The sequence below is a fragment of the Dermacentor albipictus genome, chromosome 1 (assembly GCF_038994185.2).
Source record: "Dermacentor albipictus isolate Rhodes 1998 colony chromosome 1, USDA_Dalb.pri_finalv2, whole genome shotgun sequence".
NCBI lineage: Eukaryota > Metazoa > Arthropoda > Arachnida > Ixodida > Ixodidae > Dermacentor > Dermacentor albipictus.
Window position 1 is genome coordinate 452,698,346 of NC_091821.1, and position 288,358 is coordinate 452,986,703.

The 288,358-nt window shown below is 44.6% G+C and overlaps 1 protein-coding gene and 1 non-coding gene across 2 annotated transcripts; both read left to right on the forward strand.

The window, feature by feature from the left end:
* Nucleotides 1-85,948: 85,948 nt before the first annotated feature.
* Nucleotides 85,949-86,021, forward strand: TRNAT-CGU (transfer RNA threonine (anticodon CGU)). Its single transcript has one exon. It is a non-coding gene; the product is annotated as a tRNA-Thr (tRNA).
* Nucleotides 86,022-87,576: 1,555 nt separating this feature from the next.
* Nucleotides 87,577-218,917, forward strand: LOC139054374 (diuretic hormone receptor-like). Its single transcript, XM_070531287.1, has 16 exons — nucleotides 87,577-87,671; nucleotides 151,917-152,195; nucleotides 156,251-156,382; nucleotides 162,015-162,106; nucleotides 166,142-166,227; nucleotides 166,532-166,652; nucleotides 167,447-167,597; nucleotides 170,616-170,703; nucleotides 175,367-175,433; nucleotides 178,515-178,600; nucleotides 179,472-179,604; nucleotides 180,436-180,477; nucleotides 180,994-181,069; nucleotides 186,194-186,293; nucleotides 217,185-217,306; nucleotides 218,889-218,917. The coding sequence occupies exons 2-16, from the start codon at nucleotides 151,973-151,975 to the stop codon at nucleotides 218,915-218,917; spliced, it is 1,548 nt and encodes a 515-aa protein (XP_070387388.1). The 5' UTR covers nucleotides 87,577-87,671; nucleotides 151,917-151,972.
* Nucleotides 218,918-288,358: the final 69,441 nt, after the last annotated feature.

Below are 288,358 nucleotides of genomic sequence, written 5' to 3' on the forward strand. Positions count from 1 at the left end.
AGCCAAGAACTACTCAGTCTGTCTCATGTGTTGCCACATTTCAGGTGGATACCTGTCATCCAGCGAGGAATCTACCGCGTCCAATACCTGGTATCACCGCTGTCGGTACATTTCCTCGGCCGAAGAAAATACAAGAGCTACAAATCCGTCGTCATACCGTTCTGCAGTCTTCCTCTGTGTTGGCGCAGGAGCTTCCTTCTCTTTCAGTGCCAATTCACGCGCCTCTGCGTGTGTCCCGTTCCAAAATCGATGAAATCCTTCTTTCCTAAGTCCGCTAAGACATTCTCTGGCTGCCTTGGCCATTTGTCTTGCTTGATAAAATATGAGTTGTGCTTTCTGCAAGGCAGGACTTACTGCTTCGAATCGCGAAAACATGATTGCCAGGAGATTGAGGATGAAGTATGAGTCGAATTCTGATAGCGCTTTCAAAAATCCTCTTGCTTGGGCTCCAGCATCATTCCGTTCTTGTGATGATAGGCCGTAAAGAAACGAGATCAGGTGGCTATAGTTCTGAACGATCGGCTTCAGAGAAGTGGCCCTTAGCGTCCACCTCGTGCGACAGCGCTTCCGCAAGTTTACGCTCTCATCTTCTTTCTGAATTGCCTGGAACGTATCTAGGCGCTTTGAGGAGCACCTAGCAAAGTTTATGATTTCTGATATCATGCGGAAGCAATCGCGACATATTTCCCCTTTCTGACTCATGTTCTGCCTCACCAGGTCAAGCATGCGCGCAAGACAGTTACGCACAGTGCTCGCAGCTCCTCCTGTTGTATGAGGGCTTGCAGCCTGCCGTGCTGTCTTCTCGCATTTTCAGCGCCATTATAACATTGACCACATCAATTGCCAGTGCTAAGGCAAATATGGCAGAGGACATCCTTTAGAAGGACAATGAGACTGCCCGCTCCTGTATCCGCAACGTTATGAAATCCACAGAACAGCTCATATCATAAGAAGCCAAAGAACACTGACACCAAGGACAACATAGGGGAAATTACTTGTGCCTAATAAATGAAATAAAGAAACGATAACCTAATGTAAATGAGAGTGGATGAAAAAATAACTTGCCGCGAGTGGGCAACGATCCCACAACCTTCGCATGTCGCCTGCGATGCTTTACCAATTGAGATACCGCGGCGCTGTTTCCCCATCAACTTCCTTGGGTATGCATGTTTCCTAGTAGTAGAATGGGAGTGTTAGCCAGCGCCACCGCCCACTCAACTTGGCAGCAAATGTGGAACATCCTTTCTGCCACAGGCGTCACGAGAACGTGATCGAACGTGGTCGCACGTGATGCGAAGGTCGTGGGATCATTGTCCACCTGCGGCAAGTTGTTTTGTCATCCACTTTAATTTCCAATAATTTATCGTTTCTTTATTTCATTTATTCAGCGCAAGTAATTTCCCCTATGATGCCCTTGGTGTCAGAGTTTGTTGGTTTTCATTGAATCACAATAGCGACACAACGTATTGCTACCATAGAAATGACTTCTATAGGATGCATGTACTGCTGCATTAGGACTCCTCTTTCGCTCTTCGATGATTATGATAATGATTTATTGCTTGCCCTTTGAAACGGGGCGATGGTCAGCAGTCACCTAGCTTCGTTGATTTTATCGGGTATACTATACGTGTTTTCCATTCTAGCATTTTTGCATCTATCACCACAATATTTCTTTTTTTTCAAGACTTCTCTATCTACGTTGTATAGCTACCTATCTATGTAACATATCCGGTCGTATCAACTTTTTTTCGTGCTTTTTTGAAACTACTGCCCTAAATGTCGCTTGCCTATCTTTGCTAGTGACCGGTTGATGCTTCCATCCTTTTTAATTCCAAGCGCTTCTGAATGCTGTGAATCGCCTCCAGGTCTCCCTGGGTCACTCGCTTCGCGTTCCATTAGGTTGTGCTGAGTGGGCTCCCGATTTTCGCTAGAGCATACAGATGACTCATATTGCGAATATTGGCTGTGTTACATCTTTGTCCTAAGGCAACCAGCGCGAGCCTCAAATACCCAGGCACTTTTTGTGTTATCGTACAAATTTTACTTTCTAATTTCTTTGTTCCCTTTCTTGTGAGTCCATGGCGTTTCTTGCTTCAATACGATGATGATCATTATGGTTTATTGCCATCCCCTTTCAAACCGGGCGGTGACAGTCACCTAACCTGCTTTAATTAATCGGGTATGCTAGACATGTTTTGTTTCAGCATTGTCATTTGTTGGGCGTGTTGATAAACTGACTTCGAAAGCATATTTCCAAGCCAGCTAACTAGGACAAAAGGTAGGCGACACATATGTTTTCTTTCCAGCATTTTTGTATATGTCTTCTTAATCATTTTTTGTCCTTCGAAATCTACCTTGTACAGCTATCTATGGCTGTAGGAGATCCCTTCGTATCACTGTATTACTTGCTTTTTTTACCCCCAATACTCTAAACCTGTGTGGCTTATCTCGATTGCTGACTGGTTGACACTTCCATCTACATTACACCCAAGCGTTTCTGGAAGGTGTACGTTACCTGCCGTTCTCCCTGGGTTAATCCCTTCACATTCAAGCAAGATGCGCTGAGTGGTCGCGAGATATTTACTGCAGCGTACAGATGCGTCATCTAGTCCCGAATATTTGCTGTTTTACGTTTTTTAGTGTTAATCAACCGGCTCGAGCCTCACATAGAAAGGGGGGGGGGAGGGGAGGCTAGGGACTAGCTAGATTTCCCAACCCTATACATATATATTGCTTTTTTCTGTGAGTCCGAGTATAAGCGATGCTGCGCAGGATTCGTGTTGATTCTTATTTCGAGTGAATGCGGCTTGGCCTCATTTCGGTTACTCACAAGAATTTTCATTGCGTCCCTACTATGACGCACCAATACTTGAAAGAGGAATTGCGTTTACCGAGGAAAACCTAGTGCGTATTGCTTGCAGTACAGTGTAGCAGCCGCCAGTAATGGTTTTGTTACTGAAATTTAATTAGGTCTTTATAATTATTTATCTAATTTGAGAAGCACTGTCTTAATTAACAAATTGTCAGAAAGGCATTTGTAGGCACCCCGAAATCGCATCTAACTGCAGACGTTGAGCGATGTACTAATTGCGTACAATTTCTTTTCGACTGGTAAAGAAACCAGGCGAAAAATTATAAATCCACATGACGGCGCGTTCACCCGCATCATAACGCAGCGTCCTGAAATAAGCTGATTGAAAGCAACTGCACTGCCTGTCGCAAACTCGAAGAGAGAGCACATCACCTCGATAGTGGCGCAGAAGGAGTACCAACAGCAGGTTTCGCTGCTTCACAGCTGTTCTTTGCTCTCATTTCGACGTCACACTTGTTATCCGTGTCTCAAGGCCGACTGATCACATTGATAACAAAAGCCCCTTGATAACGCGGCCGGAGTGCCACTCTGACCACGCACGAAACGCGTAAAGGCCAGAATACATGGAGCGAATATACGACGAATAGTCGGCGTTCGACGCCAGGCGGCGTACGCGCGACGCGCGGCGGCGGAGAAAACGTCGTTCGCCGCCGATCCAGCTGGCACAGAAAAGTTCGTCGGGCGGCAACGATACCGGAAGCGGCAAACGAGCGGCGCCCCAAAGCGAGCCAATCAGGTCTCACTATCCGCCCCGACTTCCGGCTAGGCTTCCCCGCTTGTCCGTGTATCCCGATCCCGCTCTATCGTTCACGCCGGTCTCCTGTTTTTCGTACTCAAGGCATCCAAAGCGGTTAATAAGTTAATAACAGCCATGGTTAGACAAGCTCACGTGCACTACTTTCGGGTCTGCTTGCTTCGGCTGCGCGCGCGTTGAGCCACAGAACAGAGCCGCGGAGTTGGAGGTGCCGAAAGTTGTTCACCCGCCAAGTGTTGCCACAACGCATAGCATCGCCGCTTTCTTTAAACTACATCGGCACATGAATCTCTCAAACACATAAAAAACACTAGAAATCATTTCTAAACAAAAATTTACGCGTTTTTAGAGTGTTCCGCAATTCGAAAGCGATAATAGTTGTCGTTAAAGTTCTTTTTTTTTTGTGTCATGTGTTTCACTACAGCGCATTTGTCTCGTCTATATTTGAAGTAGTGGCTTAGCGTGAATCAAACTGCCTAGCCACACCGATAACAACACAGCGACTCACAGGCGGCGGCCGCCGTGTCTTCGCTCCATGTAGCGCAGCCTGACGAACATACGGCGTCGCGGAGCGGCAGATTTTCTGCCGCCCGAACTTCGTCGTGAAAGTTCGCTCCATGTATTCTGGCCTTAAAGCAATGGAATAGGCATAGAATGTTTCAAAATCCCGGCTCTGCTGACACTGCATCGAAGAAGTGCGCGCGCAGCTATATTTGGTGCCAGAAACTTGCTTCGGACCAAAGGTATAGTGACGGTTTTATTTTTCATGAGGGCGTATACTTGACGCAGAAACAGGTTCGTGGCAAAAAATGAAAGCGAAATCAACAAACTGGGAAGCCACCCACCTGTAGAGAAAAGGTGAAACCGATGTGTTCAAAAAAGTAAATGTACCATTTCTAAATGGGCCGAATTGGCAATCATGACTTTGTGCAGACGTCCCGTCTGCACAAAGAAAAGAATAAAAAAGTACACGCAGGATCTCCTCTTGGATTTATCTCAATATTGTGTAGGCATTTCGTAGCACTGACGTGGTGTATCGTGGTAATATGCTGGTGTGTTTCCTTTTATCGGGAGAACAACCGCGAAAGAACCGCGAAACGAAGTGCGGTTGCAACACCGAACTGTTAAGTGATACCTGCATGAGACGACGTAGAAGAGGCCAGTAGAAGCAGTGTTCACTGGTGTTATAGATAACCCGCAGCGGATGTGCACATGGGATGAAACGACCTGGGAGATGCAGCAGATGAAGGAAATATTAGCAACATATATTAGGTGCACTGAACCGTTATGAATCGTCAGCAACCGTACACCTGTGGTGGCTACGTTTGGCACGGCGAAGTGGCCCGCACCTTGAAAGCGAAGTGGCCCGCATCTCAACGCTCACGGAGCTCTGAGCACGCATTGAAGCTAGAGGAAGCACGCAGGTGAATTCGCTCGCTGCTGCGGGTGCTATGATGGAAGCGATCGTCTTGCGGTACGAACGGTGGGAATGCTTCCCTTTGGTTAAGGATAAAAATGCTTGCGCATTTAATACCATCAAGTTTCACTGTGCCATTATTATCTGTGAATTCATAAGCACCACTGAACACAGCGGCTGCTTAGAGACGACGTGTTCAAATGGGCCTCCTTCTGCAGCGTCGTAGTATCGTAGTGAGTTCAATTTCTGACATCTTTTATTTATTTATTTATTTATTTATTTATTTATTTATTTATTCAATACTGTCAATCCCGTCAGGGATCGTAACAGAAAGGGCATTCAAAAAAGTACACTGACATACAAACATGACAATAATAACGGTTTGGAAATACACATTAATATACAGAATAAACTTATACATCAGTAGCAGTAAAAAAATATATTTCTTTATGACCGACGCTGTAATTCTACGGCAGAGATCCGTTATCCTTGCCTTGAGCTCATCTGACGTCCGTCTCAATCACGTAAACATAATTTTTCACATAGCCCATGGAAAGAAATCGGATGGAGAGAGGTCAGGTGACCTGGTCGGCCAACTTACAGGCCCATACATTCTAATCTATCGCGCATAAAAAGTCGCATCCAGCCACTTTCGCACTCGGCTGCTGTTGTTTGCGGGTGTCCCACCTTGCCAGTCTGTCTGTCACCTTGCCAGCCTCTCTGTCACGTCTTCCACGGAAGTGGAAGGCGTAACAGGGTGACTTCGCTGAGTAACTCATCCGCCCTTCCATGAATGATTTCGTCTACGTAACACTGTTGAGTCAGTGCGCGATTGAAAACAATGGGATTGAGTATAGCGCCGTCATAAATTTTCAACAGCGCATTGAACTACCACATGTACAGGTGCCGAGTGCGCATTACCCTGTGTGGATTGGAGTCACTCCCATAGTGTGCATTATGCAAATGTACCTGGACGTTTCTGCAACAGTTGGCTTCATCTGTCCCCATGATGTTGCTCAAAAAGTCCCGTGACTCATTGGCTTTTGTGAGGACCGAATTCGAGAAACCTAGAAGATTCTGCAGGTCCCTGCCTCCCAAGCAATGGTGCAGGTTAAGGTGGTACGGGTTAAAGAGCGAGTCATTTAGAATCATCCAGCCCGATGAATTGTAAATTGGTACCAGGGTGGCCACGTCCCCTCACGCTAGCATGATGATTTGAGGCCATAAATGCTGGAGTCCTCCACCGCTGCTTCTTGAAGCTGCCCGTTTGTCTCGGACTTTCATAATTTCGGATGATATTCGATGCGTTTGGTCTACCACCATACTTCCATGACTGATATATATTTGCGGCCTTCATCTTCTTGCGATTTGCAGCTACAAAAGCAAGGATCATGTTTTCCTTTTGCTCACTGGAGAAATACATGGTGACTGGGATGAAACAAAACGCGCCTTTAAACCTTTGCATTGACGTTGTCAATCCGCTTTCTTGCTCGTAGCTTGTGTGGCCCAAAAACAACCATATCCGTGCGCTTAATCTACACTAAGACGACAGCTATCACAGCTTGTTTCCAGCTAACACCAAACGCGACGTGTTACTACAGCCGGGGCGCGGCAGATGAGGAACTTGCTCGAACACGATGTTTTTCTTTATTGTCTTAATTTTGTTCTGGCTAATCCGGAGTGAGCTTATTCGAGTGCGCTGCTTTATGATACGGGTGGGAGAACCGATAATGTTGTATTTTTCATATTTCACTGGTTTATTTATCATACGCAAAAAGTCGTACGCAATTAGTACGTCACTGCAAATACCGCAATTAGATGTTTCTTGGCTGTGCCTACAGATGCCTCATAGATACTTAGGTGATTAGGATAGTACGTCTCGAGTTAGTCTATTGAACAGAATTGCCTAATTAAATCTGAGTGATGAAAAAATTATTGGCAGCTACTCCTTTGTACTGGTAACAATATGCACTAGGTTTTCTTCAAGTAACACTATTGCTTTTTTTTTAAATCTGGGTCTATGATTGGGACACCCTGTATATATTTATGACCTCGGCCTGCAAATGACGATGTTTCCATTTTAGCAAATGTATATTAGTGGAAGAGCTTCTTTTTCGAGTCGTTAGCTTTGCTTAGTAGACAAAGAAGCGATACTGAGACACACAACATTCACGTGCATTTCACACGCCATAAAGGACTCTGCTGAAGGGGTCTCTGAAGTGTGCAGGTTTCTTCCAGAGTCAGAAAAGAACGCAAAGCAATTCGTAGCAAGGTGAACATATAGCGACATATTGATTCTCAAGGCATAGGCTACCCATGCCTTTAGGAATAATTTTTCATTGGCTGCCTCTTGTCTCAAAAATACAATAAGCTTTGTCTTGAGTGCATATTTAAATATATTGTCTGTGTGCGTGCCGTTTGAAATGGAAATGTAAAGTAATGATGAAACGAGATAATACGGATGAGGCGACAATCGCTGGTGCTACTAATGCGCTTGGTGTCCGATCGCAAAGATTTGTTGGAATAAAGCGAAAATATCAATTAAAAGCCGTGCACATGCGCAATGAAATGACGCAATGAGTTATTAGCCACAATAAAATTTTAAGTGAGAAAGTCGAAGCAAGGCTTGAGAAACCTCAGGTGACGTTGCCGACAAAACTCTGGTAATGACATTTTAGGTGTACGTGAGGGAGGAAGGGGAGGCCTCCCCCTCGCAGGAGGCAGGAGGGGGGGTGCTCGGCCCCTTCCGTGTAACTCTGAGTGGGGCTCGGGCTCGGAGCCGCTTCCGTAGTCGGCATCTATGTGTTATCGTACATATAATCTCTTCCAATTTCTTTCTGCTCATTCTTGTAAATATCCATGGTCCTTTTTTGTTGCCATTCTTTGCATTCAGTTAACTGTCTCTGTTTCTCTCACTTTTCTTCTTATATGTTTCCTGGTTGTCTATTTATACTTTAGATTACCCTGTAATTATTCGCCAACAATCTTGACCTCTACCTTCATTTTTTGTCCACGCTTTTGAAGTACATATACTAGTGAACCTTAGCCCCCCATTTATTTTCATCCATGTTCCATAGTGTTTCTTCAAAACTAATTTTGCTACGTGTTTTCACTGACTTGAAAAGAGTCCCAATGCAACTCACCCTTCCGTGCCTCATTTGTGGTTTTTTCCTGTGCTCCTAAAGCCAACCTGCCTACCAATCTTTGGTTAACTTTCAACCCCGACATGATATATGATTTTAAGCATAAAATGGCAGTTGTGAAGGTTAGCACTGTCATCATTACTCCTTTTCACATTCCTCGAACCACCTCATACTTATTGTGGCCCCACAGTGCTCTGTGTTTCGTTATTGAAGCATTCTGCTTCTCTTTTATTTTCAGTTTCTCTTGGTGGGCACTTGAGTAAGTCTTTCTATAGTTTATGTATACGCCGAGGTATCCATATTGCTTGACTATGGTATGGCTTCCTCTTGAATTGACCCCGCGTAATTGCTCGTCTTTTGATTAAAGATCATAATTCCCGATTTCTCTGTGCTAACCTTAAGGTCTAGATTTGTCTCTGCTGTGGCACAGATACTTGCAAGTGTCTATAAATATATTTCATTGTCCGCTAGTAGCAATATGCCTTTCACATACTTCAGTCCGGGGAGCTTTTGTTGCAGCATTTGTCCATTAGATATGCAGGATAAATGAAACCGTAATTTGCTCTTTTACAGTTTTCTTTCTATGCCCTCAACATAAAGCGTGGACGACAAGGGAGACAAAGGACATCTTTGCTTCAGTCACTGAGGAATCCCCACCACTTCAGTACATTTTCGACCTTCCCACATATATTGTACTCGGTTCTATCTATATATCTATCTCATCAGCTCCATGAAATTGTCCTCTATGCCTTCGTGCTTAAGAATATCCCCAAACGATTTCCCGCCTACGTTGTAATAGGCTCCTTTAATATCTAGAAGTCCTATTCATAAAGGCCTATTCTTGGCTACTGAAATCTCGATGCACTGAGTTAGTAAAAACATATTATCCTCTAAGCATGTACCTGGCCTAAACCCATTCTGCAGTTCCCCCAGTACAAAGTTTTTCTCCACCCTCTTCGACAGTTGAAATTGTACGGATTGCATTGCCATTCTTGATATCACATTCGTTACTGTAGCTGACCAGTACAAGCTCATCTTATGCTTTTACATTCGCCTTTAGAGATGAGGTTCAACTTTCTTTCACCCGATCCAACAGGAATTTTCTTCGTGCTATTCACTTGCTCTCTGGCATTAGACAGCAGTGCCTTGCTCTTCGGATTGAGGTTTTGATGAGCTATATTGCGATTTCATAGGGTACTGCTGTCGTGTTATTAGGTATATTTTTTCTGCTTCTCTCGAATAAAAACTTTCTATGCAAAATTTTGGTCTCTGGGGCTTCTCTGTTGTTGCTGGGCCTGCTTGAGTCTTAACTACGCTTTCTTTCGTGCCGAAGCTATTCGTAATGTCGTGCATGATGTACCGCATTGCATCGTCGCCTTATTAGATATTACCGTCTTAATTCCTTATAGCCGTTTGCGAATTTTTAATTGGGGTTATAAGTGCCCTTATATGACTCCAAATTGATTTTAGGGCACCTTTATCGCTTTTGCGAATGTTACCTCCCCAAAGTTCACCTGCGCATTTAATTTTCTCTTTCACGACCTCGCTCGCAACCCATTTCATTTCCCGGTATTTTTTCCATCTAAGGAGCACCTGTTCTTGGTGCAATTCCTACTTACTTGCTTCTCTATTATCTCCAGTAGCCTGCTTACGCTCGTCTGTTACTTGCTTTATTTCCTTGTCATACCTCCCACATGCTTTCCTATTTCAAATCCAATTAGATTTTTTTCCTTGTCTGTCTCATTTCCGGCCGCCTAACGTCTGCCTTTTGCATGTATTCCCAGAATGCTGTAGGAAAAGCCTCCATTTTCTTTTCCATGTGTTTTGCGATTTATGTTGTTTGCTCTTCGTTATCGTTTCGAAATTCTGATGCTATTTGTTCGTGTTTTCAGTTAGCATCTCTCAAATTTCGATGTTAAACATCTATGATCGCTATCCAGGCTATTTTTCCATGTTCTTCTATTACCATCGGGTGTAGTTGTTCCTGGACCATCACTGGACACGAAGGCGTAATTTAAACGAGACTGCTTGTTACGGCATTGCCACGTTAGCTGTTCATGACTTGTATTCTCCTTTTCAACTGTATAGGGTTCTGTTCATCACGCAGACCCTACACTAGAGAACCGTTGTAATCAGTATACCCATCTAAATCTCCTATGTGGGCGTTCATATACAAATATCGCCTGGCCCGATCTCGTCAGCTCAATAATATCGCTTTTAATGCAGTCAATCAATTCCTTATTTTTATCTCTGCTATTACTACCGGTCTATAAGTAAGCTACTCCCAGTCACGCATTTATGCCTTGACATGTGCCGCTAATTCATAAATGCTCCTCACATGCCTCTTTTACCGTTTGCTACTTGAGACCTCGCCTAATTAGTATGGCTGCGCCTCCGCCTTTCCTTGACAAAGTCATGCTACTGCATACTTCCCATACAAACAAGGCGGGTTCTGCAAATCTCGTAGATGAGTTTCGGTAGAGGCGTATACGCTAATCGCTGCATCATTTAGCTGAGTTTTAATTTACAGCCATTGTTCCTGCTATCAAGCACCCTGCATGATTATGTAACAAAGTTTACCTTCTCTATACTTATCCTTCATGCGTCTTTTGCTAACTCGATGTGGTCTAATCTGTCCTTTTACTGGTCTATCGCTACAGTCAATACTTCATCTTCCTAGAGTTACAGCCGGCGCCGCGGATCAGCGTCCAACCAGTGTTGCTGCACTTTCGCTAAAATGTACCCCGTCATGCACAAAATCGTGTTCTCAGCCTGCTTGGTGCACTTCTCATTGGATGTCAGTGACCGTAAATTTCATTGCCATAGCTAGCGTTCAAATATCTCTGTTTACTGCATTCTCTAAGAATACTCGGCGCCATCTAGCGGCACCGCCACGAAGCAGCGCGTGGCCTCCGAAATGCACGGCACGCCGGCGAACGCTGAGAAGCGCGCAATGCGGCAATGGCACTGCTATCTCGCGGTTCTTACTTGACACGCTGCGTGGTCTCGTGTCACCATTCAGAACTCCAAGCATGACTTCCATCATGTCAAGAGTGGCACGCCGGTGCCAGGGTCCGCTGAAAATTGTTCCCTCGCTTGCTGCACATCCAGCGGAACATACTTAGTAACAAGCTCGGGAGGGGTTCATTGAAGAGCACCCCATGCTCAAAGCGTTCATGACGGAGCTCGCGAAGACGTTGGCGTGAAAGATGTTCGTGGAAAAGCGGCACATGCTCAGCGTATTTTTGGCGAAGCCTGTTAATGCGACACCGGCGCCACGATATGTTACTGAGTGTTCTTAAAGAAGCGCGAAAAAAGAATCTCGCTGCAGTACACGCCACATACAGAGGAGGAGGAACTTTATTATTGCAGAAAACGTTGCACGGTTTATTTCTGGGTGGTTCCCTCTGACAGGGCTCCACTGGCGATCGCTGCTCGCCGGGCCTGGTCGAGGGTCGCCAGTTGGCTTCCCAGGTCCAGTTCGGAGAGTCTCGCCTCCCAAGACCACGTAGTGAGTGTGTGTGTGTTGTGACTCGTGGCGAAATTGCGTCGCCCGGACGGTCGGTGCATTCGTGTGTTATGTGCGCGAGTGTCGCTGTGTGGTTGCTACACCAGGGACATGTTCGGGACGTATAACTGTCTGGGTAGATTGCGTGTAGACGAGACAAGTGTGGGTATGTGTTAGTTTGCAGGCGGAGCCAGTCCCTTGCCTGGCGTTTATTCAGAGCTTTGTGTGGGGTAGCGTATTGTGTTCTTCCGAGACGTTGGTCCTGTAGTATTTGTTGACTTGTCGTTAATAACTCGTGGGTCGCTCGTCGGTATGTCGGGCGCTGAAGAACGGTGTGGTCTGCCGCTCGGCTAGTGAGACCTCGAGCTGCGCATTCTGCTTCTTCGTTGCCCCGCATGCCGTCGTGCCCAGGGCACCGAACAATACTGTGGGTCCATTCTAGTGAGTCACCGACGATTCGAATGGCTTGTATAGGGAGTGTTCCATTCGTGTATAAACGATACGCTGCTTGTAAGTCCGTAAAGTTGCGGGCGGACCTTCCCTTGCTCTCGGCGTCGCGAAATGCGGGAGCGATCGCTGCTGCTTCTGCTGCTGCGCTGCATGTGGCGCGGATGGAGGCAGAGGATACCAGGTTCCCCTGATTGACAACAGCGAGTGTGTATTTGGGCCCGCAACGTGGCGACGAGGGATACGAGCTAGCGTCCGTGTAGTATACCACATACAGAACTACTTTCGACGGTGACAATAGCTTTTGTCTCTATAATAATTCAATGATAAACTCATCATGGTTGACAGTCATCATGAGGTGAATTGTGCCGAATTCTTTTGTAGTTGTAGAGCGGCACAATCCCAATGGAACATACCAAGTGACCCATTTTGGCATCAAAGAGGTTCATTGCAGACCAGCACACACCGAGGGACAGATACTCATTGCTCCCAGTCGGCCCCAAATTGCTTCCTACAAAACAGCGGTACCTATCCAGTATGGCATCTACATTGGCCCATACCGGCGTGAAATAGGTTCGTTGAAGAGTGGCCCACACGCATCAACTCCCACATAGTTGAAAGCATATTTAGCGCCAGCAAACAAGGACGTAAGGGAGACGACAACACAATGCGCTACAACACAACACAGCACAGCGCATTGTGTTGTCGTCCCCCTTACGTCCTTGTTTGCTGGCGCTAAATATGCTTTCAATTTACCAACACGCCCAACAAATGGCAATACCACATAGTTATTTACCCATGTTGGTCTGACGGTAAATTTTGATCCCTGTTTCCTCAGCACAGTAGCCTCATTCGCTACCCATTCGACCATCGACTACCCAGTGGCGTAGATGGCGGGGATATGGCTAGGTAGATATAAACCACGCGGCTGGAAAGTGTGTGAACTAGCCTAAGAATGCTAATGCCTTAAAACTGTCCCATCTTGTTCCAATTAGTTGGTAATACCCCAATATCGGTTAGCCCTCATCTATCGATAAACATGAAGCGGTATGAGCCTTCGAATAGAAGATGAAGAAGCGCGGGAACCGGGGGGACAGAAGAAGAGAAGAGAGAAGTGAGAAATAAATGTAGACGAGATGGACGCCAGTTCCGCAGCAATGCTTTAAGTCTACTGTGTCCTTTAACTAGGAACGCTACAATATTTTGGCGCAGCCGACAACTGACTCCAACATGTGGGTGACATTTTTCCTCGAGGAGACCTCCGCAGAGAAGATCATCTTTTCGAGATACCAAGCTCAAGACGAACCAGCGGTGGAACTACCTCGCGAACTCAACTCGGCAGACCTCGTGAACCTGGTTTTAGAGAAGGCTTCCATAGACATTGCTGAACTACGTCGGAAGGGTGCGGTGAAAGTGAACTTGCGTCTGGCGATCTTCGACGAATTAGTTCTTGAACCCATGCGTCGAAAGGACACTGCATCACGGTCTTCGACAGAAGAGGTGAGCCTCGTTTTGAAAGCTCTTCAGCTACAACAAGAACAGATGGCGCAACAAAACCAACTGGTGACGTCACTTATAAGCTCTCTAAACGCTGAGAAGCCGGTGACTAAATTTGTCGAACCCGATACTTTCGACGGCAAGTCTTCAAGCCCAGAAAGTTGGCTTGAATTCTATAAATATGCCGCTGAGAAGAACAAATGGCACTCTAATGAGGACAAAATTACCAACATGCGTATTTATTTAGGAGGTGTTGCACGTAAGTGGTACGATCTGCACATTATTGAAGATGTTGGCAACTCTTGGCACCAGTGGAAGGAAAAATTCTTGAAGACATTCCGAAGCAACCCAGTGCAAAGATGGGACGCCGCGCTCAATTTCAAATTCACGCAGGGCTCCCCCGTCGAGTATTTCTTTGAAAAACGCCGCCTTTTAAAGCTGGCCGAGCCTATGCTTCCTCCTTCTGCCATAGTAGCTCTAATAATGCACGGATTGCCCGCGGAAGTCCTGAAGATAGCGCAAGCACGATCACCTAAAACTATAGACGGGCTCTTGGAGTGCCTTCACGACATACCATCTACTTCAGACGAAAATATAACCGCTGGCTCAAGCAGTCGCTTCGGACGGACCGGCGCGGATTGGTCAAACCCGTAATCCGCGAGAACCGAGCCGCCTTGCAGGCAGTACAGAGAGCTTGGGTTGGCGTGCTCCCAGAGGTCGAGTGAATAACGTCGACAACGACCCTGTCCCCATACTTTCAGACGCTCAAGAGTCTCCGACAACAAAAAACTAATAAACAAGGGTGATCAGTCCGACCCGATGACCACAACTGAGACTGTTTATTTAACTTGCTCTAGCTTACTTCACATTCCTGTCAAAGTGGGAAATAGACATATGATGGCTTTGGTTGACAGCGGTGCTTCTGTGTCTATAATAAATGCCAAGCTGGTAGATTCAAGTCACCTGCATAGTGGAAGAGTACTACGGGTGCAAGGGTACGATGGAAAAGTGACAATGCATAATCAGTGGGCCTCAGTAAACATCGAGTTCCAAGGTCATGAAATAGAGAGTGACGTACTGGTGATAACGGGGGTGACGTACGACTTTCTGCTATCCAGACCAGACATAAAGAAACTAAAAATCAACGTATATTGGGACGATGCAGTTTTAGTGGAAGGACTATCAAGGGAAGAGACACAGCAAGATAGAAAAGATAACCTACAAATTGTCAAGTGCGCGGAAGATATTGCAACGACCTACCCTGAACTGGTATGCGTAGGAAGCTATCCACAAGAGATGAAGTCGCACAAGGTGCCTTTCGAACTAACTGACAAGACCGTCATCCGAAAATCACCTTATAACATGTCACGAGAACGTAAGATATGGTTGAAGAAAGAATTGCAGGAGATGCTAGACGCCGATATAATCCGGCCTTCGGTGTCACCCTTCGCTTCTCCCATAACTATTGCGCCGAAGGAAGATGGAACTTTCCGACTGTGCACAGATTACAGGGTTTTCAATCGCCAGACAGACCTTATACCATTTCCCATGCCGAAGATAGACAAGATTATAGACGAGACAGGTGGTTGCCGGATTTTTTCACGCATTGACTTGTGCAAAGGTTTCTGGCAGATCCCGCTAACCGAAGAAACAAAAATGTACACTGCTTTTATCACGCCCTTTGATCTGTACGAGTATAACCGGCTTCCTTTCGGCTGGAAAAACTCGCCAGCATGGTTCCAGAAGATTATGAACGAAGTCCTGAAGCCTTTTCTGGGTGTCTTTTGTAACGTGTACATAGACGATATTATAGTCTTCTCCAAAACAGAGGCTGAACATCAGGAACACCTTTCTCAGGTATTAAATGCCTTGAGCTTGGCACAACTCAAGGTTAATTTTAAGAAAAGTGCATTCTTTCAAAGAAAAGTTGTGTTTCTTGGAAGAGTATTTGATGGGACTACCAAAAGCACGAAACAAGAGTCCGTCGAGAGAATATCCCAACTGGTTAAACCGTATGACGTCCACTCATTGCGTGTATTTTTGGGATTAGCAGAACATTTCAGACCTTTCATAAAAGACTTTGCTATAAAAACAAGATGCCTCACGCGCCTAACGCAGAAAGAAGTTCCATTTGAGTGGGATGAGGAATGTGAGAGAGTCTACCGTGATCTGGTGCACAGAATCTCTGCTGACCCTATTCTACGCATACCAGATTTCACTTTACCCTTTGAACTGAATACCGACGCCTCACATTATGGAACAGGTGCAGTCTTGTACCAGAAATGTCCAGAAGCATCCGGCCGAGAAAAGCGACATGTAGTAGGTTACTACAGCTACACCCTCAAGCCACCTGAAGTCAACTACACCACTACTGAAAAGGAAGCTCTTGCTGTCCTTAAATCAATTCAGTACTTCCGTACGTACCTAGAAGGTGCGAAGTTTACTTTGTTCACGGATCACCAGGCACTCACTCATCTCTTGAATATGACCCAACCTAAGGGACGTATCGCCAGATGGGTGAACTACTTGCAGCAGTTTGATTTCACCATCGCCCACAGACCTGGACCCCTTTTGACTGATGCAGATGCATTGTCTCGACTGATGATACAGGCCAATAAAGAACAATCGGAAGAAATCAATGAAGTAAAATTGTGGGAAGGCACTGAACAATTAATTTTTATGGCAGGTCGCTATCAAGTCCCGCCAACGCTAGTTCCCAAGGTGCTTTATTTGTACCACGATAGCCCAGAATCTGGAGGACACGACGGATTTTGGCGCACCTACAACAAGCTAGTCAAGAGATTTACGTGGCCTCACATGAAAGAAGACGTCAATCAATACGTTCGTTCATGCCACATTTGTCAAGTCAACAAAGTGAAATACAAGCAGCCTACAGACGCCATGATAATACCTTGCCACTCGAACGTGCCTTTTGAAGTTATACACCTGGATTTTGCCGAGCTAAATAAGAAACGAGAAGGAGTCCGAAAAACGCAAGCTTTTCTTCTGGCCATAGATGAGTGCACCAGGATGGTCGCGGCACGGGCAGGACAAGAAGATGCGAATAGTGTCATCGCCCTCCTCAAACGGGATATGTTTAGGACAACCAGAAAGATCGTATGTGACAACGGACCAGCGTTCAAGAGTGAAAAATTAGCAAGATGGGCTCGAGACCACAATATATCAATCAAATTCTGTGCACCATACCATCCCGCGGCGAATGGGCTTGCAGAGCGTGCTATACGAGATGTGAAGCAATACATCAGGATGTACGATAGTTTCCCTGGTGGATGGAAATGCTCTTTAGAAGCAGCTGTAAGACATCACAATCGCTCCTACACCAGTGGCTTGGGATGCAGCCCGCAGTTCGCTTCTTCAGGAGAGACCCCTATTCTTCAAGCGGACCTTGAACTAGGGCTGTTAGACAATCTCAAGATCGTCGAGGAAAGGAAACAAAAATCACAGGAGGAGAGGTACCGTAAACGAATGAAAAAAAATTTTGACAAGAGACATTGCTCAGCCATCCCAGACATTCAAGTCACCGACCTCATCCTAGTTAGGAAAGGAGTAAGAGAATCCAGGGCCAAATTTTATGGTCCTTACTCTGTGACAAAGAGAGCCACTCAGAAAGGAATATTGAAGACTGTGTGGTACATTGGTGAACGGGGCTCAGTTGAATGTGCTTCGATTGAAAACGTTTTCAAGTATTACCCCAGGAGGGGTTAGCAAAAGAAACTTGGAAGGGTGAAGCGGTATGAGCCTTCGAATAGAAGATGAAGAAGCGCGGGAACCGGGGGGACAGAAGAAGAGAAGAGAGAAGTGAGAAATAAATGTAGACGAGATGGACGCCAGTTCCACAGCAATGCTTTAAGTCTACTGTGTCCTTTAACTAGGAACGCTACAAAACATGTCACGAAATGCAATTGCAGATGTGCGCATGCTAGATTTAAGTGAAATTGGGCTCTTTGAATGCTAGAAAGCACAACATATGAAAAAGGTACAGTGAATTGAACATAGAGGAGATGATAGAAAAATTTCATTGAAACATTAGCCCTGACATTCAGTACGAGCACACTACCAGAGAACGTTTAAACCGGCTATGTCAAAATAAATGTCCGTCTGTACATTCCAAACAGACAGCCCTGCTTACACTGTCGAAAATTTCGTAACGTCTCTGAGAGCTGCCAGGATCGTCTCAACCGCGGTAAAAGCAACTCACACAATCCCCCTGTAGGCAACTATGATGGAATACCTCACAGTGCAAACTCTGGCAGGTGGGCACCCAAACGATAGTCGGTCATCCACTCCGCGCGGATGAAGGAAAGGGACATCATCTCACTCAAAGTCAAAGCAAACATCTCAGCTTTAAAAGCACGAAATCGTCTTTAATACCGCAGCGTATGCTAATGCGGTGCCTAACGCGTAGACTGTGGCATCGACCTGGCCAACAATGAGCGCGGATTTGCCGGCAGCTCCCGCCGTCATCAGCCAGCGCTGCTTCGCTGTCTTTGAAGAAGGGTCCGTCGACCTCCGGGTTGGTTGGGTCGGGATTCTCATCTCTAGAGGCAGTGCTTTGGACGTCAACAAATCGCTCACAATAGCCCCGCAAGAGGCGATGGACAGAACTCCCATACACACGATATAGGTAGCGCCAAAGAAGCGGCGGGATTTTCTAGACCACTCCAATAACAAAGCGCGCACCACGGCGCCCGGCGAAGGCTCCGTGAGAATTTTTTATGCCCTCAGCAGGACGAGGGCCTCTCTCAGTGCTGCCCAATGACCCTGTCATGAGGCAGTAACGCCGGCCTTAGTCACGTTCCTTTTACCTGCTCCTCTGACCTGCTATTCGATGCTGGGGAAAGAGTTTCGCCGATCGACAAAGGCGTGGTATGAAGGGATAAGACTAGAAGCTTACGGTGAGAGCTGCATAGTCCGTCAGCAACGCGTACACGCAAGCTTCACGCGTTTAACTTCCAAGGATAGCATGGAGGCTGCTGGAGCGTAGACAAGATATGGTCAGTGGTATTTGTAATTAGCCGGAATGCAACAAATAATCTGAGCGTCTCCAAGCGACGGCAAACAACATTGCCTCGGTTTTGTCCAGCTACGTAGAATTTGCATATTTTGAAAATTTGGTTCATGCTACGTTCGACACCCGATGTAGTCGACATGCGGCTTTTTCGCCTTACAGTGTTGGATGAAAACTAATGGTGCCGGTTATGGTATACCTGTAACAGCCGCACCACTTTTGTGTAATACCAACGTTATCCAATTACACAGCTCTGTAGAAAATGCGCCCTTAAATCATAAAACGACAAATCGTGACAAATGTCCAGAGAAATTCGATGCGCCCGTCCACCAGCTCATAACGGTCGTCCGTAGTAAAAAGTCAAATATACCTCTTCATTTGCTACAAGAGATGCTACTACGCTATTCTTAGCATTGTCTTTTTATGTGTTGATAGGCATGAGAGTTTCCTTTTATTTCGACACAAAAGAAAATCATGTCAGCCGGTGTAGGACCAGCGCCTGCAAGACCCGCACCATCCAACAAAGACGACCGCACTCTTTAGAAAAACACTGAAGCATGCAAACATTTTGTATCCCTTGATCATCTTCTGCATCAATGAAGCCTTCATTGAAGTTTAATGGACAGGTAATGTGGGAAAAAGCATTTCGCTTTGAAAGTCGAAAACATTTGGACTAATGATCTAGGGCCAATGTCTCAGCAACCTACAGTTTACAGATTTATTTATTTGTGAATAACCTATTTATTTATTTATTCATTTATTTATTCATTTATGTATTTATTTATGTATTTATTTTATACCCCTTGGAACCGAGGGTATTACAGAAAGGGATGTTCCAACAATAACTTGTTAATCGTTACTTTAAAGGCGGTAGGGTCTTCGATTGCAGCGACGGACAAGCGAAGTTGCTTACACTCACTGCCTGTTTGCGCCAAAAAAAAGGCATGGCCAGTGTTATTGCGGCTTAATGGAATTTTAATCTTGAGTCCATTTCCGATCCGTGAGGACGCGTAATCTGGAAGGAGGAAAAGGTCGTTTTTAAGCGTTGGGTTAGTGTAAAAATATTGTGATAGAGGTTTAATCGGAAGCACTTGCGGCATGACCGAAGCGTCGGTAGACATAAATTAGCTTTCATTGAAGAAACGCGGTCGTAGCGAGAGTAATAACAGATCACATATAGGGAAGCGCGGTTCTGAATGGATTTACAGGCGGTGATTAATGCGGAAATAGATGGGCCTCAAATGGAGAAGCATATTGTAATTTTGATTTAACTAGAGTTGCCTGCATTTTAATCTTTAAATCGGATGGACCGGATGAAAAACTTCGCAGTGAAAATCCATGCATGCGATTAGCGTTATTAATTAGATGCTCAACAAGTATATTCTATAAGAGGTTGTGAGTCATGAGCTCACCAAGATAGCGATAACCAGTAAGATGAGTTAAAGCGAAGTTATTAAGCGTATAAGCAAAGTTACTAGTAGCTTTATTGTAATACTCTTACCACTTTGCATTTTAAAGTATTGAGCTTCATAAGCCACTTATCGCGCCAGTTATAAATAGCGTCAGTGTCGGATTGCACAATAGAAAGGTCGTACATATGGTTTTACAGGATCTTAATTACACGACAAAGGATGCCGTCATCTGCAAAGAGTTTAATGCTAGAGTAATTGGCCCGAAACCAATACTTGTGGCACATCTGAAGTAACAAGTATACAGTAGGGGAGCCATAATCATTAGCTTCAACGTACTGCAAGCGCATAGTCAGAAAGCACTGAATCCAATCAACGATAGTAGGATCTATATTTAGCTTGCTCATTTTAATAGGAGGAGTTTGTGTGATACAGTGTTGAAGGCTTTAGCGTAATCTAAAAAGATGCAATCGGTTATGAAATTTTTGTTGAAAACTCCAGAAAGCTTGTTAGTAAAAGAGAGTGACTGTGTTTCACAAGACAAGTACGTCCTGAAACCATGTTGACAAGGAGAAATAAACATGCCTAATTCAAGGAAAGATACCAAGTTTGAATAAACGATGCGTTTGAGAAGTTTACATGGTACACTGGTTAAAGATATTGGCCTGTAGTTTAGAGGAGAATTGGTGTTAACTGATTTTGTGAAGTGGAACCACCTTACCCACCTTCCAATCATCTGGCAAAGTCGAAATCTGCAAAGACTGCGGATAGAGTTCGGTAGCTATAATGAAACAACAAACCTTTGTATCTTTGAAGGACTTTCAGTTTATGTTGTCATTACCTGCAGAGCTAGGCAACTTCAAATTTTCTATCATGCGGCTCACCCCAGCTGAACCTACAGAGATGAAATCTATTGGTAAAAAAAAGGGTCCGAGATTGTTTCAATAGAAAAGGCTGTTACGCCAGAAAAGCAAGAAACAAGAACATCATTTAGCGCATTGCACCAGTCACAATTACAAACAGCATGTTACGTCTCAACACGGCCAAAGGCGTGAATGAGTCATTTGCCATGAGGCAACCACCGCCCATCCATCAGCGCCTACCAAGTAGTCAACGCAGCGTTAAAACTGACTGCCGACGGTTTCACAAAAATCAACCCCCTCCACTAACTAAACTAATGATTCGCAGGTTGCTATCCTGCCACATATTCCATGCTTTGGAGGTGCGGGTGGTGGGGAGCATTCGAGTAGCATTGGTGTGGTATCGTAACCAATTTGAGGATTGCGGCTGGCTGCGATACAGTCATCAGATTCCCTAGTTGAGTTGCCTAGGGAAGACGGTGGTATTAAAAGAGGAGACTTTTCGTGCATGTGGCCGACGTCTTCTGATGTGAACTGGGACGTTTGACACGCTCCTACGTGGAGTGGGCTTCTGTAACTGAAGTCGTGAAACTAATGTCAAAAATACCCTTTTTCCTTCATTCCTACGACTGGACGTATTCCTCGGGTGGCTTGGTGGGTTCCTTGCGCTAACGCCACCCTGAGTCGCAACAACCATCACCGTTCCTATTGAGCAGGTTAATCGTGTTAGATTTGCTATCACCAACTACATTCGGAAACTGCCGAGGGTTATCTTTAAAGGGACCCTGAAACGCTTTTGACGATTTTCTACAAACGTACTGAGTCGTTAGAGTAGGTTCTTCTGATCATTAATTGATGCATCTAAGTGCTTTGCGTAAAGCGTGTAATTTATTATAAGGTTTTAAAAATACACATCGCTGCCGATCGCAGCGCACTGCTCGGCGGAATTTTAAGCCGCTCCCAACCCATATGATGCAAATAACCCATATTACGTCACATGGGCGAGCTATCTGATTGGCTGACCAGAGCGCGTGGTCGATAATTTTTCCAACTTTATGGTGAACAAATGATGCTCGTAATAGTTGGAATGTTAGTTACTTTGTTTTTGTAAAAAGAAAATAACTTAAAGAGAATACACAAGAATAGTTTTTTAGTACACTTCAGCACTTCCGGCACACACCAAGTGTCGTCTGCTTGTGTTACAACGTACTCCATTTTGACGAGAGCTCCGCGGTCAGAGTCGGTCTCAGTCTTTTAGCGAGCACTATGATTCGACTTTGTTGCCTTGTGGACTGCAAACCTAGCGACCTGCAAACCGCGAGTCCAGTATTAGGGCAAACGCAAGCGCAAGGGGACAGGGTCTGGCCGCTTGACTGTGCCGGGATGAGCCACGAGATGAGCAGAAGGGCAAATGTGAACGGTCTGCACGGTGCAGCCACCTGGTGGCACAGAGCTCAACCATACACAGTAGCAACAACGAAGTGTATTCTTTGCTGCTGGTGTGTATTTTTCGCAGGAGTGTAATCATCAACACGTTGATTTATAAATGTTTAAAATGCTTTACACTTGGTTAGAGCAATATTAGCGCTTTGTTTGACTGGTTAAGCGCTGCGCCAGCAAGTGTCTGGACCGTGCAGACCGATCAGGCTGCTCACGTACGTCTACGCTAAAGTTCCTTCATCAGCTTGAGTTTATGCCTCCAGTCATTTGCCGAAATGACCAGCTTGCCTGTTTTTAGCGGACTACCGGACACGTTCGGCGCTACGACAGAATGCTCGCAACGCACGCTGCTTCGATAGCTCTCGGTCGACGGCCACCCGGCTACCGGAGAGGTCTCGCGCGGGAGGGGGCGTGCTCCTAAACAACCGGAAGTGAGCGATGTGACGTCGCATCGTGACGCTGAACCAGTGAAGGCGGAGCTTAGCGCCGCTCGCTCGGCGAGCGAGTTGAGGAGGAAAAGCATAGCTAGGGAGGAGGGTAACTTCTAATCGCTTGCAGCTCCATTAATACGTAACGCTTCACTTAAAATGTGGTGCGAATGTTCTATTTAAGCTGTACCCTACGCGCCTACAAAATTTGTCCGAACCGTTTCAGGGGCCCTTTAAGCAGAGTAGGCAAGGTTCAATTGTGGAACAGGCGTTTTGCCAAGGCAATGGCGCTTTTATACTCGTGATGAGCGCAATTGTACCTGTGCCATCATTCGGGCGCCATCACCCCTTTCATTTGGCGGAAAATTCTTCTCTTTTTGATTGAGAAGTACTTTAGATGGGCGTTAAACCACGAAGCTTTGGAAGAAGAAACAATGCATTTTATCTACGTAGTGATCGATCAAGTAAGCAAGTTTTTCTTTAAGGAAAGACTAATTTCCTTTAACGGTGCAACTGTAAAATCTAGGCATAAAGTCATTGATAAATTCTGTGGGTACGTTATTTACAGCACAGAAGTTTGCGTTTTAAAATCTTTAACAAATTTGGCCTGCTTCTTGTCAGGCGTACATGCCTGAATACTGTAGCCAGTATTTCTGGCTACAGTATTTGCCTGGCTGAGGCTAGGCAAAAAAGCTAAAGGTGCAACGAGTTGTGGAGTTATAGTAAGCATAAATTATAGTACATTAGCCGAACGAGGTGAGAAATGGGTAGAATGAAGGACAGGTTGCCTAAGGTTGTAAAGATGACGTTGACCTGATAAGTAACATTGGACATGAGTTACATGGAATTGGTTGAGGACTATCGGACAATGTGTATATTATAGTTGAAGATCAAATGCACAGGCTACACGATATTCAGTAACCTGGCTAGTGAACGACACTCTCTGAATAGCAGGCAGGCTCGAGTATCTCCGCAAGAGTATGTTTACCTGGACCAATTACTCACGAGGGACCTGCATTGCGAGAAGAAAATGTATTCAATAAAACTGGATAAGTGCACGTACAACAGGCATTGCCAAGTAATGGCCGGGGGCTTGCAGCTCTGCTTGAAAAGAAAACTGCACAGTCATTGCTTTCTACACGTACTTACGCATGGGGCAGAAATTTCAAGGTTAACACAAGCTTGCGAAGAAAACAAGAACTGCTCGAGGAGCCACGGAAAGAAAAATATTACGCGTACCACTAAGATACACTAAGCAAGCGGTGTGGATTACACAGCAAACTGGCGTAGCTGTGATTCTGGTTGACACTAGAAGGAACAAATGGAGTTGTGCAGCACATGTGATGCACACGATTCTCAACCAGTGGCCTACTAGGGTTACAGAATGCGCGCCAAGAAATAGGAAGGGTAGTCGAGGCCGGCGGAGTACGAAGTGATGTGCTGAAATTAGATAACTTATTGATGTAGGATTGAGTCCGCTGGCGCAAGACAGGGCTACTTGGAGATCGCTGGAGGGCCCTGTGCCCTGCGGTGAATATAAAGAGGAAGAAGATCAGGTTGCGATTGCATAGGTGAGAATTGCGCAGTTAAACACGGGATAAGTGAAAGCAATTTGGCCAGCCAACCGTCCTTATCAGAAACAGATAAAAAATGTGCACCTGTGAAGCATAACACATACGAATATTTAAAAATCCTGGAGTTCGTTGCCTTTTCCCCTGTTCACCATCGACCTAGTGGCGCTCGTAGGAGGCGCTGGCAGTTTACATAGTTTGTGGGTACGGTTGAATAAATAGATCTGCGAGTCAGAACCCACCCTTGTAAAATTTCTTACGCCTGTCCTGTATTTATCTGTACAGTTTTAATGAATGCGAGTGTAAGAACATCCCCAGCTGTCCGTACTTTGGCATCACTTCGACGAAAATAATAAAAGCCGCTCTATGAGTGAAAAAGAAAGATTGTTCAGGATAAGGAAAGAATGAAAGAAAAGCTGGAGAAGGAAAGGCAGGGAGGTTACCCAGTTTAGCTTAACCGGTTTTCTACCCTACGCATGGCAGCGGGATGGCGGGGATGAAAGATGGGGAGGTGAGAGAGAGACAGCACATACATCGTCAGTTGGTCTATCACTCTTGCGTGGTACGTGACATCACTGTCACAGCCGCTTGTCAAAGCCCGTCTCTTTCAAAAACCGAAGTAGTCCTTTCGTCACCTTCAGCTGCGATATCTGCTGTCGGCGATATGTGAAAATACTTGCAACTCACAATGGTCTATTGTCAAGGTGCACTAAAACGGACGCCAGGGACTGTCTCTGAACATTATATTCAGGACAGTCGCCAAGAATGTGTTCTAGCATCTCCTCGCAAAGACAGGCGTTGCAGAGAGCGTGTAGAGTGCTACAGGGCCCTAATGCCATAAATTAAGTTATTCTCGCGGTCCTTGCTGTAAAAATGCCGAAATATCAACTGATGCTTTGAAACAAAAGCAAGAACAAATAAAACAAAAGAAAAAATGAACGCATCGCAAATATTGGGTGCGCTGCATTCAGAGAACAACGATGAAGGCAAATTAAATTTGAGCTTGGTCTCTTTGCACTGGCCTTTGCACGCAGCCGCCTCCTAATACAAGGACGGGAGGAGATTTACGCATGAGCGCGTTTGCCAGCCGTCCTTTATACTGTTTCCTTTTTTTTTGGCCACGCAAGGAAGAAAAAAAAATGTCACCGAAAAAACTTACACAGCGGCAACTCCGGTTTTTGTCAGCACAAATTCGCCCTGAAACTGCAAAATGACCTGCACTAAACAGGCTTTACCCGCTCTTTGTGACAACCGTGGAGTGTAGTTGCCGCAACATTTCTCGCACCTCAAGTGCCAATTTTGCATCTAGACGAACGTGTGTGCAAATTGCATTGAAATTCAGAAACGTATGAAAAGGACAAAGTTTGTAGTGTAAATGAAAGCAATTTTGCTCGGCGGCTTTCGGAAAGTGCTTTCATCGCCACCGCATTACGCCGTAGCTTTTGAAGATGTTGTCTATGCCGGCATTATTACGCAAGAACGAGAAGTTCACATAGTTGTTTCCGCTCAGCATTCTGGAAATTGAAGCAAGCTGACATATTTTTCAACGCACTAAAAAGAAACGCTAACTCAATTTACACTTATAAGGTGTACTTTAAGAACTCCACATGCGTTTATTTCGTGCCGATAGGTTGATTCATATACACGAGGGAATGGGCGGCAAAGTTCTGTTGTCTCTCTTTCAAGCTGAAACTACAGTACTGGTACGTCATTGAGCCCTATAACGTAAATCTATTCCAATATGTTTTTATTCCAATCTCCTGACGTCAAATTTGCGTAACCACCGACTCAAGCACCGAGCGCTCACCCGCAGGGTTGTCTGAAGAGACCAATCAAACGCTCTCCTCGTTCATAGGAGGTCACTTTTGTTTGCTTTAAAAACGAATAACATTGCCTACACTGAGCGGCTTGTCTTATCTAATTGGCTGACAAGAGGTGAGGAGTACGCTCAAGTAGAGAGGAATTCGATGGGGCAGAGCCAGTGCATAGAATATGGATAACCGGATGAAGAGGTGGTGCCGGCGTCTGCAATTGGTCCGCTTTCACTTACTTCGCTTGTCGTGGCTGGTCGAAAATCACGGCGGCATGCAACGGAAGCTTAAGAATGACGTTAAAACGGATCCTCAGGAAAGAAGAGTTGGCCGAATGCGGTCGTAAACCTGCCCAAACTGCTCGAGAACGTTACACGGCCAAGCAAGACGTGTTATTATACGGAAATAAACCCATGCTCTGCGGCAGGTGCGAGTATCCAGCGCCTGAGCAATCGACGGCAGCTATCTTTTATTCCTTTTGTAACGGGGCTATTCAGAAGAAAATTCAGTTTTCTTCGGCATATTAATGCATCTTTAATACGTACACGTCACTTTCACGCGGTGAGATTTCCCGGTTTTGAGGCACCGTGTGACAGGCAGGTGAAGTGAGTGCAGCACGAAAACGTTTGACCAGTAGCCGGGGGCTAATGGCGAAAAAGGGGTTGAATCAGAAATAACTCTTTTTCTGTTTTCGGTCAAGTCATGCATAATAAGTGCGTACATATCATATGAGATGGGGAGGAATCGCGGTTTTCGTGACGTCGCGTGACAGACAGATAGAGTGGGGGTGGTCCAAAAAAGCTTTTGACCAATCGCGGAGGGGTGATAGCAAGAATGGAATAGAAAAATTTGGAATAGTTTTACGTTACAGCGCCCATTGTGAGGTCACGCATTTGAAACTATTTTCTCGTATATGGATCTCTCCATAACGCAGTAAGTGTTCTTGAAACACGCGAAGTTCGCAATTTCATTGTTTTAGAATATAATGCAGTACATAATCTGAGATAAAAAAATTATCCAGATCTAACGAACATGTTGGGATTTATGCGAAAATGAGCTCTTGTGAAGTGGCAAATGAAATGCTCTAAATACGGTCGTTTAATTCCTGCTTCTCCGCCAACGCTCCGTTGTGAGTGTCTAATCGCATGAAAATGATCGTCACAAATGAGACGTGGCGCCCATTTGAAAGTGATAGTTCGTGTTGTCATTCGAAAAGTGCGCGGGCAGTTGTGGGCGCGTTTGATACCGTAGGGCGCGTTTGATATTTTGTTTCAAGTGAATGCGATTGGGCCCATTGTGAGAGCCCCACCAGCTACTGAACAACCAACCGACTGTAGCGAAACGAAGGCATAATAGGCAAAAAAAACTTTGGAAATGTCAACTGCACCGGGCTGATGGCGTTAAAATTGGTGACGTTGTGGCAATTGGGTGCGAGAACTTCAAGGTGGTGGCGTCACCCGTCTTTCGTCCTTGTGTCTTTCCTGGCCTACCAAACCTCCTCTAGCGGTAAAAGTGGCGTTTTTGCTGTTGTAGAGCAGTCAAACGCCTTTATAACAAAGTGACTGGGGCGTCGAAAAGTTATCGTTTGCAGGTGACTTCTTCGTAAAGGTTGTGCGCCGCACCGCTTACAAAGGAGCCGGGACACAATACTTCTGTATGACGTGTACAAGAAATTATACACGTCATATACTGGTAGAGGCGTCTGTTGCAGTGTCGCTCTCCCGTATAAGGTATTTACTAACACAGTCGCGGGATTGAATCCCGGCCACGGCGGCCGCATTTTGATGGGGGCGGAATTCGAAAACACCCGCGCACTTAGATTCAGGTGCACACTAAAGAACCCCAGTTGGTCCAAATTTCCGCAGTACCCCACTACGGCATGCTTTATAATCAGAAAGTGGTTTTGGCACACAAAAGGGAATAATTTAATTTACTAACACAGCTCAAAATCTTTCTGCGCTTTAATGTCCCTCGAAGCCCCTGGATCTTGGGATAGCTCGCGTGTGTGTGTGGTGGTTGATACTATGTTATCTATTTTGGTTAACAAACCTGGTAGTGTTCGCTGAATATTGTTTGTTCTCGCGTGCTCTCTTCCATTCGATTCAAGTCATGTGCCTCCAGGTCAATTTGAGCACCACTACGCCACGTGGCGAACATCGCTTTTTCTCTACCCCAAGAACACTAAATATTGTATCGCTGTGCTGTCCAAGTGATGGACATCAGGGGGTGCGCCCACCAATTGAATTACGCTGGCCGCAGAGAGGGTGAGGCGAAAATGTAGTCTGCTGGTGGCCGAGACCGAAGCAGCGAACTTATGTTGGCCTAGTCACCACGAAACTAGATCTGTTGTAGTTGAACCAACTGCTCCGCGCATCAGTAAAGGTCTCTTCATTTGGAGATGTGTCATTATACTAAGCTAGCAATGTTTCTTTCGCTAGTACAAATTTTACATCGTGTACATTGTACAGAAGTTACAAAAAATGAACGTGTATATCTGTCTTATCCCAAGATTTACCCTAATTTCGCTGCTTTGCTGCCGCGCTTAACCATTCTTAGACAATATTGCTTCCAGAATGTAAAAATACATTTTCGTATAAACTTATATCAAACAAAGACAGAGATTCACAATTTGTGCAGCGCATCAAAATATTATTCTCTCTAAATTAGTGTGAAACTACGCTCGTAACATAATATTTTGGAATAAAATTTTAGGCCGTTATCCCCCTGTTCTTACTGTGCGGGAGTTCTGTCAACTAATTTCACGGCACTCCATAATTACCTTTCGATTGAAATAGTTATTTTTGAACTTGTCGAAATAAATACTTCTAAGGAACTAAACGGAGAACGCGTACTATTCAGCTAAGAAAGAAACACATGTGTGCATGACTCGAATTGTTTGGGCAAGTACAATATTGTTTCTTGATAGTCGAGACAGTGCCACGTTGCAAAGCAGCCGGTTTAAACATTGAAATTTTAGTTACTGACCATAATGGTGTCCTTGCACGTGGCACCCTGTAATGGTAAACACAGCGCATCACCCACATCAATACCCTCATGACGTAAATTGTCTGTGAGGATATTAAAAAGAAACGAGATCTACAGTATGCTTCTAGAATTCAAGAAACAAATATAAAATGCGCAGAAATTCAAATTCGGTTGTCAGAATCCGTTTCATGATGAATGCCGGCGTTAATGCGATTCACATTGAAGCAATGCAATATCACACCATATTGTCAAAGTCCTCACTTCTGCGCAGCCGAGTTCTTAAATATTCTGTTACCGACATTTTAACCTATCTGTAACTCAACATTCCTCGTTCAGTGCATTCCTTGTTGCCGTTTTTTTCACGCCACTACTTTATTAAAATTAAATTCTGGTGTTTCACGTGCCGAAACCAGAATGTGATTGTAAGACTCACCGCAGTCGGGGATCTGGCCACCTGGGGTTTTTAACGCGCAACCAATGCACAGTACACGGACGTTTTTGCATTTCTCCCCCTTCGAAATGTGGCCAGCGCGGCCAGGATTCGATCCCGGGACCTCGTGCTCAGCAGCGTAACGCCAAATCCACTAAGCAACCACAGCGGCTTTGCTGCTTTATTCCTACTCAGCTGCTATTGATGCCGACTTTTTCACATTGCTGAAGCTGATTTTTTGGACTTTTTGTTGGCGGCTTCTTTACTTCTTATTTTGCTTGTCTATCCGACACGTACGTAACCAATCTGGAATACAGGCCAACAATGTCCATGCACCTAGTGTCACTAGGTGCATGAACATTAAAGCAAGTGGCCACCCATAAACACACCCAGTGGCCTAACACGATGCACCTAGTGTCCTACGCAGCGGCCTAAGTTCTCTATTCAGATATATACCCTGTGGAACATGCGCGGTTGCGCACACTCAACGGTCCGAGTTGCCTGTTCCCGAATTGCCTATTGGCATACACCCAGTACCACTCACCCATGGCCGAAGTTGCTGTGGAGGAGGTTAGATACGGAAGGACATGCCAAAACTTTGGTGAAATTCTCAAAGTGTTATACCATGAAAGGAATAGTTGGCACAGGCTTATTTCCTCAAATCATACGTTCAATATACTACGTTGAAGAGAAAGATGAACACATTCTTTTAAAAGCCACAGCTTTATTTTGATACTTTCGTCACTTTGCATGGTTGGACTATCTCGCACAATAAACAGTGCCACATAAACGGGGACACGAGTTCCCTAGTAGCTTGGGCCTCTAGGTATCTGCTTTCTTCCCTAGCAGACAACATGGGGCACTGGGCATGTTCCCAAGCAGACACCTTGCTGCTCGCTACTGACTGGCCTAGTACACAACTTGGGCGACTGCGTACGTGCCAATTGGTATGCGCCCGACCATCCGACTTTGGCACTTGATGTGTGATATTGGTATGTGCCCATTCTCACCCAATCCCCCAGAACGAATGTGCCAAGTTGACGGAACAGACATGTAGCCATATACATTTTAAAGCGGTAGCGCCTCATCCGCAGGAGACAAACGCCAGCAGTGTCAACACCAGGTGTGTTTTGCAACATTTAATTACGTAATTTAAAGAACAATATGTCGCTTTGCTTTCATTTGGTATGAGTCTTTATGTCTATACTTATCTACAAGGCACGAAATATACAAAACACAGCAATGAGTGTTGTCTTGTTTCATGCAACATTCGGAGCACATATTACTCCACCAAAGGTAGACATTATCTCACGTGTCTTCAATGACAGGCAGCAAGCGCCAGAAATACAATTAGCAAGTAGCAGCTGCCACAAATGAATTACTGTACTAAGATATATCGCTACCCAAACATGCTTCATATATCACGACCGAACAGGGCGTTTTGGATGTCGATCACTGTGTTGCTGTGCGATAAAAAATGCGATCTTGACTGACGATGGCTCTATATTAGGAAAAGTTTTTACGCTTCCTTAGACAACAACAAATTGATATAATTTCTGATAAATAACAATTTCAGGATTAGCGTAAAAAATGTTTGTTAGATCTTCGTACAAATTATTCTAATTGTTTCCGCGCTGCCACTACTGAAGGTATAGACATGGCACACTCTAGCGTGCAGGATGTGAAACCGAAACTGCAAAAGATCAACATCTTATCTTACCTCAAGATGTTCTCGGTATTGAGTAGCTTGCGCCGCGCGGCCACTAGTTTGTTTCGCATGCCTTCTCCGGAATCCCGAAATCCTGCACTAAATGACGGCTGCTATACTTCTGGTCCAAACGACGGTGAAAAAATTCATCAGCCCTAGCGCTCTCTGAAGCGGGACGAGCAACGAAGCTCTGGTGTAGTTTATCTCAATCGACGCATCTATGTACACATAGGTATTATTATTGTTATTATTATTATTATTATCATTATTATTATTATTATTATTATTATTATTATTATTATTAATATTATTATTGAAGGCAATACAATGAATATATCTTTTGACTGTGGAGGGATTTACTCTCATTCTTTTATGAAGTAGTGACGTTTACAAGTACCGCCGTGTGGTACACGGGAATTGCACAATATTTATAACTTCACTGTCAACTACGTAATTAACAAAAGCCAATTAAACTCGGCCTAATGTTATAGAGATCCTGGTGGTTAATTGCGATATAGTTTGTTTGGAATAGTTGTGAAAAAGCAAAAGTGATAGGCGTTTTCTGTCTCTATACTCTCTCCGTGGATACCAATGTATTGTATTGTATTAACTAATTACGACAAGTGAATAAAACTCTGCCTAATGATAGAGTCCTGTTAGCGGCCTCCGTTAGTATAATTTTCCAGAATATGCCTACATTATATTGAGAGCTACAGAGCATTCACCAGAAACTGGAGACGAAAATTTTTTTTTGAGTGTGTGTGTCGCGGCGACGCGTACGCGCATGAAAATCGACCACCACCGGAGGGTAGCGACAAACGGTTTCGCTGTAAAAAGGGGCCCTGAAGCCGCGCACGGCGAGGACAAAGCCAAAACTGTATCGAGTATCGGCTCGACTTCTTTCTTCGCGCATTTGCCACTTTGTAAACATTCATATTTGCCAAGTTTTCAGGCGGTATGTCTTGGCTCTGTTTGTTCCACATTCGATTCAATTTTGGGCAACGAGAGACTACGAGGCTCGGAATTGGAAGCAGCGTACATATTTTTGAACGAAAGTGGCGCTCGTGGTGGTCGGAGTGGAGTGCAGTTTTCGACAGCAGCACCTTCACTGGCAGTGACACGAAACTACGCCCAGCATCCGTGGCCTTGACCAACTTTTTTCATTCTTCTTACCTATTCTAGGCTCGAATTTGTGTTTTTTCAACAATATATGGATGCCCGGGGCATTTTCATATCGCGTGAGTTGCAATTCTGGGCGTTTTATTCGACCCACTCTGCTGCACTGAAACTAAGGGATGACATGTGGGCACCGTGTAATTTAACACGGTGCCCACATTGAAAAAAACAAAGAACACAGTTATCGAGTATGTTTTGCACTTCCATTACGACAGCACGACTCTTCACGTGCCATATCGACAACTTACAGCACAAGTCTAACAAGGTTTATGGAACGTTTGTGCACTCACAACAGAAGCGTTTTACAGCTCGCTCCAATATAGGTAACTGGAAAGGTACCTTGTCCTAAAAACAAAGATGTGTATTTTTCACGCTGGCGGGATCAGATAAAGGGAACAAACACCTGCGGCAAAACTGCATTGTATTGTATGGAATGTTTTCCTGATGATGTTCAGCTCACTCAGCGACGGCAGAACTTCGGATCTTGTGCGGTCAGGCCCACTTTCACGTTAGCTGAAGTTCGTTAACAGGCATTTTAATCCGTTAACCACTGTATGATGATCGTTGCTACCAAGGTATATAAATTTCATGCGGTAACCCCACAGTCTCGGTGCTTTAAAATACTCGCGGAATCACCCAATGGAATTCGATAAGATAACAGAAAACGTGGTGCTGGATATCCAACTCAACTGAATGCTGAAGCCGATGAACTTGTATTTTTTGCATGACATAATTTCTGTATGGCACTCGTGCCACTTTTTTACCTGCGTGCTTAGCAGTCATGAAATTTAATTAGATCAAAGTTTGCATTTTGCACAAAAGGAATCTTTTTCACCTAATGCCCACAGAGATATATGATCCAAGAATGCATATCGCATTGAGTTTATGGCTCATTATTTCCTAGTGTATATAGTGTAACATGAAGTCATCTAGAGCACTCAGGAGAGTTTACCTAATTCATGGTTGGTTGATTATGAGCCAAACCACGAAGAAGGAAGGAGGCACAAGACACAGCGATCGCAGACTGGAATTAAATTTTATTCACAAAGGAAATATTGAAATACGGGAGAAAAAGAAGAAGAGAGGAAGGAACAAAAGGCACGGGGAAGAAAATACACTAAATACACATGCCGTGCGGAAATGAAATCCCGCATGCTAATAGTGATATCAAAGGCTAACTCCGACAAGTTTGTTCTTATAATGATAGCTTCAGCTATCTCCCTACTTTGGGAGTCCTGATTGCGATACACTACTGAAGTGGGGGAGAAATTCCGGAACGCGTCCACATTTGGCGTAATAATCAGTCAAGTGCAAACGAACTGCTGCTTGCAGTGTGGCTCGTGCCAGCGCTCATTCAAGCAGCGCCCAGTCTGTCCAACGTGTACTTTGCTGTAGGACAAAGGAATAAGAGACCACTTTGCTTCGACAATTGGCTTAGCAATTAGCACCATTAACACCAGAACATTCTTTTTTTTCAAAAGGCCTGCATTTTTTTGTTGTTATCTTATGAATTGCAGAGCACAACTCCTGCAATTCATTGCTCGAGGATGCACCACATCAACATTGAATTTTTTCGCACAATTTTTCTATCTCATGTGAGGAAATTAATGCGCAAGTATGAAGTCTTGTCCTCTTTTGTGAAATTATGAGTATAGCATCTTACGTTCATTCTTTTTAGAACATTATAGGCAGCAAAGACTAGAACCATAGTATAGGATAGCCATTGTATGGAGATCTAGCCACCTGTCTTTAAAAATGCAACATCGTTTGGCGAGACGGCCTCGTGACTGAAGACTGCAGAAGGTTAACAGCGATACCACATTTTACCATCTTATAGTCGGAGGAAGAAAAACCTAATAATATATTTTTTTTTTGTTCTCGGAGAAAGAGACCAGCATAAGTTACTTACATGAAAAGACACTGCAATATCTAGAAACTGTAAAACACTATCTTGCGGAACTTCATCCGGGAAACGCAGCCACCGCACTTTTTGCTCGCACAGAGTGATTATCTTAGTTCTTTTCTACTCGCATAATTTGCAGTCAACAAGCAAAAGACAATCATTTACGTATATGAACACTTTTGCTGCAAGTCCTTGCAATTCCTACTTGTGTCGAATATTTTTTTTGTGCGTGAAAAAAATTTAGTTCCCGCCAGCGCTCGTTGTACCTCAATCTGTCTCCGCTCTAGTATAGCGAAGCTATATAGCGAAGCTACCATCCGGTGGTGGTCGATGTCCATCCGTCTACGCGTGGTGTCAACACGAAAAAAAAAATTATTCTCCAGTTTATCCCGATTGCTATGTAGCTCTCAATCTAATGTTCGTCTCTCGAAAAAAAAAATCTTTGTGAAATTGGCCGCTAAGACAACTCTATCACTACACCGTGTTTCATTTACTTGTCTTAATTAGCTCACAGTGCAGTTGTAAACGTTACAGAATTCCGGCCTGCTGTCAATAAATGGTCGTATACGTAGAGAGTATCGTTGCGCAAAACGGCTATCACTCTTGCTTTATCAAAACAGTCTCAAAACCAATTATGTGGCAATTAGCCACTAAGACGACTCTAGCATTATGCGGAGTTGCATCTACTTTTCTTTAGTTAACAGTGAAGTTGCAAACATTGTGGAATTCCCATCTGCCATACGGCGGTACTTGCACGCGTCACTACTTCATAAAATAATAATAATAAATCACTCATCAGCGAAAAGATGTATTCGTTGTCTGTGTCTTTCAACAACAACAACGACAACAACAACAACAACAATCAAAGGTGTTTATTAAATTGCCCAAGAACAACTTCGAAGGTCTTGGTGCTGGCCCACTCGGTAAAACAATGCGCAGGAAGGACAATGCGAACTCACACACACCCATACATATGCGCGCACAGATAAAGAAAAAGAATAATAATTTCGCGAATCCAGATTATAACAGAGCAGGAAATGTGCACACGAAGAGAAAACAAAGTAGAAGTGGAGAAATAGCAAAAAATGATCACAGAATGACGGAACAGACAATTGATATGACAGTTTTTGTTCAGTTATTGAAATTCCTCTGCTACTCCTTTCGGGAACATATTAAAATTAGGCATGCAGATATGCAGGCACTCTGAGTGGGCGTCATATGTCACTTGCACTATAGAGAGAGGATCACAAAAATCTGAAGGCTTGGAAGGCGCGCTGTTTCCTTGTGCCTTTCTGCGGAATGTAAAAGCGCGCATTAGAAAGCAAGTGCAAGCAGCAGATTTTTCCATTTATTAATTTCTGAAGAAAAAGAACATCCGATTTTTGCGTCTGCGAAGAGGGTAGGTAACGTGAGTGTCTGTGTTAGCTCTATGGGGATGGAAGGCTTTTGACTGAATCGATATTTAAATACAGATGTGAACTATTTGGACATTTTCGAGAAGTTCGCAATTTCACCTACAAGTGCCGCCCCTAACCATGGAGGTGTACTGAAGAACTGCAATGCATACACACTCTTTGTGTCTTAATTCACCAGTCATGTACGCATTGCATTTGTACGCGTTTGTTTGTCTTTTGTACGCACACGGTTGTCTTTTTCCCGAATTATGTTTCACTGTGCGCGTTGTAGCGTCGTTTTGACATATTTGTCGCGCCTTCTATATAGAGTTTTTTGCCTTTATATTAATACTGCCAACTGTATGAGTAGCGGGGCCTCGTCAGGCCTTACCGCCTTTTGTCCCGGTCCCCTCTTTTCCTTAAAAAGAAGAACAAACTTCTCTTCACTTCACTTTACTTATCTAAAGTTACAAATGGCCCAGGTTATTTGAAGTCTCTCGTCACCCGACATACTGTGCCGAGCATTCGAAGTGCACGCTGCCTCGTCTGGTGAGCGTGGGACGAGAAACTCAGAGAGGTATCTAAGTACACGGCAAGGTCCTTCGTTCCCTGAGCACTTTGCAGGAGAATGTCTTTGTCACGCGTAAGTTAACGCCTGGTACGCTTGCTTGAGCGAGCGGAAGGAACACACGAACGCAAGGTGCAGCACACACAACATTCATTCAATATGGACTCTTATGAACAGGAAAACACGGTAACATTCGACTTATCGCACACGGCATGCGTCCTCCCTTACTAAGCTTTCCGCTGACACTACCGCGTTTACAAACGTCTGTGCGGCGATTGTCTATTCGCTGTAGTTGGAGCGCTTACAGTACCGGTACTGTTCGACGCGAGTATCGGCGTCCCCCGGTCTGTGGTCTGTCGATGCGATCTGGTCGTCGTCGGTCGTTGTTAGTGTCCGGCGTCACCGATGCCCCAGCCGACGTGACGACGGCACGGTCGCTGAGGGGCTGTCGCGCTCCGGCAGAGCGGGGCTCGTGCCGGCTGGCGCTCCCGGTGCGCGCCGGCCCAGCTTGGTCCTCCGGACGGGATGGTGACTGGCTGTAGCCAGCCTCCGCGCGTCTACGTTCAGCGGCAGCAACGCTGACGTGTCTTAGCAGGTAGGTCCGGGCCAGCGGTGGTTCCAGGGACGTCGGACATCTGCTCGCCGAGCCTGGTACTCGGGCGGGACGTCGATGTGTCGCCTAAGATCTGGGCCAGGACACAGGCAGGCGATCTCCGACCGTCTTCTCTTGGAACGCTGCGCCCGGTCACCACGTCCTTCTCTGCGCGTGCCCCTTCTCCAAGATGGCGGCTCCACGCGCTCGCTCCACTCCTTCTTCCTCGTCCTCTTTCTTCGTTTACGCTTGTCACTCCTGACAGTCTTTAACGCTATAGGGAAATAAGGTTCTGATATTCATCCGCATGAAGCTTACAACTTTCGTTTTTGATGCATTTATGACGAGCTTGTTTTCAGCGCACCATGACGAACAATTTACAACGTCCTTCTGGAGGACGGCGCAATCACTAACACCTTTTGCCATTTTGAACAATTTTGCATCATCAGCATATAATAAAATTCAAGAGTTTTTAATTACACACAAAACGTCGTTAATAAACAGCGAGAAAAAATGAGAGCCCAGAACAGACCCTTGAGGAACACTACTTGTAAACGCATGAATTTCTGACGACTGACCGTATACGTTAACGTGGCAGTACCGGTCGTAGGGAGCTTTTTATCAGCGCTGTGACAGAGTGGTGCATATGAAGTCGTGTCAACTTTTGAAAGTGTATTTTGTGGCATATGACATCAATCACCTTACTGGGGTCAAAATAAATTACATCTAGCTGTCCTTCTTATACACTGCCTGAGAAGCATGCATCATGAAGCTAACAAGGTTGCTAGTTGTGGAGCGTACTAGTATGAATCCATGCTGCTGAGGAATGATAGCATTTTCAATAGAGAATGAAATTATTTAATACAGAGTTGACTCGAATAATTTAAATGGTGCGCATTTGAGAGAAATATGTCTGTAGTTACTCGCAGCAGTTTCTACCCCTAAGTTAAAGATGGGAACAGCCCAAGCTGCTTTTCAAGCTTTTGGAAGTGCGTTCATATTTAAAGCAGAATTAAATATACAAGCAAGAACCCATACGTCTTAATCAAAGCAAGTGAAATGTAATCAGGACCGCACGAAAAAAGACGATCTTAAGCGTTTGGTACTCTTAAAGACAGGTTCCTCTGAGAATAATAGACTTCAATCCAGGGATGGGTGATTGGAAAGCTCCCTAAATCCGTCACTATACACTTCACCTTACACAGACTCAAAGCGTAGACGAAGGCGCCCATGACATCTGGGATAGGTTGGCTGTCGACACTAAGCAGAGAGATATTTTGTTTCGCATTGCTGGATAACTGTTCACGAACGCGTCTCCAAAAAGACTTTGAATATTTAGAAGTACTAGCTTCCACATGTGCTACATAGATAGAACTATAACGCTTGTAAAGACGTTTAGAGAGTGTCCTGTACATTTTAATATCTATGTGCCAGTGTTCCCAATTTGTACGCTGCGCCTTCCGGTGAGCATGGTCTCTTAGCTTCAAAGATGTTCAACAGTTCAACAAAAAACGAGTGAGGAAATTTCTAGCGTTTAGCTCCTTTTAGTGGCGTAAAGTTCTTTATTCCTACGTAAACAATATTCGTGAATGCTGTGACTTGGTCATTACCATCTCTTAGTTCTACTACTGAATACCAGTCCGCATTATTGAGGTAGTAGTAAAGACAAGTGTAATCTCCGCTTGAGAAATTAAAAGACCGAGGTGTTGCTGTGTCCTTCAATCTACAGTTACTAGGTATCGTGAATTGTAATGAAATATGCAGTGGGGATGATAATTATGTGGCTTAACAAGGGGAAAGTCGCCACAGGACACATATACAGCTTCTGTGCTGCTAAGGCATAGTTCTAGTAGATTGCCACAAACGTTCAGTTAAATTGGCATAGAGATATAAAAAATATAAGATCAAGTAACGAATTGCACTTTCACTCGACTTCAGCAGCTCGAGGCCATATTGCGGCCACGCAATACACTTCGCGTGGGCACGTTTTCCGCAAGAAACGCAGCGAAAGAATTGCTGTTTGCTGGAAAAAGGCCGCGGGAACAAAACAGAGGTGTGCTTACTCAGCACCATTTAAATATTATTAATAATAATATAAGAATAATACTGATATATCTAAATATATATAGTTGTGGCTGGATGAAATCATGCTGGTCCCGGTAGTAAAATGAAGAAAAAAAGAGTACGATGTGCGTTGAATAAGGACAGTATATTGCATTGACGGTGCACAGCCTTGGTCACTTGCACAAAGGCTGGGCTTCATTCTATATATATATGTATGAAGATTCACCCGCCTGAGGTAAAATACTCGACTGAATGATTGATTGAATGCAATGAGGGCACCACCGCCCTTTTATTTCGGCGCAGAATTTTATAAGTGGGCGGTACGTCTTTAACTAGATGGGCACAAACGAACTATTTATGGCCGATTTCTTTTGGAGGAACCTATTAGATTTATCAGCCCTTTATCAACCAATCAACCCATCAATTCATCAACCCTTCACAGAGTGGAAGGGTTGATGAATATTTTTTAACCCCGAACACTTAAACAAAAGAAACTTCAAAATTTACGCTATTCCTGTCACTACATATGAATTACATGACCAGGCGGACATCATTTACAAGAAGAACCAAAGAAAATTGAGTCATGTAATTAAAGTAAATAAAATATTTAACTTCTTGGTTATGAATCTCAGGCTATGTTTAGATTGGGAAGCTAAGAACTTCAACATGAACGTCTAGTTACCTGCTTCTACGTTTTAAAATAGTCATCCATATGGAAACATCTGGCATCAAATTATTTATTCATTCACCCGCCGTGGTTTCTCAGTGTCTATAGTGTTCGGCTGCTAAGCACGAAGTCGCGGGATCGAATTCCGGCCACGGCGGCCGCATTTCGATGGGGGCGAAAAGCGAAAACACCAGTGTACTTAGATTTAGGTGCACGTTAAAGATACCCAGGTGGTCCAAGTTTCCGGAGTCCCCCACTATGGCGTGCCTGATAATCAGAAAGTGGTTTTTGCACGTAAAACCCCATAATATTTAAATTATTCATTCAATTAACCGGACCACGAACGCACCACCGTGACGCGCGATGCAACCCACCCGTGACGCCATAGGGTTGCGTACAGTGAGGCTTCCCCACACCACGGGATAAATGGCATGTACACGCTTTGGTGGCGCAGTGGCTTTGGGGGTGTGCTCATGTCCGAGGGCGCGGTGCCAAATCCCAGCCACGCCGGTCACGTTTCGATGGGGGGGAAATTGTGGAAATGCCCACGTACCGTTCGTGCATCGTGTGCGTGTTAAAAAAAACAGTTGGTCAAGTTTACTCTGTAGTCTGCTGTCGCGGCGTGCTTCTTAATCGTATCGTAGTTTTGGCAAGTAAACTTCCAGAATATCTTTTAGCTTTTTTCCTAGTTTTGCCACAAGCGCGTGTAATGTTTGACCATCATTGCTGCGTCGTTTACGGCGAGGTGGAGCCAATCAAACTAACGTTATGCAGCGTTTAACGTGCAATCCCTACCACTTACGTACATCATGTAGCGTAATTATGTGGTAAAAATCATTAGCCATTCCCCCCTTATGAAGGTGGATGACCAGCGAAGCTATGCAGCATGCGACAAAGAGGTGACACAAAATATTGAGCAAACATACGAACACGTTTGTTGTCTTGATCAGTGGTCATCACAACGAATGGTACGCACACAAATTTATTTTTTATAAATTCACGTTTATTTGTGGCACGGAGTGGTTATACACATTCGTTATATACATTAGCGTCTTCATTTCGCGATATGCTGAGGCAAAGAATTTCACTTGCACATCATCGCAGTGACAGACAGTGGGTCAGTGCCGTCAGCGTCTTCGTAGAGGGGGTGGGGGGGGGGAGAGGGCAGTATGGCCACATTGGCATAAGCGGTAAAGGAGCCAGCTGCGGAGGAAGACTACGATGAACGCGGGAGCAGTGACACAAGCGCATTCGTGAGATTACGCCGAGGGGCGCCAATGAGCCGGCTGCTGAAGAACACAACTAACGCGCGAGCAGCGGCACGATCCATTTGTGATGACGGCCGTGTTTGCTAGCACACATGGAAATTTCACAGAACCCTAGCCACAAACAGCTCCACTGTAATGATACTTCTTAGCTTATAGACGATGAGCAAAGCGTGAACGAGGTGACTGCAGGAGCCAACGTTTCGACAAGTGGACTTGTCTTCTTCAAGGCTGCTGCTTCAAGGCGACAAGTCCACTTGTCGAAACGTTGGCTCCTGCATTCACCTTGTGCCCGTTTTGCTCATCGTCTTGAATTTCCATCTCCCGCATTCCCCGTGCTTTCCCTGGATTTCTTACCTTATAGTATCTCGTCATAAGGAAATGGCTACTTTAGTCAACACAAAGTCTAGCCTATCCGCTACGGCTTCGGGAACTTTAGTACGTAGAAGAAAACAAATCAACTGTTCCAATAACAATAGCAGACAGCCGCGCTACCATCTACTCTAAAGAACCGAAAAACATAAGCGGAGGCTCGGAACTTAGTCACGCTATAGCTGACAGGAAAAAGAATGGAGAGACAGCAGTCTAAAGTATTCCGGTTTCCAGAAATTTATTAGCTATGTAATATTGTAAAGTGAGTCAAAGAGAAATGTTAAGTTTTGCCACCGGTGTTATATTTGCTCTACACAGATTTGCTCTGCACAACATCGCTCTTCTGTGCTTATTCCACAAATATATTCGTACTAATATAGGAACCAGTTTACAGCTACAAATACCCCACTCTTTCTCACGCAGATTACATGATCAGTTCATTTTCATGCTCATATATGGTAAAATAAATGCATTCAATTAATCTTCACTACCTCGTGCCTTCGTCTCAGGAATGGCCTCCCTGATAACACAGCCTCCATATCTACCCGCGATACGTTCCGCTGTCAGTTAATCACGCTTTACCCATTTAGTACCGTGCACGAATGCTCAGTCTAGTGTATTTTATCGCGCACTTTTGCAATGTTGGATATTATCTTCATAAACAGTATTCCTCTTGCTCTGTTATTGGTAACAAGTATTCCTGTGCCTTTACATATTGCTTCGTATTCCCTGTGCCTTCAATATTGTATATATACCGCAACCTTTTTCTAGCGCTGTCCCCATTGAAAATTTGTACTTTTTATGTCAGTACCGTTTGAAATGGCCTCCTTGCTTTACGCCCTGCCATAGAGTCTGTAAGATTCTTTTGAATAAAAATAAAAAATAAAAATCATACTCTAGTAAGCATTTTGCGAATGTGGACCCTCCTTTTGCAGATTGAGTTATTCAAGAATAGCGGAATTGATAAATTTGACAGAGGAGTGCATGAAAAATTGCAAAAAACGCAGTGGTATTTGATTACACACACAGAAGACGCCCCGTTTGCAACCCTTTACCCTTTTAAGCATGAACAATATTTCTGTTGCCAGTATGCGAACATAGCAACAAAGTAATTTTGTTTTATATTTTCGCTAGCTCCGCTGACACAGCTCTGCGGTATCCGTCGTATTCAAACTATGAGAAAACTATTTGTGTACAAATATAACAAAGTATCAGAACACGCCAAGCTGCAGCAGTGGCCTCTGTTCTAACTTAGTAAAAGCAAATTTTTGAGAAAATGTATTTTCTTGCTTCTTTTCTTATAAGACATCCTGAATACGCAAAAAAAAGAAGCAATGATGGCAGCATCACTCGAAAATCTCATGAACGTCATAAAATATACGTAAACAAAGCCACATAATTCGCTCTTCCATAAACATGTTTCGCAGAAACTGAATGTTCCCGGGAAGGATTTGTAAGCATTTCGCAAAAAAGCAGCAATTCGCCGTTGAACGGTGAGCTACGCACATACCCATACAATTGCTGTCGCTTATCTTGAAAGGGTTGTCTTTAGCAAGTGGCGGGCATAGTTTGTTTGCATAGTATTGCTTACAGACAAACGTGCACTGCTTTCAGATAGAAAAAAGCCGTGCTGGTCTCTATACCTATTGTTACTCCTTTGGTACATCCGTGGGCCACGTTTGGCACTCGCCCTCATGTAAGAAGAATGCTTCATAGTGGAGACACCGGAAAAATAATTTTTCTTCCACCATGCCGCACTGTGAATGCGTCTGCGCTGCTCTTGAACTGCTGAATGTGTTGATGAAATTGTCATATCAGTGCAGTGGGCGTTCAGACGTGACGACTGCAAATGCAAGCTGTTAGATTAGTCATCTAATGCTGACGCCGCGTATTCTGACACCTAAACGGCTCAATGTAGCTGTAACAATGTGTCATGAAAAAAGACTCTACACTGTTATACTCGAATTAAGGTAATACTGCCGTTTCTGGAAAGAGACACGTAATTTTTTGGTCAAACATTTATTTGCCTTCCTCGGAAACGGCTTGCCACATTTTTTGTGATTAAGCTTCGGTCTCTTAAATTTTTGCGTCGCCATGAGCATGTTATCGACACACGAGACCTTCATCACTGATAAAGAGGAGATTAGAACAACGTGACACAGGGCACACATGGAAGCACAAGGATAGAGCGCTGCTAATATAGCGAATGGATCATTTTTTCCAAGAGAAGCATATAAATTACTCGGTAAGCACGCACATACTTATGAGAAAATGTGTGGCCATTGCATTATTTTTTTTGCTTTGCAATGATACAAATTGCGAAGAGCTGATGGTGAGTGAGCGTGACGCACCCGACATCAAAATGTGGCCCAGCAAGCCGCTCTTCTGCTTCCTGCGGTATTTATTGAGGCAGCTAGCGCAAACAGCCCTTCAGCCTGTGGAAACCTGGCAAACACACAACCAATGCACACGCACGCCGTATCAAGAGTGCAGTTGGCTTCATTATCTCAACACGTGAGCTACGCCTACCTTCTACGTGACGTTTTCAGACACCCTTATAAAGCAGATGCTACAACGCTTCCGCTTTAGGCGCAGTAGATCCGGAATTTAAATGCGGCCCAAAAAGCCGCTCTTCTACTTCGTTAGTAGTTGCTATAGCACAATGAACAGCGACTATTGTGTGATTTTGGTCCTCCCGTGCCCCGGCCAGTGCCTTCAGAGCGCATGTAATGTTTTTTATACATGTGAATTTTAATTTGTGGGGATGATGAGCTGGAGTCCAGTCCTGACACGAAAGCTTTGTTCAACCACCTATTAGAAGGGTTTACAAGTAAGGAGGAATTGAAGGAATTGCAAATTAGTAGGGAAGGTAGGCACCCTTAAGAATAAGATGGAAAGACTGGTCTCTGACTTTCATGAGTGTTTTCTCTGATATTTAAGGGCGACTTTTGCGAGTAGGCTTCTAGAACCGACAGTGAAGTAGCTTCAGGCTAAGGTAGCAGAGGTTGAAGACTGAAGGAGACGCTCGAACTTGGTTGTTTGACATACAGGAAGCCAGCTATGAGACCGAGAAAGTTTTACAGAAACACTAATAGAACATTTTTTCATGATAAACTTTACGTAATATGCAGCTCTGTCCCAAAAATTCATCGTATTTAGGGAACCGAATAGAAAATGACCAGTGATTTTCTTTCTTTTTTTAAGCTTGCGAGGAAAATCAGGAGCTGTACTAAAACAACCGCTAGTTAAAGAGAAAAAGTTCCATTCAGACTAATCACTCTGCGGTTACACAGAAAAAAGTTAAGTGCTATGGGAAAGAAAGTAGAAGCGCAGCTGGCAGGAAATGGACTATTGTGCATGATAAGCTAGGTATAGATGATGAGCTGTACAAATGGAACAATGACACAAATTAAAGATTGCAAATGCCCAGCGGTCGAAAAGATTCCTGCAAGGACTGACGGGAAATTTCATGCGCTCTAGAAGCGTGTCTGTTAAATATAAACAAACCCACCATTGTAAATAAAATTGAGCAAGTGTAATACAAGTAATACAGGAGAGGCAGTGGGATCCTGGGATAGAATTCGCACTCGAAACTCAGCTGCGTAATGATATTAATAAAAACGCCATTTATGCCCCTTCACATGAAGTATTTAGGCGCGGCAGGAGTTCAAGAGGTGGTGGCGTCTCCATCTTGATTAAGCATAACATTCCTGTAGTTCATCTACGCCAAATCAATAACCATAAATGTTTTCCCCTAAAGTTCTCATACTGGGGCTGTTCTTTGTTATTGTTCACTGTGTACTGTTCTCCTGACGCACCACCACAGTTTTGGCATAATATATGTCAACATACGTCAAACTTAGCCCAGGAAAAGTAATTACTTGCGAGTCATTTTATTTTACGAGGTGTGGATTCGGCAAACCCTTTCGTTTATCATAATCATAATGCACGTGCTCAGCGTGTATTTGATATAATTTTGTGGGAAAACCCGCAACAGGTGGTTAAGCAAGCTGTGCATATTCACTGTAGTCCGTCCTCAATACTCGATCTTATGTTTGTAAGCTGCTGTTTGGACAGTTTTTCTGTATCGATCGAACCTGGTCTGTCGGATCACTACATGGTGCAGTTTTCATGCCATCTAGAAGCACGTTTTACTGTTCCTGTAAAAACGGATTTGGATAAGAATTTTTTTAACAAGACTGATGGAAATGTGAACATGGCAGAATTTCCAGGACGGACGTTTCAGAACTATGGACCAAATTTAGACAAAATACGTGTACTGAATGGACAATCTTGTTCCAAATAAAAGAATAAGGCCAGCAAACAAAAGTCCCTTGGCCAACAACTGATATCCTGAATATGCAAAAGAAACTGAAGCGATTAAGACGGCGGAGTGAATAAAATTACTGGGCTTTACATGCCAAAACCCCGATTTGATTGTAGGGCATTCCGTAGTGGCGAGACTTTTTACTTATTTTGACCACCAGGGGATCCTTACCATGCTCCCAATCCACGGGATATGGGCATTTTTCCGTTTCGCCTGTATCGAAATGCGGCCGACGCGGCCAGGATTTGATCCCCCGACTTCGTCCTTAGGAGCACGACGCTATGGAGGCTAAGCAACCACGGCGGGTAGGTGCGGTGCTCTCGCAGCATTATCTGCTTAATTCAGACACTCATGAACCAGTCTGTTAGCTTTGCGATGCGGAACTACTTTTCGCAAGTGCTCCCAAACTTTATTCGGACAGATCCTGAACAGTTCTGGCCACACCTGTGCAAAAAAAAAACACTAAAGAAAGCATTGGTCGGAAAATTCAAGATGGCGCCGTCCTGACCGATAACAAATGTATTGCTTGGGATATCGATGTGTGCTTTCAGAGCATTTTAGTGCCCAGCTCTTAGTTGAGCGTCGCCGTCTCTTGGCGCAGCCGCGCGAACGCACTCGTTCCAGTGATTGCGCCTTCGTAGTCGTCTTCTTCCACAGCTGGCGCCGATGTCAGTCATCGTGCCAGCGTTTCCTTACTACCCCGCCCTCTTCGAAGGCGCTGATGGCATTCGCCCATTCCCAGTCGGTGCGGCGATTTGGGCCTCAAATTTTTGCCATGATGTATTGTGAAATCAGGACACCTATACAGCTGCACTCAAATTTCGCATTATGAAGTATCGTAGCTGTCGGATATTTTTCTTTTAATCTTAGGCATACGATGGCACATGCCTCGATCATATGCCATGTCACCTGGACCCTGACATTGTATAAATATCTGGCGCATTTTCTATGCTTCTAGAATGAAATACGGACTTTCCCAGGTTTTGATAACATTTTCAATGTGCTTATAACTCGATACCTAGAGATACTAGCTCATTTCATTTTCATTATCTTGCATCCCTCCCTTTTTTCATCTAGCGCTCCCAGGGATTCGGAAATAGGTCGAATTGTTTCAGTATTGAAAGCAGGTGATAAGCCTGCGGTCTCAAGTTATCGCCCCATATATCTCACTTCCTCTTGCAAGCTACTGGAGCACGTCATATCCTGAAGTTTTAAATAATATCAATATATTAGACTCTCTACAGCATGGCTTCAGGAAAGCTCATTCCATCGTAGCCCAGTAATCTTCGGTTATGCAAAACTTTGCATGCATTCTTAGTTACTCGGGCCATAGCAATGTACTACTTTTTTGGGCTTTGGGAAAGCATTTGACCTGATTTTTCCCAATAAACCCATCCTCAAGCTTAAAGTGATGATCTTCAAAATTGTAGTGCAAATTGGGTTTCAGCTTATTTATCAATCACACACAGCTTTTTCAAAACTAAGCTGTGACAGCTCGCCAGATGATCTGATAATTTCAAGTGTTCCACAGACAAGTGCTTTGGGACCCTTAGGTTTCTTAGCATATAATTATATTGGTAACGTTGGCCCTGAACCGGTCCAAATAAAATTTTTGCTGGTGATTGTTGTACCATGTTTTACGGAATTACTAGAGTGAAAGACCAGTTGCTTTCGAATAGATGCTTTAGTAATATCAATCAATGGTGCAACCGATAGGATATGCACCTAAATACCGGCAAAACAATATGCATGAATATATTGAAACGACATACATATTTCGCGATTTCATATGCGCTATCATTTACACAACTCACATCATTTAGCCAATATGAATGCCTTGGTGGGATGATAACAAACTCGTATGGAATAAACGTGTCCTCAAGATATATGCACCATCATTCCAAGGTATAGACTTAGGCAAGACCCTGAACTCGTTAGGCTCCTGGCCTATCCGTTAACCTAATCCTGTATAGGCAGCTGTCATTAGGAACCCGCACACTAAGGATTAGATTGGCGCTTTGGGACTAGATGAAAGAAAATCTATCTCCTTACTTTTTTTCTAAATATCCTACGACCCACTTTTCAACTGCCCTTATAAAGGCACATAAAATCCCGGAACTTGAAATGCGCTGTAAAATAGTGCGGTTAAAGTTCTTATTTTTTCCAACGGAACATGAAACATTTCGCCTTCGACTCTGACACCTACATTAAATATCCGGCCTCATGACTAAACTGAAATCGCAATACTGATTTGATAACGCAATTCAGAGCACTGCCTGACACATTCAGTTATCTTTCTTCTCTCGCACAATTACAGGCAGGAACTCATTGATAGTATGTGTGCTTCATATCAGCGATTTATTTCAGATTCAGATTCAGATTCAGATTTATTGGTTCCAAAAACAGAAGTAATTACATGACCAATATACAGACGAGGGTCCCAAAGTGAAAGAACTGTAGTGGGACCCTTAGGACGCAACAACGGCGTAATGTGTCACGTTGTTTTTTCGCTTTCTTTCTTATTGTTTTATTTCTTTTTTATTGTATATTTTAGGAGCATTTCACGTCCCAATTTGCCAGGCACTAATTGCTCTACCCCACTGCTTTCTTGTACCAGTGCTTTGTTATACTACACCCTTTTTGTAAGGGTCCTACTAATTTGAAGCATCGGTTGTCGCGATTAATCAGTGTGACACCTCTGTATTTTTTTAACATTATTAATGGTTTCTAAAGCATTAAGTTACACCAGTTTTATTTGTACGACCATCTGATGCCGCTCCTGCAGGAGCCCATATCTTGCGGCTGCAGTATTAGAACAATAAATTGCGCCCCACATTTAAAGTTATTGAATAAATGAAATACGTCGTCTGCGTGCTATCGTAGATATTATTACGATATTATCGAGCGATGCCCATGAGACGGGCTGCCGCGAGAACGACGATGAAGTTGGTAGCTGCTCTTAGCGTTAGCGAGGGTGGGCCTGGCTGTCTGGCTAAAGTGTAAATAGCCTGTAAATAGCCTCTTTCGTCTGTGTCTTTTCACAGGTAACATTATGGTGGAGGTTAGCGATCCTCGTCCTCGCCACGGAACTGCGAAGTGGTCGGCACATCGAGCTTGTCACCATGCCTCCCGGTGACGAGCTCGCCTTTGCAACGGCTTCGGCTTGTCGGACTGCTCCAATCATCACGTATTATTGCTTTTCAGATGCGAGTATGGAGGATGGCATGGGAATTATTTTAGGTAAGCGTGATGTTTACATAGACGGTCACTGATACACATTCCTCTTTGTTCGGTGCAAAAATTACACGTGAGCAGAATCTCGTGCACCCGATGTTTGAGGCGTACATTATGTCACGGTATGCGCGATGTACAAAAAGGATAACATCACTCCTTAATCTACAAATCTGTAAAAATTGCTCGTATTTTTGTACCGTGTTTTTCTTTTATTTCAGTAGCATTAAAGCTACTGCAATGCAATAAGTCTGTGAAACGTTAGTCGAATATCAGCAAGCTTTTCTACGTTTCTAATCAAATAAATTAGGCTTTCCAAAGCCCCACATATCTGCACGATATTCTAATGATATAATGTTCTCCATCATAACGAGTCGAGGATTTTGTTGTTCGCTTCCTATTGCTGCTGAGAAAGCAAGCACCGGATAGATGAAGTCAGTCTCGGCAGGGATTGAGCAATTACCTAGTGTCATGACAACAGAGATGGCTCTTCTGGGCGGCCTGGCGAATTCTCTCGGCCCATCGTCACCCGAATATCTTCGCCGCAGGGGCCGAAATGAAGTCCTGGCTCCACCATGGAAGTGCACAATAAAACAAGACACCACGATCGATTGTTTCTCGGTCTCCCCAAGTCCCGATTGCCGTCTTTCATTCACAAGTCCATGACGACGTCAATGCTAGCGCATGTTCTCGCGACTTTCGCACTTGTAAGATAGCAGCAACATTCGTCACTGTTTGGTTTTTGTTGAGCATCAGTTAGATCGACAGCACAATGTATGCGAATTAGCGCGCAGTAAGAGAGGGGTAAAAGAGGGGATTACTTTTTCTACAATTTCACGTTACAGATTGTCTAAACACTTTTCGACAACTCTAAAACAATTCAAGGTGTCTAATAATAGAATTTCAGTTCGCATGCACACACAAATTATTGGGTTTTACGTGTCAAAACACCCTGTGTGATTATGAGGCACGCCGTAGTGGGGAAACAGGGATAAATTTTGGCCACCTGTGGTTCGTTAGATGCATTTAATGCGCAGTAGATGAGCGCTCTTGCGTTTTGGCGTCATGAAAATGTGGTCTCCAGTGCCCCGTTCTGATCTCGCGGCCTCCTGCTTAGCAGTGTAACACCATAGCTACCAGGCCACCACGCAGAGTCAGGTGCACAACTCTACCGATATTTTCTGAGGTGGCGTTTATTTCTTCACGTAAATACCTGTCGATAACTTTTCATTAGCAACAATTCGGGCGTAAAAACCTAGCTGAACACTATAACCTATAAATGTACTTGAGGAAATCTTTCATACAAGCTTTTTTTTTCTTTTCAGAACACTCTAACCTGTCAGACGTGAAAGATCACTTGTCACAGGAAGAAATGGCGATTTGATGATTAGGACTATACGGTAAAAAGTATAGCTAGCCCTAGGCAATTTGTTAAAAAGATAGTACAATATACAATTATGATATTTGCAGTGGTTTGGTCGTCAAAGCGCGCCGCGACCAGAATAATTGTCGTGCAATATTTACTTTGGAAATTTGCCATAAATGAGTGTTAAATGTTATTAAGGCATGAGACTTTCGATGGTAGGCTGTTATCGCTTCCTGAAAATTCCATTCAGTCCTCTCCAGCATGCTATGTCCTAAGTAGTTAATTTTTCTGCCCTTTACTCGTAGCTCTCGAAACACACACACAAAAAATGTACTTGCGCGCCTACGTGCGGCTGCACGAGCGGTCACACAAGGTATATCATTTAGGCAGGTCCGCTCACTGTGCGACTCTGCAACCACTTAATCAGTGCGTAGACTGTAATCACCAAGAGGAACAAGCAGTTCGTGATCATCGGAAATCAGCATTCCCGAAGGTTGCGGCTGAACGAAAGAAACTATCTGTTTTGGTGTATATTGTAACGATGTTAATAAAACAACGATATTTATTAAGGGTGAACTTGTGCCCACAACTAAATGTCACTGCGGTCATGAGTGAGTGAGTGAGTGACACAACTTTATTTGGTCCACTATAGACGTAAGCAAACTCCACGTCACCTGGCTAGGCGCACTCGGGGACCATCAGGTGAAACCTGACGGCACTCTCGCGAGTCCTCTGGACTGCCAGGATTGGAGAGGTCTGATCCTGGGCCCTAATTAGCTTCATCATTTCGTCTTGAGTGAAAGGGGGACCGCCAGAGGCGCAGCCCCACAGGACATGTTCGAAGTCCGCATAATCACCACAAAGAGGGCAGTCCGGCTTGGGAACCGTTTGGGGTACATTGTGTGCAGCGCCGGGGGGCTCGGTTTGCAGAAGTCTGAGAGTGACTGTCTGGGCCCTGCACAGCGAGAGGTGCGGCAAAGGTAGGAGTCTTCTTGATAGATGATTATATTTGCAGATTTCGTTGTACGAGCAGAGAGAGAAAGAGCAGCGATGCTCGGGTCGCCCAGAAGAGGACGCGTTGCCCAGAACGACGTTTGATTGCGGTCGTGAAGAAATCATCGGCGGTCGCGTTCTCAACTGGCCTCGAACCGTCTTCCTCTTTCTTCTCGCGTGACACCTCATGCGCGTAGCGCATGCGAGCCCGGTCCAACCCACTACCCGTGCCGCGAAGATCGCTGCCTGTTGTTGCTGAACAACACCACAATACGGCGTGCACAGTGTCCAATACTAAGGGCACGCAACTTGAACGTGACCAAGTTGTCACGGCAATATGTATGCATACCGCTTGTAGACACATATGCACTTTGCATACGGGATGATCACATTTAGGTTTTACGCAACTTTTGAAGAATTGATTGTTACAAAAAACGCAATTGCAGTCTTTAAGCTCGATTTTTCATAGAGGCGAACATGAGCCGGACGAGAAGTGAAAGCACATATTCTAATTATTTGAGGAAATAATAATTGACTTCTTCATTCATTACTTTACCACACATATCATAATTTGCGAATGTAGCCTGTGAGTTTGCGAGAGGCGTCCACTTGAATTGAATTTCGAGGATGGCACTGGTTTCGAAACATAATTTCCCAAATGCTTGAACGAAAGACATGGGCGTTCCAGTTACTTTTGTGCCTCGACGCATAAGTGAGCACCTTGTTAAAAAAAAATTAAGCGGAACAACAGTGCATTTTACGAAGAGTTTCATGACGGATATCTCCGAAGTTTTGTCATATATTCTCGGGATTTATTCCAAGTGGATACGCCTCGCAAACTCACCGGCTCCAATTCTTAAATTGCAATAGGTGTTAAGAGGTAATTAATTAGGAGGTGAATGAGGGAACCATCGTTAATTACTTTAGTATGCGTCTCGATTGGCGGTGCAAGTAATGTCCGCCTCTCCGAATAATCGAGCTCCAGGACAAGAACCACGTTATCTCCAACAGACAATTTTTAAAACTTCCGTAAGACTTATAAATGAACACCCCTATATTGCAGGAAAGGTGAAATACATGCGCATACCCGGAAAGTGAGGGTTCTCGCTGTCTTTCAGTTGAGTTATATGAAACTTTCATTGTTTTAATAAAAACAGTTTCAGTTGCACTAGGTGAGGGCAGTCGGCACTGCCTCGGTTGGAGCCGCTGTATTCTACTAGTTACCATCAGCCGGCATTGCCCAAAGTAAGTGTACACGACGGCAGCTCTTCCGTGGATGGGCTAACCCTGGAGCCATTGCTGGTCTTGATTATCTCAAGGAGAGAAAAAACATTAGGATATAAGTAATGTAGTACCAATTCTGAAAGAAGATGGCTCCTTTTTAGTACAGTAGTTATTGCTGCTTATCTTGGCGTAGCGCGGGAAACGGTCTCTACAAACGGCGCAGTAGCAGAGTATCCGGACGAAACTTTTACGTATATTTTTCTTCTCTATTCAACGTTGCACGGATAGCTCTGTTCTACTGAACGATCAATGAGGCAATAAGCAGAAACCACCTCCTGCTTACCAAGGCTCATTAGCGGTACAAGCTGAGATAAATTCCTAGCAATCTTGTACACAGGATATCCATTAATGTCACTTAACTTGGAAAGTCAGCGATAGTAACGGCTAAAATGGTGTTTGGTGGGTGCGAATATCTAGCTTGTTTCTTCATTCCGCTTCAGAGAAAACAACTGAGACTTTGCCGCATCTGTAGCACGCAGGCGGACCGGACATTACAACATAATGTATTTGGTGCACTAAGGTTGCCAGACACGAAAATATTGTCGCCGTAAGCTAAGGTATATTGCGTAACAGCCAGCCCATCCGCACCAATAGAGGAGGCCATCGAACCTTTAGATCCCGACAGCGACTGAATGCACGTTTCATACATGAAATGCGCTTTAACACTCTAGTCCTAACGCTGTTGCTTTGCTTAGAGTTGGCCACGGCGATCCCTTTCTTATGGAGCGCCGTTAAGATCAGCAGCTCCAATTTGGAATTCAGCTATATATATATATATATATATATATATATATATATATATATATATAGCAATGGTAGAACCTTGCAAAAACCCTTTGCTTGTAACATCGTTTCCCAATGAGATTGGGGAGCTCGATATGTCCCAAATGACGTTGTGTAACTATACAACGTACGATCAACTACACCAGACATCAATGGTGTTCGTAACTTGAGAAGTGCAAGAACAAGTCGTTGCTCACAGGCTTCTCTAATGGGGGTATCTAGCCAATTTAATATTACGTACAAAGTAGTGTAGACCATGCTCACCTTTGTTCAATGACACCTTAGATGACGCATCTGCCATTTTATATATACATTCAACGGCTACTGTATATTACGAGAATATGTGCTGAAGTGCCAATTGCCATAGCGTTCTGCTCTGAAATATTATTTGAACAGGGAATTTCTTGCCTATTGCGGCTTTCTCGTGAATCATATTAACGTGCCAATTGCCATAGCGTTCTGCTCTGAAATATTATCTAAACAGGGAATTTCTTGCGTATTGCGGCTTCTTCGTGAATCATATTAACGTCAGCAGCTTGGTTACATGCAGCATGTAGACAGTTCGTGCGATTGTACTAATTCGGCAGTATGTGATAACTATTTTATCGGTTAATTTCTGTTATCATTATGTTTTCTTTACGCTTATTCGTGTTCCATTAATTTGTTTCAGTCGCCTCCATCTAAAGCGGCATGCCGTGCATTTAAGATGGCTGACGTTGTTAGCTATTACTGGACCCCGTCTCTCTCTCTCATAGCCATGCACTGCGTCTCTCTGTCAATACGCATGACTGCTTTGCGTAGTCTGCACTTAAAGCAAGTTGGAAAATGCTTTTTTTAGATACGTGCTACCGGAATTGATTTTCGGGCACAACCAACACGGAAAGCAGGGCTACTGCAGATTCAAGTGTTTCCTTCGCGGAAGTCTGGAAGAGGTATACGCATACGTCCGATGTCGTGTGCTTATCACACACCGATGAAACCTGCAAAACATATTGGCACCAACTTTATGCACACCGTTCTTTATTAAATCACCGCATTCTTAACCGATTGCTGCGGCTCGGGGGCTCCGGCATCGTGCTGATAAGCACGAGGTCGCGATTGCCAGCCTTCTGGCAATCATTGGCAATCTGGCTGCATTCTTAAGGTGGCGGAAAACAATAGGGCTCGTGACCTGTGCTTTCGGTGCACGTTGAAGAGCCCCAGGGGGTCAAATTTACTCCGGACCCCTTGACTGCCAGAAGCTTTGCCTGGGCCAGCCTGAAGTTTTGGGGCACTAGGCACCATAATTAAAGATCTTTTTTTTTAATAAGAAAGGCTTTGAGGTAATTTTTTATGGTGTTAATTGTGCCAGGATATGCAGGAGCATTGAGGGATGCGTTGCTAAATGACTACGTAATAACGTTCGGCACGTGGAGTTGTCTGACACATATGCAAAAGGCACAACGTGATGTAGCGTAACTTTTTTAGGTATTCCGGCCACGTTGGAATGCCACCGCTGCGGCCGAGGGTTGAACTTGGGCACTTGCGCTCAGCAGAACGACGTCGCCACTTAGCGCTACTGCGGCTGGAAAGCAATGGATAATTCATTTGGTAGCAAGTCTCTTTTTTGCGGCTAAAGTTAGGTTCACAATGAGAAAACTTGAGCACAGCGTCATATCCTGTTAAAAAAACGTCCTAGTCAGTAATCAACTTGATGTAACTGGAACGTTTACTTGCCCTTTTCATTAAAAAAGAACGTGAGCGATAGGGAATTCAGCGCACACCTATAGGTAAAATATCATACAGGATGCATCCCTGATGTCTGTCCATCTAGGCAAACCTGCCTTTGTTGTCAAGAACACATTATTGAAGCATAGACCATGGTATGTACACTATTTTAGATATTGCAGTACTAGGGTGCCACGACGTTACGGTACGATGGGAGGCGTGCAGCGGATTTGCTCAGCTGACATGGGAGACCTTTCAGGGCATGTGACAGTTTCACTCAAACACAAAACGTGTTGATTCGCAGGACACGACGTTCTGGATCTTGTAGAAACGTGCAGCAGTGCCACACTAAGACGAGAGTAGTGTAACGACTTTCGTCAACGTAAAGCATTCCGGAACTTAGATCTTCATGGTGAGCTAGAAGGCACGCGCCCTCACTTTTCATAAGAAAATTGTTGCGGTGGGAGGGCCACTAACGCATCTGCAAGCGCTTCCTTGCCCGACGGCAATTCGCGAAGGTGTTTCATTCCGCGTTCTTAGGCATCTGTCCATGGCGCAATAAAATTGACTACTGAGACGCTGTCCACTTCTGTGGGTGTGTTTTTTTTTTCGCGTGTAATACCAACTTGCTTGAGGGACTGCCCCTTACTGTCGACATAGGATTGTTGAGACGCACCTGAATAACTTCTTCGGGTTATAACAAAACTCGCATTTGCGAAAGTTGTAGGGGTGGTAGGCCACTTTCCATGCCAGAAACCTGGGTACTTTCCCCGGTTTATAGCACTTCCCTTGGCTACACATTTTTTTTGCCCAGAACACTCTCATAATCAACGCAAAATCTAGCGATATCTTCAGCGTCAGATAAAAGCTCACCTTGAGCTTGACGTAGCTCTAAACCTCACAGGTGTTTATTTTTGATATTGCCTAAATAGAAAGGTTCCAAGTATAAAGAAAACCGAACAGGTGACAGTAAGACCACTGGCGCACCAGGCGTTGTACATTGATCGGAGTGCGCAATCTGTTTTCATTGGCAAGCCTGCGGTGAATACTTCCAGTACTATGCTGCTCCAGAGCCAATGTTCAAAAGATATACAGAGTATTCGGGATATTTCAATTGTGATCCATCTGCGAAATGACTAGTAACAGAAATGTCTTCCTGCGCGTAAGCGATAGCGCACTCGGATCGGCACACACATTTTTACGTGAAGAGGTAAATAGATATATTCTTACTAGACATGCGAAAGACCCATTTTTGAGCACTGTTTGCCAGCAGTGCTAAGGAACTATTGCTACAATTTGTTATCCCGACAAACCGAATGTCGGGAAGAATACAAGGCGTTTAAAAGAAGTTTGTTTTTTCCTATAAAATTTCTGACGATACAGTTCTCGCTTGATTATATAGTAAGTCACAATAATTGCAATGAAGGCGTTCTATAGGAAGATCTGTGACTCAGTCCTGCCGCAACCACGCTACCCATTAATGCATTGTCAAGGCCCAAAAAAAGGTGTCCTTAAAACAGTGAGGAAGGTGGTTGTTTTAGCAAGAATTTATACTTTCTTTATTTCGATTGCGCATTAGGACGTTAACCGCCAAGCTTTTTTTGGCAGAGAAAAGATATTTCGTACCGTGGGGAGTACAAGATTGATTAAACGATGGAGTCCATCTTTCGTGAATGCTGGGATGTGTTCTCCTTGGGGATATGCTCCCGCGCACGATTAACAAATTACTCTCCCCTTCGTCCTCAGGGAGTCCGCTTTTTGTATGTCGAAACCAACTGTGGCCCGCCTTTCGCACTCATTATATCACTTGCCTTGCATGGCATAATGGAATGCAGAATGGGAGTTAGACTTGCTGGCATGGATGTTCGCCCAGCGCGGGAACACTTGAACGCAAGCATCAAGAACAGTCCAAGAACAAAAGACACAGGAGCAGATACATAAGATATGCTGAAGCACTGTAGCATAGTGCGAACAAGAAGTTGTTAATTGTTGTATATGAAGCAAGCCACAGCATATTTTTGTACTCTGCTGTATTGCATGGTTATAAGAGAATAATGAAACTGCATTGGCGAGTATTAAAGTTAAGCCAAACTTCTTTCATAGACAGTCGTAGAGCATTCTAGAAAACCTCAAAATACGTCGATTCTAACTTGCTACTCTCTACTAGTTACTTTCCTGCAGCCGTGAGAGAGCCCGAGAAATGTGAAAATAAATCAGTCCTGTGAAATGCCCGCTTGGGGTCGGTAATCGCGGTGCTCTCGCATGTGCACTGCATGAACAAACAGCGCATCTAAACTGGTGTGCTTACCTGTAAAGGATGACAGGGCAGCGATGAAGGCATTGCCTGTGCACTTTACGCCAGTGATGAACTTGCCTGACAGCTGTTCATGAAAGTGATACGCAGACCAGGCAGCAGACGAGGCCAACTGTACTCTTCGTTCATTCCTTGGCAGAGATGAAAGCACTGCAATCGATTTGCGTGATTGGGCATGCCACGTGCTTTTTTCGTGTCTCGCGGGCGTTCTTTAGACTCCTGTCTTAGCTTGTCGCTCCGCTCTTCAACAAATACATTCTGCCGACTGCTAAAATATCCAAATCCAACCAACAGACGCTTTGAACCAAGACAACCAGCAAATGCGCTCTCCCAAGCAACGAAGGACCTAATAAGGAAACGACAAAGAATTAAACATTCCCACTTGAGAAATCAGCTAGAATTTGCGCAATTGTCGAAACTGATCAACAAGCCGTAAATAAATGATATTCAAAACTAGAGCCCAACACAGACTGAGTAAGCAGTAATAAATGAACATAGCAATAAATGAGTGAGAAAAAACTTGGCGTAGGACAAGCAGGATGTATGCACTGAAAGATATGCAGGGCAATATCATCAGTAATTTCGAAGATATAGTAAAGCAGCGGAACAATTCTATACTGACCTGTACAATACCCAGAGCAGCCAGGACACCCACTTTGAAAGTAGTAATGGAAAGGTTACCGGGTCCTCATCTATAATTTGCGATAAGGTTAGAAGGACCTTAGCAGACATGAAACGAAGTAAAGTGGCAGGTGAAGATGGCCTAACAGTCGATTTAATAAAAAGTCGAGGAGACATAAAGTTTGAAAAGCTAGCGGCTGTTTATACGAACAGTCTGCATATTTCAAGGGTGCCAGAGGACTGGAAGTATGCCAAATACTAATCCACAAAAAGGGAGGCATTAAAGAATTGAAAAACTATAGGCCCATTAGCTTGCTTCCAGTAATATATATAAAATATTCGCCAAGATAATCTCCAATAAAATAAGGGTAACAGTTGACTTCAGTGAAGCAAGGAAAAAGCTGGCTTCAGGAAGGGGTACTGTACGATGGATCCCATCCGTGTTATCAATCAGGTAATCGAGAAATCTGCAGGGTACAAAAACCTCTCTACATAGATTTCATAGATGGCGAAAAGGCATTTGATTAACTAGAGATACCAATAATAACAGTGGCACTACGTAATCAAGGAGTAGAGGATGCTTACCGAATTATCTTGGAAAATATCTACAAAGATTCCGCAGCTCCCCTAATTCTCCACAAGAAACGTAGAAAGATACCTATAAAGAAAGGGTCAGACAAGGAGACACAATCTCTCCAATGTTGTTCACAGCGTGCTTGGAAGAAGTATTCAAGCTATCCAATTGGGACCGCTTAGGGGTGAGGATGAACGGTGAATTTCTCAGCAACCTTGGACTTGCAGATGACATTGTTCTATTCAGCAACACTGGGGACAAGTTACAACAAATGATTGAGGACCTTAACAGAGAAAGTGTAAGAATGGGGTTGAAGGTTAATATTGTCACGTGGTAGTTACACATAAAGAACACAGTCGCAATACTGTGAAAGACGAAATTATCTTTTACGGGGCCATTGGGCCAACCTGTGCCCACAAAACAGGCTACACTTACAGAATGGTGACAGCAGCAAACACAGTCTGCGATCGTCAGTCTGATCAGCGGGTCAAGCGCGTCGGCTTTCATACATGAGTCGTGGAATGTTCCAGACTAATCGCTGGCATCGGCGTGTCTTCCAGAAAGTTCTACATCATACGCGTTGCGCACACAGGTAATGACATTACACAAGGTTCGATCACAGAGAGCCGATGGAATCATCGATAACATTCCAGAAACTTCCGATATATGCAGGCGCATCCTGCGCTGTGCGATAACTTTTGTTAGGTGGTGAAACATAGTCGCCACTAAAGATGAACGCGTGTCAATATTGAGTAAACAAGGATAATGGTCAATAGCCTGCAAGGGAACAAGAGTTCGAGATTGCCAGTCAGCCTTTAGAGTATGCGAAGGAACATGTGTACCTAGGAAAATTACTCACAGGAGACCCTGATCATGAGAAAAACATTTACAAAATAACAAAGTTGGGTTGGAGTGCATATGGCAGGCATACTCAGGTCTTTACTGGAAGCTTACGATTATCACTAAAAGAAAGGTGTACAACCTATGCATTCTACCGGTGCTAACATATGGAGCAGAAACTTGGAGACTGACAAAGAAACTTGAAAACAAGTTAACGACCACGGAAAGAGCGATGGAACTTAGAATGATAGGCTTAACATTAAGAGAGAGGAAGAGAGCGGTGCGGATAAGAGAGCAAACGGACAGGGCCGATATTCTAATCGACATTAAGAGAATGAAATTGAGCAGGGCAAGTCATGTAATGCGCAGGTTATATAGCTGTTGGACCGTTAGAGTTACAGAGTGGGTGCCAAGAGAAGAGAAATGCAGTCGAGGACGGCAAAAGAATAGGTGGAGGTGATGAAATTAAGGAATTCACAGGCGCGACCCTGGCGCAGCGCAGGGTGTTAAGAATGGCCAGCTGCCATGCAGGATTGCCAGCCACTTACGACAATGACGGCAACCTCCCGGCGCTGTTAAGAATCTCCGGCTGCAGTGCAAGATTGCCACAAGCTTACGACTATGACGGCTAACATACCGGGAGCTTCGCCGCCAACTTCTAGCCACAGCGTGACTAAATCGACTTTGTGACGGAGTGAGTTCGGCGGGCCAACTTTTGTTCCCAAACTCCCCAACGCACTACCCGGAACGGCTCCGAGTTCTACGGGGCCCCTCTGACGTCGACTCCGGACATTGGAACGTGTGTGCCTTTGTGTGCGTAGGCCATCCTGCGGGAGGCGGCTAGGTTTGCGATGACGAAACGAACATTCGCTGCCTTGTATCACTGGCGGACCGAGTGTTTAAAAACTGCTGTTGTGCGGATGCTCGACACACTTCTCTTGAGCAGTCACGTTGGACTGACACTCTTTCTCAAACAGTCATGTTAGACTGATTTAAATATTGCAAATAAACCCATATTCCTCGTTCTCGATGAGAAGCAGTCCTTCCCTTCATCAACGTCCTCAGCGTGGATAAGTTTGACGACGGCATGGGACAGCTACCTTCTAATTCATGCCGGACTCCAATCTTGACAACGGATCCCGAGCGACGGGATTGAGCCCCCAATCCTGACAAGGGGTAATAGGAGATCGGAGGCAGAGGCCTTCGTCCTGCCATCATCATCATCAGCCTGATCACGCCCACTGCAGGGCAAAGGCCTCTCCGATGCTTATCCAACTAGCCCGGTCATGTATTAATTGTGGCCATGTTGCCCCTGCAAACATCTTAATCTCATACGCCCACCTAACTTTCTGACGCCCCCTGCTACGCTTCCCTTTCCTTGGAGTCCAGTCCGTAACCTTTAATTACCATCGGTTGTCTTGCCTCCTCATTACATGCCCAGCCCATGACCATTTCTTTTTCTTCATTTCAACTAAGATGTCATTAACTCGCGTTTGTTCCCTCACCCAATCTGCTCTTTCCTTATCCCTTAACGTTACACCCATCATTCTTCTTTCCATAGCTCATTGCGTCGTCCTCAATTTAAGTAGAGCCCTTTTCGTAAGCCTCCAGGTTTCTGCACCGTACGTGAGGACTTGAAATAGGTTGGTGATCATGATACAGAGTACATATTTTAGAAAGGTGGAAGCCAAGCTATATGGGGTGTTCGTAAACGTGATAGAAATGCTCTAGTTAAGAGCAAAGAACGAAGTTTTTCAGCTTATACAATTCACATTTCATGAAATTTTATTGTTACTGTTGTTATGCAAGCTTTCAGCTTTCTTAATTTTTTAAGCCTTCTTGCTAATGTAGTTTTTGCTTTTTCTTTGCGTACACATTTGTTTGAAAGAATAAGAATATAGTCAGCTGGCAACGTCAGCTGGCAACGATGGCATCTCGCTGTGGGCATAGTTGCGAGGCGGCTGTTTGTTGCGAGGCGCCACCATCGTTGCCCTGCGCCTATTCAGAACTCTGGAATGCAACAATGCTCTTCATTTTTTATTGAACAAGTAAATTCACCACACTGCCAATAATAAACGAAGCCCGCGCCACAGGGTTTCACACCTTTCTACACCTATCCGGATGACATCCATAACAGGCGCACTGCTTTGAAACTGGAACATACGCCTAACTTCTTGCAGCGACTCGCGCTCAGAACCTGATCTAAGCACCCTGAAAAATTAATATTCGCGCCTAAATATTAGACGAAGTCTTCTGAAACAGCCTTTCTTTGAAATACAATGCCCCAGACTTGTTGCGTCCGGAATAAAATAGGTCGCATGTGAAAATTTGAGGATCCGGCAATAATGGCTGTTCATCAAAGCTGACAATAAAGTTCAACGCACGCAACTAATGAGAACTGTGGTTGCTCTGTGGGTGATGGATTCACGCTTCGAGTGTGCGAACTTATAATGGGCGGGTGAGATTGCCCATGTATGTATGTGCTGGGAAAACGGATGGCTGACGTGATGACTATGTTGAATGTCACGGATTTGGTTCCATGGGCTGCTTTCTTCAGTGCACCGCAGCATGTGTTCAGCGTTCGCACACTCTATAGGCGCAGACAGTGTGCAATAACAGGAGCAACCCTGCCAGCATGTGGCTAAGGTCGCTAGCGTGGCGTCTCGAGACACAGCCGAAATCAAATAAGCACAAGCTGAATAAATGCCAATACATGGAATGGCAGAGAAAAACAGCCATGTCAGTCTGCAGCCAGCTGCGTTACGAAGCAACAACAGCTACACGATATAGTGTGCGGATCTTCCTCGCCTGTGATTGGCGTGCTGCTGTGGATTACTGCAGTCGCCTATCATTTGTTTTTCCCGGTTGGCATAACTTTCGTCTATGAAATTTACTGAGCTGTCCTGTCTTTCGAATGAATGAAGGGAAATAGTAAGTGCTCCCTCTGCATGCTTACACTAACCTGTCAAAACGCCTTTGTTTTCTTGCAGCACAAATTAAAATAAATTTTTCATGATGTTCACGCTGTCTTCTAAGACGTTTTTCATTTATACATGGTCTCAAACGAATTTAAAGCTGAAAATGAGGCTGCAACAATATACTACAGTTTGTATTTCTATTCCTCAAGACATTTTCACTCCTAAAACTCTCGAAAATTTAAGTGCGCTGTTATATCAGAGCAACCCTTTGACATAAATAATTATTCACGGTAGTCAGCTAAACAGCAATATTCATAAAAAAAACATTGTATGGACGATAGAGCTGTCTATACGCAAAAATATAAACGAAGATAACCCGGTGAAAAATAACAGAATTATTTTTCTCCTTTCTGGAAGGGCACGTGACACTTTTGTACTAGTTACAGTAAGCACACGAGAAACCGAGATGTTAATTATATGCCATCTACGGGTTAGATGCAGCAGCACCCGCTCCGCAACGTCAATGAGCATCTGCCACTGTTTATCACGCAGATTTGATTTCATTTGGTCATTTTGTTGTGCCCAAAAGAGGTCAGCACAATTTTCATATAAGAGCCTCCACGATAAAAATACGCACTCCAGCTCAAACTTCGTGCGAACTGACAGTGACTGGGCTTCAGTTCTGCTATCATTTCACTTCTCTTTTGAAGCGAACGCTCTCACGCGAATCTCCCGAAACTTTCCAGGCCGTGGGTGCTGCCTTGCCGAAAAAAAAAAAAAAACGCGCGTGCTTGACGTCACTAAGCTCGTTCTCGTGGGACCACTTTCGCACGAGACTATCTTCGCGCGCCCCTGTTTCCATTTGGCCATGGGCGCATGATTGAAATGCCACAATAAAAAGTCAACGTTACCGCCTTCTATGACGTCGTACTCCGAGCTTACTATACATCTCTCCTGGGCCGTCTTCCCTCGACAAACGTCGTCTCCGGTCCCATGGCATCACTGCGTCGACGTCTCGCGGTTGTTCAATAGCACAAACTCCCCTTGGCGTTTCGATTTACATTGCGAAAGGCGTGGCGCATAAACATAACCGCTGCATCAAATCATTTTGTGACCGGCATGGCGCATCAGTGTAAAAAAAAAGTGCATAAGGTTACGCGTTTCACGGGTGACAATAAAGAGAAATGTGTCGCACGGTTTTCGCCTTAAAGCAGTAAAGGAACCGCTTCAGGAAAGCTTCGCTTCACAGAGCTTCCAACTTTTGCGTTCGACCTGCGCAGTTTGTCTTAACACTTGACTACTTGCTGTGCTAAATGAGTTTCTGGTGACCTACACGCACCTACTTCCATTCGCTGTGATGGCTTGCTATGCTATGTGTGTGTGTGAGTGTGTTTTCTGACACATTGTGGACCCACCTAAGAATTAGTAGTTTATTGATTGGGAAATGTAGAGTTCGGCCGGAAAATGGAGCATTTGGCCTGCTACTCTACGTAAGGGAAGGGGAAGCGGGGAAGAAAAAGTGTGACAATGCTGAGGGGATAATGGGTGGAATGAAGTGAAGTACACATTGCATAAATAATATCACAAGCGTGAGTCCAGGCCTGTGTCACCTCAAAAACGTGAAAGAGCACGCATTGTCTCCATCGCCTGCCAACTATGTGGTCATGCGCCTAGCAAAAAGTCCTTCGACAGTGGTCTATTCTATAAATGTCACAAGGTAGCTGCCAATGTCTGCATTTCGCCCGCATACTCAGCGCACCCCCGGGAGCACACTGTCTATAGTCTCTACAACGCCACACGCTGAACAGTCCGGGGAGCCTGTCCATCCAATAAAGTGCAAGTATTTGCGCGTGAAGGCGATGCCTAATCGAAGTCTGTGTATCAGGCATGTATGAGGGCGTGGAATTCCACGCAGAACAGGAAATTGCGTATCGGGATCCAGCAGTTTAAGGCGGACGTGACGAGCGTCTGGCTTGGCCCACTATGTTCTCGTTGCACTCCTCAATAATTCCGACAGGAGGCATGTGATGTCCGATTTGGAGAATGGCACTACAGTTCGCAGGTCATTGCTGAGGGCGCGCTTTGCTGCAGCATCGGCCATCTCATTACCATTGAGCGCACAGTGTCCCGAGGTCCATTTGAACACTATGCGGTGGTGTTTTATTTGAGCGCACGAAAGTAGCTCGGTGGTCTGCAGTGCCAGTACCTCCAAAGGAAAGAAGGAAGGAAGCATCCCAAAATTTGTAGCGCGGGTTTTGATTCCATGTAAATGCACCATTATTGAGGTCTTTCCCCGCAGATGGGGCGAATCGCATCCTGCATAGCCACAAGCTCTGCGGCGGTTGATGTAGAATTATGATCGAGAATGAAACTTTGAGTCATCTGTTGGGCTGGTATCACCACGGCTGCTGTCGATGCCTTTGGTGACGCGGAGCTGTCTGTGTAAACATGAACATATGTTAGGTATTCCGACCAGATGTATGCCTGAGCAAGTTGTTGTAGTCCGCTAACGGGGACCAATGATTTCTTTAGTATGCCCGGACATGCACACATATTGAAGGTTGAACCATCAGCCATGGTTGTTGGGTGGGGTGATATGGAAGGGCATAGCCTGATGTTATGTGGGGTAAATGACAACGGAGTGCACTTGTGAAACTGCTGTCCAACCGCTCATGTAGAACCGACGTCAATGGATGGCAATGGTGTCGTGTCAGTAAGCGTAAATAAACACGAAGGGGTTCGTGGGACAGTTATACAGATAATGGGCATACGCGGGCTTCCTCAATTGTGCCTTTGTTAGAGGCACACCGTGGCAAGCCGAGGCATATTTTGAGTGCCTGCGCTTCAAAGCTCTCTAATGTCCGTAAGCCGGAAATGCTGAAGCTTGATAGTCTTGGGAGGCTGTATCGAATGTACCCTACGAATAGAGACTGACAAAGTCGTAGTAATGAGGCTTCCATGGGGCCCCATTTCATGCCTTCTACGAAGCGAAGAACATGGCAATGCAGATTAAGTTTTCGCTTCAACATATTAACATGCCTCAACCATGACAAACCGCGGTCAATGATAATTTCCAAGAATCTGTGGTGGGAGACAAGTTATTATAACACCATTAATGGAGATCGGGTAGCGGCAGATGTATTTGTGCGTGAATGCAACCACAGCACATTTTTCAGCAGCCAAGAGCAAACCCTGACGCCTTAAGTATCGTGAAGTAGATGACACAGCACGTTGTAATTTCGCACGTAGCTGTGAGCGTGTTGTACCAAAGCCCAGATGCAGATGCCATCTGCATATGCACTGATGTGGATGTGAGCTGGAAGTTCACTCACCAGGCCAATCAGTGCCACATTAAATAATGTTGGGCTGAGAACTTCTCCCTGAGGAACTCCACGGCATACCTGATGACCATTAGTCTCCGTCAGGCGTGGATATGTAAATGAAACGGCCGCTGAGGTACCCCACAATCCCCAGGTAGAGCCATCCGCCAATACCCAAGTCATCTAGGGCATCGACAATGGCTTCATGAAGGCTTTTGTCATAGGCCCCTTTGATGTCTCAGAAAACAGCAGCGATGAGTCGGCGCCGACGTTTTTTATGTTCCCCTGTCGTACCCAGATCAATGACGCTGTCAATCAAAGAACGACCTCGCCGAAAACCAGTCATCATGTTCGGATGAAGATCATTTCTCTCCAGAAACCAGTCTAGCCTCGCCAGGACCATTAGTTCCATAACTTTTCCAACACAGCTGGCTAATGCAACTAGGCGGTATGAGGTAAGCTCATAAGGAGTATTTCCAGGCTTCAAGAGAGCAATCAGGCGGCTGATCTTCCACTGCCTCCGAACAATACCGGAGACCCATGTGTCATTGTAATAATTGAGCAGCGCAGTGCGACAAGCCCTGCCAAGTTGAGAGAGAGACAAGCGCGAGATCCCGTCAGGGCCAGGGGCAGATGAATGCCGCCACGACGCAAGAGCAGCCTCTAATTCAGGCATCGTAAAGAGCAAGTCGTAGTGGTCACTTGGGGAAGGGGGCGCAAAAACTTCGAATTGGATTGAGGCTGGCTGAGTTGCGCCCACACTCATTTTGCAGAAATCGTCCGCTACCTCTGCATCAGTGCGGCGTTGATAAAGGGCTAGAGCACTGAAAGGGTAACTTTCTTTTCGGAGAAAACATAGGCGTCTGACTACATGCCAAATACGTGACAGCGGCTTGCGAGGATCCAGTGATGAGCAGAATTTTCTCCAGCGCTTCCTTCCTAATTTCTCGAGATTGTGCTTTATTTGTCGTTGAGCTCGGTGACAAAGGGCGAGATCGTACTTGGATTTCGTCCTTCTGTATTTCCTTTCAGCGCACCATCGGACTGCTCGTAACCTCTCAAATTCCATGTCGATGGGAAACCCCGGTGTAGGTGCTTATATGTTCCGCGTGGCCTCAGCGAGGGCGGACGGGATCTGTGTCTTAAAAGTGGGCCAGTCTGTGCACCGCACATGAGACGAAGTAGTCGGTGTGAACCACTTCACGCAGATATACATTGGTATGGTATCACTGCCATTTGTTTCTACATCACTGAACCAGCTAATAGAAGACTGTAGTCGTGAGGAAACAAACGTCAGGTCCAAGCAGCTACAATAGGACGAGCCACACAGAAACGTAGGAGAGTCATCGTCAATATTGACGAAATCCTGTGAGTGCGTAAAGTCGGACAGGGCTTTGCCTCGGTTATTCAATACTGCACTTTGCCATTGGGCGTGATGAGCATTGAAGTCGCCTACAGTGAGATGAGGAGCTGTACAACTCTGGACTGCTGAAGACAGGTGCGAAAAATCAATGTGACCTCTGGGTGGAATGTAGCCGCCGATTATCGAGAAGACCCGTCCTTTAAGCGTTTAAGGTTCGTGCTATGGGGCTGGAGGACATGGCGGTAGTGTGAAATACCTCGGCGTATGTACACTAATGCCTTGCTGCTTTCATCAGCTTCACGAGACCACAGCAATACATATCCAGAAAGGCGGAAAGCAGAAGGGATGTTGGGCGCACATATCAAAATCACAGGGCAGCGGTATTTCCGGGACACTGTCGGAAGTCGCTCAGGTGACCACGTAGGCATTGGGCATTCCACTTCATCACTACACTGCGACGTATGAGCACCGACACAGAGGAGGGGCTGTGTGGTAGCGCCATAACGAATTACTGCAGTGCCGCCAAGAGCGGCTCAATTGCGCTAAAAACTGAACAACGGTTTCTGTTGGCGTACTAAGGCCTGAAAGCAGCGTGCGCATGGAGCGTAGAGTTGTTTCAGAAGAATGTCCACGTGCTGGCCTACCGGCTTCTCCATATTGTCCGCTGGAACGGCATGGTATGTTGGACGCGTTGGTTCGGCGACCTTGGATGACAGAGTAGGCCACACCCAATCAGAGGAGGTGGGTAATATACCCTCATCTTTGAGTACCACCGTGGTAACATGTGGTGCTGCAGCAGGTGGCGTCTTATCATTCTGCGGTTCAAGACATTGAGGCAATGGAGCTGAGAGTTGCTGTGACGGTGGCTGTGCCAGTCTAGTGGCGTGTGACTCTGGGCATCGGCGTCAGGAACGACGTTTGCAGTGACGAATAGACGTGGCTGCTTTTTAGGGACTTGAATTCACTTTTACCATCTTCTTCAGGATGAGCCTTTCGTTCTTCATCATAGGACAGGCTTTAGCCGTCGCCTGATGAGCGCCGAAGCAGTAGGTACACTGGACAGTCTCCGTCTTGCAAGTATCATGCTGGTGTGAGCCGCCGCATCGACGGCAGGATATTTCATTTCTGCAAACAGCACTCACATGGCCAATTTTGTTACATTTGTGGCATTGAACAGGCCTGGGAGCGTACCGACGGACAGGATGCCGCACATAGCGCCCCTTGACGTGGAATGGAATAGAGTCGGCTTCAAAAACTACTTTAACACACCGTGATCGGCCGAAACGATGAATGTCGACTGCGTTGGCCGTAGAATTGATGAGTGCCCGCAGGTCGCTGTCAGTTATTTCGGGGTCTGCATCTGTAATAACTCCAGCGGAAGTCCGTTTTCCATGAGAGAGATAGGGGCGGACCGGCATACCGCCTAACACTCCGATTTCTTTCAGCTTGCTCACTGACGCCCGAGATTTCACATCTACCGTAAGGACATTCTTCCATGCGTTGATTCCGACCTCTTGGACTTGTCTCGGAATCACCTGGTCGAAAAATTGGGTCAGCCGCTGTCTGTTAGTGGTATTCAAATTAGCCGTCTCCGTTGTGGCTACGAAAGCCACAGAGAACCTGTCAGGTGTGTCAACATACTCTGTAGGCAACTCCCTCGCTGCTGATGTCCGGCGCAACACGCCAGGTTTGTCAACAGTCTTTGTAGTCGACTCACCAGCTGTTGATGTCCGGCGCAACTTCCTTTTCAGGCGGCGCAATTGAACATGCGTGAAGCTGCTACTGTTGGAATCCATCTCAGTCACTGTGGAGTCATCTGCCGAATCTGGAAGCTCCACGTCGGTGACGGCCGTAGCAAAGAAGGCATTAACCGGCCGAGGAGCAATTTGGTCGACTGCGTCGACGGGAAGCTGCTCGGGGCGTGTGCTCGCCATGTCGAACGATGATGTGATCACTGCGTACACGCAATATTTAAAAAAAAACTACAGAAAAGCGGAACAGCCCAAAACACAGGCGTTCTCTATCGCTACTTCTTCGTGGACCTACCTAAACTTGCGGCGTCAAGTGTGTGGGTGAGATTTGACATTTATTTACAGTTTATTTCATTTTGTTTTGTGTTTTATTGCTTTCAGCCGGTTTATTTAAAAGATGCACGCATCGACTAAGTGACAGGCAGTAACCGGCCTCAAACATGACACTGAATTATCCTAGGCACATATATTATAACGAACAATGACAATGAAGCAAAGGCTTGCTTTTTTTGTCTCGAAACATCGAAGGAAAATGACATTATCCTAGAATATTGGAAGCGACGAGGTCAATAAATATAGAGAAGAGGTAAAAAAACAAGGGCGATAGTCTGAGCTGTGAAAATAAAAAAAAAATGGTAGGCGACCCTAATTTTGTATTAGGTGTCTCATATTGGCACTCGCATTTCCGGGATTCCTCGAATTCCGCCCAAGTCGTGCGCACGTGGCGGGGCTCTAAAGTCTACGATGATGTGCAATGGTGGGCGGTATAAATGATTTCCAATTAAATCTATTTATTCCAGACACTTCAGCAACTTAACTTGTAATTAAACTTATGCTCTTCTAGCGTATCTATACGGCAACCTATGAACTTGGTAATGTATCATTTTTGCCTAATTTTTTCTGGTTTATTTTTAATTTCCTCCCGGGTCATCTCAGACGGTGAACCAGAATTGCTGCACAAGAAACAAGAGTTTCACTTGATGCTCGTGTCTTTTAAATAAAAGAGCCTTAAGAATATGGAAGCTTAAACTTATTCTTTATGAGAGTGTTTTTAATCTGCCTAGCAGAGCCCGAAGAAAGGAATCCCTTCTCTTGCCCACCTCACGCCATGCCCGTCACGTACTCGAGAAAATCTGGCACGTGGATCCACTTTCGCTGTGACCTGCCTGGACTTGAAGAACTTGCGTCAAGGAGGTAAATGAGCACTTTCATATAATTTTTTTTTTTCGTTCATGAGAACTCGAGTAGAGGGAGCCGTAACCCACTATATTTGCTGACACACTTTCCCGCAAATTGTTTAGTTTAAGAAAGACCTTCGTGTTGTGCCTGTATTTTGTGTTTTTTGTAGTGATGACCGAACTACAACTCTCCATTTTTGCTTTTATCTTGGCAAATGGCGAGCAGGATTTTAAGTGGTTTCCGGCTTGTCAAATGTAATTCTTCATCTTTACGACGTCGAGATGTCGTCCACGAGTCAGCACATTTGTTGCTTTTGCTTCAAACAAACACTGCAGCTCTTAGTACCAGGATATGTGGGAGGATCGTGTTTATGTATGATGAAAATGTATTACCTACAATTTCTCAAAAGTATAAAATTACATCTGTTAGTAGTTTTTATCGTTATTGTCGTATCTATACGCTCTATTTTTACGACACACTGGTCCACTGCCGCGCATTTTCTGTGTCTGACGCTTAGAGAGAATTTACATCGGACATCTGAGTGGCTTTTACCAACATAGTGTACTTAATACAGCTATAAGTATGCGTCTACTTCACGTCGCTTCCTACTTGCTACGGTGGCAAAGGCCGCAGGAATCGGGAATGCCCGCGGATATGAAACAATCCTGCTGCTTATATTAAAAAAAGTAATAATAATAATTTGTTGCCTTCTGTTGTTTCAATATTCTTGATCTTTTTCTTTGCTTCTGCCAGTTATTGCGGTAACTCCACATCCTAAGTCGCTCGCTATTGTCTAGAAGCCGCGTGGTCGTTTCTGCAAGCGTGACTCCCCTCCCCTCTGTGGAACGTCGGTCTCCCTGCGGACCCTGCACTCTTCGAGGAAGACCAAATTGATCTCGGTGGCGCAGCTCGCATATGCTGCAACGGAGCCTGGAGGGCAGCCTCATTAGGAAGAACCAGTAAATGTGCTTCGGTCCCTTCAAGCGCGACGCCTTGCACTCAGATAAGTGAAGCCATACGCCCAACTCCATTAGTGAACGTGAACTATACGCGTCACTTGTCGCTATGGCGTCATTAGATTTCTTTATATGTTTCAGTTATTTAGTAGGCTGCTGCTGGCAGTCACCAAGCTCTCCCTTGCGCTTGAATAAGAGTGTGTTCCCTTCTCTGTGACATTGTGACGCTGCTCTGTGACGCTGCTTATGTATCGGATGGTGTTCATGAGTATAAAGATGCATACCAGGGTTTGCGAAAAAGCAAAATTCCAATGCTTCATTTGGGATGTTACGAAACCTACTATACATGGCTTGTTTGAACCATAAACGCTGGAACTGAGTGCCCTAATCATTGTTTCGTACACTTTTCATCGCTTCGTGTACTTTTTCTAGGGTGCCTGAACGTACGCTAGAAGCACGCGAGTACTGCGCGTTGAAGCAATGTGGCACCGCAGGACTCTGTAGTGTGTCTAGGTGACGTAGTTTATTGTGCGCTGAAGTCGCAGAATAAGTTCTTCACTCGTCGCTTTGCATCCGGTGAATGTGGTGGATGGTGGAGAATTGTAGCAACAGGCGGGTTTAGCCTGGCGAACAAGGCCGGCAATTGCTCCGCCCGAGCGTCTCGCACAATACCGCTGAAGGGTATCACCATGTGTCCATCAAACCAGTCTCTCTTAAGAACTCGATGAGGAGACGTGAAGTTTCTTTTCGGGCTATAACTGATCCCTCGGGAAATATAAGGTCTTGCAGGCGCGCATGCGGAAGGTTCTTGCTTTGCAGATTCTTCAGGAGAGTGCCTCTTTCATCTTGGAATTGCTGGCAGGACCACAAAAAGTGCTCAATGTCTCCTGTCTCGTTGCATGCCGAACAGTTCGGAGAATTGATTCGCCCCGTTTTAAATAACCAGGCCGGTGTATTAGCAGATCCTGTCCTTATTCGATATAGAAGTGTGGCTTCCTCTCGGTGCAATCTCTTGGTTACGCAGGGCATATGCGGTGGAACCCAAAGCGACGCAAAGTGATTTCGAATGTCAGATTTTTGCACTTGATTACTCTTTGGGGCGTTGATTTTGTGAACTCTGTGTACAGCACACAAGTTTGTGCTTGTTCGTATCCACTTTCATTCCATTATGTTATAATTTCTTTATTTCTTTTATATGTTAGGCACAAGTAATTTCCCCTATGTTGTCCTTGTTGTCAGTGTTTGTTGGCTTCTTATGATATGCATAATAAAAATCCGGCCCCTCGGTTAACTCCCTTTCTCCTCGTTCGTGTCGGTTTAGACACACACAGATACCTATATGCCATGTGTCCCGCGAAACTTGTGCCAAAATTTAGAATTATGACTGTGCCACGTAGCTAGGCAGAGCCACGATAATCTTGTTCGCAGTCGCTTTGAGCAACTCAGATTATTCCTTTTTGTATTTCGCACAATTATGTATTACTTATTATTGATCATCTGGTGAACTACTATTTTCGGAGCAAGCGTGCCAATTAGAAAATCCCAATTTTTTAAAAGCCTGAAAGGAATTGGAAAGACTTCCGCACGACAAGGCAATTATGCACGCATGGTCTGCTCATATATGTATGTATGTATGTATGTATGTATGTATGTATGTATGTATGTATGTATGTATGTATGTATGTATGTATGTATGTATGTATGTATGTATGTATGTATGTATGTATGTATGTATGTATGTATGTATGTATGTATGTATGTATGTATGTATGTATGTATGTATGTATGTATGTACTAAAAAGGGTAAATAAGGTAAATCTGAAATTTCGTCAATTATATTGCAGAGCATGTCACCGTACTTGAAGAGAGCGATCGCTTTTTGCGCAGGTACATTTTACCCTCTACAAACGGCAAATATTTGCCAGTGAGAAAGACCCCTTCCTCCCCAAACACGCAAGCACGCTCACACACACATACACACGTAAACACGCACACCCTCAAATACATGCACGCATAAACACAAAGTTTCGCAAGGGGACCCAGCGACACATAGCGCTCTGGCTTCTATAGCTCTCTATACGCGTATATCCATCTCTTCTGTTGATTTTGGGTCTGTACGACTAGACCATGTAAAGACCTTATCTACTGTGGCCCTCCAGCTCTCTTCACGTTACTTACTTGTTGATCTTTTCGTACATTACTTCGCACAATAAAAGAGCCCTGAACTACAGCTCGGGCTTGGTGAAAAAGCACATTCCGGAGATGACACGTTGCTGGCAACATTTCCACCAAGTTTTTTACTCGTGCGTGGCTCACGGCGCTCACAAGCGGAGCGCGAAATATGTTTTTCTCGAATAGGATTTCTTTTCAACTGAGGCCTTCTCCTTATCCGACTCGGATTGCCGGCAGCTGACCCTTGACGTCAGCGAGCATATTCCCACAGAGAATTGCCATTCGCCGATGTGGACATGAATGCTTGTTGCATTTCCTTGTTGTTGTTGTTTCTCCCTGTACTTCTGCCGCTTCTGCAAGGACCACTAGAAGGCCCGCAGTATTTTCTAACTACAATAAAATAAATAAATGAAAAAGAACGTTTTGATTAGTGCCCTTCTTCCTGCTCAGTGCTGGGCAGTATCGAAAATATATGTATCTTAGATGCTCTTTGGGCATCTTGTATTTGTTTCTGTATTTACGATACATGAAATAATGTATCGTGTATCTTAAGATACAAGGTATTGCTATCGGAACATCACCATGCAAAACTATAAACTGCAGAATAACGCAGAATAGGAAAAAGGAAAACTATTAGCGTTTGCTGAACACCTCTTCTCAAACCGATACTGCTGCCACTAATCCGCATGAATAAAGCTAAAGGCCGCGACATTGTTTCATCTTTCCACTGGAACTGCAAAACCAAACTCACATCATCTGATGAATTTCACGAGAAGAAAATCATCTGGTTCCCATCCCATACAGCGTGCGAATCCACCACCACCCCGAACCTTAACGAGTCTGCCCATCGTGTTGCGTGAGGACTCATTAACCACGGCCGATTAGGGTATGATGCTCTGACGGAGGAGGAGATACCTTATAAAAATGAGTTTAGACAGTCTTAAGAAAGTCCATAAACTTCTTATATATGACCATGCCTTTCTAAGGACTTCGTCTTTTGTTGATACAAAGCCTATAGACTGTCTATAGACAAAAGTCGATAAGGTCTTTATTTTTTTGTCTACTCACATTCTATAGACGGTCTATAGAAAAAAGTCAATAAAACGTTTGTTTCTTTTTGTCTATGTCCCCTATATATGACTTTCGTCTATGTCCATAGAGAAAGTCAGTACAGTCTCTATTTACTTTTGTCAATTCTTTGTACACTATCTATAGACGACCGTCAATAGAGTTTCTATTTCTTTTGGCTACTCGAATTCTATAGGTGGTCTGTAAAAAAAAGTCGGTAAGGTGTTTGTTTCTTTTTGCATACTTTCCCTCTATAGACTACTCATAGACGAAAGTCGATACAGCCTCTATTTACTTTTGTCTCTTCTTTGTCAATAGACTGTCTATAGGCGACAGTCGATAAGGTTTCTATATTTTCTTGTCTACACGGATTCAATAGAATATTCGATAGAATATCATGAAAAAATCGTGGGTGAATTTGGTTAGCTGAGTGACACAGGAATGACCGAAACGACAAGCATGCTGAAAATTAACTAAAAACTTATTATCCTGAAGGTGAAGAAAAATATTATTTATACATGTTCGAGCGTCTTGCAACAAACACTAGCTAGGCATATAAGCCTGTAGTTAAAGACCTTTTCCCGTAGCCCTGATTTGTGAATGGGAACATGGTTACCAGTTTCCAGTCCCGCAATAGCTCAGAGTCATTCAAAGACTTCGTGAATATTTATGTTAGGTATTTAGAAAGGGTACCAAAGCAAGATTTGACGATATAGTTGGGGATACCGATAGGACCAGGCGCCGAGTTTTTAACTTTGTGAGCAGGTTCATATTCCCGTAGTCGTCGATAGTAACGCTTCGCGTGGGATTGAACTCGTTTAAACTAATCCGGCAGGCCGGGGCGGGATTGAGCATGTACCAAGAAAAAGAAACGGAAATGAAATAACGATTGAAGCAGTTTGTATTTCCACCATCATCGCTTGTAGTTACGTTCTCAAGCGTTAAGCGTGGTATTACAACTTCATCTCTGCTGTTTTCTTTTACCAGTTTCCATAAATATTTCGAGCTCTCTTGAAACGTCACTCATACGTATAAAAAAACTGTTCCTCGCCCCTGCACTTTTCGACCTGATTATACAACCCACCTGTTTTAGTTTGTCAAAAATCAGTGGTTGTGGACTGTGTTTGGGACTCTGGCATAAGTGTTTTCTTCTGTTTAAAAGTGTTTCAATTTGAGGGGTAAATCACGGTTTATTTCGCCTTCGTTTATGCAAAAGCACCTTGGATGGAACGTTAAGTCAGTAAGCGCTAAGATCCTCTGCTGCAATATCGCCCATAGCTCAGATACAGTCCCCGTAAGGCTAAGCGTTGAGAAACTCAAAATTCTGTTTGAGTGCATAACTTATTTCGAAGTAGTCCCCATATGTTTTGAAAATAAACCTTTCTAGGTCTTTGAACTGGTGCATATGGTCTAGGACTTGACAATTATGCGACGACGCATTATTGGTCGTTTATATTATAGGTATGGTATGGACGGAGTGAAGCAGACTAAGATAATTTGTGAACAAAAGATCAACTGTGGAATCAATGTTCCCGTGAAAACGAGTAGGTAAATCTGTGAACGGGAAAAGACCATGAGTGGCGATGAGAACACGAAATGCATTGCACAATGATGACCGCGTGGAAAACACAGGTAACGTATTTGACCAATGCACTGCAGGTAGATTGAAATCACCACCTATTATGAAATATACACTTGATATCCTAGGTAAAATGTCAGAAACACAAGAAAAGTCGAATAGGTATTATTGTTGAGAGGATGGTGAAATGACCCAATCTTGTAAGGCTCATTTTGAAGGGATATTTTACACCGGATGGATTCACATCCTGTGTAACCAAAATCAACCATAAAGATAGTAATCGTTTGTTTTACAAGAAAAGCATGCCTACTCCGTGCGTACTTTTGTCGTTTCGATGGGAATCGCACCCTACGGGGAACGCCTCAGAATTGAGGATAGCTGTGTCTAACCAAGATTCCATCACGATTAACATATCGGGATCTAGAAAGGACAAAACGAGTTCAAGTGCGTCGCTTTAATTTTTCGTACTACAGAAGTTAATAAGTGGTATTTTAAATTGATCAGAATATGTTGTATACCGGGGCAAAGGGCTACTGCGAGGCTGGGAAAGAAACCTGCCAGGTTTTACCCCTAGTTTTTTTTTCTTTTTTGTACCACGGTATAGACTGGTAACGTAAACGTACCAACTTCCATCAATGAAGAGCTTGTCAAATCTTAGTTTAAATTGTGAATGCTGTTTTTTTGGCTAACTCGATGAGCTTACGACGAGTTTGACGAACTCAACGATAAGTATCCTTTCAGAGAGAAAAATTGGTTTCCTTCAACTGGCAGCAAGATGAAAAAAATGCTTCTCTGGACAAGAGCTCAAGTTTACCCAGGAGCTTTGTACTTTTTACAAGCAGCAATTTTTAAACCTTCGTCTCAACCTTCACGAAAACACTGTTTGCTGGATGTACCGCCCTCATGCACTGAAATAATTCTTGCCGTTTCATTCCGCCCATTCGAAAACAGTAAAACGAGCTATTGCCAGTACCAGCTGACAGTTCGGTCTAACTAGGTGCTGGCACCACGTCATTCAGGAGAGCTTTAATTAGCAGGTGTCAAGGCTTTGCTGCTCGGCAGGCTGTCCTGCTTGTTTGTTATTTTCGGTGAGCGAAGATTTGTTGAAAAAATTTAGGCGTCAGCCTACCAATAGTTCAGAAGAATGTGAAAAGAAACGGAAAACGCGTCCTGTTGTCACTCAGTATATGCACAAAGTTGATCATTCATTAAAGAATGTTTCTTCTAGGGACGATGTACACGTAGTGTCTTCGGCTCTTCGGAAACTTTTTCGCATTTGTGCGCGCCACTCTTCCGCAGAAGGGGCCGAGTGTGTAAACAACCACGTGAAGTATTTCTTTAAAAAATGTTCCGCTGGCGTCGTGTATAGGATTGTAGCAAGGTATACATCGGCCAAACTGGACGCTGTATAAATGACCAACTGCAAGAGCATGCTCCATCAATCAAGAATGAGACTGGCTCACATTTCCTGTTTCACTGTAAAGTGTGCAGGTGTGAACCATTGCTGGAAAACACAAGAATATTACGAAAAACTAAGGCTATGGTGGCTCGGGAACTGGCAGAGGCGATGTATATCAGAAAGTTTAGTGGCTGGTGTACCCGCCGCGGTTGCTTAGTGGCTATGGTGTTTGGCTGCTAAGCAGGTGGTCGCGTGATCGAATCCCGGCCATGGCGGCCGCATTTCGATGGGGGCGAAAACACCGGTGTGTTTAGATTTAGGTGCACGTTAACCAACCCCAGGTAGTCCACATTTCCAGAGTCCCCCACTATGGCATGCCTCATAATCAGAAAGTGGTTTTGGCAAGTAAAACCCCATGATTTCTTTTACCGGTGTACCAGCGTTCCGTCATTGTCTCTTCACAATGAGTTTACTTTTCTGGCTGATAGGATATGATTAGCTTTGGTTCCTGCCTCTTGTGACCTGACTTGTGTATGTTATTGTTCGCATGCCTGAGGTTACAAGAGTGAAGCATCGGATAAAATAAATAATCACTTGCGAATACGAAATACGAATACGTCGATTGGGATCTTTTCCGCAAAATCCGAGCCGAAACCGCCCCCTCAAACGAATCCTTCAAAGAACTAATTACCAATCTTAAACAGGCCGTCAGAAACGCCACCAAAAAAATCAGCACAAAACTTGAAGTTCCCAAAATGGACTCTCGGTTAGCGCATCTCCTGGAGGCTGAACACGCTCTTGGAGAGAGGTGCAAAACGGAGAAATTAAATCGCCGACTACGAGCAAACTAACATCACTAAACAAGGAAATAGTGTACTATTCCAAGCAACTGGCCCTGCAACAGCAGGATGAAACTTGCAACGAAACGGACGGTCGCATGAGAAGAGGTAATTAGTGGAATCTGCTTAAAAGCCTCCTAAACGATAAACAGTACGTGAATGCGCTAAATCTCGCCGTCTATAGGCTCATATATAAACAGGTCACCTCGGGCCTCACAAACAATGTAATTGTTAACGACCTGGCGAGAACTTACCTACGCGTCAAGGAAAGAGATTCGCAAGGCATAAGCGCGAGAGCGGCTTACACGCGGCTAGACAGGCCAGAATTAGACGAACCTTTTACGATTTCAGAAATCAGAGACGTACTCTTCAACCTAAATGAAAGATCGGCCCCGGGGCCAGACGGGGTCACCAACAAGCTCCTCCGGAACCTGGACGACAAGGCCATCGAAATCCTAACGGCAGAGATAAATGAGGTGTGGAGCTCGGGGCAGGTCCCGTCGGAATGGCGCACTGCCAAGGTGGGGCCCATCCCCAAACCGGGGAGACCTCCGCACATAAATAACCTGCGTACCATCTCCCTAACATCGTGCATTTGCAAAGTGGCAGAACATGCAGTACACAGTCGAATCGTCGAACACGTAGAAAACTACGAACTATTTCGGCATAATCTAATAGGTTTTAGAAAGGGACTCTCCACACAGGACGCAATGCTCCTCCTGAAACCATCTATGTTCACAACGAGACGCGGGACGTGCGAGGTGTCATTGCACTCAACCTCGCTAAGGCCTTTGACAAGGTGGCTCACGAACACATATTGAACGAAATTTCCCATCTCAACCTAGGGCGGAAATTCTATAATTTCCCTCTCTCATTCCTATCAGAAAGATAAGCTTTCCGTCGAATGGGGACGATCTCGGGCGGTCCGTACGAACTGGGCAACTGCAGAACCCCTCAGGGCTTGGTCCTATCCCCGCTACTATTTGATATCGCCATTCATAAGGTCTCTGAAAGGCTGGCCGCACTCCCAAAAATAGGCCACGCAATCTATGCAGGCGATATCACAATCTGGTCCCTGAGGGGATCTTTGGCCGATCTAGAGCAATCTCTCCAGGCGGCCATAGATGTAACGGAAGAATTTCTTACATGCACGGGTCTCAAGCTGTCACCGACCAAATCCGAACTCCTCCTCTACAGACAGTCGAGGCAGGGCGTTAGAAACCTCGAGCCTCTAGAAACGCTGCCAGTCGAAATTACAACACGAGAAGGGCACCCCATTCCGAGGGTGAACTCTATCAAAATTTTAGGACTTTTAATCAACGCCAAAGGCTGTAATGCAGAAGCTCTAAACAAGCTGGGCGCGCAAGCGAAAAATATACTGAGACTCATAGCTAGAATCGCAAGCAAAAGGGGGGACTCAAGGAGGACAACCTACTCGGGTCTCCCAAGCTTTCCTCATCAGTCACATTACTTACACGGCACCGAACCTCAAATGGAGCAAAATTGAAATGAACAAACTCGACACGCTCATCAGGTCCGGCGTCAAAAGAATACTCGGTATTGCACAATCCGCTAGCACATTAAATCTACTTGAACTCGGAATTCACAATACCACAGACGAATTAATTGAAGCACAGTTTATTGCACAGATCTCCAGGCTTTCGTCAACTAAGCCGGGAATCAAGATTCTTGATGAAGCTGGTCAACTCCCTATACAGGCACCGCTCAACCGACACCCCCTGTCTAAATTAGCCCGTGATGGTATAAAGTTGAGCCCGTGCCGAGGAACATCCCTCCAATATATAACGAAGGTTGCAGAAGAGCGCGGGCTAGAGCCATCCTTCGACGAATCGATCCTTACGGGGCAGATGCATTCTTCGTTGACGCCGCCAAATATGGCAGCGGAGGCAGGTTTGCAATCACGGTCGTTCACGCGCGCGGAACACTTATCAGCACCGCATAAATCTACGCTAAACACACGAACGAGACGGAGGAAACCGCGATAGCCTCGGCTCTTCAAGCCGCAAAAGGCCCGGCGTCCATTTTCTCCGACTCGAGCATGGCGGTCAGGGCTTTCTCGTCCACTCTAGTTTGTAAACACGCAGCCGCCATTGTTAACAGATGCTTTCCTATTAACACGCGAGAAGAAACTGCAGGTCATACCATAGCATGGTTCCCGGCCCACATGGACGATGCAACTAACCCAGCGGGTTGCAACCCTAACGAGCGGGCCAACTGCCTGGCGCGTGAGTTCACGAACCCCGCCCGAGCTAGCGGTCCGGCTCTCCCACAGGATTGCCCCTTCAAAGATAAACTTACAACCTTTCGCGAAATTACGTCACATTACAGACACAGCAGGAGAAAATTCCCTCGCCCAGCCCGAAACTAAATAGGGCTCAGGCTGTTACTTTGAGGCTTTTACAGACGAGATCGTACCTCACCCCGAGAGCGCTTAGTTGGATAGACCCGAACTTTCCGCAGTCGTGCTCCAAATGCGGTCACGCGTGCTGCGCCTTCGACCACATGCTCTGGCTGTGCCCGTACAACGCGGGCTCCGACTTTCATAACAAGTCCAAGTGGGATGCCTTGCTGAAGAGCTCGGATTTCCCAAACCAAGTACAGGCTGTCCGGAGGGCCCGCGACGTCGCGGAGAGTCACCATCTCCCTGTCCCGTCGTGGGCGAGCCACCAACTTGATCGGGGAGCCTTCGGTTCACCCCAATCAAGTTCCCCGGGACACTCCAATAAAGTTATTGTCACTGTCACTGTCACTAGCGAGTGTGCGCCTGGCCGCGTACTTTATTTTGTTGTCCGTGTCTCATTTCTTGCGTCTAAAACCATTTCTAAAAGCGTCTCTGTCCTTAAACCGAGCGAAACGCGCTCTTATCGCGTGGTTGTTGTTCTACTGAAAGGAAGCGTGTGGATGAGCGCGGTCGACTTTTCCCGATTCAAGCGAAATACCAAGCTTTTCGGAACAGAATGTGATAACGGTTTGCTCTGCTTGCTTCCGTGTTTCTGAAGAACTGTATTGGAAACCGAAGAAAAGGAGATAAATCCTTCTAAGTCTATTTTCCGTGTCGTTGGCGCAAGTATTTAGTGCCGTTATTTCCACAGACTGGGAACAGGGGCGACATGGGGGTTGGTGCGTAAAAAAATGTGGAAGAAGAAAGATTCTAAAAGGGCAGAAAAAAAGGGAAAGAAAGACGGCGCTATACTTACAGTTTTTCGCGTGACAACATCACGTCGTTCAGCGAACACCAGCTCGCCCCAAAAAAGTTAGTGTGGTTACAGGGGGTGGACCAGTTACAAATCAGAATGGTTCGTTTTGTTCGAAGCAGCGCATTCTTTTCGAAAGGCTTTTTAATTTTTCGTTCCACAAGTTGATGCCGGCTGCGCCTGTCAGCTAGGTGAGACAAAATAGTTGACTGCCCTGACTTGAGCATCCGCAAGATAGCAGACAATTCGGCGGGTGAGCACTCTTGTATTTGGCAATGGCGCTAACTCGCACGGTCGCCTGAGTGCGCCCGAACGGTTAGTTTTGTTAGCCAGTGTGCTGCCGGCCGCCTGAGCTAGTGCACCATGCAATCTGCCGTGGCGGTTTCCCGGCGGGAGAGTGTGAATGTTTTATTCCCGTGCCAGTCATCCCGAAAGCACTGAAGCAGGCCGGTCAAACTGCCGGATGAGCTTAACTGCATCGCACCTGGCGCGCATTCGCTTTACGCCAGGCTACATGTGCGCCTTTAGACGATGTGCGCGCTGCCGACGTACACGCACAAGCTAAGTTAAAGACAATGTTTCGTTCGACCTTAGAAAATTATGGGATAGCCGTAGATATAAGCGCAAAAGAAAATGTGCTACTCACGCCATGCGGTTCGAAAAGCTCAGCCACGCGTAGATACGTAGTACACTGTAGCACAGCAAACTGATTACACACCTGTGGAGACACCGAGAACTAAACCGTAAGTTGAGGGCGAAGCTCAAAGTTTGGCGAGGGTTCCGCGATGTTCGCCTCGCCCACCGCTGCTTACAGGGTGTTGACAACCGCGACGTCTGCAACAGCAGGCCCCACGTTTAATCTCACTCTGCAGTTTTCTAGGCATAGCACGGTGACGCGAGACGGTCTTTCTGTAGGTAGAGACATTCGTGCAAAGGATAACCACGATGCACTGTTCTTAGAACGTACGCGTACGTTGCGTGATCTATTTCGATTCAAGTTGTTTGCTTCTCCTTTTTCTCTAACCAAGGGCGTCAGTCTATTCTTTTTATTTCCGTAGACTTTTCACCTCGAGTACGAGATTTAGGGAGAAAATTGTGGAACTCTGCCAAATGAAGAGAAGAATCTGAGGACTAAGTAAATCTAATTTACGAAAAACTTCGGATAAACGGCGATGTGTTCTACTGGGACAAAGAAAATAATTATAGACTCTCCGAAATATGGTTCCGTCAATCCTGCTCCAAAAATCTAGCAACGCGGCTCTAGAAGCCTGCGTTCCCGCCGAACTTCATATTGCGTCTTATGCTTTCTGAACATAAATGCCCGTATCATATTGAAAAAAAAAACATTGCCTTGAAGCCTCGCTTCTTACGTATGAACCAAACTTTCTTACAGTAACTGACACATGGCTAACAGCGGATATTAAAGATTTTGAGATAGCTCCTCCCAACTACGCTATCATCCGGAATAACCGGACGACGCGAGGTGGGCGCGCGGCCATTCTGGTTAAGAAGGAAATCCCGCTTTAAGTGTTACCCGATGTTGATGACTTTCAGGCTATCTTTTGTAGGATGTGTTCCGCGACTGTAGCCTTACGCTGCGTTTGTCGCAGTCCTTCCTCCGGCCTTGGCGCTATGCGCCGGTTGCTTGAATACACGGAGCAATATGCACCAGGGTCCTGATCAAGCATCGCAGCTGATTTTATTATTCCTGAAATGAGCTGGCAGACAATGCAGCGTCCTTCACTCTGTGTGGATGTGCTACTTTATTTTATGGTAACGTTCGATTTTATGCAAACTGCAACTGAACCTACACGTGTACACGGATGAAGCTCTTCCATACTAGATTTAATATTCCACAGCAATTACTTCATAAATGAAGATACTAAATTATTTTAATAGATAGAATTTGTGATCACAAGGGCACGTTTTGCATTATACCCCTCCATGACACCGTTACTTTTGAGCAAATCCTCGCTTACCCTTACTACAGAAAAGCTAACGACACGAGTGTGTTTGGTTACCTGATTAATGGATACGACTCGTTCTTGCAACTTACACATAACAGCAGTACGGACATCGATTCCTTGCGGTTCGCATTCAAAGTGATTATATCCCATTGCATAATCAATTACAGGTCATCTATAAGAAAGAAACTTGGCAAGCGTAACCCATGGATTATGCCTGACGTTATACATGCCAAACATAGAGTTAGCCGAATGAGAAAATTGCTGAAAACTAACCCATTAAAATATACGCATCACAATATTAGCTGAGCTACCCAATGTATGAAATCAAAAATTCAGACAGCAAAACATTTCTACTTCACTAATACAATGATCAACTTTTTGAAAACTGCTCCCCCAATGTTTTTGAACTACATTAACACAAGGAATCCTAACGACAACGGAGCCTGGAAAGAAGGTAATAGAAACTCTGCTAACTTGCTTAATGACTACTTTTGCTCCGTTTTCATAGACGATGACGGCACGCTGCCACAAGCAGGCTCCTCTCGACAGAAGACACTGGAGCCGCTTACACTAACCGAAACACGCATGCATAACCTGCTACGAAACTGAGACCCACAGAAATCACCAGGACCTGATAGCATACGAAATGCATGCCTTTATGCGCTGGGTGGATGTCCAAGTACATATTAATAACTTTCGTCATATCACTGTCCTCAGGCACTCTTCCTAAGAATTGGAAAATAGTCAAAGTAAAGCCCATTCATCAATCAGGAATTAAAACAGAGCCCTCTATAACTACACGCCAATCGCACTAACATGCTCAATCTGCAAGCTACTAGAACACACTACTTTAAAGCACTTAACCGAACTCATTGAATAGGAAGAAATACCAACAGATCGTCAGCATGGTTTTCGCAAAGGAGTTTCCACGCACACAGAAATAATGGAGCTTGTTCACGACGTATCATTAAGCACTGATATACAGAAGTGAATTGGCCTAATCTTTCTAGACTTTTCAAAAACTTTTTATCGCGTAACACATAAGAAATTAATTTGTAAACTCAGACTTACGTTGGGAAAAGGACCTACTCTCGACAGAATGAAAGACTATCTTACTAACAGTAATCAATTTGTGGAAGTTAACCAGCAATATTTCATTCAATCTAGCGCAAGATCCTGAGTGCCAATAACGAAGCGCTCTTGCTTTATTTTATTTCTCATATAAATTAATGATCTGCCTTCTAGTATTCCTGTCAATGTTAGATATTTGGTTGACGATTGTGTTCTATATCACGTAATCAATTCTTATAATTACCATCTAGCTTACAACAACACTTTATCATTAGTATGCAAATGGTAAAACGAATGGCAAATGACTTTGAACATTGGAAAATTGGCGACTGTACCAATTGCGAGAAAAAAGCGCAGCTCAAAATCTAACTAGATTATAAATAACGCTACATTTAACACAGTCAAGGAGTACAAGTACCTTGGCCTAACATTAACAAACGACTTTTGATGGGACCGCCATGTAATTGAGATTACCTATACCACAAAAAATTTTTGTAAACACACATCTCAGACCAGCACCCCCAAACACAAGAATACTTGCATATAACACATTTGTTAGATCAGTATTAGAATATGGTAACGTTGCTTGGTTTCCTTTCACACACACAAAAAAAACATATTACCAAATTAAAAACTGTTCCATGTAGGGCACTAATGTGTATTTACTATAAATATGATTTAACAGACTCACACACCGAATCGCTAACACAGGCCGGTATCCTCACCTTACAAAACCGAGCTAAGTTTCCACGAATAAAAGTAATGCACCAACTTATTCATAACGAATGAAAAATTGCAGAGTTTCAAATAGTTATCTATAGCAAACACGACCCAACTGACATAAACACTTACTATCATTAAGCGAACACGCGGTTCATACGGAAAATCATGAGCATTCATTGTTTTCTTTATTGACGCGGGTATGGAACAACCTGGATCCTACTATTACACACGGCACAACCTTACCTCCTTTTTTAACACAACTCGAATACGAATTATATGCTTCGCCATTATGACCTACCTGTGTCACCATATATTTCTGTGCCATTTATTTATCTCATTATATTGTGTGCATATTCTTATTTTGTTTACCGACATCTGAAACGTGTCTTAAAATTATTTCCTTCTTTGTTAAGCTAACTTTAATATCTTGTATTACACTTTTCATTACTGAGCACTATTCTTCATTTATTTTATATAATTACCTCATTTCCTCTTGTTTATTGTTAAGTCAATTTGCCTTGAATTATTTTATAATGATTCCCTACAATCATGGCTAATTCTCAGCCTGTTTCATTTCCTCTTTTTATCACAGCCATGTATTATCTTGCACTTAATGCCTGCCATTTTGCTCACCTTTGGCAATTGTCTACCTTTTTGATTACATGTGGTTTTTCGTAACGTTATTACAATGTACTACTTTAATATTTCTGCCTACGATATTGTTTGCCCTTGTTAATTGCCTATGTATTGTTGTGATCTAAATATTGCAGCAATTAATATTCTTATACTGAAATACCGTTATACTATGGTATAAATAAATAAATAAATAAATAAATAAATAAATAAATAAAAACTGCAGCATGGACTTGTGCAGATGTTAATGGCTACGTACTTTATTGGCCATTGATTGGGTTTATTGACCAGTCACCTTCACCAACAATGATCACGTACTCGTGACGCCTGAGGCAGAAAGGCTGTTCGACATCCGGCCCCAAATTATCTGAGCGGTGGCGCTCGCTAACACTCCTAGGCTTCTAGTGGTAAAACAAATGCCCGAGAAAGCGGATGGGAAAACGTCGCCGCGGTAGCTCGATCGGTGAGAGCATCGCACGCGTAATGCGAAGACGTGGGATCATTTCCCACCTGCGGCAGGTGTTTTCATCCACTGTCCTTTCCATTGATTTATCATCTGTTTATTTCAATTCGTAAATCAAAGTATTATCCCCTCTGTTTTCGTTGGTGTCGCTTTTTGCTGAATTGTTAGGATATATATATACATACATATATATATATATATATATATATATATATATATATATATATATATATATATATATATATATATATATATATATACTCACTCTACCGCACGCTGATGCGTAGAACTTTCCCTCGGGGTCGGGTAACGGGCACCTTCGGTTCGGCCACGAAGGCGATTGCTCGAGCATTTCATCGTGCTGAAATTCGTAGCGCCCCGCATGCATACAATATGCGTCTCCTATTCAGCCTACTCCTTCCTCAAAAACCGTGGTGTGCCTCCTGAGGCTCCCAACGCGTCGCCTAAGCGGTGTGGCACGACTCAAAACGAAACGGAAAACCGCGATCGCGCAACTGGTGCGCCGCTCGAGAAAAGTTGAATAATTGAGTTCCGACGCTGCCGGCGCCTCGGCACCTGCGCGGTGAAACGAAGCGCCTTCTCTTCGCCTACTGTTCCAGGCGCTTACCGCCGGACGGAGCAGCCGGCGCCGGCGGCCCTCGGTTTAAGGCTCGAGGAGGGACAGGCCTATCCGAATAGATCATCACGGAGATCGGGCATGAAAGTTTTGACTCGCTACTACGTTGTATAAACGAAAGAAAGAAAGGGCTTTCGAGGAAGTCATGTGGAGGTTGCACAGTAAATAGGAGGCTATCGTGCGTGAAAAGTGAAATCACAAAGACGTTTAACGGAGCAAAGCGGAGGGGCGGGACATGAAGATATTACAGAGGGGGGGGGGAAGAGGAGGATTCATGTCTGCAGTTTCCAGAGCTCCCTAGCGGCGGCGAAAGGGCGCCGACCGAGCGTAAGGGAGGATATGGTATCCTGTCTGGACCGTGGCGCCGTCTGTCGTTTGCGGCTGCAACCGCACCTTGGCGGGCGCTGCTGAGAGCGGAAAAAAAGGGAGGGAATATGGATAGCGTGAAGGAGAGATCGGTTAGGGAAGCGGGTTTTTGAAAGGAGCTAGGGGGGAAAATAAAGGAAGCTCGACAGAGGAGCAAAACGGGCAGTAGAGGGAAAGGCTCTCCCGCGGAGAGTCTCACCTCTCTCGCCTCCCTCCGCCTTCTTCACACGCACGCGGGCGTGCGCTGCGGGCCGCTCGTCGGCCAGACAGAGTCAGAACGCCCAGAATGGGAGCGTCCGGCACGCGGTGTCCGTTTGCGAGCTTTCCAAAGAGTAGGCGTGTCGCGCTCGTCCGCTTGGAACGCGTTGTTTGCGTGGCTTTCCGGGCGCTGAAAATGTGACTGTACATCATTTTTTTTCTCTTGGCATTGTATTCGATTTCCTCTGTCATTTCTGCTTTTATCAACTTTGTCTCAAAGGTAGCCCTGCGTGTACTTTTACGTGGAGCGCCTCAATACGAAATCGAGTCAAGTGCGAGTGAAAGTGCGCTGGATTTTTTGTGACGACATTGCCCGTGCAGTTAGTGAAGAGACTGGCCTTTAAGCGTCAGTTCGTTTGATAAAACAAGTGAACACCGTGGACGCTCTCGCATTGGTGCATTGAATCCGTGGTTTCTTCTGAGCAGTCGGGATGCGACCAACAGGTGAGACTTGTGGAGTGCCACTTTCACTGTTCGCCTACGGGTAGCAATGGGGTGAGGGATTGCACGCATTGATTTCGGTCTTAATGCAATCAGCCCGACATATGTAGGCAACTCTCTGTGTCATTTTTATTGGAAAAGTCGATTGTATGAATTGAAAATAATTCGCGAGTCATTTTGTTCTGGACAAATTCGACTCGTTCATTATTCACGTGCGCTGATTTGACTTCCTACTTTAGAGCGACGGAGAGACAGAGCGACAGTGAGACTCACAAAATTACAATACACTGGCAGTGGCTGCACAATACGCAGCAAATGTACGCAACTTCAGCTTGAGACATTCAATAGACTGTCGGTGCTTGTGAACCCTCCTATTACAGCATCTAGGGGGCCAAATGTGCTCGTTACTCTCACAGGTAACTCATAACTTTGCGTACACGTAGCATCTAATCTGAAGTTAGTTTTCAATAACAGTTACAAATTTTGCACCCTCTATGAATCGCTGAATCGTGAAACATCCTTGTACTCTTCCGTTGCCTGACTGTGCACCATCGAGGTACTAAGTGCAAGAGAGAAATAATGAAAATACCGGGTGTTTGATTTTCGCACTATACCAAACTTTAATTTAAATTTTAATTCGTATTGAACTGCATTGCTCTTAGAGGCGCATACTTGAACAAGAAACAAAACAGTGAATATCGTCAAAAACAATACCTGACTTATTAGGTTTCTAACTAATTACTATGAGGCGCACATTGCAGTTTACGAAGTCTAGCTCTTGAGTTGCGATGGCATATTCGCAACAAGTTCTCAGGATGACAACCGTTGTAAAACAATATTTTCAAAAGTGTGCAGCGAAACAAGTGGGCTTTCCAGTAAAGTGTGTGCTTCAATGCATAACACGACGTTCTCTTAAAAAAATAAGTCGGAGAACAGCGCATTCTTACCGCAAGTTTGACGGATCATATGTTGAAACCGGTACCATTCTCAGAACTCGTTTCAAGTCGATATGTCTTGCAACATGGTGAGCTCGATATAGTAAATTCCTTTATGTGCCATAGACTAAATTGTTGAAAACCAAAGTAGTGATATTTTCGTAATTAATCGATTATGCATTTTCATTTATCCTAGAACAAATGTCTGCCGAGTTGAGTAATCCAGTTCATCAGTTAAAATTGGACTCACTGGGAATTAAAAAAAAGATTCGTATAATGTAGAAAGAAAGGTGACAGTTTCGCCCGAAAGGCGAAGCAGCGATTGGGATAACAAATTAGCAGAGAGCCATACGAAGTAGGGATAGTACTTTTATTGGCCATACGAACTTGTAAGCATTCGCTTGCTAACTAAATTGCCAAGCATGGTGTCAGCGCGCTGGCATAAGGCTGGCTTGAGAAAACGCTGCAACAGCAGCGAAAGCAGTGTCCTTCGTGCGGTCTATCACTTCGACGCAAACTCAGCGCCGAGAACACACAGCATGCACAAAGCTACGAGCCCCCGACGCACCTGGACTCGAATCCCAAGGCAAATGGCTTTCAAGACACGGTCGCGCAAACGCGCGCAGCCTCCGCATACACAGTTGCAACCGGAGTAGAACGGCGGCCCTCCCTCCCCTCGCCCTGGTGCTTCGCAGCGTTGAGTGCCTCGCCCGCGACGGAAGACGGCACGCTTCCTCCCCGCTTCCCTTCCTCTCTCCACGGGCGAGATTGAGCCGCGATCATCGGCTCCCCTCGCACGCCTTCAGTCGCACATACAGCGTAGGGCGCGAGGTAATGGTGTTATCTCCCTTGCACTGCATACGGAACATCATGACAACGGGCACGACCGAAATGCGCCTGGAGTGTCCATGTAATTGTCATCACAATAAAAGAAAACCAAGTTCATATCTGCAATCTCTGAAATCTTCATAATCTTAAGCACATCTATTTGTAGGCTTTGTCTCCATACAGATTACACGTATTACGGGTAAAACGCAGAAAATATTTTTTTGCCAATCTAGAATATTCAGAATTAAAGCTAGAGGAAATATATGTTTAATGAAAAAATTGGCAGCATGTTACATTCCTTTTACACTTAAAGGCGAAGGCCTGCTGAAAACTTGGTAATGCGCCGCCTCGAATGGTCGCGTTGCTGATTTGGCAGTTTGGCTTCTTCAGCTCCTTTTCGAAGCTTAGATGCAGCTTCGCGCGCTCGAATAGCAAAGTCAGACTCGCACCCACAACGTTTCTCTTCGACTTTACGTAGCATCCTCTCAGCAGGGGATTCAAACGTGTGGTGTACTTTGGGTTGCATGGCTGATTTTAATGAATGTACGCGCTGTATGCTTCACTTTGCTGAGCGCGTGTAGCTTCGGCCTTACGCGGGCATAAGACATTGCACTTTTTGCTTGATTACGGGGTTATGAACTGTTACTTACATGGATGATGGCCACTGGGAAGGTCACGTGGTTCTTCTTTTTTTACCACTCCACTTGACGCCGCGTCTCTGTACTTTGGGTTTCATACCCCTATTCATTTTCTTTCCATTGGCTTAAACCTGCTATACCTTGGTGGTGCCGGTATCCCTCACTTTTATTTAGGTTATTTTTCAAATTCAGGGGCTCAAAGATATGCCGCGTTTCTGTAAGATGTATGTTTGATTGCAATGAGTGTACGCATTCTATGCTTGACTTTCACGAGTTCTCGTAGCCTCTGTGACGAAAGACATGAGCCATTCCCTTTTTTTCTTGCTTAAAAGGGTATGAATCATTGCTCACGATGATAGCTTTTGTACCATTGGGCCAGAAAATGCTTTTCTTTCAAGGCCGTGGGGGGTATGAGCCACTTAAGGCTTCAGCCTTAATAACATTTGTGGGACTTAGTACATCAAGAACCTTGGCCAGCGGCACTGTTCAGCTCCACTTATCCTGACCTTTTTTTTGTTACCAAAAGCCGTGTCAGCTTGTACACATCACCTCTCGCTCCCAGCTGCTATATTGAAAAGTACGAGATTCTCTCAACATTTGTTTCATTCTGTGATTAGTGTAAAAGTAACCAACAGGAAATATTGAGGGGTCATGGGCAAAATATTTATATAATTCGTGCACGTATTTAACGTTCCCATAGTGAGCCCTGCTACTAATTGCTGTCGACCACGGGGAAGAGGAGACTTGAAACGTATCCTTTGAGATCTATTCCTGATAACGAACGATAAGCTTCCTATTAGCCCAGGCAGTCACTTAGGCAGACTGCATACGTCTCGTTATTTTTCTTTTTGTCGCGCGATGGTCTTCTTTGCTGTGAATGAAAGCAGGAGTGAAGAAAACATTGTGAGCGTCTACACGACTTCTAATCACTAGTAGTGCTTCGATGTTGGTTAATAGGTTAAACATCGTGGCTAGACGCACTGCGTCAAGGCACGCAAAAGAACTAGTTAGGCAGGAGCTCCAAGAACAGACGCGGTGGAGCACGTATTCACTAATGTTTTAGTTCCTTAACGACATGTGCATTATGTGCAGAAATTAAAAGACAAGAAATTTGAGAGCAATAAACCGAGCACACACACACACGCAGACAAAATAGACAGACAGGTTCATACTACAATGCTTACTTCTTTCACCAATATGACGGCTTGAGCTGCTTATGTTATTCTTTGTGTTTCGTTTATTGCCTTCTTCGTTAAAAACTTCCTGTTCTCACGTTTTTTTTCCATGAAGAACTGTTGAGTGTGCGCTTACACAGAGCGGTGCATTTCAAACGTCTCTTTACTATATGTTGTCGTTCCGTCAAAAGTGAGCGGGACAACTTTCCTATCAGAAAACACGGCTCACGTGCGCCTACTGCCCAAAGCACAGGTACATTTCAGGGATTGTAAGGTTTGTCGGATGATCCCACCGCTGGCATACAGTTGTAGGAGTTGTCGGACGATCTCGCGGCTGCCACCATTTGTAAGGGTCGAAGGTCGTAGAGAGGAACTTGGGAGGAACTAGGTGAACAGGGTTTCTTTACAGTATTTACATTTTAAACAAGTGATACATTCAACAATATAACCTGGCTCCCAAATGGAGCACGCAAGACGAGCATACAGCACACAGCTTACGAGCACACATCTCACGAGTGCATTGAAGAGCACAGACGAGCACGAGCACGACGACGAGTACGCAGACGAGCACCCGGTAGCAGCGGCAAACAGCTGCTTATAAACACTCCGTTAGACGTCATCGTTCAACGTCATCCTAGACTACCCGCCTTTTTGGAGGAGGAGGGCTCACACACGCACGTACACACTTTCACTGCCCCCCACCGAGGGCATACGACCTTCGCAGCATTCGGAGCTGACCTTCGCAACTTGGCCGTCGTGGTGTCCATTGTCTTGCGTCCCCGTAGCCAGGTTGTCACGCCCGACCCCAGCCGGCGCCTCTAAATTCCAGAGCTGCCGTTGTCCGCAGTTCTCTGAAGTAAGTTCATGGTTGTTTAGCGCTGTCCTCGCTGGTTCTCTGTAGGACGCCCCCACCGCGGGTCGATCGAAACATGTGCAGTGGGCTGAAATAGCTTAGCAGAGCAGTACCCCTGAAGGCGGATCCTAACAGCTCCTCCATGGCCCGGAAAATCTCGCCTGGCGAGTGCTGGCAACCACTGGGCAGGAAGAGAATGGCTGGTGAGCAAGACGATGGCTTTGCTCTCTGCAACCCCTGCGCGCTTGGAGTGCCTTCAACCATCTCTCAACAACTGGCACAGAAGAGTCGGTCCCAGCAACACAATACCACTCAGCGTGCAAACGCCCCGAATCAGCTGCTATCCCACCAGGCTTCCTATCAAAATTCAATGCAAGCCACTCCACTGGGAACCCCAAATTATGCCCCCAAAATTTCGTGCCGCCAAAGCGAGCGTTCACGTTCCCCCTGAGTTCGACGAAACCTGACCGTCGCGCTGTATAGGAGTAAAGGTTTACGCAGAACTAAACCGAAGGCTCTCAACCACCAATACCCGAACATAAGCAGCCTAACTTCACGTACATCCTGTTCTTACCTTATCGCAGTAGCGTACTTACCACACGTACTGTTGCCACTGAACAGTCTGGTCAACTCTACAGGTACGTAATCACAATCGCGCTAGCTTTGTAGTTCCTAGTCTGAACGCGTACTTCCATCGTGCGTAAGCATTTCATCACGCTTACTCACATTTGTTCCTTCAGTCCATACAGAACACGTAACCTTAACGAACAACTAAACCTGCGTAACTTACGCACTCTGCAGAACCATTTAAAAAAAGAAACGTGTCTTCTCACAACCAGTTCCACACACGCTCGCTATAAAAGTCAGAATACGGCTGCCCTCAACACACACGAGCAGCCCAGTCAAACATTCTGCTTCCTTCCGTCCACACAGAACACGCGCTAAAGAATAAGAACGCTTCTACGTGCAAATCCTGCACTAACTGAAAATCTACGCGCTTAACCTTAGAAAATTAAAAAAAAACACTTATAAAAACATGAAGGTTAAATAATACACACGTGCGTTACCATAGGCCTTTCAACGATAACCTCGACCTTCAGGTCACTCACACACAAAAAAAGAAAGCCTATCTACTCATTAATTAACACATCGCGAGACTGCAGGTCTACCTAAAACACTTCTTTCAAACGTCGGAGCTTTTCAAACGAAAACATAAACAAAGCACCCACCTTACATAATGAAAGAGTCTCAAAACGCTCAAAAAAATAAAACAACACAACACGCTTTCCTTCTGCGGAAGCTCTCTTGGCCTCCCGTTTCAAACTTTTTCGACTGACTCATAAATTAGAGCCGTACACGAGGTGGTCATGGTTCGAAAGCTACTCTGGCTACCGAGGAACAACAAAAGGGCTGACATACTATCAGCTCTTCCAAGACGTTACAGTCTCCTGCCGATTTGCGTCCTAGCGCCACGCTTTCATCACTAACTTGACTGACCACGTCGCGACTCCCTACCACCTCGTCTTGTCTTGCCACCTTGCGCTCCTTCGCACTACATGCCACACTTCCAAAAGAACGACGGAACGACGAGGAACGCAATTGCCCCATGCCCTTTGTCCGCGTCCGTGCAGAACATGCTTTTCGGTCTATTTTTGACCGGTGGCTAGAATGTGCCTGAGGCGTGCACGTCGTCAACGACGACCGCATCTTCTTTTTCTTCGTGCCCTGCCATTTTTCCCTTCTCGCTGACTCTGGCTGCGCTACCTTATTCGCCGCATTCCGATCTTTACGGCGCGGGATTCTGCGGAGCTTTCTCTTGGAATTCCCTTTCATGCCATCCTCTGGCGCCTCGTGCGGGCCGGTACACATTTCGTCGGCCCGGATCGGTCTCCTACCCGCACAGTCTGATTGATTGTCATATAAATCAACACTCTCTCTGCCTCGGCTCGCGCACAGCTCAACCGACTCTTGAACAATGCAGCATTGAATAAAGGGAAAATCAGACATCCACCCGTTTGCAGTAATTGCTACAAAGGAAACCCAAACGGGTTCCTCGACAGAAAAGCCTCACAGTTGAAGAAAAATTCGTCCTGGTCCGGGACTCAAACCCGGGACCACCGCCTTTCCGGGGCAGCCGCTCTACCATCTGAGCTAATCAGGCGGCTAGCAGATGGCAGGGCGAAGTCAAATTTGTCGACAACACGAAGCAACGGCAAGTGTTTGACGTAGTAGTTCTGCGGAAACCCGCAAGTTGGAGAGAAGTAATGAATTAATTACTTATTCATTCATTATCATTCATAATTATTCATTATTATTCATTACCTACTTAGAGAATTCATTACTTCTCTCCACTTTGCGGGTTTCCGCAGAACTACTACGTCAAACACTTGCCGTTGCTTCGTGTTGTCGACAAATTCGACTTCGCCATGGCATCTGCTAACCGCCTGGTTAGCTCAGCTGGTAGAGTGGCTGCCCCGGAAAGGCGGTGGTGCCGGGTTCGAGTCCCCGACCAGGACGAATTTTTGTTCAACTATGAGGCTTTTCTTTCGAGGAACCCGTTTGGGTTTCCTTTGTAGCAATTGCTACAAACTGGTGGATGTCTGATTTTCCCTTTATTCATTACTTCTCTCCACCTTGCGGGTTTCCGCAGAACTACTACGTCAATGCAGCAGTCATTACTCGAGCTATGCAACTCGCACTCCTGCGAACTGCCCTCTACTGCATTGCCCAGCTCACGCTCTGCATCGGCATACAGCCCATCGGTCTCGATCGCTGTCTCACGCGCACAGTCCGAATGATTCCTAACTAAATCATCCCTCTCTTGGCAATCTAGACTGCCGGAAAGCTGCACCGTTCCTGAACAATGCGGTTGTCTTCCCTTGGGCTACGGAGCTCGCAATTCTGCGAACTGCCCTCAACTGCATCGTCAAGCTGGCACTTTACTTCGGCACGCAGATCTGACCTGACACGGGTGCTCAGGTCTGTCGGGTCAACAGTATTCCGTACCTCGCTAACGTTACAAGCGAAGCACACGCGCGGTGACTGTGCCAATTCATTCACAGCTGGCCTAGCTGTCTACAATTCATAAGTGAACTGTAGAGAGAGCTGAGCTGAGCAACGAGTTGCTGTTGGCACAGCATCTCGTCGCTCTCACTCTGGCCTTTAACGGCCTCTGCTGCCACTAAGGCATCGTCAACTGCTAGCACTTCTAGTTCACTTATGAACGTGCTACTAATCTCGCAAGTGCTACTCCTTCTCTCAGCTTTCAACTGAAATTTACTATCGATTTCCTCGCACTTTCGCTGCATCCACCCTACAGATTTCTCAAGCCGCTATTGACTTAGTTTGATTTCCTGCTCTAAACCTTGAACCTCTTCGTTCAATGCAGCAGCGTACTGCCTCGTTACTTCTGTTAGACCTGTCTCCTGCGAAATGCTTTTCATTTCCTGCCTAGCTTTTTCCTGTTCTTCCCTAAATTCTTCCTGTTCTTGCCCAATTGCTTCCTGTTCCCATATTTTGCTTAGAATTCTGCTACCTATTTGTTCTATGAATTTCAAATCATTGTTACTTGCGAGAATGGCGTTACAAATGTCTGCTTCCGTCAAGTCCTCCACTACGTTTACCTCGACCTCTTCACACAACCACAACAGGTCAGCTCTCGTCAAACACAATAGGACCATGGTCGCTAATTTAAGTTTTGGCTCTGCTGTCACACAATCCTTTAGTGATACCCACGCAAATCAGAATACAAGCAAAAAGATCCCCAGCAAATCAAATCTACAAACGCAGAGAAAATGAAGCCTGGTAAATCTTACAGCCAAAACCAAACGCTTACCTTCTGAAGCAGCACCAAATAACTAGTCTTTTCCGCCGTATCCAGTCAGTTGCCAGTTCCAAGAGGTGGTCAATCCCAAGTCGCCTCAAACTTGATCAGAATACCCGTCGGTCACCATGTGCCAAAGTCCCTGAGCTGCCGTTGCTGTCTCCGAGTCATAGGCCGATCTCTGAGCCGTAGGACGATCTAGGAGCCATAGGCCGATTCCACCGCTGTCAACCATTTGTAAGGTTTGTCGGACGATCCCACCGGTGGCATACAGTTGTAGGAGTTGTCGGACCACCTCGCCGCTGCCACCATTTGTAAGGGTTGAAGGTCGTAGAGAGTAACTTGGGAGTAAATAGGTGAACAGGGTTTATTTACAGTATTTACATTATAAAGAAGTGATACATTCAACAGTAAAGAATGGCTCCCAAATGGAGCACGCAAGACGAGCATACAGCACACAGCTTAGTAGCACACAGCTCACGGGTACATTGACGAGCACAGACGAGCACGAGCATGATGGCGAGCACGCAGACGAGCACCATGTAGCAGCGACAAACAGCTGCTTATAAACACTCCGTTCGGCGTCATCGTTCAACGTCATCGTAGACTGCCCGCCTTTTTGGAGGAGGAGGGCTCACACACCTACGTAAACACTTTCACTGCCCCCCTCCGAGGGCAGACGACCTGCGCAGCACTCGGAGCTGACCTTCGCAACGCGGCCGTCGTGGTGTCCGTTGTCTTGCGTCCCCGTAGCCAGGTGCTCACGCCCGACCCCAGCCGGCGCCTCTAAATTCCAGAGCTGCCGTAGTCCGCAGTTCTCTGAAGTTCATGGTTGCTTAGCGCTGTCCTCGCTGGTTCTCTGTAGGGCGCCCCACCGCGGGTCGATCGAAACACGTGCAGCGGGCTGAAATAGCTTTGCAGAGCAGTACCCCTGTAGGCCGATCCTAACAGGGTGCGACAACTCCGTAGAATAATTATGCTGCCTGAGTATCTCGTTAATAGGCCTTCCTGTTCGGCCTATGTAACCGGAGCAACATGACAGGGGTATGTATAAGCGATGCTGGTGCTACATTTAACCAACTCGCTTTTGTGCCTAACCTCACTGTGAATGCTGTTGGCACGCTGAAAAGAAAAAAAAATGAGAAAGGACGTTCACTTCGTGTGTTGCGAAAACTTTTCTTAATTTTTTGTGATCCGTTACAAACATATGGTAAAACTACCGCATGGCACTTCTCTCAAGCCTTTTGTAAATATTTTTTTCTTTTTTCACACATTTTTTTCCCTATAAGCAGCAAGTCTAGTTGTTATGTCACGTAGCGTCGTTCCACACCCAATCGTTCTCCGATGGGTGCGCATTACAGAACAGTTGTGTTCTCACAGTATGCAGCCTTGCAAGTGAAGGGAACTGCTGTTTATATTTGAAGCATGTTCGCAGCATTTCGCTTCAAGTCGCCCAAATGTTTTATCGCAGTGTACTATTACTTTTCATTCCAAGAGCATCCCCTGTATGAGCGATGAAGACGGCGTTGCGTGTATATGAAAGAAAAAAAAAGCAAGGTGGAAAGCAAAACTCACCGTACGCACAGTGCTCACAGAACAACGAATGTAGACTGGTGGGTTGTTGCAATCGAGGAAAGGCGGTTTCGCCACAGGGTACCATCCGCGGTTTTGCAACTCCGCGCATCCATTGGAAGGTTCTCGGTATCAAATGTCCCAATCGAGAGTGCGAGTTCATCAGGGGTGCATCCAGGGTTACAACACTGATTGCAACACCTGCTCGCCTGTTCGACAGAAAGAGTGGTTTGTCGGCCCCTGGTCACCTATTGTTATGTGTTGTTCGTTTTTGCTGCAACATATTTTCTTTCTTTTTTTTTACCAACGCGCCGCTATAATACAGCGTTGTACGGAACATAGTTGCAAGCCATCACAAAATTCAGAAATGATGACGTCGTAAGCCGTTTAGTTCAAGACGACGAATAGTTATCAAAATGGAAGTAGCGCCGTACTGATCATTTATTCTTATGTGAAAGCCTGAGCACATTGACTTGCTACAAATGGCGCTGCCTGCGTTGAGAGCTACACTGAGGAACGTCTTCGAAATACACTCGGCCATATGAACGAAGGAATTACTGGAAGTTACTGCACACTTGCGTATTATTACAAGTTCTTCGACTACGTATACTTATAAAGCAGGAATTGCAGAAAAAAACTCACTAAGAAATGTTAGGTGGCGGCAATAACGAGGTAAAAAAAAGAAGATAGCAGGAACTTGTCGCTCCACGGTTTCTTCGTCGCTTTAGTCTCCTATACCAAAATGCTCGCTAAATGTCCCGTTTATAGGAAGAAGGTCCCTGGATTTAATTTGTATAGTTTATGCATTCATTGTGGAAAGCGACAAGTAGGGAAACGTGGAGTTTTTTTAATTCTACACATTGAAACTGCAGAGCTCGTGGTAGTTTAAGAGTTAAACCTGCGGTTACCTGCTAGTATTTCTTTACTTTCCCATATTCGCAAAATATAAGTCTATCTGAAGGCCTGACTTTTCCTATGTCACAAACGTACAACGACACGAATTTTCCTTGATTGTGGGTTTCATCCTACCTTTACGGGAAAAAGATCCGTGTCATTTAAAAACCCCAGCAGCATTTCTGTAACTTGGAAGAATATGCGCTGACGAATATCTCGCATTTTTAAACAAGTAAAAAGGCGTGCAACAAAGCTAAAGCAACCCTTAAAAAAAGGAAAGATCAGTATAGTTTTCTTTATTGAAGTGAATATTAGGAGAGGTTGGCGCCTTTATGGTGGCACCGGCTACTCCTTGTTACATGGCAAAGGAAACAAATTTGCGTGGAAATGTAGAATAGAGACACAAAATATGACACTCAGTAGAACACTGGATGAATAAAAAGTATTGAGTCCAAAAGTACATCAGTCGCAAAGTTCTGTCCATTAGTTCAGTTCAAGTACGCAGATATTTCGTACAGCCGAAACACACAACACATGTAATGCACTGCAAGTACAGAACAGAATTATACATATTGCGTAAAAGTTGCGAACACCACATAAACCAATTATGAACCACAGACAACGCTTGTGTTACTCATTTAGCCTATTCAGATCATCTGATACCTAATATTTTCCCAAAATGCTGGTGTCCTCTAAACACTTTTTCAGAGCAAAAAGCGCTCTTTTTTGAAGGCCCGCAGTTGGCCATGGGCCAAGTATCTTTTTTAGAGTGAATGGTCTTCTGTCTAACATCAACAAATTTGCTTGCAGCACCCTTCTTTGTGGATCGTATTTCGTGCACTCGAGAAGATTATTCACATCTTCATCTGGATGGCCATAAGGACACTGCGGACTATCGACTCCTTTTATCCTGTACAAGAAGTATTTTGTAAATGCAGTACCAAGACGCAGGCGGTATACCAATGTTTCACATTTTCTGTTGTCCCTTAGATTTTCCGGCATTGATAAGTTTATACATGGGTCTATAAAGTATAACTCCGAGTTTTTAGTTTGCTGATCAAACCAGGAAGTTTTGCTGAGGCGACAAGAAATCTGTCTCAGGAGCAGACGGACTTCACTACGCAATAGAAGAACATTGGTTTTATCAGTATAGTATTTGTTCAGAAACGCAAAAAGAGGTTGTTTTTTTGCATTGCTGTTAGGAGGGGTCAATAATAACCTTACCGCTGCTCTTCCTAAACACGGCTAATGATTTCAGAGCTATTGTGTAGCTGCGTAAACGGGCTGGGGTGATTTTTTATATAAAATATATTTTCAGATTTTACTGCCCTTAATTTGCCATAGCTACGATTGAAGATACAGATTCTAACGAATGAACAGTTAAACGTCGTTCTGGTGCTTATACATCATGCATATAAATAAACTGCCACACTCGGCTCTTCAAAAACAATATTACTCGTCCGTCTACCTATACAATAATCATAAATTACCGCTAAGAGCTCTAAAATAAATGAAATATTCTAAGACCGCCGTCGGGTCCGGAAGACAACAAGATTACATAAGCTGGCTGATAAAATTAGTGAATCGTACTTTTTTTCTGTTTTTTTTTTCAAAGTAGGGAGCATGCGATTTTTTTTATTTTGCTGATGTGTCAGATGCTTGATGCCTAATAACGAGTTTCTGCATTTAGCGTTTGCCATCAGGTCACGTAATTCGAATCTGTTGTTGTGGTACAAACAACTAGAGCATTTCCTTTTTTTTGTTCTTTCGTGTTTCTCCTGAAGGAACCGCGGTTACCATCTTTGTTCCAATTCCCAAAACAATTAAGCCGCTGTACTGCGGATCGTTCCCCGGTAAGTCGCGAATTTCTCCGTTAAAACGGCTCCAGCGCCGGAGCAAATGGCTGCACCACTTTGTGCACTTTTACGCCGAATTTGACTTACCGGTACCCAATGCTACCATGGACGTCTACGTGTGTTTCTATAAGATCATACCAGCGTTAACAAATGGAAAGCCGGAAATAATGGTAGCTTTTAAGGTATCTTTGGGTTTGCTCAACAGCGTAACCATGTAAGGTATATAGCTAAGAGGCAGGACGGCTTACTTCCCATTGCATGAACGCGCTGAGGGTAAAACAAAAGCAAAATGAACATAAAAAAAAGAAACAGCCGCTGTGCTGTCGCTGTTCTGCTGACCAAAGTTTACTATGGCCAGTTTACGTGATAATTATCAAGTCACACCAGATACCGAGCTTAGGAAATACCGCATATTTACAGCTATATGGACGGCAAGAAATGGTAGTAGCATTATTTACTCGGAAAGTCAATGCGCCCATATATAGGGCACCTGTGAAGTACAGAAAGCAGCACCCCACTATCAAATATTTTAATAATAATAATATTTGGGGTTTTACGTGCCAAAACCACTTTCTGATCATGAGGCACGCCGTAGTGGAGGACTCTGGAAATTTTGACCACCTGGAGTTCTTTAACGTGCACCTAAATCTAAGCACACTGGTGTTTTCGCATTTCGCCCCCATCGAAATGCGGCCGCCGTGGCCGGGATTCGATCCCGCGACCTCGTGCTCAGCAGCCCAACACCATAGCCACTGAGCAACCACGGCGGGTTCAAATATTTTGGAGAAGAGAGGTTGACAATCGGAACACTGTAACTAAAGCCCTCTCCCGTACCCCAGAACCTGTTAACTAACTTCGCTCTTATTTATCAAAAACACTATGAAATCCACATATTCATGCACTTCGGGCTTCTATTTTTGTTGACGTTTCTTTCTCTAGGTAAGGCGGCGGAACCCCATTAAGGAGAGCGGCTGGACATGCAGTCCCCAACACGCTTTCGCAGTACCACGCCTACACAGATTCACCACTTCAAGTGCACGAAGCGGCATCGGTACAACTGCTAACGGACTGGCCCTAAAATACTTTTAAACTTATGCACAACCGTGACGTTCCCTACGACGCCGCAACTTGCGCTACCGCCTCCCAAGTTATTTTTAGTCGTCTACATAGCGGTGTGAATTAAGCGGTCTCCCGAAGAAGCGTCATGAAAAAGAAATGCTCATTAGGCGACAGTGCAGACGCTACGCGAAGGCTCACTTGCGCCTGCTCGCAAACCAAAACTGAAGGCGTCTTCAAGAGTGGTCAGCGCAGCTAGCTGTTTAGTGAGGAGTTGCGCTTCTCCGCTTCGCCAGTTAAGGTTTGTGTTACTTCTGGAACGCAGCTTTGATGTCGACATCTTCGTAAGTGTTAGAGGCTGCAACATGGACGCATTTGTACCAATAGCGTAGGAGGATGGGTAGCGGTGGCTAATTACATCATTGGTCTATCTGCGAATAGCACACGCTGTCACAGTATCGCATCGAGGGGCCATTTATGGAATGCAGTTATCCTTCTAAAAAAAGAAACAAAAAAAACCATCAACGCTATGCAAGCAGATGTGGCAGTTGCAGCAGTGACGAGCAGGCCACTTTGCATTTCTGCATCGCGACACACACAAAATAAGAGTTGAAGTGGGGGAAGTATGCATTCAGTGGTTCAGCGTGCTTACGCCCAAGATGCCTTAACCTAACGATGCCGAAAGCAAAGACATACTTCGTGCGTGCTTCCATAAAAAGAAAGTAACACTCGGATCTGTCCAGCATATACCGGTAAAAAGAAAGTTGAAAGTTTACGTTGGACGTATATTTAGCAACAGTCATGTTGAAATCTTAGGCCGAACAAGATGTCAAGGAAACTAGAGGTTGCGGCATGTAGCACAGAAACTCAAATTTTCCTTTTCTTTTCATTGCCTCTAACGTGAGTATTTTCAATGCGAAGGTTTCTTTTCCTCAGCCTCCCTCTTTTCGTGTACTGTTTGTGGTATAGGCAAAAACTTATACTAATGGACATGTTCCACTGGGCATGTGCGATTGGGGATGTTGTGTATTCTAGGCCAGAAAGGCAATGAATGTCGCTTAAAGACGATTTCCCCTATCCCGCTACGCCGCCTACTCACGAAGACTTCGAAGTTAAAATTTCGGAGCTAGAAAAATGTACTACGCCAGCTGCCTGATTTAGCGACAGGTCCCGATGGCATTACTACGATAGTAACAAAAACTCTTTAAGATATGGCCTTACGCATAACTTACCATGGTATATCGTTCCACTAAATATTCGTGGATTCCTCCGCAATGGCGACTTGCACAAGTAATTCCACTATTAAAAAACCATGGTGCCAGTTATTTATTAGATAATCTTAAGCCAATATTTTTTACATCTAATAGAGTAAAACTCATCCAGAGAATCTTAGACGACCGCATAGATAATTGGCTGATGGAGAGCATGATTTTGAGCGCTTGCAAAACTGGCTTCAGGTGTGGCTGCTCGACTTGGTGTGCCAATGCCGACCTAGATAGTGGTATTCAACAAGCTCGATGTCAGGAAAAATATGCAGCCTTAGTCTCTTTAGATATTACTAAAGCGCATGACACTGTAGAGCATGTAGGCCTCATAAACGGGCGCCCTGCAGAATGCAGGCCTGTCAAATTACTTTTTTCCGCGTGGGTTAACGAACTTCTAAACAACAGGGAATTTTTTTGCTCTCAATGTGAATTTTCTTCCTTAACGCACAAACAGTCGAGACATCTACTGCAAGGATAAGTGCAATCGCCATTGCTGTTTAATGGTTCACTGAGTACTGTAACATTGCAACAGGATATGAAGGCGTACGTACAAGCCGATGACATCGCATTTTTTGCTAATTCGGCAGATTTACACGCCTTATACCAAACTCTAGAGTTTTATATGTGTAGGCTAAAATTGTGTCTTGATGGTATTAACCTTACTCTTAATGTCAGAAACAGTGCCATCCTAATTTTTCCCCGAAAGCCGTTTCCTTGCAAATTTCAATTTCAAATTCAAATTCTTTATTTTTCCATGAAAATACAATAAAAGTGTGTCCAGTACTTTCTTATCCACGAGAAAATATACCGCAGTGAATCCACTTAAATATCAGGGTGTAATGTACACCGAAATGCTGAATTGTAGTCCGCATATAAAGCATATGGCCTCAAAGTGAGCATGCGCATTCGGAATGCTGCGTATACTCAGCAGTAACCGATCAGGGTTTCGTCGGCATGTTCTCAGTATGATCTATTGCATGTTTCTTCGCCCGGTAATGGAGTTTGGCTGCGTTTTGTTCACTGACGGACTTCGCATACAAAATGCGTCCTCTGATTCTATTAGAACGAGAGGCGTTACGTTTATGTCTTCGCCTTCCTAAATTTGTCACTATATCCTATATCAAGAAGCACGCCTGCCTTCTCTTTCATGCGATTTCATATCCTAACGGTACAAACTTTCCTAAAAATACATGCATCACTACAGAGGAGGTCGCAATATGTTTTCATTAATGAATCGCCCAAATTTTTTAACCATCCGTGGTATTGCTCCCGTTGCTCTCAACTATTGGACCTATTCATTGTTCACCTATTTGAGGTGGTGTTACTAAGTCGCTGTGTTCCAGTCACTAAAATTGAATTCGATTATATTTTTTCCGAAGAATGATGAACATTTTCTCTATGAACATCTAAATAGTCATCTGAAGCGTCATCTGAAACCTCAGGCACACGTCCCACAGATTAGGCAATTATCATAGCTTCACGCGCATCTATGGTAAAACAGAAGCATTTAACTCGTCTGCAATTCCTCGTGCCATTCGGCTCTGGAACAGCCTCCCCGATGACATAGTTGCGGAAACTGACAGTGAACAATTCAGGCACTCACTCAACTCGCTTAATCCCTTTTAACCCTTGATATCACACTCACCGTTCTGTGTTATTTTTCCTACCCTGTTCTTGCCCTGTAATGCGTTTGCTAAAACTTATAGAGTTCCTTTTTATTGTACTCTTATACAGCTGTATGTAGCTAATGTGCTTCTCAAATTTTTAGACTGTGCACTTGGTTGGTGTATGTTTTTGTTTACCTTTATATATTTACTAGATTGTATGTGCTTACTTGATTCTATACCCCCCTTACTCAACCCCCATGTAGAGCCTTGTAAGGTATTTTACAAATAAATAAATAAATAAAATAAAAGTATGTTGGAAGATCACCTTACACATCTAGCTACAAAGACCATGATAGCAACGGATGCTTCAGTCTGGAAATAGAAGGCAGGTGTGGGGATTGTATCACCATATCTAGAGTGATCTTTTTCCATTTGCTACCATACCTCAAGTATACCTCTCCGGCGAACTTACTGGCAATTCTCTCAGCTTTACGCAGACTGCGATCATCTCTGTCATCAGCCATAATTTTACCAGAGTGTCGGTCTGTCTGTTCTTCACTAACAACGTTCAAATGGTCGGATTCATTAAAAACTGTTCAGTCTCTGCTCCCAAGACGCTTATGACTCGATCGTTTAGTGTGGGTGCCAGGCCACAGAGGTCTACTCTTAAACGAATATGCAGATGCACTCATAGTAGCATCCTACGAGGGCCCTACAATTCCAATTTTAGCTACCCCAGCTTTCATCACTGCGATGCTATTCAGAAAATACAGTACTGCAAATAACTTCGCGCAATCATCGTTGTCAACATGTGATTTCCCGCATCTCACTCTTACATGGAAAAAGAAATGGCATTCCACTAGAAAAATTGAAATTACGAGTACGAGACTATACTGTGCCGAGTACCCCCACTGAACTTTTCCTTCCACATGTCTGATCTGGCTATGTCACGTTTATGTCGTTTATGCGATGAGAGTGAATCTTTGCAACGCTTCTTTTCGACATGCTGACGGTTCACTATTCAAAAGAAAAAAAAATTAAGAACAACCATTTCAGAACATTTGCTGGAATTTGGCTCTTCCAGCAATCCTTTCCTTGGGGGCTACCCTACTATGTTACAGCCACAGGAGCGCTTGTGAAGCCCTTTGCTTACCCTTGCGTAAGACAAAAACAGTTGCGTGCTAAAATTCTTACTAATATTTGTTATGCTCGCACAACCTTTTTCTGTTATACTTAGATATTTGATCATACATACCTGTAATGCTAGAGCCCTTAAATCCCCTTTACAAGACAGATATTCCATTGCTCCTTACTTTATTCAAAAGACTGATAACAGTTTTTTCACGGCCCAGTTCATGGCCGAATTCCCAGAGTGGGTTGCGCCATAGCACTAGGAAAAAAGAACAATAACAAGGAAGGCAATGTGTCACTGGATATTTTTCCACATGGACAAGCAGAACAAGAAGCATGAAGTGGAAAATTCAACAATGGAAAATTTAAGAAGGCGGCTGCAGAAGCAGCCAAGTGTGCAGGAGGCGAGCCAGCAGCGTTCAGCGAAACCATTAGAGAAAGCTTCGTTTAACACTGATGCCCATATAAGAGTAGGTTGCTCCGTCTCTAGAGTCGCATTTTTAAAACTTATTCACAAAAACTTTGAACTACGAAAACAATCTCTTCTAAGGGTACACTTTCAAACGCCTGCACTTGGATTGTCCGAGTGAGATTGCGCTCGGACACATAGTTTCGCCACAACGTCAAAATGAATTCGCATTCCGATTCCAGCATCGTCTTAGTATTTTTCGTTTTCCCACAGCATGAACGGTTACATCCATATACCAATGGTCGACCATGGTGTTTTACGTCAGTGTTTACGTCATCGTAGCATATACTAATTTGAAACCTGCGTAGTGGTAGTAAAGGTCGGAGTAAGCCACTTTGTGGAAGCGAGGGTAGTTGTAACACTAATATATATAATACTGCGTAATGCGAATGCTTGAGCACGTTGCACCAAGTCTACATGGCACGGAAGAACCGTTCGCGCAAAAAACGATAAATATAAACGCCAGAGAGGCAGCATGTAAAGCATGAGGCCCGAAAATGCTTGCCTTTGCAGGCATGGTAAAATGTATTGTGATGGAGTATTTCAGTAATTTCGATTCTAGAAACTCGCAGTGTCTTTCATACGGCTTTAACAGTACTGCTGCATTACTTAAAATCCACTGCACTGCAGCGATAGTCAATATTTGCATGCGGTTAGGTGGGTCTATAAGCACATGAAAACAATCTGACATCAGGACTTCCTCAATCACAAGGTGAATAATAAGACAAATTTCAGGTCGTAGTTTCGCAGACTGATGTTTTCATGAGAATTCAGAGTATTGAATTTTCTGTTCCACCGACGCTTGCCTTGACTGTTATATTCGATCGACATTAGATGCCAACAGATTATTCTTACACAATAGTTTACCTCTTCACGTTTGGTACAGCGTTTATAAAACGTTTTGTGCATGTCACTTGCAGCCCGTATATCCCGAGCAGCATTCGATGCCGAGCTGATCAAGACATAAACATCCATTATACCAGAGTACCATTGATATGGTACTGAAAGGTGCCGCTTGATATTCACTTTATTGTCTGTGGCATGTGTCTATCACCGCAGCCATGGCCTAGTTGTAGAGCGCCCACCTCGGCTACGGGATATTGTGGGCTCGATTCCCACGGCCGCCGGGCGCCCACTGGTTCTCAAATGGGCACAAGTGTACCCCGGCCCCGGCTTTCGGCTTCCTCCAGCGGTGAGACGCTTTTGAAAGGAGCGTGCGCCCTATATTCTCGTCGAAACTCTCCTGAGCACACACAAAAAAGACGTGATGTTTGGACCGCTCCGGTGGCGGCCATTTTCCAAGTGGTGCTCCAATTCCACCTATTGGAGTGGGGACGCCTTCGGGTTGAGGACAAACACCCCTTTCCAATTGTTTAGGTTTCATATTGCCCGAGCAGCAGGCATAGAGCGTGTTTGCACCTATTTTACCGTTAGGTATCCGGCGGTAGCACCTGCCTCCCACAAGTGCACCAGATGCTGTTCAACAAGGCCGTCTGTGGTTGCACAACCAGGTGACCAGAGTAAACTAGCAAATCTCTACTCGACCCTATTTCGATATGTGAACCCCAACGAGAAGTCGTGTGCCAAGCAAGGGAACATTTCTACCCATTGGTAGAACGGTATCTCCTACGTATGAGGCGGATATTTTACCGCTTGTCCACAGCGATCGTAGTTGCAGCCCCTTGCGCCCTAAAGAATTGGAGGCCCATGGCCAGCGGATATATCAGAAAGGGGCACGCTAGTGTCCCGGCAGAGAAGTGAGGAAGAGTGTAATATTTTTTTTATTGATTGCAGTTTGTAATCTATTTGTGCCCTAATCGATGTACATTTCCGGGACCGGACTCGGTGACATCTATAGTTAATGTGTTAACCACAGCTGCATTTACTTTCTTGTTTGCTGTATGTGGCCTCTCTAGTGAAATAATTTTTTTGTACATGCGTGAGCTGACCTTACGTTTTACTTCCCTTGTTTCTAGATCAATATAAGTTGGCTGCGGCTTAGCTCAGCTAACCCTGAATATGCAAAGCGAAAGCTTGGTTTAGCCTAGCTGAGTCTTGGTTTCATTTGGTTAACCTTTGATCAACTGTAATTATCATACTTAGGTATGCAATCATCGTTAATCCAGGTATGACGGCTGTACTTAGGTCGGTGGCTAGACATGACTGTGATTAGGCTTGGACAGACACGCATCGTTCGACGGTGCAACGCCTCTTGTGCCACAGGGAAAGCGCAAGTGCTAGACATGGAAAGAGACATCGCGAGCATGCGCAGCGTCGAAGCACAAACGGACAGGGCGTGAACGCGGTCGCTACATTTATCTCGACGGTGCGACGCCTGTTGCATTCCGAACCATTTCCAGCGAAGCAGCTCGCCGGGCGATATCCGTGGGGTCTTGACATGCCCCTTGGCCACAACGGCACAAAGCCTTCCGCTCCCGCGCAACGCTCAGAGAGACGGCCCAGCCTCGTTTTCATATACATAACCAAGCTCGCACTGACTAGGCGAGCGCGACGCTCCTCTTAGCCAGGCGCGCGGTGAGTCACGTGATCAGGTGGCGACCCAGCTGCAGAGAGCGCATGCGCCAAGCCGGCGGCGGCCGCAGAACTCGGCGCGGCGAGTCACTTGCTGCGTTGACCAAGTTACGGTGCAGCTGCACTCAAATGACGGTCAAATTGCTGGCGATGGCGAAACTCGGCTCTACACGGTTAGTGAAGCTTTCGCTTTAAGAAGAAAATGAATGCTGTACTCTGTTTCTGGGTTTAATAAATACTGGTGGGCTCGTTGGTGAGCCATGATACTGATGCAGCACACTTAAATCTGACACATTCACGCACACATACAAAGGACATACACAGGTGCTGGACCGCTACCACTGGCGGGTCTTTGATCAATACAGCAGTCGCAGTCCGGCGCCTGAGTATGTCCTATTTACGTGTGCGTGAACGTCTCAGATTTAAGTGCCCTGCTTCAATATCTGTTCCTGTGATGTGTTCTGTAAATTGTTTCTGCAACCATTAGTTTAGAAGCCTTTAGGTCCCAGTGTTTTTATTGGATTTCGGCTATGAACTGTCTTTAGTGCATTTACGTCACCGGAGTGCGATGATTTTCTTTTTATGTTACCTCTATTTTGGACAGGGTCGGCTTGTTGTTTCATTTAGTGTGGACGTGTTCTATGTCAAAAGCTTTCATTGGCACCACGGAAAGGCGTCAATGTCTCCGAAATATCATGTTGAAAACAGGCATAAAGCGAAAGGGGGTCTGCGATCCACGCTTGTTCGAGGCGGTTCATGACTATAGTTAGGCAAAAGGTTTGACTCGTTGGTTTTGAATAATAAAAGATGGGACATTGTTTGTCCCTGTATCCTCAGTTTTATCCTCCCTGTATCCTCCTCAGTTTTGTGTCACAGTATAAAGTCGAGATGCCTCACTTTGAATTAGTACATTTCCACAAAAATACAGAACTGTGACAGGTGACACCACTAGTATCAGTGAAATGCGCTCTGGCCAGGGCAGAAAAAGATTTCCTAAGCTTTCGCAGTTATGTTATGGCACTTTCACCACGATATCTTCTGATTCATCGTAGAAAAATTCTTAGTTGCCAAGGTATTTAAAAAAATATCTGTTAACTGCAAGTTGCCCGCTTGCGAGTGAAAATTGCTAATTAGGTCATCATGGATGTTAATCTTTTCATTGCTTTTGAGAGCGAAATGTTTTAATGCCTAAAGAGTGCGCTGGCCATGGTTCAAAGAGCTTCTTTTCGCATGGTTTGCATCCCCCGACTGCCAAGTAGTCGAATATAGCAGAAATGATTGGTAGCACAGCTTTATTTATAAAAGGGTATCCGTGCTCCAGTAATGTCTCGCCGAGAAGTCTCTTTGGGCGCGTCGGCGAAGAGGGAACATGAATGGCCAAATTATGGACTGCATTCGTCATTCAGAAGGCGCTGAAAGGCCGTACAAGGAGAACGCATTGTGCTGCGCTCGTAAATGGCCCCACATCAATTAATCGATAGCTATTGTCAAGGAAAAAACTCGAGCAACGAGTGTCGTTGCCACCATGCAGTGTGCTTGGTCTTTGTGCAGACTATTGATTACGGTTAAGAATAGGTCAAAGATAGAAGCTAAGCTACCCGGCGGTAAGTCATGCATCGTCGCAAGGGGACGGAATGTTAACGCGCCGCATGCTTTTTCTTGCGAGACGATGGCAAAAAGAAAAGAGAAAACACCAAGACCTATTCGCATTCCGTCTTGCGATATCGTTTCCAGGCACGCCTGAAATAATACCGATGAAACTGGGATGGCCAACAAGACCGGTGTGCCATTGAACATGGCCCCTGTCCATGAAGATAAGCGAATTGTTCACTACCGAAGAACTTCATTTCCACATAAGGTAGTACTCAGGAAGCATCACATATGAAAAACAGATAGAAAGGTACCATAAAATGAAGTACGCCATTTTCATTAAATGTTTCTTTTTCTTTTTTTTATGAAGTAGGCATCAGCATTGTTGTGTCCCAACGATGGCACAGTGCATACCGTGATCAGAGTCATGTTTTAGTGCGTAAGCATTCTGAGGCAGCTCACCCAGGAAATCTGTCAGTCTGTAATACGTAACATGAGATCCTCCATAAAGAACACCTGGATCAAATAGTAAGAAAAATATTCGAAAGGAAATATTCAATAAGAAAAGAAACGTTGGCGGTGGTGAAATTCGAGCTTACGGCCTCGCGCTAAGAAGCCGAAGAAGATACGTAACCAATGGGTACGGCGGTTGAAAAGTCCAATGCTTTGGACACATGCAGTCTTCATATAGGATTTGATTGATCTTCGAAGAACAGTGCTTGCACAACGTAACGTCTTCGCAAATGTTCAGCGTTGCATGACAAGGCAGCGTTGGTCGCTCAGCAGTTTGCCTATTTCAGTGGAACCTAAGTGAAATCATCGAACTGCTCAAAAACCTGTGCAGCGTTATTGTATACAGTGCTTTAAACTTCCGGACATGTTCCCGAGCGACAGGTTTTCAAATATGAGCCCAATGCTTATTGATAAGTGCGTAGTTTTTGTTGTTCTTTTTGTTGCGATACGTATTCCACTATACGCAGTGGTGAGCAGATGGCCACTGGGATAAGGCGCTAGGCATCTGGCAAGCGTTACGTGCCTCAACAACAGCGCCGCTCTTCAGGGCGGACATGCTGTTTGAAGCAGACCTCGCAATGACAGCTTCTTTTTTGTCTTTTCCTGACCGTCATGCTGGTGCGTGAGTTTTGAGAAAGTCATCTGGGAACTTTAGCTTCTCGAAACATTTCTCAAGGTACTACGGAAACGGACACTGTTCGTTCCGTGTGTCCCTAGCCGAGCTGTGCTATGCAACAGCGGATAAATACTCCGGAATAAGCTCGCTTTTCGTTCGTGCTTTGTGGCGTGGATCTCGTCACTGTGTGGGCTTCGGTTCGACTCGCGTGTTGTATAGACTTCCTTTGATTGGTATTGTTGCTTCATTATTCTATAATTTCTGCTCTTGACTTCTGTAGTGGCTGTTCTTTTATCCCCATGCTTCACCACCACGCCTGGCACGCAGGCTTCCACGCAAGGGGATCGGAGCAACCCGGCGCGCTGCGGGAGGGGAGGGTCTTAGATGTCGTTTTAGGGGCCGCAAGCAAAACAATGACGGCACATTGTTAGTTGGAATTCGTTTTACAGCAAGATATCTATTTGGATGTGATACTGAAGTTCATGCTCATGGCTGGGTGAAGCATAAGTATAGCGGGGTCGTACTATAAAGAGAGCCTCCCTCTCAAAGCGCCCAATGCGCGTTGTGAAGCGGCAGACCTTCTGTTACGTGCGGCTCAGTGACACTCACCCACCACCAACGACAAAAACTGCGACTTCACGATTTGGGACAGTCTATCGGCCGCTATGAGCCCGCTTGGACGGAACATTAGGCGGTGAGTAAAAGGGCGAGAGGCGAGAAGAGCAAATGATGTCGTCCTGCGTAGTACCTGTGCAAAGGCAAATTGCAAGAAACAAAATTCCGCAAAAGCAAGAAGTCCTCGGGCCTTTTGGATGGACAAATATGAGGAAAAAATTATCGTGTACTCGCCTTATCAGGAAAGCACCGGTGTCATATTGAATCCCTCTAGCTCGGTCGTGCACTACTGTTTCTGATTGCCGCACGACTTTCTTCAGCGTGTTATCGGCTACATTTCGTGCGCGGATGAGTATGCGTATGTGCGCGTGTTTCTGTGTGCCGGTTTATGTGTGTGCCTACGTGCGTGCTTCTGTTGGGTGCACGGGAGTGCGTGTTCTTGTGTATGTGCACATCTGTGCGTGCGTGAATGCTTGTGTTCGCGCATGTATGTCTGGTGTTTGCGCGCCTGTGTGTGCGTGTTTGCGTGTGCGCACACATTTCATGCAGCTGGTAAGGTTTAATTTTATATGCAACAGACCTCTTCAAAAGTTTTGCAAGGTTTGCCAGGAAAAGTGATATCGATATGCCTTTTGAAAGGAATTCCCACATAAACGTTCCTGTTGAATGCCTCATTTTATATTTAAAGCGATCATGTGAATATAATGCGGAGACAAACACTTCCTTTTACGAAGTTGTGATTTATAACTCTCGTTCTCTGGTAAAATGTCGATAATTTTGACAAAAATCAGAACAGATTTCGTATTTGCACAAAGACTGCTCTGCGAAAGTGGAAACCAACATGGCGCCGGCGGAGGACGCCTCGCATGACTCATGCCCCGCTTTTCTTTCTCGCATGCCACAATCAAACGCGTAGTCTGTGGGTATGTTATGTAACTTGGCGTTGAGCATCTGAGTTCTTATTAATGGGACCTCTCAAGGGATGTTCCAGGAAGGCCTCGTACACGTTATTTTCTTCCAAACAAATTCGCATTTTAAATTTCTAGCACGACAGACGAAGCGGAACATCTTAAATGTTAGGCAAATGTTGCTGGCATATAGATCGATAGCATTTCCTCGTCATTTCGCAAGAAACCCTGTTCCGAATGTCATTCCGGGAACGTCAAACGTGTTGACGTCTTGAAGCATTTTCCATTAAAAGTTTGGAAATTGAAACTTCAGCTTATACGATTTTAGTTAGCTAAACGATAGAGGGAAAGAAAAAAACATTATTTCACTCCGTTTGGCTTCCGCGGTTGACCTTGACTGAGAAAGCGTGCTGTGACGTCAGTGTGAGGTCCTGATTTGAAATGAAGTATACCGAACGGTATTTTTTGTGCTATAGCTGCAAGAGAATGGAAGAGCGTGTCGAAAGCAGACGTCTGTTCTCTCAGGATTTTAGCAACTGAGCAACCGCCAGCGGCCAATAATACGTCCTGTCTGACATCTAACAAAGAACGCCACTGTAACCTTGTTTAAACTTTATGCAAGCTACAACGCGGCATTTGCATGAATATGAACTCATGAACGAAACCGCGAAAGATATAAGCGAAAAACAGCTTACAACGGATAATGGCTCGGGTCACCGACGTTCAATCAAGAGGAATGAGATATGTCATATCATACTTTAGCATATTTCTCAATGTACGAGCGATACCGGTCTTGATATCAGCTCACGTTTGAGGGTGCAAGTGAATATAAGCTGGTACCCCATGGGGAACAATAAGGCAGCCCAGAGCACATTCATATGACAAGAGGTTGCCCAATTGAGCAATTAGAATTCAGGCTGACATCCACAAAAGCGCTTTTCTTTATCGTATGTGCGCGCTTCACAGACATGTATTTCGTAACAGACTTGACGTCTTACAACGGTATTAAGGCCGTGTCATGATGAAACGCTAAGAGCACAGAGCCGAGTAATGCGTAGAAATGCAGTGTTATTAGAATATGTATTACACCGTTCGATGTTTTCTGCAACACGCTGAATTGCTTGGGATTTCTTTTTTCCTTTGCAGTCATAATCTTTCCTTCTCCAGCGTGCCCTGTATTGAGAAATAAGTACAAGCGTGTGTGAAAAAAAAAACAAAAACACAAAAGTTTACTAAGGGTTTGGAATAAGGAATTGTCAATTTCTAATTCCTCTATGAAACGGACCGGCGCCAACAAAGTTGTCCGAATGTGGTAGCGGTATTACCTTATTGAATGTAATCAATTTCAATGTTTGACTGATCATCCCTTCTCACCACCATTGTTTTCTCGCTCTTTAATTCCTGGCTTTGTCTTGATCGTGTCTTGATTGTCTTTTTATATAAAGGGTTATTACAAAGATTTTATTTGAATTCAAGATCCCAATCTTTCTATGTTTTTTTATACGACGGTAAATGCCTCCGGGACTACAGGGGTATGGGATGGGAGTGAATAAGGATGATTAAGTGAATGAAAAAAGATGTGCTGATTTAATGAAGTCCAAGACGGATCGATAATGTGGTTCCTACGCCCAAGCAGCGTAATAACTCGGATTATGCGGCGAGAGTGCCGCTGCTGAGGGGTGCCTGAGCCTCGCGGGTTTCAGTGCAGGGTCAACCCACAGCAGGTGGTGGATGTCGGCTTCAGCATTTCGCGACGTGCAGAGTGGACACTCAGGGCGAGGATATAACGGGCGAAAGTGCGGCCACTTGCTAGTCACGGCAAGAGTGAGCGCAACCCCGACCCTGATCCTCCGAAGCGCAATCTCCTCTGCACGGGTACAACCACGGGGGAGGTTTACCGGGGACGGAGGTATGAGAGCACGTCTGCGGCGCCGGAGGTGCTCCTTTCTTGTTAAAAGGATGGTGGCATCATCTAGGTGAAAGAGTTGAGGCAGTAACGATGGAGAGGTCGCTAGGCGGGTCGCAGAATCCGCAGGGCTTTGGAAGCTTAGAAGGTCGTAATTTTTATTCCCTTGTCCTTGTTCCTTTACTTTACCCATCCGATATATGGCCAGTATCCCACTGTGGGCATGCGCCATGACAACGCAGATCAACAAGAATGGAATGTTGTCTCGGAATGCTATTAACACACAATACGGTCTAGTTTACAGTTTTGCGTTATTGTTCAAATCACAATGGAATTTCTTACCGAGACCCGTTGTATTTGAAGTCCAAGCGTTATCCACGCGCAATTTCATATCATTCATAACGAAAGTAATTGCAGATGTCACGGATAAACGAAGCCGGATGCCTTCGAAACATGAGTTGTGTTACCGAGTGCATTAACTGTTGATACACCGAGCGCATAACAAAATGTCGTTTCTAGGAAATAATACGAATTCAAAAGATTGTACTTATGCGTTCTATATTCTCCTTAAATAAAGAAATTTATTTAGACCAATTAGCAACAAAACACACACACACACATTTGCACTACTGAAATTGCCTTGTGCCATAGTTGTCGCACTACAGCCATATCGTGCAACCTCAAGTTATGTTGTTATTTCGTTCATTTCTCTGCGTAAATATCTCACGGGGCTCTACAGCCGCACACCGGCATGAGCTCCAATAAAAACCAATTATATCTGGAATATAGCACTAAATTTAGGGACATCAGCGTATAGTGGTTGTTAAAAATCACTTGATGTAACGTTTAGTCGCGAATTGTGTAGTCACCTATTTTAACACAAATGACGATGCTGTTCCACACAAATCATAAGAAAGCATGGACATGAAAATATTATCGTGAGTTTGTCCCCAGATCATCAGTCATTTCAAACTGCAAGGGTGTATTCCGTCTTCTGCATATTTTGCAAAATTATTTCGAAGTACAACTATCAAGTTCGCGCCGGGAAAGGATAACGGACAGAGCACAACGGCTTAAATTCATGCGAATAGGCTGAGTGATGCTATAGCTAAGAGAATACACATGATTTATACAGTATACGAGCTATGACAAGACATGCTCTCTTTTTGTGAGCAGTGCCCGTACGTGACCTTCCAAGATTTGCTATAACAAAATGTTTCCACGTACCACATACAAAGATATTGTAGTCAATCTTGCCGCCTATGGCAACACAGGTAAATGACGATGTACCGCCACTACCATACGAACGCGAGGGCGCGGGACCCCCACGTGACCATCAGCGCCACGAAGCGGCACCGACGGCAATCGAGACGATAGTGCCGCCTGGATTGAGATATCTGTCGGCGGTGTCTGCAACCAGTTGTCATTCCGGGGCGGTGCGCATCAGCGTCTGAGAGTCACACTCGCAGAAACGGTATCCACACGCTGCACCAGCGCGTTCACTATGGGCCGCAATGGGCCCAATGGCTGTCCTGACGATATAAAATAGACGCAGGTGATTACGTATTGGTGCAAACAGATGGCTTTGCGCTTGAACGTGGAAGCCACGCTGTTTAGTCACCGCCTTCATTTTGAATCGTGCAGTCAGTACGCGGGAAAGCCGCAAGCGGAGTGGCTCACCGGCATAGCAAAGTCACACACGGAAGCCTTCTTTGCGTTGCAGGATACCCAACACAACATCAAGAGTGCCACAAGAAACACCTGAGCAGCGCGTCGTAACACGGTGAAAAGAAGTCGAAAAAATAAAAAAAACGGGCATGCACTGCCTTTTTTTCCTTGTTTCTCTGCTTTTGTTCGTGTTATGCCGCACTGCCCATGGGCAGGCTTGAATCCGCACCAGCTCGTCCACCTTTAAGCCATTCTGCAAGACATGCGGGTGAATGATTACAGATAAGTAAAAGAAATACCGCTCTTGCATTTCTTTTTCTTATATAAGCGTAACAGCTACCCCTCCTGATGCGCCTGCGCATTGTACCCTTGCCTGCGCTCGCTACACGTTCCACAAGTCGAGAAATTAGGGGCCCTATATAACGTAAAACTATTCCAATATGTTTCTATTCCAATCTCCTGACGTAAAATTTGCGTAACCACCGACGCAAGCACCGGGCGGTCACCCACAGGGTTGTCTGTACAGACAAATCAAACACTCTCCTCGTTCATAGAAGGTCATTTTTGTTTGCTTGAAAAACAAATAACATGGTCTACACTGAGCGGCTTGTCGTATCTAATTGGCTGACAAGAAGCCAGGAGAACGCTCAAGTGGAGAGGAATTCACTGGGGCAGAGCCAGTGCACTGAATATGGATAACCGGATGAAGAGGGTGGTGCCGGCGTCTACGATTGGTCGGCTTTCCCTTACTTAGCTTGTGGTGGCTGGTCAAAAATTGTGGCGGCATGCAACGGAAGCTTAAGAATGACGCTAAACTGACCCTCAGCAAAGAAGAGTTGGCAGAATGAGGTGGTAAACGCGCCGAAAGGGTTTGAAAACGTTACACGGCCACGCAAGAAGTTTTATTATACGCAAATACACCCATGCTCTCCGGCAGGTGCGAGTAGCCAGCGTCTCAGCGATCGGCGACAGCCATCTTTTGTTCCTTTCGGAATGGCACAGCCTGCTGCTATTCCGAAGAAAATTCAGTTTTGTTCGGCATATTAATGCATCTTTGTCGCGTCCACGTAACTTTGGCGTGGTGAGTTTGTGCGGTTTTGTGAAGTCGCGTGACAGGTAGCTGAAGTGGATGCAGCCCGAAAACTTTTTACCAATAGCCGAGGGCTAATGGCGAAAAGGGGTCAAATCAGAAATAACTGTTTGCCTTTTTTCTGTCAAATCATGCATAATCAGTGTGTACACATCATATCAGATGGGGAGCTATCGCGGTTTTCGTGACGCCACGTGACAGACAGGTGAAGGGGGGGGGGGGTCGAAAAAAGTTTTTGACCAATTCTGGAGGGCCGATAGCAAAATTGGAATAGAAAAGTTTGGAATAGTTTTACGTTATAGCACCCTAGATTCCACGTTTAGGTCCTCCGGCAAACGATAGTAGAAGCGCCCTATAAGAAATAATATTCAAATCGCGGAATAGAACACTGCCTAAAGAATACGGTATGTAAGGTAAACATCGCTCCTCCCTTGAAAGGGAAAACTGTCATTCGTCCGACGATAGCGCGAAGCTACAAAGGAAACCCCTGCGGGTTCCTTACGAGACGAAGCTCCGCCGTTAAATAAAAAGTTACCCTGGTCTGCGAATCGAAGGAATTCCTTTTCGGGGTGGTCGTTGTACCATCTGGTTTAACCAATAAACCAGCAGATCCCAGGGCGAGGTCGAATACATCGACAACTAGACGAGTAGGGACCCTGAGTACAGCAAATGTCTGTCCTACTTCACACTGTCACTTAAAACACATTCATAACCTGCAAACCTATGGCCGCTCAATTATATAGAACCGGCATTGTACACTTTCGATAAAATGAACTATCCTTGTTAAGCTCGCTGCCGCAGTATTAAATAATTCGCAAGTATGACACCGACAATACAATAAACCAACTACACTCTTGGGACTTGCAACGTGTGCCATCGTGTGTTGCATCCTGTATTTGCAATTGTGTCAATGAAATTGTCTAACAAAGCCCGGCGAGGAAAAGAAAACGATGCACATGCCCATCATAAAATGGGATAACAGACAAAAAGAAGCAAATTACATTTCAGCGGCTACCAGCAATCATTTCACGCCGTCACGGGTGTGACGGCGTTCTTTTACTTGCCGCTGACAGCACCGGTATAGTGTCAATTTTCTTGCGCGCAATAAATGGTAAAGCATCCGGATTGCCCCTTGCGTTACCTCGTTGCCTGCAGTCCTGTCTCACCGCTTCTTGCTTACCTACCTATGTTTTCTTGAATGTGCCATTTGTTCTGATGCACTCTTTCCGCGAACAGATAAACGGAAGCAGATTCTTCCGCACTAATTTTACAAATTGTCTAAATTCCATTAGAAATCAAATCTCAGGATTAAAAAAAAATGAGGAGCAAGAATGGTGAAATATATGTTGCAGTGCCGTCTAGTACATATAGCCAAATACTAGACTCTTTTATGTTTTCTTCCTATTCTTCGCAAGTTACCACAAGATCAGCATTAAGGTGAAGCGTTGGGGCATATAGTTATGATCCCTGTATTTAGCGAATAAATCCTCCAACTTGTAGTGCGAAAGCCTGTATGATGTTTTTTTCTGAAGCTTCAGTGGTACGCAATTTATTGTTAACCCGAAACAAAATTATTTCTTATCGTTCAGTAGATTATCATTAAAATCTGCCTCATTTAGTTATTCATGCACTGCTTTGTATCATTTCACTGATGAATGGAACTGCGATTAGAGTTTAGATAATGCCTTGACGCTTGGGCTTGTACATATAGACGAGTGACAAAAACCTAAAGGGTTACGTTGCAGTTCTAGTGTCATAGCGCAAGACAAATGCATGCACCAGTGGCATAGCGGTCGTGAGCTCATGCAGCCTATACAGGCTCAGCCATTCTGCCCAGCCATGTGAATCCCTCAACAAACTTACACAATCAAGCCCCTGCAATGCGACATCGAATGTATGGTTAGCTTTCCGTTTTACAAGCCTTTGTACCACTATGATACATTAAATTCATGAAGGACTATATTACGGGACTACCAATAAGTGCCGTGCTAAGCCAGCTGTTACTGTTACATGATTTTGTGGTTTTGTCCGCGCTTTGTCGTCGAAGCGTACATGTACACGATGATTGATTCTAATTAAAATTGCGTGTTGTACTCCTCTTAGGTCATTCCTACGACAAACTGAAGAGTTTCACATTTTTTTTAATTTTGAGATAGCATGAAATCTATACCGAATAAGAAGCAGCCCCGATACCGCGACAAGTAAAATTTTCATTTAAGAAACGACAAATCTCCGCTGTTTTTGGGATTAACATCGCTTGTCCAAGTGATGCTTGCATTCAAGGCTGATGCATCAGACTTCAAAGGCGTGTTATTTAGCTTTCACGATTTTTCGAGAAAAGGCAGCAGTAGGCAAAAAGACAGAAGTATGAAGATAGAATTGACATAATTAACAGCTCACCCATTGCGTGGTCACTTGCCAAGCTTTCAGTGAACTGCAAAACTGCCGCTTGTACCTGCGTTTATGTTCTTTCAAAAATAAAATGTCAACTGTAGAGGGGATAGAAGTTCCAGATGCCTTACGCAAGTTTAATAGCATGTTTTAAATGTGCCTATATCAGCCATCAAATATTGATATCTGTCGTAAGCGAACTCAACCCACAACTAGAATGAAAACATATTCTATTTTCAGTCCCTAACTTAGTACTTTGCTACGGCTGTTGATAGTGACCAAATGGTTTTCCGAACATTATGATTGCAAAGTGAGTTCCAAGTTACTCTTTGTTTTTTTTATTATATGCGAGCCGACTGTCGTCTACGCTAAAACTAATGCAGTAGAGGTGGTCCCGTCAACACTCGATTACAGTCAATTTAAATTCACCAGCATAAGACGCCCACTTTTCTCGATAAAAATGACAAGAAAAATTCCAAGTTCGTCAGCGGAAGCTTAGTCACCGAAGACATGACGCGAGTTCTTGGTGCCACAAAGGTCACCTTCCACTATAAGTGACGTTGAGCAAAGATACACTACTCAGTGCCCTTGGCATCCTTTGGTCGGCAGTACAGTGTCGCCATGGTAACCAATTTATCTCAGTTCGTAACGCGCAAAGGACAAGAGGTCAGTAGCCGCGAAAACCCTGCGGGAATCAGCCGCCGCCAGCACAGATGGCGATGCAGCCTGCGACCTTGCGTCGCCTGTCGTCTTTGATCGACTACCGACGTCACTGCTCTCTTCATTTCATGTGTTTGGCTTTGGGTCTCCCTAAAGCGCTGCTGAAGCGAGAATGGTGTCTTGCATTAACCACTAAAAATAACCTTATTAATATAAGTCATATATTCGTGAAATTCTAACGTAAGTCTTTTTAAGGATGAAGACAAAAGTAATGATTTGTGGGGCCTAAGAAGGCTCGTTAGTTTGTGCTCTGAACGGGCAGTCACATAATCGCAATTCGTTGGATAGTAGCCTCGTAACAACGTTTGTTTGCAGTAAATGAGGAGAATTGGAGCTCCAGAGAGAGCCTAACTTACTTCTAGGTGAAATCTGCTGGGACCGTGCAGGTGTTGGTGGGAAGTAGCTACACGTGGGTTTAGACTGCTATCAAGGCCTGCAATTTCTTTGTCTCAGCGGCTCTCAAATGTTACTGCGGTATTTCAACACAGGTCTATTAAACCAGACTGTCTTAAAAATACAAGGAGAAGACGTGATGATTCTTTGTGGTCTAAATCTGACCTTTGTGGGAACACAAGGTCTTGCAAGCGTGCATTCATTGAGCACGTGTCGGAGCTTCCGTGTAATCGCGCCTTCATAATGTTTTTGTTAACTTGCCAATACGCCCACACAGATATACGTGGAAGAAATATCACCTTTAATAACATTGCGTGTCTTCTTTGCTACCACGTCAGCGTCGCACTTCTCAGTGCAAGCGGCACGGATAATTATTGCCAAACACTGAGAACAGTTCTTTTGACAGCCGAGAAGTTAAATGAGAGGTTGTATTACTATTCATAGCTTAATCGTTAATACAAATCCATGGATAGGTGAGCGTTCAGACAGCCGTCTCGTATACTGCATGTCTAAACGCGACCTCCTATCAATCAACTAAAGAAATTCCTACAAGAACCATTGCGCAACTCCGAAGCACAATCGAGTAGTTTAGGGTACGACAAAATAAATATTGGAAAAATGCCAGTAATGTTGAGAATGGTAAAAATAATCAGCTAACCAAAGATACATGCATTAAAATAGGCACGGCAAAATCAGTAATTTAATGAAAATGTTTTTAATTGTTACAGCATTCAAAGGAAATGTTTATTCAAATTATGACAATACCGATAATGGCGTAATCTAAGAAAATTCTGTCGGCGTATTCAATCGCTGAAATATAGGAATATGTTTTGTGTAGTGCGTATCGACGGGTTGGAGGGTGCGTTGAGAGAGAGAGAAGATACTTTATTAATCAATGGCCGGCAATTTCGTTGTGGTGGCCTCAGGTGGCGGCTCCAAGTCCTTGGACTCGGACGGCATCTTTGGCTTGCCGGACGGCCCAGAGTTGGTCTGCCAACTCTGAACTTTTGAGAGCCGCCTCCCAGCGGCGGCGGCGCCGATGGAGAAGGTCCCCGGCGGGACCCGCAGCTGGGGCGGCGTCGGGGAGAAGCGAGCTCGAGGCTTCCCGTATTGTGGTAACCGCAGCGATTACGGACGCGTCGCGAACGGATGTGGTCCCATTACCGTGGTTGCCGGCACATTCCCAGAGCATATGTCGCAGCGTTGCTCACTGTCCGCAAGCTTTACAGGCATCTGTTGGATATAAACCTGGGTAGAAGTGATGTAGGACCGCGGGGCTAGGGTAGCTGTGCGTCTGGAGCAAGCGTAAAGTTACGGCCTCATCCCTGTTTAACTTGTCGTGTGGTGGCGGGAATGTGCGTCTTTGGAGTCTGTAGTGTTGGGTGAGATCTCTGAACGTGGTCAGGCGATCGCCCCACGCGGTGAAGAAAAAATATTTGGTTGAAAGCAAGCACGGCTGTATTTAAACTAGATAGATGAGCTATTTTGTTATCAAAGCAAAGGCTTCGACCAAGCGATCTGCAAACAATGCTGAGAAATGAGAAATTCAGGCCTGAAGTATAGACGAAGCATTACACTAATTACTTGCATTCTAATTATTCTGTACTTGCGTTGCAAATAACTGTGTCGCATTATTAAGTCGATATATGTTAATAAATATTTGGGGCAAGAATGCGTAAATACTGTGTGCAGACATGTACTAAATCAGGTCTGTAATCTTAGTCACGGAATTTCCAGCCTGGTACATGAATATGTGTAATGATTAATTGAGAAGATAGTTCAGTTACTCCAATTCTGTAGACAACATATTATAGAACAATGGCTCTGTCTTCGTTTGATATGTTTGCTTCAACTGGGAAAGCCCCCTACTATATCTTCAAAGTACTGCAATAGAAGTCAGGCATTCGTAACTCCCCACTCAGGGCTGTCTGATCACTGGAGGACCTCCTTCAAAATTGCACAAATATTTTTATACTAGAAAAAACTAAAGAGAAAATGTTTCTGGCACGAAGTACTAGCAGGGAACGAATACATAATATGGTATACTTCGTGCTATATAGCGGAAAACCAGCTGCGACATAACAGATTCGACAAGGACACCTGCTGCTTTGTCCTCAAAAGTGTTACCCTTGTACACCATCATCTATCACAAACATTAACAAGCATGTTTTAATGTTAAAATAAAGCATGTTAAAATCAGTACCGCATGAAACCAAAGAAAAAAATTCATATAACAGAAGGGGTGACATTAAAAATGAAGTAATATATATCATATTTCTTTTTCTGTCGTCTATTTCAGAGTATTCACATGTACGACAGACCATCAGTGCAATTTCATTGAAGACAAAGCAATGACGTCGGAAGGTCCACCGCGAAATGCTCTATACTGAAGTGACAGTGAACCTTGCTAAAATGGCGAGCCTTTCAAATTTTTCTGTTTTTTTACCCATGTTATTAACAATACGGCTAGCTGTATGCCACGAGAGATTAAATATTTGTGTTTTGAATTTAGTTGTTGGCGCCAAAATTTTAGCCAATAAGCCAATTATATTGTTACGCGGAGGCATGTGGGCGAAAAAAATACGAATCATTTGCACTTGCTAATGATCCTGTAAGCCACACTAGTTCGCTATTTTGATGTAGTGATGTCTGCTGGTGTGTAAGGGGATTTTTTTCAAATTTAATATTTTGTACAATATATGCGATGTCAGGGCACTCGCAATAATGCTCTTGGTGGTCTGTTTCTCAATATAAACTCAGTTTCAAGTGAGCGTCTTTCCTGTTTTCATCTTCTGTTTTTGGTAACCCTTCTGCGCTCCCCTTTGCAAGATATAAATAAATAATTGCAGACACTCATTATTCAATCCCTATGCTTGTTGGTCGCTGACGTGCCCCAGGGGTGTGATTGCGGTGCTAGATGATAAATGACCCTGGACGATGAAGAATATCCTGAATGAGATGTGACGCGGGTGTCTGTATGTCGACACAAACGATGGTCTGTTTTTTGTATTTGGGGGATTGCTGCTGTATTCGTTGATTTTCCATCTTTTTTTTTATAGAAATCGGTATGGAGTCCAAAAAGGAAGTAGCTGGAAACGCAATTTGGATGAAAAGGGCAAAACGTGCCGAAATGAAAGATTGGTCGACTTTAAGGAAAGAAAGGCAAAACATGTTCTTATCGTTGCCACAGCGGAACGTTGCATCTCTCCGCTAAAGTAACAGGACAAGGCAGTGGAATTTGACGTATGCTGTTCGTATGACTTTGATATTGTTCTGAAAATCCAAAAGCAAAAGGAGAGAAACAATGCAGCAGGTTTGATGGTTTTATGATTCAGTGTAAAAGAGATTTTTCAAAGCTTCACTACCCCCCTTTACTACTTCACGTGTTTGGTCATCTCGCCAGGAAGTCGTTGCAAGCGTTCAATTGCAAATTTATTTTAAAACTTCGTATTTGCACGTTACAAGTTCTTCAAATAGCAGTGCTAAACTTCATGAACCCATAAATTACCATATTATGGTCTTGGTGTCTCTTTGCATTAGATCTATCAAATTATGCGTGCCAATTCTCTCGCTTTTTTCTTCCTCTCATTTTTCTTTTCAATGCGTAATTCCTTCTGGGTAAGTAAATAAAGTGCAAGAGATATGCCAGTGTACCTTAAAAAAGTAGTCTGCAAAGTCCCCTTTGCTGTAACTTATGTTCATGAAATTACATTAAACCAAAAATGACAGCTTACGAAGCAGACTGCACCCAATTTATTTTCACTCCTGAGTACATTACGCGCGTTGAAACAGTGTCAACTTTGTGATCATAAAAGAACATTAACATCGTGGAGTTACTTGATGCGCCTCATAACCGTAGCCGTGTCCGCTTTGAGGTAAACGAAGTCGAGACGAGACGGCTGTGCTCGGCTACTACTGGACATGGCAACCGTGGCTAACATGTTGAGAAATGTTATTATTCTGATACAATACAGTATACAACCGGGAAAAAATAGCATAAATTTGTCTACACGGAAAACTGCAGAAGGACTTGAGGAGTGCAGTCCATCACCCTGCCAGCATTTTCGCTGCATTTCACCATGCTACAACAAAAGCAGCCTTACTGGAAGTGAGAGCGCTAACGTTTATATAGGACACTTGGTGGCGTTAGTTTGATGGACCTGAAATGCGCGTTCATGCAAGCGGTGGCATGTGACTATATACGACACGATAAATTAATACGATACGCTTCTACCGCATGCATGTGCTCGCGACTTATGCTCAGTATGAGAGGGACCCTACCCGCCGATCCGACGCCCAATGTCTCGGGCCGTACTCGCTCGTACGAGTGTTCTGCGTTTCCTTCAGCTGAGTTGAATCTACCTCGTATTTCCCGTTCTGCAAGACGTCGTTCTCCTTCGCTTTATTACCACTCTACATGGTCGTGGTGCTCAAATTCTTGAAGATGCCAATTATTAGAAATAGCGAGACCGTTTTGCACTATGAAACTCACATGGCCATCTTCGGTAAAGTATTTCTTCATATAATAGAAAATTCTTGAAACACAATTTGCAATTTGATATTATTGTCCTGGATCCTAGCAAAAAAAGGGATCACGAGAATTTTTTTTTCTTAAGCTTCGGCACATTGCATGAGACAACGACAAATATGTTATTCAGAGAGCACATCATTCTTCAGAGCGCGAAGTTCAGGAGCAGACCGGTGTGTGTGAACGAAACGTTCAGTGACCTTGTCTGTTTATTGAAAACAGGCAATACACTTTCAACAAACTAGGGAACCGATACTCTGTATGAAGTTTGTAGTTATTGTGATAGTCCTGTTCACAACGTACCTTTTATATCGTGTGGTACTAACAATGTCTTGTTGCATAGCTGATTACGACAACTAAGAGCTTGTAAAATATGCCTTTCCCTTAGCCTCATTTTCATCAAAAGCGTAGCAGTTTGGGCGAGTTGGTATGTCATGACTGTTTTAGGTTTGTAGCGCAGCTCGGAAGAGCAAAAAAGGAATAAGGTAGGGGTAATCAAAGGGAGCGGGAAACACGTTTCCCGCTCCCTTTGATTACCCCTACCTTATTCCTTTTTTGCTCTTCCGAGCTGCGCTACAAACCTAAAACAGTCATCTCATTTTCATCACACACACGAACAGTATTTAGGCTCTTGAATACGCTAAGTTTTTTATTATGAAGGCATAGCTCATGAGTTGTGTCGAAATTTAGCGGGAACGCAATCTGAACGAGTTTTGTGTATTAATATTGGTCTATTGCTATGTTCTGGAACTTTCTGGTGAAAGATGTAGTTGCAACATTATCTGGTTCAAACGGCTTCTGTCATACACAAGAAAATATTAAACACTAGTCCAAAATGTGTCCTTTTTTTTGAAAAGTTGTAACTCTGATATATTCCCTATGCGACATGCATTAAATGTCTGAGTATACATATCTATATGAGGGAATTTAGTCGTAGAAAGAGGCATGAGCACCAACCGTGTAATGAACTACTCCGAGCCCCTTCTTTTTCTTTCACTTTCTTTCCGCACGGGTTGCACATAAAAAAAAGGACAAGGAATTCAGGCTTAAATTTTTGTTTTTCGTTATTTTATTTTATTTCGGTGGTGTCAGCCCACTCGTGAATGGTTTCAAAGCATTCGCTCATGGTGAAAAAGTTCCACTAGAAAGTATTCTGGCGTTTGCCAGCAAACTTGTAGAACTGTTACACGTATCTCTCCATTTCCTGCTGCATCTGCCTCCCTGATAAAAAGATCGATGTATAAGTGCAGTTGACTCGTCTTTCTCCTGCTGACTGACATAAAGAAAAATAAGAGACTAAAGCATAAACCAGCGGTGCACATCTGCAACAACCATCTCGGGTTATTTCGGAACACTATGTACTATGATATACGTATTTCCGCTGTTCCCTATACTGTAAGCTGTCCGAATGAAAACCCAGTAGAGAGATGCGCTCGGCAGCAGCGGACCACGAGGACAACTAAAAGGCCTTTCTTACGCATGCTGTCTCGCTACTCAGGAAAAAAAAAACACCCGAGAAGCGCAAGAAAAATTGAAAACCTGCAGCTGGGGTGACGTCAGGGCAAAGCGTCTCCAGCAGGCGCGTAAGCGATGCGGTCGATCGCGACGGGCCGACGGGGAACAACGGTGCATTTGCGCGTCACTCCTACGCTCGCTTTCAGTGGCTTGCTCTTGCTTCGACGAATACCAAGTTCTTCTCTGGTGGTGTGACAAAATCCGAGCAGTAGATTACTTTTATAGAGAGAGGGCGTGTTATTAGCAAACAACGTACACTCGTCATCTTGCTAACAAAACAGTGCTTCAAAGCCATGAAGTGTCCGTTTTTAACCGGGTGATCAACTTCGAACAAACCTTGCTGTTATTTATTTTGTACGTACGTACTTTATGTATTCCTCTGTTTACTGGTTCAGTTAACTAATTAATTAATTAATTTATGTATTTATTTTATTATCTGTACATTGGCCCGAGGGCATAGCAGCAGGGGGGATTAGGAGCACAAAGATCGATTGAATGAGCTCACAAAATAACGTTCATTACGTCCCTCGGGAAACCATAGAAGGCACCATTTTATTTCATCAGTTCAAAGTGGACAAGCCTCAGGTAGAATAGAAGAGCGTGGTTTTAAAAGCCTTCGTCTCTTATAGCTAGGGCGTATTATTCTTTGCCATGTAGGTTTTATACCTTCACTCGATAACTGCGTTGTACATCGTGTAACGAAGCAAAAGTAAAATAGTAGAGCCTAAAGGAGACATAAAATACAACTTTCAGGCAAGAGATTTGTGGCGAAAAGTACAACTAAAATCAGAGAATGAGGCAAAAAGGAAGTAATTTTGTGGGTCTACATTGAATTAAAAGCAAACCTTGAACATACCATAAGTAATTTCGTGGATTGTGTTGTGCTACCGAGAGAATCGCCAAAATATTTTGCACACAAGCGCAGCGAGACATGCCTCAATGACGCAGGGTAATGGCGTGGAATCCAACCTAACATTTCGCGATGTATAAAAAAAAGCAGCGGTCATTACGTTTATGCGAAAAAACGAACGATCTATAAGTTTGATCTGTAATATCAGACGCTGTGCTTTCTATATTGCTTAAAGTATACATAATATATTTTTTACCTGTGGCTTGAGTGAGTATGCACTTTCTTCTGCTTTATACTGGCCAAGTTTCACCGCCGTTTCGTGTAACACAGGCAGGGTTGACACATAATGTCACCGTTAAGTGAAAAGTATAACAAGAAACATTGACAACCGCAAAGTATACGCGATTAAAAAAAAGTTGGTCTAAAATTTGCACGAGGCATTTGTTGACCAGCCCTTATGAGCCACCTGAACAATAAAATGGCAGAATTGGCTCAGTCGTGTCCGCTTGTGGAGACTCCAGTGGCTCTCTTTTACGCTGAAGCAGACCTCAAGACTCTCTGGTAGACGTGTAGAAATTTTGTTTGCTTGCTTTTTACACCTGGTGACAAATAGCCAAGGTGTTGTATTTATTTATTTACTTATTTATTTATTTATTTTATTTATTACAACGCACTCGCGGCGCATAGAGGTGGGGACATGGCTTAAAAACAATCAGTTATGATTTGAAAGAGCACAGCAGAGACAAGAAAAAAGAATTCCTGCAGATGTCATCTCACGGTGGATGTCGACGTCTATGTGGTTAGAATTGAAGCGATGTAACGGCACTCTTTCTTGCCAACTCCGAAACGCGTTATGCCGGAGGGGCGCCTACAGTGGGGCTCCTGTCCCACGCTTCGCATTGAACATAGCATGTTCAACATGGAATGGTGGCTACGCCACAAAGCCCCCGCGTATCGCATTTGTTAAAATATAGCCGAACAAGATTTTCCAACTATGCGTGACACAGGTTCGCTTCTGCCCAGGACCAAATATATTGTAGGCATCATTTAATTCCGATCAGCATCCTTTTAGAATTTCACCAAGTTAGCCGTATATAACTCTGTATGTTTGTCCTCCACTAACCACTCTTGCACGCCAACTTGAGTCACTAGAAGGTCTATGGTTTAACCTGCAGAGCACTGGCTGCGGTGTTAGGGGAATGGGTTCGGAACCTACCTTCGCCACAATTTCGGTAACGATGTATCTGATACTTGTTATGTGCAGCTATTCAATGGGCCTCTTTCACGCCCACTGGTTATATGTCGCTCTTCAGTGAATCATTGCGCTCGCTCTACAATCGGAGCTAACCAGGAGGTTGGTAGATCACATCGAAACGGTGAATTAATCGACAAATCGATGTACAGGGACACTGAATAAGGCAAACTGTTCTGTGAAATCTCGCAAGCTTGAGTAAGTGCGCTGAAAGGGAAAATTGTAGTCCACCCGAATTCACGCGAGCCTACAAAGAAACCCATATTGATTTCTCAGAAACAAAGCTTCACAGTTGAGAAACATTTCTTTCCCGTCCAGGATTTGAAGCAAGGACCAACGCTTATTCGCGGCATCAAGAAAAGAAGAAAATGGAAGTCATATCGAAGGGTAATTGGCCACAGTAGTCTTTAATGACCATGAATCGGCTATTGTGGCGATAAAAGATGGAAGATTGATGGTTCCACTAAACATGGGTTCTTGGCACAAAAGAATGCAGGAGCCTGAAATTGGGACAACGAAGAGCAGCTACTTTGCTACTGTGATCGGCAGGGCATGAAACGCAAAATGCTGTGAAATCAGTGGCTGGTTCAATGAATTGAGATCGAAAGCGTCTTGAAATAAATTAAGCTGCGATTTATTGAGATGTCCTATGTTTGAAAGTTTAAAAATATTAAAATCAATTTCCTTTGTGAAATACTCACGGTGCTGCAATCCTACGGAAATAATAAAACGGGTTCGTTTACGCTGAAGAAATTGTTTGAATTTAGCGACAGTTCAGTGAGACGGATCACAAGCTACACACGCATATTCTAGCTTCGAAAGGACCCGTGTTCGATATAGCAACGACTTTAGCCGCTGTAGAGCTAGTGAAAAATTACGGCAGAAATAGCCAAGGGTGTAGTAGAAGTTACTCATTACGTAGTCAATTTGTCTGTTCCATGATGGCAATAAGGTATATAAACACCGATATATATTTATGGAGCCACACGCTTCATAACGAATATTGCTCCAACACCATAATTTTTCTGTATTCTAAAGTTGTTGAGGTAAGTGTGTTTCGAGAGAATTCTTTGTACTTGCGTATTATCATCGTAAACTTTATTAACCATTTACTGCAACGTTCAAGAACCTTGCTCAGGTGAGACTGAAAGACAAGATCGCCATTATGGCTGTTTATTTTGCGACAGACAACTCAGTCGCTTCTTTTATCACAGAGTTATATAGACATGTGAAGAAGGAACTGCACTGTAAGAAAAAAGTGCAGTTAATTGAGGGTATGAATATTTATTCATAGCAATCAAATTCTCAGAACAGATAACCAAGTATAAAAGTTTTGGCTTGATTAGTTTTTGCACCGACAATATATCGCTATCTGTAAGCGTCATAAAATGTTAGCCTATAGCTTGCCTGTAAATGTACACATTTGCTTGCAGGATAAACAGGGTGACCCAGATAACTTTAGCCTGAGTTAAGATTATTCGAATGCTACGTAGCTGGAGAGAAGCAAGGTAATTTTGTTTGCCGTCGCTTGGAAATACTAAAATTTTGATTTTTTCATTCCGCCTGGTTACAAAATAGTTTTAATTATTTATTCAACTTCTCAAATATTATAGTTGAATGAAAAGTGTAAAAGAGATGATTCTATAGCGACATGAAAAACTACCGATACAGCTTTCTGTTGGTCAATTCGAGCTACATAAAAGTGTTTTTTCGAGAGTGAAGGAAGCCCGCAAATACAAGCAAAGTGCCTCGAGCGGCCAGTCCCGCGGTAGCTTTCCGTGCATTTGGAAGCTTATTTCACGCTCGGAAAAACATTTTTATGTAGCTCGTAATGAGCAACAGAAAGCTGTACATGGAGTTTTTGATGTCGCTCTACAATTTTCTTATTGACACCTTATATCTAACCTTATTATTTGAGAAGTTGATGATTTATTTACGACTAATTATCTTATCGTGACATTCATGACATTCGCATAATTTTATACGCTGGCTAAAGTTAGCGTGGACACCCTGAACACACACACACACATTATAAACGAGAAGGCAACCGAGGGAGACAGCTTTTTTTAGTCGTATTTTAAATCAACAAACGATGACCCCAAGGACAGCATAGGGGAAATTATCTGCAGGTAAATGAATTGATGAGATGATAAATAAATTTAATATAAAGACGGATGACGAAATAACATGTCATAAATAACATTAACATAACCTAAGATAAGACAACGCCTGCGGCGCTCTTACCAATTGAGCTATAACGGCACCGTTTACCCATCCGTTTTCTGGCATTTATACTTATCTGCCAGAACTAACCCTGAGAGTGTTATAGCCAGCGCCACCACCCTTACAAATATTTTTAGTAACATTTTATAAACCGCCTTTAGACAAATGTTACTAGAACCTATCGACATTCTATAAACCGTCTTTAGACACCGTAACAACTTCCTAGTAACCTCCTACCGACTATTGGCCACCGATATTGAATTGAAAGTACAGATACAAAATGTCGATAGAATTCTTACCGACTGCTTATTATCTTATGTCGTTAGAAAGTGTCAACTGTGAAGCGACTATTTATTGACCACCTTTATACATCCTAACAACTTGCTAGTAACATCCTGTCGACTATTCGCCACAGATAGTTGACAGGATGTTACTAGGAAGTCGTTAGGATGTATAAAGGTGGTTAATAAATAGTCGCTTCACAGTTTTTAGGAAGTACATAAAAATGTTATTCAGAGGTAATTACTTTTGCAATTATATATTGCAAAAATAACCTTTGATTATCTCTGAATAAAAGTTTTATTTGCTTCCTAAAAACTGTGTAGCGACTATTTATTAACCACTTTTATATATCCTAACGACTTGCTAGTAACATCCTGTCAACTATCTGTCTGTGGCGAATAGTGATTGCCAAGTGGCTAGGTATGGCATGCAACAGAAGAAGACAGGTTTCCATTTGTGCTTGAACACATCCTTTTAACATCCCCGGGCTAGTAAGGAGGACGAATTCTGCAGCTGCCCTGGAAGTAGGCTGAAATGTTGCGTTGTGTAGTCTAGAAAAGAGAAGAAAAAAGGCAATATATTAGTTTTGCTACAGTGACATTGCAACACACCATGCATCTGTTTCTTAGAAGGAAGTGCACAAGAGACAAGCTTTCAACCCTGTGACCTCTAAACATCTCCACCTGTATTGTGCAAAGTCCTAAAAATGCATGAAATGACTGAATTAGTGCATTAAAGCTGGGAGCTTGATGGATGTGTGTAACACCAACAGATGCACGACACATAAACTCTATCATACGAATTGTCATCTACAAACAAAAGCTGTAAATAAACTTCAGTTTAATGAACTTCGATATTCGTATTGTGACCAGTACATGGAAGTTTCATGTGTGAATTATCTTAGGAAAGGCAAGGTGCCAGTCATAACTGTGCTGCAGCTTTGCTTGGGCACAGGTACATAGAAGAGTTGACTTTTGTGTTGCACTTAAGAACCACGAAATGATACAAGCAACATGTAAGCAGTTGAACAGGCATTACGGACGTTCTACAGCAAGATTAGAAAATGCCTTTGCTGTGCAGGCAGACATTGTCAAAGTGAGCGTGTTACTAAACATGTTAGCTTTCCACAAGACAGGATATTATATTATCAGTGCATTCATATGACCAGGGCCTCTATCACAAAAATCTATATGCCAACAGTAATGACAATTTTCTAGTTATGGTGGCAAAGCTTGCATTATAGTATGCTATTATAATCAGATTAATAGCTATTTTAGCAGGAAAGAAAGGAGTATACCCTAAGATAGCACTGAAATTGCCATGAAAGGAGTTTTGTTGAAAACTGCACAAAGAATATTAAGATGCTTCTTTGTGACACACATACCTACTATGGTGTTGACCTTTTTGGAATCCAACGGATCCTTCTGTGGAAGGCATTTGACAGCCGCCCAAAGAAGGACCTCCCTTCAACGTCTTCTATTGCAAAAGGAGCTTTAAGGAGGCTCTCCGCGAAGTGAATGCCTGAGTTGTTAGCATCCAGACACAGCCTCTCAGCAGGCCCTTTTCAACGTATACACAGTCACCGATGTCTACCTGTGAAAGAATACAACAACCACAGATTCATTTTATACACGTTTGATCAAGGCATGGTTAGGAAGTAGGGTAAGGTTTGCAAAAACGGAAGTCACTGCTTCTTGTTGATTCGGTTTAAAGAACAAAGCAGCCTTACGTATACCATACATGCATTGTACTGAACTGTGTACTTTTACGTAAGACTAGAATGTATTGGGAACTTCAATGCGAAAGAAAGACATGCATCTGCCTAGAATTAAGCAAATGTGTGCCACCCCTTGACACAGAGTGAGATCTGGTGCTGTTTTAGTGATTAGCAGACATTGAAAGCCTCAAGCCTCATCGAGTATTGGGCCAAGCTGTGCTCGATTAGTGACGCACAAGTGCTCGAGAACTATAAAAGAAGATGCAATTGTCTTCAAGTACAATTCTGACTTCCCCTTGCAGACATGCAGTTTTCAATTTGCTGACTACACTTGGGTGTAAAGATTTTGTCTGACAGAGTGAATAAACCACATACACAAACAGCATTTTCATAGTTAGCATAGTCTTTAGTAGGTGCTGATACCTTCAATTTAGAAAGCCCTGTATATTGGGCCTCATCAAACTAATTTCACAAAAGGTTTGTCAAGGTAGAAGCATAGAACTTTAGTAATTAGAAGACAGGTGAAAGGAGTTAATTATTGCAATTATTACTGAAAATTAAACTTTAGACAGCTCATCCCAATGAGAAATTGATGCAAGCAGTTTGTACATGCCACATAAGCATGTAGATATCAAAAATAGGGATTAGAGAAAAACCTTCCCTTTGAGGTTCATTAGTACAAGCAGCCATGCCCTCGAGGAGACATAACTTCTTTTTCTGTAAGCAGAAAGAGGCTCGAGTATTTTATTGACACATATATGTGCCCATGCATATATGTCATCTCTGTTGTAAACCTTTTTTTCATGTACATGCAAGGTGTGTTTATAACATCTCATTGTGCACAAAATATGCGTAATAATTTAAAGACCGCGATTTTGTAGCGATGGTGTCCCTTTTCGCTATTCGTTAGTAGGCTGACCGATGCCCCGGCCCGTGCTACGTACTGCAGCTGCCGGCCGTTAGCGGTGGGCGAGAAGAGTGATATAGAATCGAGGGGTAAGTATCGCTACAAAATCGCAGTCTTTAAATTATTACGCACTGCCGTAACCAACGATTGCAAGAGCTGACATCTCGTTATTAATATTTGGTTGGTCTGTCTTTCTTAAAGGCCGGCGTCTGACTGAAATGTCTAGATTAAAAATGCACCTCGTTATTGTAATATCGGCCTATATCCGCTCTGTAACATAGAAGACAAATACGCGAAGACACTCAAGAACATAAACAATACACACACGTTCTCGCGACGTGGACCTCCAAACCGAGCTATATACATACAAAAATCGTCATACCAGCTTCCATCTGCTTAAGCGCCAAACATAGCAATCGTGTGTCAACGCGCGAAGCCAATAATACATCGACGTGTACATTACACATATACTGTACTTGCGGGAATGCCTATATAGCGAATAACTTCTTGCCATGAAACTACCGAACGAACACCAACTTTCAATGTGTTTTCATAATTGTGTGCCCATTCAGGCATAGCACTCAAGGCGGGTAGCAGAATGCAAGTACGCTGTAACATCAGAGGAAGCGTTCGTGAAATTGCTTGCTAAATGTGCACAGCAACGTGGCTAACATACGATAGGAAAGCGCTTTGCTATAGCGAGTTACACAACGCTCATTACGTAAATCATAAGCTTCAAGAATGCGCGCAAGCGCCAAACTTGCTTACCTTTCAAGACTTGGTAAACGCTCCTTCGTCTAACAGGTACAGAGGCACCGACGTTTCTCTGGCGCAAGCACTGTAGAACTTCCGATGTACTCCAGCTCCACAAAAGCACAACCTTCAACAGTCTTCCAAACACTACAATTCGAAGCCCCAGTACCAGACCTTTCACAAGAGCGCGGGCAGGCAGCTCGGCAGAACAAAGGCAGCTCGGACGGGCGCTGTACTAGGGCACTCACTGACGACACTGGTGGATCGCTCGAAACACACGGCGAACTAATGGCGTTACACGAGTCCGGAGGGTTTGGGATGGTTACTGCACACGACAAGGAGCACGTTTTGTCCAGGCACTTCTAAAATATAACTCAAATACCACCTTACTGCACGGAGCATTCACTACAACGAACGTGGTGCGTCGACCAAACAAATACTGCAGTAGCGCCACTCTGCGGTTTTTCAGAAAAATGTATCTTAAATGAAAAAATTGCGTGTTTTTTCTTAATGACATTTGATAGAGTCTTTTAATAGATTTGTTTGGTCCAAAAGTGTGTACTTTGCACTTTGTGATACGAAGTTTAAGGAAATGTATATATAATAAAAACTTAGCGGATGTTGCCTTCAAGATTTGCAATTGCTTCAGGTGCATGCAGGTTGCAAAAGCACGGCCTTCGATATCGGACTTTGTCATTCAAAGGAAGCCGTAGTGGGAGGCGGAGAGGCATTTAGGCCCCAATGGTTGGGTTTACAGTGCCTAGGTAGGCTTCCTTATTTATAAAGAATGTAGGGGGACTTCAGCCGAACCATGAGCGAGCTATACAGACACACGCGGTACGATTCGGTGTCCGATCCGACGTGCGGCGCTGCATGCTACGGCATGAGCAACGTTGGGCATGAGCGGCGCGTAAGCTCCGCCCACATCCAGCTCCCCAGCTTGAGTTCATATCCACGTCGAGGAACGCAATATAAACAACTCTGCACAACACTGCTTCGCTTTACGCGAACGCTGTCGATAAAATTATGCCCCTGTGAGTGACAGAACACTTCACGACGGCGCGTTGTCCACTGACGACTCCGCTAAAGCCAGCGATAGGGCCGGTAGGCATAGCTAGCCGGACGCTGCAGCCGACGGCGCTTGCGATACAGCCCGAGCTCGTCGAAGAGTGCTTATTTTTGCCAAAACAATTAACACTGTACACTTAGGTCGGCCGTAATTAAATACAATTGGTTTACTCGATGCAGTCGTTGCGAAGGGCAAACCTGCAAGCGAAGCGAGCGGCCTCGCTCAGACGGTCGGTGTGTGATGTCTGCTCGCGAAATGCCATCGCGTCGCGGCTCCCGATCTCACCAGTAGCTTAGTGCTAGTGTACAAGGCGCTGGTTTGCATAACAGGCACACGTTCGAGATAATTTTACTGAACTGGTAACTATTTCATGTCAAAAACAAACTGCAGCAGGCAAGGAAAAAGAATAACTGCGAGAAACCGGCCAGCCAGCACCGCCTCCGTGGAGGGAACGTCACATGCCAGCCGCGCTGCATTGGCTGCAGCCAGACGACGGTGCAGTTGTCGGACACGTCGGGCGATGAAAATCTGCCCGGTTTCTCGCACGGCGGACGTCCGATCCGGCGCTTCGGCACGGCAAAACACCTCAATTCTGGCTGCAATTTCGGCACGTCGGAGGCCGGATCGGACACCGAATCGGACCGTGTGTCTCCCGCTTTAGTTGGCGAACACGAGCCGATCAGCGCGCCGTCCGTGCAGCTCTGTCTAGTGCGATGGTGCATGGCCTACGGGCTTCTTTGACACCTACTGAGCACAAATTCATGATCACCGCTCATATACACGCTTGCCATGGCACTAGCTGTCGTATTTTCGAGAATACGTGCCCTCATCTTGATTTGGTGAGACCATATTTCCTCTTAGCGTCCGGTATTAGAAGCAATTTTTTTCTATGAACATTCTACTATCATCTGTTACCAGGAAGTTGATTAAGAATTAGGAAAACAGTTACTGTGCAAAAAAAAAACATTTTTTTAAAGCAGCCCATCTTTGCATATTCATTTATAGTTCAGATGCTGTTATAAGTTCATTTTTCACTAAATCATTTTTAACAACTTTCTAGTAACCAGTGTTACTAGAAAGTTGATTGAAAATTGTGGAAATTTACACCTGTCCATGAAACAAGACTGTCTTGCACCAGCCATGTTCACTGAATAAATATAACCTTATTGAATAATATTCATGCATGTTTTGTAACTTGGGTTATGTACTTTAAGAACATAATTATTTTTATTGACTTCCTATTGAATCGAGTTTCTAAAAAGTTGAAATAGTGTGTCTTAACTTTCTAGTAACTTTCTTTTTACATACTGAAGTTAGAAAAGAAGTAAACAACTTTCTTTTGACAAACGTTACTAAAAAGTAAAGGTCAATAGGATGTTACTAAAGTTGATGGGATGTTGATAAAAGTTCTAAAGAAAGTAAGGAAGCATTTTTGTATGGGCACTCACGGCGTTAGGTGGCGGATGTGGATCGTCCTTTCTGCCATACGTATCAAGTCTACGTGAACTTCATGGGTAAAGGCAACTGGTCAATAAAACCACACGTGCTAGAAGAAAGCGTCAAAGCAGCCGTATTCGAGACCCTCGCTATGTATTGAACAAGAAGATGAGAAGAAAGGAAAGGCAGCTGCATGACTTGTTATTAGTCATATATATATATATATATATATATATATATATATATATATATATATATATATATATATATATATATATGCTACAAGTAGTAGCCTAAGAGGCGCCTGTCTGTTAATGGCGCGGAGTGATAGCAAGACAAAAACACAAAGAGAGAGTGTCATCTGTGCAAGCCGTGGAATAAAAAAAAAGAAAACAAGTCTCTTTTGGAGATATCTTATTCTTCGGATAGATAGTCATTAGAGAGAAAATTCACAACGCTGTCCAGAAAATATGCAGCGTCAGACGCTATACTGCGATATTTCAAAATTTCGCTGATCGAGCTCGTCTCTGTTCTTGCGCTACACCGCTTCGATTCATTCGGAAACAGAATTCCGGGAACGTGAGAACGCTTACATACCTTGATGATATTAGAAGCAGTCGATTAAGCACCACGGGATGGGATTCACGCATCGCTTCGTCGTTCTTCACGGCGGCTGAGATGCAAGCACATAGCACTCCATACTCATCGTTGAGCTCACCGCGGGGAACCTTCTCCGACGTCGATTACCGTCTTTACCACTCGAAGTGCTTATGCTGGTAAAATGCACCATTTATTTTCGAAAAAAGTGGCACCCGCGCGCGAAGTACCACCTACGGCACTCGCGTGATGAATAGGCAGATAACGTTTATGGTGGACCCACTAATGTAGACGTAAGCGCTCGTAAGCCCATTGCCTCGCTTGCTGAAATGTGCTTTCGAGCATCACTTATCAGAGAAAGTGCTGTTGTGAAAGAATTGGCTGAAATATCCTCAGCACATACCCACACAGTGGTGTTCCTATCGTTTCCTGTGTCCTCGTATTCAACTCACCTTTTTGTTTTACTTATCTCGTGCTTTCTTTTCGCCTACGGCTAGGGCTCCGAATATTTGCTGATGGTCAGCCGAATGAAAAAAAAAATAAAAAAAACGCGAGACATTGATCGAATGTCTCGCTTTGAGGACGGTGGGTCTACCCTGCCTTCCCTGACACAGATCGTGGAGTGAAACCATGTTGCGTTTGTAGCAGATATCTCATCTCGTTTTTCCTGCAACAGGTGAGCGATAAAGGCGCTAACAGAGAAATCGCGTGGACTAACTTAGAGCTTCCTAAAGAGTAAAGAGCTGCTATACTAGCTCAATGACGTTAATGATAAGAAGAGCTCTACACGTAAATGTAGCCAAGGATGCAACACACTCATTCCAGGGCGTGTTCTTGGCACAGGTCCAGTCCTCGGTGGATGTGCACCCCGAGCTGCTGCTGCCGGTCTTCCGCTGATCTAAGTTACACTAGCCAGGACAAGCAAAGCGGGATGCGTGGCTGTGATTCGGGCAGTTGAATAAAGTGGGGCCAGATGGCGGTACGTTCCCAATGGTATCGCGGCAGATTAGAAAGTCTCACTTGTTGGAGGAGGAAGCAAAAAGAGCAGACAGGGACGCTAACCATAAATGTGTCTGGTTGGCAACCCTACTCTGAGGGACAGAAAAGAAAGAATAGAAATATATGACACAGAGAGGGAGAGGAGGAAAGCCGGCCGTAAGCTCACGCACGTGCGCGGAGGGCCTGAGCGAGTCAAAGGCGTTCACTAGGCGAGTCGCCCTCAAGAAAAACAAAAGTGCCTTCTAGGCGTTGTGGACCGAAGAGCAGTGGGGCGGTCTTCAAGTAGCAGCTGCACAGACAACAGCCGTTCGTCATGTCGTCGCAATACCATAGGTAATGTTTGTCTTTCCGACTGAAATCGATGGCAATTGGACAATAAATGTTCGATGTTCTCTTCGACGCTGCAGCGAGTATTACATCGATGAAGAAACACTGCTCGTGGATTTAGGTGCATTACGGTGTAGCATGATTTGTCTAGGCAGCGCCAACTCGCAATTGTATAGCGTCAGTGACAGCGTCACGTTCATGAAAGCAAGCCACATGTCTGAGATCTCCATCTATGCACCGCAATTTTTTTTTGTTTTGACGTTATGTAGTAGGAGAGGTTGGTGCCTTTAGGTGGCATCGGCTACTCCTTGTAGATTGCCAAAGAAAAATACTGTCTGAGAATTTTACCAATATGCACCAAAAAGAATCACGAAAACAGTCAGTCAGAATTATCCCAATGTTCTGTATATGAGTCCGTTGCACCACAGAAGCTCATCATGTATATGATCATGGATATGTAAACAGCTGTGCTTGGTATTGCCCTGAAACATATCGAAGTTCAATTTCATAGTTTTAAAAATGTTGACTTTCGCAGACGAGGGCACAGACCGTAACTCTAACCATAGGTAACATGTTACATAATCTTATCGCAAGCTTACAAGCACAGACATACATCCTACATGCATCTTCCAGCGGACACTAAAATTTAATATGTACCTAAAATAGTGGTGTTTTCTAACAAAGCTTCTAAAGTGGTAAGCGCGGTTATCAGAAGACCTGCTGCTGGCCATGGGCTCAATATTATATTAGGGTGAATTATCGTCGGTCTAGTAGCCTTAAATCTTCCTTCAAGGTTAGTCTTGCAGTTACGTGGCATAGGCAATCAAGAAGGAGGCGCTGCACATCTTCGTCTGGGTGGCCACTCCAGTACTGCGGCCTAGAGGCACATATAATCCTGCTCGAAAAGTGCCGTGTGTATGCTCTACCAAGTCGCCGGCGGTGCAGTAATCTGTCACGTTTCCTGTTGTGTGTGATCTTTCGCAGAAATGCCGATTTGATACTAGGGTATACAAAAACATGTCGGAGAACACCTAAGCACTTCTTATGAGTTATGAATGTGAAAGCCTTAATTTCCAATGTAACAGGAATAAGTTCGACTTTTGCGCTTCGAGTAATGCACCACAGCGGTACGTGCCACCCGACTCAACACATACAGCAAAGCCGCAGGCCCCCGACGCGGTGACGCCCTCTCCCCTCACATAATACCTGGCGCGTTAACACAGCCCGTGTTCCCTTTCGCCCGCTCTGCCAACGCCGCCTAGACAGCACAGCGCATGTGCACTTCGATCCACTACGTCATGCCATAAAACCTTATAGGGATGCTTCCGAATAAGCCGTGCTGATTTTGACATTCCGCTTTCGTCAAGCCGGGCTTGACAGCGCAAATTTCTGTCCAGGTTGCATGACGTCATAAAAGAGTGTGCACAGGCCTGCTACCTGGGAGGCATTGGCTCTGCTCCGCCGATGAGCGCTCGTGCCGAGAGCGAGAGTGAGGGTGACGTGGCGTCGTGACGATGCGCTGTCCCTTCACGCAACATCTGATTCGCTAATGCAGAAGTAGTATGTGTTCCCTATCGCCTGCTCCACTCTGTCGAGGCGCAGCACGTGACGTGGCGTTGTGGCCAATGGCAATACGAGTTTAGGTGCCGTTTCACTGCTGCAGACGACAGACTCTGGCTTTTTCGCGCAATGGATCATTTGACAATTTCCCAACAGATATAAATTGGAACATTTAGACTGTTCATCAAACATGGTATTTCTGTTGAGACTACTGCATAATTCTTTCAGGAGCAAGTTTACTGCCCAGCGTCAAAAAGGAAGCTTTACCATCCTTCGTTATTGGGTGCCCGATTCGCAGTTGCATCCGCTTCCCTGTTTCCAAGAGTATTGTGGTAACCTGGTATCCGCTAAAACGATATAACGCCACTCTTCACAATTGCTTTTGTGAGCACTGTCAGCGTTTAGGGCAATAAATAAGAATTCTAAAACATTTTTGTCTATGCTTTTTACTTAGGCGAGTGCGGCTTGACGATCGCTAAATTTACATTGCTGCGCATTCTCTATGATCTTGTGCCGCGCACTGCCAAAGTATAGCAAAACGTTCAGCGAAGGTGGAAGATGTCACTCGGGATAGTTTGAATGTTTACTGCAATACCAAATGTAGTAGGACGAATGCTGACGCGAAGGTGTTATTATGGCGCGATCCGTCTGTACAGACGTGGAAATGCTGAGGATGTAAGGTGTAAATCGGGTATAGTGCCAGTTGTTGCACGTCTTTTTGAATAATCTGTGGCAGGGATATCCCTCCAAAGGATACGCGTGGCGATGGCGAGATGAATGGCAAGTTCATTGTGTCAAATGTCACTTGTTTTTATTTTGCTATATAAACTAAACGAAAAGTCGTAGTTTATTCGTTATTTTAGGCTGAAGCGGAACCGAAATGAACCAAGGTTTTTCCACCATCTTTGTACCGAACACAAACCGGAGTTTTTGAAGGAACCATGCCGAACCGGATTGACCGCACGTTCAGCCAGGGTCACCGTTACTAAAATTATACGAAAGCAAACTACGTCTTTTTCGTCTACATTGCACTTCAAACGAAACTATGACTTCCAAACAGCCACGTGACTAGCCACCGTAAACGCATTTGCTCACTCAGCTGTTTATGCATGGAGAGCTTAACTGTTACAATATGTACATAGCAGCGGTGCTTTGTCCATGCAGACCAACGCTGAGACTGCGTCATTGCTAAGTATATTGCCTTTGCTCAGTGGATCTACTGTATTCAAGCCCAGTAGCGCACTGGTAGCGCTGTCCTCTACACGTGTTTCACTTTGTATTGTACCTTCACTGACGGCTGTTGCTCCTGCATCATGATTGGTGCTTCTTGCAAGTTCTCTATGGCAAGGGGAGACACCAACAATTGAAGAAATAAAGAGAGAAATATGTTTTGTTTACAGCGACTCGGCTATTATTAAGCGATATGGAAAATTTCTGTATTGTAGATTCTCTCCATTAGATAGTATTGTTTTCTATTTCTGAGACACTTTGCTTCTACGCCCAAGTGAAAGCAGGCATGGAATGGGTATCATTATGGCATCACACTTTAGTTAAACTAATATACATATATATCGATCAATGCTTTGAATAGGTTCTCGTTCTTTCTTTTTTGTTTTTCTCGAGGAAAAGATTTAGCGAGCAAGTCATACGGAATGCGATAGGACAGAACGCTCTGAAAGGACGCGCTCTCCTCTGCGGTATTACTTTCTTCCGCATGAATTGTGCACTAAGTAAGTCTTTTCCTAGAGAAAAAAGAATGTTTCTTGAACCAACGCAATCAGATACTGTGCTATTAAATTTTTCGCACAAAATTTTTCCGCTATAAAGTTATCGCTTTATCGAGAAGATGCAATATGCTCTGGAAATTTGGGCTAACTTAGAGCGTTCAGTTTTTAAATATGATAATACATATTCTTGCACAACAAAGCACCTTCTTTATTTTTACATAAATGAAACCGTAATGCCTGGGTGGGAAGTGTTAGATTAAATATGTTCATTTTGCGCAGTATGAACAGTATGGATAAGGAACGCAAGCCACTCTAAAGAATTACTAACATATTTTTTCGTATCGTACATTTCGTTTTACTGCATCGTTCTAAACGCACAACTACTCGATAGTTTCAGAACTGCTCGAATGCGCAAGAATTCGCTAAATATACCCTGTTCTTTGCGACCTGTTCGAAACCTGCATTAGGTGAAGCGTGGCTTCTTGTCGTAGCATCTGAATGCAGGGCTCTTCTTCACGTCTCAAGTATACCAGGTAGAGGCCACGAGGTAGGACAAACGGTGGACGCATGTCAAAATAAATGTGGTGCACCGGGCCTAAGCCACAGAATAACCGTGTCGCCGAAAGCTTTATACACGTTGCGTATGCCATTATTTCTGCTTTCACTTTGTGCTTTCTGCAAGACAATCATAATGCGGCTTCAATCATTTAGCCGACCCCTGCCTCAACCATGCCATGTGACAACCATACCCAGTTTTCATGACTTCTGCTTGAGCACAAACATACCAAATCCTACAGCAAGAAAGTGCGCGACAATATGCACGCATGTTGAAGCCTCATGTTGTCCTGAAGCACGCATGTTGAAGAGATGGAGGCGTCATGCCGCGATTACGGACCTGGAAGCTATCTAAGAAGGAGATTTAAAAAATCTGAACTTTAGTAGTAGTACTCCCTTGAGAAGCTAATGGAGAAAATGTGGAGGAAAGGAGTGTCTAACGCATCAGATAGCCGGACCGGACGTTGTTGCAGTTGGCTTGCTTCCTTCGTGCTTTCCCAACAGTTTTAGTAGCACATCTATACCACTTTGACAAAGTACGACAGACCCCGTGCATGACGTAAGAGACGCGTTGTGCGAACTTGGCAGGTCTTTGCACGACCATCGAAAGCTCAGCGTTGCCGAAGCAAAAGCACTCGTTCGGTCAGCTCCATGCGAATGAAGCAAGTGGGGCTGACAGCGAAGCGCGCACCTCAGCGGACGGAAAGAAAGTAACGGGAGATATACAACCGCCATCTACGATTAATGGGTTTGCGTATGAAGGTGGTTACTGCAGCATCAATGTTTGCTTGAAATGGTGGTTGTGTGTACTCGTTACTCATGGTGTTATAGTTTATGAACAGTGGCCCATTGCATTTGAAGCCTGTAAACACTGTAATTCTCTTTTCCTCAGAAAGTTCCAATACGGAGCCGATACGTTATTGAGACACATGCGCTTTTCCCTGCATTGCACCCGTACCATCTATGTTTCCGCACATGGTACCTTAGTTTATCACAAATCAAGCAAGCAGCTGCTGAATTAAGGTAGCAATGGCTTCTTCATTGGTCGTGCTTCCCAATTATTTAGCACTCATGTTTAATTTTGCTTTGAAGCAATAATGTGTGGAAACAAACAGAAGCTGTTAGCCTCCACCCCAGATTTGTAGAGCCATCAAAAATGTGCCGCCAGCCGCAAAAAGGGAACAAACTGCAAGAATTGGATTGGTGCAGGAAATGTCACCCTAGACATTACAGAAATCTAAAGTTGAGTGAAACATGGACATATGGTTGCGCTACCGTTTACCGGTCATATAAAATATAAGTCAAGTTTTTGATTTGATGTAGTGAGGTATTTATTATTTGCAGTAGCTGTGCAGAGTATACGCGCCATGGATAACGCTCTGCATTTCAAGCAAGCGCACACAAAATATATTTCCTTACAATAAAATTTGTAGCCGTCTGGGACACTTTTTGTCTCGAAAGGATGAGATAGCATTGTAAGGAATACTTGCCTTGCATAAATCAGACGCTCCAAAGGGCTTCAAAATCTGGCTTGAAACATATTGGTACGGCTGGCGTGTGTTTATTTACAGATGACGCCTAGCGGAGATGATAGATTGCAGCGGTCATTGTTGAAATGTATATGTAGATCTTTGGTCAATCCGTGCACGTATCCAGTGTGAGGATTGGCCAATAGCCGGGCAGATAAAAGTAAAGCACAAAATAAGAGGACAAAATCGAATTATAGGTAAGTTCAAATCTTCCCGTTCGCCCTGCAGACCATCGTCGTCTTCCTCCTCATCCCCTTTTTCTCGCAACATACATATTTGGTGATTGGTTGCTTTAAAACTATACCTACTCGACTGTATTGACTCATTACACTCCTAACTGATTATTTCTGCATTCGTAGCATAGAGACCACTTGTCGAAGACACTAAATGAGGATAATATGGGCGCAGCCAGCCCTTATCTCATTCCATCTTCACTCCTCACTAATTCCTCCGGCTACGTTTCGCTCTGACTCATTTGCTAGTGTGAAGTAGCTGGCCAGAAGCTCCAGTGAACATGACCCCTTTTCCCCTTTGTTGCATTTAATATTCTTCGCATAACTGATGTCCCGCATGAAAATCACACCGCTCAAGAAACATCATCACAGATAGTTGAGAAACACTGAGGACTGCAGCGTCATACTTACTGGAACTAGTCGCGTGTAGACCATCGTGAGCATTCCCTCATCTGCGGTAAGTTTCATATAAGTGGGAATACTTGCACAAATACCAGTGATATTAAAGATGCCCTGGTCGGAGAGTGCAAAAGTTATTTGGTGATTAGATCTGCAGCTTTGCGTTGCCATCATTCCTTCAAGCAGTGTTCAAGATCCTTAAGGTTCCATCGTGTGTTGTATGATCTGCATCGGTGAACACTTCTTGGATGATTCTGACGTATAATCTAATACTTAAAGGAAACCCTTTAAGAAATGATTTCAACTCAATTGTCGTACCTACTTCTATGTGAGAGGGCCACTTGGCTGCGATTTCGTTCGAATTTTCATAGATTGTTGCAAGTTCTATTACAGCAGAACAATATTCTTAATATGTCACCATCAGCAGTAGCAGCAGCAGCAGGCTATTTTTTAAGGTCACTACAGGTCGAAGACCTCTGCCTGCGATCTCCAATTAACCCGGCCTTGCACTGGCTGATTCCATCTTGCACCTGCAAATTTAGTCACTTCCCGTGCTACCTAGTTCTCTACCGGTCTCAACGGCGCTTCCCTTCCCTTCGAACTTATTCTGTAAATCCAATGGTCCACCGGTTATCTACGCTACGCTTTACAGGGCCTGCCCAGCTTAATTTTTTTGCTTAACGTCAACTAGAATGTCGACTATCCTAGAATGGCCTCCGATCCATATCGCTATCTTCCTGTCTGTTAACGTTACCGCTGACATTTTTCATTCCATCGCCGTTAGTGCGGTCGCTAACTTGTTATAGATCTTGGCTCAACTCCAAAAATGTCTGCCCCATATTTTAGCGCCGGTAGAGCATAATGACTGTACACATTTTTGTTTTAACGGCAGTGGTAAGCTCCGAGTCAGTATTTTCTGATGCCTGACCATATGCACTCCTACTAATTTTTATTCTTCTACAAAGTTCCTTCTCATAATCATTGTCGCCTGGGAGTAAGTGACCTAAATAAACGTAGACTCTAGAGGCTGACTGCCTATCCTGAATTCTTGTTTTTTTTCAAAGCTATTCAACACAATATTTATCTTCTGCCTATAATTCTTCAACCTCAATCTTACACTTTTTCTGTTAGGGTCCTCAATCATTCATTGCAATTTATCCCCAGTATTGCTGAGCAGGACAGTTTCACTTGCAAAGGAAAGATTGCTGAGATATTTGGAGTTGATTTTCCCTCCTAATTTTTATCAGTATAATAGCTTGAATCCTTCTAACTATTCATTGAATAGTACTGGAGAGATTGTGTCTCCCTGCCTAACCTCACTCCTGACAGGCAACGTTCTTCTTTCTTTGTGGAGAAGCCAGGTAGCTGTGGAATTTATGTAGATATTTCCCATGAAATTCGCGCATGCCTTCTTTACACCTTGATTGCGCAATGTCTCTACGAATTCTCGTATCTCTACTGAATCAAATTCTGTATCATAATCTATGAAAGCCATGTAGACAGGTTGATTGTACTGTGCACATATCTCTCTTGCTTTATTGATGAATTGGCAGTGATGCCTTGTAAAATGTCCCTTCCTGAAGCCAGCCTCTTCTCATAGTATATTGAAGTCACGTCTCTTCCCCTGATTTTATCCGAAATAATCTTGCCAAATACTTTACACAATACTGAAAGCAAGCTCACTGGCCCATAATTCTTAAATTCTGTAGTGTCTCCCTTTCTGTGAATTAGTATTATCTTGACGATCTTCCAGCTCTCTGGTACACTTGAAGTCGTGAAGCACTACGTATAAAGGGTCGCAAGCTTTTCAGGGGTACCACATCCATCTTTGATTAAACCTATTTTTATTCCATATCTTTTCCTGCTGCTGTTCAACGGGATATGTCTTGCAAGGCCACTCTATTTTCATCACTAGTTTAATAAGGAGCATCTGTATCATGTTCATCACAACTTCCAATGGAGGTAGCATGGCTGCTGTGGGTACTGTACAGGTCAGCATAGACTTCCTGTGCTGCGTTTACTATATCATCAAAGGCGCTGATGACATTACCGTGTATATATTTTACTGCATACATATTCGCTTGTCATATACCAAGTGTTCTTCACACCGATCTCATGATGCGTCTATTCTTTACTAATTCCTCAGTCTTCCTGAAGTTAAAATTTCGAATATCCCTTACTTTCTCCTTGTTGATGAGTTCTGACAGGTGTGCGAATTCAGTCTGATCTGTTGAATTAGACACTTTCATGCTATGTCGTTTCTTTATTAGGTCCTTTGTTACTCGAGAGAGCTTACCTCCTGGTTGCCTTGTTGCCTAACCTCCCACTTCATTTGCAGGTTCTAAAATCAGCGTAGTTGCGGTTTTATTCATTCCCTCTATAAAATCTTCATCTTCCTGTTCTGAAGCCGCATATTTGCTTGCGAGCTCCAGCCTGAATTCGTCTGCTTTTGCTGTTACTGTGTCTAGGTACACCTGTTTCTTCTTGATTAATTTTACTCTTTTTTGTTTTTATATTGAGGTGAATCCTAGACCTCACTAACCTATGGTCCCTGCAATTTACTCGACCCAACACTTCTACATACCGCAGTATGCTAGGATCAGCAGAGAGCACAAAGTCTACTTAATTCCTAGTTTCTCCATTAGGGCTTTTCTTGGTGCACTGCCTGCAACTGCGCTTTCTGAAGCAGGAATTCAATATGCGGAGCCCATTCCTTTCTATGAATTCTACCAACGTCTCTCCATTATTGTTCGTAGACTCTACGCCGTAATTGCCAATTACTTGTTGCCCAGCCTCTTTTCCCTCACTTTTTCTTTGGCGTCGTCAGTGACTGCAGTATACTAGGTTTTCTCTTTTCTCAATGCTAATTCAACACCTTTATAAAACTGTTCCATTTTTTCATCATAGTGCGTGTACGTTGGAGCATAGCTTCTACTACCCTTATTCTACAGCTCCTATTCACCTTTATTACAACGACTGCTACGCTCTCTGTTATGCTGTGGAATTCATGAATGTTTCCCGTTTTGGCCTTATTAATTAGAGGCCCTACCCCGTATTATCTCTTTTGTCCCTAATACATCTATAGCGGAGGATGTGGCCCTTTGTCAGGACTACATAAGCCTCACCAGTTATTCTAACCTCACTAAGGCCAATATTATCCCGGGAAATGTCTGATATTTACTGAATCGGTGCGGCTAAGCTAGCCTTACTCCAGCGGGTTCGAGTGTTAAACATTCCCAGGTTCTCTTTCCAGTAGCGACCTGTCTGGGTGAAGATATTCTTAGCACCTTCTGCCGGGTAGAATGTCTGACCACCATCTTGGTCTGATGCTCCCCAGCCGCTGGGGACTGAGGGCGTCATCAGCGAGGTTGCATGTGACCAAATATTGCACCAGTGAGTCCAATTTCTGTTATGGTGAGGGAGTGCCTGTGCTGATTTAGTAGGCTTTCCTGTTTGGTGTTCCCTGGTCTAGTACATCGCGATGGGCTATCGGCAATCTTTTTGTCGGCGTCTGGTGCTTCTCAAAGCCTGGAGATGTCGTGGACTGGAAGATGATTCAAACTTACGACCTTCAGATTAGCAGCCCGGTGTTGTACCTCTGCTCCAGGCCACCAAGTTTCATAATATAATGATAGGCATACAGTGAAGGATATCATCAGTGCTACCTGTGCGCGCCGAACAGTAAAAAAACTCAATCCGGTTTTGAAGCTTGTGTCGCCATATCCAGAATTTAATGATGCGTTACGGAAAGCATCACGTGAATATTCAGTGACTAGAGCTCACCTTCACAGGGAATTCCATAGAATATCAGATACGTGACCACTCTCGAACACACTGCCTGATCTTCTTTATGTGCGGAGTAAATGCCTTTTGCAAAATGTAAAATGGAAGCGCGTCAGATACCTAGAACTACTGAGACCGGACAATATAACACCGAGATATGAAACATACAAGGATTCGATTTCTTGGAACATTTTTGAGGCAGTGTTCTGCGTTTTGTTATATGATTCGACGTTAGCATCAGTGCATTGCGTATTTTTCTTTTGTTTCGGGTAGAAATATCGATCGGCAAGTTGTATGGTTAACTCACCCCCAAAGTTTCTTACGTATTTTTGTTTTCCTAATTTTATTTTTCTGTTTCCTCTGTTGTTATTTTGCAATTTTTTCACATAGGACTCATGACAAGCCATTGGAAATTGTATTAGACTTCTTTGCTTCCTGAGAAACAAGGTTCTGAGTGAGTGAGTGAGTGAGTGAGTGAGTGAGTGAGTGAGTGAGTGAGTGAGTGAGTGAGTGAGTGAGTGAGTGAGTGAGTGAGTGAGTGAGTGAGTGAGTGAGTGAGTGAGTGAGTGAAATAGAAAAGTTGGAGTGAGAAAACTTTATTTTGAATCAAAACGATTTGCGTCCGGCGAGTTAGTGGTCTGCGGAACCCGCCAAGGTTACGGCCAAGAGTTCTTGCCTCTCGGCGGCTTCCTTGGCCCCCTGGACTGCCCAGAGTTGGTCTTCCAGGTTCAAGCTGAGCAGCACGGCCGGTCGTCTCGCGCTGACGCTGTCGATGGAGGTCTCGCTCTCACGGTCCCGTATTAGTCCCTGGCATTCCCATAGCATGTGTTCTAGCGTGCTGAGTGCACTCGCAAAAATTATGGTATCGACGAACAGCGATTGCCGTCGTATGTTGTTCATGCTCGTAAGCTCAAACACTAACACTGCATTATGGTGCTGTGAAGAGATGAGTCACTGAGAAGCATCGCTGCTTAATCAAAAGAAACGAAGTTTTCATTTAAAGCTGATTTACTGGCTTCTGATCAGCATCGTAACACCAGAAGTAAGGAAAATGGATTGGCAGTGTCAGTCGCGAACAACGCGCCAATTATTTTCCGCGTCGAATGTGGCAATATTTCCCGTAACAATGTAGCATCTTATGCAATTCTTTGGACTCATGTGACGTTGGCACTGCTCCTTATTAGCGGAGTGTATCACGCACATCCAGACGGAAAAGCATTCGCATCACCTAATTTCTGATGAACCTAAATTTCCTCCCGATTTGGCATGTAATAGGTAAATTCGCTTGGTGGCCGTACATCAAAGTATTCTTTCCTGTTAGTGAATATGGAGCGCATATATGATCGCGAAAAAAAATTGTTTTATTTTTTGATAGCGCGAGCTAAACGGGGATATCTTTGGCACAATACTGAACTCTTTACTATGTTTCCACTGCTCGACAAAGACAAGACAATATTGCGTTGGCATGAGCATGGGCATATGGCGATTGAGAAAAATGTTTTTGGAATAGAAACGTGTGTCTTGTCTCATCGCTATCCCATATTCTTTCAACTCTTGTACATTTACTTCTGTTTCGGCTATTCCTTTTTTGTAATGCTTAAGTGTGCCTGTACAAAAACAGACTGATGTATCTCACCGATTTATCAGGCTTTCATCATCAGTGTTATTATTTTGAAGGAATTCAAAGTCAACCCAGAAGAAAACAGGAATACCGCTTTTGATGCGCACTGTCAATTCGGATGATGTAGGCCAGAGTGGAAAACCATACTGATTTAAATTATTTACCAGCGCTTCAGTATACATTGGCACAAGTAAATAAACTTGTAATTTTTCTTTACAAGTGAACACTCAGCGTAACACCAAACGTAATATATATGTAATTACATGGTAGTTGCCAGGACTCGGGGCATGACCAGTAAGTGAAAACAAAAAAGGGGATTGAAGGAATCGGTGGCTGATTAGCAACGGGTCCACCACAACAACGATCGAGCTACTGTGTGTGTGGTTACATTCCAATGTTGTGAATATTGTACTGTTAGCTATGTAGAAGTATTTATGTGGTAGAGTTCACTTTTTAAAAGATAATTGTGCTGACACAATACCATTGTTAGCGGCTAAAAGACTGAGCAGTGCATTATTTATGCCCCTTATATATGTTCTATTGTGTTAGATAAAAGAAGTAGAGCCGGTAGGTTCCTATGTGCTGAGGTCGTCCACATGTACAGTTTTATACACGCCAGCCGTTTTTACTACTTCCGAAAGAGTACATTACTGTTTCCACGGTCACTAATACCTACTACATGTATTGTCTACTACAGTCAATCAATTTTGCATTTCGCTGGGCAGCTATGAGAAATGTAATAGTTTTAGTTTGTAAATCATAAATACTGTCTTAAATCCCAATCAGCGTGCAATGAGAAGCCGTAATAAATAGGCAAGCATGTCTTGTCGGCCTGCTACGTGTCTCTACACCAGTTGCACAACTGAGAATATTTCACCGGAACTTGAGAAAAACAGTGCATTTTTGTTTCCTAGAAAACGTTTTTCTGTTACTCGCAGCGTCCGAAACACATGTATTTAGCGACCACGAGCAGGACGAGCAGAATTGACAAAGCTGTTCGCACTGTCTACATTAGTCGGCCGGGTTCATTAAATGCATCGCTACGGGGAGCAGAGAAGCTTAAAATATATTTAGAGGCTTTCTGCAATGCATTCAACGGCATACACGATGGAAGACAGTCGTCGCGGAATTAGCGAGCGTCGTCATCTTCACTGCTGTTCGCAGTTTCGTCTCCGACGGTGCTTTGTATCAATGTGCTCAAAATCAGGAATGATTGGAATGTGCTTCCGCGAAACGAAACGTTGTAGATGATAAACGTTTTTTTTTAGTCTAAGTTCGGCGAACATTGATGATGCATGAAGGTGTTTGTCGCCTGAGAGCTTTCATTTCTACTTCCCGCAGGTGCTTCGTGCCAGTAGCAACACCGAGCAAGACGTAACGAGTTTGCCGAGGCGACGATGGAAGGCGGAAGTGGAAACGCTGGCGGTGCCTCGTGGACCGAGAGTGAACACAGCGCGGCACTGGACTCACTGGTTGCCGCCATCGAGAATTTCACGATTGAACACCACGGCTCAGGGCAGCCGGATGCGCCTTTCGATGAAAGCTATTTGGCCAATTTATCCCTGGCTCAGATACGATGCTACATTGCGGCCCTCAATGAGTCCCAAGCCTATCTTCTGGGTTGGTTGAAACTTTACTTTTATACCTTTGTTTTTAGGGGTAGAGGCACACTGCAACAAAATCTTGGGCGACATAATAAGCCTATACTGGGCTAGCGAGGATACAGAACAGCCTACGAGCAAAACTTTTTGTTTGGATGACAAGTTTATGCGCGGGAAAGTGCTCGCAAATGTAGGCATTTTTATACGAAAATTGGAAAAATGTATTGGCGGCATACTGAGAACATGATTCCGGCCTTAGGCACTGTTCGGGATTAAGATCTCGGCATGGGGGACCTCGAGATTAGCAGATATTTTCATCGCTTGCGAGATTAGACGGAGCGTGCGGCCACCCGCGGCAGGCTGAAACATTTTGGAGGCGATGTTCTCGCACATACATCATAGCATTTTACTACTAGGTGCATACGTCGTTTGCTTCATCATATACATCATCATTATCAGCCTGTTTTATGTCCCCTACAGGAAGAAGGCCTCTCCCTGCGATCTCCAATTACCCCTGTCCTGCACCAACCGATTCCAACTAGCGCCCGCGAATTTCCTAATTTCATCGCTCTACCTAGTCTTATGTCGTCCTCAATTGCGTTTTCCTTCTCTTGGTACACATTCTGTAACCCTAATGATGCAACGCTTATCTAACCGGCGCATTACATGACCTGCCCAGCTCCATTTTTTTCCTCTTGATGTCAATTAAAATATCGTCTATACCAGTTTGCTCTCTGATCCAAACAGCTCTCTTTCTTTCTCTTAACGTTATACCTAGCAATCTTCGTTCCATCGCTCTTTGCGCAGTCCTTAACTTGTCATCAAGCTTCTTTGTCAGTCTCCTAGTCTCGACCCCATATATCAGCACTGGTAAAATGCAGTGATTGTACACCATCCTTTTCAATCATAATGGTAAGCTTCCAGTCAGTAGCTGGAAATGACTGCCGTATGCGATCCAACCCATTTTTATTCGTCTGTGGATTTCCTTCTCATGATCAGGGTTCTTTGTGATTAATTGACCCATGTAAACGTACTCCTTCACAGACTCTCGGAGCCGACTGGAGATCCTGAACTCTTGTTCATTTGCCCGGGTATTTATCATTACCTTTGTATTTTGCATAATAATCTTCAATCCCACTCTTACATTCTCCCTGTTAAAGTCCTAAATCATTTGTTGTAAATCATCTGCATTGTTGCTGAATAGAACAATGTCATCGGCAAACCAAAGGTTGCTGAGATATTCGCCATCGACCTCTACTCCTAAGCCTTCCCAGTGTAATAGTGTGAATATTTCTTCTAAGCACGCATTGAATACCATTTGGGAGATTGTGTCTCTCTGTTTGACCTCTTTCTTTAAAGGTATCTTGCTGCTTTTCTTGTGTAGAATTAAGGTAGCTGTAGAACCTCTGTAGATATTTTCCAAAGTATTTACGTAAGCCTGCTGTACTCCTTGATTAAGTAATGCCTGTATTACTGCTCGTATCTCTACTGAATCAAATGCCTTTTCGTAATCTATGAAAGTCCTATAGAGAGGCCTATTGTACTCTGCAGATTTCTCGATACCCGGATTGATGACATGGATGTGATCCATTGTGGTGCATCCCTTCCTGAAGCCAGCCTGTTCCCTTGGTTGACTAAAGTCCAGTGTTGCCCTTATTGTATTGGAGATTATTTTGGTAAATATTGCATATACTGGGAGCAAGCTAATGGGCCTATAAATTTGCAATTATTTAACGTCTTCCTTTTTGTGGATTAGTATGATGTTTGCATTCGTCCAGTTTTCTGGGACCCTTGCAGTTGATAGACACTTCGCATAAACAGCCGCCAGTTTTTCAAGCATCATGTCTCCTCCATCTTTTATTAAACTGACTGTTATACCATCTTCTCCTCCGTCGTTTTCTTAGGCGCTATTAAAGGCTCTCGATAAGAAAATCACACAACTAACGGTGCGGCAGCTTTGCAAAGATTACTTAAATAGCGTGTACTGTACTCATTTACTTACAGTTTAGATAAAGTTGAATTTCGTTGCAGTGTGCCTTAATGATAATGTGCCATTTCTTGGTCATTCTGTATATTGTCAAGCTCTTCTGTAAAACTAACTTTATTCAAGGAAAGATGAGCATATTTTACTTTATTATTATATCAGTTCAATCCAAGTCAATTAGAATATTTCGCTCTTCACTGTTGAAAGCTGCTTGTTCGAACGTTTACTTTCGTGTGGCTTGAAGGAGGTTGTTTAACGCTCCCTTGAGTCTGGGAGCAAACTGTAGCGAATAAGCGAATATTTTGAAAGTCTTTTAGAACCTAATCAATGGGCCATCGTATTTCCGTCACCAAATTGACAGTCGCGCATTCTCTCGACGACTGCGTGATTCAAGAGAGCCCGCCGTTGTGTCGCCAGAATGACCGTACCGCCGTGCGCGTGACCAGTAGCGTCATCCCTTTTTACCATCCGTGCTGCAACATAGGCCGTCTCTGTAATGCCGTTCCCAACTGTTTCTGGAAGCAGATCAGCAGCCCGAGGTCGACCACGCTTTGGCCGAAATGAGTTGCTTGCTGAGGAAGCTAGCCGATACCCCAAATAGCCAAGTAACGCGAGACGCCGAAAGACCGGCTAGGGAAAGGTTGCGAGATTCTACACTGCATACAATTGTAAGGCGCAATCGCCCGACCAAGTTATTAGGCTGGGCATCCAACGGGCTCTAGGGAGGCATCCAAAAAGAAAGGAGTGATGCGCGAAAGAGGCATGAATAAAACAAGGTCATGGAAGAAGTTCCAGTGTGCCGTGCCGGATAAAACGAAACCCTCTTGTTGCCTTCTTTTTATTCGACGTTCCGAGGGATAAGCTCACATAGCTCCTGTCCAATGTGTCTCGCCTCGTCATTTATAATCTCCTGCTATTATCTCTGCAAAGTGCTCTCGTGTTTCAGTGTCGGGCTACAGCTGCAGAGCAGGTATTCGGAAACTTATATAATGTTGGGTTCTGCTGAAACAGAGAACAAGAGACTGAAAGAATGGCACAGCAATACAGTGTTGCGCGTAACAACGGTGGGTAATGCATAACGGATTGACGAAGGCGATGCGCTTCCAACGGGGATTCGTTATCATGATTTATGGTGTTTAAGAAAGACATGACTGGTCGCTGTTCTACTGAAGAAGGATTTAGACAGTGTTATTCTTCACTATTGCAGATAAAACATTGCGTGCGACAGCCGCAGCTGGTGAACCACATCTTTCATAGAGCTGTTCCCAACCTTTCTTATACTGCGAGCTATCATAACGCGTTCGCGAAGAGATAAATGTTCCTAAGAAGCACGCAAGCCCTTGGCTCAACATTAGAGTTCTACGGCTGAGTTCAGAAAGCTGTTTGCTCGCGATAGCTGTCTGCATTTGCCCAGACGCTTCCGCTTGTAATATTTCCAACATCGCTATTCGCTAGCGCCTGGTCATACGGAACATTCCACAGTAGCAACTTGCTACTGAACACGCACCTTGATGTAGCCTGTATGCACACTGGCAGCACTATCTTGCATGTCTAGCTAGTCCTCTTTCGCGTGTGTCAGCCTCCAGGTGAAATCGCCTTCTGTCATTTCGTGTAGCAGTGTGAAAGAATCGAAGTTTTCCGCCCAGTCACTCCTCTGTGGACAAGACTCGTGGAGATCGTGTTTCAGACATAGCGAGAATCTAAAGCGTTATTATAGCCGAAAGTCCACTGAGGTTACTGACATCAAGACTGGCCCACCCAAGAGATGCCGAGGAACCATCCGTGAACTGCACAACAAAGATGATGATCCGGGCAAGTTGGAAAAAATTATTCTCAAGCACTTCCCTAGTACTTTCTTGGACTGTTTTACGTGTGGCTAACCTTGGCTTAGGTGACCTTAGTTGGATTTCATCAGCCATCGCCACGCGCATCTGTGGAGCTCGCACAACGTAATGGAACGCAACGAAGTCTTTGTGCAGTATATTACAAGTCGAGGACCCGAATCTGATGCACATGCCGCGCGCTTGTTCTTTGGAGGTTAGCAAGTGTCAGCGACTTCAACCAAAACGCGGCTGTTCCTGCTTCCGCAGACGACAACGGGGGACCTCTTTCCTGTCACCGCACGTGGGATGGCCTGTCCTGCTGGCCAGTGACGAATGCTGGAGCTGTGGCCGTACTGCCTTGTTTCTCGTTTCTCAACGACCTCTTCTACGACACGTCGAGTAAGCACGATGGCCTTGTCTGTGTGGTGTTTGATATTTTATGCCATAGGAAAACGCAACTCGGTCTAACACATTATTCGCCACCCCAATCGAGGGGGCTGGCATATCAAGTAGCAGTCTGTGGTATAAAATTACAAACAGGAATAAGGTGCCTGCGAATTGCTCGTCTACGTTTCGATAGGCGGGCCTATCTTCGACAAAGCCAATTAAGAAAGATCCACTAGTCGAAACCTAGGCCAGCCTTTCGTTTACATCACAATATTCTCCTTTATTGCCCGAACTTTTTTTGTCATTAGGCTGGTCACAGTGAAATATACATTATTTTTCTTATGAAAACGTGGCTCCGAAGAATACTACCCAGGAACAGCCATGACTACAACATTACGTGTGACGTATCCAGAGGGGAGGAAAAGAAGGAAGGAAATGCTAGGAGATCAACCATGCTTGCGTCATGTTTGCTAGTTTGTGCAGGGGAATCGGGTAAATGGGCAAAATGCCCGTGTGCCGTGCCTTGGGAGCGCGTTACAGAGCCCCAGGTGGCAAAAATGAATCCCGAGTTCTCCTCTACGTTTTCCCTCATAATTAGATAGAGGTTTTGACATTTGAAACCCAAAAAAATTATTTTGATCAAGAGCCATTTCAAGGAGGCGAAAGAGTTCGGAAGAATAATTTTGAATGTATCGGATGTTCTTTTCTTTTCTCCCCGCCTTCCCACTCTCCCGCTCTTGTCCCCTCGTCTCCGGAACGACGCTCACAGACGTCAGGCGACAGCGCTCATTACCTCTCAAGTCTCTCCATTTATAACCAACCGCCACCGACAAAAACTGCACGTGACGTCACTGCACTAAACCTTTAAAACTAACATGCCGGGGATGACGAGGCGGCGTTTGACGAAGTTACGTCCTCCTATCGAAACACTGGCCAGCCTTTCTGAGGCACCTTATCCCTATTTACAAACTTTGTACCATCGTGTGCTATTCCATCTGTCAGCCCCCTTCTTGATTTTGGATTTTGATGTGACACATTTTGTTGTTTATTGTTTTCGCCACTCTTTGTTGGTTATCACGTCACCGCGCAACTAATGCCACCTTGTTCAGCTTCTGCGACCAGTGACAATAAAAATATGATACCTTCCGATAACATGCTGAGATCCGTAATAGGATCTCCATGTATAATGAACGACAGTTTCGTAATATGTAAGCAGAAAAAACATACACTCTAAATCTCTGTAGCGAAGAGATTTTTAATGCGTTATTTTTTTCTGACATCGTGGCTATTTAGTTTTGGCATCATTTTATTGCTGAGCAAGACTGCAAAGTGTGATTCGGCTCGCAATAAATGGGCGAGTGAAATGCGCACCGGGCACCCATTTGCCCTTGAGAACTGTTGTCTCGTTACTCGTCCATGCGCTCACGAAAACAGGGCAAATCCGTTTATCTCATCACAAAGAGTACGTTAGAAATGTCGCCTTTTACGGCTTTTCTGACGATTGATGCCTCAGAACACTGCACGCTATGAAATCACACAAGAACTGAAAGCAAGGCTTTTTCGAGTTGATTAATTAAAACGTTGCAGTTTTGTTTGAAAAGCGAAGCATTGATTGAGACAACAATTTATATATGAGTGCGTAAACGTTCGCTTCCTAACTAAACTAACAAATTACGGCGCGAGCAGGCAAACATGAACACATATGACACGCTGTCAGATCCCTGGAGGGAGAAGAGCGGCAGCAGCGGCGAGCGAATTCCACTTCGTGCTGCCCCTCAGTTCAAGGCTAACAAGGCGCGCGAGAACACAGCGCCCACAAAACCATCAGCTACCCTGTGCTCATCCCCTCCATGCGCGCGCACATGTCCTCACCCCCTCCCTCAGCTTGCGCGCGCGAAAAGTCGACGCGCACTTTCCCTGCCTTCTTCTATAACGCGCGCGAGATGAGGCTGCCGCACGAAGCCACGGTCCTTAATTACGGAAAAACATCGCGATACCGATGACGCCAGCAAAAATTTCCATTGAGTATCCGATTATGCGGAGTTCCATATAATTGATATCACACTAATAAGCCCACCACTGCAGACGGACAATGAACACAAACGAAGTGAACAGAGAAATGAGCCCGGGTGATGTACTACACGTAACCGAAGGTGCAACCTCAGTGGGTAAACGATTCTGATACGATTGTGAAACGATTGTGATAGCCACTAGATCAGTTGTACGCGCTCTATGCACAGCTGCGCTCAGCTGTCCTATGATTTTTATTGGAAAAAGCAGAGATTACACGAAAGAACCAGGAGCTAAACTAACTCAACGAAAAAAGAAGTAGGTGTCAAAATTCTTATTGCCAATTATGGGAAAGGAGCGAGAAGAAAAAGAAAACAGCAATACCACTCCGGATTACTTCATGTTAGCGTAGCCGAAACAGTTGACGCAGATCTGATGAAACAGAATTGACAACGTGGAGGATACAACTATCAATTTCCACCTGCTATGCGTGGCACTCTCCTGCACGGCTCATCGCCCTCTAAAAGCGCGGAGTGGGTTTCGCGACTTCCCATCTGTGAATTGTCTGGATCAATTTCGTAGACTGTTTCGCGGAACTGGAGTGTCTGACATATCACTGCTCCCTGGAATGTAGCGGTGGGCTCACGGCATGCTTGTCAATTTCTGACACTGTAGAAAAAGAAAGAAAGCAAAGGAAGAAATAAAAGGGACTCGTGTCTGTCACTTTTCCACCAATAGCAGCATTTCGGCTTCACGAAGCGGCAATCTCCATTTACTTCATCATGCACGGCTATTCAAAACAAACCGAAAGCACAGAAGAGAATAATATTAGTGCTACGAACAATCGGTATACAATGTTAACGTTTGGGTACGTTATGAATCATTATCAGGTTAGTATTTTATTCTACTTTTTGCTATATAAATGTACGTTAATATACTGTGCGATCTAAATACCGCCATTACTTGTAGAGCCCACAGGGCCTCTGTTAGCAGAATTATTATAAAGCTTCACATTGGAAAGACCTACCTGCACCTGTAGCGCATAGAGGCGCTCGTCGGGACGCATAGTTATGAAAATCAATAGTTGCGTCATGACTTCGCTTTTCTAGCAGGAGGTGCTCGCAGAAATCAACGTGTTTCAGCCACGGACATAAGAAATGCGACGCGTGCAGGCATACAAAACGGGAAGATCGGGTTAGCAATTATTTGCACTAGCAGCGCAGCCGTTCCACTGAATGAGTCTCCAATAGCGTAGATTTGAAACAAAGCATTTTCCCGTTACACCAAAGATGATTCACTTGTAAGTACGCGCACGTATATACCAAGCCTTTACAACATGTACAGCCGGTTGGAGACTTCGTAACTATGAAAGTCAACAATGTGTATTGTACCATTATACTTTGCATTACAAATTAAATACTGCAGCGCATTTCGATGGGGGCGAAATGCGAAAACACCCGTGTACTTAGATTTAGGTGCACGTTAAAGATCCCCAGGTGGTCGAAATTTCCGGAGTCCTCCACTACGGTGTGCCTCATAATCAGAAAGTGGTTTTGGCACGTAAAACCTCATAATAAAAAAAAAGTACTGCAGGTGGTCCTAAATGCAGTCTTAGTGCCTATACGTTGCCTGGCAAAAGAAATTCGGATAATGCAATGGCTGGCTGTTAAAGCAGGTGATAGCCAGGTGGTGCGGTATCTTAAAATGATTACTCTATTCCGATGACATGTTCGTGCTTGTGTTTCTGTTGTACACTTATAGCCTTTATTCGCTGTATATTGGCGTTCCTAACCTTCGGACATGCTCTGTTAGTCTTTTGTTATTTTGTTATATAATACTGACTATCTTTTGTAACTGCATTAGCGGTTCAACATTTTGTTGTTTCATCTAAGATTTGATGTAGACGCCTGCTTGTGCGAGAAAAATTCACAGATAAAGAAAGTAGAAGCACGTGATATCATGTTTTGGCGTGGGTCATCACATGCCTGTTAGCGCGTTAGCGTCATAAGATGGGCGCATGTGTTGAAACTCAAACAAGTCCTTACACTTCCCAATTAAAGATGGACGATGGCAAGAGAGATGCAAAACTATTGGCGATTCTGCTCTTTTTTTTTTCTCGCTCGTTTTCAGAGCTCCACTTGCTCTGATAATTTCCTCGCACAACAGATGAGTTTTTTCTGTGGAAACAACGACAAACTGCGGAATTGCACCTCAACCTTCCGACGCTATACCGTGCGCCAAACCTAGTGTGTCGCGGTGAGGTGATCATTATAAAAAACAGGGTAGTCTTCCACCTATGAGCCTTAATGTGCTTGATTATTTTTGACTTAGACAGTGTTGTCCTTTCATTGTCAATGTACATTTCCTATGCTAGAAGTAGGCGTTATTGCTACCTGCACTTTGGATTTTTGACTCTCTTTTCTGGGTTATCCTTAATAAGAGAACAATATTCTCTCTTTATGGAATTATTGTTATTCCACATTTTGCAGAATTTTGGCACCAATCATTGTCTTATGGTTGCAGGACTATCGCTAATGCTGTGGTCCTTTTGAAGTGCATGCTTTCAATTCATCTCACGCAATAAAGGATTCTCAAATTTGGACAGTATCCTTGCTAATTTCCAAGCCATTCTTTTTTCGTCTTTAAGCTCCCTGGTCAGGGACGAATGTATATTTTGTAAAATTTTATATGTATATTTTATATTTTTAATGCAATATTTATGATAATAATAATAAACATTCAGCCACCAATGAAGGCAATTAAGTGGAGGTAATAACTGCCCTAATGTTACAACATGAACACTAATTTGCCGTAGCCATGTTTGTCCTTTCAAATTCCCCTTTGTGACTTTTTTTTCGCAGTATTCAATTGGTGAGTTTTTAATGAATGATCACGCGTAAGAAATATTGATGAAGGACCAGAAGAGCTGCGTGTGAAAATGAAATGCATACTAGTGAACTTATACCAACATTACCAAACTTTGTTTAGGATAACCTCGATTTCATTTTTATATAAAATGAGCGAAGGTGATAATTTTCGTTTGACGATTTCAAAAGGCTAATAGATAGGACTTTCATACTTGCTGTTCACTTTCTTGTTACATATATATTAACTGGACTAGGTGTCACAACCATGGTCTGAATGAATTTTCTACTATCGACCCAAATCAGATATTCCAAATTCGCGGAACGAAATAAAGTTCCGGCTTAGAGTGTTCGACAATGACTGAGTGTAATCACACTGTCACATTTACAAATTTCAATGTCATTTAGCTAAACAGTGACGGAATTCAGTGGGAAACTACCTATTCCGTCATTTAGCAGGACGCGGGAGCTTTGTTCTGCCCAACACAGTGGCGCCAATTCCTCGACTGCGCTATATAACTGCAAATCATATTGGCATTTATTTCGGATCAAAGATTAAGCGCGATGCGAAGCCTGATGCTATTCTCCGTTTCAGTGCCCTTTGAAGGTTTGAAGAAATAAATCAACCTGTGATTGCAGCAAAAAAAAAGAAACAAAAGAAAAGACGAATGTTTGAGGACACTTTTTTCAAATATTCCAATCGGTGTATTTCGTTTGCTGTCATGGTTGACGCCCACAAAAGAAGTGTTATTTCTGAACGTTTTAACCAGACAACGCAACGAGGACGTGCCTCGAGAACGGAACGTGGGCAGACAGGTCGGACTACTCTGGCTGCAAGCCACTCGTCGATGTCGAGAGAGAGGTGAGTCGTGCTTGTAATACTGGTGCTGACGGCGAAGGTGTCGCTCACGGTGTGCGTGCTGTCCAAGCTGTTATTCGAGCCTCCGTTCGCCACCCCTTATTTTGACTAGAGTGCCTCTTTTCCTAACAAAAGAAAATTATATCCCGTGCCAAGAACGTTATTACCGCGAAGACATGCGATAACGCGGGAGATATTCTTCGCGATATTGACTTAAAATAGTTATCAGTACAAAAAGTTTGCGTAAGATACGCAAGTCCTATAGCACTGATTGCGTTCGGCATGTTGACGGCGAAGCGTTGCAGTCTAGGCTTCCGTTAGCGTCGCAGTAGAAGAAAATAATCTGACTTTCTGTGCTTGTGCTCACGTGATCGATCACGCATGCAGAATTAGAAAGACGCCATAATAGGTCCACGGAAAAAGGAAATCTGTGGTGCACTTTCTATTAGCGCAGCTCGTTTTCTATCCGTCCTGGAGCATCATCGATCTTTGTGTCGATCGCTGTCTGCGATATGGCTTTTAGTCCCCGCGGAATGGCGAAATCAGCAGCAGCACAATGGACGAAACATCCCGGCAGAGAAGCTTGTGCTTCAGCGTTGTGTCGGCGTCAAAATGTCGCCGTTGGCGCTACAAGGCCGGTAGGCGGGAAATTCGCAACGCAAATGGATAACCCTCACGGCTGGATGGCAAGTCGTGCGATTTCACCACAAGCAAAGTGCTTCTAAGGTAGTTCTGAGCGTCAGGAAGAATCTTGCGCGGGTCCGTGTACGAACGCTAAAGCAAGCGCAGTATCACCGGTGCCTTTCCATTACTAATGTAGTAAGCAGTTCGGATGCAGTTGTAAGAATTTCATAACATTTCATAATTGGCCTTAGCGAAGCTTGAGGGCTGTTCGGCACGCGCCATCGAGGCTCTCCACGGCGGAATCTTCTTTCGTATCCTTTGTCAACCGCCATGTGCATAGCGAACGGCATTAAGTAACCTATCACAGATACTCCATTCTCTGAAAGGAAGGTTTTACTTCGATTTACTTCGCTTTGTCACGGCATTCAGTGAGCATAACTTTCGATTATGGTTTCCCAAAGATTTATTTCTTCATCTAAATAACAAGCGGTGATAATCACGGGAACTAAGGGGCACCGGTTTAGCTTTTTAGAGCGCAGCTCTTTGGCGTCCGTTCCTGGGTTTCGCGTCGTCGTCGGCGTTGTCGTCGGCCTCGTAACCAGCTCCGCCCCCCGTTCATCCCCCCAGCGCTAGCAGCGACCGACTGATACCGCTGGATGCCGCTGACGCCGCTAGAGAGTCAAGATAACGTGACTGCATAGAACACCGTCGCCGCCATGCAGAAAGAGGAGGAAAGGGTCCCCCCCCCCCCCTGTTCTTGTGTGGCGGATAGGGTGCTCTTCAGTTGCCGACGCGCCGGTTATTTCACGTAGGCCCCGGCACGTCGACGAATACGTGACCACCTTCCCACGGCTAGACCTGGTTCTTAGCGCTGCGGAAGCGAGGGTATCATATTGTTTGTGTCGGCATCGGCGGCGTTGTCCCTGAAACCAACTCCGCAGCTGGGGTTGACTCACTATCGGCGTCAGCGGCATCAGTCAGTCGCTGCTATCTCTTCCCTCCTCCCTTTATCGTGTTGTCCGCTTGCTGCGCGCGCTTCTGCCCCCATCGTTTGCCGCTGGGTGTACACGCCGCCCCCTTTCCCCCTCTTACTGCGAGTCTCCGGTTGTCAAAGCGCCGGCTCGAACTTAATTCCTTTCTTCGCTCCTCCTCCAATGCAACCCCTGTGCGGTGGCAATCAGAGAGCCAGATCGGTGGTGGCGGATCTGTATATGTGCACCGCCCGAGCCGAAATCGCCGCTGCCGTTCGCCACTGTGATAAATTCTGTGACAGCGCATACATGTGTTGCTCGATTTCTTTGCCTCAATCTACCGAAAAGGTGAAACAGCTTATTTGCTGCGCCCAAATTTCGCATTAGGAAGTAACGTAATCGTCGGTAATTTTTTTTTTATCCACAGTCAAACACCACTTATTTAAGATATGGAGTATGCCATGTACTTCTTACGTTTCAGTTATTTACTCATACTCGCTGTTAAACATCCCTTGGGGGTCGTTATAGCGACGTTTAATTAAATGAAATAGGCGGAAATGCGCATATATTTCAAAAGTGATAAAATTAGAAGCTAAAGAAGGATATCCAACTGGTTAATGTCGAGGTCCGAATTAGATTGATTGTCCGCAACAGACATTCGGCCTCTTTTGATCGGGAAAGGAAAACACAAAGCCTTTTGTTCGTAAGTACTGCTAGCCACTGGGCAGCAGCCTTCGCTCTAGTATTTAGGAATCACGATTGGCTGCTGCGAGAACTTTAGAATATGTGCAGCCTGCAAAGCTTTTTCGCATTAGTGATGTAGTTTAGGTAGTTTTCCAAAAAATAATTTGGTGGCTAGATGGGCTGAGTGGAACTTGGTGTTGACTTTATTCAACCGCAAAAGCAATTGGTTGTATACTTTGTGAGTGCCACAGGTAAATTGGTTGCTCATTTTTAATTTTTTCACCTCCGCCTTTTATATCTAGGACACATCGGCACACATACCTTGCTAAATCCTTCCATGCACTTGAAGTTGTTATCCTTATGTTTAAGGCAACATTTCCAAAGTCTTTTTACTGCGATACCGTAGCTTAGCATGCCGGAGTGTTACGAAAGTCCGTTATTCGTCTGGAACACATTGTAAACTCATTCCATGGCTTTAGTATTTCTTGTAATTCGTTATTTTTGTGTTTCTTTTTCAATGTTTTCTAGCCTTTAAATTAAAATCTATACGTACGACATATAGGACGTCTCAACTAACGTTAGCCAAGCTGGCCAGCAAAAAGAATAATATTTAAAAAACAAGGTGCAAGATAAGATTTTAAGACATACATTGTTCAAACATCATACCTCTGATGACTGAGCACCGTTGTTGTTGTGATTGTATCTCGCACCTTTTCTTACAACATTTGCTTTCTATGAACAACTTGGCTCGCGTTAGCTAGGGCGTACAATATATGCTATATTGTTTTCTCGATAAATTGGGCTAGTGCGCGCCTTAATCAGTGAGTCATTTGTCACGAAACGCTTCTGTTAGGATGCATAGCGCATTGCTTACATTGTTACCAATATTCTGAAGCGTAGCATGGATGACATAAAAAAGATCTAAAGGTGTATTAGCAGTGCTGGGTGTATGAATTGGCGGGTTGGCTTGAAATTGTCACCCGAAATTCGCTTCGACAGAGGGACACCAGTTGACACGGACTTTCTAACTCAGTCCAAATCCTAAAACGGTTTGTCAGGTTACTTACACAGTTGGCGCAATCTCGATACAGCCGTTCATATTTAGTGCTACAATTTAACGATGACACCATCTGAGCTGCCACTAATAATTAGGCCCATGACCCGTGGTTGCTCAGTGGTTTTTGGCGTTCTACTGTTGATGAGGAGAGCGCGGCTTCGACTTTGGGCTGCGTAAGAATGTGAAATCTCTAAGGTACCTCGCTTGGGTGCACGTTGAAGAATGCAAGTTGTTCAGCATAATTTGGTTGCGATGTGAGCTTGTTGGTCAGCCATATTTAATTGGGATGAACTGTAGAGCAACATCGGGGCAAGGACACGGTGAAGGAAGCCCAATCTGTCGCTCGTGTTTTATTGTGTCGATGTCCTTTCTCTACGCTGTGCTTCATCTTATCTGACTGATAGGAGCTCACTATGATTTCTCTCCAAAGCAATGCATTGCGCGGGGACGTTAGAAGGCATTAATTAAACCACTGTGCTCTTCGCCTTGGCCAGCTGAAATCACGCGTAGCTGTCAAGTGAAACATACTGAAGTCGCTTGCTAAGTAATTAGATTGTGCAATGTTGCTTTGATGATTCATCCTGTGAATTATTACAAACTTACTTTTGTCACAACAGCCTTTCTCTGAACGCACCATGCAGCCGTCGTACATGATGTATTGTTTTCTGTTTCCTGTGGTGAATTTGCTTTCCCTTTTAATAGGTGGACGAGACAACATTGTACTATATTGGTTATGGGGTGTCTCTCTTCGCTTTAACCATTGCCCTCTGGATATTTCTTTATTACAAGTAAGTAATCCCTGTATAACGAAACGAAAACGTAATAAAATGCTGGTAGAGTAGAGTTTCTTCCACCCAACACTATTGTGGCGTAAGCGACCACACGCGATGCTAGCAGAAATAATGCTGTTATTTTTTGAAGCTGCATTAACATTTGTAATTGAGAGACATTTAGCGTGAATATGTCTCTTTTGAAATAAGTAAGAGTTCTACTTTGATAAGCAGATCTAGTACAGTATACGAAGGGACTTTTCTCGTATACATTCATCGACTATAATGGATGGTGATGTGAGAGTTCTACACTATTTTTCAGGGACCTGCGGTGCTTAAGAAATACCATTCACGTGAATCTCATGGTCACCTACTTTCTGGTATCGATTGTGTGGATGACAACGGCGACACTGCAGTCCATACAATCTCCTGTCTACAGAACGGTAACGTACCAGAGGCTGCACGGCCAGACGAAACTTCAACTTATAACAGGGGCAATGAAAATAAGGCTCTTGTGCAATCCAGAGAACTCCTTACAAGATGATAGTCAGTGCACCCAAAGGAATTCACAGGACAAAAATCAATAATGTAGACGTGAGGCTGTCATGGCTGTAATAACGTGCCAGCTTTGCCTGTACTGAGACAATTCTAGCTTTTTCGGGATGCACAGATGGCATTGTAGGAGGAGTTTCGCCGCATGCTGTAGCTAGGGCAGAAATGCAGGGAAGAATAAAAGAATTCATTTCACTAATTCATATTATTGCTTTTTAAGGGTACTTCAAGAGCCATCGGAATGTAGGGAAACCATTACGCAATAGACAATCTACCACCATGTAGAACTATTGGCATAGAAGAAAGAAGGAAAGTTATAAATGCGAGTTCTTATCGTTATTATCGCTTCAAACTTGAAGTCTTGTTCAGCATTTGAAGATTACCTTCAACTTTAGGGCAGCTGTGAATGGCTCAATAGCTTCAGCAATTTAACGTCATCACAAAACAATATTGAAATCTCTTTAAAAATGGTCAAAAAGGTATAGTAGTCACAATTTTTTTTATGCCAGATTTTTTCACCAATGTCTTTAGATTGAAAGGGAACATCAGGATTCTCGTGGCCGTTATCTATAAATACTCTTATGTTTATACGCAAGCCCCGAGCCCACTGTAATTGAAGTATATTTTGAAGTGCTGCTGCCCACATAATTACATTTCAAATGCGTTGTGGTTTCTGTCTTTGCAGGGGGCGTGTTTTCTCTATATCGTGCTGACTTACCTCATGGGCACAAACTTTTTCTGGATGTTCGTCGAAGGCCTCTACTTATACATACTCGTCGTGAAGACATTCTCAGTGGAACTAGTGAGGATACACGTTTACGCCTTCGTCGGATGGGGTGAGGGCTGTTGCTGCAGTGACCAACATTTCCACCATTGAAAATCGCCCAAAGCACGGTTTTCTAGGAACGCAAAAATTACGCGGCGTTGCATTCTAGGACATTGCCTTTTAAGTTGGTATAGTCGATCGTCTCCGCTATTGACTGCCACAGACTTACCGTAAGAAACTACGAGTGCACGCATGCACGCATGCACATGCATGCACCACAAAGGAAAAGAAACAATCAAAGCACAAGCGGCTGTGTCCTGTCTGTTTGCATTTTTCATTTTCTCCCAATGTCACGTACGAACCAGCCAGCTCCTCAGCAAGTCATTTCACGCCACAGATTGATTTCCTTGTACTATGTACGAAAACCCGCATTTATGAAATTCTGGATATTTGAATTAGGAGCGATGTACGTACCGCTCTCGATGTATTTGAAATTTTTTCGGATTTTACGGCATCGAGTTGCATTCCAAGAATAAAACAACGTATAAGCGTAGAAAACTGTAATGGGTTGCGTTTAGAGCTCCTGTCTTTAGCAATCTAGACAAAGCTAAGATGCACTGAAACCCGGCTGAACGGTCTCAACAAGGCAAAGCATAAAGAAATCATTTATGTGTGCCGCCGACTGCTTAATATTTCTTACCATTTCTTAGCTGCTACAGAGATTGCGTCTCTGTATTTATCTTGCAAGTTGTGTTTATGAAATGCGAAGGTTGCGGGATCGGTTCCCGCTGGCAGCAAGTTGTTTTTGCGCCGACTGTCATTTCCCTTTATTATATTATTTGTGCATCTCAAACAAAAACTACACTTAACTTCTACGCTTTCCCTGCCCTAATTATCTGTTCACTTAGTATGGTTGAGTTGTGTTATGGTATTTTGTTAGGTATGCTCAAACATCTTGCTGATACCACATTAGCATCGGCTTCAGGTAACACGCCATTTGCCTGCCTGATGCTGGCTACCCTATTACGCCTGTGCGTGTTGCAAACGTGCAGCTGAAGCAGGCAAACAGGAAGCACAAGCCCCGCTCGGGGTCGTGCTCGTTACGACATAAAGCAAACGGCACAGTCATTACGCACTTCTTGGCGGGAAAACAGCGCGAAACAATTGCGTCAAGAAAGACGCACTTAGCACCGACTCGTGTCGCTGTTGTTGTTTTCGCATCTCGTTCGCTTCGCGCTTTTCCTCATAAAGAAGCCATACCACCAAGCTCAAGTTCAGAGTTTGAGCACGGGCTAGTTGGTATTACATTACAAAGTTGATTTACAGCGTATAAGTGGGCAGAGCGAGTGACGAAGACAAGCGCTGACTTCAAACAGAATTTTTATTTCGAAGAGCAAGCGCATAGGACCAAAGTACCAAGACGAAAGCCCCCCCACCCCCCCCATCCCCTTTCCGAAACACTAAGCCAACATGAGCAAGCACAACAATTCAAACGAACCACAACCTCTTGTCTGTGTATGCGCTTGTGAGTCAAGTTCACAGCCTTTCATCATGTACATCCCTCATTTGTTTGTATAGCAGACAGTAATTAGCGCACTGGCGTGACGCTCATATTTTCTGAGTACCTAATAAGCTAGACGGAATTTGTACAAAGCATGGCCCAAAAAAGGACACCTAATTATTTTTTCAGGTATTGTCAGGTGATGTCTGGCAATTCAAGCAAATGTGTTCACCGTGCAAATAGGTTGCATCACATATTTTGGAACATACGTGCAAACGTGGCGACAATCTAGCAGATCATAAAAAAGTTGGCCACTTAATTATAGCAACGAGATTTGAGGAATCACGTCTAATTGTTACTAGCCATTCACAGCGCAAAATACTATGGCTACCTCCTATTTAATGGTCTTTTTAATTGGGACATCTGTTCGGACATTGAAGCAGCACAGAGTGTGATGCCTGCTTTCCTTTCCTATAACGCGAACCTATGCTAGCATTGCCTTTTATATTTGACCATCTGTGTAGCAGCATGCCAGAATTATATACTGGTCTATAATACCAACTATATTAGGGAGAGAGCTTCCATAATTTCTCAGCCAGCTCTATTTTGGAGCTATATTAGGAACAGAGTATTTATAATTGCACTGCCGGAACTACTGTGTATATGCGTGTTCGTAGCTGAAGAGAAAGTGATAATGTCTACTAAAATGCTGCAAAATGAACTTGAGAATTTGAGCAGTATACGGATACAAATATTTGATTCAAGGTCAATTCCATAACTTTTCCCACCAATCTGGCCTAATATTAACAAACAAGTGCTTACGCAAGAGGGAATGAAAGAATGATAGAGAAGGGGACAGCCGGGGAAGATATAGAAAAAAAGAACAGCTGGTTTTCTAATCTACGCTAGTGAACGAGGCTGGGGAAAGATAATCGATAAGAAGAAAGTAAGATAGGGAAATGAGGGAGCACAAACAGACGATCACTGTATAGTGTCACTTGAAGCAGAATCAACACCGATTCAGGCGACAGTCATTTGAGTGGATAAGTTTGTCCTTAAAACTGTAGCTGTGCCTGCGTCCGCCTCAGCTACGATGGACTATGGGGTAGGCATTTAAAATGGTTTGCTCAAATCAGACGCTTTGATTGCACGAAAACTGTTCCTAAGAATGAACGCCGCCAATCGTGATGTTTGCCTTAATAATGGCGATGGTGGCTCGCAAATGGCAAACAGCACTTACGAAAGCAAAGCTTTATTAATTGGGCCCCGCAGGCACAGAACGCGGCCTGTATGATTCAAGAAAGCAGTTATTTATTTATTTTACTGGTGGGTTTATTGAAGGAAGACGGATTAAGCAGTTTGCCATGCGAATGTCCTACAAAAATTTGTGGCATTGAGTGATTTCGGAGGCGTTAAAATCTTTTCGGATTATCGCTGATAGAACGTGAGGCTTTACCTTGCGTTGATGTCTGTTGCTGGTTGGAGCAATAACGTTGCATTTGAACTAAATTGTGATGACGCTTATAACAAAAATCAAGCACATCGCTTCACAGAGTGTCCTTCACTGTCATGAATATTTCTGCGCAGGGCTACCAGCCATAGTGGTGACCGTTTGGGCGATCACAAAGGCTTACTTCAGCGCCAATCGCAATGATCCTGCCCTCTTCGACAGCTTGTAAGTGACCATTTTTAGGGTAAACTGAATAACTATGGCCGTAAAGTAGGAGCGACGTTTCACTTGCTGATTTGAAGGCAGAATATTTGTGAAATTGTTTCGCGCAAGTTGCGAGGTCTATACGAAGTGCAGCTGCTGATAATATTTTTTTAAGACACTGTGGATGTGGAAATGGAAACATTACTGTAATCAGCAATGTTTCAGCCACGTAAGCGTCCTGTTCATGATGTTGTATTGCACAGAGGAGAGCATCAAATCAATTATTACTTCACGTAACTACTCTCGTTCTGAAATAGAGAGACATTTCGTAATATCTGCAACAGAAAATAATTTCCTAGTGACACAACATACGTCATGCTGTAAAGCCTCCTGCAGTTTCTTATTTATAATATGCTCTACATTTAGGGTGTTTCTTTTAGCTACAGCTTATTTTTTTAAAAGTTACCTGTTGCAAATAGTTCCAGTTAGTCTTCTTCTTTAGGAAAACACTGCTTTTGATGCACTGAAGCACAGCCGTAACTGGAACACCAATACATTTCGTCGAACACATATAAAATTAATATCTCGAAACCAATGCAATTGTGAGAATTCGTACCAAGTGGATTCGCCTTGTGATCTCACTAACTACAATTCGCAGACTACAATACGTGCCGCAAGGTATTTTACGAAAACCTTTTTGGCGTAGTTGTGGTAATTATACAATTAAAGATTTTAATTTCGCGCAGAACTATCGGCCGCCTCGTGAAGTAATGTCGATGAAGGGTTAGAATTGTGCGATCTGCAACAGGCAATATTTAAAATATTGGTGCAGTTAAGAAATAAAGGCCTGTATGAAAAGGACACAAGGCAGACATGTGTATAATCAAGGTTTCCCTTTTGTTCGTACGTGTACACTTCATTGCGCGTGTACAGAGACGCAAAGCAGTTTTATGAGAAATTGTCGCAAACGAAAATTAACCTACAAGAGAAGTACAACATTGTCGCAGAAAAATAAACATACCTGAGAAATACAACACGGGGAAAATGTGTCGTTTTAGCACTGACACATCATCATCCCGTTGTCCTATAGGTGACGCATTGCACTCTGTAGCAGACATTTAACGAAGCTGTGGATGTCATTTTTGATAGTAACAGCTCAGCTGTAAATTGTGTGCACATACATGTACGGGGTGTGCTAGGATTGGCTTTGCCAATCCTAGCACGATCTTCGTAGGCTCTCGCGCTACGAAGAAAGGAAAGGAAACGAGTGCACTTTCAGCGGGCGTTCTATCTTACCGTTTTTCTTCCAAATCACGTCACTCGGGAGTCCATCGTCTAATAAATACATCATCGTGCTGATATGCTGAGAGAACAGAGTCCGATGCTAACCGTCGAGCCAACTTGGGGCTGTGTGTCTCAGGGTTGGTGCCGCTCTTCAGTGAACCTCTTTCATGTAACTTGGCTTATTGAGCACGTGCGATTGGGTGTGTACCGGTCATCAAAGAACATGTTTGACGCCAAGTTGGGTCACTGGATATGTGCCACTTGTTATGTGCCGCTCTTAAATAACGAAAAATTATAAAAACTTATCGGTTGCAGGGCCGAATCAAGCCCGCGTCGCATGTGTCGTAAAGACTCGTGTAAGCGCCCCACCCCCAACTTGGCATCCCCAAATTAAAGGAAATATGTCCCACAGAGAAGCAAGGCCGGCGCCCCGGTGCCGTGCCCACGCATGAGCGAATCATTGCGCGCTGCGTGCTTCCGCGTGCCGCTACTAGATGGCGAGAGTTGCGCGCTGACATTTGATACAGTTGTACATCCGAGGATCCGGAGCTTGCTCAACTCGCTATCTGCGATGGTGCCATTCTGACCAAAAGGTTTGGTACTCTGTGCGGACCAGACCGCAGCTCGTCAGAATTGTGAAAAAATAATGATGTGCCCTTTACACTAGTCTATACGGTTTTCTGGCAGTCTTGTCTGAATCCATATTCACCCAAGCTGCACGCGAGGACTTGTCGTCGATGTCGCTAGATGGCAGGGCGTAGTGCAAGAGAGTAACCGGGCTGTATACACGTGTCATACATAACGGGCCTCCGCAGTTGAAATAGCAAGTGCCACTACATTACTTCAATGCTAATCCCATTAACCTCAATCTTCATCGTAAGATATGAGCTGCCCAAATTTCCAACATTCTTTGCATTATAATGCTATTGCAAGCAATTCCATTTCACACGCAGTCTCGTTAACATGCAAAATACCTCTCTTCCAAGGTAAAGTTTAGCAAATTATGTTTAAGAGGAAGCTTTAGCCCGGGACCAACTCCCACGTGGCCTATTCAAATACATGTGAAACGCAAAAAACGTATTTTTGAGATAACACGTGGACCGATTTTAATGAAATTTGCTGTATTTGAGAGAGAAAGGTAAATTCTACTGACTGTTGGAAAAGGAATTTGGATTTAGGGCCTAAATGTATAACTTTTTTTGCATTCGAAAGTTAGAAAATATAGGAGCAGGAAGTTTATGAATTATTAGCTCTGCATCAAAACAGACATAGTGGTTCTGTAAATGGCACCCATTAGATCACTCAGTGTGGACAAATTCGATATGCAATTCTATACCTTACGTGAATTTGTTACGTTGTGTGCAAGAGTCCTGCAAAAGCTGCATGTTTAGATTACTATATTCTTTTATCTTCATATGTGGCATATGAATTTTGCCCGTTTTAGATGCACTATTAGATGCAATTCACATAATTGTGATATCATTTTTCATTGCTGAGTTACAGAGTTGTAAACTTGATAGTTTCGTTTTCTGAACATTTTCAATTCTTGCCAATTTTCAATGAAGATGTCCCGACCGAAATCAAAAATTTGAAACCAGCAGTCCCTAGATTTTAAGTTCTTATTTTAAAGGCTATAAACCTAGCCAAATTTCACGCAGTGGTTGCCGAGAAAAACGAATGCTCCTTTTACATGTATTTAGATAGGAGCACCCGAGCTAAAGCTTTATCTTAAAGCACTGAGCCAACAATGCAACTGTGGCTTGGAAAGATTATTCGGGCTACTTGACGAACATACTTGAATTTTTGTTCAACCGTTAAAGCTTTCTCTTCAGGTTCTGCTCTTATATTGCTAAGTTGAAGAAAGTCGTACCCAAAGGCAAGTAACTTTCGCGTTGCCTTTCAGCAATGCTTCTTTTTCACAAATTGATTGATAAATTTGGCCACTGTCACAAATTTCAAGGTAATTCTAGAGGCATAAGTACGCGTACTATGGAGAAGCAGCTCATTTGCGAAATCCTCATGAGCCTGAAAGGAGGACAGAGTTGATAGAAGTTACATTCTCGCTCTCCTCTTGCGCAATCATCTAAGGACAACGTGACGAGCTACGTGTTTCGAGGGCGCGCTTTTGTACAGAGGGATTCCTCCTGAGACTGCCAAATTAGCTACTCCGAGTTAGAACGCGAGCTCTACCGTAAAATCCATGGCAACGAATGTACCTCAGAAAATAGAATTTCTTGTACTTGTGGTATAAACATAGACTTCCCATTTCAAAATCTAGAAAGTTCGTAAATGTTAGCTTTTTACAGCTGCTCAGGTTCTGGTCCCGTGCAACTTTGTCTACCACGATGCCAGGAGGCCTCCATGTAAAGTTCCTTTTGATAGCTCGCATGTCCGTTTAAATATTATTAGTCTAAATTCAACTTTGTATATCTACGTGGAGCAAAAGCTCCTCTAAAAAAAGTCCGATGTTAAAAATAAGTGGAAGACGATATACCGTGGCGAGTGTCATGCTAGGCAACGACTTAAAAGGAATTAACGAGACCTTTTTTTTAAATTGTGAATGAATTGTAGCGCATTTGTGTTAGTGTTTTTAGCTTTTTCAGGTGGAGTGCCGATAAAAAAATTTTGCAAACGCCATCATTGGCGCAATATCTTTTACAAGCTTTAGCACGACCCTTTCTATCTGACAGATGTACCGTAGCGTTTAAATACAAGGCAGATATCTCCCAGCCCTTTAAGGCAGAGACAAATGAGTAGCTAAGCCTATGATTAAGCCACCTGAAGTGCCTATTACGTCAGGTCACTGCGGTAAAGAAAGAAAGAAAAAAAGAAAGAAAGAAAGAAAGAAAGAAAGAAAGAAAGGAAAAGAACACAACGAAAATAAATCAAAGCACTAGAACTATGCCCGCCGTGATTTCGTCAAGTACGGGAGGTTCCGGCATCTTTCTTTTTTGTTCTCCTGCGAACCGCTTTTCAAAGACGTCCACCACAGATCTTTTCCTTTCTTCTGAAAAATAATAACGCTGATTTCCTCTCAGTTCCTCTCTCATTTCAAGCCGCATTTGTCCTCCGGACAGACCTTGCTTAGTTTTCCGAGAACAAAAAGCATCTCGCTTTCCCTGAGTCCACTAGTACCCAATATTAAGGCATATTGTGTGGCACAGAATTCCAGCAATAAATCCTTGCGGCCCGTTTGCTTCTTGAAATTTTGAGCAAAATAGTTGCAGCTGCTGCTTCCCCCTCCTATGGAAAAGATAAATGCGACTGCTGACACTCTGCACCATCTTTTGCAAAGCGGAATGTTGCCCTTTCATTATTTTCTGCATTTCTTGCGGGTTACATCGTTGAGCCTCTCTCATCCTTTTCACATCCGCAACTTCCAAAATCGTTCTTTTTGCAGGTGCGTCTGGCAGTTGAAAGACATTTACGATTGTGTCTTTATATGTCCTGTTGCCATTGTCCTTTTGGTAAGTCGTGAGACCGTAAATCAATTTACGGGCGGATTTTTCCGTCGCCGTGCACTCATCCTTTTTTTCAACTCTTTGTGAACATTTCCCGTTTTTTTCAATTACTGTGGGGCTAGAGCATCCACTTGTGTATCGTTTCTATTGAAATACAAAAAAATAAAAAAGTGTATATTTCCGGCTGCCATTGGTTCCCATGTACACTATCACACAAATAAAAAGAAAACGCAGTCTGCCGATATGTAGGCGACTGCGTGATATTCATTGAAAGATTTGTTTACACTGGTTGCGGTCAAGCTTTCCAGAATACTTTTTTTCGTTTGAGGCAAAGTTCAAAAAAACACGAGGACAAGAGAAGGAAACAAAGACACAGTGCTTCTCTTGTCCTCGTGTTTTTTGCGCTTTGCCTCAAGTTATGCAATACGAAGAGGCCCACCAGTCCGTTCTCTTGAAATTTATTTTTTTTAGGTTGCGACAGCCTCTTCATGTTGAAATAGTGAATGAAGTGAAGCAGAGTGGTAGATGCGCAGTAGACGCCTCATATTTGGCACAGACGAAAGCACATGCTAGGTAGGATTGGCCACTTGCATAGCCTGAGTTCACAACGTCATCGATATACTACACAACAAGATCCTGCTGTATAAGTGAAGGGGCTCTATTATAAACTCTCCATGCTACAGAGACAGTGTATTTTCGACAAGCAGTAATTCATTCTAATGTCGTGCAGTCTGGAAGCTATATTGCAAACTTAGCGGAAATACGGCGAAATGTCTAGTTTAGCAAGACTCCGGCATTGACGAATTTATGTCTTGTGGACGTGGAGCTTTCCCGTCTCAGCTTCAAAGAGCACCAACCAGAATCAATGCAATTTTATTGGATAGTAGTAAGCCCAATTTGAAATTTTAATTATTATTATTAATTGTTTCGAAAAAAACACATATATACACTTGAAAGGAAAAGGAACTACCACCGGAATGGCCACAACGCCTGTCTACTCTTCAGATAAGAGCAGGCAGAAGCATATAAACGGAAGATAGGAAGAAAGAACGTAAGAGGAAAGAAGGAACAAAAGCGCGCCAAGCATAACGACCAAGGCGTCCTCTTGTATGCCTGTTTTATAGGAGCTATTGTAAGATTGCTCTACCGATAGGTACCTCTCTGTCTAGGCATAGAAGGATGACGGCGAAAGTAACACATCACACAAGTACTCAATTCAATCGTTGCTGTCTGCAAATGAGAACACTTTAGTATAATAGGTTTGGAAGATCGCGCAAGTCCTCAAGGCCCTTATTTACAAAATTTTAACGCGACCAGCAATCGCCGCGCTGATCATATTGACGTGCACATCGATATCACTAATAACAGGAACCTGAACGCCGTCAATTGAGGAAGTACTCATACATAAGAGAAGTTTCGCAGATGTGCGCCGATAGACATTTTATTATGATGAAGTACTACTTTAATCTTCTTATTAGGTTTGCCAGTTGATGACCAGCTTCTTTTTAATATATATATATATATATATATATATATATATATATATCAGCACCAACAGACTCCAAAATACAAAGCAAGAATAAAATACAGGGTGATAATTTTTAAATTTTAGGGAATATGTCAAAACCGGCTCTCGCAGATGCCATAATTCTAATCCTTCCGCTAGATTATCCACAGAGGCGGACATTGATTGCTCGAGAAACTGAAACAAATGCTTAGCTAATTAACAAAAAATTACTAGTTATTTTTTCTAATAGTTACTTTACAGCACATATTGCAATTTGCGAATTGTAGCCGGTGCGCTTGCAAGTTGTATCCACTTAGAATGAATTTCAAGAATGGCGATAGTTTGGAGACATGCGCCATCCAACATGCTATAAGATGAACCGTTTTTCAACTTACTTTTTTAAGAAAACGCTCCTGTATGCGTTGAAGCACAAAAGTAACTGAAACGTCCATGTAGCTGAAGTAACTGAAACGTCCACACTTTGGGAAATAATATCTCGAAACTGGTGTCATCCTAGAAATTCATTGCAAGTGGATACGTCTTGCAAGCTCTCCGACTACAATTCGTAACTTTCAATATGTGCCGTTAGGTAATTAAATTAGGAAGCTAATTAGTGAGTGTCAACTAATAGTTGAATATATGTGTTTGGATTTCTCATGCTAGTAATGTCCGCCTCACCGAATAATTTTGCTCAAGGACAAAAACTGTGCTATCTGCAACAGCTGATTTTTAGAAGTTCCGTACAACATGAAAACGATCAGACTGTATAGTATATACAGTAACTACTGAACAGCCTGAAAACCTTCCAACTTTGGGCGCAATCAAAATTAGCTGCAGGCGCCAAAATCCGTTAAAATGCAAAAGCTTCAACACGAGCAGCGGTATCTTCATTTACATGATCGATTCAGTTGAGAATGAAGATTCGACAAGAAATTGAGAAGGTTGTGCGCTCCTTTCAATGTGAGGCCTATATTGGCGTATTTTATGCGTACTTAAAATACATACAGAAATTCAGGCGTCCTGAGTAAGTCTGTTTTCTGTAATAGTTCCGCACGACAGCACAAGTTTTCGGAGCATGTAGATCGTAAAAAAGCAATATATTATCGCAACCATAAACTCAACCCGGAAAGCGGAGACGAGACATGGACATGTGGCTCATGGAGGGGAGCACAATGCACTGTTCAATATAACTGCGCCACGCATTGGCTATAACGAGATTTTCTTCTCTTGTATCCCGTATTCCAACATCTTTCGTGGCTATGTTTTTGGATCTTCCGCACGTCCCTATCAGAGATTTCAATTTTAAAAGCTGCGTTTTGTCACAGATGCCAAGTGTTATTCAAAATAAAAATGCTCTCTGCCCTTTCTAGGCCGAAGCATCTTTTACTGAACGGTGTATCAAACACAATTTAGATGTTTCGAGGAACCACCAGGTGTAACTGTTCGCATTGAGCTGTAATGGCATTAAACCAGTTCGCACTAATTCTAGTAACTGTCAATTAAGAAACACTAAATTTTATGGTCGAAACGTTGTGCGCGACTAAGCACAACGTACATGCAGTTCTTTTTTCTGCTTTCAGGTTAACATGTTCTTCATGGGAGAAATAATGTGGGTATTAATTACAAAGCTGCGAGCCACTACAACAATTGAAACGCAACAATACAGGTAACAAAACTCTCCACGTGATTATTCCCCCGGTAACAAACTAGTTTTACACGTACCATTTGTTATTCTCTCCACGAGCTGTGTGCGCGCATGGGGAAAGAGAAGCTGCGCTATATTCGGGTTTTGCATCGCGCATTTGGCACTCGCTCTCAAAAAAAAAAAAAATAAATGCCAACATCTATCAAAGCCACAAAGAACTATTGAAAAAACCGCTTTTCAGATACATTCACCTGTATTACCTTATGTCTGGGTGGGTTGTTCCATAAATTGTCTAGATTTTCAGAAAGATTTCTGCTATTTTTGAAGAAAAAAAAAGCCCATACCCCTGTAATGAGACGTGTCACGCGCGTTTATCACGCTTTATTCGGCTGAGATCTTGCAGAAAGTGCGAGAGTCGCTAACCTTGTGCACAGGTGTGGACAAATGTAATTGCGACATGGGAGCTGTGCCCGAACTGCTGCTTGGCGTGCTTTAGCACCATTTGGCGGAAACTAGAAGTTGGATCAGGTATGCGCGGTTCTTGCTCAAAAGAAGGACATGGAATGAAGGCGTCTCCTGTAAGCAAAATAGACGTCTCATTAAAAAAAATTTCTACCCTCGATCAACAAGTTCCACATATACTCTTTAAAAGATCGGTTCAAATTTTGATTTTAAAAGTACAAAAAAGCGTGCACATTCTTTTCCCTGCATAAGTGACAGGCGATACCAGCTCTTAATTGAGGGTACATCAACAAGCGCTCTAAAAAAAGTCCTTTAGATTACAGCCAGTTGTGAAAAAAACAGTGGCCTAAACCGTTTCCCTGCGAAATGTCTAGCTCTCATTTGAGGCCACTGCGTACTTTATGTGACAATTATTGGAAATTTGTTGCAGAAAAGCAGCGAAGGCTCTGCTTGTCTTGACTCCGCTGCTCGGAGTAACATATCTATTGGTGATTTGGACTCCGTCTCATAAAACTGCCAAGATTGTCTTCACCTACTTGCAGATCACACTCCTCTCTACTCAGGCAAGTAGTACTCCAACATACCTTGAGTGTTAGCTTAGGCATGCAGTTACGGTAACGGTTCTTAGCGGAATAGGAAATATCGCGAAAAGTTGTACTGTTTAGAGGGATAGCATCGTTTCCTGGTGTGTAAACTCTTACTGATTTCTTACAGGATGAATTATTTCCTACCTTCTACTGTATTCCTTTGTAGCGTTAAACCGGTCAGTAATTCAACTTCGTGTTCACGTACTTGTGTTCTTGAAACTCAAGGCAGTAAGTGCTGGCTTGCATACAGGTACCACCCTCCCAGTTGTTGGCCGAGAGGTTGGTAAGAGAAGGAACACCGGGTAGTCAAATGTAATTGGCAGCCGCACTATGGCGTTGCTCACGGCCGGTTCATATTTTGTTAATTTTGCAAGTTTGGTCCCATAATAACAATTAACATGTTTACAAAACTAAAGTTCTTGATGATGCCAACGCTATGGTAACTAATCATTACGACCAGCGAGCCACGGGTATGAAGCTTTCTTCTTCAGGAACTCTTAAAAAGTTTATTTAGACGTTCTTGTTCTTCAAATCGATTCAAGATTTCTCTTCCGCGTCTTTTTTCTACTATATTCTCGGAGCTCCTTTCATAGCTTTCTAGGTCATAATTAACGATGCAATAATTACTTTCCGTATTTCGGATTGATATGCGTTGCCATGCAGGTTTGTACGCAAAAACATTACCTTGTGTGATATATATTCAAGCACTTTAACACATAATCATTGCAGTAGCATGCACATATCCCTCACTGCAATATGATCGTTGCTGTTAAAAAGTACGCTGGTTATTTTTTTTGTCTTTTGCAGGGCTTCACTGTGGCAGTTCTTTATTGCTTCTTCAATGGCGAGGTGAGTTACAAAACCACCATAATTCGATCAATAATAACGAGTACCATCAATAATAGATTGATTTGCAAGATGCCTGTGCATAGATGCCAATTTCAAACCATCGAACATAACTGGGCTGAACTTAAAACCACTCTTACTGAACTAATTAATCGATTCGTCCCTCTAACAAAAATAGCCTGCACCCCGACAGCCCCGTGGTTTACCGTAAAGCTTCGGCGCCTCAATAATAAGAAAAAGCGTTTATATCGTAAAGCCGATAAAGCCCGCGACTCAGATTCCTGGCACCGTTATAAGACCTGCGATAAGCAATATCAGTCACTGCTAAAATCATCTAAACGACATTTCTTTGCCAATGACCTATATTCTATGCTCACTAACAATCCTCAACGTTTTTGGCGCGTAATAAACCCGAAGAGCTATCCCGATTTAACACTAGTCGATGAGCACGGTGATATGGTCCACCACTCGGAATGTGCTGATTTATTGAATAGTGCATTTTCATCTGTATTCACACAGGAAGACACCATATCTTCACCAACCCTTGACAATCTCATTAACATATCAATGCCAGAAATAATTATTAGCGAAGCAGGTATTTCTTCTTTACTAAATAAACTTAAAGTTTCTTCCGCCTCTGATCACACTGGCATTAATAATAAAGTATTAAAGCATTTGTCACCTAGTTTATCACCTATATTATGTGCACTCTTCTCGCAGTCTTTATCAACTAACACTATTCCGCACGATTGGAAGGTGGCAAAAGTCATACCCATTTTTAAGTCCGGAGACCGAACTCACCCATTAAATTACCGCCCCATCTCCTTAACTAGTACTATTTGTAAATTACTTGAACACATCTTGTATACTGAAATCATTAACTACTTAGAAGAGCACAAAATTATTGATTACCAACATGGCTTTCGTCGTGGCTATTCATGCGAAACACAGTTAGCCGGCTTTTTACATGATATACATTCATACCTAGACCTAGGATTTCAAGTTGATGCCATCTTCCTGGATTTCTCGAAAGCTTTCGATCGCGTTGCTCACCATAGACTAATACTGAAGCTAATGAACCTTAACATACACCCAACCGTTATTGGATGGATTAAGGATTTCCTCTCATCCAGAGTACAATATACGTCTGTTAACAACAGTAATTCCTCTTATACCAAAGTAACCTCCGGTGTTCCGCAGGGCAGCGTTCTTGGCCCTTTACTTTTCTTAATCTATATTAATGACCTGCCTAACTGTGTGTCTTCCCACATCAGACTTTTTGCCGATGACTGCGTAATATATCGAGTAATTTCATGCGACAATGACACAGATATTCTTCAAACCGATCTTAACGCTATTAACACATGGTGTTCAACATGGTTGATGACTCTTAATACAGCTAAAACGAAGTTATTATCATTTGCTAGGCGCAACCACCGTATTCCAACATCGTATGTAATATCTAACAACATAATTGAACTTACAACTTCATATAAGTACCTTGGTGTTCACTTACAGTCTGATCTAACGTGGCATCATCACATCCGCCTGACGTTGGCATCAGCTAACCGCTCTTTAGGCCTCCTCAAACGCAACCTTAAGCATGCTCCAGCTAAACTACGCAGACTAGCATACATCACATTAATACGCCCCAAAATCGAGTATGCATCAGCCATCTGGGATCCTTTTCAAACATATATCGCCCAAGAAATCGAATCACTGCAAAACCGCGCGGTCCGTTTCATTTTTTTCTGATTATTCACCCTATACTAGCATTTCAGCACTAAAAGCTCGCGCTCAGCTTGACGACTTATCTCATCGCCGCAGAATTGCCCGCCTCTCACTGCTGCACAAACCTTATCATCATCCGCACCTTCACCGTATCTTCGAACCAGCGACAGCCTTCTTTCCACGCACAGACCATATCTTCAAGATAAAACGCATCAGTTGTCGCTCAGTTACCTATGCTAACTCCTTTGTTCCCCGTACAATTGTTGCATGGAATAACCTACCATCACACATTGCCACTCAAACCGATTTCGCATCCTTTCAGGAACTATTACGCAATAGTTACGTGTAAATATCCATCATGTACCGTTTCTTCATACGTTGTTCAGTGTATATATTGTTTTGATCATTTGTTTTACCATTCTGCGTGCACATTGTACAAGTCAATTCATGTCTTATTAATTTGTTAACGTGACAACTGACGCATTTTTGAGCAACACCCCGTTTTACTTCTTTTACATTGTACCTATTTTATTCCCTTAATTTATTTTTTTCAGACAGTTTTGTATTTTCTGAGTTTCACTTGCCTAATGTATTTCGTATATTGTTTTACTTGTGTATTTTGCTAAATATCGTACTTTTGTATAACTTTTGTGTTTTCTTTTGTAAAATTTTGTATAACTTTTGTGTACTTCAGTTGTTGTTTTTTTTCCGTAACGCGCAAAGCTCACATCTTTTTCATGTATCTGTACCCCCTATGTAATACCCCTTCGGGGGCCTTTAGGGGTATTATGAAATAAATAAATAAATAAAAATAAAGTCACAAAGCCCGCATGTTGGTTTCATTGTCTTGCTAAAAACTACTTCACTGTGTCTACTAAGGTACAGCGTAGGTAAAAAAAAAGTAAACGTAAGCAAATGCCTCCGCTAAATTCTTATTACATTACGAAGGTTAGAAAAATAACCTACAGAAATTTACTTTCAAATACTGAGAGAAAATTTGCTTTCAATGTGCCTATCTTAAAGACGGTATTGCGCGCTTAGAAAAGGCGAGGAAAAAAGGAGACACGGTCACACGGGCGCCACTCCCAATAATGAAGTTTGCTTCCTTGACAGAGCCGAACAAAAGTGCCTTCGCACGCACCTCACCGACCACGTAAACCACGTTGACACCAGGCGACGAGATAACAAGATTGAGCGTACAAACAACAAGAATGAAAATGTAGTTACAGATGCGCAAACATTTAAGTTCTTTGTCGGACAACGCCAAGGAAATCTTGCTAATACAGGAACCACCGAGATAGTCAACCTGCTCACTCAGCAAGACTCCCGTAGCGTTGCCCTACAAAGAACTGAATTCTATGCGCATGTGTAACTAAATTTCATTCCGCCTGTTTGTACGCTCTATCTTGTCATCCTGCTGCTCCCCGGTGGCAACGTAGCTCACGTGGTCGACCACGGATATTCAAAGGCACTTTTGTTCGACTCTGTCAAGGAATTAAACTTCATTGTTGTGAGTAGCGCCCGTGTGTCTCCACATTTTTCCCTCGTCGTTACAAAGCGCTCAACTACCGTCATTCAAGGTTTTCGCCACAAGCCCATTTCGCCACACTTGTATTAACACAACTACACGCTCTATAAGACGCGTAATTCACTGAGCAGCGCCATATGTACGAAATCTCTTTGCGAAAAAATTCACACGCAAATCTAAGGGTGCAACAAAACAGGCAGCGCACTTAACATACGACATGTCATGACCGCGAGAAGGATCAGATAGAACGACAAGAAAAAAGAGAAGCGCGATCAATTTATATCATGACCGCACATCATGGTTCTGTAGTCTAGGTATAGTCTCAGGGCAAATTCTTGCACACCCCTTCAGGGCAGCGTCCTTTTCCAGGCGTTTGCTACAAAACCGACAAGTGCAACCGCGTTCGCCCGCCACCCCGCCGTCAAAGAAATGTCAATGTCCATATTACAGATGTGATATTGTCTTTATTTAGATAACCCGCCGTGGTTGCTCAGTGGCTATGGTGTTGGACTGCTGAGCACGAGGTCGCGGGATCGAATCCCGGCCACGGCGGCCGCATTTCGATGGGGGCGAAATGCGAAAACACCCGTGTGCTTAGATTTAGGTGCACGTTAAAGAACCCCAGGGGGTCAAAATTTCCGGAGTCCTCCACTACGGCGTGCCTCATAATCAGAAAGTGGTTTTGGCACGTAAAACCCCAAATATTATTATTATTATTATTCTTTATTTAGATACTAATTAAGGAAACGGGACCAAAGAAAAAAATTGCGAAATAAGTAGTTCTACTTGCGGCGAGGCAAGGCCAGCAGCATTCGCATGTCCATAGGGCAGCTGCGTGGATTCCAGTGCGGTAAAGCATGCGAAGCCGTCAGTGCTCACGGCTTCACCTGTTGCACCGCACCGGCAGCCAGCATCCGAACGTAAAGAAACTGTGTCCCTATCCGCAATGCCGGCACGCCTCGGGAGAAACGCGCACAACACGAGCAAAGTGACTTCTCCACCGTAGTGCCTAGGCAGTGTCCGATATCTATGGAGCCCCCACATTTTCTCTATCGCACCCTCTATTACTGGCGCACGCGCACAAACGTCCGACACCTCAGGGATTCCATAACTACAATGTTTAGCGCAAAACAGCGGACACTAGAAAGACGACAGGACAAGGCGCTTAGAACAGCTAGTTCCGGAGATGACACAGACACACGAAACTCAGGGCCCACAGCAGAAGAAAGATAATTCAGGACAATGCATTGGCGGGCTTGTTATGGATTCGCACCAACTAGCCCGCCAACGAACTGTGCCTCAGGAAATGCCACGTCCCGCTGTACATACTATAGAAATTGTAAAGTCACGCCCGCGACACCCGGAGTAAAACACGCGCCCCCCCATCCCTCCCTACCCTCCTCGCGGAGCGTTGCGCGCGTCGGAAGCGGCGCGCTTCCGCCCCGCTCTCCTCCTTTGCGTGCCCTAGACTGAGCTGCGATCGCCGCCTCACCCTCGCACGCTTTCAGTGGCACATGCAGCATACGGCCCTCGGCGACGATTTTATAGCTCTTGGACTTTATACAAAACCTCACGGTGACAGCGACGGCAAAAATGCGCCAGGAGTGTACATATAATTGATGTCACAATAAAAATAAAGCAAGTCTTATGACCTTAATCATTCCATCGCTAAACTAGTCGGCGCCTTCTGCCATAGAAAGAAAGCTGTTCTCGGTACCTAATACTCTACCCGCCATGGTTCCTCAGTGGCTGGGGTGTTGGGCTGCTGGGCACGAGGTCGCCGGATTGAATCCCGGCCACGGCGGCCGCGTTTTCATGGGGGCGAAATGCGAAAACACCCGTGTGCTTAGATTTAGGTGCACGTTAAAGAACCTCAGGTGGTCGAAATTTCCGGAGTCCTCCACTACGGCGTGCCTCATAATCAGAAAGTGGTTTTCGTACGTGAAACCCCATAACTTAATAATTTAACCTAGTACTCTCCCAGATACTTCGCCGAACGCGCTTGAATATTGCTCCGCTTCTCTGCAGGTACGCAGCACTATTCGCCACCACCTCCAGCGCTGGCGGACGGCTCGCGCCCTGTGCGCCGAGCAGAAGCGACAGGGGCTCAAGTACCGCGTCGGTTGCCGCCGGCCGTCATCGTGCGCCGTCTCCAGTGTGGGAGCGGGAACAGCGACGCACGGGGACACGGGGCGGCTCTACAAGGGACGGGCGCCCCGATCGAGCTGCATCAGCTTCGCCTCGACAACGTCCACGGTTGCTCCGCATGCCGGCTACCTAGGTCCGGCGCACCGCTTCAGCAACGGTGCCTTTGGGCCGACGGCAAAAGACGACGCTGTCTAGGGCAGCTGGTGGCGGGATTGCGAGCCCTGACTTCTGAGCTTTAACACGCCTGTTTTCTACCAATTTAACTCCAAATCTGACCAGGACTAGTTTGTAACACTGTTCTTGTTATGTCAGGTGTAAGAGTGAGAGGAAAGTCTCTCTCAAGAGAGATACGAGAAAGAGATCTGGGCCTCGTGGATCTAACAACAGTACCGTCTGACTGCATTGCCGCAAGGTGCGCGATCATAAGCAAGAAGTGAACTAAATACAGCATTAGATAAAAAAACTTCTTTTTTTAGCAATTTTCGTGAACGTATAAACAAATAAGAAGAAGAAAAAGAATGACGAGAAAGAAGTAAAAAGAGCTGTTAATCAGTGAGGAGGATTCAACAGCCCATACAGACAGTGGAGAAATAAAAAAACATCGCTACGATGGTGCTCTGAAGGGGGGAACACATCGTCCTCTTGGGATTGCTAGTGCACAATACTCGTGGTGCCGTGGTAGTTTGTGTCAAGCTCCCGCAGTGTTTTACATTTTTACTTATATACTCCACGTCTAAACCACCAAAATTGCTACAAACAGCTAAAATAATAGCTGCTTTGCCTTGTTTAGAACTTCAGAGTAAATTGCTTTGCGCAAATAGAATAAATTTGTTATTCATGTGAAAATTGCCGAAAAAGATGTCAACGAAAAGATAAGAATACACAGACTTTGCTCGATCAATTATCAAGAGTAAAGTTTTTCTACCGAACAAGAAAGACTGGCCCAATAAATTGAAACCTAGAAACAATAACAAATTGTTTGTTGACGTTTCATGATTTCATGTCCTGTGCAACGGGACACATTAGAGATAGGCAGTACAGTGCTGTAAATTTTGCTGGCAGTGGTCCAGTGTCACTCACTACGGATTGATGGCATCGTAGAAAGCGAAATTATTCGAAATGGAAACATGTGATAAAAAGCAATTTCTAGCAACAGCTCCTAATATTACGGCAAGACTGAAAGCACCAGATTTTCCACCTGTGCTTATAGCTAAGTTTCTTTCATAAAGCCCCCCTGAAATGCTTGTTATTGTTCTTTTTTCACTTCGTTACGACGCATTTGAACAATCCTATGGCTGTATTATTTCTGTCTAATGCAGACTACGCACTTTACACATGCGAATGAAATGTGCTCAAGCTTTTGCCAGAAAGCAATTTCCTTTTGTTCCGTGGCGTTGTTTCACCCATGTGTGCTTTCAGCTCATCTGCTGACAGATTTTCCCGCACAACTATAAATCATGACTTAGCCTTCGATTTCGCAATAAGTGATTATTTTGCTAGTATTTTCTGACTAATGAAATTATCTTGTTCAAAAGTATTTTCAGTCCACTGGCTAAAATGGAATGGGCTGATAGTTTTTAACGCATTGGCCGAGCTAGTGTCGTTCACCATTCTGAAAAGGGCTATGCTGGGCTCTGTAACTGTTGAACCACTTCGTCTTTCTCACTGCTCAAAGAGTGTGACATCCCTCTAGAAACAGGGCGATTGTCTTCAACAGTGGCGATGCCCGGGTGCCGATTATATGAAACAAGGTTTTCAATATTCGCTTGGGTTAACGTTTCTCATGGTATTGAGATGAACACATGCTTCATTCATATGCATGAGCATGGAAGTTTACGACACAATATAAGAAAAATGAGAGTTGCCATGAACTCGTGCGCGACGTTCTGCAGATTTTTCAAAATGGGTGCTTAAAGTTTCTGCGAAGAGACATGCTATAGCTGTGAACGCCCTACGTCCCTTTGCGCTTGGCATTGCGCTGGTAAAGGTATATCTTCTCTGAAAGTGCCAGGCTTCAGGACTCTGCATGTTATGCTCCTGTGGCGTGCTGCTTTATCAACAGTTTAAGATTCAATTCCGTGTTGCGCCTTGTCATTCCAGTGACATCTCATCGAAATGACTTAGCGTGAATTGTTCATGGTTGTAGCGCTGTGGAGTATGAAGTTTAGGGAGCTAGTGATGGTCACAATGAAGGTGAAATGTTTCCGTGCTTTCGCGTCCTTGTCAATGAAATGCGTGTTTTAACTTCACTTTATATAAAGTGACTACCTCCTTTCGTACTTAACGATTCGCTGAGCTTTGATCTTTAATAACCTGTGCTCGATTTCATTTCGCCTATCATTCATTGAAGCGCACCAGACTTCGGGCAATACTGCCCGTGTGCAAGATATTTTTTATCATAAATCACAGGAGTGACTAGCCTCCCAGTCTAATTTGCATATTTACTTATTTATTTCCTCTCTCAAAATTCTAATCCCGCTTTAAAGCGGCTTGCAGTGCTCCTATCGATATGTGTGTACATCAGATGTAGCAAAAAATTAGGACAATAACTTTAAACTGCCATTTAAACCTAATTCAATACTTTTTCGCAGAGCGTATTGGAAAATACGCCGATATATGGTTAATAGTGATGGTTCCACCGTAGAAGTGCATCGTCTCATTATGACGCAGTATTTTCATCTGATCGACAAGAGATGTCAGCTGCCGCCCACAGCCTTCAACAATCAGCACCTGATGAAGGTGAAAAGCGTGTCCAAGTATTCTATTGCCTTAGTGCAGTACGCGCCATCCACATATGGCTCTACTGGTTGAAAGCAGACGATTCTCGTTCGGATGTCTCGTGAAAGCGTTCATGAGCTTCACGGAACCAGCGGCCATGCTTAAAATAACCTATAATATTTTACGAAAACATATTACCAAGGTACGTTGACACACCATACAAGTCATTGGCCGATGTACTGTAATGTCTCTGTAAGTATTCATTTTTTCTTTTACTTTCGCGCACTTCTGCAGTCGCTCGAATGGGGTTCCACCTGCTTTAGCACTTGGATCGACCAGCCATGAAGGGTTGATGGGAAGCAAGTAACTGAGTCGAGCAAAAGTAATGCTTTCATTGCACCGGCCATATTCTCTACACTGCGTAGTTTACCGACCAATACATAAGCGATAATACTGTGAGAAGTGGTATCCACATTCTTATGAACAGGGGTATTTATTGCTTCTTAGGTGTTGTACAATTTTCCTGGGGTGAAAAAGTTCCAACAGAGCGCTAAAACCAAACATGTCCTACACTGAAAAAGAAAATGCTCTTACTAAAGAATTGCATTACCTCATCCTTCACCGCCGTTGCGGCTCCCTGGCTATGGCAAACAGTTTCCCTATAGATATAATACGGAAGATATTTTTAAAACATTGATTAGCATTCCAGAAAAGCTAATTTTGTGGAGTGTTATTTAATAATAATAATAATAATAATAATAATAATAATAATAATAATAATAATAATAATAATAATAATAATAATAATAATCCGATTATTATTATTATTATTATTATTATTATTATTATTATTATTATTATTATTATTATTATTATTATTATTATTATTATTGAATGATCACATGACGTATCTTTGCGGCAGGCTCAGAAGTGTTTCCTCGCTGCTTTTTAATATTAAATCCATTGTTCCGATGCCTGTAAAAATCACTATCATGCACGCCTTAGCATACAGTGTGTTACGTTATGGCATTACATTGTTCGGGTTTTGCTCATCTCGATGGTTTTGTCGAATTGACAGTATTCTAAAAAATATGTTGAAGTCCATTGTTTATAACTCTTCCTCGGCCGACAATGTGAACTTATTTATACATCTGGGTCTTCCGTCATTTCAAACTTTGTTCACTCAAACGGTTGTGGTGAGACATTTTTGGAACCCTGATTTCAAACAAGAATATGTTGCTCCCCGTGCACTGCGGAAAACATTGCGTTTTGTAGTACCGCACTGCAACACAAGATTTGGTAAGGCTAGTAGGTATGCTTATGTCCCAAGAATATTCAATGATCTTCCTGATCATATATTTACTGCAACTTCGAAACGAAACTTGAAAAAAATGTTGAAGGCACTGTAAGATATGTATAATACTGCATTTCTCTTTTCTTGTATTTCTTTTGTCACTGATTTCAGCTGATTTTCTGTTTCATTTTGTGTGATGAACTTCACGACATTTTCATTTCTGTACATGTTGCCATTTTGACTTTGTTTGCCGACATGCCGGGCCAAGTCACGCAAGCCACTTCGTTGGCTTTGACGGGCCTGCCTTCTGATGTACGATTATTGTAAGATGGCAACAATAAATATTATTATTATTATTATTATTATTATTATTATTATTATTATTATTATTATTATTATTATTATTATTTACCATAGCAAGGTTCCTACGTCTTAGTCTATCTGCGTCCACCGAAATTAGAAATTTAGTCACTCACCAAGAAGTTGTCTTGTTCTTTATCGATGCGCTTTATCGACAACTGTGTAATAACAAGCATATTCAGTGAGGTGTCATAGAGTGAATAACTCCTACTTCATGCAAAAATAACTTTTATTCAGCTGCGCTTTTAATTAAGCGGCCAACGAGGTTTCCAGAAATGTCGCAATGGAAGCTGTATCGCATCCGTCAATGACCAATGAGCGATCATGCGGCCACCCAGCTGGGGGGAAGCGAATTAATGTCTTTTCCTACTTCTGTACTATGTTATGTCACTAGCACATTTCCAATTATCTTCAAACCAAAATATGGAAGTTGTCATGAGAATTCTGTGTGAAATGCATGTTTACAAACATTACAGTCGTCACATAAATATGTTTTCAAGCTATGTGAAATGACTGTGTACAAGAGAAGGAAAATATATGTAAATAAACGCTTTCAAAATGCTCAAATAAAGCACCGTCTCATTTTTCTACTTAAGTAATGGATGGGGTAACCTGGTATATGTTCACCACCTGCAAATTCGATTCTACTGCCAAGGCGTGAAATCTACAGGCGAAATAAAGTTGGAATGACGTAATCCTTTCATTCAAATTGTTACCATCCTAACAGTGGTCGTATTGTGTGGGTTTATGATTGGTTTAACAGTTATAATCGATAAATCGGGCTACCTAGTAGCGTCGTGTTAAAATGCCTCGAAAGCATAAATACAGAAAAAATTTCTCGCCTTTAGCTTAGTTCGAAACAACATCACCACGACAGGCATACAGGTGCTCTACCACGGCTACCCAGCCGTTCTTGTCTTAATAAATAGGCTGCAGGAAATGGAGGAAATCCTACACAAATATAACATTGTTACATATAAAGGCTCAAAACTCAGATGAAGACAAACGTGAGCCTAACAAGTGCATCCTGCTTCTACGCAGCAGACACTATACGTGGATAGCTGCAGCTTCGCTAAAATAGAAAATATAAAAGCCATGTAGATTGCTGTCTTTCTGCATTGCGATTACACTGTAGATCCCGGCGGACTGTATAGGTTCAAGTAAAACTCTTGCTTCGGCTAGTTGGTTCATGCTTGAATGTGTAACAAGTAAGGCGCAATAGACCAGCACCGAAGAAGACCACAAACGACAGGACCGGCGCCGGTCCTGACGCTTGTGTTCTTCTTCCGTCCTGGTGTATTGCGCCTTGCTCGTTACACATTCGGGCTGCATAGACCGAGCGCAATGAACATGTTATTCGGAAGACCAGCGGTATCCTTCACAGTATAATGCTGGGGCCACGTAACGTAAAACTATTCCATTGTAATTTTTGTTCCAGTCTCGCGCGTGCAAACTTACGTAACAGCCAACGCAAGCGTCGCGTATTGACCCGCACCGTTGTTTTAACCGCCGAATGAGATCTCCTTTTTTATAGGAGGTCACTTTTGTTTACCTTTAAAAGCGTGGAGCATTGCCTACCTTGACAGTTCTTTTTTAAATCTAAATGGTTGACAAGAGGTCTAGACTGCGATGGAGTGGGTTTAGGTTTCGTTGGGGCCGAGCTAGTCCCGTGAAACTCGATAACGTGCAAGCATAGTGGTGCCACTGCCTGCGAGTGGTGCGCTTCCCCTTCCTTCGCTTGCTCTGGCAGGCCAGACATTGTGGCGACGGGTATCGTAAAGTTAAGAATGCCGCAAAAAGACAAAACTGCTGAAAGAGCTCGACAACGTTATACCGTCACGTATATACTTTTAAAATATACTGAAATAAATCATCCTCGCCCACAGCTAAGAGTAGCGAGCGCTAGAGCGAGCGGCAGGCAGGCGTTTTCCACTCACACGGACAGCTGGGCTAGGCGGAAAATTGAAAATGCGCGCATTTCCCGTGCATTAAATGCATAGGAAAAATTAAGAGAAGAGGCAAGACGCAAGGACAGCGTTCTATTGTCTCTGCGTTTTTCCTGGTCTCCTAATTTTTACTATTTCGTTAAAGTGCTGGAAATGCACCAGAAGTCTGCGCCTTTCAGAATGAGACCACGTCCGGCAATTCCGCAAAAATAAGCTTTGCTCGGCATATTGTTACATCTTTACTGCGTCTACATCCTTTTGACAGAGGAAGTTCTCGCGTTTTTATGACTTCGCGTGACCGACAGGCTTAGGGGGCACTGCGCGAAAGAAATTTAAACCAGTAGCGGAAGGGTAATGGTGAAATAGGTGCAACAGAGCAAATATGATTTTTTCACTGCTCACCATGATCATGCATAATCAGTGTGTACACGTTCTATCAAATGAGAAATTTCCGCAGTTTTAGTGACATCGTGTGACCGACAGCTGAAATGGACTTTGCCCAAAAGTTTTGGCCTGGTCATGAGGTGCTAATGGCTGAATTGAAATAGAAACAGAGTGATATAGCTTAATTTTATAACGCCCCTGAGCAGGGATGGTGTGGCGATGACATTTCAATGCTGCTCCTTCCAACGATTGATCAGTGATCCGATTGGCGTCCCCCGACCCTGTGTTGCTACTGGGATTAGTCTGCTGGGAACGGCGGATGGTAAGAAGGGAATGCAGCATGGGAAACAAAATTATGCATTACGCCGGCCCTAGTTGAGTATGAAATGATGCAATCGTAGTTTTTAAGCGTTCGTCGAAGAATATGGTTAAAAAGAAAAACAAATATATTTACACTGGCACTGCACTCACACTTGTACGTAGCATTACACTTCGACACTGTAAATCGCCAGATTTTCCCACCTCGTAGTTATATTGACTGGACCCTATTATGAAACTCGGTGAAATAAACGCAGTTCACCGCCTCTGGTTGGGCGTCATATTAACGAACGATAATTAATTCCTTATCAGAATGGCCAACAGTGCAGCATGCAACTCTTGCCGACGTGATGAGACTAAAACACATTCTGTGCCATTTTCCAAAGTATAAATCTGAACTACGTATTCTTAATATTAGTCTGATCTGCTCAAACGATGAAGCGTTCGCGGCAGCTGAGATCCTGGGACGAAGGCCACAGACCACTAGTGAGCACAAGGCCACCAAGGCACTGACGCACTTTTTTCAAGACAACTGGACTATACGAGCATTTTTGAGTGAACATTCACCGCGAGTGCACGCATACGTGAATGACCGTCTATATGTGGGTGAGTATGCAATAGCTCCCCTCTTTCTCTCCTTCTTATCTTCCTTTCCGCCCTTTCGCACTTATAGGGTAGCCAACCTGGTGGATACTAGCTTTTCCAACCATCATCAGCCTATATTAATGCCCGGTGCAGGATGACGGCCTCTCCCTGCGATCTCGAATTATCCCTGTCAAGCACCAAGTGATTCCAACTAGCACCTACGAATTTCCTTATTTCATCACCCACCTAATTTACTGGTGCCCTGGACTTCCCTTCTCTTGGCACCCATTCTGTAACTTTGATGGTCCATCGGTTTCCCATCGTAAGCATTTCGTGGCGTGGGCAGGTCCAATTTTTCTCTTAATGTCAATTAGGATATCGCCTATCCCCTTTGCTCTCTGATCCACACCGTTATTTTCCTGTCTCATAACGTTACACTCAACATTTTTCGTTCCATCGCTCCTTGCGTGGTCCTTAAATTGTTCTCGAGCTTCTTTGTCAACCTTCAAGCTTGTGCTGCATATTTTAGCAAAGGCAGAATGCAATGATTGTGCACCTTGTTTTACAATATAGCGGTAAGATCTGACAATGCAAGCCGTATGTATTCCTACCCATTTTGAGTCTTCTGTAAATTGCCTTCTCACAATCAGGGTTCCCTGTGAGTAATTGACCTATATAAACTACTTAGTTTACAACTCTAGAGGCTCACTGGCGATTCTCAACTCTTCTTCCCTTGCCAGGCTATGTGAACATTATTTTGTCTTCGGCATAATAATCTTCGACCCCACTACTGCGGTTTCTCCGATAGGATCTTTAATCATTTGCTGTAATCATTCCGCAGTGTCGCTGAACCGGACAGTGTCATTTGGAAACCATAGGTTGCTGAGATACTCGCGTAGATCGTCCCTCCTAAGCCTTCTCTATTTAATAGTTTGAATAGTTCTTCCAAGCATGCAGTGAATAGCATTTAAGCTATTTTGTCTCTTTGCCTGAGCCCTTTCTTTGTAGGTAACTTTCTACTTTTCTTGTGGAGAACGCTACTTTCCTTCTAGTCTGGCCATCCTTTTTATACTCTAGAAAATGTTCCTCTTTGTTCTCGACACATGGGTCCAATCGCCAGTTAGTTGACGAAGGCAACTAACTGGCGATTTCACACTGGCATGTTCACGAAATTAGCAAGGTTTTAGCAGGAAGTGTTTCTGAGTGCAACGTCAAGAAAAAAATGTGGTGGTTTCGTCCGAATACGACGCACAGCAGGGTATATCAAGGTGCAGTGCAGCGCTCGAGCTCCACGCACGGTGTTCTAGTTATATACGGAGCCAACAAGCTCAATGCAGCACGCAAGACAACTTCTGATAAGTAGCTGATACAGCAACCTGGCCAATACCATATTTCTCAGAATGCTAGTGCTATGAGGAACACTTTCTAGAAGTACATATTTTGGGGTAGTGACTGTTAGTGTCATATAGTTACTGGGACTATATCGCCTAAGCGATGCTGAAAGGCAAGAATGACAAGGACAGGGTGCTATCGCTGTCACACCGTCCTGCAATATTTTACAGCCGGATGGTTCTCTTTTCTACCCTAGCACCGGACAGCACGCCGTCCTTGTCATTCATTCCTGTCCGCCTCGCTTAAAAGCTGTGGCCTAAGTAACAAGGGAAAATGTGTTTGTCAGCCCCTAAAAAAGGTATTAGATTGTTTAAGCTGGACACATGTTCCTACAATTTCGACCACACACGTGCGGTGATCTTGAGCGATCGCTTTTGCGATATTTCGCGAGACCCAGCCTACGAGAGCCACTGAGCTTCTTTCTCGCGTTTGCATGACCCTTGTGCGCACGCGTCCAGCGGCGGTTCTCGCGAAATCTCGTGAGAGTGAAACCATCTCCGAAAATGATCGCCCGACATTGCGTCCTTAGAACACTGACCATAATGCTGACCTGACTCCACTTCAAGGTCAGTTTAGTAGAGCGTAAAGGCGCATCCACTCGGCTTCGTTTTCCTTATTCTTTTTCATGCAAACGATCGCGGGGCGTTTGTCGAGACTTACAACTTTCTACGCATGTAGGTTTACACTGTGTGGCATGTGAAGTTTACACTGTGATAAGAGGACGCAGACGGCGGTGTTGACTGTTCGAGCACGGCTCTAGTGCCTGTTTACTCGCTATCAAAATGAAGTTCTTGTAGTGCAATTGTCACTCTTTTGGAACATAACTCACTGTGGAATAAGCGTGTCTCTATCTTCTTTCACCCACTGACTGAAGGTTTCTACTAGTTTGGGCCACAGGGTAAGTGCTGGCTGCAGTATTGCTTAGTACACAGTTTGGTTTACTGAGTATGTGCGGCTCAGTACGTGCCCAAACAGGGAACTTCAGCGGCGTCGCCTATGTGATATTGGTATGATGTGGTCAAGAATTTGACGAAAAATCTTATAGCCTGATAAAAAAAATAGTATAGCAAATGTAACTCTCGTCGCGGACCAACAAATGGCAAAATTGATGTTTCCGTGCCCGTACAAAAAGCCGTACTGAAGAATGAAAAAAAAATCAAATTATGGGCGTTTACGTGGCGAAACCGCTTTCTGATTATGAGGCACGCCATAGTGGAGAACTCCAGAAAGTTAGATCACCTGTGGTTCTTTAACGTGCACCTAAATCTAAGTACACGGGTGTTTTCGCATTCCGCCGCCAACAAAATGCGGCTGCCGTAGCTGGGATGCGATCCCGCGACTTAGTGCTCAGCAGCCCAACACCAATTAAGATTGTGCGATATCTTGAATATCTGACAAAGGAACTTCGGATGTATGCGGAGAATATTGCTGTCCATTCTGTTAAGGGTGTTGTCAGTATAATATGAATGATGAGTGATTCGAGATCGAGCCATAATGACATTTTTCTGCTTGTGGCCCACACTTCTTGCGCGCTCCCGATAAATGGTGTGGCCACATGTTTTCAAGGGCAACATAAGGTGTTTGTCGACTTGTTTCCCTCCTTGAAATCATTCTGGTAAGGCTTAAATTCTTTGTTTAGCCTTCCAGTCTGGCGTTTGTACAAAAACTTGCCATCTGCACACGGTATCTTCGACGCGACGCCAGCAACTTCCATCCATCGGGGTAGATCATCCTTCACGTTGAGGACATCTTGTCTTAGTTAGCGGCTCAGCGTGCCCACTATATGCATAGGTTCCTTCTGCAAAATGCGTGAGTGCTTCACTTACCTGCGCCATATAATGTGCTACAGCAAGCACTTCCTTTTTTTTATTCGTTTTTTGGTGGAATCGTCGCTTTGAATGCTTCTGTTTGAGGTTAACTATTGAAGGCGGTTCTCGGTTTCTTCCGAATAAAGTACCCCGGGCACACATCTCGTCTGAAGTCATCGTGTATCTTTTTCCGTTCCGCTGAGGCATCCTTCCCAGAACACATTTGCACTGTCCAATTCACAAGTAACCTAACGACGCAACGTTTGTCAGAAGAATGGTGTACCGATTTTAGGTCGAGGTGCGTCAACTTGAAGTTTACTTTAGCCCGAATGCGAAGGTTTCTTGTGCACAGAAACAGGCAGGCAGCTTGAAAGCCGCTTCAGTAGTCTCAATGCCCCGAAAAATATTTGCTGGTGTTGCGTACAATAAAACATGCAGCTATTGCAAATTTTTGTATACATGTGAGACTGGAAAACTATGACTTGTGAAGCAGCACCTGAATGACGTCAAGAAGGGAAACACGTTGACCGAAGCCTTAGCAGAGCAATTTCGAGCATCAGGACACAGAATTTATTGGAACGACGCAAGCGTGTTGGTGTAATTGCTCCAATGTGTCATCAAATATTCGTTTGAGTCACTCATAATTCAATCTACTAAAAACGCTTTTACCAAAATGGATGGTCATCTCCACCCCATCCATGCGAAGTGACTTTGGGGCACATTCAAAAAACATAAATTGTTACATGAACGTTCATTTCACTTTACTTTTGTAAGCAAGGTCCTATATGCGCAAAAAAGAAGGCGAACTTCGTCGTTTATTGACAATTTCTATTATTTAGGATCATTTTATATTATTCAGTGGTATTGGTATGTGCGAAGTTTTGGCCAATACCTGGAAGGCATGCGCCAACGAGGCACAACGGATATGTAGTCCAAATATATTAAAGCGATGGCGCCTAACCCCCAACAGACGTCTCCACGTTGAGCACCACCACTTGATGAAGGGGCGTTGCAACGAAGTTGCAGCCAATATACTAGGTATACTACGGAGCTTGCACTGATGGCCAGTGAGTGCAATAGATACTGTGTCGTGGTATTATTTGTGTCGTGGTTGCCATTTCTGTCTTCGGTGGCAATATGGTGTGGTGCAATATAGATTGTCTTTATTGTAGTCACGTTAATGTCCGCATTCATCGAGTGATGTTTCCTGCCGGAATCGTTTGCCTTCAGGATTTGCATACATTCTACAAACTGTCCTAAGTAGATCTTGATTCGAATAACCTAAATAAGACACACGGGGTAAGGGATTCCAGAAAGCTTCAGCGAGTAATTCTTGCAGTAAATATAATCTGACCGCTGTGTTGTCACAAAGCTACGCAACAGTCGCATTGCACTAAGCACCGAAAACGTTAAGTTTTACTATGACTTTCCCAATTCACAAAAATGTTTCAACAGATCACATCAAGCGTAGCAGCGTAAAATATGAAAACGCTTAGTGCGCAAATGTGTCCTGCCGTCATTTGCGGCATACCAAAATATGTGGCGTACGCAACATTTTATGAAGGCTATAACTTATAGCCTTCCTTTTGTAGGCTGCGAAATGAATTTAAGGAGCCTCAACAAATGTAGTACTACATAATATGACATCCCTTTGTTTTCTTTGAAACTAATCGTGAAAGTTAACCAAGGGCATGCCGAGAAATGTAGACCGCACCTCTGTGCCTTCGCAGTCAGGCCGCAACTGGTCTAGGGCGTACTTCATAACTGCCAGATTAGCAATACGATAAAAAAAAATGGTGAACCACGCATGAATGTCAGTGGGGCGCCAACCAGGCGTGAGCTGGCATTGCCACCAGTGATGACCAAATGCCACCAACGCTAGGGCAAGTACTACGACCTCGCCTCCTAAAAAAAGAGGGTGTTCAAGTTCTAGCTGACTGATTTTTTTCAGATTTTACCATGCGCATACTTTAGGACAAAAGCAAAAGAATCCTTTGTTCAGCTTTTCTTTGTCCTTGTCCGAAAGTGCGCGCCCGTTAAGCCTATCTCAAGTCTCTCTCGTTTTAGTGGGTAAATACTAAAGCCCTTAAAGATGACGGAAGGCACAAGCCTACGAAGAAGTCGATGCTTAAAGATGCGCGCTTGTCAGTTCACAACACGTTGTTCCGTATTTCAAAAGGCGCTGCGCACTAAAAGAAATATGGAGCCTAAACTCGACCATCACTCCGCATCGTTCCCGAAGGCGAGAGTGTTAGTCACTCGCACTACAACCGACAGCATTACGCCGGGCCACTTGGCCTTGCGCCAACCCTGCAGCGACTGTACCTGTAATTTACTGGACTGAACTAGAAAATGACATTTTGCTACGCTTCCATGATCTCTGTAAGCACCACAAGCAAACGACCCGTTCAATGCATCAAAGTGGGCACTGGCTTTCCTATGTAGCCCGTTTGTGAAGACATCAGCTGGCTACCACTGGATTGTAGTTTGCACCCATACATTGTAACATAAGGCCTCGGTTTCTCACTGCGGCTGGTGTTCATTCTGTCATTTCTGTCGTACTGGCACTTCATTGTGCAAAGTCACGATGCTTCACGTATTAGTATCAGTGATGGTTTGAGCACGAGTTCAACTGTAATGTGTTGAAAAGCTCATATGCTTCATGGGTCTCCTTAGCACATTGGCACACCTTACCAACAGCCGATTAGACCTCAGTGAGCAGACCAATTGTATCGTAATTAACATGCTGAGATTAATGTATTTTGTGCTATGACCTACTCTGACAACTCCAAAATTCTTATAATTTTTTTTATAAACTCGCAAGGTACTTTGGCATTATTGCGACAGGCCATTATTTCGTCATCCTCTGACATCAAAACTAATTGCTGGGTGAGCCCATAAGACCTATTGTAGTAAACACTTCGTCATACAGAGCTCTCTCATCGTAAGCGCCAACAATTTATCGTTCGGTAGCCGTTTTTATTAGTTAATGATCGCCCTCGCTATGTGTTCGTATTGAAGAACAGCTTTCTGATCCTGGTTCCTGAAGTGAATAGTTTTGCCCTGCTTTTACAGGGTATTGCAACTATGATGCACCAACATTTAAAAATGTGCAAATGCACTGTAACTGGACATAATTAAGGTAATGTTGTATGCCGTCACTTCGAGATGCTCAGATTATTTTTTTGCATTTCGCCTAAATACATTATTAGCCTTAAGTAAATATTAAAGCTCTGAAATATGTGGTAATTAGACGAAAAGTGTTAGTGAGAAAATTGTAGAGCAACATAAAAAACTACCAATGCCGTTTTCTATAGCTCAAAACGTGCTAAATAAAAGAGTTTTCCCGAGCGCGAAAGAAGCCCGCAAATATTTTATTTTATTTATTTTTATTTAAAGAATCCTGCAGGCCAATTTGTCACTCAGGCAGAAGGGAATACGTTCATACAGTAATCTAATTAAATACGTTCAAAGAAAAGAAGTGCATATGAAACACATTGAATCCTATGAATCATATGAAATCAATCAAATTAAATAAGAATTATGGGTTTTACGTGCCAATACCACTTTCTGATTATGAGGCACGCCGTAGTAGAGGACTCCGGAAATTTTGACCACCTGGGGTTCTTTAACGTGCATTGAAATTTACGCATACGAGTGTTTTCGACCCCCATCGAGATGCGGCCGCCATGGCCGGGATTCGATCGCGCGACCTCGTGCTCAGCAGCCCAACACCATAGCCACTAGGCAACCACGGCAGGTTACACTCAAAGTACCTCGAGTGGTTAGTTTCCATTGTCTTTTCTTCAAATACATGTGTGTGTTCGGTAATGTAACATATTCGATTGTTATGTTATGTTGTTATGTAACATATTTGATTGATTACTGGAATTTAGCTATATATGCTTACGTTCCAAAGCCAGAATCTGGCATTGGTATATAATAAGGGGGTGGAGCAATGGAGCAGAGGTAGAAGAGACCAGCATCACTTTTTCGTTACGTGGCATTCATTAACATGAGCGTAATTATTAGAGCACAAGTGTTTGTGTAGTTGTTACCCATGGGAATGCGGGCGCCAAATGAGGAACGCAATCCGTGTCCTCGTGCTTCGCGCAAGGCACCATGCGCCTGCGTATTTGTAGTTGGGAGTAGATTTTCCGTGTTTGGACAAAGGTGCAGCTGTAAAGTACACAATTTCACTTTAGCGGTCATTAGAAACGCAGCGGTAGACAAATGAAGCAGCGCGACCGCTTTCTCGGCAACGTCACAAGCCGCACACGTCCGTGTGACTTCAAGAAGAAACGCTCAGCCGTCCTTTATCATATCAGTGGTGCATTCAAATTCAAGATGCCTAGCTTCTTTAAAATCCTAAAGCATCGCCCTCCTCTCCGCGAATACCTGCCAGAAGGTGAACATCACTCTCTTTATCCTCAAAAAATAAATGATAAGTTATGTTCGTGAAATAAATAAAGACGTTCCACAACACTACGTTTTGCGAAAGTATAACGCAAAGTGAGAGTGGCATGCCCTTATCTTCCATTGGACTCACCTTAAGTGCATCCTAAGTAAGAGCTGCGATTACGAACATCCTCGGCGCAGCGAACATTGCCGCCTGACGGTTGTCACTCCGAAACTATAACAATAGGCGCTATGTTATTCTGACAGGCGGGGTGATCATGTTTATGTGTTACGGAATTTAAAAAAATCGACTCTAGATTACCTAATTTTAAGTCATTAAAAATCAAAATATGGCGTTTTACGTGCCAAAACCACTCCCTGATTATGAGGCACGCCGTAGGGGAGGACTCCGCAAATTTTGACCACCTCTGGTACTTTAACGTGCACCTAGATATAAGAACACGGGTGTCTTCGTGCCCAATGATATGTGGCCGCCGTGGCAGGGATTCAATCCCGCGACCTTGTAGTCAGCAACCCAACACCATAGCCACTAAGCAAGCAAGGCGGGTAATTCTAGTCCACAAGCTAGATTACTTAGAGAGGGGTACATCGCTTGCACGCGATACCGCAACACACAAAAAATAATTAACTTCCGATTTATTTGTTTTAGGCACATATTGCAATTAACGAATTTCAGTCGTGGTGAGTTTGCTTGCAAGGCGCATCTAGTTCAAATAACTTCCCAGATGGACACCAGTTTGAAAATATGCGGCATCAAACACATGCTGTACAGTATTTGCACACGCACACAACACACAACACACATATATACCTAATTGTACGCGATGATTTTCCACAAATATACGAGTATGTTTACGTATTTTACAGGAAGGCTTTTTTGGCAGTTACACTCCATTTTTCCCAACATCGGGCTCAAAGTTACGTAGGTGCTTCCAAATTCCCAAAAGAACGACTTGGTTTCTTATTCTAAAAAAAAAAGTAATCAAGCTGCCAAACACCATCTGAGCAAGTCACTAAGGTTCAACACGCGTGCTTCGCGGAAGCGATTTCTTTAGATGGTAATTTTCTTTTTCGTTTTCGCAAGCGTTGGCCTTAGTTACCCGTCGTTTGCCATGGCTCATCTTTGCAAAGTAGAAACAGAATGACAACAGGCAGTAAAAGAAAGAAAAATAAGGTTGTAAACAAGAGTACACGAAGCATTATTATGTTATTCGCTGTGAAGTTCACAATATTTCGTACAATATTGGCGCTTTATAGTTATGTCCACACAACGCCGTCACACAGACGATGGACTTCGAAGGGAGAAGCGCTAACACTCGTGCTAATTCACGCGAAAGGCACCCCTACGCCGTTCTTTTCTTGCTTCATCTCTTCCTTTCCTACACGAAAGCAGACAGGAATCACAATTTGCACGTAACTTATCGGTCCTATATTGCTGCTGTAGCTTTCCGTCGTTTTCCACTACAGCTCCTGCCATTTTCTCGCATTGTTAGCACTCACGTGTGGTCGTCCCGATATGCCTCTTTAAATGCCATTCGATTTGATAGCTGCGAAACGAAGACTGCCCGAACAGCTGCCTGTTTTGTGTGATGGATGAGCGCGTATGTACGGAGCAAAACAGATGATGCGAAAAAGGGAGTATAACCAGTCACTTCGGCAACTTCAGCTAATGCGTTGCAAAACGACTCCCTCCATTGCAACATCGCACCAGATAACTACCAACTGCAGGTCATACTTAAAGCTATTTGCACTGCTTGTAAGACCTGCTCAACGTAGAGGTTTTAATTTCTTGCAGTTGAAATTTGAAAATATTTTCTTGCACATGCACTGGTTGCTATTGGTAGTTAGTACTTTATTCGACGTCGGCTGTTCAGAGTTCCATATTTATACAAAATAAGCTATAAATCCAACATATGAAAATTAATTTGGTTCTTAAATTAATTTCGAATTTCTTATTAACTTTGGTTCTAAAGATTTTAGGATGCTGAAAACGGAGTGTACGAAATATTTCAGTAAGCTATCTATTAGTGTATTTCGTATTCTTGGCGTACTAAATGCACTAAAGTGTACTATGGTGCTGTGTGCATGTGCCAACTGTACTAAATGATACATATGGCGTCGATAATTGAAAAGTTTGCAATGTACAATCTACTTATTCACAAGCATTTCCTCTAAATAATTTGGGCGGTTGTCTGTTCTGGCATTGAGGATCACTACACATTTCCATTAGCCAACAGGCCAGCATTATAGAGAGAGAGAGCTCGTTCATAGCATATAAACTTCGAGCATATTAACACGCGTACTTGTTTGCGCTTTTTGCGGCGACTTCATTTCCCTTGCTAACCGCTTAACATAATCGCACGGCGCAAGACCCGCCTGCATAATTGGAACTTACTCGAATGATATCGTTGATTCTATCTGTTGTGTATGTTCTCGACGAACTTTGTATAATCACATTGTATGCGCGCGACGAATTGTGTAGCACTTTCTGGAAGGCACGTGGGCACCATCAATCACGCTAGAACGTTCGACGAGCCATATATACGCATAAAAGCCGATGCGCTTGACCAGCACATCAGATTTCGACGATTTCCGAATGTGACTGCCGCTATCGTATTGCTTTGAGTGGCGCTCGTGTTGATGGGCACCGGTTCGCCCAATAAATATACTGTTTCTTCGTTCACAGTTATCGCTACTGTGTTACACACCGTCCCAACAATGTGACTATATCAGACTGTATTGTTAATTTAATTTGGCCCTTGCTTGCATTGCGTATTTTTCGCACAATGCCAAGATATATGGGCTGAGCACACTCCGTCAGTGAACCGCGTTATTGTATATCGAAGAGGAACATTGTCAACTAAAGCATGACAAACATATAAAATTTGAGAAATGTAGAGGCTTCGCATTGATGCTAGCCCAAACAAGCTATTAACAAACAAATGAGGAAGGGGATATCAGCGATTATTGCCATGGCTCATCTTTGCAAAGTAGAAACAGAATGACAACAGGCAGTAAAAGAAAGAAAAATAAGGTTGTAAACAAGAGTACACGAAGCATTATTATGTTATTCGCTGTGAAGTTCACAATATTTCGTACAATATTGGCGCTTTATAGTTATGTCCACACAACGCCGTCACACAGACGATGGACTTCGAAGGGAGAAGCGCTAACACTCGTGCTAATTCACGCGAAAGGCACCCCTACGCCGTTCTTTTCTTGCTTCATCTCTTCCTTTCCTACACGAAAGCAGACAGGAATCACAATTTGCACGTAACTTATCGGTCCTATATTGCTGCTGTAGCTTTCCGTCGTTTTCCACTACAGCTCCTGCCATTTTCTCGCATTGTTAGCACTCACGTGTGGTCGTCCCGATATGCCTCTTTAAATGCCATTCGATTTGATAGCTGCGAAACGAAGACTGCCCGAACAGCTGCCTGTTTTGTGTGATGGATGAGCGCGTATGTACGGAGCAAAACAGATGATGCGAAAAAGGGAGTATAACCAGTCACTTCGGCAACTTCAGCTAATGCGTTGCAAAACGACTCCCTCCATTGCAACATCGCACCAGATAACTACCAACTGCAGGTCATACTTAAAGCTATTTGCACTGCTTGTAAGACCTGCTCAACGTAGAGGTTTTAATTTCTTGCAGTTGAAATTTGAAAATATTTTCTTGCACATGCACTGGTTGCTATCGGTAGTTAGTACTTTATTCGACGTCGGCTGTTCAGAGTTCCATATTTATACAAAATAAGCTATAAATCCAACATATGAAAATTAATTTGGTTCTTAAATTAATTTCGAATTTCTTATTAACTTTGGTTCTAAAGATTTTAGGATGCTGAAAACGGAGTGTACGAAATATTTCAGTAAGCTATCTATTAGTGTATTTCGTATTCTTGGCGTACTAAATGCACTAAAGTGTACTATGGTGCTGTGTGCATGTGCCAACTGTACTAAATGATACATATGGCGTCGATAATTGAAAAGTTTGCAATGTACAATCTACTTATTCACAAGCATTTCCTCTAAATAATTTGGGCGGTTGTCTGTTCTGGCATTGAGGATCACTACACATTTCCATTAGCCAACAGGCCAGCATTATAGAGAGAGAGAGCTCGTTCATAGCATATAAACTTCGAGCATATTAACACGCGTACTTGTTTGCGCTTTTTGCGGCGACTTCATTTCCCTTGCTAACCGCTTAACATAATCGCACGGCGCAAGACCCGCCTGCATAATTGGAACTTACTCGAATGATATCGTTGATTCTATCTGTTGTGTATGTTCTCGACGAACTTTGTATAATCACATTGTATGCGCGCGACGAATTGTGTAGCACTTTCTGGAAGGCACGTGGGCACCATCAATCACGCTAGAACGTTCGACGAGCCATATATACGCATAAAAGCCGATGCGCTTGACCAGCACATCAGATTTCGACGATTTCCGAATGTGACTGCCGCTATCGTATTGCTTTGAGTGGCGCTCGTGTTGATGGGCACCGGTTCGCCCAATAAATATACTGTTTCTTCGTTCACAGTTATCGCTACTGTGTTACACACCGTCCCAACAATGTGACTATATCAGACTGTATTGTTAATTTAATTTGGCCCTTGCTTGCATTGCGTATTTTTCGCACAATGCCAAGATATATGGGCTGAGCACACTCCGTCAGTGAACCGCGTTATTGTATATCGAAGAGGAACATTGTCAACTAAAGCATGACAAACATATAAAATTTGAGAAATGTAGAGGCTTCGCATTGATGCTAGCCCAAACAAGCTATTAACAAACAAATGAGGAAGGGGATATCAGCGATTATTGCGTTCGGAACACCGAACAACATCCCACCGTAAGCGACATACATAAATTTGAGAGATCACCTAGGCATACCTGGACCACATGATTCAATAGGGACCCACAAGAAACATCAACCTTATTTTTAACCAGAAGGAATTCAGGAAAATATCTTAGTCACTGAACACTGCAACAGATGATTCGTTGTAGTATATGCACGGCTGCTCACAAGCTACAGGTTACAGCCCGGATTGCCATTTCGCAAGTGTTCTTGCGCTCGTCCCATACTTTTTGCGAAATGAGTACTCAAAGTGATACTTTTGGTGTCGTCATAATTAGAAATCTCCCGAGAAAGCCAATGTGCGCCAAGGTAAATATACCTAGTAGCGAAGCTTCCACAGACGCTCATACGTTCAAAACATGGCGGTTCGTCTGCATGGATGGATGGATGGATGTTATGAGCGTCCCCTTTGGAACGGGGCGGTGGGTTGCGCCACCAAGCTCTTGCTACTATACTGCCTAATATTCTACCTAGGTTAAACAATCAAAAAAGAAAAAAAACACTATGAACTACCACGCCCAAATTTTCTGATCCCCTATTGCGAACTGTGCTTTTGTACGTCTCCGTCTTTTGTCGTTTCCGTACTTTTCTTCCACCAATCCTCCAGTCGCCTCTTACTAATGTCTATTGCGGACATGTTTGCTTTACCACTGCACCCTCTGAACCCAAGGGCTTCAAGGAGGCCAGTGGTGCCTAAATCGACCGCTGGGTAGACGTCTTCACATTCTAATAAAACATGCTCCGTAGTTTCCCTAGCTTTACCACAGCAAGCACATGCTTCTTCTCCCTTCTTATATCTCGCTTTATAGGTGCGTGTTCTAAGGCATCCTGATCTCGCTTCGAAAACTAATGAGCTTCCCTTTGAATTATCATAAATGGTTTCTTTCCTGATTTCGTTTTTTCCTCTTAAGTAGTTACTCATGGCATGCATTTCATGGGGCTTAGCGCCATCTGTGTGACGAGACAACACTTCCGGCGGAATAAAAAATAATGTGATATCATATCCGCTAAAAACAGAACTGACGTCATTTTGTCCTCCTAGGCGTGAAATTTGTTCTAGTGGCTTGACATTAGGGCTGTATATTCAAATGGCCCGCAATTCTACTCGACGGCCATTTCGAGCTTTATGAGTGGAAAGTGATGCAGGAAAAGGCCAGCAGTACGGGTGTCGAAATCGCGCCCCTGTAGAGGACGTACTTTCTTTGGAGGCTGACGAAAGCTCCAGGTGTAGCGTGCTGGTCCTGTATCAATGAACGCCAAGCCCGTCAGCCAGCGCAGTCGCACAAAAACGACTAAAGTAAATAATCATCCGGTGATCGTCACTGCTTAGATTGAAAATGTTAAGAAAAAATGAAGCTACCCGCATCACCGAATTCAGACAAACGAGGACAAGCAAAACAGCGCAACGTGTGATTGGAGAGGATACGTAACAGGTGAAATTTAACAGCGGGCTTTTCTTTACGCTTCAAGAGCTGCATTGCATTGCAAATGATAGCGGCGTTCACGCCCCCTCTTACGATGGGCGATGAAAAACACTATTTATTAATAATAATCCAATAAAATAGGGTTACCTGTCTTTGCTCATCATAAATTTGATTATAAATTTGATATACATTTGATTAGAAATTTTCGTTTACAACTCTGTCTCGCTTGAAATAAAAACGCTTTTTTTGCCATGTTTGTTCCCTCCAAACAAAGTAGCGTTGCAATCGCTGCTCTCCCTTAATCACCCTTGCAGATATCGGTGACAAGTTGTTCCGAACCGCTCTTTGCCCGAAGCTTCGCGACCAATTTGTATGAACTTTGTCAGCACCTTACCCAGTCCTACCGACAAAATGACGCAGCATTGCAAAGTTAAGCATTGACATCAGTATGTCCCATGTCTAATCATTGTTGTACATCGCATTTCATTATCATGCGGATTTTTGAATAAGAGACAGACTGCTCGTTAGTGATCATTTGCCTGCGCGAGCGTGCGAACAATGTGAACCGAAGATATGAATGACACTTAGCGGTACACTGTCGCACGTGCTGATGCAAATCGCAGTTCGACAAGTAGGACACCATGCGCGAATCTAAGTGGCAACGAGCTCTGGAGATAGTGGAGGCAGCATATAAACGCTCCGGGTGCACGATGAGTGTGCCCAGCGTAGCATCCATCCCCAATTCTCGAAAGCAACTAGCGTTCTTTAATTTTAACTCTGCACTTGCCGTGCCATAGCGGGATAGTGGGAATGATGGTTTGGTACCCCTGCTCCAAATTTTTAGCATGCTCTCTTCTTTTTTTTGTAATGTACAATACTAGGTTTCTTTTAGATGATGAGCAAAATGAGGACACGGTACATGCGGGAGTCAATGTTTCGACAAGGGAACTTGTCTTGCAAGTGCACCACGTTCCCCATATTTTCCCTAAGTTTGTTTTAGAACATTCATACTTCTTATACGAATACCATCAGCGTAGTGAACGTGGCGCTTTTGCTATTAAGTTCTTTGGCGAGGTGGTTATACTTTGCTGCTAGTACCGTGATTGTAAGAACAACATTAAAAAAATTAATTACCTTTTTAATTGAACTTTGGGCGCAGGTTCAAGTAGCCAATTTGTAGGCAGTCACACTTTAATGTGACTGCTTCCCCTCTTTATCTGCTCCACCCGGCATATAGGCCTATGGAGTACCGGGCACGCATTATGTATAGACATGTCCTCAACTATCGGAATTGTTTCCGATAGTTCATGACTAGTGTTTGTGCTCTTTATTTTCCTGTCTTTCTCAGGTGCGGTTTACTTGACCAAACGTTTTCTTGTCGGCGTTGGTAAGAAATCAATAGATGGTCTTTTAGAGACCGTGGTAACGTTCGCGGGAGCGAAGCATTGCATGATAACCAAAACTATATAAACGGTTCCACCTTAATAAACTCTCTCGATGTGATCCGCATTCGGGGCACTCACGGGAGAGCGCGGACTATGTCGGAATGGGGGCTATATTTATTTTGTATGGATTGCTTCATGCACGGCGTCATCTACCAATGGTGATGTGCTCATCAACTAAAAGTTAGACTAGCGTCCTTGGGCCTTATTTCGGCCACGATGGCCACCATGTGGGTGCGGCAACACAGTTATGCGCAGTAGTCTTGTCTGATGCTTCTGAAGCAACTGGCGTACAGCACCTCCGAATTCAGTGCCGTCTCCACTGTCATGTGGATGACTAGACGAAGAATCGTGAAGCGGAGCAAAAATCGGTCTGCTTCAGCCGGTTGCTAACATCATTTACGGGCTTCGTTGTTTAAATGATTTTTTTTATTGGTTATATACAGTGGATCCTTGGGTCCAAGAAGGTGGGCAGTTTCAAAGTTGCTGGCGTAATACAAAAACCGACAAAGGAAACTGTTTTGTGATTAGTGTGATAACTAAGATATTAAAGCACAAAATAAGAGCAATAAAATATGCTTCAAGATAAGTCTATTAAGATGTAATACAATAGAAATTAATACAAAACAACAACAGAATCTGTTTGTAAACTGGCGCAATAATAGCGCTGCAATAACACAGATTTGCAATGCTGAAATACGTCTACTTTAGTGCGGCAATAGAGGCTAAGATGCCGGGATTAATTCGTTTCAATCTGAGACCGTGAGTGGAAAATAAGAATACATATAAGTGTCAGCTCTAGCAAGATAAGGTTTTGGAGAATTAAGCTGGTGGTGCGTTGTAGGTCTGTTTAGTCACGGTGACAGATGCGGTGATGGATCTATAGGAAGTTCGCGGTTAAGAAGCAGTGAAAGGAAGTCAATTTTGAACTGCTTTCAACGTGCTTAAGAATGGCAATGCAATTGGCTTTCATTATTTGCGATGGAAGGTCAGATCGCGAGAATTTATTGTCGACGATTACGAGCAATGGCACAGACGACAATGGCTGCAGCTCTCTCTACACAGGGACAAGCAAGATAAGAAAGGGCTTGCGCTTGAAACATGTAGCATCGAATATTGCCTATTCACACTGTATATTGAGATTTAAATATATGCACGAGTGAATACAGTGAATGGAATGAAATTGGGGAACACCTTCGCAATCGAGTTGTTTCCGCATCTGTATTCACCGGTGCCTGCGCGTGCTAAAGAATAATTTGCTTAAATTAATCTCGACGATTAGAAGAAAAGCTCGCCTAGAGCTAATGTTCCACAGCGGTTCTAATACCGCTAAAACTAGGTACTTTTGCACTAAACACAGTGCACTCTGAATAGTTGTGCTACGTAGAATTATGTGACATTAGAAACAGGCAATGTGTAAATACAGCTCATAAACAATAATCCACACAAGCACAGTGGTGGCTGAGTGGCTATGGCGCAGTGTTCCTGAGTACGACTTTATGTATACGAGACCCGGTCCAGACAGCTGCTGGAAGGCAAATAAGTCGAAAGGCTTTGCAAGAGTTCAACAGTGCAATAAAGCTCATTCCTAAACAAGGTATGCGCGGGACCTGGGTTGTCCAGCTGGCTGAATTTCATTCACTTCCGCAACTTGCATAGTAATATTGTCTATGTGTGGGAACTAAGGAAAAGATTTGGTTCTTATACGCGAATGTCACCATGCAATGTCACATGAAGCAACCTAGCATGTGGAAGGGAAATTATTTTTAAGCTCTTCTGCGTGAACCAAGCAGAAAATATCTTCACAGGAGGAACCTCAGTTGAACTTCTCCTAGAAAAATTTAAGCTCCCATGTTATAGTGCTTGCATACCTGACTTGAAATGCAAAAAAAAAACGTGAACAGAAGAAAGGAAAACCAGACAGGACAAGGGCTAACTTCAAACTAGACTTTCTTCTTAGAAAACCATGGGTTATTATCATGGACACTGGACACCATAGAAAGCCATGGACACTGGTCAGAATCAAAATACACCACTGGTCAAGTGCGATACACCCTCCCCCCCCCCCCAAAAAAAGAAGAAAATTAGATTGAAGCGCACGTATGACGGGGACAGAGAAAGAGAAGTAGACAGGACGGCGCTTGACTCTCAACAGAATTTATCAATTTACAGAAACAACTTTTTAAAGATGTTGCCGTATTCTTGCGCATGTGCAGCAAAGCAACATAAGATACTGATGACACTAGCGCCTAGACCCCATACCGTTCAAAATTCTATCGTAATTGTTGTCTATCTAGATACGCATACTGTTTATCGTGCAGCGTAATGGTTCTGACTTATGCAATCACTAGCCCTTTTTTATTATGTTATGACTCAGGTATTTCAGAAGTTACTTGATCTTTGTGTCTAATTGTAATCTGTACGTTACTAAACTGCGGCTTACAGCCACCGTTGCTACAGTTTCTGCAGTGCATGGCTAGGTGAGTATAGCTTGTGGATTTTAACGATGTGTTGTGTTTTCTATGTCGATCGTTTCCGCATCTGCCGTATTGCCCCACATATACTTTACCGCAATGGAAGGAGATCACGTAAAAATTAAAAAAGGGGGTTTTGCGTGACAAAACCACTTTCTGATTATGAGGCACGCAATGTGGAGGACTCCGGAAATTTAGACCACCTGGGGGTCCTTAACGTGCACCTAAATCTAAGTGCGAGGGTGTTTTCGCATTTCGCCCCCATCGAAATGCGGCCGCTGTGGTCGGTATTCGATCCTGCGACCTCGTGTTCAGCAGCCTAACACCATAGCCACTAAGCAACCACGGCGAGTGGAGATCACGTAAGCCATCCCCTTTCTACATTTAGCAAACTTGTTCTGATGATTAAGAGAACAAAACCTTGGTTCTGTTGCTTTATTAAAGCGCGGCCAGATATGCGCGAGCTCGTTTCCTGCTGTGATTACCAGGTCAACGTTATACCTAGTTCCAGTATTTTTTCAAATTATGGGCCAACTTACGAACATAAGGGGTAAAAGCCATTTTCGCTACCTTTGATTTGACGTTTTCTACTTTTTGCCCTTTAAATTGAGAGCCAAACGCCGTCCTGTCTACTTCCCTATCTGTTTGCTTTGTGTGCTTCAATCTAATTTCAAACATGAAGGTCAGCCAACTAGCCCGACTTGCCATCTTATTGCCCGCAGAAAAGCTTAAGATAGTTGTAAAATTCTGTCATGGCAAGGCTATGTGCATAAAAACACGAAAAAACCCCCAAAACTCTGAGAGCCTTAGACATAAAGCAAGCTAGCAGCGAAAAATGCTTTCTTTATAAATGTTATTTAATTTGTTTTAAGGCTAATCGAGGGCTAGATGACACACACGGAACCGCTTTTTTTTAATGCAGAAAGCCTCTGCAGCCTCCCTAGTTGTCCTATCTCGGTGCCGAATAGTCAGTTGAGCAGGATGCGTTGTTGGGCAAGTTGGTTCATTGTAATTGGGAACATTGGTTGCGCTTACTAGACAATCACATTGTCCTGTCTTCTTTCATGTGATTGTCTAGTAAGCGCAACCAATGTTCCCAATTAGAATAGTCAGTGATGTGTCGTCTAGCAAAGGTTTTCATCCGCACTGTCGGCAATTTATGGCAAGATGCGAATATGGTTGCACTTTGAGGGAGATCCCGCGCTTTCGGAGTGTAATGTCTAGGCTGCAGCCTTTCTGTCCGATCTATTTATGATCGGATTTATATTTATCTATGTATTTATGAATATAGCTGGTAACATACAGGAATTCTATAGCATTAACGAGAGGGTGGCAGGTCTTGTTGTGAAACTTAATAAGAGGTACAAAATGAAAATTGTACAGGTCTACGCCCCTACATCCAGTCATGATGACCAGGAAGTCGAAAGCTTCTATGAAGACGTGGAATCGGCGATGGGTAGAGTGAAAACTAAATACACTATACTAATGGGTGACTTTAATGCCAAGGTAGGCAAAAAGCAGGCTGGAGACAAGGCAGTGGGGGAATATGGCATAGGCACTAGGAATATCAGGGGGGAGTTATTAGTAGAGTTTGCGGAACAGAATAATATGAGGATAATGAATACCTTCTTCCGCAAGCGGGATAGCCGAAAGTGGACGTGGAGGCGCCCGAACGGCGAGACTAGAAATGAAATAGACTTCATACTCTGCGCTAACCCTGGCATCATACAAGATGTGGACATGCTCGGCAAGGTGCGCTGCAGTGACCACAGGATGGTAAGAACTCGAATTAGCCTAGACCTGAGAAGGGAACGGAAGAAACTGGTACATAAGAAGTCGATCAATGAGTTAGCAGTAAGAGGGAAAATAGAGGAATTCCAGATCAAGCTTCAGAACAGCTATTCGGCTTTAACTCAGGATGAGGACCTTAGTGTTGAAGCAATGAACAACAATCTTGTGGACATCATTAAGGAGTGTGCAATGGAAGTCGGTGGTAACTCCGTTAGGCAGGATACCAGTAAACTATCGCAGGAGACGAAAGATCACATCAAGAAACGCCAATGTATGAAAGCCTCTAACCCTACAGCTAGAATAGAACTGGCAGAACTTTCGAAGTTAATCAACAAGCTTAAGACAGCTGACATAAGGAAGTATAATATGGATAGAATTGAACATGCTCTCAGAAACGGAGGAAGCCTAAAAACAGTGAAGAAGAAACTAGGAATTGGCAAGAATCAGATGTATGCGTTAAGAGACAAAGCCGGCAATATCATTACTAATATGGATGAGATAGTACAAGTCGCTGAGGAGTTCTATAGAGATTTATACAGTACCAGTGCCACCCACGACAATAATGAAAGAGAAAATAGTCTAGAGGAATTCGAAATCCCTTGGGAGATATGCAAAGGGGGAAGGCAGCTGGGGAGTATCAGGTTACAGCAGATTTACTGAAGGATGGTGGGCAGATTGTTCTAGAGAAACTGGCCACCCTGTATACGCAATGCCTCATAACGTCGAGCGTACCGGAATCTTGGAAAAACGCTAACATAATCCTAATCCATAAGAAAGGGGACGCCAAAGACTTGAAAAATTATAGACCGATCAGTTTACTGTCCGTTGCCTACAAACTATTTACTAAGGTAATTGCAAATAGAATCAGGAACACCTTAGACTTCTGTCAAGCAAAGGACCACGCAGGATTCCGTAAAGGCTACTCAACAATAGATCATATTCACACTATCAATCAGGTGATAGAGAAATGTGCGGAATACAACCAACCCTTATATATAGCTTTCATTGATTATGAGAAAGCATTTGATTCTGTCGAAACCTCAGCAGTTATGGAGGCATTACGGAATCAGGGTGTAGACGATCCATATGTAAAAATACTGAATAATATCTATAGCGGCTCCACAGCCACCCTAGTCCTCCCTAAAGAAAGCAACAAAATCCCAATAAAGAAAGGCGTCAGGCAGGGAGATACGATCTCTCCAATGCTATTCACAGCGTGTTTAAAGGAGGTGTTCAGAGACCTGGATTGGGAAGAAGTGGGGATAAAAGTTAATGGAGAATACCTTAGTAACTTGCGATTCGCTGATGATATTGCCTTGCTTAGTAACTCAGGGGACCAACTGCAATGCATGCTCACTGACCTGGAGACGCAAAGCAGAAGAGTGGGTCTAAAAATTTATCCGCAGAAAACTAAAGTAATGTTTTACAGTCTCGGAAGAGAACAGGAGTTTACAATAGGCAGCTAGGCACTGGAAGTCGTAAGGGAATACATCTACTTAGGGCAGGTAGTGACTGCGGATCCGGATCATGAGACGGAAATAATCAGAAGAATAAGAATGGGCTGGGGTGCGTTTTGTAGGCATTCTCAGATCATGAACAGCAAGTTGCCATTATCCCTCAAGAGAAAAGTATATTTTTGCTGTGTTTTACCAGTACTCACCTACGGGGCAGAAACCTGGAGGCTTACGAAAAGGGTTCTACTCAAATTGAGGACGACGCAACGAGCTATGGAAAGAAGAATGATAGGTGTAACGTTAAGGGATAAGAAAAGAGCAGATTGGGTGAGGGAACAAACGCGAGTTAATGACATCTTAGTTGAAATCAAGAAAAAGAAATGGGCGTGGGCAGGACATGTAATGAGGAGGGAAGATAACCGATGGTCATTAAGGGTTACGGACTGGATTCCAAGGGAAGGGAAGCGTAGCAGGGGGCGGCAGAAAGTTAGGTGGGCGGATGAGATTAAGAAATTTGCAGGGACGGCATGGCCGCAATTAATACATGACCGGGGTTGTTGGAGAAATATGGGAGAGGCCTTTGCCCTGCAGTGGGCGTAACCAGGCTGATGATGATGATGATGATGAGCCCATTCTGTCTTCGTTAGATGGTGAAGCTGGGCTCTGTAGTGGAGTCGTGGTTGCAATACAGAGCAGACAAGAAGGCGAGCCAGGTTGGTGCTCACTCCGCCAGATTCCTTCGCAATCCGACGCATCAACTGGATCGTTTCTGCGGTCTGTTGCTCTGCATTCCTGACCCATGGTACCCCTAATCCGGAGAAATCCATTTCAAAACCGAGTAGACGAAGAGTTGAAACCTCGTGTTGTGGTTTGTGATCCAGAATTAACCGAAGAGGGCGGAGCGCCAGTAGACGTCGCCCGTACTTGTTCCCTACTGACATGTACGTTATCTTGTCCTCGAAAATTTCAAGCTCTTTCTGAGCACACCAGTTGTCCGTCACGTTTAGGACCTCGTGCAGCACTTGTTATTGGTGGCAAATTTCAGGATGAACTGACCAAACAGTGATGTCATCTGCATGCATTAGGTACGTGGCTAAATTTCAAGCCATAATATATATGTATATATATATATATATATATATATATATATATATATATATATATATATATATATATATATATATATATATATATATTTATGGATATTGAGCAGTAAGCGTTCGCGACTAGAACGTTGGAGCAGCGAGAGGTAGTGTAGCCGACAGAGCACCGAAACAAGGTTGTTCTTTCTCGTCGTCGTTGTCTCTCTCCTAGCCACAGACCCACTGCTCCCTATTTTACAGTACAATATATATATATATATATATATATATATATATATATATATATATTTTTTTTTTTTTTTGAAAGGAAGGCAACGTTGAAGAGGACTGGTGTGAGCACAGATCCTGGTGGGACACCCCTGCGTGCGATTAATTTACCTGTTGCTTGGCCAGTTAGGCGAATGAAGAAGGTGCGAGTGCGCAGGAAAGCTTTAACGAATGTGCAGAGACAGCTAGGAAACTGAAGCCAATGGATAATTCCAACAAATGCTTCGTGGCTCAAATGGTCATACGCTCTACGAATATCCATTGCCAGAATAGCGCGAATTCTTCGGGAGCGGCCTCCGATGAGAACCATAGAAGAAAGGTACGCAAGGCCATCCTCTAGGTCCAGATAAGCAAAGAATCCGATTTGGCCAAGATGATACCAGGAGTGTCGCTCGAGCCACCATGCAATACGTGTCGCGAGCATAAGCTCCATGAGCTTGCCTAACGTTGAGGTTAGTGTAATTGGGCGCATATGAGCGCTATTGTCTGGGGCTTTTCGGGTTTGGGAAAAGGGACCATTTCGGCAGGCCGCCAAGAATCAGGGATGACTCCTGCAGCCCTAGCTTTGTTTATGGCCCCCAACAGCACATCGGGAAACTCGCCTTCCGTGTTTCTTATGAAGTTCATACGGTATGCCATCCGGCCCTTCGCATTGCATGGTTTCGACAGGTCTATTGCCATAGTGCCATAATTCTGCGATAGTGACGACAGTTTGTATAACTTCGATGTCGGAGAGCGTAGGCGGCATGCCTGCCTCCCCAGAAAGGCAGTTTTAAACAACAAAAGGAGGCGGTGCTGTGTTCAAAGCAGGAAAAAAGATGTGGGTGACAATGTCCGCGGATACTGCTGCTGTCTGGTCCGACGCTAACAGTGCACAGGCTGCGGCTTCTGGAGGGCGCCGACCATGTTGCATTACTGGAAAGTTGTGCCAAATAGAGGCATTAGGCAACGAAAGTCCGAGATAGGAGCACCAATCCATCCAGTGACTCCGTCCTAAGCGGTGTTCAGGGCACCGAGCAACTGCAGTAAGGCGTTGGGCCTCTAACCGAAGGGCCCTTGATGCAAGGTCACATTCTACTGCAAGTTCTCCTTGGCGGTGCGGCGCTCAGAGACGCACAAGTTTGGAAATCTGGATTGGTTCGCGATTGATCAACCCACGACGTTCGTGTTGCCTCATATAATGCCGCACTAAGGCAGTGGGACAGGGACCGCATGGAGTTGTATACAGTGCTTTCTGATACCGCCCTGTATCCGTCCCAGTCCACCACTAGGCATAGTCGGCGGAGGCGGCCTGTTCCGCCCGAAGATAAGCCAAGGTGAAGGGGATGAAGGCCGCTACCCCAGCAGTCGGGTTCACGTGACCACGATACAGTCGTCCCAAGGTAAGTCCGGTGAGCGTGGCGGTGGGTGAGGGTGGTCACACCAACTGGTAGGCACTGACACATGATTAAGCAGAGTGAATTGGGCGTCTATAAATGTGTCGACCACAAACGTACCATGCACACTGGACATGGCGTAACCCCTTGTAGTGTGGGGCGCGTTAAAATCTCCCGCTACCATAATGGGGCAACGAGGATGTTTCTGTCGTAGGTGTACGAACCAGCCGAGACACAACCGAGCCGCACGACCGCTGTAGGGGCGGTCATAGTACGAAACGATGATAACGTCCATGCATTGGAGACGAACCAATGCAGCCACGACTTCTTGCCATAAAACCTGAAACCACCGTGAAAGATCAACACGGGTCTGATGAAAAGTGGATTTTGCATAAGCTGCCTCCTTATCTCGAACGACATTGTGCGTAGCACTTCTATGGTCCAACACTGAAGGCCATCAGTATGCCACAAATACTGAAATGTGTGGCAGGCTCTCGGATTCTTGACGCAGTAGAGCCCAAACACGCAGCTTCCCATATCTGAGACGCTGATGAAGCTCTCCCTTCCCAGCGTTGCCGTGCCAGTTCCACGGTAAAATGCCTACTGGCACACTTGAAGACGTAGCAGCCATTACAGTTAAAGATTGGGCCAGTAGTACCGAGGCGACATGCTGGAGCTGTTGCGCAACGTAGCGCAAGTGTTCTTGGGGTGAGAGAGCTTTTGACATAGAAACCGGGTTAGCCATATAAGCAGGAATAGACGTCGACGACGAATGAGACTACCGCGCTCCGTCATGACGACACCGGAGCACTGTACGGCGTGCCTTTAGACGTTGGATTTCCTTTTCAAGGGTGGCCAGGCGAGCGTCAATGTCAAACCCTTCGTTCACCAAGGAAAGCGGCAGGTCTTCTATCGATTGTCACGCCCGTTGTGGCCGTGAAGTGTACGACCTAACAGCTGCGCTAAATGTAGGCAGGGTCGCGTCACTTGTAGCTGTACGAGCTATTGTCACCTGGCTAGCGTCCTCTTCCAGCGAGGCCAAAGCGGCGTAATGGTTGTACAGAGGCACTTGCTTCATTGATGATTTTGGAGGGGTCCTTGCAGACTGTCGAGGACGGCGTTGTCGAGCTTTCTCAGAGACCTTCAACTTCGTAGGGCACATGGTGGAACTGATGTCAACATCGTTTGTTTGACATAGACCGCATCTAAAGGGTGCTGATGATTCAGGCTCCATGGTGTCGTCCTTGGGTGGGTAGGAGCAGGATAACTTCATGTGTCCCTGTCTAAAGCAAGAGTAGCAGTACAAAATGGAAGGCTTGAACGGACGCGGGCGCAGTACGCGAACGTATTGCAGGATACGTTAAGGTGGGGAAATAGGACCTTGAATCGTGATTAGGCATGTACGACCGCTGCCTAGGTAGCGAGCAGCCACGCCATTGTGTGTGGGACACGATAGTTCCTGCAGGAGCCTTTCGGGTTCTTCGTCATGGTTAACGCCATTAATTACATAGCGCCTTAAATCACTACCACTGGCGAAGTACGCCTGGAGTTGAAGGACACATTCTTCTGAGACTTGTATCTGTTGCAGTTCCTCGAGCCTATAAACTAGTGCCATAGCAGACACCCATAGTAAGACCGTATTGGTAAGTTTGTTTCGAGCGAAACTTTGAAATCAGGAAGTCTTGAGGCAGGCGTCCAGGGCCGCTTGAATGATACGGTCAGGCAGTGTGGACATGTCATATCTAGCACGAGGCTTGATAACCACTTTGTACCACGATGTCGTTGGCTACACCGGATACGTTTGTGTCGGTGGTGCAGGCAGGCCTTGTGATGAACGAGGCCTTTTTTGGCCCTGCGGGAGCTACATTTTCATCCGATGGAAGTGCAGTTGCTTTTGTCGTTCTCTTGGCCAAGGTGTGCGCACAACAGCAGGGCTGTTGTGCTCCATGCTGGTGGTATCCGTGCTCAGGGTACACTCTTGGCATGTTGCACTCGTTCCCTCGAAGGAGACGCGTGGATCCAGCGTTTATGAAACGCAAGACCCGTCCATAAACAACAGGATTCCAGTAGTGAGTAAAAACCTGCAAATGGGGCGAATGTCCGGAGCTACGAAAAAGCACGTCCGAGCTGAACAAGCGCTAAAACGCCCCTCCCCCCCCCCCCCCCTACCGTATGCTAACTTCTATACTCAACCCTTTGCTTTAATGCGCATTCGGCACCTTCCTTGAGGGCCTTGAGGCGTTTCAATGTGTAAAGAGCATGGCGCAAAGAGCAGGACAGAAGAACACAAACGACCGGACCATTTGTGTTCCTCTTCTGTTCTGTTCTTTGAGCCCTACTTTTTACACATTCAAGCGTGAACCAACTAGCCAAAGCAACTTTTACTTGGGCATTTCAAGCTGGCTGTTGTTACAACAGCCTCAGGTAGCAAGCTGCACCAAGTCTTTAGAGCGGAACTCTTAGGCGCCGAGCGAACGAGCACAGCGAGAGATAAAAGGACGAACGCGGGTCGGCAGATGAAGACGCGAGCCGCTAGCGGCAGATACCTATGAGAGCGGCCCCCTTCGGTGACGTGCGTGCGCGAGCTGGTCTGAGACGGATCCTCCCGACCGGTCGACGTATACTCGTATCTGGTCTCAGGTGGACGAAGCTCGTTGCGTACTATCATCGGCTCGCGTCAGCTCTCACTCGCGCTTGTTTAGCTTGCTTGGTTTAGTCTTGTCCGTTCTTGTTTTGATCGCCATGGTTCGCGATTATTTTGTAATCTGACTGTATGCGTGACTCGAATTGCGTAGTACTTTCTGGAAGCTACGCTGCAGCAGCGATTGCAATGGGACCTTCGACGAGTCATGTAAAACAGCCGACGCACTTGACCCGCCGATCAGATTGCCCACTTTGCTACATTTCTCTCTCAAATTATTTGCTTTAATATATCGCGAAATCCACACACGCATAGAGCTTCACTCAAATTTTGCATTAGGAAGTAACGTAATCGTCGGTCCATTTCATGAACTTAAAGAAATTAAATTATGGGGTTTCACGTGCGAAAACACCTTTCTGATTATGACGCAAGCCGTTGTGGGTACCCCAGAAATTTCGAACGCCTGGCGTTCTTTAAGGGGCACCTAGATCTAACTGCAGGGGTGTTTTCGCATTGTGCCCCAACGAAATGCGGCCGCCGTGGCCGGATTCGATGAGCAGCCCAAAACCATAGCCACTAAGCAGCCACGGCGGGTAAGCTTTTTAACTGACCTTCCATGCTTTGTTTTACTAGATGTTGGCAAGACTTGGTCACAGCCGAGCGGATGCAGCAGAGACCGATGCCATTTTTTGACAAGTTTCCAGTGGCACCAACTAAATTTTCGGAGGCCTTTTTACAGAGTAGGGCATGTATTTCCAGCATACGTGGAATCCTCCAGACACGAGTTGTCCTATCTCTTTCGGCCCTGAGATAGCACAACTAACGAGGTTGTAGAGGCTTTGTACATAAAAAAAACGGTTCGACATGTGCAAGCGAGCCGTCGATTTGCCTTCACATAAGTGAAGTAGCATCTCTTGAAAAAGTGTTTTCTCGCTTTTAATATCCAAGAAAATCATATCAGGGCCCACATAATAAGGACCTGATTTAGAGCTTGCTTTTATGACTTCGGCTCTCAGAGGTATCGTGTTTTTTATGGGCATAGTCATGTCATGATTTAATTTTACAACTATCTTAACCTCTCTGGCCGGTTTGGAGCGCCTTTGTGCAGCGATTTATTTTGCCTCTGATCAGTATCCACAGACGAAAAGGCGTGGCTTTTCTGGGACTTAACTTTACTTTAAGTTACCGCACGTACTGTCTTATCTTTCATTTTCTTGTTCTTGTTTTTTGCGCTTCAAGCCAAGTATGCATTCGCACAAAGTCGCCAAAACTTCAGCTCCTACAGTGTCTGTAATGATTTCAATAAAAGGTGAGCTTTAACGCTCGTGACTACACATATGGCTATGAGAGACACCGTAATGTAGGGCTCCGGAGTAAGATTTGCCCCCGGAGAATCCTCAACACGCCCCACACATCTTGGTACACAAGCATTATTTCCCACTTGGCCCTTTGGCATGGTAACCATGACGCCTAGTATTACGGCCGGCGAAATAGTTATGAGCAGTAGAATGTCATAGCTACTGAGACACCGCAGTTATTGTTGTACTGTATTGTATTGTATGATATTGGTTGTATTGCATATAGTATTATGTGTTAACATTTGAAGTCACTAGTTGCAGCAACAACCAGCTGGCAAAAACCAAATTTGTGTTTCCTTCTTCAGAACTCTTCCATGGTTTATGGGCACTTACTACCCATAACATTTCATTAAGGTCGCATACGAATAAAGAAAAAAGAACACTGCGCTGAAAGCAAAATAATATGGTATGGTGCAGAAACCTACAGCAGGCAAGCACAAGTTCTAACGGAACGCACTGCTTGGCTAGACACAAAATTATGCATTTTATGGCACCATCTGATTGATGCAGTGACACAAGCCCTCTATGAGTAGTTGCTTTAAGTATACAGATGAAAATATTAGAAACATGTTTTCTCCCACAATTCAAGCTACGCGTAGCAAGCCGTATACAAGTTCTAAGTACTGTGCTGTTAACTAATGAGTCTGCTGTGTTTAAATAAGAATGTGCTGTTGGAAACGGACTACGCCTTCGTGTTCCGTTCTTTTGCTCCGCCGCCGACAGTGAACGTTATTCGCTGCACTTCCTCCTGACAGGGCTTCATTAGTCGCAAGAGTTTCCAAAACTTGAAAATCCCTCTTACCAAGGAGCTGCGCTAGTCGTGACTCAAGTCTTTTTCGTTGTTTTCATTCCTAAGTCTATAGTTAGTAGGAGTTTCGGAAACGTAGATTACTCCGCTCCCCCTTTGAAAAGAGCGTTGCTTTGTTGTAACAGTACGTGTAGCAGAGGAGCGTTGCATTTCCGATTTCGTTAGAAACTGGTTAGTTAGCGTTCTGTGAAATACACACATAAAGATAATGGCACTTCTGAATACAGCAGGGGCTGAGTGCACACATCTTAGGCAAACATCAAGCAAGTATTACTATATTTGGTTGCATGTCGATGCGCGCAGACGCTTTTTTGTCAGCAACCTTTAAGGAACTTTGCGCAATTATCTAAGACCTTCACCATTGCGATGGTATACTGTCGTGTTACCGAAGGCGTCACGAACACCCTCTGGAAACGAATGGTTGCTTTCTGTTGTTAAACTGTTTCGCATACACTGCACCAAACTTCAGAACACGTGCGGCATCGCTAGTCCAGGAAAGCAATTGGCAAACCTTTAGTTCGTAAGTGGTTTTTGCCATTGGCCGGCAGCTTTTGTTGGCATAGAGAATTCAAATTTCCATTGTCATTAGACAGAACTATGGAAACCCTTATTCAAGATTAGGGCTAGGCACTGCCTACAGAAAGCATTTCTTACACAGAATTGGTCCTGCGGAAACCCCCGAATGTGATTGTGGGTTTGTAGACGAACATATACATGACCTCCTGCTAGATTGCCCAAATCACGACACACCAAGATGCCGATTTAAATCAACCCTGATTAAATTAGACCGCAGACCTTTCAGTTTAAAGAACTTTCTGGGTGCTTGACCAACAACGTCCTTCCAGAAGAGCGCTTTAAAAACACTAAAGACTTTTCTTGAAGACAGCAGCGTTGTTCGACATTATTAACGCTTTTATTGTTCCTTTCATTTCAATATCGCTGTATTATGCATGTGTTTGTGGATTATGTTATGTTGACTTTTCTGTTGTGACTATATGTGATAATGCATTTAAACTATGTATGTACCACCCGCTGACTAGAGACTGTGTTATTAGGCAACAGTATAGCATGTATTTTCGAGACTTCTTTCTACGTAACTGTGCAGACATTTACCATGTATATTCTATGTACCATGTGTTTCTTACGTCGTAGTCGTCCTGTGAAAACGTTGCGTGACAAGTCATGGTGCTTTCGTGAAAAGGTTATTTGATATGCAATCTTGAACCCTGTATGTTGTATGATGAAACCATTCAAGATATAAGGAGTAGCCGGCACCCTAAATTGTGCGTCAATATCTCCTTATATCATATCAATAATAAGATACCTCCGATGACACGATTGGCTGGAATTCTATTGTTAGAGCTTTTTGTGAAAACGGGCCTAGTTTCGTAGTTCTGATTTCATTTTTGCGTCACCATGTGCCTCAACATTCTTGCAGTGCCTTGAGGACAACAACCCTCTACGTCATACATAAACTGACGCTCCATGATACACGTGCGTTGTAATTTTTTCGGAGTCACTGACGTCATACGTAGCATCATTCCACAACGCCTTCGCTCATTTTGCACTATTACCTTCTTGGTCGTTGATGTCAGGTTCTTCTCAATGCGCGTGCCGGCTTGTACGCCCACCAGGACAAAATTCGCGTCATGTTTAATTTAAAACTTCTCTTCAAGCACAACTAGATTTTCCAGAGATATATTGCAACGTACGCTGGACTGAACTAGCTCTGTAAAGTTTCAGGCCGGTATCCTTGACCCCTTGCTTACGGTAATTGGATGGTATGCTAGCTCAGGTAAGCAGCCACGCGCACCATCAGTTCACACATGTCAGTGTGTGTTTGCATTGGATGACCGTTCGTGATTGCAATAGTCACTGTACTTGACGCACGTATTGAAAAACCAAGGCAAACAGTGAGGGCCAATGATAGAATAGCATTACGCAGCTCAAAAGCTTAGCGCTCTTGCATATCTTGCTGCCCTGAACATGGAAGACACCCAAATCATATCATAGTCAGCTGCCATTACCAGGCGTCTTCGCTCTCCCTTGTATAGAGATAGCCATGGGAGCAGTATGGTGAAGTGATATTAACTGCTACGCAGTAAATGTCTTGAAACAGCGCTGGCCATTCAAGCGTAGTCTAGAACCATAACACGAAGGCTCTATACTACCTTTTACTGTTATACTGAAATCATAAGCAAAAACAAGCAGCCTCCCCAATCTAATTGCTGCCGCCGCGGTCGGTATCCAACCCGAGTCCTCGAACTTAGCACGCCACACCATTAGCTACCAAGCTACCGCGGCGAGAATCACAGTAACGAGATGCGAGTGTTCAAAACGGTCGAACGTATACTGTGCTTCGGCCCTGTCAAGACGCAACGACCCCCTTCAAATGCAGTTCCGGAATTTCTATCTTGCGAGTTTCTTTCGATACTGCACTGTGTGAATGCTGCTAACGTGCACGTGTAGACAGCGACTAGGTTGACCTGATTTTGTTGGTGGTGAAAGGAACAGCACGTCGTTACAGCACATGTAATTAGTGCTTGCGTTGTCACAAACGCGAACTTGTTATTGCGTATAGATGCACAGACGTTTTCCCATTCCTGTCCAAATTGCAACAGCTGTGCGGAAAAAAAACTGGGAGAGACAAACGATACTGTGAATATCCACGTTATATCAGCTGAAATAATACCTACGATATCGTGTATTCATTGAGTGCGGTAAAACGTGAGGCAAACGTGAAACCACCACGTATTGGTTAAGCGACATATTTTAGCGAAGCTGTCATATTTTATGCAGTAGCGAAGAAATTTTTAGAGTTCGATTATGCGATTCATGCGATCGTTTCAGTTCATTTCACTGAGGTCACTTTCAATTCTACCGATACTATCGAGACCATTTATTGGCCCGCTTAGTTATATTTATAATTTTCCTGTTCTTCAGTGCAGAGTTGCAGACTAGAGCGCGCTAACTCAGGTCGACCTCTTTGCCGTTCCTATCAATAAAATCTGTATATAAGTGCACCTGCATTGCAAAAGCACGTAAAAACTAGCAGTCACCCTATTATTTAGCTAAACCGCACCTTCTGCAGGATTCGGGTTACTTCATAACGACCAACAAATGTTGAAGTCTTGAATATACTTGCTCGTGTACCTGCACTTAGGAGCGTGTAAGATACACCATCTGGTCCCAATTATTACGGATTACCCTCCGATGGCTTCCCTTCTTTTCTTAGGTTGTAAAGTTCACCACGTGATGCCTTTTGAATGTCGAAGCCTAACCTGTCTATTTACCTTTTCTTTAAAATTTTATCCTACATTTAAACCAACACTGACCTAAACCTCCGACAGAGCGAAAACGCATCGGCAGCGCCAGAGCACACTTGCACCTCGTGCGGCGATCGACCCACACAGAGACTATCACGGGGGAGTGCGGGAAGCGCCCACGCACCGTGGACTCGCCACTCACACTAGCCTAAAACTTCTCGCTGTAATGAGAGACGCGACTAGCACACTGCGACTAGGAGGGGCAAACATCTCTTTTTAATCAGGCCCAGCGAGCAGCCCACGCCTGCAGACCTCTGGACCAAGGGCCCTACATTTAGGCAGCCTTTTGCGTTATTTTTTGCCTTCTTCAAAAAAAAAAAAGATTTTTACATTCACACGCCTACACGTAATGAGTCTACATGTATGACTCTGCTGACACAGCCACTCCATTGTAAGAAGCTTTAATCGTAAGCATTCACCATCAATGCATCTCACTTACGTTATTTGCAAAGTTCTTGTTGTTTTAACCTTCCCTATTTTCCATTCGTTCCCCTTTCCCCTTCTTCAAGTATAGTGCAACCAACTGGGCACGTTCTTTCTTAACCTCTGCCCCCCTACCTTTCGCTCTTAGTTTTTCTCTCTCTCTATCAAAGAGCGCTTAATTCCTTTAACAATAGGTACTGGTGTAGACCCCAGTATCCATCCAATTAGTGTTGTGGACACGGTAAATCTTAAGTACAGAGGAACAGTGCAGTGAAAAGTGCAGTGCATAGTTCTAAGTTATTATAACAGTAAAGTATCAAGCTGGATAATATCTCCAAACTGATAGTAAGCACATATTGTACTATGTCTTAAGAATTACACGTCTAATTACTTCACTCAAGTGCAAAACATCAAGCACAATTCTGGATTTCCTGGATAAGGTTATGAAGAACGGTGTAATGGGTGGCTCCGGATTTATCTGACCATCTCAGGTTAGTTTAACGTGCACCTAATCCACGGTTCATGTGCGTTTCCGCATTTCTCGCCCAACGAAATGCGGCCGCCGTGGCCGAGATTTGCACCTGCGCCCTGATGCTTAGCAGAGCAACGCCAAAGTCATTACACCCCCAGGGTGGGTAAGTGCACGGATTAGCCCGCCACGCAACCACAGCAATAAAGTGAGCCTTGAGGAATGAACAATCTAACTATACCAGAATCTCGTTTACAAGGCGGTCGCGTGAAAGCGTTATAAAAAATTCTATTTAAACAAATAAGCCTGTTTGATGAAGAATACTTTCCCTGGAGTATCGTCCACCTTTCTTGTACATCACGTTGTAGGGATTGCATTTGCCGCACAGCATTTATTTCAAGTGCTGAGAGGCCCGAAGCACATGCATCCTACGCGGAACCGTAATGTTGGCGTTGTAAATCTTTGTAGCATACCATCTGCCGGCAGCACGGGCCACGAAAATGTACGAAGACAAGAACGTTTGTGCGCGCACTGGCATAGCGGCAACCGCCTAATTTATTACCGTACTTCACGCACACTGTCCGCGCTTGAGAGTAATTATGCGTCTCCCTCCGGTAGACACGACGGAGACAGCAATCCTTGTCTGTTTTCTTAGTTTTGAACATGTCTCCTGAAACAAACACTGTAGTTCACGTAACATGTTTGCTATTCTTTTCAAAGTGTCTCGGACACCTTGGATTTTGTTCACATGGCGAAATTGTTTTATTTTGCGAGATCAAGTAACAAGAATTCAACAAGCCTCGGCGCTTGGTGCAGTTATGAAGTCAATTGAAGGTTATATTCTGATGAGTGGGCCGCACCGTGCACTCCTAGTAATAAGTTCAATCCCCAACTCACCCAGCTAGCCGTGGTAATTCAATTGAAGGGACAGACACAGTCTCTCACCGAGTACAGCGCCATGCCCGGCCAAACGTTGTCACGGGAGGAGTAGAAAGTGGAAGTGGATAGACGAAGACGGAGGATGAGAGGGTAATAGACTCCGCCAAGTGTAGCACGTGGCGGTCTACAGCAAAGGGGCCAGTGTCGTAGCGCATGCTCAGAAGGTGGTGATTCCTCCCCCCCTCCCCCCAATTGAATTTATAAAACTCCACCAGGCTGCACAGCGCAGGGACGTGGGGACACAATGAGAACAGCAGGCTATTGGCTAAACAGAACAAGGTAGTATCATCACTAGACATAGGCTGCCTCACACGGAGGCCTTTCTCACTCTCCTCTGCCCTCATCCTCACGTAGTGAGGTAAGGGAGAGAGTACATATTGAGGAGTTGGCGAGGGAAGGTGCGGTGACGATGTGTGTTTAAAGGAGGAAAAGGCGATCCACATTGTTGAAGTATGGAAAAGCCGCTCAGGTCGTACACGTGGTGGGTTCATTCTAAAGTTTTGAAGTGCGCTGGCGGGAAGCCTTTCTAGCGCACATCTACTTCGAAGCCCATTTATAACCAGCAAACAAATAAACATTTGTTGATGTTAGCTGCAGTTAAACATAGTGAAAACAGCAGCCACTGAAAGCGGCAGCGAAAGCGGGAGGAGTGACGGCGACATTTTAACGCCTCTCCAAGAATAGTTTTTCCCAGATAGGCACCAGTCAGCGCATTCCTTTATCCGAAGTAAACACCCTGGAATTTTCATTTTGCACCTCTAATGAAATGGACAAATATTTCGGTTTTAGGATCTTCGGGCACTCACAGTGCTTGTTCACATATTAACTAAAGGAAACATTAGGATAAAGAAATATCATGTCGGTAGTATGTCGGTAATAAATGTCTGACCCAAAGACAAAGAAAAACGTAGCGAAACTCGCTGCCGGGACCGCGAAATGATGCTTGATGCATGGCACGAGTCTATAAATAAATATATCGTGGCTCTGGATCACAGCAGCGATTTTCCTCTACCCTTCACGAACGTGCGCCTCCACTTTTACGCGCGTCATTCACAGAGCAGCGGCAGCGAAACTCGGCGCCGCTGCGTACGGACTGCCAGGGACGTCCCCCCTTTGCCCTCCATGCATTTCCTCTGCTTGGCATTAAGCAGGCTTGGAAGGGAAGTGAGGGAAGGATAGATGCGAAAGCACCAAGCATCTGGGCACTTCGACGTATAGTGCATGCCGTGTAAGCATTCCCCTTCTCTGTCGCGACCAAGGCCAAACAAAGCGCGCTGTTGGCTGCGTTGTTGAGAGAAGCAAGTTGGACGCTTTCAGAGTTTCTACAGTTTAGAAGGTTTTGTCGGCGCAGTTACCATTCCCATTCCGCGTTCGTTTGAACGCTTCCCTATTTTGCTTGAGCGATTGCGCCATCGTGCGGAAGCAGTGGTGGCTCGCGTTCAGCGCGTTAACTGACATCATGAGATTGCTGATTTGCTTGGTCGTGCTGCTGAACTATGCTTGTGGCATTGCCTATGGTGAGTTGTACCACTCTTGCCTTTGTTGAGCGAGAAGTCATTCCAAATGCTGTCTCTAGCGCAGCCTACGGAAACAGCGAGGTGAGGCAGACTTCAGGCATTGTTCTCATGAATCGTAGTTCGATTGAACGTCGCCGATGTAGCTCTCGGCCACGCACTTACTGCTTTGATGGACGCAAAATGCAATCAGCAGGGAGCATGACGCCGCGCAGCTAGCCTCAGAATGCGAGCCTCATATAAAGCGGCCCCACGGCGTTCTTTTCAGAGCCACTGTGTTTAATGAGTCTTCAGGAGCAGGCCCTGCACGGTTATTTGGCTTTTTCGAACGCTGTATGGTACGCGGTAGGTTTTAGTAGCGCCCTCGTCGCGCACTCTCCATTCCATGCGCTCAGCGGATAAAACATTACTGCGTTCGCGTCCCGTTGTGAGGGCCTATTTCCCCTGAGCCTTTCTTTTCAATATTTGCATTACTATGGCTCAATGTGATCGCATGTCAGTGTTTTCCGTGATCCGTGCTCGAGGCTCGCCTCCAACGCCACTAACAGCAAATATGGTTGTCAGCAGTGTCACTACTGCATTTGCGCACCTGCACTTATGTTACATATATACCATTTTAGATGAAAGTACGGTTGATTGTGTGGATCGAACAGGAGTTAAGGAATCCTCAGCGCCTAGCGTTATTTCAGACACATAAAGAAGCAATACAGCGAGCTGGACGCCCTGCGCTTCTATAGTAAATCGCGGATGAGTGGCATTGTGAATGGCCAACCTTTTTTGGGCTTTTGTTTACAACAGCTTTTGTTTACGAGGCGAGCCTTCATTTAATACAGTGCTCGAAAAAAACAAGGAATGGGATGTATCCCGAAGCGCTAAATATACACATGCGCCACAGTAACGGCCGCGTGTTAAAATCCATTTCGTACACTTTATCTCTAGGCGAAATAAATCCAGTCCTGCTTATTTCGTTCTTACAATGCATCGGGATGAATGAAAAATAAGGAAATTTCTTGTATAATAATGACCCTCGGGCATACGCTTTTCTAAATTATTATGATTTATAATCCCTCTGCATTGCTTGTGTATTAGCCTAGTATGAAGATATTTTTGTGATTGCTATGTTCAGTTCAAGAGAAAGTCAGATGAGATCAGTGGGCCAACAATCCTTTCTAGTATAATTTTGCTGAGATTGAATCTGAATCATCGCGGCTGAGTACAATTATCGTGTGTCTGACTCCAAGTAAGCCCGGCTGAGTAGGATTTTCATGAGTCTGAATTCGAGTGAGCGCAGGCGAGTAGAACTTTTGTGAGCTTAGCTGAGTATTGACCTGGTGAGCTTGAATTCGAGTGGTCCCGTATGAATTAATACAGCAAGCTGGCCCAGTAGATGCTGGGCGAGTAGAGCCGTCTGTTTTACGCAATTCGGAGTGCGAGTGAGTTATAACCAAAAATTATAGGTTGTGAGTGAGTCTGAGGGTATTGCGTTTATTTTTACGACCTATGGTCAACAGCATACAAGCAAAGTACCATGGCACATGCTTTCACAATAAGAATGGCACTAGAACCCAAGTGTCTTAAACTACTCTCGCGGGCCGAGCAAATGGTTTGTTTGAAATTGCAGTAAACGGAATGTAAGACAAGGATGGTTGACTTTTCAGCGTGAGGGTGAAGGTGTGGAAGGTGGTATGAATTGATGGGCTGAAAGTGAGGAAGTGTGGAGTAATTTTTTGTTGATGAGGATGAGCGTTATGGAAAGCGGTCAAAATTTTCAAACTGAGGTTGAGGGTAAGGTGTCGACGATGCCTGCATCATGAGGGAGAGTGTGGAAACAGATAAGAGCATTTGCTCACCTCTGATCATGACGCTACATGAAACGCCTAAAATATCACTCGGTGGCAAAGTGAGCCCAGAATGTGATTCCCCGGAACACCACATTAAGCACCTGTAGCAGCTCAACCGTGTGCTGGCACAAGCAAAGCTGTAGAGAGCTTATAGAACAGTCAGTGTCCTGGAAGGGAGATTGGAGTACAAGAAAGTGAAACAGTAGCCTTCACAACAATTCTACGAACGTTCTGCGGGGGAAGCAGAAGCGGTGGCAGAAAACACAGGCAACGATCAATTCTCAACTCATTTTAGACACGCCCATTGTCATCTCCTGCAGTATAGCTCACAGTTATCTCTGAAATAACTTCGTAAAATCCAACCCTGTCAATGTCTTCGCAGGGTGAAAATAATAGGCATAGCTTTATCTGACCTGGAGATGGCGATAAGCAACAGGGAGTAGTATTGGGGCTTCTGGTGATAACTGGCCCTCGCGCCACAAAACACAACATATCATCAACAGAGAATTCAGGAATATCCTTTTTTGCTGATCAATAGCAAGAGGTTAGGTTGAGCAAATCATACAACGGGAAGAACTGGTAATTGATGTTTTATTAGACTGGCATAGCCACAGCAAAGAAACCCTAGTCGCGGCTGGTGGATTCACTTAGTGAAATTCCTTCAATAGCATGAAGTCGGGTTACGCATGATTTGAAATTAACTGGAGAGGCCTTCCTCATGATTAGGTCGAAATATAACATTTAAAAACGGCGACAACGCAATTCCACGTAGAAGGAAGACTTCCGTGCAGTTATTGATACCGCATGCAGCACTACTAGATGCAAGAAAGACTGGTGCAAGTTCCCTAAAGTGCTACTAAAATATTATTTACTAGTATGTGCTATAAGATATGCTTCACTGCAGTATACTGAAGCAGCTGGCTACTCAAAATATCTACTATAAACGTTCGGAGCAGAAGAGAACTTGTTTCTCCTAGTGATCTTCAAACTAAGGAGTCTAATCTTGGGCGTCTCAAGTGTAGAGAATTCTTTCCGTGTTCTCTCGGCTATCCCATTTCCTTTAAGCGCCATGGAAAGTTCAGAGGGCTCGTTACGCCTTCTTTTTACAGGGAGCTTCGTTAGTCTGCAGATCCTCGAAAAGCCGAGACGGCGCTTTCAACCGACTCTGGAAACTCCAACGGACACACTCCCGCTATTTCCAGGCTCTCCACGAATGAAGCGCAAGAAGAGCGCAGGCGGCACATTTAGGAACAGCGTCGCGTTTCCGAAAAGCGCCTGTCCGCAAAGAGCAGCAGTGCTTCTGCTAGTTTCGTGTAACCATGGTTGGGATACGGTTGAGCGCGCTCAAAATGGTCATCGTCTGCAGAATGGGTGCTCTTCCTATTGGCTTTACTAACTGCGCTTTTGCCACTTATCCACAGCTTAGACGGGGCGTGTTGTACCCAGACCTGAGTAAACAATATACGATTACATTGCAAGTAAAGTAATAGTAACAGTAAACGAATGCGTCGGCGTTCCATCAGGAAGACGGTAGGAGCCAGAGTAGCTTTAAGTGCAGCGTTAATTTTTTATGGCGGTACGAAAATTAATTTTCGAAAGTGTGGTGGATATTAGTTTGCGAAACGAGCGCTTAAAGTGTCCCTTACCAGGTCCCGTTAAAAACTATGGCTATGCACTAGAAGATGAAAAGCGCCGCACAAGGAGAGTTGTACCATCACTTTTTAACTGTTTAATAGTAGCCGAAAGGAAAGCAGCGTAACGCCATAGTTGTTCGCGGAGGTGAGCTTCACTTCCTTCAGCAGAGGCACTCTACAAATGGCGGCCTTGACGAGCGCCCTGAAGCCTCATACCCTCTCTTGCTTTTTCACATACATCTTCCATATTTTCCTAATATCGTGGATAGCACTTGCAGTCTATGTTTATTTTTTATGTATCCTTTCGTTTCGTTTTGTATTTTTGTAATTTAACTGAACCAGTTTCAATGTTCATTGTTCATTGATTTATTTAAGGCAACGCTAGAGATTACCTTAGTGGACATGGCTAAAGGCAAACATTTGCCTGACTGCGATGTGCCGCCCATATAAAGGTAGCCCTATGTCAAAACGACCGAAAAGCGAGAGTGCGCAGAAAACTAAGCGTAATATGCTTGTTTGTACACAGTATACTACATATGTAACAGTAAGGAGTCTTACCGTAGTTACCACTTCCTAAGGAGATGAAACACGAAAGAACATATGAAATGTTATACTCGTAGGTTACCATTTGTGTCAGCCTTCTGTTAACAGTTTGGTCATGGTATTAAATATTCTTTCTTGAAATCCCAAAATTAACGAGTGCTAATACTGTGGTGTACACTTATTAGAAGTTTCGGAACTTTTGCTGGCAATTTTTGATCTCCACACGTTGTTCTCCTACGTGGTTTAGCAATCAAACGGACCAATCATGTTTACCTTCAGTTGGCGTTCACTCTTAAGTTTATTTCATGTAACCAAGTGCAAGCTTCATCGAAGAGATTATAAACGAATAAGGACGCCTGAGGAGAGAGCGACCTATTTTGTCATGAATCACGTGCCTGCCCCAACGCCCCCAATTTTGTAGTTGGCTTTGTCACCGTCGCGACCGGCGCATTCCCAGCACTGATCCTGCGTGCTTTGTGTGTTGTATGGCAATGCCCGTGCTGTTCGCGCTGATTCTGGCTATATGCTCTGTGTAATAGTTAGGCTTAAATGTAACGGCAAAACACTAACTCTGTGACTTAATTTAGCTGGCATTCACACTGCTCGCCGACGACGCCATCGATATCATATGTGAAAGCAAACCGCTGCATGAGCGGATGTCTCTCTGGGGCGGCTGCTGTGAGTCGCGTCCACGCGTCACGCATGCGCTGCCTCTAGCGATCTCCTGACTAGCGAGGCAGTCACGACACACTTCGCTATGTTTCAGGAGACAGATTCTTTCTGCCAACAAATATATTGCGACATGAAAACACGTACGCAGCTGTTTTCAAATGTTGTGCTAGGGAGCGTAGTACTCATCGGTGATTTTTTTGTTGTTGAACTACCAGCGTTAGTCAATGTAGTACGTTGCAGACGTGGTCAACATTCCGTAACCTTCGCTGTGGCCTTTTGAGTTTGCGAAGACCACACCTGTCGATGGACTGTTTAGCAGCTAGAAGTGTTACTGAAATCAGCAATGCACCAGAACAATTTATAGCGTACATATTCGCTCGGTAGCGCATAATTCAATAGTGTTTAATACATTAGTCACAAGTGCAAAACTACAGCGGTAACCTTTAGGGACAATGAGAGATGTCGGCCGCAAATTTGTGTGCATCTACTTGAAGATTTCACACAGAATAAAAACTTCAAGCATGAGTGATTTGCCTGCGTTCTAAGTGCTTGCCCTGAAAAAAGAACGCGTTCACTTCATCCTCCGCAGGCTGTCTCTCTAAACGTCGACACGTGTGCTTCTTTGTCGGTCTCCGGTGACCGCTAGGCACCGGTTAACACATGTAAAACGTTGTTTCTCAGTGCAAGACGCGCACGCGTGATTTGGAACTTACGCCAATGTTATCGTTCATTCTATTAGTTGTGTATTTCGTCGCTGACCCTTTTATTATCCGATTCCATGTGCGACACGAATTGCGTAGTAGTTTCTGGAAATACACGGGGCACCAGCAACTAAACTATAACTTAAGAATAGTGATATATCAAGGCCAACGCACTTGACCCACTGATCAGATTTCGACGATCGCCAACTGTGTTCGCTGATATCGTTGTGCTTCGAGTGTCACTTGCTTTTGTGAGCTGAACTTCGCCCAAAAATACGTCAGTTTCATAATTCACAATTCTGTTACTGTTCTTGAGGTTCATGAAACCTTAAAATATTGGGCACTCCCGCTGAGGAGCGCTATAAAATAGCACGTCTCAACTGATGAAGTCTGAAAAAGTAAGTTCTCTCAATGACGACAGCTTCCTCTGCAAAACCGTTGTTCACTATGTACTGCTTTTCATGCTTTCGCAATGTTTAGCGACGCTACAATCAGATTATTAATCTCAAATATTGACCAAATGACGTTTTTTTCTTATTGTGATCACGTAACCTCCGGGCTGTAGTTCTTTCTCTTTTTGCTGTCTGATGCAATAAAAAACCATCGACAAAATGTTGAACCTGAATTATATGGACATTTCAGGTGATTTATCGCCGCCGGCATGACGCTCCGTATCCACTCCAAGTGCGTTCAGGTCGTACCCTGCGCGCTGTAAGCTGTGAGTGCGAGGGAAAGCGCGGAGGTTGAGTCGCGAAGGATAGTGACTCGATGCGCGCCATCTTCTGGGCTGCCCAGTGCTGGCGACGACGTGATCAACCAGGCTCTAGGGGAGAAGGAGGAGGAGGAATAAACTTTTATTGTAGAACCAGCACTTTATGATGGCGGGCCCACGCCTCCCACGTAGGGACGTCGAGGGCTTGCCTCGCCGCCGCCTCGCGGGCGTGCTGGGTCGCCCAGGTTTGGTCGTCGAGGGTGGAGCTCCGCAGAGCCTCATGCAACCTCGACGAGAGAGTCGTGGTGTTAGTCTGTGCGTACTGTGCTGGGCACTCCCATAGCATATGCGAAAGCGTATCCGGGTGAATTCCACAGCACCGGCAGTTGGGGGTAGTGTAGACGTCCGGAAATATAAGGTGGAGGCGGGCTGGTGAAGGGTACGTGTTTGTTTGTAGTAGACGCAGGGTGGTAGCCTGCGCCCGGCTGAACTTTGGGTGAGGCGGGGGGAAGATTCGGCGACTCAGGTAAAAGGCCTTAACAAGATCGTTATAAGTTGTCAGACTGTCCCTGGTGTCCAACTCATCTCCAGTGACTCCGGCGCGGTTGACTAGGCCTCGCGCAATGGAGTGGGTGACCTCGTTGAGATTGGGGAGGTGTGGGTGGACAGGGCCCGCATGGGCCGGGATCCATGTTAGGGAGATTATGCTGTCTTTAGAGTGTGGTGCCTGGCAGAGGATGCGAAGAGCTTGGGGACAAATACGCCCTTTGCTGAAGTTAGTAACGGCTGAGCGAGAGTCACACACTATGGTGTGACAGGTGGGATCTAAAGTGGCCAGGGCGATGGCCACTTCTTCAGCCGTCTCTGCAGTGGGGGTAGTGACGCAGCAGGCATGGTGTAGGGCTCCATCGCGTGTGGCAACGGCCACAAATCGTGTGCCATGGGAGTATCGGGCTGCATCAACAAATGTGACGCCAGGTACGTTGGCAAGGGCTTTTATGACAGCTCCGGCCCGAGCTTGGCGCCGGGCCCTGTTATATTCAGGGTGCATATTCCTAGGGATAGGGTCTATGTAGATCCAGCTACGGATGTCGATCGGGATCGGTTGTTTGGGGCCCTGTTGCTGATGGTAGGTGAAGCCAAGCGTGGACAGAATAAAGCGCCCCGTTTCAGTATGGGTGAGCCGTTCAAGCTGAGAGCGTTGTTGGGCTTCAATGAGTTCGGAAAGGTTGTTGTGAATTCCCAGTTGGTTGAAGAGTTCAGTGCTGGTGCAATGTGGGAGACCAAGTGCTTGCTTGTAGACCCCTCGTATGAGGGTGTCGAGCTTGTTCTGCTCAGCCTGGTACCAGTTGAGGTACGCAGCAACGTAGGTGATGTGGCATATGACAAAGGATTGGACGAGTCGGAGAAGGCTTTCTTCTTTGAGTCCTCCTCGACGGTTAGATATACGTTTAAGAAATCGCAGGGTGTTTTGAGATTGGCCACAGATCTTGTTGAGAGCCAAGGCGTTGGAGCCGTTGGTAGAGATGGTGAGACCGAGAACCCGGATACTAGGGACGTTTGGGATAGGACTGCCATCTTGAAGGCGTAGGGTGATGGCGTCACAGGGTCGGTGATCAGATTGGTGTTTGGGAGGGCGACCCCGCTGAATGGGCTTGTATAGCAGAAGCTCCGATTTAGCCGGCGAACAACGCAGTCCAGTCCCTTGGAGATAGGCTTCAACCGTGTCAATCGCCGTTTGGAGGGCTGATTCCACTTGACCATCACTGCCTCGGTACGACCAGATGGTGATGTCGTCGGCGTAGATGGTATGGTTGATATTGTCGACTTGCTGTAGCTGCTTGGCAAGGCCAATCATGACTAAGTTAAATAGCATGGGAGAGGTAACGGAACCTTGCGGGGTGCCTTTGCTGCCTGAAGCTGGTCTGATCGTAAATCCCCGGCCGAGAGGGTAGCCGTGCGATTGGAGAGAAAGTCACGGATGTAATTGTAGGCTCGCTCTCCCAGCTGGAGGTTGGAGACCTGATCAAGGATAGCTGCATGGGAAATGTTATCAAAGGCTTGAGTGAGGTCGAGTCCGAGAATGGCTTTCATGTTACGAGAACGATCGTTGAGCACTTGATGTTTGAGCTGCAACATAGCGTCTTGAGTAGAAAGGTGAGGGCGAAATCCAATGATGGTGTGGGGATAGAGAGAGTTGTCCTCGAGGTGACTGTTGATGCGTGCTAAGAAGGCTTGTTCCATCACCTTGCCTACGCATGAAGTGAGGGAGATGGGCCTTAAGTTATTGAGGCTAGATGGTTTGCCAGGCTTTGGGATTAAGATAACGTTGGCAGTCTTCCAGGCGGCTGGAAGGGCACCACTGCGCCAGCAATCGTTGATGTAGTCAGTCAGATGGGACACGGACTCGTCATCGAGATTGCGAAGGCTTTTGTTAGTGACCCCGTCTGGCCCTGGAGCAGAACGACCGTTAAGCTTGCGTAGAGCGGCGTGTATTTCAGATACGCTGAAATCGGCGTCTAGTGTAGGGTTGGGGCTACCGATGTAATTGCTGTGTGGACTGACTTGTCCCCTGGAGATATATCTGGTGCAGAGGTAGTCAAGCACCTGTTGTGGACCTTGCTTAAGGGTCTCCGTATAAAGAAGCTTCTGCAGCCGATCCTGTTGGGTGGTGCGGGTGGTGGTATTATCAAGCAGATGTTTGAGGAGTTGCCACGAGGAAGGGCGATGAAGTTGTCCATCCACCGTGTTACATAGCTCAGTCCATTGTTGCCGGCTGAGGATTTGACAATGCTCCTCGATGGCTGTGTTCAGTTTCGAGATCTTGCTTCTGAGGCGACGGTTTAGACGCTGCCCCTTCCATCGAGCTAGGATGGAGCCTTTAGCCTCCAGAAGATGGGCGAGGCGGCTATCCATGCGTTCAACTGAGGCATCTATAGTTACCACCCGAGTGGCCGTTTGAACATCAGTGCGTAGAGCTTGCATCCAGGTGTTAATGTCGGTAATGCCTTCTGCTGAGGTAGAACCTATGCGTATTTTTCGAAAAACATCCCAGTCGGTAATGGTGAATTCTTTAGTGGGGGCAGGGGCGGCAGCGAGTTGGGGTAAAGAGAGAGCAAGGATATAATGGTCGCTGCCCAGGTCTTGCTGGCTATTGGTCCAGTGTGCATTGGTGATATGTTTGAAGAAGGTGAGGTCGGGGGTAGAGTCCCGGGTAGTGGAAGTACCGAGGCGTGTAGGAAGGGAGGGATCCGTGATGAGCGTAAGGCCTAAGTCGTGGTAATCTTGCCAGAGGTTGCGAGCTGCAGCTTCCGTGCGAACGTAGCCCCAGCCTGTATGGGCGAGGTTGAAATCAGCGCCGATGAGTAGGGGGTGCGCTCCAGCTACGTGAAGAGCCTTCTTAAAGAGGGTGAGGAAGCGACACCTTGCTTTATCCTTGGGGCTATTGTATATGTTCAGAAGGAAGATGCATTCTTTCCGTTTACGATTGGGAATTAATTCGAGGAATAGATGTTCGATGTGAGGACTATTGAGATCATGTTCAATAACAGGAATACGACGCCGTACTAGGGTGGAGACCCGGCGAAGAGGGTGGGTGGTATGGAAGGTTTGATAACCGGGGAGCGTGGTCGGGGCGTTGTTGGTTTCTTGAAGTAGGATAGCATCCGGGCGGCGGGATGTTGGCGTAGGTATTGATTGAGTACTGGTTGTTTTTGATGAAAGCCTCGGCAGTTCCACTGCCAAATGAGGGCGTCTTGATTAGTGTGAGCCATGGTGGGAGATGGTGGATGTCGCCATCGGCGTACCGGAAGGGTCGCAGACGGGGGCGGCATGGCTAGGAGGCGTGAGAATATGAATTTCCAGGTTGCTCACGCGTTAGACAATACCAATGAAGGCTTGCTCGATGGAGTCCAGAGCATGTTGGAAAGTGCTAATAGTTGTTTGAAGTGAGATGAGCATGTCTTTAACTTCAGAGCGGACCTGGCCCGTGGCTCCATCTTGCAGGGCTCTCTTCTTGGGGGCGGGAGTTGAGGGGGCCTCCTGACTGCTTCACAAAATCGCAGTGTTCATGAGCGGCAGAGATTGCGATTGTCTTACCTACAGTGAACGTGCCCCCACATTTCGCGTAATTCATCTTTTTGAGGGTCCCGTACGGCGCATATCCTGCAACGTCGACCAGGATCGGAAGGACGTCCTGCATCTTCGACAGCGTCTCACTGCTTACATCAACGTTGCAGCTGGGATGAAATGCCTCTACCTGCTTGCATACACATTCCAAGTGCTGGTCCGTGGAAATAGTAGGCAAGATGCTCAGCAGGCCCTGCTTGTTTTCGACTTCATAAATCGGCCTAATGTAAACATGATACGGCACACCTGCCAGTTGCCTTTACTTTCAAAACCGATCTTCAAAGCAGTCAGCCTCTATCTTCCCGAAAAGGACATACGATATCCTAAGCTTTTCAAAGCTGTACCCAGCGAGCTCAACAAGCGCGTAGGTAGTGTGTTCGAGAGCAGCGTGAGTCTTTCTTGTCACAAGTACCCTTGTCAAGGCGTTTGTTTTTTTATTCATGCAGCCATTTCAAAAGTACGCGCAAGAAGTAAATTTTTAGATCGTTACCAAGGAAAAACAGTGGTCGTTGGAACTGGTTTTTCAGCCTTTTTGCCTTCCACGAAGTTTTCACGTTTACTATTTTCCACCACTTGATCATGATCTCGATAAATGTAGCGGTGGCCTCTAAAGAGAATAAGTTCTGCTTTGCTCCAAGCGCGCGTAATGCCTTGGGTAATAAATCCTTGAAGATTTGTAAGGCAAGCTTTATGTTCTTCCTTTAAATATTCGAAGGCTAGAGGGCTCTTCTCGACAGCCCATAGCCACGTTTCTACAGCTGGTCACACTCTTTGCTGTGAAAGTCTCTGGTTGTCGCAAATGACACTAGTTGCTTGCGCTCTGACTGTGGCGCGTCTGTTTGTATCTCAGGCAAGCAGAATCAAATTTCCTCATTCTTCTGTTTGATCCAATTCTTTCGTATGCATTTTAGTATGTGCACCGGGTCTATAACGAAGAACAGCGGCCTTGCAGGGTCTGAGGGGTGTTGGTAGGCAATTCTGTTAGGAGGAGGCGATTCGAAGAGGGACATCGCTATTCGGTTCACAGAGGTGTCGCTCACGACGCACACAACCCCGTACCCAGTCTTTTCCAGACCGCCATTAACATATTTAAGCGGGGACATATTTAAGGGGCAGGGACGTTCTGTGCGATAGGTGTAGGGGCTGGTGTTTGGGACTGTTTGAGGTCTCTAACCTCCTGCGAGAGTTTAGTTAGGAGATCGCGTAGGATGGCGTTCTCGCGCTCAAGCTGAGCTATTTCTGGGTTTTCTGGTGAAAGAGGAGGGTAGGTGACTTGTGTGTTGTCGATCTTACGACCCTCTCGCGAGGTGCCCATGAGAGCGTCTGCGAAGCTCACCTTGCTGTTGTTGGTAGATGTGATGCGTGAAGCCGATGCAGACCGGGATCTTGAGCGTTGTTGCCTGGATCGAGATGGAGTTCTGGAGCGGGAACGGCTCCCCCTTGACGGTGTGCGGGAGCGTGGCCTGGTTCTGGTGCTGAGGGTGGAGGGGCCGGCTTGTTTATAGGTGGCTTGGCTGGTTGTTCGTCGTTCTCCGATACGCTTGCGGATGACGTACGGGGTTTTATATCGAGCGGCACAGCTTTTGTCCGCGGTGAGATGAGGACCACCACAGAGCGAGCACTTAGGGTTACAGTTATGGTCGGCGGGGGGGTTGCGGACACCGCAGCCCCGGCATATCTTGTTATTTGGGTAGGGACAAAAGTCCATACGGTGTCCGAGGCGGCCCCACTGGTAACAAATGTCAATTTGCTTCCGATATAGCGAACATGGGAGTAACGTGGAACCGTAGCAGACCTGATAAGGCACATCCAGTCTGTCAAAAGCGACGATCACTGTTGTAGTTGAAGCGATGCGCTTGGCTGCCAAGGCTGTCGGGTTTCGGGCAGTGACAATTTTGTTGTGGATCTGCTGGGGAGTCTCCGTGAGTGGGATCCCACGGATGACCCCCTTCGTCGTGTGCTCAGCTGCGGTTTCGTATGCATTGACCTCGTGGTTGACGCCGTTCACATGGATAGAGCGGATGCGAGCGTACCGGTCTGCATGGTCCGGGCGAGGTGTACTGACGACAACGATGTTTTGTTGCGTATTCGGGCAGACAGTGTCTTCTGAGCTTTCTTCGTCCGTGAGGTTCGCTGCTCGGAGAATTGCGGTGGTTACCACGGGACTGCCGATCTTGGCTATATGAAGGGCGCCCTTGGGGCGGATGACAATCTTGATGTCCTCCGTCGGAAGCGGCGGCATGCGGCCCGCCTTCAAAACTTGAGCTTTAACGGGCTGCCTCGCCCGAGAGCGGGGCCGGCTACTTGGGGCTTGAGATGATCCATCGGCCTGGGTCAAGTTGTCCGTGCCGCGTTTTGAGCGGCGGGATCGTGCAGTGACCCAGCCAGACTGGGCGGTCACTTCATCTGGCGAAGTATCCTGGCCGGCGACCTGGATCTCCATAGCGAAGACAGAGGTGCGGGATCACTCTGGTAGGAGATGTAAACGCCGCGCGCCGAGGCGCGACACGCCGCCGAGACCCAGTCGGTGCAGTCGGAGGCTGAACGACCGGCCAGCTAGGCTTAGCGCGGCGGCGACGTGGCGGGTGGAGAAAAGGTGCGGTTCCCAGGAAAATGGAATGTCCCACCTGAAAGCGAGGTGTCCACAGAGTCCGGAGAACTTCAAGAATCGTTTGGTGAAAACTTTAGGTCGCTAAGCACAGAGAAATCTGCGATAACATTTGAGAAAGCCGGAGCCGACATGAAAACATCCGCACTCCTCTGCCTCTTCTTCTTCTCCTCTAGGGGAGAAGAGTGCCTGCTTTTTCCTCTAGTACGGCCGTCCGCATGACTGAGCACATACATGGCTCTCGGGACGTATCTTAATCTGCGACGACCGCAGTGCCTAAGGGCTAGCCGAATATTGGCCATGCGTGTAATGCGAGCAGTGTTCCCGTGCGGCTTCCGTTGGAGATCGTGTACGCTGTACACAGAAAAACACCAAGATGGGGAGTGTTTAGTTTGTCCTCTAGCGCGTTCCCATTTGTACATGTTTTTTGCTCCCATGAAATAGGGCGTTCGATGAACTCCCATTCAGGGGGGCATCCCTTAGGCATACAACGGCAGTACCATAATATGCCCAATTCGCCCCATTTCAATGGGAAATTGTGCAGGCCACAATAAGAGTTTTATGAAGGAGTTAAATGCATTTTATTTTACGTGCGGCAAGCTGATAGTGAAACCCTTGGTAGCGTGGGTCACGCGCTTACACGGCACCAGACGGAACACCGCAGGCCGAAATGGGCGACGCCGGCAATCAAGGCTCAAGGGAACTCGGCCATCCATGAAGTTGCCACCGGAGCAGGCGTTAGACATGCATCAGTTGAGTTCAAGCAACGGGACACAGTAACCCAAGAAATAGTTTAAGCCCCCAATACACAAACTGTAACTCTTAAAAGATACCCGAACGAATTTCTTTTTATCAAAGTGGAGAAAGCCACTTGAAGTTAAATGAGGCTACTTCAGAAATACTTTGCCGCAAAAAAAAAAAATACTTCAACGCGCTCAGCAGAAGTGGAGTTGCTGCCAATAAAACACGGCCCCCGCTGTCGTCCCATTCCTTCTTTAATGCCTTGCACTGCAGTGGCTACGGCGCACTGGGCCATGCCCATGACGCTCCGCTTTCTAAATGTCACCATAGTGTGTAGTTCAAATTTCATTGTGGATGTCAACACAGAAGCAACGACTTCCGATTGTGCTGCCTACGACGCGCTAAAGATAAGCCAAGCGTGGTTTTCCTCCACAAGCCGCAGTGCGATAAGCCAGTGTACTCGTGGCAGCACTCCGCATTGGCCACGGTATCTATATTATGTACCCGACCGCAGCTACCAGTAGCAGTCGCGTATGGGAATCCGCTTTGTTACGAAATGAAGTGTAAGCCTGCCTCCTTAAGAGAGTAAAGAGGGAGGATTCTGTTCAAAAGAGAGCGTTTGAAAGAAAGGTGACTTCATGATCTGCTTTCAAGCTCCACGCGCCGCATACGACAGCAAAACTTGGCTGAGAGGTTCACAGCAGCGTAGGCCCCCCCACGGACTATGTTATTTCCCCGGAGGCCGCGGGGTGGTTTAGGGTCCCTCGAGAAATTGTCGTTCTCCTAACATTTTATTACAGCCCCTAGTTTAGTACAGGTCTTCGCATGATGTTTTAGTTTCTTCTGAGGCACAAAGCTGTGACTTGTTACGCAGTGGTGTTCTGATCTAGCAATACAGGAGAGTACGCATAAAAACTGTTAAAAGAGATCGGAGTAGCAACTTAACGCGATAAAATTACGCTTGTCCGCTTGTCCTTGTGCACCTTTCTTGTTTCCGTGTTTTTATCGCGCTAAGTTACTACTTCAATTATGGACGACCAACTAACTTGTCTAAAAGAGATCAACAAACGGTTGGCGACAGTTCTTGTCAGGTCATCTTTTAACCTGTTTTTCACTTCTCCTGTGCTATTACACCAGACATAAACTACAAAAATATCAGTACGTGCAATCACAAATGTACACACGTGCGTAATGATTCTGCTGAGATCCTTGAACTGGTCAGCCGCACAAGTAGCACAAGGGGAATGGTATACTGAGTTAAAGCAAAATAATAAAGACTGTAAGATGTGCATCAAAAATTCAGTTCTGCGATGCTTTTAGCATGTATACTGATTACCACATGTGTATGTAAAAGAATTCTGAGTATTTGTTGAGCAAAATTATTTAATGTCTAACCATGGGAAGTTCAGCGAGGGCTACTAGTGGCACGGCCACTTGATGGAAAAGCACAGGGTGCGGCCCATTGCGTCAAACCTGAACGGCGTCTCGGGCGTAGTTCTCCGCGCAACCGCTGGGGCGACACTGCTCGAGGACGGCTCCTGATAGAGAGCGCCTTCACAGCTGCGTCGGCACTTGACTGAAGGCATCGTATACACGGACGCTACACTTCTTGCAGACGATGTTAGTACAACCTGTTATGCGACTGCGTGGTACGACCAGACAAATAAAGATCAGAACCACCGCCATCATATATCGGCAGAAGCAATGTCCAGCACCCGCGCTGAGCTCATGGCCATCCTAGATTATTTGGAGTGGGCTCTCGCAGCTTCAACTCAAACTGACCCTGTTCACCATCATGTGTACACAGATTCCCAGGCTGCCCATCGGGCATGTGCTAATATTATTTACACAGATACCGTACTGCAGAAGATCCGGCACCAGGCACGCCTGCTCCACGAATGCGGTCACGATGTTAATATTCACTGGGTCCCTGCGCATTGCGGTATCTGCGGAAACGAGAAAGCTCATAGACTGGCGCGCGCTCATCTCTCTACCGTGCTAGCCAGAGCCTCCGATAATCCTTAACCTCTCCTAGCCACCACACCTGAGGTAGCAGACCAATGGCAGACAAGCATGCGACCAAACAATGACGTGCCGCCTACCTCGCAGCAGTGGGCAATCCACTCTCTATACCGTCACTTCCACCGAAGGTATGCACACGGCGAGAGTCAGCCTTGCTTCGGAGAATCCATACAAGCACCCTCCTTACTCCTCACTTGCTGAAACGTTTCCACAAGGGTTGCACACCACCACCCGTAAGTGGGTTCTGTTCCATATGCACATGTCGTGCTGATCTCAACCACCTTTGTTGGGAGTGCCCCCTCCACCTCCCACCAAGGCTTCGTGCCCTGGCCACCATACAGCGGGGACCTTGGCCTTCTCTCCGGACTTGGGCTTGCCCGGATACCACGTCTCCGGACCATGCCATCGAGCTCTGGCGAGCACTGCTGCTGTTTCTTCAGGACCCTGCAGCACCACCCGTCGGCGACCGGCTCCGCGACAACCACAAGCGTCATGGGGCCCCCACTTAGCTGCCTCCAGGACGTTCATTATTACAACGGAGGCAGCCTTACCCTTCCCCTTTTGCAATAACACCCCTCCTCTTTCCCCCACAGCGTCTTCGGCACATTTTAATGTGGAATAAACGTGGTTTCATTCATTCATTCCACTCCAAAAAGGCCTAAATAATGCGTTTTACATTTGGAAATTGCAGAGAAAATAGTTAGGTCGTCATTAGAAGTGCTGATTATGCCACAAACACCAAACAGATTGTCACAGGGGTGGAAATCTATTCTATATATAGTACACCTGAACGCTATCCGCGACGGTTGCCCGTACGATGAAAGACCGGGTAACGCACTTCGATCGAGAAGTTCTGCTTGGAGCAATCTATCAGTAATTTTATTCACTTCTCGTGAGCACTTATATACGCAAAGTAAAAAGTTTACATAGGGAGAACTTGTACCGTGTTTCCCAAGTAATGCAAACTAACGTGGATGAAATAAAAACGCTTATCAATGCAAATATTCATCAGTAGATGTTTCTTATCAAGACGAAGCATATTGAGTGATCCTGGAGCTTATCTAAGGAGTGCGCCCCTTTTAACGCATCCCCCATCCCTATCCTGCTCAGCCTCTGTTAAAAAAATAAAAAATCTGGCTATATGCCGGGTGTCCACATTTAAGCGATCAATAGAAACAAACGATTCAACACAGCTGAAGTTGTCGGAAGTTTACAAGTGCAGCTGCAGCCAAGAAAAGTGCAAAATATGCTTCAGCCAGCAGCATGATACTTTTATTGCATTGTTATGAGCAAGAAAAATATATTCATTGGTATTCACAAACGGAGAACCTTCCTATAGAGAAGTTCATGCGACAACCTCAAAAGTCGCTCCACTGTTGAAGTAACATTCCCAACCCAGCTGGCTAAGGGAGACCACAGCAACTTTCTCAAGAATATTTTGCAAAGCTTCTCAGTGTGAGCATGGCCTTTCTCACACACATAAACTGCCAATACTGTGCGAAATGGGGAAGTAATGCACATATCAACAGGTGGCAAAGATTGCTGCTTTTTCGAATGTCATCTCTCTTCATGACCCGTTGAACAAAGATGCAAGTCAGCTGGCAAAGCTTAACAACTTCCATTTTATGGTATGTCAAGCCTCCATTATCCATATTTGCTATCAGCCTGTAATTGGTTCGACACTCCTTGGCGAGAGGTATTCTTCAGTCGGGTCCTTCTTGAACTTTGTGTCGCAGAGTGGCGCACAACAGTTGCACGGCATCGCACCACATGAAGGAGGCTGGCTACGGCACACACGCGCACCGAAGAGCCTTAACAAAGCACAGCAAGCACAGGCAAACTTGGCCACACACACGCACGCGAAAAACCACGAGATGAATGCATATCACACGAGGCAAACACGTTCTGACGCGAGAAACAACGCCAGCTTAGCCCCTGCGCGAAGTCGCGAAAGCATCTCCGAGCAGTGGCGCCCTCACCAAGAAAAGCGGTCGCAAATGTAAACTCGGCCGAGACGCTACGTTGCCAGCTACGTCGCCAGCTACGTCGCCCGCCGCGAGACGTAGCTGGCCGCACCTTGCTTTGCATCGAGCGGCCGTGCTAGTGGCAATGGTGCCAACTATGGCACATCATTTCAAGAGCAGTTTATGCGGGCTACATGAATTCCAACAAACTTAGGCTCACATAATACATGACACCTGGGGTTAGAAGGACGTGTTACATCCAGCACCGAGGCAACGAGTGACACTGCCTAACACTTCCAGGGCTAGTCTTAGTCAACACAAAAATGCAACGAAGTGAACAGCAGGATAGGTGATGTTGTATCTCGATTAATAAAAGATTGCACGCATCATGCAGATGTGAACCCAACTTTTATCAACAGTGAATTGTCCTTTGGCCCACTTCACTTTCCTTCCTCTTTTCTTTTTCTTCGTTGTTTGTTGGTGCCATATGGAAAGCGTGAAAAAAATATGAAGCACCTCAGTTACCATTCTTGCTTTACTATATACTATAAGATAATCCCGATGTGCTTGCGACTCTTTAGGCATGTTGTCTTGACAATATTTTTTCTCCTTTCTTTACTACACCCTAATGCACTCGTAAATATAGACAATGCTTTACAGGAAAACCTCTATCTACACAATGACACCTCCGAATAAGATTGCACAGTCTATGACTTCAAGATGTGTACATACACATTTTATACATGTCCACAATGAACATATACGTGACTGTTCTAATATGCTACATGATAGTTATAAGTTTCCAAAATGCTTTCTTGGTATCACATATAGGATGGCTACAGTTATAAATCTAATTCTAGCTGTGACGCAAGACACTCCCAAAACCTTCCTATAGTACAACCAATGAAAGTTTTCGAACTTAAAGCAGTTGAACATAAATACGTGAAATAGTTTATAACACATAGTAATGAACTGCTATGGGGCACGGCGGTAAAATGCCATGCTCCTGAAACATAGGTACTGTGAATTACATAAGCACATTCTCCCCGCTACCAGCGCTCTTTTTTCATGCGAGCGTTGTGACAGCGAGTGCTCATCTAGTAACATCGGTTGATGTGACTAGATTGTGCGTCACACTATGCATATTTTAACGGAGCTGTTTACCTTGGGCCTCTGCATGCATCCCCCGCATGCGTTCCCAGGAGGGGGGGGGAGGGGGGAGTACTCTGACCGGCTTACCTCCTTATGAGAGAGAGAGTGACTGTGAAGAGGAAGAAGCGCTATTGGCGACACGCATGCGTGCGCCAATTCCAGAGAGAGCGCAATAGCGGGCATGCGTTCCCAGCGGGGTGCCCTGGCCGGCTTATGTTCGTATCGAAGACAGTATTAGGGCGCCGAACCCCGCAACAGTGCAATACTGGACAAACTTGCGGGAAATAAGGCAATAGCGTTGTGACAGCGAGTGATGTGACAGCGAGTGCTCATCTAGTCACATCCGTTGATGTGACTAGATTGTGCGTCACACTATGCATATTTTAACGGAGCTGTTTACCTTGAGCCTCTGCATGCATCCCCCGCATGCGTTCCCAGGAGAGGTGGGGGGGCGGAGTACTCTGACCGGCTTACCTCCTTATGAGAGAGAGAGTGACTGTGAAGAGGAAGAAGCGCTATTGGTGACACGCATGCGTGCGCCAATTCCAGAGAGAGCGCAATAGCGGGCATGCGTTCCCAGTGGGGTACCCTGGCCTGTTTATGTTCGTATCGACGACAGTATTAGGGCGCCGAACCCGGCAACAGTGCAATACTGGACATACTTGCGGGAAATAAGGCAATACTAGACAAGCATTCCCAAGTTGGGGAGAGGGAGGAGAAGGGGGTACCCTGGCCGGCTTGCGTCATTATCACGGTGCGTTGGCAGGAACGCGTGGGCCGATCCTGGAGATGGTGCAATACTGGGCTGACCCGGGGCTGAGGTGAAGCAGGCTTGAATCAGACCACCAACTTCCAAAATTAAGTGTAATATCTTGGTTCCAAATAGAACCTCATAAAGTCGGTGTTGTGAGACAAACGCTTAATAGATACATATTAGAAACTGCATTTCGTATAGCAAGTTGGCCTTCATGCGCTTTCTTTTAAATCCTGCTTAGCGAATAATGCCATCGTCACGGCGTCAGTGTGATACAATCATAGTTGACAAGTGAGTGCCATAGCAAAGCGCAACGATATCGGAGCCTGTTTCATACAGTCTAATCAACGAAAGTCTCAGAATTAACACTACACATGTTAACCAAACGGGACTTAGAGAACAGGGTATTTCGCTAAATTGCTCTATTGCTATTCGCATACCGTCAACAGTCATTGTGAGCTCAATTATGCCCTATTGTTTTTAAAATTAGATGGGTTGAATTTGCAAAACACTGTTACTGCTGCATTGTGGACACGCTATCCACTGCTCTGGAGTATTTTGTATGCTTACAGTGTTTCTAGCATGGGGGGGGAGGGGGGGGTGACGATGCGTCGGGAAGATGTGGTGCCTGCGCATAGACAACATATATTGCACTTGTTATATCCAGCAAATTGTTCATTGTGTTGCATATGGGTCGCAAGCCCCAAGGGTAGCGTTGGCCTGGCGGCCTGGGGCACAACTGGAAGCATCCGAAGGTCCTGCTAAAGCATGAGTCGACTGCTAAAAGAACAACTTGCTTATTCAAGCATCGCAAAAGAGCGGCCGGTCAGGTCGACCGAAGTGGAGAGACGGGAGAGCACGCTACTCGACCGAAGAATTCGGAGCCTCTCTCTTGGCGTCCGGGGGCAGCTGCTTTTATACTCTCGGAGTTGAGGGCAAGAAGGAACGGCTTGCGAGAGGCGCCCGTGACGGCGGGGCACGGACACGCTGAGAAACACGTTGAGACAAGAAGTGACGCATCCGCCGGGCCGGCGCCGGTCAGACCTCTTCACTTCACAGTTGGGAAGCTCCTCTCCCCGGCTGCCGCGCTTTGACAAGCGTGGGCACCAACATGCACACACAAACACATGCACACACGAAGACATGTCGCATTGAAACATGCCTGGACGCGCTTGGCGGGGAGGCGTTGCGGTAGCGCTGAACGGGCCAAAATGTCCGCCGCTTTGAACGAAGCCTCGGCGTCCGTTGCATCCGCGCCGGCTATACCGCGCGTCGTAGGCGAAATGTAACAATTGGCAGCTCTCGTTTGAATCGGTCCCCTTCCTGCCTGTTCGACAATGTCGTTCACTAAAATGTTGTTAAATTGTCGTCATGATGCCATCATCGCTGCCGCCATCGCGCGCTCTTGTGTGTCTTTTACCAGAATTGTGCAAGTGTTGTAGAAAGTAAATACTGAACGTCTTGTTCGTAATTTCGTAGTTTGCAATTAATGGTAACAAAATGAGCGCGCAAGAAATAGACGTGGCGCAAATAAAGCGAGATGATCAGCATTGATCTAGGACATAACCCTGTTGTTTTCTTCGTTCACATTCGTTTGCTCGCACCGTAGCTTTGTTATGTATTACGCAAAGTAAGGGTCGTTGGAAGGAATAGCAGAAACAACAGCTGCAGCAAAAACCAAAACAAACGCAGAGCCCTCAAAAATGTGCTCATATCTTTTATTTATTTCTACATTACTGATATGTTACGCTCAAGCCATTTAGTAGGAAAAAAGATGTAAAATGGCAGCACCAGGTCAAAAAGTCGCCCCTTTCTTCATAACATTATAGAACCTATGGTGCAAAAAAATGTTTTCTTTTGTATTCATGTAGACCGGGTAAACACAGTAATTTGGACAACTAGATAGTGTCACATGGGACTTTTTTTTACGAATGAGGAATTGTAGCTCTTTGAATGCTCAAGTAACAATATGTTTCCACTTCGGCAGTAAGTTATGCAATGTTTTCTACAGCGCTAGAGCGAAAGTAAAATACCGTATTAGCCCTGTAGACGAGCGGTTTTTCAAACATGAGTAGCTGTTTGCTGTTGATGAGAAATGATGGAAGAGTAAAACACATTTTGTGCGCAAACAAACAGAGACGAAGAAAAGGAGCAACACAAGGACGAGCACTTCAACAAAGCGCTCGTCCTTGTATGGGTCCTTTTCTTCGTCCCTGTTTGTTTGAGCAAAAAAAAAGTGCTTTTTTTAATGAATCTGTTCCATCCAGGCCGACTCGCAGTTATGATAGAAGAGTGGGCAAGTTTTTTTTATACAGCTGAGTCGATTCGAGTTTTTTTGTCAGTTCAGCGTCGCATTTGGGCTCGTGAATTGCCACCTTTCCAGCTCCCAGCGGTGGCAGGAAGTTCTTTTTGGTCCACTTTCATTTCCATTTACCTTTTCGTTTCTACATTCAAATTATAAAAAGTAAATTACGTCCCTGCGTTTTCGTTGACTTCATTATATATTGTCTTCGTATACTTGTGGCTTACAAAAGCCGGGTCCTCGGTTTCACCCCCTTCTTTTCATCATTTCATCGCGAGGGTTTCGCGTCGGGTAGGTTTCGTGACTTCAGTTCGCATGCGAGTGCTCATTAGTCAGCTGTCTGTCGCACTACATAACACCCGTGATAAAATAAGTGTACCACATTCTATGTCATTAACATCAGGGCTGCTATCCAACGCTGCCAGGGTCATACCTTCTGCACATGCATAAACATAAAAGAGTGTGAACGTGCGAAAAGTCGTCGCCGGAGCTCGATACCTACATGGTCGTACGAGTAATGAGGGGAGTGGGTACGGCTCCCACCACCATCCTAAAGAAGTTTGCACCCTTTGTGGCTTATCTTGTCCTACAACAATAATCGTCATATATCTTGCCCGCATTTCCTTTCTTTAACGCTGCGAGACTTATACTTCATGGTCAGGAACGGCATGCGCGTTATCATCGTAACAAAGCATACTCTACAAGAAAGCGGCCTGCGCAGATTTTCCAAGAAAACGAGCTCATGCAACACAGATGACGGTATTGTTGTGGGACAAGCCCCAAAGGGTGCAAACCTTTTTAAGGTGGGCAGTGGCAAGTTGTTTTTTGCATTCGTAATTAGGTTTGCACCCTTTAGAGCTTATCTTCTTCCGCAACAGACTCTACACTCTTATAAATATTTACACCCTTTGAGGCGTATCTTGTCCCACAACAATGATCGTCATCTGTCTTGTCCGCGTTTCCTTTCTTTAACGCAGCGAGCCCGGTACTTCCCAGTCACGAACGGCACGCGCGTTATCAGTGTGACGCAGCTTCTCGAAAGGAAAGTAGCGAGCGCCGAGCTTTCAAGAAAGGAAACTCGGGCAAGACAGATGACGATTATTGTTGTGGAACAAGATAAGCCCCAAAGGGTGTAACTATTTCTCAGAGCGTAAAAGAAGTTTGTACCCTTTGGGATGTATATCTGCCACACAACAATCGTCATCTTTCTTGCTTGCGTTTCCTTTCGTGAAAACGCCGTGCCCACTACTTTCCTGTCGGCATTGCTATGTCATGCCGGTAACGCGGACGCCGTTCGTTACAGGCAAGTACTGGGCTCGCAGCTTTAAAGAAAATAAACGTGGACAAGACAGATGACGTTTATTGTTTTATGGAAAGATACGACTCACAGGGTCCAAACTTTTCTTAGAGCGCAATAACCATGACCTGCCTTGCTTGCGTTTCCTTTCTTGAAAACTCAGCGCTCGCTACTTTCCTGTCGAGTATGCTGTGTCACGCCGATAACACGCTTAACGTTCGTGACTTGCAAGTACAGGGCTCGCAGCGTTAAAGGGAGGAAATGCGGGCGAGACAGATAGTGATTATTAGAAGAGTTGGGTGTTGGGCTAGTTGGTCATCCATATTTGAAGTCCTTGTCCACCTTTCTTGTTTCCGTGTTTTTCTCGCGCTATGTTACTACTTCAAATAAGATAATGATTATTCTTGTCGGGAAAGATACGTCTTAAGGGGTGTAAATATCTGTAAGGGTGTGTCCGCATTCAATTGTCTTTGCGTCATGATTTCCAGATTGCAATTTAAATTATCATACAATCTCCTGTTCACTTTTCTTGGGTTAATTTTCTTTGTGGTTACGAAGAACTAGGCTCTCACATGTGTTTGTTCCTATATATATATATCGAGATACAGAGAGAAAGAGCAGACCTGTTACATTATATATTCTCTTTTTAATGCTACAAGGCAGTTGGGGTCGTCCTATCTTGTTCGGCACCCAGCAGAAAGATATCACGTTTACGATTTAAAATAAGCGCTTTTCAAATCCTTGATGTTGGTCAACTGAGTCATTTTGGTCATCTTTGTTATTAACGAACGACGTCATCCGCAGGTAATGTGTGTTTTATTCGTGACCCACTTATAGATGAACAGAAATTATACCAAAGAAGGCACTCTCCCTGCTTTACTCCAGGCCATACCACCATCAGATTACTTTTCAAGCTTTCCTGCAATCCGTTCGGCAACCCAGGTCAATCCATTTTCTAATCTTCAATTGTCGTTCTCTTTCGTTGTTGTTTTTTTATTTTAGTTTTATTTGTGGCAAAAAACGTATCTTGCCCCATGTCTATCAACACCAATACCTCAGCTTAAGAATTTATCTGTCTTGCTCAGGTCTCCATAGGCTTCCTTGAAGAAGTTTCTTTTTTTGCCATGACGATATAAACGATTCTTTGGAGGGACGCACGAAAAATGGAATGCGCTGTCAAACAAGTACTTTAATATTTTTTTTTTTACCTCGGCATGGCAAGGTCTTCGGTACGAAAACTTCTTCAACAAGATGCTGCGGATTCCTTCAGCAAGCAAAAAGAGCTGGTTTCAGGACACACGTGTAGGGAAAAACGAATTTATGGCAAGACATAATAAGAACAAGAAATAACAACAGATACCACGCCATCTGTGCCATTGGAAAACTTCTTTTCATTTTGCCCAATTTCATCAGGAAGGTTTCTATGTCTGGGTGCAGCTGTAACAAGAACATGAACACAGAGCAGCACATTTTACGTCTAACAGCAGTGTAGTATGAGCATGAAGTTCTGCTAAGTGGATTTGTAAGTTCGCGAAGGTTTACTATGATAGTTTAATGGTGGCATTATTTGTGAATGACTTTTTTTTAAGCATACTTCAATGCAAGAACACTCAATGGGTATTGCGTATTCGTACGTGGGTATCGAGTACTGCTCATGATATTGTTATAATTATTGCCATTTTTTGGGCATTAGGTTTTCATTATAATATCATACGCGTAAATCGCCCTTCCTTCTGGTAATTTTTACAACGAATCGATATTTCTCGAGATATATGACTGTGTAGGCGGCACCATTATATTTTTTTTTTGTAAGACAAATAACTTTGTCTAAACGCACGAAGCCGAGAGCCCAGTGGCTTCGCTGCCTCGCGAGTACCTTCTAAGGTCTTCAAGGTGAGTGTTTTGGCAATGGTCCTTCGAATAATCAGATAATAATGTAAATCATTGCATTCCTATATTTCAAACAAAGCTTTGGTCTTGGCGTACGTTACTGCCTATCGCTACAATGCTTACTGTGTTTATTGAACTTGGAGGAAGACCCTGAAACTACTTGCTGTTAGGTGATGACCTGATTTATTTCGATGCGTGCCTTTCCGACTCACCCGTTCCCAGACGTGCCTGCATTTCGATAAACATTAGACTGCTATCGAGTAACTATGGATAATTAAGGGTAAATAAGGTCACTCCAGCCACATTTTCATTAATCGTCAATCAGGATTACTTATGGGTAATTAATATGACTTAGGTTTAATTCAGAATAATTACGGTTACACTAATTTTGCCCAATAACAATATTCTCTCCTAATTATGTTCGCCAATTAGGTAATTGAAACGCCATTACAATGCTTGAAACAGATTGCGTCATCCTTAACACAATGATCCGCGGTGTGCCTAACTCGGCCCTTCAATCAATCAATCATTCCTTGCATGAGCGCCCGTTGAGCGACTCGACATTATGTTTGCACATTATCTGGCAGGTCCCACGTGACAGATTCTGCAGGAGTCTTTCTATCTACTTCATAGTGAACTCGGAGAAGCTGTGCTTTCAGTTGGTCATTTGAATTCACGGCCGTTTTGATTGGCGATTTTCCCGTCCACAATCCGCGCATCTTGTACATGGGGAAGCCGAGGTGGCGTTCTGGCTTTCCGCTGACCGAAAGACGTGAAAACGCACCATACAAACAGACTAGCGCTCCATCTTAACTTCTGTGTGTATTCGATGGTCTAAGTGCAACGGAACGCAGAGGTCCAAGCTAACGTTATCTATTATTTCCCTGGGCGCTGAGTGTCATCGACTATTTCTTGCAGGCTTCAACTGGCGCGACATTGAGGTGCTATGCCTGTAGCGCCACTGTCGGCGCTGCCTAATACGCAACACTTGTAGGACGCCCGGTGGCTGCCAGCTCGCTATCCCTTTTGCTCAGTAGAGGTAGCTTTGCGTGTTCCGTCGTTAGAACAAAGTTATGACATCGTCCGCAGAGTTCGAGCGCAGCCGAGACCTTGTGGGTTCTGGCAATGCATCGGTCATGGAGCAAAACTTTCTATTTTACTTATTGAGGCAATAAATGAACCACAACAGGCGAAACAAAATGTTCAGTTGCTTCATATCGTGCTATCGCGCTCAGCGAGGTGCAAGCACATATTGGGTGCCACAACCAACTGGAAGTGTTAGTCATGAGGATTCAATGACCGGCAAGGCTTGTTCTATAGCACAAGCCTCGCCGCTTATTTCTATGTGAACTTCACTGCCATTAGTTTTGTCAGCGTGTGCTAACAGCAACATTTTACCACATCATACGCTTCGCGTTCGCCAATGAATGTAGCAGGAATTCCAGACGCTCCCTCAGAAATGTCATTAGACACTTTTTAATAGCTTCTGCAACCAAACGTAAACGCAGTACGTGTGATAATATGTGCTACGCGGGAGTGGAAAACATACACATGAAGGCAGCGCGCGAGGTTCGGCTTTCGAGAGAAAAGAGCCTCCTCGCTGGGCGTCCGGCCCATAGGAGCTATCACCGCCCGCGTCACTACGCCGCACCCCAATCAGCGCTGTCACCTTCTGAGAGGTTACCTCACCCAGTTCTTCCACTGAGCAACTGCTCCAGGAGGGCTGGCGGTACCGTACCTGGGTGAACGAGCGTTCGGGTGAGCGGCCACAGTGCTACCCCGCCAGCTGTGGACGTGAACCGGTGGATGCTGCTGTGGGCTCCTGGGAGAAACCCCGCCAGTAATAAGCCGGGCATGCGGAGGCTCCAGTATATAGACTATGGCGCAGGGCCACCTGAGTCCCACGAGGCGGTCCTACCCTGCTTTCGGACCCTGCTGGCCGACATCGGTTCCACGACGTCTCGGACATGGCGACACACGCTTCCGCCTGAAGTGTAGGCTGATTACATTTAACGAATACATATATATAGCTGCATGTCGTCTAGAAGGTACTTCGGGAACTGTCGTGTTTGTGTGCCGTTTTTAATGTGTTATGTGCGTCAATACAATTTTGTGTGTGTGTGCAATGCAATACAATGTGTGTTTGTGCTTCTGCGTGCTGCTTCTGCCTCTTTCTGGACAGATCCTGTACCCAATAACATCACAGTACGTAAAGAAATAGCATCGTCCTCATTGTGCATGCTCCGAACGTTATTGGGTTTCTGTAGTTTACGTGTGCTATGATAACGTGCGTTATTTGGCGAGTTTAACGTTCGAAATATACAGTTTTAGAATAGCATTTGTCGCCTTACGCATGTTAAACGTAAGCACCTTTCCGGGACGTTACAGTGTGCGTACTTTCCCGTCTTTTAGTTACCGCATGGAAGCAGAAACGTCAAGAAGACGTTATAGAACAGGGCGCCATCTGGTGCCTCGCGCCAAACGTATCCAAGCCATGACGATCCGTTGGCAACCAACCTGCTGTTACTTTGTGGACGTACCTACGGGCGCCAAAATTGCCAAACGATCTCAGAAAATGCACGCGATGTGCGCTCATAACTAACCTTTCGGGTGAAGTTAGAGAAAGCGAAAGCTCATTGCAATAGTTACTGGTGACCAACGCGAGTGAGAGCATAGCCATAACGAGAATTCACACTGAAGCGGGAGCCATGGGCATCGCCATGTTCTACATCACTATTTCTTAGCGTCCGTAAACATTATGAACGTTAAACTCGCAAAATAACGTATATTATCATCGCGCCCTTAAACCACGGAGCATGTGCACTGAGGACGGCGCCATTTCTTTACGTACGTAATGCGTTTACGTTCGGTTGCAAACGCTAGTCTAAAGCTGTCTAATTCTTAAGGATGATAAGAAATAGCGTAGTCGAACATGGCGGAACCCATGGCTCCCGCTTCAGCGTGAATTTTCATGATGGATACATTCTTACTCGCGTTGATCGCCAGTAACTATTGTAATGAGCTTTTGCTTTCTATAAACTCACCTGAAAGGGTAGTTATGAGCGCATAGCGCGTCCATTTTCTGAGATTGTTTCGCGTTTCCGGCTCCCGTAGGCTTAACGAGACGCGTCCGCACAGCAACAGCACAATGGCTGCTAATGTATTGTTTTGACTTGGACACGTTTGGCGCGAAGCACCAGACGGCGCCCAGTTTTATAACGTCTTCTTTACGTTTCCGTTTCCGTAAAGTAACTTAAATGAGTTGAAACGACAGGCAGTGTAACATCTCGCAATCGTCCTTACGTTTACCATACATAAGGCGCCAAACACTGTTCTAAAACTGCCTATTGTCATCTCGTTTGCCTGGTAGCCATATGGCTGCACAAAAAGTGGCGACATTATTGGGTGCGATCACTGCTTGAGATGAAAGAAGCTGATATGGTCACCGTCTATTGCGGAAGTTCACAGAAAACAATTCCGTGCACCATAAAATACCAAGGGCACTTCCATGACACGACTACTGCGGAATCATGTAAACAGAGTTTGCATAGCGCAATCGCTCTATTAGCATCTTGTGCTAACGATGGGGGCGATGCGAACGGACTTAGATGACGCGAGCAGAACTCGTATTTGTTTTCCACTGCATGCGCTCCGGGTAGAATAGATAAACTTTCCTTCGTTTTGCTCGCGCTCTTACTGGTGTGCTCGTGTAACACAGTGGCCTCGAATTACTAGCTGTATTTTTTTAAGTGTTAGCTGAAGAGGCCAGGATTAGGACGATAACAGAGGGTATTTATTTAATGTGTCGTCTATATAGCCACCTTATGTAGTCTCCCAGAGGCTATCGAATGGTGCTGGCAAGCTCAATGGTATGATTCCAGTTCCGGTGGCCGCATTGCGACGCGGGCGAAATGCAAAAGCGCCCGTATATACTGGCAAGTGTATTTGTTTATCCTTTTTCGCGGGTATGTACATCACTCCTACCAGGACACGCCTGCGTTATTTGGAACTGGCTACAATGTTATCGTTGATTATATCTCTTGTGTATGTTCTCGCCGAGCTTCGCCTAATGATAGTGTGTGTGCGACACATATTATGTAGTATTTTCTGGAATGCGCGCGGGCAACACTCATAACGCTGGAAAGTTGTACGAGTCTTTATCAGATTTCGGTGATCGCCGACAGGGCTCGCCGCTATCGTTGTGCTGCGAGTGCCACTTGCTTTTGTAGGCACAGGTTCACCCAATGAAAAGTTATTTTCGTGATTTACAGATGCCCCAGAAAATAAACGGACCACGCGAGCAGTGGCAGAAATGCACCTCTCTGCACTGGGGGTGGCAGCGCGCACTACAGCGCATGCGCAAAAGAAATCTTTGGTAGCCCTGAGCGCCATGCCATACGCTTTTCACCACTGCCTCATAGACGGCTCAGGCGAAGGAGAGCTTATTCTAACGGGTGCCGCTCGGGGAGCTCTTTGTGCTAGCAGCAACCATTGACTGGTGGGAAGCAGCTCTTGCGATAAGCGTTTACTTCCTGCACGTGTGCTGAGCGTCCCTGGCCAAACTTCGTTTCTTTAGGAAGAAATAATTGCGTTGTCAATTTTTTTCTCACAATTCTTTTTTTTATTTTTCCCTGAACGAAGCTTGCTAGCTGGCCGCTTACAACCGTACAAGATCAGGCATCCATGAAGTTTTCGTGTAGTAGACCGCAAACATCCATCTGATTCACCGAAAAATGGTTAAAACCTCTTTTTTCTATTATTGTTACCTTAATTGACACTGCTGCCACGCCAAGTAATTACCATTCTGAATAATTTTGTTGCTGCCTGGCTTTCGTGGTCTTTTTCTTATTATCTGGCTATTTGCGATATGGTTTATTGTATTTTGATGGTTGCAAAAAAGTTGATTGCTAGCACGCAATTAATTTTCGAGTACTGTCCATGACTCGCATTTTGCAGATCTCATATTCATGTAAATTCGCGTCCTGTCATTTTGTTCACAATTCTGCGGTAATAAGTTCTTGTGACCTAGTTTCCTATTCTTGGCTGTCCAGAACTATCATTTATATTGAAAAAACAAGACAAGCTATTCATTTCCGATACTCCATTGAGTGTGGAATATCAGAAGCGTAATTTGACAAATGATAAAGTTCTACGCTTTATAAACGCTTCGCATGATTGTTACGCTCAGTAACAGCACGAAACACTATCAGCACGAATTCAAATGAAGCTTTAACTCCTTGTTGCAAGTTGCTAACAGCGCCGCGCAAGCGCCTGCATGAAACTACTCGATGTTCCATGCAACGTTAGTCGTCACAAGAAACGAAACTTAATATGAAGTCATGGTCTCCGAAATCTGGCGGCGTGCGGCGGCAATCTCGGAAGCTCGTGGGTTTCGCCGAGCCCTTTGGGTGCGATTAGAGCCAAAGTCGCCCGCAGGGGCATACGGAAGTGCCAAACCTTACCCTTTACTATATTATTACGTGATTTTGCTACTGTGTTGTTCAACATTACTAGGAGCTGACATTTGGTGGAGGTACTTGCGCGTTCATGTACTGGACGCCCCTACATAGTCTTGATCCAAAACCTAAGCGCAAAGCAAGCACCAACTCCGGCCCGGACCATCGAGCAAGCCTCAGGCTTGAACACTTACCTCTGGAATACGGACTTCTACCTGAGAGCACCAGAAAGACCAAGGCGAAATCAACAGCCGCTACGATACCCACAGTACAGCGGTCGGGCTTCAAGAACCCAAAGGGCCTCCCGCTTTCCATAGAGCTTCATCAAACGACCCGGACACTTGGCTTGAGACATTTGAAAAAGCGTCAACTTACAGGCGCAGCTTGTTTGAGGACAAGCTGTGCCAGGTCTATCTTTAACTGGAAGAAGCCGCCAGAACTTGCTTTGAAAGCTAAGAGTCCTCGTTAAGACATGGCGTCTGTTCTGCAACGACTCTCTGAAGACATTCACAAGGGTCATCAGAAGAGAAAGGGCCGGACATCTACTGCAAGGCTGAGCTCGGCTGCCCGGCGAAAACATCACCGTCTCTACGGATGACATGACGCGCCTTTTTAGCCCCGCCGACCCGAATATACATGAGGAGGAGAAAATTTGATTCCTCAGGCATGACATCAAGCAAGAATTCTTCGCCGGACTTATGCGCAACCGGCCCAAGACCATAGCATAATTTCTTATAGAAGCTACGACGATTGAAAATACGCTTTAAATGTGTACTACATGGTACAATCACCGGTCGGTTCCACACAGCGCAGATGTTTAAGACCTCTGCTGCAACCGCCTGGGGGAAACGATAAGATCAGTTGTGCGAAAAGAAATATGAAAGATGTTCCCAGCGTCGTAACCGCAAATGAATTCGATTGCTGGCATAGTCCGAGTAAAGACCCAGCAGTCGGTGAGACTTCCTTAACTGCCGCAGTCTAAGCAGGAAACAATGACATACACCGTCGTCGCCCGCCATCAGCTTCCGCCTTCACCCTCGCGTCAAATGCCCATGACGCCGCAATTCCATCGCCAAACGCCCCCACCACCATCACCACCCCACCCACCCGTCGGCTTGCAGAAGGGATGAGGAAGGCGAACATTTGGTGCACCCCTCCTCACCACTGCTATGATGCATTTTGCATTGCTAAGCATGAGGTCATGGGATCCAATGCCAGCCGCCGCGACCGCGTATCGATGGGGACAAAATGCAAAAACTCCCGTGTACCGTGAATTGGGGACACGTTAAAGATCTCCTCGTGGTCAAAATTAATACGAAGTCCTCCACTGAGGCGTGTCTCGTAATCAAATCATGGTTTTGGAACGTAAGACCCCCGAAATTGAATTCATGGGTGCGCGCACGAACACTACCCGTTGTGCTACCCATGCGGAGAAACGGTTCTTGTTTGCCACCGCTGCCCATATTGAGACAGGGCTACGAAGACTCGGCGTCCAAGCGCCACATTCCCAGCAATACAAACGACATCGTGATAACGCCGACTACCTTATCGCAAAGCAGTGGGGACTTCGATGACCTTCCCCACCGAAGGACACTGCCTGTCGCCGCAGCGCTGACCATACCCTGTCTCAGCCCGGCGCCGGTCGGTAAGCGCCATATAATGAAAACTAAAAGCACAAACCGATGGAGGTGAGGTTTCTGGTCACGGAAATGCCCTAGATCGTCCACCGCCGCTGACAGTGTTGCAAGAACCGCCTAGACAATGTCGCGATTCCCGACCGAAAATTCCCGACAAAGCCAAGCAAATGTCAACTCAAGAAAGCCCGATTAGGCGACGTCACAGCATCGTGACAACCCGATGCAGCCGTGATCCGATGCTATGGCGCAACCGCAACTCAACGTCAAGAATTACAGACCTCGGCATACTTATCGATAGCCAAAACGACCCCACCCTACACGACACAGGATCTGACTACTGTGTCGCCAGTGGGCAGTTCAACATTAAGCTATGGAAACTAGAGACTGCTTGGGAAGTCTGCTCTGAAATCCGAACTGCTTGAGGACACCTGATAACGCCGACTGGAATCTATACGGCAAGACTTACCGCTCATGACTGACGCGACCCTGCGGCCTTCGTAATCTTCAAACAATACTCGCGAGACGTACTTCTCGCCATGAAATTCATGAACCAGCACGGCACGATCATCGACTTCGATCGTCGACGATCATCAATCATCGACCGAAACACCTGCCCACGTGGAAATGGTCGTCAAGGTGACCAACATCAACTGCTCAACCGCGAAATTTCTGCCGCAAGAGGATTCGAAAAGCACCTGTTCCTAGACATCGCGTAATAACCGAAGCATGCGTTCATGATTTCGTCGGAGATCTTAACGAGTATCGATGCGAGAACTTGAAGCTATAAAGCCACAGCTTGCGGAATGCTGCGCGACGCTATTATCCAGACATAGAAAAGTCCATGGGTGTCTCCTGTAGTGTTGGGGAAGAAAAGAATGAAACTGCGTTTCTGCATCCGTTACCGTCACCTGAACAAAATCACAAAGAAGAACGTATACCCCCTCTCACGGCTGGACGATGCGTTAACCGGCTGTGCAATGCAAAGTATCTTGTGTCGATGGACCTCAAGACGCGCTACTTGAAAATCGGTGTCGACGAGACGGATAGCGAGAATATCGCTTTTACCACTCCAGATAGCCTGTACGAATTCAAGGCCATGCTATATGGACTTTACTCGGCGCCCGCAACTTTCCTGCGTGGGATGGACATGGTATTGACTGGCTTGAAATGGCAGACCTGTTGGTCTATCTTACCTTGATGACGTCGTCGTCTTTCCCTCAATCTTCAGCGATCCCGTTAAACGTCTTGCCGCAGCACTAGAGGCCATCAAATCATGTGGGCTGACCATCAAATCGAATTGCCGCTTCGCCGAGGAAGAACTTCTTTGTGTTGCTGGACCACGTCATCAGCAAGTCAGAAGTACTTCCTGATCCACAGAAAACAGCTTCGGTTGCACACTTCCCGCAGGTGGACGACAAGAATGTAGTGCGCAGGTTCCTTGGTATGTATGCCTACTATAGGCGCTTTGTCATGAACGTGTCTGGCATCACCATGCCTCTAACTCTTCTCTCAAAATAAGGCATCAAGCTTAAGTGCGAACCACCGCAGGTGGAGGCATTCGAGAAGTTAAACGAACACTCGCAGTCACCGCCAGTACTCTTCCACTTCGATGAAAACGCCGATTGTGACATCCACACCGACGGAAGCAGCATAACTTCTGCGCTGTCTTAGTGCAGAGGAAACACGGCTTCAAAAAGGTAATGGCCTACTTACCCTAACCGGTTGTTGTGGAATGCGGAATCCAATTACTCAATGACGGAAAAGCAATGCCTTGCCATGATTTGTACTGCCACGAAAGTTCGCCCTTACTATTAAGGCAGGCCGTTCAAAGTCGCAAACAACCATCACGAATTGTGCTGGGTCGCCAATTTGAAGGACCCTTCAGGGCAGTTAGCAGGCTGGAGGCTGCGACTGCAAGGATTCATGACCGTGCTCTGCAAATCCGTAATAAAACACTCTGGTACCAACTGCCTCTCCTGTGCTCCTGTTGACCCGCCGCCGCAAGTCAATCAGAACGAGGACTCATCCTTAGGCACAATAAGTGCTGGCGACTTCGACGAACGGTAGCGAGCAGAGTCAGATGTAAGAAGCCTTGTCGAGTTCTTGGAAGGGAAGTTTGACATTGGTCCAAGGGCATTTAGGCGCTGATTGTCTTTGTTTTCTTTGCAAAACGATGTCCTCGTAAAAACGATAACTTCTCGGCCATTCGGCGCTAACCCACTTCTGGTTGTCCCTTCAGCACTGCAACCAGAAGTTCTCCACACTATTCACGATGAACCTTGGGGTTTCGCGCGCGCTCGCGAAGATAAAGGAGAAGCGTAACTGGTCACGCTTGAACGCTGACGTTGCCAGATACGTCAAGCCTTGCTGAGACTGCCAGTGGCGCAAGACACCTCCGACAAGGCTAGCGGCATTGCTATAGTTGATCGAAACACCTTGTCGACCATTCAGGCATAACACGATGGAATTGTTAAGGCGCTTTCCGAAGTCAATATTCGGAAACAGGTGGGTCGTTGTGACCACCAGTTACCTTACCGGTAGAACATCTGAATGCCGTGAAGAAAGCTATGCCTAAAAGGTAGTGAAGCGGAAGTAGCGAAATTCTTCGTCGAGACCATTATGCCGCGGCATGGTGCGCCAGAAGTCCCCATTACGGACAAAGGAGCGGCTCTTACAGCTGAGTATTCTTAAGCCATGCTGCAATATAGCCACAAGCCGCATGATTCACCGACGAGGACTTAGTGAGAAAATTTTGCGACACTATTCTCGGACTTGAAAAAGCACTCAATATATAGGCGCACTGGACTATGAGGTCCTGCCAGATGGCATTACGCAATAACAGCGGCGCCGCTCTCAACAGCGGCGCTGCTCGTGACCTGAAGTTTCCATGTTGGGCACCTTGAGCCTTTCTACCAGCGATAACGAACTATTGGACACGGCTTCTTTGCATGTTATTTTTCTTCTTTAGGTGTACTTTTGTGGTGACGTCGGGACGATGTTTTTGAGAAGGGTGCATCGACAAGTGTACTTGTTCATCCATTTTCCACGGACTACATTTTCCCGGCTAACTAAATGTTATCACTCAGAGCAAGACACGCCTGCATGACTTGTAAATTATTCGGTGGTTGTCGGTGATTATATTTATTTATTATACCTCAAAGGTCCCTGAACAGGACATCACATGAGGAGTGGGCAGATATTAAAATTAAGGGGCGTTTCAGCTTAGGTAATGTGACTTGAAAGATTGTCTTTGATGGCAGCTTTGAAACGAGAGATGGCAGTAATGAGGCCGATTTCAGAAGGAAGCGTGTTCCATTCACGGGCTAGGTGTAGAAAAAAAAACGTTGATGCGTAGTGGAATGGGCGCGTGGTATATACACTGCATTAGAATGCGTGTGGCGGGACAAACGATGGGCTGGAATGATGATTTGGTTACATGTGGGCTGTGAATGAAAGAACCTAAAAAATAAAAAGAGACCAGATGCGTGTAGGCGATGCATTAGGAGGTGCATTGTCCATTAGGAGATGCTTGTTTAGAAGATGCTTGTTCATAAGTTCATTTTTCCTTTTTGTGTTGTGCGTTATGTCTTATTGCACTTATTACTGAAATGTATCGCGTTTATTAAAGGCCGTATCGCTCCCCCCCCCCCCTGTGTTATACCTTCTCCTGGAGTGTCTTTATGGGTAACGTGAATAAGGAAATAAATAAATTCGATCAAATGTTCATTAAGTTTCTCGTGAAAATAATGTCCTCCCCTGAGAGAAATTCATTCCATGTAAGAGAGTTGCGCTACACGCCACTGGTATTTTAAGATGCTGTTAATGGTAAAGAAATACAACCAATATAAATTACCATCGTAAAGTTATAACTTTTATTTAAAAAAAGAACTACTTGCGATAGCGCGCTTTTCCGAGCGAAGTTAAGCAGAATTGCACGCAGCGTCATAAGTTGTAGAAGATTTATTGAACTATTTCACGCAAACGTAGCTTCACATAGATTGAAACATCTCGGAGGAGTAGCGCAAGACGACTAAGGAAAAGAGCAGGATAGACACAGGACAGCGCTTTCTGCTTGAGTCACTTTGCGAATACCCCTTCAAGATGTTCAACCAGTACCAACTTGCCCAAATGTGGATTCTTCTTCAGTCTGAGACGTGTCTGTTGCAAAGAATTCACCTTTGCCCGTGTAATTATTGATTTTAAATTAAGCACACAGTTTCTGCTCAGAGCTTGTCCTGTCTCTTCCCCTCTCTCTGAGTTGTGTAGTTCATGCTGTTTTGTAAAACGCAGATAGGCGCAAGCATGTAAACGAGGCCAGCACCAGGCGATTATAACTACCAAGGAAGAAGAAGAAATGGAAACAGTACCAAGGTGGCAAATAACTGCCGTGTGTTTTGCGTCACATCTATAGCCGAAGACTTGCAATAATGCAATAATGCCACCTCGTTACATGGCGCTAGGTATAATAAGCCGTCAGTGCTAGCACACTAAAGCGTAAACACACACTTTTGACTATATGAGCCCCCAGAAGCAATTCCAGTTCTTCCATTCAAATACATGCTGCAGCTGACTACATGTTTGCCAACATTATACACAGTATTAGAAAAACGTAGGGACACTCAGGACATAGACAAAAGAACGCATGTCGTGGGTGTTTAAAACGCTCTATGTTATTCTAATAATGTATTACCAACTAGCTCACCTATCCACCCTTGTGCAAAGTTCATGCACTGAATTGAGAACAAGCAAAAACAATAAGTTGGTGACAAGGGAGCAAGTCGCTGGTTGCACCGCTTTCCAACAACACAATTAGCGTGAGCCTGCAGCGGCGAAAGGTCAACGCGTGAAGAGCAAAGAAAGAATAGAGCCCTTTGGGACAGAGACCAATTTACTGCGACCGGCTACTGAACCACAACACCATCAGGAAAGGGCAGGCAGACCGAGCGTTCCTATGGAAACGCCTGCAGCTCTTCGTATTTTCCGGTGGAAGCCAGATCGCCCCGACCTCAGGACTTACTCGCGACGTTTGCCTATTCTAAGTGACTGCTGCGCTTCGCGTCTCTCACTTTTAGTGTCAATCCATTTCTATTTGCTTATGTTATGTTATAGTACTTACGGATATGTGCTCAGACTTTTTCGTAGGCTGCTTTCGGCTTGAGCGCACACATAGCGTTCTTTGTGAACTCTGCCTAAAAGTTACTTCCCTTGTTTTTTTGCCACGACTTTATTCACAACTAAATATAGCACCTAAATTTCGATTGTCTCGCTAGCTGCGCAGTGAGCAGCGGAAATGGAATTTGGGTGCGATGAGGAAACATAATTTTTGCGTCAGTAACATTTTCCTTTTCTAAGCTAAATAGTGTCTCTTATTGCCACCGCTGCGTTAGCACGCTATAGCAGGTGATTGTGCTACTTCACCGAAAAGCTGGCAACAAAGAAATAGCACTATAGGAAAACCAGGCAGCTGTAAGAGGTAAGCTTCCACACCCAGTCGTGCTTTTGCGCTACGACAAAACAAGGCTACCTGGCACTGACAAAGCCTGCAATGCTTCTGGTCGCCTTTGCATTGTTTGAAATCTGGCCACTGATCCTTTTAACACGGCCGCTTCTATGAGTTGCTACTTGAGCCTTTTGGTATACTGTTATAATGTATAACGTTGCACGTAAAAGACACGAAGACAGGCGAGGTACGAAGATAGAGACATTGCGCACACTTTCAACGATTTTATTGCGAAACCATGGTTACCTTTTTGGACGCTGCCGTACATCCATGCACATGCCCGGAGAAAAGTAATCCTACAAATGTGCAGGCATTCGAAAATGCAATTTCATTTGCTGACAATGCAATCGCTGCTAAGCTGATGCACCTGTCTTCCAGATTTGAAATTTTTCGTGCTTCTATTATCAAACGAGTCGAAGAATTCCTCATTTTTAAATTAATGTGTATCTCAAGCAATGGTTTGTAGCCTTACCCATTGCACTGAAAAGCTAACTATCCACCTGGGTTGTTTTTTTCAATTAATGTGCACTCTCAAGCAAACGTTTGTATCCGTACCCTTTCCACTGAAAAGCTAACTATCCACCTGTGTTGTTTATTTTTACGTTATTGGCACTCTCGCGCAGTCTGTACTTTATGCACTGACCTGATTAGCCGACTTAGGAACGGTTACATGTCAGAGGTATAGGATGAAATCTAGCTTCATCACACACGACAAAATCGGTGCGCTGTTTGGTACTACACAATCTCCTTTATCTGCCTATTCGTTTCAACGTTTTGCCCAGATACACGAGATCATCCGTTGCATGGAACAGAATAATTACATCAACTCCTTGATTAATCTTCTGTAGGTTGTGTAATGCTCTATAAATAACGGAATGACCATCGTTTTTTTTTTGTCGTTGTTGGTTCATAGAAGCACTGGCAGCACTTGCTATTCTAAGAGACTGTTGCGCAACAGATATCAACAGGCACTTTGCGGCCGCATTTCGATGGGGGCGAAATGCGAAAAAAACCATGTACTTATATTTAGGTGCACTTAAAAGATCCCCACGTGGGTCAAATTTCCGAAGTCCCCCACTACGCCGTGTCTCATAATCAGATGTTGGTCTTCGTGCTTAAAACCCCATAATTACTTTTTTTTGTTTTGGGTGCTTCAGAGAACCTGCCTCAGAAAGACGACTGTACTGCTGGATGAAACTAGTATTCATTATGCGGGGAGATGGTGTCACATAAGCATCCTCAAAACCGAGATTTATACTCACCCTCTTAATTACTTTTGAATGCGTGGAGTTAAGTGGAAGAACGGGTTCGTTAGCTCGTGGTTCATAGCACTAGCACAAATGGTTGTAACTAAATATGAAACTAATGTCGGGGAACCGGATGCTTGCGTTCGTAGGATAGAGAGAGAGAGAGAAATAAAACGGAAAAGCAGGTATGTTAGGCAAGGTATGTACTGACTGGTTACCCTGTGCATGGAAAAGCGAAAAATGGAATAGAAGTTGAAATGAATAATAAATATAAATTTGCTCTTTAGACCATTATAAAGCTTTGCAGTGGATGTGGTCATTGACGCACTACGCAATACATTTTGCAGAAAGGAGATACAACATCTTCTTTATTGTTTGAGGAGATCTAATAGAGATTGCCCGCGGAATACTGTGCTTTTACGCCTTTTTAGGTGGTATACTAGAAGAGGCAGTAATTAATTGCGTTACGAATCGCAACCTCGGTAAGAGCGAATTATAATAGTCCCTAATTAACAAGTGCCACTACGATCTTAGGAAGCATTGAAATTGCCGAAATTAAGCCATCATGCCACAGCCCGGATGACAAAGTGAGGCACTTTTCAGACTCATACTGGGTGAAAGAATAGAACACCAGCAGCAAAAATTACAAGATTTCACATGAGTATGACAACTAAAGCGACCATACTATAAAAATGATGGTACCTCCATCCTTTGAAGTTGACAGTGACCTTAATTCAATTAACCATATTTCATATAATCAGTGTGTAATTGGCGATGATATGGTTTTTATAGTCACAATGGTGCATGTCGCGATCAGAGACAGAGCTGTGATATGTACAAGTGATGACTGTCTTTAATAAATAACTCGATAGCCCAAGTTGGCCTAAAAGTGGTTTGTCCAGTGCACACACACACACACACACACTCATACACACACACACATACATACATACATACATACATACATACATACATACATACATACATACATACATACATACATACATACATACATACATACATACATACATACATACATACATACATACATACATACGGCGAAAACTGATGATCCCAAGTAATGCTAAATGCCTTAATAAATGAAAGAACGTGAAGTTTAGATCATGTATAGAAGCAAAACTCGAAATTTTTTAACCGAAGGGCTTTAGATTGACGTCTTGATCAAGACTCGCAAAGTGGCTTAGAAATTTGTTGTTCTTAAAAAAATAAAACAGAGGTATTTGAAACAACTCCTTGTTGCTCTGAAATTTCTTCAAATTTCTATTGGCCTACGCTTCATTAAGTTAATGTAAAAAGCCCATCTGTGACTTTGATATACTAAGGCAAATTTATTGCAAAGCGATACTTTGTTAAAGAATTCTTGGCTCTGTTTGCCCAATCAGCAATCCTTTCTCAGTGTACCTAAGAAGTCTATCTAGCAAAGTTTGTTTTCTGTACATACATAAATACATAAATACATCCGTTACTGCAAGCACGAATTACATTTCTTGCAGTGCTAGCGATCACGTTCATTCTTTGACACTTTATTCATTACGCTTTGGTTCATGCATGACACTGCATGTCCTAAAATGCCTGTATCTATCCCGCGAACAAAGTCATCTTGGGCTTTCTAACCGAGGATTCTCTAGAATGGAAATATTAAATGCGTTGTGTGCTCACGTACGCCGATGGCTCTCAGTTAGCTCCCTCTCACGTACTGCCATCGCTGTAACCACTGCACTATAGGTGCCTGCGAGATATCCCGAATATAACGGACAAAATTAAAAGAATTACGTTAATGATATATGAGGCAGCCCCGTATCTTACTTACGAGAAGCTACTCACAAGCGCCCAACAAAGCTTTCCTGTGAGAATAACGATACACCTTCACATAAATTGCCGCTAGAGCTTGTGCACTCCATATCTTACTATCCCATTAATACTCTAGGAATCACTGATGTCCACCGCCAGGGTCCTGCTGTAGTCATAAGGCACGGGAGTATGTATTCAATACCGGTGATTATTCTCTCTTTTGTGCGTCGTACAGCAGCATACGGTCACGCACATAGAGCACTGTGAGGTGATCAAGGCGTGGTGATTTGCATCGAGTTTCCTGCAGGAACTACAAGAGGGTACTCTGGCGCAGCAATCGTTAAGCCGGCATCGGAGTGATGTACACGGATTTCGCTGACCTTCGTCCTAATTGATTCAGACGTTCTTCTGGCTTCGGTTGCTACTTTTTATCTGCTTTGATTGTCCAAAGTTACCAAAGAATCAAGTATACTGTCATAAGTACAGAAGACTCTGAACACTCACAATCGCTACTAATTCCAGCTGTTCAGCCTGAGGAGGTGGCCACATCGAAACGCGCCAAGCGTCTCAACGTGCCGATGGCTAGCCAGTGCGAAAGTCATAAGGACGTTCTATGCGGCTTATCGATGTGTGCGTCCGTGTCGTCATCTTGCCTCTGGATGCCGTGCAATATGGACGCGGAATGGAGGTTTTCTTGAGAGCTGCGATAGTCGCCAATTTTGACCATGGTGCCCCGTCCTCTGCATTGTCCAAGGACTACAGTGTCATCTTGCCTCCGTTACTAACACCTGAAGGACAAAGGCGCGCAGTTGTATTGCACTGCGACGTCATTCGCCATCCGCATAGAATCGACGACTTCCGGAAGTCCTTGATGCGGTAATTCCGTAGGTAGGTGTGTGTATACCAAATGTCTCATGTGTGGCTGCTGAACGTGAGGACAGATGAGGCAAAATAGACATTCCTAGACACCGGACTACTATTGGCGAAGAACCGGCCGTGCCTCATTATTGACCAGACACGGCAAAAGCTTAGAATTAAGCTGCTTATGTTCGACGTCGCTTCTGAAACCATACGACGAGCCTTCCGAGAGTATAGCGAGGTAAAGGAAGTCATCAGCAATCGATTGAACGCTGAGTACTTTGAGGGTGCTGAGTCAACGACTCGTCTCGTATACCTTTTTCTGCGCGAGACTTTAACACAAGACCGCGTCACGCATCAGATGCGTCTTAGTAGCGGCATTGCGCTCGTGGTTGTGCATGGACGAGCCGCGTTATGCCTTCGTTGCTAGAATGCTGGACACATCTGACGTGAATGCCGAGTGCCTAGCGGCCGCTTGTACAAATATTTGATAATGGAAATAAAAACAAATTTAAGAACGCGTTCCTAAAATTTTCCATAGGCAATGCCTAGTCGGCACAAGAACACGTTCTTAAATTCGTTATTATTTTCAATATTGAATGTTCGTTCAAGCCACCCCACGTGCGCAGCTTTCCGAGTGTTCGGGCACGAGCAGGCAAATTGTACTCGCTCATGAGCCAGAGTTGCAAGCGCAAGCGGAGACGTGGACCGAGGCGAGATGCTCATGAATAAGTAGAAAGCGGAGAGCGTTGCTGCAATGGTGGCCTCCATCAGCGACGTGGCCGCAGTAGAGGCGTCCACCAGCAATGTAGCGAGTAATGGAGCCTCAATGGACGCTCGGGCAGGTGCCGCCACTGTGGCTAACGCTTCGACAGGGCAGCTGGAAGAGGGAGAAGCTTCGGGAGAACGCAGTTCTGAAGCACTGTTTTCAAAGCAGCAGCCGCAAACAAGCGCGTCAGGGACTGATAAGAAATCATCAATCCTGACCACAGTAAGCGAAGCCGCCGCGCCACTGGAAGACGGTAATTCGACGGACGAGGCTGCAATGGATGCCGATGCAAGACATGTCGACTCAACAAAGCAGGCACGGAGTCTCAAGACACGCGATTATACGGAACATAGAGGCGCGGGAACGCGCGTGGAGCCCAGAAGCCTCGAGTGGCCAGGCAGTAGCAGTCGGCGTCACTTACAGACGGTGGCGGCAAGTGTTAGCGTCGACTGGACGGTGGGATACGTTAAGGCAAGGTTTATGAGGGGAACGCCGTAAACTCGGCCTGCTATCACCCACCAATATGGACGCCCCCAGAGAAGTGGATAAAAACTCAACACCCAAACTCTGAGGGCTTAGTGCCAAGAGGGACAAAACCAGGTTTACCTCCTCGAAAAACAGTACGACTTCGACAATGTAGTCATTCAGGAGACCGAAGCGGATAGAGAGAACGAAACAGAGCGCATGGTGTGTGCTTTCCCGAGACGCTATAGCGTGCGTGTTGCCCACGTGGTGAGCGAGTCTTCGGACTGCATTTCGTTAATTCGAAAGAGCCTTGGTGCCGTAGCGTAGTAAGTGACTACTAGTGACTCAGGCCGCTTCATTGTAGTTGGCTTTTCCCTGTTATCAGAAAATTGGCGAGCAATTTGTCTTTACGCACCAACTAATTCTCAAGAGCGAAGGGAACCTTTTGACGAAGTTGAAAGGCACCTGAATTTTCAGCGTAGACGAATCTTAGCGTGAGATTTCAATTGCGTAGGTGCGGGACGTGGCAAAACCAGTGCGAAAAAGCACAGTGGTGCTAGTACTATTGCTCTTTTGAAAGAAAATGAAATGGGCAGAGATATCACGTTAAATGGGACCGTGTTTACTCTACAGAAGATATGTCTGGTAGAACCGGTATGGCCCATCTCAAGCTTAGCCCCACTACGTCATCCCCTTCATCTTGTTAGTGATCATCGCCTTTGTCCTTCTCGTGAAACTGTGACAATTTAATCACGGAAGTTCCCCTAGAAGTGGTGGGTGAATGTCTTTTTGGTGCAAAGGCAGACATTTTTACCCCTTTTCAGGATATGAGCCATGCTTGACTTCACATAGTGTATTAGTCGGCCGAGCTAATTGCTCCTTTTCAGGCTTACAGGGTCACACCTGTTACCTTTAGAGATCATTCTTTGGTTTCTTTCTGTATTGGAAAACAAAGAGTGAATAACAAAGAATTTTCTTGGAATCTCTGAAAATTTAATGCAAACTTACTGAAAGGTGGCGAGTTCTTTAATTTGTATCTCAAGAGTATAGAGAAAAAATAACTCAAAACTTAGATAGCCGTCCAGCAGGTCCACGGCGCCGCCAGGAAACTCAACCTCCTGGTTCCGTCGTGGGAGACGCCCACTCCATGAGAGCCCAAAGCTCTCGTGGCCTGCAGGACCGCGAATAAAGTTGATTTCCTTCCTTCCTAGATAGCTGGGGAAATAAATAGGAAGCTTCTAAGCCAATAATTAAGTTGAAAGCACTTGAAAGGCCAGTGTTTTGAGACACGCGAAAAAAGAACTCGAGTCCTGTCTTAGATGGAATGTGAAGCAATTATCGGAATAGCAAAGTATACAACACCGATACTTAGAAAACATAAAACGCATAAAGCAAAAACTTGATAGACCAATATCGATACAAGGGAGCATCGATTAAAGCCAGAGCTGAGAACTTGTGCACAGGAGAAATGACAACAAAACGTTCCTAGGGGGTCGTAAGTAAAAATGCTTCCCAAAATTAAACAACATAAATAGAACATAATGGGTCATTGTCTACCAACAAAGAAACTATAGGAAGTTATTATTTGGAATATTACTAAGTATTATTTTCTCGTAGTCAAGTGAACACTTGTCGATTTAAAAAAAAGACTTCCATTCACGGCTGCCAACAGTAAACGCTGAAAACAAGGAAACAGTTAAAGTGCCCCTAAATGTAGAGGAGGTTACGTAGGCGATTCATCATGTCAATAATGGCACTTCACTGGGTCCGGATGGCTTAGGCGCTGCACCATAGAAAGAGTTTAATGGTGTTATCGCATCTGTTTTGACTGAAGAATAGAACGAGGCTCGCGCCGTCCTTTCTCTAAGCACACAGGGTTTAAATACCAAAAACTCAAGACCCAATCACATTATCGAATGTTACATCGCATAGCCCGATTAACCTGACAAACATAGACCATAAAGAAATACTGAAAGTACTGGATGACAGGTTGCAGGCAGTACTGAAAAATTTAGTCGGTCCACATGAGACCTTTGAAATGAAAGGAAGGGCAATTGTCACAAATGTACGCATACCACGATGAATCTTTGAATGCTGTGACACACTGCACCTCAGTGTCGTCTCGCTGCAAGCTGACCTTGCGAGGGCGAGTGATCGCGTGCCGTACGATTTGCTTCTTTTATCCATGAATATGTGAAGGTAGGCCACGTGATGGCAAAGGTGTGCGGTTGGATTACACCGGATGTACGATGAGGTTGACAATAAACAAATCAGTAGGTGATTGCATAACAGTTCAGCGCTCAGTCAGACAAGGGTACCCGTTATGACCGCTTCTTTTTTGTATATATATTGAACCTTCTTGTGTCAGCGTAATTAGGAACAACGAGTTACGTAGATTCAAAACTATATCAAATCGAGGTCAGCCTTCTTGCTTACGCTGATGACATTGAAATTTTCTGTGCAGATCATGAAAGTTTATTGCATACTTTGAAAGTTGTAAAAAGCTTTTGTCAAACAACTGGTATTGCAGTAAACTAGGACGAATGCCCTGGGACCCGGGTGGTTGCTTAGTGGCTGTGGTGTTGGGCAGCCAAGTACGAGGCCGCAGGATCGTGGAATGGGGGTGAAAAGCTAAAACACCCGTGTACTTAGATACCAAACTCAGGTGCACATTAAGGAACGCCAGGTGGCCCAAATTTCCGAAGTTTCTCACTACGGCGTGCACCTAATCGGATTGGGGTTTTGGCACATAAAACCCCATAATTTAAGTGCCTTGACTTTTGGCATAAAGGAAGGGACGTCATACGGACGGTGTTCATGAACATTAAATGTTAAGAAACAGTGACAAAATACTTAGAAGTTCGCCTGCAGTACCACTGCCACAACGAGCTTTATTGGGAAAAACAGAAGCGCTAACATAAAAGGCACAGGTAATTTAGAGGACGCTTACGCTGCACCTTTAGGAGCCGTATCGGAAGACATTCAAAGGTCCCTGTAACTGCTTCTCGCGCTTCCTGACACCTGCAGCTCATGTAACCGTAACGTTTACCGAGAAACGCTGGCGGCGAACACTATGCAAGAACCGAGCTTTCTGGTAGAAACCTGGCCTCTTGCGTGGGCAGCGATGCGGCGGCGGCGAGTGCCATCTGGAGATGTTGCAACGAGGCTGCTGTAAATTGCGCCCACGCGTCATTAACGCGCTGGTTCTCACGATCTCCATATTATAGAGGGAGTCGCGCTACACTTCGCCGCGTTCAACCGCGTCGCACGAGACCCATTGTCCGTGTCATCCAATATATCGCGATATGAAAATGCGCATAGAGGGGTGCTCACATTTCGCGTTAGGCAGTATTGTAATCGTCTGGGATTTTTCCTTGAGCGAAGCTGCGCCCTCAAAAGCAAACGACACTCGAAGCACAACGATAGTGGAGGGCAAAGTCGGCAATCGTCCAAATGTAGCCAGTGGGTCAAGCCCGTCGGCTTTTATACATGATTAGTGAAACGTACAAACGTAATCCCTGCCGCCCGGGTGCCTTCTAGAAAATATTACAGGATTCGCATCGTGTACAAAATCTGATTACACAAGGCTCGGCTCGAGCGAGGACTTGCACAACAGATATTTCAAATTAAGTTTCCACAAACTCGTTTCTGGTAACAAAACCTGAATTTTCGAACAGCAAGCCGATAAGGTAGTTGAATACAAAGCTTAGCGATTGCCAAAGTCGAAGCCTCATTCCACCCCTCCTAGTCCTTCTATTGCTTTTTTTGTTCACTAATATCCGCAGTGTCATTCCAAAGCGTGATTCGGTATGTGGCCGCATCAGCTCATGTTCAAGTAATGTTGTTTGCCTAACAGAAACATGGCTTAATTCGTCTGTTCTAGATGCTGAGATTCTGCCCCTCCTTCCCGACTTCGACATATTTCGCAAAGATCTAGCTGATGATACTCGTGGGGGTGCCGTCCTTGTCGCCACGAATTATCATCTACGTTGCATCCCAGTTACCATATCCTCACCTCTTGAACTACTTTGGCTTTACGGTACCGCATCCTTCCCGTGAATCCTTTTTGGCATTTGTTATCGCCCTCCGTCTGTTGACTCTACATTTTTGCGGCCTTTTCACGACGCCTTATGCAAGACAACTACCTCGTATCCTAAAACGCCTGTACTACTATTGGGCGATATTAACTTGCCATCAATCGATTGGTCTAATATAGCTTTATCGGTATCGAAAAATGACATGACTAGCAAGTTGACCAGCGCGTGTCTCATATTTGGATTTACCCAAGTCGTCAGCCATCCCACTCGCACTACAGACCATTCTTCTAATATCTAGAACTTGGTGCTAACTTCACAGCCTGAAAACCTTTCTCCTATCTCTTATCTGAACGGTCTCAGTGACCATGAGATACTGCACGCTTCTTTTTAATGCCATATATACAATCAAACAAAAACTTAAAAAAAACGCTCACGCTTTACGACAGAGGCGGTTATGACAGCATTACCCGAGATTTAACAACCTTTTATGATACAGATTCGCAGCTGACGTCTATTTTTGTTCACTCGAGTCTATCTGTTTACTGCTTAAATCTGAATTCTTGTGCCTGGTCAAATTGTACGTTCCTACCATACCAATTAATGAACCGAAACAATCCCCATGGTTTAAGAGCACACTAAAACAACCAAACAACAAGAAAAAACGCCTCTTCCGCTTTGCAAACTCGTCACAATCCTAACTTAAGTAGCATGAGTATAGGCTTGCAGTCAAACAATATGACAAACAGGTCGCAGAGGCCAAACGTGGCTTTTTTCAACTACGTTGCCCTCTATGCTGCACAATAATCCCGAACTTTTCTGGCAATCAATTTTTTCTCAGTGGTCCAACACTGTTTTCTTGCGCGACAGTTCTGACTGGCCGGTCCCCGAAACCGAGGTCGCTGACGCTTTAAACACTGCATTCTAGATATGGGAGTGGACAATATTTATGCAGGGCTCCTATGGTTGTTTTTCTTTTGCAGAACAAACGTGTTCTAAGCAAGATTTTTTTGTCGATCAGCATATTAGGGCTATATAGGCCCTTTCCATGTACTAGCATTCGGCGCACATCTAACCTTTATATATATGCTAAATACGGGAAAGTACGTCTTTATATGTACCCATAAACTTCAGTTTTCGGATCAGCCCAAGAACAAAGCGTTTGTTGATGTAGAGATGCGTTTATTATGACGAACTTCGGGCCAATGTTTTACAGAAATGAAATGTATGTAGATAAATTACTGCCTCTACAAAAAACAAACAAAAAACGCCTTAAGAAGAAGCTTTGGCTCGGGCCCAACTCTGACGCGGCCTGTTCAAATACACGTAAAACGCAAAAACGTTTTTCTGAGACAATCCCTGGACCCATTTTAATGAAATTTCCTGAATTTGAGAGAGAAAGCAAATTTTAGAGACTGTGGGAAGTGGAATTTCGACTACGGGCCTAAATTTAGTTTTAAAAATTTTCGAAAATTCGCAAGTTTAAAAAAATATAAGTACGAAGCCTACTAATTAAAAGCTCAGCATCTAATGCAAATATCGTCGTTCTGTAAACGGTAACCTTAGATCATTGAAAGCGGACAAATTCGATATGGTATTTCAGATGTTACGTGAATTTGTTACGCGGTGTACAAGGGTTCTCCAAAAGCTGTATTTGAATATTACTAATTTTTTTTAGATTCATGTGTAACATATCAATTTTGTACGCTTTAGATGCACTATTTTATGCAATTCGCAGAAGTGTGGTATCATTCTACATTGCGGAGTTACAGAGTTGTAAACTTGGTTGCCCCGTTTTCTGGAAATTTTTGGTCTTTGCCAATTTTTAATGAAAATTGGCAACCAAAATCATAAATTTAAAAGCAGCAGTCACTAGATTTTAAGTTTATTCTTTTAAATGAAACAAACCTCGCCAAGTTTCGTGCGTTAGTGGCCGAGAAAAACGAATTCTCCTTTTAGATGTACTTAGGACCACCCGAGATAAAGCTTCCTCTTAAGAAGTGATTGGACGCATTATATGCGCCTGAGGTTTCAAATGGAATAGTCACATGTCGGTGACATTCTAATTTATCTGGCAGCAGCTCAATGCGGGCGAGTTGGTGTAACATACTTGAAGAAAAACAGCCCTACAAAGACGCGTACTAAAAGAAGAACGCGTACGAGGGACAAGCGGTAATTTCCAACTAAACATTATTTGAAGAAATCGGGCTTATAGACGAAAAAAAACGAATAGAAACATTATGACGTCAAGACCTCTCTATCGCATCAGAAATGCAATCTCTTTTTCGGCAAGTGCCACTGACGGGCAGGTAATGAACGTGCCCTCGAACCTAGCAATATACAGCGCTTCTAATCTCTACCTTTCTAATCCACCTCCAGAACGTGCCAGAAACTTGGCGTCATGAAGATGAGGACGGCATTTGTGACGTTTACAATGTTCAGCCAAATGACCCCCCCGAATAGTTATTTACGGCCCAATTGTGCTCCAGTGCCCTTTCATTTTAGCACCGTCCCGTTTGCGCAATATAAACCTGATAGAGACTTAGGGGTATCTCATATACGACATTTCTATTGAATTCCATGTACTCTGCTGCATGTTTCTCTGAGCATGGTTCTGGTTTTGCTTTTGTCAGAATAGTGCATATCTTGGCCAATTTTAATAGTGCGCTGAAGACAAGACTAATATTGTGCCTTTGCGCAACCTTCTTGAGATGGCGGGCCCTGTGCCCGAAATATGGTATCACTTGTGCTCTCGTCCTGCCATCTGCTTTTGTTAATTCCTTCATTTACATGTTTGATCTTTTGAAGAAGCTTATCCCATGCGCTAAAAGCTAAATAAGAAGGGAAACTGGCTAGGCGCAGCCTTGTAAGCTGGTTGATAAAACTGCATTCTACTTTGTGGATGCAAGATTTATTTACAGATTCCTTTAGAGAAGTCATTGCACCTCCTCTTTTCACTAGCTTGGAGTGGGCACAATAGGTTAAGGATGTTTTTGAACGCACGGTCCGAAGCAGCGTATCCACTGCGTCCTGGTAGCCCTCCCTTCAAGAAGATAATTGGCTTTCTACGGTAAAATGACCTCATCTAAGTGAAAGCAGACAAAGAGGATGGTTTTGTTATCCTTTATAAGCGCGCCTATCGAGAGAGGGCCATCCGCGCGATTCGGAAGAATTTCGAGGCAGTGGAATTAAACCAAAAAAAATCAAAAATCCAAAGTTATCAAGCTGCTTGAGAACTTCAACCTGGACAGTCTTTGAAAGGCGACGAACAAGGCTGAGGTAGGCGTTCTGGAAATATTTTTCTCCAGAAAAACCCACACGCCTTAGTGCCCCTTCAGGGCTATTGTCTCTGAGAAGACGATTTGGCAGATGCAAATAGGGTATGACCTCAAGCGCCATTCAGGCCAGTTGACCCTATAGATGGCCCGTTCCTCGTGTGCAGCTCATCTGATGTTGTGCTGATTTTAGAACAAGGAACTTAGAAACTTGTGTACGCGTTTTCACTGGATGGGGAAGACTTGTACTATGCGATTCCTCATGAGTGAGTGCTGCGCTCCGTTAGTAACAAGGTCGAAGACTTTTGTGAAGTTAGGTTCAGTTGTGCAACCGCAGTTCAGTTGTGCAACTTTTGAGCTTTTACCTGCAATCCACCGTCGTTAGTTTCGACTGCCAACAGTATGTAGAACGCAAGGGCATTTGTTCGTCGCTAGCTCCTATTCTATCAGATATCTTTATTAGCGCCTTTGACAAATGTGTAAAGGGTGTAGGCAAAGGAGGCCCACAATGAATTCTCATTTAATAAAGAGATGAATGCGTTGGTGTCGCAGCTACCATCGTCTAGACTATACGCCTGATGGCGCTAGTTTAGTCTCTTCTACCTTCACCGCGGGGCTTTATGAGTACTGTTCAGTACAATAGCATTGTCGTTCAGTCCTGCGTCCCTATCATACTCAAGTACGTCGGCGACTATCTGGTGGTTGTTAACATGGTACCAGGATCGAGGCTAGATGACAGTGCCGGATTTACATTTTTACCTTTTGTATTGCCGCGACCCCGTCTTGCCCTTCGACACGTTGCTGCCTTCCCCAGTACTATCACCCAGCACTGGTTACGCTCGCGATGCTATTGCCTTAGTCGCCCAGGCCCGAGAGGTCAGTCGTCATCGCCTCACAATCTCGCAAGCTTCTCAGAAGCGACGCTACGACCTTCGGCACCGGGACCACCATTTTTCACCTGGTTCCCTTGTCCTTCCCTGGACGCCTTCACGTCGCGGTAGCTTGTCGGAAAAGCTACTTTCCCATTATTCTGGTCCGTACCATGTCTTACGTCAACTGTCCGAGGTGACATGCGAGATCGCCCCAGTCACTCAGCCTTCAGCGCCTCCCAACGTCACCAGCGACGTTGTCCACATCGGCAGGCTTAAGCCCTATGTCCCCCCCCCCCCCATTAATTGAGGCTCTATAACTTGCACCGGGACGGAGATAATCCCGCCAGGAGGGTGATGTTACGGTGAAGGGAAAGAAGACGGTGACATGGACTAGAGGAAGACGAATAATGGCCGTTGCCTGAACGCCATATACGCCAGTTGTATATATGCATTATTTTGCACTCGTAGGCCTGCTTTTTGCCTGCAACAATATTACCTTCTTCTCACTCCTCAACCCTTCCTCTTCCACGCAAACGCTCTTTTCTAAGTAGAGCTCTCTCAAAAGCTGTAGCGAATTGTCGCCTAAGCCTTCCCTTTCCATATTATCCCACAAAATAGAGTGGTGTACGTTGTCATACGCTCCTGTAATGTCCAAAAACATCCATATATAATGGTCCCCTTTCTACTCTTGATATTTCAATACACTCCGTAAAAACAAATAAGTTCTCATCCAAACGCCTACCTATTCAGAAGTGATTGTGAAGTTATCCCAAAGTTCTATAGTCTCTGTCATGCTTGCAGCTTTAATTACCTGCATTGATAACCTGTTAATTACCGATGTTATGCTCAATGATCTATACAAGTGAATTATATCTTTCTCCCCCTTACCTTGATAAATCCATTTGAGTTTGTCGCCAACTATCTGGTATTCCTCAACCTTTTCATTTTTTTTCCACTGCTTTAAAGAGAGCCACTTTACATTTTCGTCCTACTTCATTATTCAGCCGAACGTGAACCTCGTCTATCCCTGTGGCTGTGCGCTTATGAATTTTCTCTTCGGCTTTCTTCCAGTTAAAACTTTCCAACACCAGCTCCTTTACCACCTAGTTTTCTTTCATGTTTTTTTCCCTCAAATACACCTTCGTTATTGCCTTGAAAAGATGCGGTTATTATTTTTTGAATGTAATTTAATGCCACTCTCCTGCCAGTTTGTTTCCATCTTCGTCTAGGATATGTTGTTGTATGATTGTTGACTTCTTGCCTAATTATTTTACTTGGGTACAAAATATTCTAGGTGTTACGTTCTTTTTCTCACCTATTTCCGAATACCAACGTTGACTTTCACCTCTTATGTTTGCTTGCGCCATTGTTTACTACATAAATTTTTTTTCCAGTAAATTTAGCATCTACTGGCTACTTCATCCTGCGGCAACTGCACTTTATTTGCCTGCCTGTGCTCTCCGGGTGCTTTCTGTCGTTCGGCGACCGCTACTCACACCTCCCTGTTTCACCAGCTCATCGGTTTCTATTTTCCTTTGCAAAAAAACATGTTGCTTCTCTTCCCGTATTTCTGTCGTCACAACACTTAGCAGCTCACTTTATCCCCACCTTTTCCTTGGGCATTTGTCAAGTTCTTCCTCGACTCTTATGAATATATTTGTTATTTATCCAGTGTTCATATTGGGAGTGGGTATTTTGCGCTCCTTGCTCACTTTCTCAACTGTATATTCCATTTTCAAGATGATGCGCTTATGGAAACTCCCTATGATGCTATACCGTACCTCTTCAATGACCATTTCTCTCAATTTAAGCAAGGTTTGAGTACGGGCTAGTTGGTATTCCATTGCTTCAAACATCAAATTATCATAAATTTCTCCTGTCATCAGACAGTAATCAACGGACGAGCGTGAGTTTTTGACTTTCCATGTGATCAGGCCTTCACGCTTACGCCCCGTATTTATTATACCGAGGTAACGTTCCTCACAGAAATCGAACACTCAATTCCTGATAGTGAGTATAACTGTCCAGATCGCGTATGAGAATATTCATGTCATGTAATAGGATAATTTCGGTATCATTCCCAAAACCCTTAACATCAGCACTTAGGCATTGCCCTAACTCTTTATTCTTTGCTGTCCAATTCTTTCCGGTCCACAAATACGTTAAGCACAGCCAAGTTTGCTTTCCGCTCATTGTACGCATACAGTTGACTGTGCCGCTTATCGACAAATCACTAAAGCTAGCGGAATTTCTTCTCTCCAAACCGGTTCACATGTAATTCTGTCCTGATGTCGTATGTGGCGTTTGGAATTAAACGTGTCAAAGTGGAAAGCCATGCGTGTGTCACGTCAACCTGCATCACGCCCAAATTACCTTATTGACAGCTCCATAGCTCACCTTATGCCTTGGAGTGCATATTGGCAATGACTTGAGTTGGAATAATCATATCAATTCGATTGTCGCGAAAGCAAACCACAGTTTAGTATACATACGCAGAAACCCGAAGACTGCACCAGTAGTACTGAAGAAACTACTGTACATCTCAGAACAGTTGACAGAACATTCTCGGAACATTCCACCACTGATTAGAATGCGCTTCATTAGTATGGGACCTAAGTAACATCAAGTTGAATGAAGAGCTTGAGGCCATCTCAATATTCTGTCAATAATAATCATCGCATGATAACCAGAGTAAGTCTGTTTAACTAAATATACCACCCCGATAAACATCTTCTTTCTCTGCTCATAGTTTCACTGGTGCTTGTATCACAGCGATTTGACCATGAGCCTATAGCTTATATTCCTGAATGTTAAGCTGCAAAACACTTGCATTCATTGTTACTGAAAATTTGCCGCGAATACAATGACGATCGAAACAACGTAGTTAGCATCACTGTTTTGTCCACGTGTGAGAACACGAGAACGAATATTCTTACTCTTGAGTAACTGATTGTCATTTGTAGTTTGCCATGGCTGGCAATCATGGTTCATAATTGGATGCTGCTGTTCAATTCTTCAAAAGCCGTGACCGCCCTGCTATCCATCTAAGCAATCACCGCAAGCCGCTCGCCATGGCCTGCTTGGGTGCGTCACAGACGTACCTCCTCTTTAGAGTAGTATCTGTAGGTCCAACATCAAATACGAACAGTGCAGATGTGGCGCGTTCTCACGCCAGCCCTTTATTTTCTTTTGAATATGTTAAAAGATAAAAATTGTTTAATAACTTACTTGAGTAAGTAATAGCCTGTGTGAAACGACAAACAAATGAAAGAACGCATGGACGGTTTGACCACGTGGCTGCTTCGTTCTGGTCACCCGTGAGGTAACGCCCAAGTGATGAAAATCCAATGGTGAATAAGCAAACTTCCAATGAAATCGTAGGCATGCTGAGGTAAATTTCATGTCTTGATACCATTAGGTCATTCATATGAGAGTCATTCATATATGCCTGACCTCGCAGAGACCCCCAACATTTATAAACTAGAACCTTCCGAGGACCTTCCCTCGTAAGCAAGCAAAAAAAGTTCGTGGTCTAGCGAGCGGAGCCTGCGGCTAATGTGCTTGGGGAAACTGGTTCGAATCCACACTACGGGCACGTAATCTCTTTTATTGAATTTCAGCTACTGTGAAGCACTCTGGTGCGTCGACTCAGTATAACAGTTTTATCATCATCGTCAGCAGCAGCAGTAGCAGCAGAAGCAGCCCTAACTGCCAACTGCGGTAATGTTGCAAAATCGAAAATAATGATGGTGCAGAGAATAAAACTGGGATGGGCTGAATCCGCCATTCTTCGGCCTTTGGTTTTGATAAGTATCAAACATGAGCACGTGCAGTTCACAGCTGTTTTCACGCTACCCCGCCTAGTCGTTCAAGCACACGTATAGCCGCAGCTGTAGCTCATGGTTGTGGCACTCTTCTAGTAAGCACAAGGTCATGACGTCGAGTCCGAGCCATGGATGCCGCATTTCGACGGGGGAAAACTCTGATGTGTTTGCACTAAAGTGAGGAATAAGGAAACCGAGTCAGTCATATCTGTTATGAAGCGTCCTTTTAGAAGCCATTTTGGTAGTTTCGTGGTTGCTTCATTATGCAAAACGCCATGATCCTGTCAACAAATATATCCAGAAGGTGTTGGCTCCAGTCTTTCCCATTTGTCCATAAGCTCGGTCCTCAATGGTGCAAGGGAGTAGAACAAAAGGGCAAGGCAGAACCGGGCAGAAGTTCAAAAAGAACACTAAACTATGCGCGTGCCAGCAATGCCATCTATCACTGAGCTCTAGTCCGGCCAAGAGGAGTTGCCTAAATCCAACATGAATGTTCACTCTACTACAGTTTCCCTATCTTCTTTGTTGAGGTGGGCGCAGCGAGTGGGAAATCCGTACTTATAGAGACGCACCACACAATAGAGAAAGCTGAGTGCCAGACGTCGCCTCGCCAGACAGGAGGCAATATCTGCCGCCTGCATCCCCACAAATATCCCACGGGATCGCCTTTCCTATTGCTGCCGATCACAGCGCGTCTAGCAGCATCCGACCACGACTGCGTAAGCGACAGCTGTGAATTGTACTTCTTTGTCATGGCAGCCTGTCGTGAAAGAGGCGCGTTCTGACTTCATTTTCGCGCGCGTACGCGTGGGAGGAAGCGATTGCGTTCAGAGTACTTTGGTAAGTGTCGTTCCAGACCTGGAAGCTTACGATGCATGCGAAAGAACTAAAATGCTAGAGATTCACTCGAAATTAGATGTCATGTTCCGCATAAAGCGACCATCCGAAAACACCTTATTCCAGCGGAAAGATTTTGAAAAGTATAATTAAATCCAAATTCAAAATATACAGACATTTTTGCATTTCACCCATGTAAAATAGTGGCCGCCCCGCAAATGAAAACCGTAACCTGCTACGGAGCCGATTTTCATGGCCAGTTAGCCACATATAGGGCAAAGGACTGCGAGGACGAAGCCAGGTTTTAATGAGGAAACCCCAATCGTGTTTAAATTGTACCATATGACATCAACGGTGAGTTAGCTCGCTGCCCTTAGTGCTGCTGTAAAATACATACTGCAAATATAACTGAAGCAATGACTCATTTTTAGCAGTTATAAGGTATAGTTGGCTGCCCAAAAGTTAAAATTATGTTATCGAGTGAAGCAACCGCCTGAAGCCCTTTGCGAGGCTTGAAACAGCACCTTCTTTCTCATTTTGTTTCAAGGATTGCACTTCAGTCTACGTCATAGGACTCGTGAGCACTTGGATAAAACAAAAGATGTCCAACAATAAAGATTCGATAAAGGGCATGACATCGTATTTCAGTGAGGCCAGAAAACAGTGGCATTCCTAGTAAAGTCTGCAGCGGTGAGCATACCTGGCTAGATGATGGAGGCACCCGAACGATTCAAATCTCTTTATCCAGTACCAATAATATCAAGGTTATTTCTTTTTTTTTTGGGGGGGGGTATCAAAACGTGACACATGCTCATTTGTCTTGTAATCTCTAGAATTGTCATTTATGTACTGTGAATCTTAATGATGCAATTGCGCTACAAAACTTACCACGCTACTTAAGCATCCTGTGCCGCCCCTCGCACATGGTCGCGCCTACAAACGCTTGCTCGTTCCTCATTGGATTGGGTGGGCTGCCTATGAACCAATCATTCGAAAGTGGAGAGACAATTTAACGCCTTCGGCACCTCTGCTGCCGGTACGTCGTTCATTGCAGACCTTATTGGATAGAATTAAGTAGGCTGGAATTAAAACTGATTTCCGCTGTGAAGAACATGGACTAAGGCCTTGTGCTTCACTGGCGCAGAAAGGAATGAAATCATTAATACTTTACCTCGCGTCAGCAGCTCTCTGCAGCCTCTTGCAGACTCGCTGTGTAACTTCGGTGGTGCACCAAACTAATGTTTTAAGTCTTCCTTTCTTTGTCGTACTATATTGTCTTCCCCCAGTGCAAGGCAGCAACACGAATGGGCGTCTTGTTAATCTCACTGCCTTTCCTTCATTCTCTCTTTCTCCGAAGAGCTTCCGTTTGGAAGCAAATGCGCATGTCCAATAAACAAAAATATGTTTGAAAATGTAGTGCTAAGTAGGGGCAATAAAGTTATTTTTTTTAAATACCAGTTGTTTTTTTGAGCAGGAACTTGTAATGTTCGGCCCGCGATTGTAGCCGTCTGCTAATGTAGTGATGACATCACTACTAAGGCTTTTCTGTGAGGCCTCGACTGACGACTATAGCGTGTGCTGAAGTAGTAAGACCACTGTTACGTACTGCGTAGTTCTTTCCAGCTATTCAACCTTTGAAAGAAATGCAGTTCTACGAGAGTGTGTGGATGAACATCCTTCTAAAGTCAGTTCCACGATGCTGAATCTAATCGTCCACAATTTAACCGTTATATGCACGAGGCGGAGAAGAAGTTTAGTTGGCAATTACTTTTTATTAATCCTTTGAGACGCCGCTCGCAATTTTCGAGGAAAAACATCGTTCTCATAAGGCAAATAAGGAGGTCTCACTGCAACTCAATGGGTCAAGGGCAATCGAGAAAATACAAATGTATATTTTTTACAGGTATGCACACACCTACGTACAAAGCTTCATGGTGGTCACAAGTCGAACAGTCTCAGGCGGGGAAAGCATTTGGTCTTTTGTTACAAAGAGGGAGGAATCTTCAAATGGCATCTGTAGCCCTCTAATTTATGGTTGGACGTCTCGTAGCATCTGCTCGTAACATGTTTCTACGCATATGCCTGGGACTACCAATAGGATTCCCTTTGTCGGGATGGTAGTGGAACAAAGATATCTACCTCTTGATGAGTTAAACAAGAAAATAAATTTTGTGCATTCATATTCAACACGTCACCCAAATTAGGAAGCGTTTTCTCAGGTGCATAGCTATGCTAACATGAACTTCGGGCCGGCCACCCCAAGAATATCCATACCCATTCTTGCGCAAGCGCAGCGGCTCATATCTTTCAATTTTGACACTGTTTTCTATGCAAGTCGTTGTTACTCATCCCCGGTGTCAGCAAAACAAAAAAAAGAACATGGCACAACTGGGATTCTAAAAATTCCTCTATGTCATATCGCCAAGGAAGATTCGAGTTCTACTTGGATATTCAACGACCCATGGGTCTTGTTCTCAACAAAGTTAGCCATGTGGTTTTTTATACATATCAGTCTTCTGGTCAGCGATTCTCATAACATTTTGAATGGTTAACATCATATAGATAGGCTGAACGCCGTGGCATCTATAAGTTGTTATGTGCGTATTTCGGCTAACACTAGGACGACAGGTAAACTTCACTGACTCAAAAGCGACCATAGACAGCATGTGTAATATGAACAGGGCGAGTAGCCAACGTCCAATGATCTGAGGCCCGAATTATTGGCTGCCGCTTTCCTTCCGATTACCAGTCCATTCCCACTCGAGTTCGCAGAGCAGAAATCTCCGTTAATTCCACTTCTTTTAGCTACTCGGAATTGCGAGCGTTGGACCGTCCCACTCCTGGAGTTGCTGAGCTGATTCATTCTACTGTCCCCATTCTAATTGTTAAAACAACTTCTCCTTAATTTTTAATACTTGCGCTTGCATACCTCGTCCAAAAATACTTTTGAACCTTAATTAAGGAGATTACGAATAATGTGAGATATTATTAGTTTGTAAAGGTACTAATATTATGTCAGTTAGAAAAGCTACCCAGACTCTCATAATTGGCACGATCTTTGCTGCTTCTTATTTACTGGCATATAATAATCATTTCTTCGAAGCATACCTTTGTTGATCATTTGTGTGGAAAAAAAAACATGGCACGTGCTCGAAATCATTGTGAACTGGCGCAAGGTGTGACCATTTGCGATATCATTTTAGGCCTCCATCCATGTCTCACAAAAGAATACGCTCTTGCTTAATTGATTGATTCTTTCCAACTAAAGCTGCTGTCTTTCAGTAGACTTCAACCCTGTAATCCAGAAAGGACTCCGGGTGCTCAAAGAAGTAGAGTGAGTATAGAATGCCACTGTTTCTGTTTTTAACATGATAAGCGGAGTCGCCTATAGGTAAATCCTGAAAGAGCTAAAATTGAGCAAAAACTCAGAAATATAACTAATTGGCCAGGTTAAATAGAAAATATGTCGGTGTTGTCTCCTTTAAAACAAATGTTTAGCACTCCAGCAATACGTGCCCATTCCATTCCAACTCACATTACAGAATATTTTGTTCTCATTCGACTTGCATTCCATCTGCCCGTCTGCTGCCATCATTCCATTCTGCTGGTTTAAAATTGTGGATTCATTCAGGAATCCTTCCAACTCCGGAGTTCCCACTCCACAGCTTTGCCTATGACATTGTTTACTTTCATTATATGGTCATTGTCGCTGGCTACAATCATATTGCGGTGGATTCATGGACACTATGTTGAAGTGAAAAGGAAAACCTAGTTACCCGTAAAGGCCTACACTCTGAGACAAAGGTGTGCCCTTTGGGGTGTATATCTCCCACACAACAGTAATCGTCATTGGCATTGCTTTCGTTTCCTTTCTTGAAAACGCCGCGCCCGCTTCCTTCCTGTCGGGAATGCTGTCATGCCGATAATGCCCATGTCGTTCGTTACTAGGTAGAACCGGGCTGTCGCCGTTGAGGAAAGGAAATGCGGACAAGGCGGATGATGATTATTGTTGTGTGGCAGGATACTTCCCAAA

Excerpts from the sequence above, each read along its gene's own strand:
- LOC139054374 (XM_070531287.1), top strand. The coding sequence starts at position 151,973 with ATGGAAGGCGGAAGTGGAAACGCTGGCGGTGCCTCGTGGACCGAGAGT. Across the intron at positions 170,704-175,366 it reads CCTGCCCTCTTCGACAGCTT|GTGCGTCTGGCAGTTGAAAG; the intron begins GTAAGTGACCAT and ends TTCTTTTTGCAG. Across the intron at positions 180,478-180,993 it reads ATTGCTTCTTCAATGGCGAG|GAAGACACCATATCTTCACC; the intron begins GTGAGTTACAAA and ends GTATTCACACAG.